This window comes from Lissotriton vulgaris, chromosome 2_1 (assembly GCF_964263255.1).
Source record: "Lissotriton vulgaris chromosome 2_1, aLisVul1.2, whole genome shotgun sequence".
Lineage (NCBI taxonomy): Eukaryota > Metazoa > Chordata > Amphibia > Caudata > Salamandridae > Lissotriton > Lissotriton vulgaris.
In genome coordinates this window covers 605,318,116-605,606,473 of record NC_141687.1, presented here as the reverse complement: position 1 = coordinate 605,606,473, position 288,358 = coordinate 605,318,116, and positions in this window count along the sequence as shown.

Genomic DNA, 288,358 nt, shown 5'->3' with positions numbered 1-288,358 from the left:
ATACATCAATCATTGAGAATATAAAAGTGGACCTACTGGAAGGTAGCCTAACCAACCAAACAGCAACTGTTCAGATACAAATTTCAGAAAATATCACAGCCCAACAAAAGATGGGAATTATTGTCTGCAGAACCAGATTTTCATGGCATTTTCAAAGATCTCCCTCTACATGCGTACACCAGAGGATCAAATTTAAGAGCAAGACTAAAATACAAACCACTTCCTACATCACCAGCAGAATATAAGGGCACCATGAGATGTCTAAACTGCACCAATTGCAACAATGTGATTACAGGAAATACATGTACACATCCAACCACTGGCAAACTCATACACCTGAAACATACCAGCGACTGTAACACACAAAATGTTGTATATGCAATCAAATGCCCATGTGGCAAAATGTACATTGGGAAGACGGAGCGCAAAGTGAAAATACTGATTACAGAACACAAAAGTAGAATCCGGAATCAGAATCTCACTTCACCACTGGTACTCCATTGGATGGCAGAGAAACACACCATTTCGCAACTAAGATTTCTCATCATAGAACAGTTACAGATTCAACAAGGAATTGACAATCACCAAAGATTAATGATACGTGAATTATTTTGGATTAAATATCTAAAAACTTTAGCACCAACGGGACTAAATGATAAATATGATTTATCTTGTTATCTGTAAGGACATAATCCAGTTTATATCATGTTGACAAACGAGACTCAGGCTAAGCATACAATCATCCCATATACATTAAAATCAAGAGCTTTCCACAAACTGTGAATAACAAAAGTAAACAAAATAAGCGTGACTCTCATGGCCTAACAACATCATCTTAGGTTCATAATTGGAAAACTAAAATGTTTATTAGTAAGGGAGCTTATTAGAAAGAACGAACATAAGTTATATGATATTGAAGTGACTGGTTGTTTGACAAAATGAATATGAATTACTAAGTTCAAACAGAGTATTAAAAATATTGTTTATGTATATCAACCGTATGAAATAGGTTTGTTGATTGTAAGCATATGCCCCACAACACACAGACACAGGACATCACCTAGCAACCAATGGTTTCATTAAACACACAGAGGGATTAGAGAGTTGGCTTATGCTAGCAATAGTCATTTAGAACGTGTAGAACTAGCAAGAAGAAATTAAGTTTTACACCCGTGGGGTGTGTATGGGATTTCAGTAGAATTCACAAAATTGTGGGTTGCTTAGCAACACGATCGCTTGTTATAGACTTTTCAAGCAAGTACCGATCATATCAACACGGAGCCCGTGTAGGACCGAACAGGTGAATTAATATGAAGATGCTCGTCTTTTTAGCGTTCTATGAAAGCACAATATAGATGATGAGATACACTATGGTTAACTTTATTTTTTATGCACATCTTGCGCATGAAATGAGTTGGTTTCTAACAACTTCCTCCCAGATTAAGATGGCGCCCATACTAGAAGACATCGGGTAGGCGGTAGTCCGTTTTTGATCTTTATTACCCCACCACCGGGCGGAGTACGCAGAGTTTAAATGAAGTACACCCATTCCCTGGGTGTAACAGCAATCACAGGGCTGCGGTTTTTCGTTACTGAGCAGATTTTCGGCATAACAGGTACGGGAACCTTAGTATAAAGACGTAATCTAACAGCTTGGGATAGAGTACGTAACATTTATTTAGTGATTTTTTACGTTTTTTACGACTTTCAGGAGAACAGGAATATAGAAGATAAGGTAGGGTTCTTGGAATTATGGTTCTAAGCATCTTTTCTTCTTACTTTTTAAGCAGTATGAGTAGAGTTTTTTGACAGGTTTTGCTTATTGTTTCAGGCAACACAAAGAACACAAATCAGGTATGTTTACTTAAGTAGGATAGGCACACAGCCAGATATTAAGGTTTTGTATATAAGCCGTGACTGGTTTTTGATTACATTTTTTGTAATTCATGCAGTGCATTTTGACAGAGGCAAGAACACAGTTACATCTACAGTGGTAGATAACAGGTACGACATTGATTTAATTTAGTTCACACCCCCATGTACCACCTAGAAGAGACACTTACAGAATGTATATTTCTTTTATTTTCAGAGTCGCCCCTGATGAAGGCACCACAGAGGTGCCGAAATGCATTGGGCTTTTTGTGAACATTTGTATGGATATATATATGTTATGCTAAAATAAGTGAAAATGTAATAATGTTACTTTATGTACAACTGAGAAAGTGAACAATGTGTTGATATTAGAAACAAAGAAAAGAGATAAAACAAAGATGCAATAACGGAAACTAAAAATAAAAATAAGGTTGACAAACAAGAAAGAGGTTGTTAAGAGTATATCCAATGATTAAGGTGCGGAGCACCAGGTGAACAGTGCACGATTAGGTGGGTTAAGGACCCAACATAACCATATTACAGATTCCAGGAGTGACTATCCTGATTAATCGTGGCACCATTTCCAAAATCAGGCAAAACTTGAAAATCACGGAGTGCTCCTCGCTAACCCTATTTACTCGGATCAATTACTCAGTCACTCAGGGAGGAGGCACCCATCAATCAAAGATGCAGTTTGACACAATAACAGGAATGACTGAAAATAGGGTCAACACATTGGCTTACACTAATGAACAGGCGGATCAAATCTACTCACTCATCAAAGAAGTAAAAAATATGGATGTCCATGGGGGGATCAATAAGCCAACAATTGAAACAATTAGAGTACCTAACGCGTCGTCAATTAAACCAGAGGATGCATGCTTCCACGCTTATACAATATCACCGAGCAAAACGCATCCCAAGGGGGTTGCGTTTATCAATAAAACCCATGCTATTTCGTTTTAATTTAAATTCAAAATTTATGGAGAAATGGTTTAGCATTTTAAACAAATGCTCCCTGGACCTCATATTGCTTATAATAGAGGAACTCGCAAAGACAATCAGAGAATTGGAGGAAGAAATTTACGTACTCAAAACTGAACTTGAAACTAGGATGGAGACAGACACCTGGAAAATGAGCCTGGAGGGCATTAACATCAAATTGGATAAATATGAAAAGGAGTTGCAGGAAGGAAAGTTGCGAAAGTACAAAAGAGACACAATAGACTATAAACTAAATGAAGTTTATACATGGGCAGACATCTATGCCCGACGTCAGTACATTCCAAAGAAGACACCAACATCCACACGTTCTTCAGAGGAAAGTTTGGTGACAGATAAGGAGACGTCCATACGCAGAGGACCGGTCAAAGCTACACAGGACGGAGTATTATTATCAGCCGATAGCAACAACCAAGCAACCACCAGCAGAGAAACGTCTTTTTTGTTACAGGAACAGGACTCAGGACAACCACCAACGGCACCCACGGAGACACCCACAGCAAGCGGAAAACAAGGAGAGGAAGTGGCCGGAAAATCATTGAGGAGCGGTCGCACGGTGAGCTAATTATCAACATATCCTCTACCACATTAACTAGACAACAGATAACAACTTTGAACAAAGGTCTTACATTTGTTCCAACAACAACCACAAACGAAATGGAGACCAAGGGAGCTTTCTTCAGATTCATGAGGACATTAAAACTAAGACATTATTTTGAAAATGTGGTTGAACCAACTGAGCACACAGAAGATAATACCATGAGAAAATTCAAACCGAAGAGTGTGTTTCAAGCACCCGTGTCACATAAGATGCTGGACACTTTCGAAATAATGGTCAAAAAGGACCTACAAGAGTTAGACTACAAACGAAAGCGACATAACAATTTAACCAAATCAGAGCAAAACACAATAAAAAATCTGGCTAACAATGCCACACTAACAATACAACCAGCTGATAAGGGCGGAGCCCTGGTACTAATGGATACGGTTTTTTATGATCAAAAAGTCAATGGACATGTTGCAGATGATAACACTTATCTCAAATTACCATCGGACCCAACAACATCACTACAACAAATGTTAAATAACATTCTGAAAACAGCAACAGATGAAGAATGGATTGATGAACCGACTTCAGCATATCTAACTCAAAAGAACCCCAGACGACCTATTCTTTACATGATCCCAAAGATCCATAAACACCCAACAAACCCTCCATTAAGACCAATTGTATCAGGGTGCGGGTCAATTTTTGACCCCCTTGGTAAATACATTGATCATTTTTTACAACAGTTTGTTCAACAATGGGGGTCTTACATACGTGATACGACAGATTTTCTGAACAAATTGAAATGGTTAGAGGAAGGATTTCAACAACATTGGATTATGTGCACCATTGACGTGGTGGCACTCTACACCTCTATACCTCATCATGCCGGATTGGAATCCATTGAATGGGCACTGCTAAAAATGGAAGATCTACCCACAAACAAACAACATTTTTTGTTACAATTATTGAAATTTTGTCTATATAATAGCTATTTCTCATGGAAGAATGAATACTATGCGCAGTTAAATGGAACTTCCATGGGCTTTGCAGGGGCCCCTGCCTACGCGAACACCTTCATGGCTCAATACGAGGCAAACAATCTGATGTCAAGGAAAGAATGGTCACATGTGAAAATGTACAGTCGTTTCATTGATGACGTCTTCTTAATTTGGGATGACACACAGGAAACTCTCGAACAACTGATAATTTCATTGAATCAAGTGGATACCAGAATTCAATTCACTCATAAGATAAGTGATGAAGTCATCGACTTCCTGGATGTAAGGATCACCAAAACACCACATGGGTTTGAAACTGCATTATATACCAAGCCGACAGATCGGAACAGTGCACTGATGTATTCGAGCTTTCACCCCAGGAGCCTCATCCAGAATTCACCGGTGTCCCAGTTCATAAGAATTAAACGTATATGCTCTGATATACAAGTCAGTCAAACAACACTAACTAAACAGGTACAAAAATACAAAGAAAGAGGATATCCAGCAGAAGTACTAGAAAAACAACTAAATAAAGTACAAACAATGAACAGAGGCGATTTACTAAAACCCAGCAAAAAGAAAACACACGACAGAATGTTATTTGTATCCAAATACACAACTCTATCAGCGAAAATCAGACAAATTATCAACAAAAGATGGGAATTATTGTCTGCAGAACCAGATTTTCATGGCATTTTCAAAGATCTGACTCTACATGCGTACACCAGAGGATCAAATTTAAGAGCAAGACTAAAATACAAACCACTTCCTACATCACCAGCAGAATATAAGGGCACCATGAGATGTCTAAACTGCACCAATTGCAACAATGTGATTACAGGAAATACATGTACACATCCAACCACTGGCAAACTCATACACCTGAAACATACCAGCGACTGTAACACACAAAATGTTGTATATGCAATCAAATGCCCATGTGGCAAAATGTACATTGGGAAGACGGAGCGCAAAGTGAAAATACGGATTACAGAACACAAAAGTAAAATCCGGAATCAGAATCTCACTTCACCACTGGTACTCCAATGGATGGCAGAGAAACACACCATTTCGCAACTAAGATTTCTCATCATAGAACAGTTACAGATTCAACAAGGAATTGACAATCACCAAAGATTAATGATACGTGAATTATTTTGGATTAAATATCTAAAAACTTTAGCACCAACAGGACTAAATGATAAATATGATTTATCTTGTTATCTGTAAGGACATAATCCAGTTTATATCATGTTGACAAACGAGACTCAGGCTAAGCATACAATCATCCCATATACATTAAAATCAAGAGCTTTCCACAAACTGCGAATAACAAAAGTAAACAAAATAAGCGTGACTCTCATGGCCTAACAACATCATCTTAGGTTCATAATTGGAAAACTAAAATGTTTATTAGTAAGGGAGCTTATTAGAAAGAACGAACATAAGTTATATGATATTGAAGTGACTGGTTGTTTGACAAGATGAATATGAATTACTAAGTTCAAACAGAGTATTAAAAATATTGTTTATGTATATCAACCGTATGAAATAGGTTTGTTGATTGTAAGCATATGCCCCACAACACACAGACACAGGACATCACCTAGCAACCAATGGTTTCATTAAACACACAGAGGGATTAGAGAGTTGGCTTATGCTAGCAATAGTCATTTTGAACGTGTAGAACTAGCAAGAAGAAATTAAGTTTTACACCCGTGGGGTGTGTATGGGATTTCAGTAGAATTCACAAAATTGTGGGTTGCTTAGCAACACGATCGCTCGTTATAGACTTTTCAAGCAAGTACCGATCATATCAACACGGAGCCCGTGTAGGACCGAACAGGTGAATTAATATGAAGATCCTCGTCTTTTTAGCGTTCTATGAAAGCACAATATAGATGATGAGATACACTATGGTTAACTTTATTTTTTATGCACATCTTGCGCATGAAATGAGTTGGTTTCTAACAACTTCCTCCCAGATTAAGATGGCGCCCATACTAGAAGACATCGGGTAGGCGGTAGTCCGTTTTCGATCTTTATTACCCCACCACCGGGCGGAGTACGCGGAGTTTAAATGAAGTACACCCATTCCCTGGGTGTAACAGCAATCACAGGGCTGCGGTTTTTCGTTACTGAGCAGATTTTCGGCATAACAGGTACGGGAACCTTAGTATAAAGACGTAATCTAACAGCTTGGGATAGAGTACGTAACATTTATTTAGTGATTTTTTACGTTTTTTTTTACTTTCAGGAGAACAGGAATATAGAAGATAAGGTAGGGTTCTTGGAATTATGGTTCTAAGCATCTTTTCTTCTTACTTTTTAAGCAGTATGAGTAGAGTTTTTTGACAGGTTTTGCTTATTGTTTCAGGCAACACAAAGAACACAAATCAGGTATGTTTACTTAAGTAGGATAGGCACACAGCCAGATATTAAGGTTTTGTATATAAGCCGTGACTGGTTTTTGATTACATTTTTTGTAATTCATGCAGTGCATTTTGACAGAGGCAAGAACACAGGTACATCTACAGTGGTAGATAACAGGTACGACATTGATTTAATTTAGTTCACACCCCCATGTACCACCTAGAAGAGACACTTACAGAATGTATATTTCTTTTATTTTCAGAGTCGCCCCTGATGAAGGCACCACAGAGGTGCCGAAATGCATTGGGCTTTTTGTGAACATTTGTATGGATATATATATGTTATGCTAAAATAAGTGAAAATGTAATAATGTTACTTTATGTACAACTGAGAAAGTGAACAATGTGTTGATATTAGAAACAAAGAAAAGAGATAAAACAAAGATGCAATAACGGAAACTAAAAATAAAAATAAGGTTGACAAACAAGAAAGAGGTTGTTAAGAGTATATCAAGAATATATCAAATGATTAAGGTGCGGAGCACCAGGTGGGTTAAGGACCCAACATAACCATATTACAGATTCCAGGAGTGACTATCCTGATTAATCGTGGCACCATTTCCAAAATAGGCAAAACTTGAAAATCACGGAGTGCTCCTCGCTAACCCTATTTACTCGAAAATAGAACACGACATAACTTTTTTTTTTTTTTGTGTAAGACCTTTATTAATCACAAAGCAGTTGACACAGCATGAGCCTACAACCCTGGGGCCGGCTCGCCACGTTAATATCATTAGCCAACATTGTAAACGACTGTTTCATATTAACACATCTTCAGTATGATGCAGGACCCTGTCGTGTATCTTATGTATGGCTAATAGCTGGTAAAAGAACTGAGTCTTACATTTTCTCATTTTATAACAAGAACAATAGAACAACATTCCCCAACTTAGACCGTACAGTGTAACCCACTCTTGCTATACTTCAGTTGTAATGGCAGTTATAGTTCCCCCCAATTTCCGCCGCCACCCTGCACATGTACCCGTGGTTACCCATCCATTCGTCCAATCCATTCAATCCAAGGGTCGAATTCCCTCATTGTCCTGTAGGGAAGCAAGATATTCCTCCAAATAACCCCAAATACTTTTTGGTCTGGACTTTGCCGGTAATAACTCTTCATAAGTTTGTAGTTTGTCTTGGCAGATGGACATGTCATGCAACCATGTTTTTACCTTCGGCACCTTGCGACTGTGCCAGCATTGTGCCACTTGCCTCTTAGCCAACAATAATGCTACTGCACAGAACTTGCGCTTCAAAGCCCTGAACTGTGGTACTATTCCCAGCAAGCACACTTTGGGTGTACAATGTACCTCCTCCTCCAGAATAACAGACAATGTGGTAGTAACCTCCACCCAGTAACTCTGTACCATAGCGCAGTCCCATGCCAAATGCGCAAAGTCCGCACCCTCCCTGTTACACCTTTTACATCTGTCATCCTCCTGTAACCCGAATCTAAGCAGTTTCGCCGGTGTATAATAAATTTGGTGAAGGAATTTAAAGTGAATAATCCTCAGATTGCCGTTGGGTGTAAGTATCTGCGTCAGGGCGCAGGTGCTAGCCCATTCATCGTCTGTCAATGGTGTGTCAAGTAGTGCATCCCACCGCCCCTTTGCCTTCAATTCGTGTCTAGTTAGTTCTAATTGTGCAGCCAAATAAAGTCTAGACACCAGGTGTGATAAATCGTTAGTTGTGATCAATAATTGTAGTGGTGCAAGGCATTCTGGTTCCGAAGGGAACGTTGGGTAGTGTTCCCTCAAGGCTCTAGTGAGTCTGAAATATGTAAAGCGGAACATGGATGTTTGGTTCTGAACATATCCCAGTTTGTCTAGGCCTACGAATTCGCCTCCTTGAAACACGTCCCCCATCCTATCAATACCAGCTCTGCTCAGTAGGGACATTCCGACACTCTCCCCAGTGACTGACAGCTCCTGATGGTGGTGTAGCATCATGGCCGGCGCATACAGTGGGGTCTTATGAGCCAGTTGTCCCAGTCTGTGCCAAGCTTTGACCGTCGTATCCACCGTGTTAATATCCCTAGCATGCAGCGGGGGGCGGGTATGTGAGATTATCGCTGTGAGGGGAACAGGATGCGCATCGCTCTCCTCTATAGCTGCATGGGCGAGGTATGGAACCGCATGGTACCAATACGCCGCGTATTGCGCCTGCGCGCATAGGTAGTATAGGAGGAAATCAGGCACACCGAAACCGCCCTGCGCAAGTGGAAGTGTAAGAGTCCGCAGATCCACACGGGCCTGTTTGCCCGCCCAAATCAGGGTCCTCACCAGGGAGTTTATTCGGCGGAATATAGCCTGCGGCGGTGTGATTGGAATGTTGTTAAACAGGTATAGTAGTTTGGGCAGTACGTTCATTTTAACAACCGCTATCCTGTCGGCTAGTGAGAGGGGCAGTTGTATCCAGCGTTTGATACTGTCCTCCAGTTTCGAGAGCACCACGCCGTAATTCGCCCTTAGCACCTCTTCTGGATCTCTATGGTACATGACCCCTAGGTATCTGATCGGGTCCTGTTGCCACTCTAGCGGGAAGTCCACTACGAAGGGGGAGGTGGTGTCAGTGAGGGGTATTATAGAGGATTTGGACCAATTGATAGCTAGACCGAGTGTCCCCCGAATCTGATGTATTCCCGGAGTAGTGCATTCAAGTGAGTCTCAGGGTCACGGACATACAGTAACATGTCGTCCGCATACAATGATATGTGAAGTGGCCTGGCTATGAAGTGTAGAGCCGAATCTCTGTAGTTCTGCCGTATCAGACAGGCCAGAGGTTCCAGCGCTAATGTGAATAATAGAGGCGAGAGCGGGCAGCCCTGCCTCGTCCCTCGCTCAATCGCAAATTGATCCGAAACGTATCCATTGATTCTGACTCTGGCACGTGGTTGCGTGTAGAGCAGGGAGACCCACTGCACAAATCGCTTAGGGAACCCCATTCTATTTAGGACGGTGATCATATATCGCCATTCAATGGAATCAAACGCTTTTGCCGCGTCGAGCATGACCGCCACCGCTTTGACCGAGGGCTGTAGGTAGTGCGAGAGTGCAAAGAGAGTCCTAGTGTTATGCGTGGTTGATCTGGAGGGCACGAAGCCAGATTGGTCCGGCAGGACCAGACTGGTCATCAGAGGTGACAGCCGCTTGGCTATAAGTTTCGCAAGGATTTTCGAATCAACATTTATTAGTGACAGTGGTCGGTACGAGTCGCACTCCTCCGGATCTTTAGATGGTTTGAGGAGAAAGATAATCATGGCTTCGCGTAGCGTGGGGGGGAGCACCGCCTTTTCGAATGAGGTGCCATACATATCCACTAAGTGTGGTGCGAGGATGCCCGCATATTGTTTGTAAAATTCCGAGGTAAACCCATCCGGGCCAGGTGCCTTGCCATTCGGTAGTGAACCTATTATCTCAGTTACCTCATCCGCCGTGATAGGCCTTGCTAAGTATTCCCTATGCGCATCCGACAGCCAACCTATCGCCACATCATGCAGGTAGTCATAGGTGTCAGCAGCCGGGGCTGTGGGCTGGGACCTGTAGAGTGACCCAAAGGAGTTAACAAAGCATTTCAATATGTCTGCAGCATGAGTCTGTGGTTCACCCTCCTTGGTCTTCACCCTAAGTATCGCAGTAGGACCTCGACCTGTACATATTTTCCGAGCTAAAAAAGCCCCCGGCCTACCTCCTTCTCCAAAGGCTCTAGCCACATGCGTACGGTTCAGGTATTTCATTTCGGATTCGAGAAAGTCTGCGTGCTCAGTGTGTACTTCCCGGAGTTTAGCTAGGTGGAAGGCATCTTGAGTGGATTCATACCGGGATTCCAGGTCCCTCATCTGCTGCTCGCATCTGCGTATTTGGGCCCTAATATCCTTAAGAACCCCCGACGTGGTGCTAATACAGACCCCTCTGATCGTGGCCTTGAATGCCTCCCAAAGGATGCATGGGTCGTCAGTCGACGGTGCATTAAGGTCAAAATAATCCTTTATCACCTTTTTAATGGTGTCTGCATAAACCGTGTCAGTTAGGGCACGCGAGTTAAAGCGCCATTGGAAGGGAGGGGGTATATATTGTGGAATGTCCAACTGTAAGAGGACGGGATTGTGGTCCGAAAGTGTGCGGGGGAGCACCTGCAGTTGACGAACCCATAGCGCCAGGTCTTTGGTGCCTAGCCAGTAATCCAGCCTGGACCAGCTGTTATGTGAAGCTGTTATGTGCGTGGCCCCAGATGCGTCAATGTTTCTCAACCTCCAAAGATCCTCCAAACTCAGGTCTTTCATCATGTGTCCCACCTGTAAGCGTGACTGCTTGTGTTGTTCTACGGAATTAGATGATCGGTCCAAGCCGTCACGGAGGGTCATGTTCCAGTCACCCCCACATAATATGTGCGTGCTATTGTGTTTTTGCAAGTGTCCCCACACCTCCCGGAAGAAGTCCGGGGCGTCCGTGTTTGGACCATACACATTCAACAACGTCACTCTCTGGCCTCTCAATGTACCTGATACCAGCACAAATCTACCAGATGGGTCCTGTGTTACAGTGTGAGTCTCAAACCCCACCCCACGCTTTACCAAAATGATCACCCCTCTAGAGTAGGAAGAGTATGAGGCCCTGTAAACCCCCTCCGCCCATCTTGACCCCAACTGAGCGTGTGTGTGTGGTGCCAGGTGAGATTCCTGTAGGAATGCTATGTCCACATTCCACCTTGTCAGGCTGGCGAAGATCTGTCTTATTTTACGTGGCTGCGAGAATCCTCTAATGTTCCATGTGAGAACGTTTAAGCTGCCTCTACCCGACTCCCTTGACCCCATCAAATTTGAGTAACACAATGCGTGATAGCATCCCCCCTGTCAACTGTATAGGAATTGCCAGTTCCTCCCCAGTGGGAGTCCTAATTGGTACAGCGGTAGCCAGAACTAACAGGGAACCAGCACGAAGAGATACGTCATACTCTGTCGGTCTACATATACATTCAAACAACCCGCCACCCCTTACCCCACCCACTCCAGCAACCCCAACCTGCCAAAGCCATTCCCATCCAGTGCACCATTCCGTAACATTCACAACCATAACTACAGTGCCCAGAACCAAACTCTTATTGGGTTATACCCTCACAGAGGTCCGCCAGGGGCACTACTCTCCACCCGGTGTACAGGTGTGGGCGATACTAAATAAGCTGTATGACACGCAGTTTAGGTGATCATTCGCCGCCCCCCCCCCACCACCCCCTGAACACACACCAACAGTGCCGCAGATTTAACAACATGCCTGGAGCAGTGCAACCTCAATGCAGTTACATTATTTAAACAGCATAGAACATACCCCTCCGCCCTCCACATGTGTTGATCGCCACACATAGTGTATCGGAAACCGCAATGGTAGTCTGTGATTGAAGCGTGGCAACGCTAGTGCATAGTAAGCAAAGTATATCACACAAGGTCCAGCGGCCCACTATGCGTGAACCGAGCTTCACAGTGTAACCGCTAAATGGCACCATTGTTGCTTGTCAGTGTTGGTCAGTACAGCACAAACGAGGGGGTATGGATCTTGGGGCATTTACAATCCAAAGTCAGTATTGCCCTCACATTATCGAACAGTAGTCTCTGTGCCTCAATAGGCCCCCTCCATCCAATCATGCAGTTTATGTTGTACCAACACCACAATCGTTCACTCAGGAGACCAGAGTCATGCGGGCCCTCCAAGTGCGGGGAACAGTGGTCATGCTAGAACGCATGTATTCGGACAGAACAAGAAACTCACCATTGGCAGATTAATAATCAACCCCATACCTTCAGTCCGAGTCACGATGCTGTTCATTTTGCGAGTTGTCCCTCATCTCGCGTTGCACCTTCTTAACAAATTCTTGTGCTGCTTTCGGTGACGTCAGTACAATCGCTTTCTCTTTCCATACCACCCTTAGGCGCGCCGGATACATCATCGAATACACAATGTTCAAATCACGTAATTTGGCCTTCACTGTGGTGTATTCTTTCCGGGCCTGTTGGACCGCAACCGTGTGGTCAGGATAAAACTCTAAGGAGTTTCCTTGATGCTGAATCTTCCCTTTTTCTCTCGCTAGTCGAAGGATCGTGTCCCTGTCGCGGTAGTTGAGGATTCGCGCCACGATCGGTCTCGGCGTGGCGCCAGGAGGTGGTTTCGGGGCCAGCGATCTATGTGCACGCTCCACGATAAATAGGGGCGATAAGACCTCAGCACCGAACAAGTCCTTACACAGCGTTTCCACGTAGGTTTCCATCCGTCCTGTGTTGGTGGTCTCCGGCAGGCCCGCGATCCGTACGTTGTTGCGTCTCGAGCGCGCCTCCAAATCCTCCTCCTTCGCTCTGATCACCTCCAGGAGTCGTTCCATATCTGCGCACTTTGAGGTGGAGGCTCTTGCCTCATCTTCGACCGCGGATATGCGTGTTTCGGCCTCATCCAGACGCTCGCCATGCTTTTCCTGCCGTGCCGCCATGCCGTCCATTCTGCAAGTTAGGTTGTCCAGCTTGCCATTAATGTCCTGCAGGTTCGACTGAATCGCCAGTAGGATCTTTTCTATGTTATTGTTGGGCACAGGTCCTGCCCCATCGCCATCCTCCACCACTTCGTCGGTTGACTTCTGCGCCTTTTTGGCCTCAAATGACAGTTTCTGTTGCTGCTTGTCTGGCTTACCCATGGTGGTGGTCGGGGAAACTGTCTTCCTGCTCGTGGGCCCCGATGCCCTCGTAACTCTGGTCGCCGTCGCCGTGGTGATCCTCACAATTGGTACGTCCGCCGTTGGTTATACCGTCCCACAGCGTTTTGTAGGGGGCAAAGTTGAAACTTGCCTTAGCGTGAGGTTATGTGGCCGATCGTTGGCCGCCCCGCCGCACAGCAGCCCCACTCAACGTGGCCTGCCAGTGGCCATTCAGCAGTGCAGTACGTGCGACATGGTGTGGCAGCGCACCGCGTTGATGAGCTCCCGGGCCTCACCGCCCCCCGATGCGGCGCATGGTCGCAGCAGGCACTTCGCTCGCACACTGCGTACAATGTCTCTAGTCAGCCAGCGCAGTACGTATGCCCTCCTTGCAGGTACAGACTCGTGACGGGCAGCCAACCTCCGCTTCCGCTCTGGCGGACCAACAAGGCCGGGGCCTTTGCGCGCCGACTGGAGAGGGGTCAGATACGCATGTGGTTGCTGGTCAGCCATCGCTACTCCGTCAGGCACTAACCTGGGCGCTATTGAAGAGGTGCACTGTTCTCTTGCAGGCTGAAGGGGCAGGACAGCGATATCGGAAGGTTCCTGGAGCAAGGCCGTACCCCCTGCAGTGTAGCAGTCGGTGCAGACTGACGAGCGCAGACTGTCCGCCTCACTCAGGTCACGTTTCTGTCCTCCAGCGCTAGTTATCCGTCAGGCACTCGGACGCGCCTCCACTTTAGCCAGCGACCAGTCCTGCTGGTTGCGTCACAGACAGCAATCACCTCCGCAGTTACTCCGTAGGACCAGCAAGTCCGTGGCATATGCGTGGTGTCTTGAGAGGGGTCAGCTATACCCGCGTTTTCTCCGAAGCAGCCGCCATATTGTCAGGCATTAGCCTCGCTGTTATTAAGGGGGTCCCCGGCACTCTGTATCGTGAAAGGGATAGGGTAGCGGCATCGGAAGGTCCAGGGATCAAGACCCTACCTTCGAAACACTGTTTGTGGCATAGATGGACGATGGAAGTCCGTCCGCTCCATTTTCGCTGTGTATTCGTCCTCCAGCGTCGGCCATCTTGTCAGGCACTCGGACGCTCCGTAGCCTTTACCAGCGATTAAACTTGCAATCTATGCTGGCCGGGGGGCCCTCTGCACCACATCTAATACCGCATCACTTCCCCCGTCTGCTGAAGTGCTCGGGGAGCGGGTGGCCGGGGCGATACCGGCGAAATCCACCAAAGATGACGATCGCCCGGCGGAGCTGCTGCTCAGGCAGCCATCTCGCTGTGCGCCCCCTAGCGCCTCAGAACACGACATAACTTCGTCGCTAAAAGGGATAGAAAATCCGGGAAAGCACCATTGGCATCAGGCAACCTTCGTACAGCCAGGCACGGGCGTGGGTAGAGGATAGTCAACAGGATAGTCGAGCCGCCGGCGGAGGTCGGCGGAGCCGGGAGCTTATGCGGCCATCTTGGATCACGGCGTAGCTCCCCCCGCTACCGACCATCTTAACCGACATCCTGGAGGAAGTACAAACCTACACAGAGGAGCGTCAAAAAATCATCGAAACTCCTGGTATGGAAAACCCTTCCAAACATTCGAAAAGCATAGCCAACGGCGATACATCAATCATTGAGAATATAAAAGTGGACCTACTGGAAGGTAGCCTAACCAACCAAAAAGCAACTGTTCAGATACAAATTTCAGAAAATATCACAGCCCATCACAAAGGCAATGATGATTCAGTTAACTCTGGGAGAGAAGATCCCGGCCCACCAAATAACGGGCTACAAAAACAATCTAATCCTTTAGCAAAACGAGAACGCAAGAGAATGAGGAAAGCCAGACAAAAAAAACATCAAGCTAAAAATACAACAGTGCTGCACATTAGGCACCTGGACCTTGATTCTTCAATTGCTAGAAATACAAAGACAAACTTGAACTCAGTAACAACATCGCCAGCACCAAAGAGTCAAGCACAAAGGATCACCAAAGAGTCAAGCACAAAGGATCACGAAGAGAAAGAGGATTTCCGGCAGGATCTCCCACTCTCATTCCTGTCCCAGACAATTACAGCAACCGAACATCTCAGCAGCCAAATATAAAACAACTCAACACAAGGTCACTCAAATAAGCGACCGGCCGTTGGCTCACCCTGAGGGCTCAAGACTCCATCGGCTCGTTACCAACCCCAAGCCCGCAGCCCAGTCCATTTTCTTAAATCAGGGCCATTTAGATAAGATACGAAAAAAAAACCACTCAAACTAGGCACTTGGACCAAAATGTAGAAACAGATCCAACCTACCCTGTAGGCTCATTGAAACATGAAATTATCCCGCTCTATATCTCCAGGGGGAAGCACGACATTCTCAACCGGAGCGCCATCTTAAAATTAACTAATCTGATTGAAACATTGAGACACGTGAATTCAAACCACATAGAAAGCATCGAATTCAAGCCAATATCGAATGCAATTGGGAGAGAAATGACATTGGTAACATGGAAGGATCCCACGATAGCCAAAGAATGCTGGCAAAATAGAGAAGAATTCGCAAAATGGGTAATTGAAATCAGACCAGTAGCAGTAGAAAGATATCCTGCCCCGCTATCCCTGCCCGCAGGGGAAAGTCGTCAACCGGAGGGTGGAATTCTTCGGGGGGCAGTTGGTCACTCAGACAGCATCAAAGGAAGATGGACCAACCTACGTATCATCCACCAAGGCTCATCAGGAGGATTTTGCGAGAGCCGGAAAATCATATCACCAACGCCAAGCCCCCATGGTTATATGACGGAGGAAGCATGAACACTGAATTTGAAAATATGTTCATGGAATATAAACGGATTGGGTGGCAAAACAAACGATGCAGACTTACTAGAATTTTTTTTTTATTTGACATCATTCTTTTCCACGGGTACTCATAGTACAGCCCGCGGGCCGCCAGCGGCCCGGCAAGTCTTCCCTGGCGGCCCGCGGACTGTGCAGACATCGTACCGGCGTTTGTTTGTTTTTAAAGAATCTCAGCAACGCATGTCAGTGCGGTGTTACTGTATCACAGCACTGAAATGTATTCGTCACGCACTTTGCAACAGACCACATGGCTGGCCACTTTGGTGCTAGGGCGGGCTGGCGCCTCTGACATCCGTGTGTGCCCCCCGGGCCGCAGCAGACAACTTCACTCAATGCAGGCAGCTGAAGCTCAATGGTTAATGATCTGCGCCTCTCAGCCTCAGTGCTTACTACAATGTAAATTCTCGCCCGCTGAGGTGTGCGGCTGTAAATCACACTGTGAGTCAGTGGGGGGGTGTTGGCTGGGGGGGTCTGTGAGCTCATTTCATCCTGGAACAGGAGAGGTCGGAGGTGACCAGAAGCGGCGGGGCTGTATAAGAGAGAGTGCGCTGCTGCCTGTGCACTGCAGGAGAGGCAATAATTGATATTAAAACCGGCCGTGGCGGGACGCGTAGGCACAGCGACCTCAGCAGTCACAGACAGGGTCAGTCAACGCAGGCAGCATCATGGCAGCGCGGCGGCATGATCGCAGGAGCCGCATGATGACCGGGCGCTGCTGTGGGGAGACTGCACGCAAATAGGCTGGTCTATGGCAACCACCATACAGTTCGAAGTGGCTTTTCAAATCATAATCCGACTCAAAAATGAAACTTTAAGCCTGCCTAGCTTTTACCTAAATGCGTGCCTCCCACTTTCCGCTTTCCGTTGCTCACGGAAGTCCAGTAAAGTTGCAAGTCACTCTGCTGATTATAATTAAATTATGAACGTCTCCCAGACCATTTTATGTATTTTCTGCAATTTTGGCTAGAGTCTGTTAAATAAAAGCCGTTTAACAATTATTTCTTACGCTTTTCAGCAGTTAACTTTGAGTTTCTCGTTGCTCAAAGGGGTGCAATTTCTGATATTTATGTTTCCCTCATTGCTGGATTCTGCTCGTGAGAAAGTGTCACTCATAGTCGTTGAAATGTCACTCATTATTACACTGAAATTATGACAATGTCACACATGGCAATCTAAAACCTTGGCAGCTATGAAACACCCCTGCAGCAGCACGACCCAGAGACTCTGCTGCTCTGTGGCGATTCCCGTCAGAGTGGGGCTGCAGGGGCCTAAGAGGTGGACAAAGCCTCATTAGTATGCGAATGGTCTTTTAAAGATCTGTGAACAGGGTGGGGCTGACTGGATGGCTGTGTGTGCCCAGAAGCTGTCTCAGCCCGGGCACACACAGGCAGGGTGAGATGAAGAGGGAGGGAGGTAGAGGGAGGGAAAGGGAAGGAGACAGAGACAGACAGACAGAGGGAGAGCGAGGGAGACAGAGGCAGGCAGAGGGAGAGCATGGGAGACAGGGAGAGCGAGGGAGGCAGACAGGCAGACAGAGAGAGAGGGAGGCAGAGCGATGAAGAGTGAGGAAGACAGAGGCAGGCAGAGGGAGAGCGAGGGAGAGAGACAGGCAGACAGAGGGAGAGCGAGGGAGACAGAGGGAGAGCGAGGGAGGGAGACAGACCGAGGGATAGCGAGGGAGAGACAGAGCGAGGGAGGGAGACAGCGCGAGGGAGGAAGACTGAGGGAGACCTCAGAGTGAGTGAGGAGACCTCAGAGTGAGGGAGACCTCAGAGTGACGGAGGGGGAAGGAGAGAGAGGGAGACAAAGGGAAGGAGGAAGCGGGATGGAGGGAGAGGGAAGGAAGGAGAGGGAAGGAGAGAGAGAGCAACAGAGGGAAGGAGGGAGAAGGAAGGAGAGAGAGGGAGAGAGAAATAGAGGATGGTAGAGGGAAAAAGAGAGAGGGAGAGGGAAATAGAGAGAGCGAGGGAGACAGAGAGAGAGTCAGAGTGAGTGAGACAGAGGGAGTGAGAGTCAGAGTGAGTGAGACAGAGGGAGAGAGGGAGTGAGAGTGAGTGAGACAGTCAGAGTGAGTGAGACAGAGGGAGACAGAGAGACAGAGGGAGAGAGAGGTAGGGAGAGGAAGGGAGAGAGAGAGGGAGGGACAGAGAGAGAGAGAGACAGAGAGAGCGGCAGAGACAGAATGAGAGAGAGAGAGAGAAATGTGTGTATGCCGGGTCTGGTGGCTCAGTGGACGAAGGCTTCCGCTGCAGGAACCTGTGATCAACCTCAAGGTCACAGTTTTTTTTGTTGTTCTAGCCCCGCCCCCTCCCCCACTTACCCCACCCCCACCGGTGAGGCCCTCGGACACAAACCGCATTGTAAATTTGGCCCCCGAGAGAAAGTTTGTGAGTACCCATTTTCTACTCCAATAAACCTGGTCAACTACAGCTGATCATATAGTCGGCTTCAAAGAAATCCAACAACACACCACCAAAAGAGGCCTTTCAGGGAGGGCCGCTGGAGGCCTATCGATCTATCTGAACACCAGCATTCCTTGGTCCTATGTCATCATCGACATGGGACAAACATGGATTCAGTGCATCAGAATCAATCCACCACCAGACCCAAGTCCAGGACCACAGAGTGCACAAGAGGCACGGTCTTCGATTATCTGCAACATCTACATACATCCGGACCGCAAGAACAAATCAGAGAAAATCCTGACCCTGAAAGCACTTGTTAAATCCATACAACTCATTTACCCACAGGCAGGACTGATTGTGTCAAGCGATCTGAACATGTTTTTACTTCAAAAGGACCACGCACAGAACATCACCCAAAATAAGCAGACACAAAACATTCCTGCAATAATAACAATCCATCGGAAAAAGGACACGCACAGCCTGCAGTGTGCCCAAATGTTTGCCGACATTGGAATGATCCCTATGAATGGCCGCTTCCCTCAAGATCAGCCAGCATCCTCGACCAGAATCACCAAACAGGCTCAAGCGGTCCTAGACCATACCATAGTGGACCTAGAGGTACTACAATCAATTGTTACCTTTCGAATAATCCACAAATTGGAGAGTGACCACAGTCTGCAGTCAATCGAGCTCAGCTATCAACATACAAGGGCAACAACATGCAAAGACCTGAGCAAACTCCCGAGTCTCTATAGTCTCAAACGACTGCAATGGAATGGAAAGAATGTCGACGAAATCATGATACATGCGAAAAAAGTGCATGAAGAAACCATAGGGATAAGCCCCTCGGAATACCAGGGCAACTGGGAAAAGATGATCTCAATCTTGTCTGACAGTTTTGGCCATCAAACTCATAGTAACAAAAGGAATGTAAGCAAAACTCCCCAGGCGCTCCTGGGCTCAATCGCGCGTAAAAACGGATATTAAACCGAGAAATCAGAAAATTATTGGGAGAAGATAAGGCAAAGCGCGATGACACCAAGCGAGAAATTCATAACTTAAGGCAAAATACAAAAAAGACGTTTGGTCAGAAAAGTCAAAACACCTCACACAAATCTGGCAAAAATTATTAGAATCTAGTAATTCGAATAATAACAGGACATTTTGGGCAGAAATCAACAAAGTGGCAAACGGAGTGGCCCAGGTTTTCAATGCTAACATATTACAAGAAGACTGGATTCGGCATCTAGAGCAAACCCAAAAGAACAATTTCCAAGCATGGAATCTAGACCATCCGCCCAACAAACACATTGAAAAGCAAGATTCAGAAAATAACTTTGGCAAAAACTGGATCACAATATTCCAAGTACAAATGGTCCTAAAAAATCTGAGGTCGAAAGGGGCGCCAGGCCCAAACGGCTTGCCAAATGGGCTGTTCAAACATGACCAACTTTTCTGGGCGGAATACCTAACCCCTTTATTCAACAACGCCTTTCAAACAGGAAGCATACCTCCGTCATGGAGAGGGAGCATTTTGCATCCAATCTACAAGCAGGTGCAAGAACTGACCCATCCAACTACAGGATGATAGCTCTCATTGATGTGGAAGCTAAAATATACGCATCAAACCTCCTGAGAGCACTGGAAGACTGGGTCAGCTCAAACAACATTCTCCCAATCACCCAGAAAGGGTTTAGACGTGGAAGCAACACGTCATGCAATCTGCTTGCTTTAAACCTTCTGGTCGACAGAACAAAGGCAAAGTCAACAAAACTGTATACGTGCTTCGTCGATTTAAAAGCAGCTTTCGACACAGTCACAGGGGAGATTTTATGGCAAAAGATGGCCAGTTGGGGGATACCGTCGAAGCTGTTAAGGGCCATTATAAACCTATACACATCAACCTGGGTCAAAATAAAAATAGGCAACGGCGACAGAACAACAGCAAAAATCCCCACCCACGTTGGCCTCAAGCAGTAATGTGTATTGGCCCCCACTCTTTTCAACATCTTTACTGCGGACCTTGACAAATATATCTCCGAGATACAAACCAACCCTCCAAAGTTAGCGCACTATAAAATAAGGAGTAAACAGTACGCAGAAGACATCTTACTTTGCAGCCAGACCCCTGTGGGTCTACAACGTTCCATCACAAGGCTGCACGAATACATCAGCGCGCATGGATTGTCATTCAACTATAACAAAACGAAGATCGTCTGCTTCGGATCTCGGTCAGGGCGGCAAACATTTAAATGGCATATTGCAGGCAACACCATACAGCAATGCCTCTCTTACAAGTACCTGGCAGTAGTCGTTGATTCGAGGTGGACACTTAAAGAACACCAACACCACAGAAAAGCACAGTCTAACAAACTACGCTTTGCTCTAAATTTATTAAAAACAAAACTGAAATGTCCATCCAACTCACACCTACTGAAGGTGATCGCGGTAAAATTTTTACCATCACTTACGTATGGTTCTGAGCTATATAGAGGCAAAGACGCAAACTTTCTGAACTTACAACAGTCAGTGCTGTTCAAATACATCTTTCAGATCCCGAGGTCTGCATCTCAAGCGCAAGTACAACTCGAATTTGGGTTACTAAATCAGCAACCAGTCAGACAAGCTGCCTTATTGAAAACGAGCTGGAAACTAAGGGCAGCACAAGAGGACACGTTGATGGCTTATTGCTGGTATGAAATAAACCACCAAACAAACGCAAAAAAAGCTTGGAAATTAGCATTTGAAGAAGCACTGACAAATCTCAATATGCAAGAGGCATGGAACACCAACCACACCTTTGCGGCATTTAAAAAAAGTAGCCAATAGTGCAGCAAAACTAAAATCCTGGACGACAGATAAAGCCACACTATCAAAGAAAAAACATGGCTGGACGGTGCTCGGCTCGTATGAGAGATGTGCTCCGCAACCTTACTTAGTAACCCACATTACTGGATCCGTCCAACAAATGCTCCTAAGAGTTCGGCTGAGAACCTACATTTCAAAAGATCAAACCCCTGCATGGAAGAAAACAAACATGGCCGACATCACTCTGTAGACTCTGTGGCCAATCAGATGAAACATTGACTCATATATTGTGCATTTGTCCATCTTTGACCAACTTGAGACGTCAGTATTTATTATATATATTTCGTTTATTTCAAATCAGATCATGTCGGCCTGCAGTCATGCTAGCATTGAATAGTGATCAGTTGCAGTCAGCTTGCAGGGCCACCAGATTCTTACAGAAGGTCAGCCTGCTAATACTGAAAACCGAAAAATAGTGACCAATGGAACAAAACAGAAGGCATGAACTACTAATAATGGCCAAGAACATAAACTAAGCAATATTGCTTCTTAACCTTTTTTTTTCTCTTTTTCTTTCAAAGCATAAAGACATCATAGAATGTAACCACATTTTTATTCAATGTCAGTTCGAACTCATTTTTAAATTTTCGTAAAATTTTAAAGGTTTTGATTAACCATACACAATACATTTAGTTACCATTTACCACAGGCCATTAGGGAATAACATTAGAGCAATGACGATAGCAGAGCTTTCTATGAAATAGATCAGAACTTCAGGACAAAGTGAGCAGAACTTCAGGACAGAGAATGCAATTTCGATGAGAATAAAAATCTGGGATAGAGAACCATTGAAATTTGCAGAGGAGAATGGAACTTTGGACAACAGAACCGTGATCTGTTACGGGTGATGCATTATATGCTCTCTTGCGCCCTGACTCCACACACCCTGCAGATATCCGACAATACTACCGAACCACATGTACACAATAGTGTACACATACACACTTCACTACAAAATACTTTCTTTCGTAATACAATTCCTTAAAAACACACACACATAATATAGTACATCAGCAAAAATAATTTATACAATAAATTATGCTTAAAAATGCTCACATACACATACAAATGAGCCATACTTAAACAAACTTTTCATATTTTGAATTCGTGATTCAGATGTTTGACTGTACAGGGGTGGTGATGAGTTCCGTTGTACTCCCTGTAAGTAGTGTTCAAAATACTAGAATTGCACAACATCGCCATGCAACAGTGCTTACATATAGACATTACCCATGTTCTACAGCCACATTCAGCTTCCCAGTGTGAGGCACAGAGCAGAAGTCAGGGTAGTTAACTAATTTTTCATTTGAACTGCTGGCCTGGTTTTTGCATTTATGTGGTTGCACAGCACTTAGCTAATGGGGAGCTGATACTCTGGGGAACAGATCATATTCTGAGACAGCAAAGTTTTACTAACAAAATGTTATGATCAAACATGCTGTGCTCTATTTTGCATTACATTTACACTTTAATTTCATAATCATTGTAATACTTTTACCTTTGAACGCAAACTTTAATTCAATCATATATTATGTACAAGTGTTTATACATACAATTTAACTCCTTAATGGGTTAGTTGCATCATGGCAAAAATCACTCCCTATATGAAAATGTGTCTTTCCCTAATCTTTTGGACTTTTTATGAATGTAGGGAGTCCCCTTTCCATAGAGAGCCACACTACTGAATGCAGAAGTCCCCACCCTGCATACTGGAGGCAGACCTCTACAAACAGCAATAAAAGAGAAATTGCATACAGGAACAGGAAGTCACCCATGGCTGGTTATTCTGAGCCATTCACTCACCACAACACTATTTGCTGCTCATTAAATCTAGCCCGTTAACCAGCACGTCAGTTTTAATGGGTGTAGAAGCCCCTCCCTGTAGACTGATGCTGCTGCCCACATCACTTCCCTTGCCCTCACTGTATTGGTATTGTAATGTTTCCCAAGCATTATAGTATTGTGTACTTTCCATCCACACTTATAGAAATCCGTCTTGTACCTGCATAAGTTCTTGGGGCAGAAGCCTATTTTAAATACCCAACATGCATCTCTGTTAACCTCCTGCCTTCTTGCCTAATTGCTAACCCCCCCCCCCAGAGGGGGACTTGCCAAAAAGTGCCCATAAGGCACTGGTATCTCACTTGCTGTGGGCATTGACGGCGCTGGTCTCGATTGCAAAATCCATCAAAACCAGAATTCTGTGTCCCGTTCCCTCCATGGCTTCTCAGGATAAGATGCAAACCTAGCTCTTAACTCCTCATCATATCTTAATCAGGCAGGTCTCCAAAATTCACCTGTATCATCCTGATTACATCTATGTGTTTGAAAATTGCTACAGATCTAGGAACTTCCTCCTCTGCTTTTCCTCTGCATGACCTTGCAGCCGCCCTCCTGTAAAGTACAATTCCTCTCGGGCAAGACAAGCATATTCCATCCAGGTACTATTTCACTTCTCTTTTTCCTTCAGGTTTTTGTGACCACTGTGGAATCTCACCTTTCTCCACTTCCACTTCGTCATCCTCATAATCTAGCTAAACCTCCTCCTCGCCCAATGCATCCATCTTTGTACCAGTCATCCCCACAACTTCTTCATCTCCCATTCCCCATCATACATCTCTCATTCAACCATTTTGAGTGTTGTATTCTTCAAGAATTGCTCTGCTCCCTCAGCTCTGGCAGGGCCACTCCAGACCACTCCCTGTCTTTGGCTTGGGCCCCTAGGTCACTCCAGACCTGACAGAGCTGTATACCATCCCTGGCCTCACCTGCCTCGTGCCAGCATACTGCAAGTTTCTTCACAATCACTTCAAATGAAAGTTTGCTATCAAACCAGACTCAAGTTTTTGATAGCAGTATTTGGCTGTGGCAGAGGAACTCAATTATTTGGCCAGCATCTAGGTGTACAACATTGAAAATTGTTCCCAACAAGCATATCCTCCATTTGACTCTTGTTCAGTTTTAATAAGCTGTTGCCCATCCAGTTGGCTTCAGATGTAAGGCTTTCTTTTAGCTGACCAGCATTAGATTCATGATCAGGTGAAAGAGATATGACCAGCTCGGTGTTATTAGTTTAGGGAACAAGGGTAAAACCAAAGGCCTGTAAAATGTCCGCTAGTGGTACAATTTAAATGTTGAACAGAGTGTGGTTCAAGGGAGATCAGGGACCCCACACATCAGAGCTGTGGTCCTGAAGAAAGGAAGCAAAACACTCTTGTTGCTTGTCTGTTATTCCACAGTTACGTAGTCTATCTCACATAATAGTATGGAATGCAGTGCCAAAAGCAGCACTAAGATCAAGTAGAATTAGGACTGCTGTGCTGCCTTGATCGAAGGTTAATCTGAGCTCTTTAGATACTGCTTGGAGAGCCAACTCAGTGCTTTGGCATAGATGAAAGCTGGCCTGGGAGGGAAGGAGGATACTATTCTGCTCAATATACCCAGACATTTACCTATTAACATACTCTCTAGTATTTTTGTTGGAAAAGAAAAAAGTGAAATGAGTCTACAGTTATCCAACAAGAGAATATTCCAGTTATTTTTTTCAGTAATTGTTGAATCACTTCTGGTCTCCATGCATTAGGCACCACTGCAGTGGATAAAGAAAGATTGAGTAACTCATTTACTGCAGGGTAAATGACTGCAGACACCTGTTTGAGAATATGAGGGGAAGGATCCAAAGGGGATACTGATTTAAGGTTGTTGGCCAAAAATTCAATGTCCTCTACTTCTAAAGGATAAAAAGTTGCTAGCATGTAACTAGGGGGCCCAACATAGATGGTGTTTTCAGGCAGGGAAAAGTCTGCCACTTGACTCTGGAAAGCATCATGTATGCCCAGTATCTTTTTGGAGAAGACACTGGCCAGGTCGTTACAATGAACAATAGAGACTGTCACTTCCAGATTTGTTGCAACAGGATCAATAAAGGATTTAACAATTGCATAACTTCTTTCAAGGAGTTGCCATCTACTTTAATTTTGGTGGCAAATGTTAACCTATTTTTTTATGTAATAATGATAGTTTTTAATTGCCTTCCTATAGTCATGCTTACTGGAGGTATCGTACATTTTCCTCCAATTCCTTTCCAGGATTTTGCACTTCTTTTTAATCTCATGAAGATGGAAATAACACAATAGGGCTCACCCCTGGGCCAAAGGGACCATTCAATCGCATAACAGAACATTCTTATCTAGTGCTGGTGTGATCCAATCCTTAAATTTAAGACATGATTCCAGAATATTCTTTCCAAGGTCTGGCTTAGAAAGATTTAACAAGCAATCAAATTCCACTGAATCTAGTTCAGACCAGCGCCTACCACTACTGGACAGAGTTTGGGGACGAGCTGGGAGAGGTAGGATGAGCTAAAGAGATAGGGACAGCTAAATGGTCTGACAAGATCAAGGGGAAAGGAGTGTCCACCTTTGTAAGTAGCTGGGTTTTTTGTTGTTACCAACATGAGGTGCACTATTTACAAAGTCCAACTGAGCCTTATTGGCTTACAGGGCTTAAATTAATAATCCCAAATTCTCTCTTCTGTGGTAGTAGGGGCGAGCAGTATTTAGACTTATTAGAGGGTAGTGTTATGCATTTGTTGTACGCACATTGGGCCCGATTCACAGAACTAACTTAAGACAAAATCCTAAGCTTACTACCATTTTGGTATTCACAGAAGGCACTTACTCATTTTGGTATTCACAGAAGGCACTTACTCATTTTGGTATTCAGAGAAGTCATTTAGGAGTCCTAAAGTTAGGAGTCGTAACTTTACTACTCCTAAACCGAGAAAAATCCTAACTTTAAGACTTTCGGTACTTTCACAGAAGGCATTTAGGAGTCCTAAAGTTAGGACTCCTAACTATACTACTCCTAAACTGAGAAAATCCTAACTTTAAGACTTTTGGTATTCACAGAAGGCATTTAGGGGGCCTAGGTTTTAAGCTGGGCCCCCCACTGCAGTCGATAATGAAAGATTGAGTAGGTGAGTAGGATAAGATGGCCTGCTGTGGGGTGATTCACATATATTGCATGCAATGTCTGTGGGCATGGCACACAGGGTATGTGCCATGTCATGCCATGTCGTGTTTTCAATCTTGTTTGCACCATTTCACGCAGCCTGCAGTGGCAGTCTGCATGAGTTTGGTGGTGAGTCCCTTAGGGTGGCACAGTACATGCTGCAGCCCTTAAAGACCCTCTTTAATACCAATGCCATTGGTACCAGGAGTGTCATTTACTTGGGACTTACAGAGGTGTTAATTGAACAATTACCTTGTTTTAGGGGACGAGCACTGGCCTTGGGGACTTGGTTAGCAGGAATCCAGTGCACTTCAGTCAAAATTGCATCAAATACCAGGCAAAACTTGGGGGTGACCATGTCAAAAAGGGGCACTTTCCTACAACCTTCATATGGGATAGGTTTAAACACAGGGTCCAGAAGATGACCTATCTAATGAGTGGGAGATTTATTCAATTACTAATTGGAAAGTGGCGAGATCACATAATATGTTGGTGGCTTGTGAACTGTGCATATCATTCAGCTGAATGTTCAGGTTTCCTAGTAAAGTGCAAGAAAATGAGGGCCTCAGTGAAAGTCACTTAGGGTAAAGCTAGCAAAAAATTGTTGTGCTACTCCAAGGGTGATAAATTAAAGCCCTTGATAAGGAGAAGGTGGCAGAGAGCTTACGGGTGACGAATGTACCTTTGCAATCAGATACTGGGAGTGTGGAGATTTCACAGCTCAATACAGATTTGTACAGTTTTTGTCAGCCCCTTCTGGATAATATGAATTGATACTGCAAACAAACCTTACAAAAGAATGAAGTAATACAATATGCAGTACAAATAACAGAGTCTATATTGAAATGTTTATTTGAAACTTTCATCACAAAAGGAGTGCAATTTTGCAATAGTTGCGCATGGTTATCACGCTGTAACGTTTAGAGTTTCACCTTACATGTATGAGGTCTAGTTACAAGGTCTACAGAGCACACACATAGGAACACTGAAATTATAAATTACGCAGTGAATAATCAAAGAAAAATAGCAAAAAATTCGGAGTAATTTCAGGAAGACTCCTTCCAGAACCTAGTGGTTTATTGAAGTGGTGCTTAGTGTAAGCCAGCAAACCTTGGTTCAGGGTATCGTACAATGCTGCCCGGTTCAGTTGAGGACAGCAGTGCCTGGACAGCAGCACCTGCTTCACAGTGTTGGACAGAAGCCGCTGGTTCCTGGTGCTGGACAGCCATACCAGCTTCATGGTGCTGGCCAGCAGGGCATGCTTCAGAATGTAGGACAGAGGCGCATGACTCAGGGTGTGCACAGCTTTTCCTCATCCAAGGAGTTGTACAGTGCAGCCTGGTTTATGGTATTGCCTAGTGGCACATAGTCCAGGGTGGTGGATCCTAGCGCCTCATTCTTGTTGTTGGACTGCTGCACCTAATCCATGATTTTTGAGAGCGGCTCCTGGTTCAGAATGTTGGACACTAACAGTGGAGCCAGAATGTCAGACAGCTGTGCCTGCTGCATGGGGTTGTGCAGTACCATCTTTTTCAGGGGTCTGGACTTGGTGGAAAATGGTGTGTGATTCATGGTGTTGGTCAGTGGCGCCTGGTTCATTGTGTTTGGCAGTGGCACCTGGTTCCTGGAGATAGACAGAAGGCCCTGTTTAAGAATGTGGGACGCCAGCAACTAGTTCAGGGTGTTTGACCAACAGGGTATGATTCGTGGAGATGAACAGCATGGCCTGGTTTAGGATGAATGACAACAGCATCTGGCCCAAGGTGCTATATAGCGCCTCCTGCTTCAGAATGTTGGTCAGCAGCACCTGGTTCAAGATGTTAGACAGCAGCGAGTGGTCCATGGTGCTGGACAGAAGAGCTTAATTCATGATGGTAGCCAGCAGTGTCTGGATCATGGCATTCTGCAGCTGTGCCTCATACATGGTTAGAGCCCAGGTATCATGGATGTGCACATACATGTCCTGCTTTTTGAAAGAGGGTCGGGTAAGCGTAGAAATGAATGGCAGTGCTGTGTAGGATTAGGGTTCCTGAGGCCTCTCAGCACACCAGGGACAGAAGTTGCTTCCTCATTCCAACAAGGAGTGAATCTGTGGTCTCTGAAGCCCATCAAGCAAGGCTAAGTCCGCCCCTGGTACGCTACAGCAAGGGGGAGGGAGACTCATTTTCTGAATAGTTTCAGCTAACAGAGTTTCATGCAAATCTATATATAAATTCTGAAAAGTGTCCCATCTTTTCTTCTTGAATTTGATTGAGAACTGAAAATAATTTCATGACAGGTCCCTGGGCATCCTCCTCAACCCACATTGCTCCCTGTAAAAGCACATACTGGAGCTTTTCCAGTCCCCGTCTTCATTCGCTTTCTGGTACTTGTAATCTTGGTTGTACCATTATTGTACAGGACTGCATAACCCAGAATGCACAGGGTACCGTACCGAATGAGTTGCATATGCATGATATGAGGCAATTGAGATCTCCTTTTTATTCCTTAGCTAGTCAAAGTGTTTTGAAATGGACCAACGTGCACAAATCCTGAAACGATAGTCTGTTGTGTCTTTATTTGCAGTTCATTTTGTCGGTTTGTGGAATGTGGCAGTCGAGTCCTATGTTGGTGGGTGTGATACTGTAGTCCCCCAGCGTCCGTGGTATTTGCCAATATTTAGCCCTACTTCTATGTCTACTTCACTGTTTTTGGTTCTGAAATTATGGTCACCTTATTCATGGTGTTAGCAGCGCTTGGTGTAGGCGGTTATTCAGCGGCACCTAGTTCATGGTTTTAGGCACCAGTGTCTAGCTCATGGTGTTGGACAGAAGTCTTTGGTTCATGGTGTTGGGCAGCAGCACCTAGTTTGTGGTTTTGGAACTAGTGCATAGCTCATGGTATTGGACAGAAGTCTTTGGTTCATGGTGTTGGGCAGTGGCACCTAGTTTGTGGTTTTGGACACTAGTGCATAGCTGATAGTGTTGGACAGAAGTCTTTGGTTCATGGTGTTGGGCAGCAGCACCTAGTTTGTGGTTTTGGAACTAGTGCATAGCTCATGGTATTGGACAGAAGTCTTTGGTTCATGGTGTTGGGCAGCGGCACCTAGTTTGTGGTTTTGGACACTAGTGCATAGCTCATGGTGTTGGACAGAAGTCTTTGGTTCATGGTGTTGGACAGCGGCACCTAGTTTGTGGTTTTGGACACTAGTGCATAGCTCATGGTATTGGACAGAAGTCTTTGGTTCATGGTGTTGGGCAGCAGCACCTAGTTTGTGGTTTTGGAACTAGTGCATAGCTCATGGTATTGGTCAGAAGTCTTTGGTTCATGGTGTTGGGCAGCGACACCTAGTTTGTGGTTTTGGACACTAGTGCATAGCTCATGGTGTTGGACAGAAGCCTTTGGTTCATGGTGTTGGACAGTGGCACCTAGTTTGTGGTTTTGGACACTAGTGCATAGCTCATGGTGTTGGACAGAAGTCTTTGGTTCATGGTGTTGGGCAGCGGCACCTAGTTTGTGGTTTTGGACACCAGTGCATAGCTCATGGTATTGGGCAGAAGTCTTTGGTTCATGGTGTTGGGCAGTGGCACCTAGTTTGTGGTTTTGGACACTAGTGCATAGCTCATGGTGTTGGACAGAAGTCTTTGGTTCATGGTGTTGGGCAGCGGCACCTAGTTTGTGGTTTTGAACACCAGTGCATAGCTCATGGTGTTGGACAGAAGCCTTTGATTCATGGTGTTGGGCAGCGGCACCTAGTTTGTGGTTTTGGACACCAGTGCACAGCTCATGGTATTGGACAGAAGTCTTTGGTTCATGGTGTTGGGCAGCGGCACCTAGTTTGTGTTTTTGGACACCAGTGCATAGCTCATGGTGTTGGAGAGAAGTCTTTGGTTCATGGTGTTGGGTAGCGGCACCTAGTTTGTGGTTTTGGACACTAATGCATAGCTCATGGTGTTGGACAGAAGTCTTTGGTTCATGGTGTTGGGCAGCGGCACCTAGTTTGTGGTTTTGGACACTAGTGCATAGCTCATGGTGTTGGACAGAAGTCTTTGGTTCATGGTGTTGGGCAGCGGCACCTAGTTTGTGGTTTTGGACACTAGTGCATAGCTCATGGTGTTGGACAGAAGCCTTTGATTCATGGTGTTGGGCAGCGGCACCTAGTTTGTGGTTTTGGACACTACTGCATAGCTCATGGTATTGGACAGAAGTCTTTGGTTCATGGTGTTGGGCAGCGGCACCTAGTTTGTGGTTTTGGACACTAGTGCATAGCTCATGGTGTTGGACAGAAGTCTTTGGTTCATGGTGTTGGGCAGCGGCACCTAGTTTGTGGTTTTGGACACTAGTGCATAGCTCATGGCATTGGACAGAAGTCTTTGGTTCATGGTGTTGGGCAGCGGCACCTAGTTTGTGGTTTTGGACACTAGTGCATAGCTCATGGTGTTGGACAGAAGTCTTTGGTTCATGGTGTTGGGCAGCGGCACCTAGTTTGTGGTTTTGGACACTAGTGCATAGCTCATGGTGTTGGACAGAAGTCTTTGGTTCATGGTGTTGGGCAGTGGCACCTAGTTTGTGGTTTTGGACACTAGTGCATAGCTGATAGTGTTGGACAGAAGTCTTTGGTTCATGGTGTTGGGCAGCGGCACCTAGTTTGTGGTTTTGGACACTAGTGCATAGCTCATGGTGTTGGACAGAAGTCTTTGGTGCCGGTGTTGGACAGCAGCACCTGGTTCACAGTTTTGGACTCCAGTGCATAGCTCATGGTGTTGGACAGAAGCCTTTGGTTCGTGGTGCACAGCACCGCTTGGCCCAGTCTGTTGGACAACAGTTGTGACAGCAGCACGTGCCTTGCGCTGTTTACCTGCGGCGCGCGGATCAGTGCTTTGCACAGCAGGCCCAGTTCTGCCCAGGAGCAGTAGTCTGAATGGGTTTGTGCCGCACAGAAGCCAGCAGAGTAAGTGAGGCGCGAGATGTTTTTCGAAGAGGAAAGCAAAGCAACGCGATCCAAGGCAATCATCCTCACAGGGGGGAGACTGGCATAACCACACCACTTTATTCCGAAATGAAATGCTGCCTGTATATGCGCTTCCTTCTTCAAAGGAGGGCTATTGGGTTTATTTATTGATTTTGCGCATCGCTCAACTGCTCGCGGTAGGCGGTGTCAGACTCATATCCCGAGCACCCCGGGCCTGAGCCAAGCATCGCTCATCTATAGCCCCCCCGCACCCGGGGCCCGAATGAAATAAAAGCCCATCTATTTATTGCTGATACTAAATGTGCTGCATTGTAAGTGTGGAGTCCCCTGCTAAGCTCACAGGAGCCCCGGGCCTGCCTTACTGACCTGTAGGCTGTAATCGCCCGCTTCGAGGGCACGGGTCCTGCCTCATGGATCCCGGCTCAGCCGCCTAAGAGTGTGACCGCCGTCAGCAAAGGGAACCTCTGCCGGAAGTCTGCGTCCCTATAGACAGGGCAGAATTGGTCACGTGTAAAGGCAGGTACGGAGGCAGAGTCAGGCACCCTGAAGTCAGATACAGGGTGGGTAACATGTTCCGAAAGCCTACTAGGGCTGTGGTAGATTTTGGCACATGCTGAGCCCTGAAAAGCTGGTGAGACCCTGGCAGAGTTTCTGCAGGAGAGATCCTGACACTGAACAACCTTAAGTTTTGTGTGAGGTCAGTTACATGTCAGATTCAGAAAGGCTGCTGGGGCTGGGGACATTGTATGACAACTGCCAGGGCCAAGACAAGGGTCTGTAATGATAGTGCAGAGTTGACTGTTTTTCAAGCCTTGAAAAATAGTTATTCTGCAACAATGGTTCTAATAGGTATCATTTATTTTCAATTATATGTTTGGAGGTTAAATAACCTCACCCACTCAGTGCTAGTAGTAAGCAGATTAGACTATGGCAATGCTCTTTTGGTGGCAGCAAATGAAATTCTGGCAGCCAAATTACAGGTTGTCCAAAACGCGGTGGCCAGACTGGTTCTCAGCCTCCCTCCTGGCACCTCTTCTGCCCCAATATTAAAGGAGCTGAACTGGCTGACAGTGAAAAAAGGGAGCATTTTTAAGCTATGTTCTCTCATTTACAACACGCTAAGATGCAAAGGACCCAGATATCTTCAACTAAAAATCAAACCATGCATATACAGCAGAAACTTACAGTCTCATACTAAAGTCTTATTGGAGAAGTGTGGCTCAATGATTAGAGCGGCTGACCCTGATGCAGAGGTCTAGCCCGGGACCAGGGTTCAATTCCCCGCATAGGCGGGTCTTGGGCTCAAAATTCCACGGACCTGATCATTCTCGCCTCGGTGCCTATTCCAATCATGGAGTCCCACTCTGCAACACTGGGCAATAGCTTGCTTACTCTCCACAACGTGCTACAAAAGGGGGTGATGATGGACGGAGCATCTGAACCAATCAAACACTCACACCCAGTCAAGAGATCTGGGTTTAATCCATCACCGTTCTTTAGCCCACTCTGCCACCCCAGTTCAGACATGGCTATATGCAAATCAGTCTGACCCTGTGCCTCATGGGAACAGTCCAGCCCAAACTGCCAAGCCATGTCTTCCCTGGACCGGAAACAAGCGTCCGAGGACTGGTTTCTGGCATTCCAGCCGTCTTCAGCCCGGCTTGCTTGAATCCAGTGGCAAAGTGAGCAAGGGACTCACGTCTGAGCATACCCATGATTAAACCCAGATCAGTTGACTGAGGGTGGGTGTTTGATTTGCTCAAACGCTCCGTCCATCATCCCCTTTTGTTTTGCTTTGTTCGCCCTAGGTTGGCAGGGTATGCTGAGACGTGAGTCCCTTGCTCACTCGGCCACTGGTTTCAAGATAGCCTGGCTGGTGAGGATTATCAATCCGAAACCGGTCCCAGGATGCTTGTTTCCGGTCCAGGGAAGACATGGCTTGGCAGTTCGGGCTGGACTGTTCCAATGAGGCACAAGGTCAGACTGATTTGAATATGGCCATGTCTGAACTGGGGTGGCTGAGTGAGCTTAAGAATGGTGATGATTAAACCCAGATCAGTTCACTGGGGGTGGGTGTTTGATTTGCTCAAACGCTCCGTCCATCATCTCCTTTTGTTTTGCTTTGTTCGCCCTAAACTGGCAGGGTATGCTCAGACGTGAGTCCCTTGCTCACTCGGCTACTGGTTTCAAGATAGCCTGGCTGATGAGGATTATGAATCCGAAACCGGTCCCAGGATGCTTGTTTCCGGTTCAGGGAAGACATGGCTTGGCAGTTCCGACTGGACTGTTCCAATGAGGCACAGGGTCAGACTGATTTGCATATGGCCATGTCTGAACTGGGGTGGCTGAGTGAGCTTAAGAATGAGGATGGATTAAACCCAGATCAGTTGACGGGGGGTGGGTGTTTGATTTGCTCAAACGCTCCGTCCATCATCCCCTTTTGTTTTGCTTTGTTCGCCCTAAATTGGCAGGGTATGCTCAGACGTGAGTCCCTTGCTCACTCGGCCACTGGTTTCAAGATAGCCTGGCTGATGAGGATTATGAATCCGAAACCGGTCCCAGGATGCTTGTTTCCGGTCCAGGGAAGACATGGCTTGGCAGTTCGGGCTGGACTGTTCCAATGAGGCACAGGGTCAGACTGATTTGCATATGGCCATGTCTGAACTGGAGTGGCTGAGTGAGCTTAAGAATGGTGATGGATTAAACCCAGATCAGTTGACTGGGGGTGGGTGTTTGATTTGCTCAAACGCTCCGTCCATCATCCCCTTTTGTTTTGCTTTGTTCGCCCTAAATTGACAGGGTATGCTCAGACGTGAGTCCCTTGCTTACTCGGCCACTGGTTTCAAGATAGCCTGGCTGATGAGGATTATGAATCCGAAACCGGTCCCAGGATGCTTGTTTCCGGTCCAGGGAAGACATGGCTTGGCAGTTCGGGCTGGACTGTTCCAATGAGGCACAGGGTCAGACATTTGCATATGCCATGTCTGAACTGGAGTGGCTGAGTGAGCTTAAGAATGGTGATGTATTAAACCCAGATCAGTTGACTGGGGTGGGTGTTTGATTTGCTCAAACGCTCCATCCATCATCCCCTTTTGTTTTGCTTTAATCTCCACAACGGCCCCCACAACGCTAAGGATGCCTGGCCTCCACCTTGGGGGTGCCCAAGAGTGGACGCCTCACAGGGAAAGCCAGGATGGGTTCCACAGCGGTATTCATACAAGCTCCTTGAGACGGATGTATGACGGTACCACGCGTTCTTTTACAACGCGTACCGTTACCACGCTACTTTTACCACGCAAGTCGTTACAACGACTTGCGTGGAGGGGCGCTGGATAGTAAATTATTTAATTTACTATTCCAACTCCAGTCCCCGTGGACTCTAGGGAAAGGAGTTGGATAGTAAATTAAATTATTTACTATCCTGAAGCGCCACCCAGCGCATTTCGTTGTAACGACCTGCGTGGTAAAAGTAGCGTGGTAACGGTACCGCGTTGTAAAATATGCATGGTAACCGTTGTATACCCCTTGAGACCCTTGCGGGTGAGTAGTGCGCTATAAAAGTATCAATTTACAATTTTTTATTGGAAGAGGCAGTGGGGAACACAAATGATGCAGTGAGGACCAGCAAAGAGGCAGTGAGGAATAGGAAAGGGGCAGTGAGGACCAGAAAAGAGCCCGGTAGGATCAGGAAAGTGGTAACGAGGACCAGGAAAGAGGCCGTGAGGATCAGGAAATAGGCAGTGAGGATCAGAAAAGAGGTAGTGAGGATAAGGAAAGAGGCAGTGAGGAACACGAAAGAGCCAGTAATGACCAGGATAGATGCAGTAAGGACCAGGAAAGAGGCAGTGAGTATCAGGAAAGAGGCCGGTAGGATCAGGAAAGTGGTAGTGAGGACCAGGAAAGAAGCCGTGAGGATCAGGAAATACGCAGTGATGATCAGGAAATAGGCAGTGAGGCTCTGAAAAGAGGTAGTGAGGATCAGGAAAGTGGCAGTGAGGACTAGGAAAGAGGCTGTGAGGATCAGGAAATAGCCAGTGAGGATCAGAAAAGAGGTAGTGAGGATCAGGAAAGTGGCAGTGAGGACCAGGAAAGAGGTATTGAGAATTAGGAAAGTGGCAGTGAGGACCAGTAAAGAGGTAGTTAGGACCAGGAAAGAGACAGTGAGGAACACAAAAGAGGCAGTGAGGACCTGGAAAGATGCAGTAAGGACCAGGAAAGAGGCAGTGAGGGCCAGGAAAGAGACCAGTAGGATCAGGAAAGTGATAGTGAGGACCAGGAAAGAGGCAGTCAGGAACAGGAAAGAGGCCAGGAGGACCAGGAAAGAGGCCATGAGGATCAGGAAATAGGCAGTGAGGATCAGAAAAGAGGTAGTGAGGACCAGGAAAGTGGCAATCAGGATCAGAAAAGAGGTAGTGAGGATCAGGAAAGATGCAGTAAGGACCAGGAAAGAGGCAGTGAAGACCAGGAAAGTGGCAGTAAGGACCAGGAAAGAGGCCGTGAGGATCAGGAAAGAGGCCGTGAGGATCAGGAAATAGGCAGTGAGGATCAGAAAAGAGGTATTGAAGATCAGTAAAGTGGAAGTGAGGACCAGGAAAGAGACTGTGAGGATAAGGAAATAGGCAGTGAGGATCAGAAAAGAGGTAGTGAGGACCAGGAAAGATGCCGTGAGGATAAGGAAATAGGCAGTGAGGATCAGGAAATAGGCAGTGAGGATCAGGAAAGAGGCTGTGAGGATCAGGAAAGAGGTAGTGAGGATCAGAAAAGAGGTGGTGAGGATCAGGAAAGTGGCAGTGAGGATCAGGAAAGAGGTAGTGAGGGTCAGTAAAGTGGCAGTAAGGACCAGTAAAGAGGCAGTGAGGACCAGGAAAGAGACAGTGAGTACCAGGAAAGAGTCAGTGAGGAACAAGAAAGAGGCAGTGAGAAACACGAAAGAGGCAGGGAGGACCAGGAAAGATCCAGTAAGGATGAGGAAAAAGGTAGTGAGGACCAGGAAAGAGGCCGGTAGGATCAGGAAAGTGAAAGCGAGGATAACGAAAGAGGCAGTCAGGAACAGGAAAGAGGCAAGGACGACCAGGAAAGAGACCATGAAGATCAGGAAATAGGCAAGGAGGATCAGGAAATAGGCAGTGAGGATCAGAAAGAGGTAGTGAAACTTACAATCACGTGCTAAAACCCTATTGTGTGTCCCCTACACTCGTTTAATGAGATGCGGGTAAGAGCTTTTTCTTACCTTGCCCCCTTTTATTGGAATAAGCCTACACTACACGTCCGCACCATTCAAGACACCCGTGAGAAAGGAGGAGTCCCACGCATTCAGCCGCAGCCAGCCGCCTGTGCAGACCCAGCGGAGCAGAGCACAGCCGCGGTCGGAGCCGGCGTTTTGAGGAACGGATGGAGGTGCCTGGTTTGAGCTGAAGGGTTCGACCTGAGGAGTTGAGCAGGGTCAAGCCGCGCAGGTTGGTGCGGCGGTGGTAGTTCTCTCCTGCTCTCCCGCTCTCCCGCTCCCCAGTTCCTCAGGCTCGCTCACCATCCCCTCTTCCTCCCTCACGCAGCGGGAAGGGTAAGCGGTGCAGAGCAGGGGATTAGAGCCCGCCCCCACGAACAATTGAAAGTAGGACTGGACTGGGCACAATCAGAGGGGGGATAACCAACCAACCAAAACCAAGGGTTTTCATTATATTTGTCATTAAATTTACTGTATTTATCCCGTATGGCTGCAGCAAGCAGGATGTACGAGGACTCACGAGGAGTGATTTATGTGCAATGATTTCTGCCTAGACTGACACTCCGGGCGGCGTCTGACATCGGCCAAATGCGTAGCTTACTTGAACAAGTAATAAGGCGGTGAGTGGTGCGAAGCAGAGCTTTGCGGAGTTGGGGGAGAGGGCGCTGCCACACTGCCACCTGCCATCAGCACATGAGAGATGCCCCGTTGGGCCTCAGGCAGCCCTTCACTGCATTTGAACCTCTTTTGAACCTCCTCCACAGCTGGCTTATACACCCCACCGCTGGACTGGTACGCCCCGCAAACATACTATAATTGGCACAAGGCACAGCTATCAGCTCCAGCCTGTGTCCATGTGAAGATCGATTGGCGGCAAGGAGGCCGGAGTGACCAGCGAAAGCAAGATAGTGCTTGGCCCAGCTTACCCAGCTTTGCTTACCTATCAGCAAAAGCGGGGAAAGGAAGGCCTTGCAAAATGCTATAATTACCACAAGTGCCTCGGGGGCGGTAAGTAAGAGCCCCTGGCTAGCGGATCTGCCTGCCTGTGCCTTCCACCACCACGTCATATGGTCTGATTATAACTACAGCTAGTCTGCCACCTTCACTGGCGTAAGCAATCATTGGAAAGAGTGCAGAGGTGTTGCTGACAGGGAAAGCGCAAGCTCCAAGCGTCTAATCTGCAAGCAGTACCTCTTGGTTACTTTATGAAAGGGCAAGTCACAATGCCACTAAGGAAACTACCCCAGAGAAAGGGTACTACCCAATGAGCTGTCTCCCCTGGGGGGCTCCACAGTAGTCACCGTCACTGCAAGACAAAGTATCATACCCACGTGGCCAACTGTCACAAGCACGCATCAGTGAGTTTCTTAGTAAGGCCACTTCTAAAACCGGCCCTGCCCCTATGACGACATCGCAGTGCGATGCTGAAGCCAAGAACCAGAACCAGCTTTCCTCTCACAGCCCCGGTCATATCAAAAGATCACTTTCTGAGAGTCCTCGCTTGTGCTTGCCTGAGGCTCAGGTTTCACCTGAGAATCACCAGCAATACAGGCTTTCCTAGGAGGATACAACTTATACATCCACAAGGGACAAGGGTCCAAGGGACAGTTTACCGACCAAATACCAGATTTAATCTCCAAATTCAACTTAAATCAATTAACATAACAATCTGGTGGTCAAAAGAGGAAAGGAAAACACAACTACTAGTTATCTAGTCTTTAAACCCTGTAATGTATCCCAGTGACAGGTTATGTTCTCTAAATGGGATTACTATCAGTCTTTATCTATAATTTTTTCTGTGGAGGTCACAGTGACTGATACGAAATCCGAACCACATTACCTTCCTCTATGCTAAAGAGGTGTAGTGGTAGGAAGGAAGGATATCCAAATGATGACACTGGCCACTTTTTTGGCAGTTGATGGAAATCTGACTGTTTCGTAATTGTCTCGGTCTCTGATAGTAATCCCATTTAGAGAACATAACCTGTCACTGGGATACATTACAGGGTTAAAAGACTAGATAACTAGTAGTTCTGTTTTTTTGTGTTTTCCTTTCCTTTTTTGACCACCAGATTGTTATGTTAATTGAATTTTTCTAGGAGGATGACATCACGATCCAGGGCACTTCTATTGACTCACTAGGAGTTCACCCCATTGGTGCTGGAAACCTTTCTGCACCAGACTCTGCCTCAGATTGTACAGAAAATACTGCAACAACCACTGCAGCCAAATTACAAGTTCAAGTCCAAACTCAAGTCCATGACGGCACCTTGTCCGCCCCTTTAAATCTTGAAGAAAGCAGCGGAGACCCGGCAGCAGCTCACTCATCCTCTAAGTCAGCGCTGTGCTGCAGCCCGGGTGCACATCAAATCGAGCCCAGTGATTCCTCATCTCTGAGGAAGGGCTCAATGTATGAAAGCCTCCTGTCATCTAAAAACCTATCCGATCGATTGTTGGCTTCCCTAGAAGCCCGAATTGAGGCTTCCCTAGCGCATACCCCAGGCTTCAGCCCTTGTTACAATTCTTTCAGTAGTGTGCAAGAAGACACAAGGACCCACTTATGGCCATGGCCTAGGGGCCTACAAACCATTTCTTGATCTTGCTGACATCCCTTTACGTAAAACAAGACTCAATTGCAACAGGTCTTTTATGACAATCCCTGAAAATGGAACTACAGATCGACTTAATTCAAACTTTGGCTTCAACATTGTCTGGCCTGAGCTCCAGGCTAAGTTCTCTCGAAATGTCCATAGGGCATTCCGATAGCTCGAACTTTTGTTCCTGCTGTCCATTAATTAACAAACTTTCATCTCTTCCAGAAATTCTGGGCTCGCTTTTGGACAACGTGAAGCTCAATACCAACAGCACCGGAAAATCGAAATCTACTCAAGTGGCTCAAACTGGTTCTCCCTCTGAAGAGTCCTTGTGCCTAGTAACATTGGATTCTTTATCATCAGCAAGAAGAAGTATTTCCCCTACCTTGGAATCAGACCTCAAAACTTTGACTTTCTCGCCGTGCCTGTCATTGGCTACCGGCTCACGTGATCCCAAAGCTGGCTTGGAGACCACTATCATCAGCAGTCTAATGACCATCCCACTAGTAATTTTGCAATCTGATCTCATCGACCCAGCCCCTTCAAACGTTTCCCATCTGCCCTCTAATCTCTCCACGAAACCACCATTGTCTAGGAGGGAGAGAAAGAAACTTAAACAACAAAGCAAAAAACAACGTCTTGCAAAACAGAGATCGGGGCTTGACAGGACATGGGCTACTAGTATGCCGGCTACTGAAGCGAGGGGGCTCTCCCACAACCCCATCTTTAGCCAGGCATCAAAGCTCAAAATGAAAACCCCTGGGACTAGAATGACCCTTACTGACAACAATTTCTTCACCAATAACCTCCAGTCACTAACACAGGACGCACCAATGAGGAACCCCCCGGCCTCCGTATTCACTGAACTATACTCTACAATCACAACAAAAAATCAAGGGGACAGCCTCTCAAGGCCAAAACCTGGGCAGGCAAGACAAAATTGCTCAGCCCTAAGATTAGTCCCAAACACATGGAACGGCCCAAACAAATGCTCAGAAAATGCAAAATAAACCAACGTTATATTCCAAATTACAACAAACGGTGTACTAACAGGCCCTTCTTCATGTTACTCATCAGGTGACCCGACCAAAACTCTTCGGAACTACCCTATACAAATGCAAGGGCTTTCTCAGTCTCAATCGATACATGCCTCGGGAGGGCAAAGTCAATTGGTGGGGAATCATCGTCTATCTGAAGTTACACCGCAACATCTTAAGGTCCCTTTGTTTCTGCCTGAAATAGCTGGGAGACAGAAATACCAAAGTCTGGAAAAAGATGCAGAGCTTGTTTTTTTCCTCACTTTTTACACTAGGGCCCGCACAACATCCTTAATAGAAACAACCTCATTCGCCTATTCAAGCATGTCCCAGCGCTTTCTGAGGTTACTTTTTCTGATCTTACATCAGTCAAGTTTAAATCAATACCAGGCAAAGGGGCTTCGGAAGCAATTTTTGGAGAAGCCAGCCTCTTTGAAAACTGGGGTATAAAACTCTGGGTCCTGCCACAACAAAAATATCCCCACGTTCTTCTTCAGGATGATCCAGTGAGGTCGTATATCAGCGTACTGAAGGGGACAAGGGGTGCTACACATGTTTGGCTGCCAGACGCTGAAAAGCGGATAACCTCATAAACATTTCATGTAATAACAATCAACGCTTGGTGAACTGTAAACCCAGTCTCTCTGTCTCCCACAATACTTACAGCGGCCTTGGGCACTTCCATCGAGAGCCTCCAACCGCATGCTCCCAGCAGAATCCTTCCTAACGGCTCAGCCAAAAGGTCAGATTCCAAACTGACCATTTCTTCTTGAAACGCGGCTGGGTTAAAGTCAACCCTTTCATCCAAATTAGCAGTGGAATATCTGAGCAAAAGTGACATCATTTGTTTTCAAGAGACTTGGTCCCTATTCCCATCGGCTCTCCACAGTTATTATGAACTCTTTCAATCAGCCTCCCAGCCTAATTCCTATGGAAGTCCTTCTGGGGGCCTTTCCATTTTTATCAAACACAGGTGTAAGATCGCAGCTACCCCCTCTATCGAAACTTAACGTCCCGTCTTTCAACTTCAATCAGGGCCTTTCCTTTGCTTTTAATCAACTGTTACCACAACACAGCTAAAACATCAAAATCACTGGCAACAGTCCTATTGATCAAACACCTGGAAAAACTGTGCTGAAAGATTCGGGTAAGTTATTAGTCCACTTATACAAATACGTGTTTAGTACCTATCGATTACCAGACTCATGGAAAAGGCTCGATCCGATGCCCAATTTTTTTAGAAAGGAGACACCGCTCTTCCAGCTAATTACCGACTAATTGCCCAATTAGATCTTGAGGCTAAGGTATATGCTTGGTGTCTTCTCAGGTTGCTAGAAAAATGGGTAGTGGAAAACAACATTCTACCATACTTTCAAACTGGGTTTTGATCCTCAGCCTCCACAATAGACAACATTACCACCTTAGCTATCCTGAGTCAACAAGCAACGTAAAAAAAATCATCTCCCCCTCTATTGCTCCTTTAGAGATTACAGTTCTGCCTTTGACAAAGTGTCTCGCAACACCTTATGGAGGAAAGAGGACAAATGGGGGATCCCTCAGAGTCTGCTAGGAGCCCTTATCTCCTTGCATAAGAAGACATGGCTACGAGTCAGAACTGGCCCAACAACAAAAATTCCAACCTCAGACGGCGTAAAGCCAGGATGCGTTTTTGCTCCCCTTTTGTTCAACCTTTACACCCCCGATCTGGGGAGATTCCTGGAGAAAAGCTGTCTCCTTCCGCCAAAACTGGGCCTCGCAACAACAAACCCTCACATTCTGCAATACGCTGATGATATTGTTATAATGTACCAGGCAAAATCTGGCCACCAAGAGCCTTGAGCATGCTCCACAAATATAATACTGCTAACGCTCTAATAATCAACCAGGATAAGACCAAGGTCTTGATTTTCGGCTGTTGCAAGAAAAAGAAAAGTTTAATGTGGAACATTGGGCCCATAAGGATCAAAACAACATCAAAATACAATTACCTGGGGGTCTAATTAAGCAAGTCTTCCCCATCATCAGTCCACTTGGCCGCCTTAAAAAAGAGAGCTGGATAAGCATGGGCGGAAAATCCGTTCCGCTCGCAGATTTTGCGGATTTTCAGTAAATTCGCAATCCGCGAACGCTCGCAAAGTTACCGAAAATCCGCAAATTCGCACGCAGCGGATTATTTTTTCTTGGTGATACAATTTTGCGGCATGCGGCGTTCACTTACCGTCATTCAGTGTTTGCCGAGTTGTTTTTCTCGATATTTTGCGAGTGCTGCGCCATTTTGGATCTTGCTGCGGGATCCCGCGGGAGTTTGGCGACGCATCGCGAGAGTTCGCAATTGCGAACATGTAGGTGCGGCGGGCAGCAACAATCTCGCACTCGCGAAATTACAAAATTTGCAATTCTGCACAAGAAATCCACTAGCAAGCAGCATAGACCTTCTGAAAATGATGATTTTGATCAGAATAACTCCTCAGGTTAACATTTGCCTGCACTTTTTTGGATTTGAGGCCTTTTGACTTTCTTTGGATCACTTTTGGATTAGAAATCAACTTTCACAAGTAAGTTTGTTTGGGGCATTACAGTTGCTGTTCTGCAGAAAAACGAGTTTTGCAAAACTGAAAGCACTCAGCAGGTGCAAAAGTTCACTCATCATTAGTAACCATTCCCTGTAGTACTTCCTGAGGGGCCCCTCCAGAGTTCAGTTGCCTATGCTTGTTTGGGGCATTACAGTTGCTGTTCTGCAGAAAAACGAGTTTTGCAAAACTGAAAGCACTCAGCAGGTGCAAAAGTTCACTCATAATTAGTAATAGTAACCATTCCCTGTAGTACTTCCTGAGGGGCCCCTCCAGAGTTCAGTTGCCTATGTTTGTTTGGGGCATTACAGTTGCTGTTCTGCAGAAAAACGAGTTTTGCAAAACTGAAAGCACTCAGCAGGTGCAAAAGTTCAAACTCATCATTAGTAATAGTAACCATTCCCTGTAGTGCTTCCTGACTGGGGCCCCTCCAGAGTTCAGTTGCTAGTGTCAACAATTCTATGACCCTGCTCTGACCCTCACAGCAGGATCATAGAATAGCTAAAAGTAGGCCACAAAGGTCCTGGAAAAAAAAATTGCACTGCAACAGAAAGCAAATTACAGATAAGGAAGCAGGTGCCAGACTGGAATTTTAAAACAGTGACACATTAATAAATCAACCCCAAATTAATTCATGTCAGTTGAAGCAGGGCAGGTGTGCTTGCTTTTTCCCCCCATAATCTACAGTGATGAACCAGAGGGTGGCATTGATGTACCAGAGGGTGGCATGGGTGAAACAGAGGGTGGCAGTGGTGAAACAGAGGGTGCTGGGAACCTGTGATGAGGAACCAGACGTAGAAACAACATAGTCACGACCGTTGCGAGCCGACAAGTAAGTTTGCAATTGCAAACTGGTACAAAACCCTCGCGAACTGGCAGAAACCCTTGCGAACACACAAAAAAAAATCCGCAAATTCGCGGATTTTGCGGATTGCGAGTTCGCAAATACGCAAATTCGGGAACGCCAGATTTGCAAAATTCGCCCATGCTTAGAGCTGGAGCAATAACATACTGCCTGACCCGACTCAACCAGTCCCTGATTAGTCCTTATGCCAAATCCATTTGGGAGGTGATTAAAGCCACTCTTCTCCCCGCCTTAAGTAATGGGCATCAGGCCTTTCCTGGCGCATGCTCGGCCAGTCTCTGCCACGCCCAGGTTTCCATTTATAATAAAATCTTCCATCTCCCGAATTACATCCACAGTGCAAGACTACAACTGGAGCTGGGCCTTCAAAGACAATCTATTTTCTGTGAGGCTGATACCTTGACATATTTTATAAGGACATTAAAAGCTGTAGACAACACCTTTAAAGCCCAGTTAAAAGAAACTCTTGCCAGCTCTGGGAATCCGTGGAACCGTCAAATTGTAAAGGCCATAAGAACGCTACTCATCGACGAATCATTAATAACCACAGACACAGTCTGGAAAAGGGCTATTAACAAGCAGGTCAGACAAAATTCCTACCAGATGGACATCCAGATTCTAAAAACAAAAACTATTCTGCTTCCCTTGAATAACTCATACCTCCCTGGGGTACCTCAATCTTACCTGCTGCATAGTGTGAACGCAGTGGCCCGGAGGAATATATTGTTCATGCGTCTCTTAGGTTTATGCTCTAATGCCTTCAACCGATGGGCTCCAACAAGTGAGGAGGGGGCCTGCAGACTGTGCAACTACAGGTCCGAATCATGGTTGCATCTTCTGTGCTGTTGTCGCTTGACGCTCCACAAAGACTTCTTTTAAAACCTTTATATTTAAAAAGGGGCATCAGTAAATGTTGGGAGGCATCGGCCCTCGGCTTTACTTCCATAGAGATTCAAGTACTTGTAAGATTTGAAAAATATGTGAGACTCTTGGGCAATCTGTTTCTACCCCCACCTGCCCCCAGCCTTCCAGTTCCTCTCCCCCAAAAACATATCACAGACATTTTTTGCCCCCTGTCCTAGTATCCCTGTACCAAATTATTTTATCCTTGGCTTTGGAAACCTGTTACGTGATTATAACAGTAACTACAAGTCTGCCTTGTCAGTAATATGTATATGAACTTAAACTGAATGTTTTTCTTTGTTTTTGCTTTTAACGTAGTAACTGCGCTGTGATGACATTTTATTGCAATGGTTTTAACTAACTGTGCTAATTTAATAAACTAAACTACACGTCTGCACCAGTGCAAACTATTGAAAATTCAGGAAAGTGTTGAAAGCCCATATATTCTAGTTCCTATATTCTTGCTTCTGCTGATACTTGTTAAACCAGCCTCTGCGCCGAGATGCCTTTGGGTGAGCCGTGCATTATGTTAAATTTAAATACCATAACATAACATGCTTGTGTAACAATCAGTGAAAAGAAAACCACCAGAAAACAAAGGAGCAATTTAATATCCTCAGTTACCACTTCAAGACCAGTGACATACCAAAAACACAAAAATAATCCATAAATTAGTGCAATGTGAAAAAATTCAACTCGATTTTATGGAAGAATTTCAATAGTTCCGTTTGTGGGATGGTCTGGTTTTCATGTAACTATACCTTCATGTATGCCCCTAATCAATAGAACATTCCAGGTGAATCCTTTATGCTTAACTCAGGACCTGATTCCGATGTCGGCCGGAAAGCCTCCGACCAATGGTCGGAGGCTTTCCAACCCACATTGTAGTATTACAGTCCGACCGCTGTATTAGCATTGATGGAGGTCAGAGTTTAACCAGCAAGGGATCCAACGTGGATCTGACAGGGCTCAAGGAGCCCGTCGACCAGTCCAATTGGCTTCCAAGAGCCCGATGTAAGTAAATCTCATTTACCGACTCTAGAATACCGAATTTTACTGATTCGGTATTCTAGATTCAGTAAATGAGATGTAGGAAAAAATTCGGTAATTTTTACCGAATCGGTACGATTAGGTATTTACCGATTCGGTAATTGCCATTGATTCCTATTGGCCTTGAGGCCCATAGGAATCGATGTCAATTACCGAATCCGTAAATACCGATTCTGTAAAATTACCGAATTGTCAAGGGGGACAGGGTGTCACTTTGACACCCTGTTGCACCCCTGATTCTGGCGTGTGTGCCATGGGGCACACATACATGCCCTTAGGGCCATACTGGAATTTGTTATTTGTCACAAAATATTATTTCGTGGTAAATAACGAATTCTTAAGGGCCTGTGGCACTGTTTTCAGTGCCACCTACATCTAAATTTACCGATTCGGTAAATTTACCGATTCGGTATTTTACCGATTCGGTACATTTACCGAATCAGTAAATTTACCGAATCAGTAAATTTTAGGCCCCCTACATATCAAAAACCAAATACCGGTCGGTAACGGCCGAAATCGGCCGTTACGGACCGGTATTTGGTGTCCTACATCTGGCCCATAATCCCTTAAGGACAGCGTTTCCGCTGTCAGGATTATGATGTTGGTTTCCGACAGCCTTTTTAGGTCAGCCTGTTTAACATGAAAAGTCTGTCGGAAAGTAACATTTATGGCCCTTAGCAGGCCCGTTTCCTTCCTGGTCTTCCTCTAAGGGGCAAGGGGGGCAGTATGTTGCCTCCTTATAAATCACTGCACTGTGTGGCAGGCACTGCCGCACGGTGCAGGGATTGTCACAAACTCCCATTTCTCAATGGGAGCTTGTGGTGCGGGTGGTTTGCGCGTCGTAATTATGTGTGCAGAACTGCCTACCTGTGGTCAGGCAGTTACCTCACCGAAATGGTGTCGGTGGAAGGCTACTCTGACCAGCATCATAATTAGGACCTATGTGTTCTGCTTTAATACAGATTACCATCAGGTCTAATTAATTTACCCTCCAACCTCTTCTGCAACCCAATGACCTTGACCACCAACCACCCACCACCCCTCACCACATGGGAACAGCTTACCACACTGCCAACTACCACCCTGATGAACTCCATTCACTCAGGAGCACCCACAGACCCGTGCCCCCACCAACTCTTCAACTCGAAAGCTAAGAGATCAACCAGCAGCTCACCACCATCTTGAACACCTCCATATTGACAGCCACCTTTTCCGACACATGGAAACACGCAGAGGACACACCCCTCCTCAATAAACCTTCGACAGGCCCCAAAGAGCTCCAAAACTACCATCCCATCTCCCTCCTCCCATTCCTTGCCAATGTCCTGTAGAAGGCCATCAGCCTCTATCTCACAGAACATCTGGGAAAAAAACTGCTGGACCCTTCCCAATTGGGTTTCAGAGTCAACTACTACAACGAGATGATGTCCGAGCCCTAGTTGACAGAGGAGTATCAGCCGCCATCATCCTCCTTGATCTCTCTGCAGCTTTCAACACCGTCTCCCATCACATACTCATCAATCGACTATGCCAAGTGGGAATTACTGACAATGCACTCAGATGGATGGCATCTTTTCTTACGAGAGAGTCCGCATCCTCCCTTTACCTCGCAACCCAAGCACACCATCTCCGGGATACCCCAAGGCTCATCCCTCAGTCCTACCCACTTCAACATCTACATGACAACACCCCTGGCAGACATCGTCAGATCCCACTACATTAACATCATCTATGCAGACAACACTCCACTCATCCTCTCAATCTCAGCGAACCCCACCTTGGCGAAGACTAACTTCCACAACTGCATGAAGAATGTTGCGACATGGATGAGCGACAACTGTCTTAAATTCAACACAGACAAAACAGAAATTTTGATCTTCGGGAGACACACAACCATGTGGAACGACTCCTGTGGGCCAGAGGAGCTTGAACCATCCTGCGCCAAAAGATCACGCCTGCTACCTCGACATAACACTAGACAGCAAACTCTTCATGAAACGTCAAGTCAACACTGTCGTCTTAGACTACCTCCACACGATACACATGCTCTGCAAAATCTTCAGATGGCTCCCCATCAGCATAGGGAAAACTGGCCCTCATCACCAGCCAGCTTGACTACGGGAACACACTCTTTGCGGGCACCACCAGCAAACTCATGCAAAGACTCCAGGTCATCCAGACCACAGCAGCCAGACTGATCCTCGACATCCCCAAGAGGACACACATCACCGAGTCCTTGATTTACCTCCACTGGCTCCCCATACAGAACAGATGCCAGTTCAAGCTCCTCAACCCCACCTACAAAGCCTTCCCCAACCAAGGACCTAACTACTCGAACCACTGCCTGATCTTCCACCAGCCAACCAGAAATCTCTGCTCTGCGCACCTCGCACTCACCTAGACACCACCCATCCACCGCAGCCACTCCGGAGCATGCCCCTTGCCCCACCTCACCACTAAAGATGGAACACCTTCCCCCTCCACACCTGCAAAGCACCCTCGCTGAATCACTTCAGGAAGGGACTCAAGACCTGGCTCTTCAACTGATACCTGCAGCACAGTGCCTGATTATCCCCCAGTGGGGTTTGCTGTGCTATAAAATATACTGCATGATTGATGGACTGTTTTTTATTCATTTCTACAGATGTATCCATATCATAATTGTCCTGATGAGACCCTTATAACCTTTTAAACTGGTCGAAATATATTTGGGACATAACAAGCAAACCAGTAAAGAAATGTTGATTTATTGTACTCATAACTATAGGTGGTAGTTTCTTAACAACACGCTAGTCCTCTCTCTAAATGTATTTTGTTGCTGATTGTTACATGTTTGCGATGAGCGCCATACTGAGATCACATTGCACTAATTGATGGACTATTTCTGTGGTTTTGGCATTTCATTGGTCTTGAAGTGACAATTGTAGATATTAAATTGCTTCTTCCTTGAGTGAGGTTATTTAACCTCCAAACATAATCAAAATTAAAGGCTTCCTATTAGAACCATTGTTGCAGAGTAATCATTTGATACTCTTGTTCAGTGGGTCTAAGGGTTGCTCTTGTAGCTTTCCAGTGTAGAAAGGCCTTACGCGAAGAGTCATTCACATATCAAAAGGGCTGCTGGGGATCGGGCAGAGTTGGTTGCACATCATTCCCTGAATGGAGGTCAGGGATGCACATAGTCTGTCACATAAGGGCGAAATCTGTTGCCAGACTTGTGATGGATTTCCCCCGGGAAAAGTGTTGACTACCTGCCAAAACATTCTACCTAGTCTGCCAGGCAGGACTGGCACAACAGTGTTCATGGATTGCGACTGCTGTGCCCGGGCTCTGAGTCATCGGAAGCCATCACAATGCCTTCGCTTAGATTGTGCATTTAGAATTTCTGACTGAGTTGTGTACCTGGTGCTATGCCAAGGTTCTGCCGAACGTGACTCAGGGCCAGGAAATGTGTGGGATGCACGAGGGAGGAGAAAATGCTTAGCACTGATGAGCATGTGTCATGTTCTAAAGGGAACAAGAAGCACTGCAACTGTTAAGTAGGTGTCAGCAAAATATGCATGAGATAACTGGATGAATACATGGCGCACACTGAACCATTTATCTGGGCGGTAATGCTAGCAGAAGGTGGTTGATTCAATTCATTGTCTTCAAATGTGCTACTTTGGCTTGATATCTATCAGCCAAGGTCTGGACACGTGTGTCACTGATGCCATGGAGTGAAAAGGCATGAAGCACAGAAAGAAGGATAGGAGGATGCTAGCATTAAGTCCAAACACTGGTAATTGCTCCGTGTAGCACTCCAAACCATCATTCTTTTGCTCACCATGCCACCTCAGCTGGACCCAGGCACATGCAAATCAGTCTTGACCTTGATCTTCATGGGAAACAATCCAGCTCAAACTGACAAGCCAGTTCCTCCATGAACTGGAACACAAGCAACCCAGAATTGGTTTCACCCTAGTTATGGGCTCATCAGACGGGTACAGCTTGGTTCCAGTGATACAGTGAGCATGATGGGACCCATGTCTGGGCATATCCATGCCACTTTTAGCGGTATATGAATCACATAAAAGGTGATGAGGCTTCCAACATTACGTCTTACCAATGACAATCGCTCGGGGTAGCACTCCAGCCCATGGTTCTTTTGGTCACAATGCCACCTCAGTATGGACCCAGCCATATGTAAATCAGTCTTGACCCTGGGAAACAATCTAGCCCAAACTGCCCAGCAGAGTCTTCCCTGAACCAGAACACAAGCAACACAGGACTGGTTTCAGCCTAGTTATGGGCTCACCAGATTGGTACAGCTTGGTTCCAATGACACCGTGAGCATGTGACCCACATCTAGGCCTACCCATGCCTCTTAGGGTGGTACTAGGGCAAAACCAGTGCTTGTTTGCTTTTGTTCTGGTTCAGGGAGGACCTGGCTTGGCAGTTTGGGTTGGACTGTTATGATTGTAGAACTAACAGTGGCCGAGATTAAGCCAGACAGTCTAGCCATCACTTTTTCTATACATTAGTGTGTCACCCTAAGTAAGACGGGTATGCCCAAACGTCCGTTCCTTGTATACTGTGTCGATGGAACCAAGCTGTATCCGGTTGATGAGCCCATAACTAGGTTGAAACTGGTCCTGGATTGCTTGCATTCTGGTTCAGGGAGGCCTTGGTATGGCAGTTCGGGCTGGACTGTTCCAACTAGAGCAGGGTCAAGACTCATTTGCATGTAGCTCGATCCGAACTGTAGTGACATGGTCTGCAAAATACTGATGGATTGGGATGCGTCCCGAGTAATTACTAGTGGCTGAGATTAATTCAAGTATTCCATACATCACTTTTTTGTATACTTTAGTGTGTCACCTTAAGTGGAATGGGTATGCCCAGATGTGGGTCCAGTGCACACTGTGTCAATGGAACCAAGCTGTACCCGTCTAATGAGCCCATTACTAAGACAAGAACGGTCCTGGGTTGATTAGGTGCCAGTTCGGGGAGGACCTGGCCTAGCAGTTCAGGATGGACTGTTCTGACTGAAGCAGAGTCAAGACTGATTTGCATATAGCTGAGTCCAAACTGAGGTGACATGGTGTGCAAAATAACAATGGATTGGGATGCAGCCGGAGTAATTACCAGTGGTTGAGAATAATTCAACCATTCATCCATCACTTTTTTATATACTTTATGGAGTGAAAAGGCAACATTTATTGTAAGAGATGGAAGAGCAAGAGATGCTTGTCATGGGTAAAACACACACTATTTAAATGAGGGTCCAAGGGCTACTTTAATGACTCTGTACCGGATACATGCCCCTGACAGAAGAACTAGTTACAACACAAGGTACCCAGGAGTCAAAAGCATATTTTTCTCATAGACAAACAGTTAAATGACACAAAGAAAGATTGTGGATTGAAAACAGTTGAACATATAAACCATTTAAACACACATACGTGCAACACACAATCAGGGTGATAATTTTCCCATCAGTTGTCTCTCTGTACCACCACTATTAAATCATTTGGGTTCTCCTTACCCAGGAGTTAGTGTGCACACAGTCACACAAGTTGTGAGAAAGGGACTGTGTGAGTAAGAAGGCTGACAATACTTATTTAGCTAGGTGGTGTCAGTATGGTATTGGTATGATGTTACAACTGAAAAAAAGCAGTGCAAGTGAAATAAGTGAAGTGAATAAAATTAGGTGAAACTGAGTAGAGTAGTTATTTTTAATATTTTCTCTCAGCTCCCTAAGCTTAAAACCATAGTGAGAAGTGAGAAAAAAGCAGATTTAACATAATATCTGCTCAGCGAGCGGTCAACATGTTTCTGCATATAAGGAATTGATCCTATGCATTCATCAGGACCTAGATGTTGCTACTGCTGTACAATTATGTGAAAAATGATAAAAAGGGATTATATCACCTGTTTGTCAGGTGTAGATTCTCCTCCACAATACAATTTCTGTGGGGATGGCGCCTCACCTCACCTGGCTGCAGCTCAGGTAAATTAGGAGCACCGCTCTCTCCGTCGGTGTCTCCCAACGTCCCTCTGGGCTATACTTTCATTTAACTGTTTGTCTATGAGAAAAATATGCTTGTCATGGGGCCAGTCAAGTCAAGTCAAGTCAAGTCACAAAATTTGTATAGCGCACTACATACCCAGAGGGTTTCAAGGCGCTTAGGAAGGGGAGGAGGATTATTTGTCAAATATCCACGTTTTAAGCTGCTTTCTGAACGCTAGGTGGTTCTGGGTGAGGCGAAGGTAAGCGGGGAGTGAGTTCCATGTTTTAGCAGCCAGATATGAAAAGGATCTGCCTCCCATGGTGGACTTGTTGATGCGAGGTACAGTGGCGAAGGCTTGGCTGGAAGAACGTAGTTGGCGGGGGGGGTGTAGAAGGACAGTCGAGAGTTGAGGCAGTCTGGTCCGATGTCGTAGAGTGATTTGTGTGCGTGGGTAAGCAGTCGGAAAGTGATCCTCTTATTGACGGGTAGCCAGTGGAGGTCTTTAAGGTGACCAGAGATGTGTTAGTTGCGTGGGATGTCTAATATGAGCCTGGCTGAGGCGTTTTGGATTCGTTGGAGTTTCTTCTGGAGTTTAGCGGTGGTACCTGCGTAGAGGGTGTTTCCGTAGTCCAGTCGGCTCGTGACCAGAGCGTGGGTGACTGTTTTCCTTGTTTCGGAGGGGATCCAGCGAAATGTTTTTCTGAGCATGCGAAGAATGTTGAAGCAGGAAGAGGATACGGCGCTGACTTGTCTGTTCATTGAGAGTGAAGAATCCAGGATGACGCCCAGGTTCCGTGCGTGGTCTGTCGGGATGGGTGCTTTTCCGAGGGCTTCCGGCCACCAGGAGTCGTCCCAAGCAGAGGGGGATGTACCTAAGATGAGGACTTCTGTTTTGTCTGAGTTCAGTTTCAGACGGCTTTGTTTCATCCATTCGGCGACTTCTTTCATTCCTTCGTGTAGGTTAGTTTTGGCGGTGCTGGGGTCCTTGGTGAGAGAAAGGATCAGTTGAGTGTCATCCGCGTAAGAGATGATGTTGAGGTTGTGTTGGCGGGCGATGGCCGCGAGGGGGCTTATGTATACGTTGAAGAGGGTGGGACTGAGTGAGGATCCTTGAGGTACGCCGCAGATGACTTCAGAGGCCTCGGACTTGAATGGAGGAAGGCGGACTCTCTGGGTTCTTCCGGTGAGGAACGAGGTGATCCATTCAAGTGCTTTTCCTTGGATTCCGATGTTATTGAGGCGATGTAGAAGGGTGCTGTGGCAGACTGTGTCGAATGCTGCAGAGAGGTCGAGGAGGATGAGGGCGACTGTGTCTCCATTGTCCAGTAGAGTTCGAATGTCGTCTGTTGCTGCGATGAGGGCGGTCTCAGTGCTGTGTTTTGCTCGGAAGCCAGATTGTGAGGGGTCGAGGGATTTGTTGGCTTCGAGGAAGGCGGCGAGCTGGTTGTTGACGGCTTTCTCGATGACTTTGGCCGGGAATGGAAGAAGCGAGATGGGGCGGTAATTTTTGAGTTCGGTGGGGTCCGCTGTTGGTTTTTTCAGAAGGGCGGTGAGTTCAGCGTGTTTCCAGACTTCTGGGAAGGTAGCGGAGTTGAAGGAGCAGTTGATGATGTCTCGGAGGTGCGGTGCTATGACGGAGTCTGCTTTGTTGAAGATGTGGTGAGGGCATGGGTCTGTGGGGGATCCAGAGTGGATGGAATTCATCAGGTGGATGGTTTCCTCAGTGGAGATTGGGTTCCAGGCGTTAAGGGTGTTAACGGGGGGAAGATGGTCAGCAGATGGTAGGGTGGGTTGGTTTCCGGGTTGGTTGTCAAAGCTGTTGTGGATGTCTGCAATCTTGTTGTGGAAGAAAGAGGCTAGGGAGTCGCAGAGGGTTTGAGAGGGGGTGATGTCGTTGGAGTTGGCCGAGGGGTTGGAAAATTCCTTGACGATGTTGAAAAGTTCCTTGCTGTTGTGGGCGCTGTTGTCAAGTCGATCCTTGAATGCTGTTTTCTTGGCTTTTCGGATCAGTTGGTGGTGAGTGCGGGTGGCGCTTTTGAATGCGTCCTTGGTGCTGGTGGTTGGGTCTTTTTTCCAGGCCTTTTCAAGGGAGCGGCAGAGTTTCTTGGATTTCTTAAGATCATCGTTGAACCATGAGGCCTTCTTGTTGCCAGGTTTGCTTTGATGTTTTTTCAGTGGTGCTAAGGTGTCGGCGGTGATGGATAACCATAGGGTGAGGTTGGCGGCGGCTTCGTTGGCGTTAGAAGAGAGGGCTGGGGAGTTTCGAAGGAGCGATGCGGAGATTTGGTCCGTGGTGATTTTGTTCCAGTTTCTTTGCAGGGTAGGTTGGGAGTGGTTGATGGGTTTCGGCTTGTTGTAGGTGAAGTGAACGCAGCTGTGGTCGGTCCATAGGAGATCCGTAGTGTGGCTGAAGGAGACATGATTGCTGGAGGTGAAGATGGGGTCGAGTGTGTGACCTGCGATGTGGGTGGGGGAAGTGACTAGTTGTTTAAGTCCGAGGTTGGCGAGGTTGTCCACGAGGGTGGCGGTGTTGTGGTCGTTTATCTTTTCAAGGTGAAAGTTGAGGTCTCCCAGAAGAATATAGTCTTTGGAGGGGAGTGGGTGAGGAGTGATGAAGTCCGTGATGTCTTCACTGAATTTTGCGCGGGGTCCTGGTGGTCTGTAGAGGAGGGTGCCTCTGAGTGTGGTTTTGGGGTCGATGTGGATCTGGAAGTGAAGGTGTTCGGAGTTGGCGAGGTTGGTGTCAGAGCTGGTTGAGATGCGGATAGATTTCTTATGGACGATAGCGATTCCTCCTCCTGTGTGGCTGGTACGGTCTTTGCGAGTGATCTTATAGTCTTCAGGGATGGCAATGGTGATGTCTGGTGCGGAGGAAGCATTCATCCATGTTTCCGTAAGGAAGGCGACGTCTGGAGAGAGGGTGTCTAGTAGGTTCCATAGGTCAATGGCGTGCCTGTGCACCGATCGGGTGTTGAGAAGGATGCATTGTAGGTGGTTGGGTTCGGGAATCTGTGGTGTAGTCGTAGTGGAGATGTTGTCGGTGCCGCAGAATTTGCAGGAGTAGCAAGAGAAAGGTCCATGGGTGTGGCCAGGGGCGGCTTGGACGCAGTTGGGGGCGCGACCGGGGTTGAGGGCTAGGATGGTGGCGGCATCGTAGGTAATGCGGGGGGGCTGGGCAGAGCGAGGGGCAGGGGGTCTGGCGCTAGGCGCGGTCCAGGCGCGGACGGGCGTAGATGGGCTTACCTTTGGCGCACCTTCGGCGCGGCCGTAGCGAGTGGACGCTGCGCGTGGGGGCATTGGCCATAAATGGATGGTGGAGGGGGTGGAGCGTGGGAGGGGCGGCTGGGAGGCGGGATCTGGGAGGAGCCACGGGCTGCCGAGGGTAAACACAGCTACAAAGTAGGTAAACAGTGAAAATGCACTCTACAATCGTCTCTTATCTGTAAAATCAGCAGTAGTGCGCAGAAGGACCTCTATATAGTGTCAGCAGGCAAGTACTAGCGAGCGCCGAGTACAATCCAGAGAAAGACAATTAAATCTGATGTGGGCCGGCATGGTCTCAAGCACTGGCAATGACAGTAGGTCTTTCTTGTACCGCCTTCCTCCAAATGACAGGACATCGGGAACGGTAAGAAATGTAAGATTTATTCAAATATACCTCATCTACAACACAGCGCAGCTGTCCCTCAGACATTCAAAGACCAACTGGCATCGCTGGAATGTTGGCCCAAGACCTGGAGCCTGGAACATGGGGCTAGACCATGTTACAGGTTCCAGACACATTACATCAAGTTATGACAGTCTGGCTTGTGAATGACAGTGGCTTTTGTGTCATGGATCAGTTTAGGCGCTCAATAAATCATCATGCTGGCACTCTGCAACTCACCTTTTCACTGAATATGTGATGTTACAACGTGATCAAAATGATCGCGGTATGTAACATTGCAGTTTTTACAAAGCATGTTGTTACAATGACTTGCGCTATAGGGTGCTGGACTTAGGAATAGTAAGATTTACTATTCAAACACCAGTCTACGTACAGTAGGGAAGGTGTTGGAATAGTAAATCTTACTATTCCTTAGGTTATAGCACTATCCAGCGCAAGTCGATGTAATGACTTGCGTTGTAACGGCTGAGTTCTAACTGCATCGTAGTGTAATCACCGCAATGTAAAGGATGTTTCCCCTTTTCACTCATGTACCCATTCATGCAGTCACTGATTCAAACATTGTGTTCACCCTTTGATGCAATTGCAATAAAACACAAACCCAACAACGTATACAAGATTAATTAAAAGGATACAGGTAGGAAAAAGCAATAACTTAACTAGACATAGCAGCAGGTGTCCATCTTGCAAAGGTATTAAAGCTAGCTTATCAGTGTCCTAAATTTCCGGGGGCTGCCACTTTTAGATCTGACTTGTTGGCTATCTTAGAATGATGAAACAATAATAGACTGAGGGCAACAGCATTCCAAAGTCGTCTCGTGGTTTAGAGGAAGTGGCCACATGGGATGTGGTGCACTGCAGATGAAAAGAGCTGCAAGCAAGAAGCCGGTTAGCACTGCCTCGAGAGTTGTAGTATCCTCCTATGAAAAACTTCAATAAAAAGAGGCAAAGTAAAGAAATTAAAGGGGAACTATAAAAGGAGAACATTGAAAACGAAAGGACTGTCCAAACAGCATGACCCTGAATCGCAATCATTTTCAGGTGGATGTGCACATGTGTTCAGAAAATGCAATCATTCACAGGGCAAAAGAGTCGAAGAAAGTACTTGTATGATTTGACTTATGAGAATATTTGTTTTAAGGTTACCATATTTCTTTCTTCTGTTAACCATCTCAGATACTCTATGAATGACATGGGAAACATAATGAATTAGTTTAAGATTATTCAGTTCCTTGGATATTTAACAACCCTTCATGGTTGTAAAACTATCTTATAGATAATTTTACTGGTTTTAACATATTTTTTGTGTTTCAAATATGTGTTTAATAATATGCAATTAAATGCTTAAATGAACTATTTATTTATTTATTTATAAAGTTTTATATAGCGCGAACTTGACCCAAGAGGGTATCAGAGCGCTTTACATTTAGGATTGTTGTGTTACAAGTTACATCAGATAGAGCATACGTAATGTTGTGATGCTTTTATGGCTCGTTTTTACTAATCGAATAAAGCTTAAGAAATTGAATTGAACTGATTCAAAGTATGTCACCCCATGCAGTACGCTGCTATGCATGGATGGAAGCAGAGTGTATTTACACTCAAACATGCCAATGGTAAAAGAGAGCTCATCTGAAATGAATGAAATGAAATGAAATTAGATTTATAAAGCGCATGGCTGCCCAAAAGCGTCCCAGCGCTGAAGACCCTCTGTATAGCTATATGGAGATATATTTTATATATATGAATGTATGTATTATTTGATGATTTTTAGACAAGGCCTGTCAGGCCTACTAAAGAGATTGCAGCAAGAATTATTACAGTGCAAATATTCTAACCCAACGGTTTGACAGAGGCGGTAACCAACACCAAAATCCTTCCCTACAAAGGTAATCTGAGACATTTCTATCAACAAAATACTTATCTACAGGTTTTAATACAGTGAAACAGCAATACATCCATACCTGCCTATTGACTTTAACATATGGTTTTCACAATCAATACGTCAGGCCTACTGCCTTTAACGGAACATTTTGTTGTAAATAATCTGGTTTATAACTTTTATCATTGGCTTGTCACCATAACCAACTCAGACTTCCTGTGTTAATCCTTCCCACAAAGCAGCCTTCAGGTATACCATAGTAAAATTACAAATATGTACAAAATTACAAATGTCCCTATGAACTGATAAGGCCTGTAGCCTTTAGCCTTGGTTAGGCACTCTATCCAATATAGACCTACTGTCAATCATAAAATTACAAATATATACAGAATTACAGCTGCCCAAACAACATGCAACCCCTAAATAGGGTCTAACAAGAATCATCACAGGGAAATCTTTCGACTAATAACTAAACCCTTGCCTACTTCTGTAATCTGCAAGATTCTGTGTAAGAAAATACCTACCGAGAGGCTTTAGTACAGTGCAATACCAATCCACATTTAATAGCCTACCACATTTAATACATGCTTTTCACAGTCAATAAGTAAGGGCTACTTGTTTTGACATAACCTTTCAATGTAAACAGATCAACCCTGAGGCACCTAACACAACCTTTCCTAGTGAGCTCATGAATAGCCCATAGTATTTTCAATTGGCTTGAAACTATATCAAACACAGGCCTACTGGGGTGCACATGAACTAGCAACCATCAAACATACTGTTATAGCATTACACATATTTAAAAAATGACTGCCCGAAAAACAATATACAACCAACCTCAATAGGACATAAAGCAAATAATTACAGTGAAAGTCTACTCCTATGGTTTGTCAGAGTGGGTGACCATCACCAAAATCCTTGCCTACTATGGTAATCCTTGAGATTACATGCAGCCAAATACCGGTCTACAGCCTGTAATATAATGTGATAACAATGCACTGTTAGAGGCTTACTGACTTTAACTAATGCTTTTCTCAAAAAGTCAGGCCTTTCTCATAACTTTTCGTAATAAACACAAACCTGAGTTAGGGTTTCTGGCATATCATTTCTTGGTGCACCAATTAAGCCTATATCTGTTAGCAATATCTTGTGACCATAATCAACTCAAGCCTACTGTACTGAGAGTAAGATTTCCAACTCGGCATCTATTATGCATCCAGTCATAAAGTTACAAATACATACAAAATTACAGCTGACAAAGAAAAATACTAATTCTACAAAGACAGCATAATAATAGCTATCATAGTGCATATTGTCTATGCCCACGGTTTGTTCAGATGGCTCACCACTGCCAAACCCATTGTCTACTATGATAATCTGTGAAATTCTGTGTAGCAAAATACATGCCTACAGGCTTTAGAACATTGCTGTAACAACCCATCCTTAAAGGTCTTTTGCCTTTAACACATGTTTTTCACAATAAGTAGGTTAGTCCTACTAGCTTTGTCAATACGATACATAATAAACAGATCAACACTATGGAGTCTGGCATGACCTTTCCCAATGAACCAATAGGGCGTATACCTTTTATCATTGGCTTTATACCTTGACCAATACAGGGCAATGCAAGTGCATATAAGCTGACAACCATCATGTATTTAGTTATATAATTACAAATATGTAGAAAAATATAAATTGCAAAATAATATACAACCCATCTCAATTGGGCCTGACAAAATTAATCCCAGTGAAAATATCCAGGGTTTGTCAGAGTAGGTGGCCAGCACCAAAACCCTTACTACTACAGTAATCTGTGAGACTACATGAAAGAAAAGACCTGTCCATAGCTTGTAACACAATGTGATAATCAATTGTTCAAGGTTTACTGGCTTTTACAAATGATTTTCACAACAAATAAGCTAGACCAACTGCCTTTGTCATAAGGTTTCATAATAGGCAGTTCAGGCCTACGGCATCGGACATAACATTTCCTAGTGCTCAAATCAGGCCTATAGGTTGTCACCATAAACAATTCTGACCTACTGTTTTGAGTGTAAACCTTTCCACAAGACAATCATCTGGCACACAGTCATAACTTTAGAAAGATATACACAATTACAGTTGGCTAAGCGAAATACCATCTCTCATAAGAGGGCCTAAAAAGGATTCTCACAGATCATAGCTTCTATATCCATGGATTGTCACAGAGGGGAATCAACACCAAAACATGTGCATACAGGAGTAATCTGTGAGATTCATTGTAGCCAAATATATATTTGTTGGTTTTAATATGAAGCAATTACAATCCACCCTTCAATGCCTATTGGCTTTAACCCCCTAACTGCTCAGCCTTCCCCCCTCACACTCAGTGCTGGGGCCTTTTAGATTATTTGGGGTAGTTCACACTTAGGGATCCATAACCTGTTTATCAAATAAGGTATCCACACCACATTTGTGTCCCGTTTTTTACAACATCCTGGGGATTCTAAAAGTAACCTTGGATTGTGGATTCACCTGGAGGGGACAGGGTAAATAGGAAATTTATATATGTGTATTTTGAATTTTTTTAGAAAAGTATGAAAAAAAGTGTTCTGAATAAAAAAATGAAATGGCATCAACAAATGGTTTGCTGTGCTAAAGTCGCCATCTTTCCAGCTTTCAGGAACAGGCAGAGCTGAATAAATAAAACACATTTTTGACCTCAGTTTCCAGTCCAATTTTTCTATTTTTGTGCTCTCAAACTACTTCCAGTTTGTCATGCAAACCAGTGTGAACCCCATGGGGGATCCAGAAAAGCTATAGATTACTGAAAAGCAGACAAAATTCCGAATTCAACAAGGGGTCATATGTTGAAATAAAGAAATAAAGAAAATGAGTAGGAAAAAAAGCCAATTTGTGACAACGTTTTCATCTGTAACGTTTTGGCACACAATGGATGATTTACAAAAGCAACATGTCATTACTTCCGCTAGACCTTTATGTGTGCGGATATATACATATAGGGTTTGTAGGTTCTGCAAGAACCCAAGGTAACCAGAGCCAACAAGTGAGCTGCACCATGCAATGGTTTTTGATTGTGTACTGAGTATAGACCAATTCATGTAGTGAAATATGTAGAGTGAAACATGAGGATCAAGAAAAACTATGTATTTCTGAAATGGGCACAAGATATGGAGTTTTGGAGCAGTGGTTATTTTTACATCTCTGAATTTGTTGGTACCCATACTAGCAAATGATTTAGAGGGTATTTTTCAAAATGTCTTCTTTCTTATACACTGAATTTGGAAGGCACAAGCACAGAGAAATCCAATAGGTAAGAACAAATATCCTACTACTCTATGCTCCCACATGTCTTCTGATAAAAATGGTACCCGTTTTTTGCAAAGTTGGTAGCTGTGGTTTTTGGGCCCTAGCTCAGTCATCACCTATGGAAACCTAGCAAACCTGTACTTTTTTTAAAACTCGACATCTAGGGGTGTAGTGACACAGGGCTCCTCCCAGGTTGTTATACCCAGAATCCCTTGCAAACCTCACATTTTGACTAATAAAACATGCTTTCTGTGAAGGAAAGTTCTGGAATCTGTGGGGAGCCACAAACTTCCTTCCACCAAGCATTCCCCTCAGCATTCCCCTCAGTTGTCTGATAAAAACGGTACCTCAGTTGTGTGGCTAGGCCAAGTGACTTCGACAGTATATGGCCAAAAATGCAACATGAATACATCTCTTCTTTTCACCTAAGCTGACCTGTTTTTGCAACGTGGGTTGGTGTGGATTTTGGGCCCTAACTCAGACCGTGCCTAGGGAAACCTAACAAACCTGCACATTCTTTGAAAACTAGATAATTAGGAGAGTCCAAGGAGGTGGATCACATGAGGTTTTGTTACCCACAATTGCAAAAACAACAGTTGATGGACAGAATGCCGAACAATGTCATACATTCACCCCAGTACAGAGATCTGGGCCTAAATCCATCGTTTTTTTGCACTCCACACCACCCCAGTTCAGACATGGCCATATGCAAATCAGCCTTGACCCTGTGCCTCATGGGAACAGTCCAGCCCGAACTGCCAAGCCATGTTTTTCCTGGACCGGAATCAAGCATCCCAGGACCGGTTTCTGGCTATCAGCCGTCTTCAGCCAGGATAGCTTGACTCCAGTGGTGTGGAGAGCATGGGACTCATGTCTGAGCATACCCATCCCACTTGGGGTGACAAATGCAAAAACAACAGTTGATGGACAGAATGCAGAACAATGTCATACATTCACCCCAGTACAGAGTTCTGGGCCTAAATCCATCGTTTTTTTGCACTCCACACCACCCCAGTTCAGACATGGCCATATGCAAATCAGCCTTGACCCTGTGCCTCATGGGAACAGTCCAGCCCGAACTGCCAAGCCATGTCTTTCCTGGACCGGAATCAAGCATCCTAGGACCGGTTTCTGGCTATCAGACGTCTTCAGCCAGGATAGTTTGACTCCTGTGGTGTGGAGAGCATGGAACTCACGTCTGAGCATACCCATCCCACTCGGGTTGACAAATGCAAAAACAACAGTTGATGGACAGAATGCAGAACAATGTCATACATTCACCCCAGTACAGAGATCTGGGCCTAAATCCATTGTTTTTTTGCACTCCACACCACCCCAGTTCAGACATGGCCATATGCAAATCAGCCTTGACCCTGTGCCTCATGGGAACAGGCTAGCCCGAACTGCCAATCCATGTCTTTCCTGGACCGGAATCAAGCATAGGTATGGGCGAATTTTGCGAATCTCGCGTTCGCGAATTTTGAGGATTTGCGAACTCCCAATCTGCAAAATCCGCGAATTCCCGCGAATTTGCGGATTTTTTTTTTTTTATGTTCGCACGGGTTTCTGCAAGTTCGCGAGGGTTTTGTACAATTTCGCAAATTGCGAAATTGTACAAAACGCGTGCGAACTTGCAGAAACCCGTGCGAACACAATGTGCCCAGTAGGGTATGTGCCTCTTGTGTGAATAAAAGGTCAGAGAAAGATCAGTTCAGCAGATGAAGAGAAAGAAGCTCGGGTATTGCGCGCGTGAAAGTCAAGGATGTAAAGCCTATCCAGCATCACAGCTGATTTTCCACGGTAGATTTGGGAAGAAGGCACACCTGTCCAGCCTCGACGACGCTCACGATTGTTTTTGGGCTAATGAATGAGCCACTGAATTTGAGCATCAACTAGTTCGAGCGACCATGTGTGTGTTACTATGCAATCGCCCCGAAGGGCGCAGGGGTTCCTTGAGTGAGCTGCAGACCTGTGCCCAGCCATGCAACTATTTTACAATGGCGCCAGCAAGCTGCCAGCGCCGTTGTAAAATAGTTACAAAGTTAGCTTGCACAGGAAGCACTGAGATAAAATAAAGCAGCACCTGCTTCGTTTTATCTAGTGGTTCCTGTGCTAGCTAACTTTGTAACTATTTTACAACGGCGCTGGCAGCTTGCTGGCGCCATTGTAAAATAGTTGCATGAGTGGGGGTTCAACTTTTGAACCCGTTACGTTCGCGGATTTTTTTTTTGCGGATTTTGCGGGAAATCCGCAAAATTCGCGGATTGCGGATTTCCCAAAAATCCACAAAATCCGCGAGCATAACGGATTTCCCGCTCACACCTAATCAAGCATCCTAGGACCGGTTTCTGGCTATCAGCCGTCTTCAGCCAGGATACCTTGACTCCAGTGGTGTGGAGAGCATGGAACTCACGTCTGAGCATACCCATCCCACTCGGGGTGACAAATGCAAAAACAACAGTTGATGGACAGAATGCAGAACAACGTCATACATTCAACCCAGTACAGAGATCTGGGCCTAAATCAATCGTTTTTTTGCACTCCACACCACCCCAGTTCAGACATGGCCATATGCAAATCAGCCTTGACCCTGTGCCTCATGGGAACAGTCCAGCCCGAACTGCCAAGCCATGTCTTTCCTGGACCGAAATCAAGCATCCTAGGACCGGTTTTGGCTAACAGCCGTCTTCAGCCAGGATAGCTTGACTCCAGTGGTGTGGAGAGCATGGGACTCACGTCTGAGCATACCCATCGCACTCGGGGTGACAAATGCAAAAACATCAGTTGATGTACAGAATGCAGAACAATGTCATACATTCACCCCTGTACAGAGATCTGGGCCAAATCCATACCCACAATGCCATACAAACTTCAAAGTTTGCCTGAAATCACACATTTTCCCTACATTTCTGTGATGGAAACTTCAAGAATCCGCAATAATCCACAAAATGATTACCATCCAGCATTACCTCACTTGTGCCGATAAAAACACTGCTCCTGTTGTGTGGCTGGTACTAGTGCCCATGACAGGAACGGATCAAATCAAGGTCAATGGGAGCCCTTGCTGGGGACTCCTACTGACCTCGGTATGATCCCCAAGCCCAATCAGTGCTCGGCAGCTGAGATCTGGCCCTCGAGCACTGATGCAGTGAAAGTAAAATGAGCCCAATTGCTCGTTTTACTTTCACTTTGTTTAATGACACCAGCACACCCAGTGCACTGATTGTCATTACATAAAAACAAGCACTGGCGTTGCCAATAAGTCTCGCAGTAGGAAAGTTGGAGCTATTACAATTGCAAATAACAATGCCTATTATTTTTGTTTTCATTTTAAAAACATAAAGGGCTTTGTCATTTACAAAACCAATAGCTCCAACTTTCCTACTGCGAGACCTATTGGCAACGCCAGTGCTTGTTCTTCATTCCTCATCTTACAAGTCAAATTATGTCTAAACGCATATTCATGAGTGAGCTCCTGTGTTACTAAGAAAAATTCTGTGATAGAATGCCTTACAGATGTAAGGGTGGAAACTTGAGCACTCCTATAGGCAAAATTAATTGCTGCTTGTAAATACGTTAAAGTGACCAAACGTTGATTGAGTGAATATTCATGGTTTTATTCAATCAGTACTGTAGGTCATATTACTTCATATGATCCAAAGTAAATCCAGGAGTTGAACAACTTAAATTCAAAGTAGGTGTGGAATCATATTGGTAGAACTTAAAACAGTGGCATAATGTCGTAAAGATCACCCCAATGTATTTCAAGCCGTATGGCTCTCCTTCAGGGGCAATGAGTCTGGGGAAAAAAATACAATAAAAATAATGGACTTGTAACAAGAGCCCGAGGGAAATGTCATCAAAGGTTATATTATACAACTAACATGAGTGGTGGAATAGTAACTATAATAATAATAATAATAATGGGTCTTGTAGAGCGCAATGGTGACGCACAACGGCGTGTCCCCGCGCTGAAATGTGAGCGTGTTCAGAGGGAGTCCTGAGGGGAGGGCCCGCTATCTGGTGTAGAGATATGTTTTCAGCTTGGCTCTGAAGATAGACTCTGATGGTTCCAGACGCAGCGCTACTGGAAGTTTATTCCAGCAGGATGCGGCGAGGTACCTGAAGGATCTGCCACCCATCCTTGCTCTGGACACCTTTGGAATAGTTAGGCGCCCTGAACCAGAGGATCTTAGCGCGCGGGATGGCTCGTATTGTGTCAGGAGACCCTGAAGAGGAGAGGGTGCCCTGCCATTAATAATCCGGTGACAGGTGCAGAGGGCTTTAAATTCTACCCTGCTCCTGACCGGAAGCCAGTGCAAGGCCTGGAGCGCGGCTTTGGAGGCTGATCTTCTAGGTAGTCTGAGTACTAACCGGGCAGCGGCATTTTGCAAGACCTGTAAGCGGCTCAGATTCTTCTCGGGGATTCCTAGATAGAGAAGATTTCCATAGTCCATCTTGGACGTGACTAAAGCATGCACTAGTGTTCGGCGGGCTCTGGTGGGAAGGAGCTCCAAAACCTTCCTGAGAGTCTTAAGGATCCCGAAGCAGGTGCCGACCACCCGGTTGACCTGGGGGCCAAAGGTAAGATCGGAGTCGAACCAGACACCTAAATTCCTCGCCTCCAGGCAGGGGGTAGGTGCTGGACCCAAGCAAGGAGGCCACCACGCTGACGTCCACGCCGCCCGGTCTCCCCCTACCACCAGCACCTCAGTCTTGTTGCCGTTAAGTTTAAGGCAGTTGGCAGACATCCAGGCAGCAAGATCTTGCATGCATGCTCTGAAGATGTCTGCCGCAAGGCCGGGTGCACGCGATAGGGAGATGACCAGCTGCGTGTCGTCAGCGTATGACACCATGCGCAGACCGTAGCTCTCCACTATGGAGGCGACCGGGGCCACATATAGATTAAAAAGCGTTGGGCTTAGGGACGAGCCCTGTGGAACCCCCTGATCCAATGCCACTCGCCTGGAATAGCAGTCGCCCTGCCTGACTTGAAAGCCTCGGCCCGATAGGAACGACTGAATCCATTTTAGCGCTGCATCACCCATCCCTGCTTTGTTCAGACACTGTAGCAAGGTGGAATGTGCTACAGTGTCGAACGCAGCGCTGAGGTCCAGCAGGATCAGGGCCATAGTGTGGCCCTCGTCGGCCCCCTGCCTGATGGATTCGGAAGCCAAGAGGAGTGCTGACTCAGTCGAATGTCGAGGTCTGAATCCAAACTGGGTGGCGTGAAGGAGATTAGACTCTTCCACAAACTGCATTAGCTGCTGGTTCACCAACTTCTCCGCCACTTTCGAGAAGTAGGGAAGGAGGGAGATGGGACGCAGATTCTCCAGCTTTTCGAAGCTGATATTAGGCTTCTTGCGGAGGGGGAGCACCACTGCTTGTTTCCATTCCCAGGGCACAGTGCTGGACCTGAAGGAAATATCCAACAGGTGCCTGATATATGGCTCTAGTGTTGTCAGGCTGTCGGCCAGCCATTTAGGAGATGCTGGGTCCCGTGGGGAACCTGATTTCACTGATCTACATATGTTGATCAGGTCTTCAGCTGGCGGGGTAGAGAAATTAAGCAGCCGCTTGTGACCATCTTCCTCTCTAACTGACGCCTCGAGCTTTCCATCTGCCGCTGGTTGGGCGGGGAAGGCGGTATAGATTTTGGACACTTTGTCACTAAAGTAGTCGGCAATGCGGTTGCAGGCAGCCACAGAGCAGTCCTCTGATCCCGCTGAGGATTTGGGGACAGCAAGAGATTTGTATACACAGAACAGTTCTTTCGCTGAGTTCTCTGCATCCAAAATTCTTTCGGCATAGTGGGCAGTTTTCGTTATCCTGATAAGATTGTGATATGCTCGTCTGTGGATGAGATATCTCTCTCTCTCCTGATTGTCATAGGCTTTCCTCCACTGCCTTTCCGCACGCTTACACTCCCTCTTGGCACCCCGCAATTCCTCATTAAACCATGGTGCCGATCTCTGTTTACGACCACCCTTCTTTGGATGGTCTAACGGGGCCGTTTGGTCCAGCGCAGCCGTGATGCGGTCGTTAAGCAGTTTGTTTATCGAATCCGCATCATCGCCTCCAATGGGGCCATTGGCTATAAGAGCCTCATTGAATTTGGGCAGGGAAAACCTCGCCCATTTGCGCCTGGGGTGGTTAAAGGGAGTGGGAGCAGTGACCTTGTTCTTAGGGAGAGAGATTTCAAAAGGCACCAAGAAATGGTCAGTCCACGGGAGAGGCACTGGGGGGGCCACCCTAACTTCTTCCCAGTTCGCAAAAACTGGGTCGAGCAGATGACCATGTTGGTGTGTAGGAAGGTGGCCCTTTAGCTCTAACTGTAATGCTTGAAGATCCTGCCGGAACTCCATCGCTCCCTTGTCTAGTGGATCTTCGAGGTGCATGTTAAAGTCTCCGAGTAGTAGAAACTTGCCTCTCCGCAGCGCCATCTCTGTGGCACACTCTATGAGAGTGCCCTTAAACCTAGTCAGGGGGCCAGGCGGGCGGTAGACTAAATAACCCTTCACAGTAGTACCCCCATTGATTTTTATTGTGAACATCCCCACCTCACTTGCCGCCAAGTGGACGGATTCAATTTGACAGGCAAGGTAGTGTTTAAATGCAAGCGCTATGCCTCCTCCTCTGCCCTCAGGTCTATCCAGTCTTACCATCAGATAATCATCCGGTAGTGCCTGAATGATATCAGGGTCAGAGTGTGTATCCAGCCAAGTTTCTGTAAGAAATAACTAAAAAGTGAAAACTAAGGAGTCCCTCGTGGGTGAAAACATATGTCAAAAAACGACTGAAAAACATGACGGAATATGGTATTAAATTGTGCAAGCGTGATTAGCAGACGAGAAAAAGGAAAACAAACAGGAGTGCTGCTATAAATAAATGCGTACTGGTGAAACGTGAGAAATAAGCGTAGTGTACGAGTGTTAATCAAAGAACCGGTAGCAAGATGCATGTAAGTTAATCGTGAGTCTCCAGTGAACTTGAATTGGTGGCGCGCTATTTAACTCGGGGCATGCGTGGAAGATCCCGCATGTGTGGGATGAACAATAAAAAATACGTGCTAAATGAATGTGCAAGTCCAAAAGCTTACCGTGCCACAGTAATAAGAAAACGCTAGATCCGACAGCGTTTGGTGTTCAAACTCGCGAAATGGAGAAAGTAGGAAGGGTGCTCGGGCATGCGTATTAGAGCGATAGTAATCGGCATAGAAAGTGGACTAAGGCTTATGGGACGAGTGTGTTGTAAATAAAGAACAAAGGTAGAAAAAAGAACGTCAGAGCGTGCATATGCAAAAATTAAGTAAAGTCATGGGAAATGCGTTGTGTGTACAAATGACTGTTGTTATGGATTTAATAATCGAAAGTGAACCAAACTGGAAGCCAGAAAGTAATTTTGAGTCCCAAATTAATGGTGGGACCGGCATCTCCGTATCACAATCATCTAAATAATAAACATCCAAATTTACACTGGCAAAGAATGTGCGGACACAACGAACCAAAAGGAAAATGGAAGGAAAATTTAGTAGAAATGACACAAAAAGAACAAGTAAAGCATCAGGCACAGGAAAAAGATTACTTGTGGAGTAGGGGTACTGAAAGTACGGCCGGCCTGCGCCCGGCCATGAATAATTAGGGGAGGAGAAGCCCTTTGGGAAACTGAAAGCACGGCCGGCCTGCGGCCGGCCATGAATAATTAGGGGAGGAGAAGCCCTTTGATGTGCTGGGCTGGCTGTGCTAAATGAATGTGCAAGTCCAAAAGCTTACTGTGCCACAGTAATAAGAAAACGCTAGATCCGGCAGCGTTTGGTGTTCAAACTCGCGAAATGGAGAAAGTAGGAAGGGTTCTCGGGCATGCGTATTAGAGCGATAGTAATCGGCATAGAAAGTGGACTAAGGTTTATGGGACGAGTGTGTTGTAAATAAAGAACAAAGGTAGAAAAAAGAACGTCAGAGCGTGCATATGCAAAAATTAAGTAAAGTCATGGGAAATGCGTTGTGTGTACAAATGACTGTTGTGATGGATTTAATAATCGAAAGTGAACCAAACTGTAAGCCAGAAAGTAATTTTGAGTCCCAAATTAATGGTGGGACCGGCATCTCCGTATCACAATCGTCTAAATAATAAACATCCAAATTTACACTGGCAAAGAATGTGCGGACACAACGAACTAAAATGAAAATGGAAGGAAAATTGAGTAAAAATGACACAAAAAGAACAAGTAAAGCATCAGGCACAGGAAACAGAATACTTGTGGAGTAGGGGTACTGAAAGTACGGCCGGCCTGCTGCCGGCCATGAATAATTAGGGGAGGAGAAGCCCTTTGGGAAACTGAAAGTACGGCCGGCCTGCGGCCAGCCATGAATAATTAGGGGAGGAGAAGCCCTTTGATGTGCTGGGCTGGCCGTGAATGCGCGTGCTTGTTTGATCACGTGATTCACGTGAACTTAAAGAAAACCGCAGGAACGAAGCCCTTGGTTTGACGAGGATTTTCGAGACATGAATTCTCGCTCCGCTCAATGCGCTTGCGCGCATTGATAGGTCGCGAGACCTAAAAAGACTCAGGCTGCTCAAGAAGGTCTTCCAGAGCAGCCCAAGCTTTAAAAATAATACAGGAATCACTCTGGTGCTCTGTACCAGAGGGGCCTTTATATGCCTCCCCAGTGTTGGCCAATGGCCGATACCTGGACTGGTGAGGTAGTGCAGCAGTCAGTCATTGGCCAACGGCTTCACTTAAGAGGTTAATATATACTTTTCACAATCAATGCATCAGGCTTCCTGTCTTTATCATAAAGTTTCATACTAAACAAATCAGGCATATAGCCATGATCAGTGGTCTATCACCATAAACAAAGCAGTCCTGCTGTATTCAGTATAATCTTAGCCACATGCCAAAAAGCATAATACATGTATTTCATTTAGTGGAGGCACACAAATATGGCCAATTTAATCCTGTACTCAGATCAACCAACTTGTAGGTGGAGTCTAAGTCGTCACTCTGCTATTTTTGTTGCTTATATTAGCTCAGGAGACAGCTGCACTGCCAAGCCAGACATAAAAATCCATGTAGAAAAGTTTAGCCCTAGACCTCCCAACGGCACTCTGAAGTCTAAAAGTAGTTATGGAAGGGGAGAGGGCTAGGCCTTGAACACACATACATTCCTCATGGCTGCATTCCTCCCATCTGTGCTGCTGCCAGAGAAAGACAAACACTATAAAGTATATACTTATCTAAAACACCTTAACCGCGTTACAGTTCCATGTGTGTGCTGCGGAAAGGTCAAGGAAGCCTTACTGCTGTTTGCTCAGGCAGCTGGAATAACGACCAATATCAGCTTTGTGGAGTGGAAAGCATCTTTTTGTGGGAGAACACAACGTCTGCCCAATCCAAACTCACTTCTGTCCACCAACATATGGGTGGAGCCAAAGCTGCCCTCAATAGTACTTCTGAAAGCTCTATTTTAGGTTGATTGCACAAAGTCTGGCAACAGCTGTGCTGTCAAGCCAGACCTGAAAATGTGCCTCATGGCTGCCAGGTGGGACCCTTTCGTGCTGTGACCAACTGGAATGTCTTTTGCAATATAGGACCATCAAGTTAAACCCATGCCTTTCTTCCAAAACTTCCTCTGTCTAGGCTGTCAGACTCATGACTTTCAGCTAGATATTTCTTAGCTGAGTAGGTTGAACAAGTTAAAAATCAAAAATACCAGGGGCCCTTCCACTTATGGTCTAAGCCTCGGCACTAGCTCTGCCTCCTCCCGACACAGCCATGCTCCTTCCAGGCCATCATTTAATTTTTTATTCCTTTGTGCAACTCTTGGGCATTCACATATCTTTTTAAGCCGTTTTCAAGGCTAGCAACACAAAGGCATTTGAAGGGTAATCGGCCTGGATGAATATTGATCATTTTGAAATTCAAAGACTGATTACCAGTAGTGGAGACAGCCAAAGGCTTGTCAAAGGTGGAGGGTCCTAAGGAATTTCCAGAATTTGAGGAAGATGTTTTCTAGTTGTGGGATGAAGGAAGCCACTTCCAGACTAAAGACCCTTGAGCGTAAAATGGTCAGCCGTAAAAACTTTTGCCTTTTTCCAGGTGTATTTTAAAGTACTTTGGCCAGTCACAATTAGGCATCTGGTAAATCAATGCTAATTTTGTGACTTATGATAAAGTCTACCATGAAAGCCCTTATGCAGAAGTATCGGGTCTTGACCTCAATTCTTTGACCATATCAGAGCAGAGGTTATGTGCTTATTGTGCTCCAGATGCAGGAGATTTTTCCATATCCTCAATCCCATTGGCATTCTTCTCAAACTTGTGAGCCTCCAGGGATTGTGCGAATTCTATTGACATCAATTGGGGATTGACATCTGTTTTTAAGAGTGACAAATGTGTCCTTGTCAGTTTATCACATTAAAGTGTGTGGATGCCACTTTGTTTTGTTTGGAGGGTGAAGATGAGTCCACGGAGTGTGTCATCCTCCAAATGAGGGGAAAGTGAGAGGTATGCATTTGAAGGTAGGGACGCCACATCCCACCTAAACATGCCATTTTATTAGGATTTAAATTCCCTATGCTATTGAAACCCTATCTGAAGTCTGTGCAAACAAAAACATTGTCAAGGAAAGTATTCAATAAACCCAATATTTTGAGAGGTTTGACGGGCCGTCTTCACCTAGATCAACTGAATTTAACTGCCCTATGGGAAAAGTTCATAGAGAGCCCTTAACCACCCAGCAATATCCCTTGGCTCTGAGGCATCTTTACATACGAGTTAGCATGGAGAACTGTTCACTAATATTTGAGGGGTGATTTCTTGAGAAATCTGCTGCTGGTTCAGATTTGTCTTTTTTCTCACTCACCTGCCTCCCATGTTTCTTGTCTCCGGCCTCATTCTCTTGTATTTTAATTATGTTATTCCTATGTGCACTTTTTATTTTATATGGTTGTTTGCATCAAAGTTAGTACTACTACTTATTGAAAGGGCCTGTACTTTAATTAGCATTCCACTGATATTTTTATTTTTTTATTCTACTTAACCTCATCTTGTATCTAAACTTCTATGACTTTATATCTCTTTTTCACTCTGGTTTGGGTCTTTGAAAAGATATACCAAAAACAATAAAATAAAGAAAAATTATAACATTTTAAGCCTTTTCTTCCGGATCACTGACAGAATATCGACAGTCAAAATATCGACTTACCAAAATATCGAGGTAAAAATATAGAATGCCAGAATATCGACTTCCTATCTACAAACAGGTAAATACAAAAATATCGACTCCAAAATATCGATAGGAAAAAATATTGAATTTTTTAAATATCTTAAAAGTAATTTTAAAGTAATATAATAATAAATATAATTAATTTAAACATACTTAAAATACTTAAATAAACTTAAAATTAATAAATAATGTTAATGTAACTAAAAAAAAATTTTGCCGATGAACTTTTGGATTACGTGCATGGACTGCACAAATGCGGCGCCCCCCCAGCCTGGACTCTGTGTGAGCCATGGGGAAAGAGTAACAGCTGGTCTGTTTTGGAGTTGGTTCGAGGGATGTAATTCGCCATGCTCCACACAACTAACGAAGGAGTGGGACAAGCTGAGAACTGACTTTGTCGGAGCACAACTGTGTGCTTGTGGGGGGTCACTGTACCTGGCTCACTAAACCTCGGATGTCTGCGGTTCCTTTAAGTGTGTGGGAGTCATCTTGGGCCAGGGGAGGGGGAAACACCACAAGCCCTCCCCCAGAGATGTCATCCATTTTGGCCCAATGATAGGACTCACCTGGCGATTTAACCTGCCCGTGAACGTCCGTCTGAACTCCACCTTCTCAGCACAAACGGCATTGAAGAAGGCACTACGCCGAAACCGGTCTGCCATAGCTGAAGGGAAAAGACAGCGCGAACATTCTGCAGTTATGTAATTGGCGGCATTAAATCTTCTTGAAAACAATTCCAGCATGTGTCAGCCCGTTTTTCATGGAAAGCGGGATTGGAGGAGAGATTGAAAGCTGAGAGTCGGCCCCGCTGTACTGGCACGCCTCTTGGTTTGGTGCTCCGCATTTGCCGATGAACTTTTGGATTACGTGCATGGACTGCACAAATGCGGCCCCCCCCAGCCTGGACTCTGTGTGAGCAATGGGGAAAGAGTAACAGCTGGTCTGTTTTGGAGTTGGTTTGAGGGATGTAATTCGCCATGCTCCACACAACTAACGAAGGAGCGGGACAAGCTGAGAACTGACTTTGTCGGAGCACAACTGTGTGCTTGTGGGGGGTCACTGTACCTGGCTCACTAAACCTTGGATGTCTGCGGTTCCTTTAAGTGTGTGGGAGGCACACTGCGAGTCATCTTGGGCCAGGGGAGGGGGAAACACCACAAGCCCTCCCCCAGAGATGTCATCCATTTTGGCCCAATGATAGGACTCACCTGGCGATTTAACCTGCCCGTGAACGTCCGTCTGAACTCCACCTTCTCAGCACAAACGGCATTGAAGAAGGCACTACGCCGAAACCGGTCTGCCATAGCTGAAGGGAAAAGACAGCGCGAACATTCTGCAGTGATGTAATTGGCGGCATTAAATCTTCTTGAAAACAATTCCAGCATGTGTCAGCCCGTTTTTCATGGAAAGCGGGATTGGAGGAGATATATATATATATATATATATATATATATATATATATATATATATATATATATATATACATATTATTAACAAACCATATACAATATTTTTTCCGTAGGATAGCGAGAGGGTTAAATTTACTATTCACACTCCACAGAGTGCAACAGTAGGGAAAGCATTGGATAGCGTAGGGGTAAAAATTACTATTCCCACTCCAGTAAGTGCAACAGTAGGGAAAGCGTTGGATAGCGTAAGGGTAAAAATAACTCTTCCCATTCAAGTGAGTGCAACAGTAGGGAAAGCGTTGGATAGCGTAGGGATAAAAATTACTATTCCTACTCCAGTGAGTGCAACAGTAGGGAAAACGTTGGATAGCGTAGGGGTAAAAATTACAATTCCAACTCCAGAGAGTGCAACAGTAGGGAAAGCGTTGGATAGCGTAGGGGTAAAAATTACTATTCCCACTCCAGTGAGTGCAACAGTAGGGATAGAGTTGGATAGTGTAGGGGGAAAAATTACTATGCCTACTCCAGAGAGTGCAACAGTAGGGAAAGCGTTGGATAGCGTAGGGGTAAAAATTACTATTCCCACTCCAGAGAGCACAACAGTAGGGAAAGCATTGGATAGCGTAGGGGTAAAAATAACTCTTCCCATTCAAGTGAGTGCAACAGTAGGGAAAGCGTTGGATAGCGTAGGGATAAAAATTACTATTCCTACTCCAGAGAGTGCAACAGTAGGGAAAGCGTTGGATAGCGTAGGAATGAAAATTACTATCCCTACTCCAGTGAGTGCAACAGTAGGGAAAATGTTGGATAGCGTAGGGGTAAAAATTACAATTCCAACTCCAGAGAGTGCAACAGTAGGGAAAATGTTGGATAGTGTAGGGGGGGAAATTACTATTCCCACTCCAGTGAGTGCAACAGTAGGGAAAGAGTTGGATAGCGTAGGGGTAAAAATTACTATTCCAACTCCAGAGAGTGCAACAGGAGGGAAAGCGCTGGATAGCATAGGGGTAAAAATTACTATTACCACTCCAGTGAGTGCAACAGTAGGGAAAGCGTTGGATAGCGTAGGGGTAAAAATTACTATTCCCTCTCCAGTGAGTGCAATAGTAGGGAAAGTAAATACTCCATATATAAATATAAATAACATAAATTTTAATACCAATTACAAAATAATTAAAATATTTTACAATTTTATAAAATATATTAATTAATCAATTAAAATTACAAATAAAAATTACCTAATAATAATAATTACCTACTAATGCTAATTATTTACCAATTACCAATAAATTAATTTACAATATAAAAATAAATAAAAATTAGACACAAAAAAATATTTAAAAAATGTAATTACTTACAATTAAATTACTTCTCAAGCTATTCCCCTATAAACACACAACCCACTACAGAAAATAATGTAATAAAAGTAACATATTTATCAATTAATCAATTACAATAAATTACAAATTATATTTTAATTAATTACCAATTATTAATTAATTAACAATTAATTCTAAATAAATAATAAATAAAATAACATATTTAATTAAATATAATTAAATTACCTCCCACCCTATTCCCCTATAAACCCACAACCCACTACCGAAAATTAATTACTAAAATTAACATATTTATCAATTAATCAATTAAAATTATTTACCAATTACATTTTAATTAATTACCAATTAATAATTAATTAACAATTAATTCTAAATAAATACCAATAATTTAAAAAACATATTTATTTAATTATAATTAAATTACTTCCCACCCTATTCCCCTATAAACCCACAACCCGCTACAGAAAATAAATTACGAAAATTAATATAATTATCAATTAATCAATTAAAATTAATTACCAATTATATTTTAATTAATTACCAATTAATAATTAATGAACAATTAATTCTAAATAAATACCAATAAATAAAATAATATATTTAATTAATTATAATTAAATTACTTCCCACCCTATTCTCCTATAAACCCACAACCCGCTACAGAATTATATCACACAAAAATTAAAAATTAAAATTAACTTACCTTAAATTCGATATTTTTGTTGTCTATATTATGTCTAGTAGATATTATGTCCATTCTATATGTTTGATTCAATATTATGTCCATTCTATTCGATATTAAAATTTTCTAGTCAATATTTTGGTAGTCTATATTATGTCTAGTCGATATTATGTCTATTCTCTAGTTTTTTACTCGATATTATGTGTAGTCGACATTTAAAACTCAATAGTTTGACTCTATACCTTTTCTTCCCATTGTAAGCTTGGATAAAAGGCACAGTAAATCAGTTTGAAGCTTTTTATTCGGCAAAGTTAGACAGAGAGAAGTGTGTAGATTCATAGGGCCTGGGAGTGGACATATTTAACCAAAGTCTAGAGCTGGGAAGTCTTTCAGGGTGTGGAAATGAGTGACATTCTAGTGGGAGGTGTCTGAGAGAGGATCCTGGTTACACTGTTCTGCTTGTGATGTCAGAGAATACTGTGAGCCTTGTTCAAATATCACTTATTTTCCATTTATTGTTCCCGCTCTGAGAGAGACAACCGGGCTCTTTCCAACCACATACAAACAAAACAAGCATTGGCATAGCCAATAGGTCTCGCCTTTGGGACTTATGTGTTTAGCCAGAACTTTTGGCTACGTTGTAGAGCATTGTGGCTGCTGTGCATTATGTTGAAAAGTTATAATAAAAAGTGTTAAGCATTTTCGTTACCTTTATGAAGACGACATTATACATAACTGAAAAGTCTGATTAAATAAAATTTCAACATAATAAATTTCTTCTTGTTTTTTGTACTTTTTAATTATGTGGTACTGAGTGGAATGTGGAGTGTATTTATGTTGCATTGAGTAGAGTGTAATTATGTGGCGTGTAACTTTGTCGCACTGAGTGGTATTTTGTGTACTGTGTTTATGTTGCATTGAGTATATTGTAATTATGTGGTGTCTAAGTATATGCCATAGTAGTATTATGTGGAGTGTATTTATGTTGCATTGAATAGAGTGTAATTATTTGACATGTAATTATGTGGAACTGAGTGGTATTATGTTGAGTCTATTTATGTTGCATTGAGTACGGTGTCAATATGTGGCATTTAATTATGGGCCACTGAGTGGTATTATGCTGAGTGTATTTATGTTGCATTGAGTATAGTGTAATTATGTGGCGTGTAATTATGTGGCACTGAGTGGTAATATGTGGAGTGTATTTAGGTTGTATTGAGTAGAGTGTAATTATGTGGTACTGAGTTGTATATGGTGTGTATTTATGTTGCATTGAGTTAGGTGTAATTATGTAGCGATTAACGATGTCATACTGAGTGGTATTATGTGGAGTGCATTTATGTTGCATTGAGTACAGTGTACTTATGTGGCGTGCATTTATGGGGCACAGTGTTATTATGTGGAGTGGAGTTATGTTGCGTTAAATAGAGTGTAATTATGTGGTACTGGGTGGTATTATGTGGAGTGTTACTCACTTTACTCAAAACATACAAGTAAATTAACTGTGCCAAATGGGTGACAGCCAAGGTTACCATGTCTAAAGGAGAGAGCACAAGCACTTTTGTACTGGCTAGCAGAGATAAAGTGTGCAGAGTCCTAAAGCCAGCAAAAACGATATCACCAAAAACAGGAGATAGGGAGGCAAAAAGTTGGAGGAAAGCACAGCAAGGATGCAGGTTTGAAAGAAGACTTCTGATAGAAGGTTACAAGGTGCAGAGGGAAGCCACCTCGCGCAGAGATGCATGACTTGGGAGCCCCAATGAGGAAAGTCGTCCATCAGTTTTGGGGCTCATCTAGCTCTTTTAATCATACGTTATATTGGAATCCTGCAGAACAGAAGACATAGCAATGCATAGAGGGCAGTTTCCACGCTGGGAACCAAATGCTCCAAAAACCAACAATCAGGGGCTTCGAACCACAGGGGAGAGGGTGTGAAAGAGGTGTGGGGCAGCCGGCGGGGTTAAGAGTATAACGGAAATGGTTAAAAAACGGCAAGAAGGTTATGGGCAGTATTAAAGGCTGAAGGGAAATTGTTATATTTATGGGTAACGGACCTTTCACCGAGGGCGCACAGTGGCTCATCTAGCGGAGGTCCCCACTCAAGAGTAGCTTTCCTACGCGATGCGCATTTGTACGGATGGGAGTATTGGTGATAAAGCCACAAAGGGATGAAGGTCTGTAGAGCTCAGTGGGCGTGGATTAAAGGCTGATTTAGGGTGGGGCGGATTAAAAATGCAGACAGTGACTGGCATTATTGTGGCATAGACCGTCGTTGCCCCCCGAATGTGTGCGCCCGGGCTAAGATAATCCCGGGTTGGCGACCGTCTTAAGGCAGCGGCAACAGAGTACTCAACAGGCCTCTAAAAGACCTATTACCAGTGACCCAGGCTTTGTTGTGTTTTTTCACCCTTCCTCTGTGCTTATGTCGGGTAGAAGTAGCACCCTCCGGCTGATTGTGAAGGGAGACGGTTTCTCGGATGGCTGGAGGCTCACGGGGGAGGGTGCGGTGGCAAGGGTTAGAGGGAGACGTAAGAGCGCCTCGGCGGGGGAAGGGGCAGTATTGAGGTTTAGTTGCGAGTTGGGGGTTGAGACGGGGAGGGGGCCTGGCTGGCCAGGAGAAGGAATTTGTAGATAAGGAGAACACAGGGGAGGGGGTGGGCTATTAGCGAGTGGACCGGTTCCTCAATCTGGTCTGTGTGGGGGAGGGGTTGCTCCAACAGCACTGCGGCGTGTTGGTGGTGCTCCCTGGCCCACCTGGCTGGGCAGCACATAGAGGCTCTCTCTGGGGAGGGTCTCGGCGCGCACCACAAAGCACTCTGATAACCTCTGGTCCTGGGTTCATTAACCAGAAACAATAGCACTGTGTTTGCTCAGTCATTCCCCTGATGGGGTAGCGCTCCCAAAGCATTGTGGCTTCTAGGCACTAACCCATTGCACTCACCTGGAAGGGAGGCACTTTAAGGCTGCCACTCCCTCCTCGCCGTGGATACACTGTGCTAGCTGAGGCAGGCTTCTGGGAGCAGTCAGACGTGTCCTGGAGTTGAGGCAAGGCACTCACTTGGGATGGGAGCAGCCCAGATCACGGTGGGTCAGGCCGTTGGAATGATCGGGGGAGTCATCGTCGGTCCTCTGTCCTCCAGGATTGCCAGTTTTGGTGTAGCCTACATTCTTAGGGAGAGGATGCAGGAAGCTGCTCGAGTCATGGGCGGGTGTTCGGGGCTCGGTCGTCATGCCCTCTGCCTTTTAGCCTTCTGAGGCCGGTGGGATTGTGGCACACAGGCGGGGTTCGGGCGCTGTCTGGGACACTACCGGCAGGGGGGACATGCGGAGTAGTAAAGGCTGGGCCTCGAGGAGGAGGAGGAGTGAGTTCACCCCTCTACCCAGGCCACGTAGGGCAGGTTAAGACAGGGAAAGAGCTACCAAGGTTTGTATATGATTGAATGGGAGTATTTCGTTTTCATGGGGTGGCGAGTGACGTTGCAGCCGCTCTGAGTGAAGGCTGTCCTGTGGGCAGGGGTCGCACGGTGAAGGCAGGGGAAGGAGAGAAAAAAAAGCAGGTGGGGTGGCGGTCCTAGGACAGGAAAGGGGGGAAGGGTAGGCTTGCTGCAGCCTGGGCCTGCAGGTCGTTTAGAAGGTGATGAGGAATTTGGGGGGAGGGGGGTTCAAAACTACAAGATAACTATTCAAACTGACCTCGGCCTATCAAGTATACATGGTCCTTACATTCTGCAGTTTCATCGTGTCCCAAAAGATTGATAAAATATGACAAAAGCCAGAGAAAAGTAAATGTCATGGCAATATGCACAGAGTGCTACTGAGGGAGCAACATTATGCTTTCATTTACACTTACCCTGAAGTTCAGGGCTTCGTGTATTTGTATTCATTTGTTAACAACGTGCACCACCGTGTATTCAGTCTATCCAAAATGTATATGAAAAGGTCCCTGCTTGCATGTCTAAGATTTTTATCTTAGGACATGATTCCTGCTAAATGCTAACCTGTTAAAGAACAAGCACAGTTGCAAAAGTGAAAGTGACTGCGCTGGGTAATTAGTAAAGAAATTTGCACCATGGCCAGCGGGAACACCATCTGTTTCCAATTCAGATAATTGGAAACAGATGGTGGTCGCGCTAGCCTCGAGGACCCTAGGCCATGGACCAGAGAAGGCGGGACATGCACCTGCCTTGAGCCAATTGCGTGCTGTCTTTCTTAGAAAGACGCATGCAAAGGCCAATCGCGGGTTAATTTTAAAAAGCACACACACAAGCGTGTGTTCAGCACTCAAAAGCCTCACAGAGCAGTGCATGCGTGCTGGCTCAGGCGAGACCTAAAAAGCAAATTGTGTAAGAGAAGCAGTGATTCAAGTGCAGTAAAAAAGTATGGGAAATGTGATCCTGAATTCAGTAGGGGTGAGGATCGGTGAGCATGGGGTCAGGGTTGAAGGCATGGCTAAAAGTGCATAATAGTCTATAATATTTTGTTGGTCTTCAACCATAAGGTAAGTGCATAGAAAATAACACACCTGAAATGAAAAATAAACGCAAGTTAAGCTAATCAGTGGTGAATGCACAATTTTACTTTATGAAACCTCTGTTAGCGTGATCACTACAAATATCTGTGTAAGAAGAGAGTCACATAATAGAATTCTGAGTGGGGCAGTGGGCAAGAGTATCTTTTGTACTAGGAAGTCACAGTCATGATAGAAAGCACTTCACTCTAAATACGCAAAGTCTTATTTTAAACTTGCATTGCCCACCGTATAAGATAGGCTTCCACAAAATACACAAAAAGATTTAAGTTTAGCCTAGTGCTTTCAAAATATATATTTTAATAATATGCAAACAGACTGTACATATTGCATTATTTATGTGTCCATTAAGAGCCTGGCACTCCACAGCTCAGCTGGTAACATCCTTACAATGCCTCTCAAACATAATAAATCTTTGTCAGCATGAAGCTTCAAGTGAATATTAATTAAAACAGTTTCCAAACAGCCTTTGAATTTGCAGATTAACCAATTGCACACATTTACATTTTTCAGTCAGCAGGCGCCCTGGCAAGAAAGCTTGTTTCTAGTTTAGCTGTTTGTTCGTACCTTGCCTTCACAGAACAGGACCTTATATGGCCGCTGAGGCATCTTATCTGCTGGAATAAACTGTTAAGAGCGGTTGCATTTAAACAAAATGTAAAGGAACTGTTTATGTCACACCCACTCCGACCTTTTGAGACTAGGAAACACTTCCTACAATGCCATCATGTAAGTAAAGACAAGATCCCTCAAATCATTTAAACAGAGGCAAAGCCTCGTGCCCCAAATCATGTAAAAGAAAGCAGGATCCTTATAGTGATGTAAGAACATAAGTTCGTCCTTTTTTTCCTCCCTTTCTTCTTTCACTCATGTATGCTCCATGTAAATATATATATTTTTTTATATACAATAAAAAATTACAGAAATAAAAAAAAAAAAAAAAAAAGAATAGGGTCCCCTGCAATCATGTACGAGCAGAACACTCTACAAAGGAAACACTGGGTGACATACCCCATGTGGGCAGCCACGGGGAGGAGAGGGGATTGCTGGCCACTACCATGAGGCTGGGAACCTTTGCCACTGGTGTCTTGGGGTGCAAGGCAATGCAAACTGTGCCAAGTACAACCATTTGCAAGCGTGACTCTTAGGCTAACGATGGCAAAGAATAAAGGATTCTCAGGGAGGTACCGTCAAGCTGCCATTTAATGCAACTGGTCGGGCGAACATTTGAGGCACTGACAGGGGCTGGAAAAACTCAGCTTTTCTTTAAGGCTTAACGCTAAAGCTCTCAATCGTGCCCTGTTTTACTCAATCTTTATAACGTGTTTATCAGGAAGTTAAAATAAATAAAGATTCACGTACCTTCTGCCTCTGCCCTCGGTAATCCCCTGTCTCGTCGTCAGTGGCTCCACCAGCACAGGATCCCAAAGCCTCAGCCAATTCCCTTCTTCCAATCAAGGCACTGCTCTCATGCTGCACGGGCAGCATGACAGAAGCACCAGGATTGGCTGGAGAAGACGGGCTCCGCGCTCACTGAGGCTCTTGGGGTCCGTACTTGCTTTCCACCCGGCTGTCTAAAACAGCAGGGTGGTGACGTTTACACTGCGCATGTCAGGCTGGGTATTGAAAGAGGGACGGCCAAAGTGACATGTGCAGTGTAAACTGGTGGAGAGAGCACCATGCCCTGTTGACAGTCAATGGCAGTGGCCACGCCTCCAAACACAGGTCGTGCTGGGGAAAGGGAAAAATAAATTGGTAATATATTCAATCTATTACCATTTTATATTTCACCTTTGTAGCGCTCGCAAGGGGGAGGCAGGGGGGGGGCAACTCTCCTCTGCCCTAATAGAGGGGCCGCTGCTGGGTACTGTAGATCCAAGAACTCAGAACTCAATAGTCAACCAACAGATAAAGTAATATGCGATTCAGTCCAGTGTTTTTCTTGTAAAAAAAAGTGTTTTAATACCCCGACAAAATATGATACTACATACAAGAATGGGGTTCAGTTACAGGGTTCTTTCAGTGCCGGTCTTTCAGTTCATAAAGCTTCTGCAACCACCAGGAGTTCTAGACTAGAAGCGCTAACTCACACCCTTCTACAGTGATCCAGCATTATAGCTTCCACCCATCTAAGGGGATGCACAACTCGGGGGACACCGCGGCAGGAATTGGAGGTTGTGTGAATACACTATTTGTTTTTGCAGATGAATGCTCAGTGTCGAGGACCCATATGTCAATTCAAATTATCTCTTGCTAAAGAGTATGCGGTGGCACTCATGTACACAGTTTTAGGGCTAGTCACTCTCTCAGGCTTTCAAACAAGTTTAGTGTTACTGGTCTGTGTGGTTCACTATTTGGCGTTGCTGGGGTCGGGAGTTAACCAGTGCCACTGAAATTATTTGAATCTGTGGTCACAGCATTTTTAGCATTATTATGGATTTGCCGTTTTTGCCACATAATCCACCATCTGGTGAATAATTTGCAAATTTGAAAAAAAACCTGTTTCTAGCTCAGACAGATCAAAAGTTACTAAAAATGCAACAACACTTGTTGCTGTGCAGTGGAAGGCATTTTGCAAAAGGTTGACTGTTCAACTTTTAGTTGCATATTGATGAATATGGGTGTTAAACTACTACTTAGAAGGTGAAATATTTGTCGAAACAGTATTAACATGTGTAAAAATGTCAAAATAATGATCTGATGCTATCACAAAATACGCTGCGATACGCTGCACAATTTTCATTTTCTTGGTGCATTATTCAGGAAACCCTGCTACATAATGTGGTCCTCCCTTGCCACATAATTCCAGTGGCCCTGGCTATACCCTTTGCCATCCAATGGCTCCCCTAGTAGTGGGAGCAGGGTTGCAGTGGTGGCCCACCTATTGGGCCAAGTGGGGCTGTGCCACAGCAGGCTAGAACTGACCGCCCATCTTCCCTTGGCAGTTGTGGGCTCGGCTGTTTCAGAAGTCCTCTGCTGCAGCAGTGATGGCATCTCGATGCACAGCGCAGCAGCAGACAGGCCCCTCAGGTTGTAACAGAGATGTGTGACTTGCACTTAAAGTTGATGTTGCCTCACATAGTTTTTCAAATGAACCATATAGTGAGGCCAGGTGACCCCCCTCAGCTTGGTTCGGCACACTCCCAACCACAAATCGCCTTGTTTTGGATATTCCACACCGCAGAAATATGGCTGGGCTTTTCCTCCAGAACATTATCCCTTCCTTCCTTCTCTGAGCAGCAGGCTTCTAGGCTTTAAACGGACCCACAGCTTCTGCAGCAAGTCGTGCAGATCTGTTTAGACACCAGCCCTTGTCACACAGAAGCTCTTTGCATACTCTGCAGAGCACTGGTGTCCTTGGTCAAGGAGAACTTGGAAATTAAACAAATCTCAGACAGGGGGTTTGGACTCCATGTCCAAGGTCCTGAAACCAGTCTGAGGTAGCCGGCTTTCAAATGTGACTTTCTGGCTGTAGTGCAGGCACAGCCTTTTCGCAGGCTGATGCCTCTCACAGCAGGCTGTGCTGATGTGGGCTCCCAGTAGGAGCATCCTGTGAAGTCTCTCTATCTGGCTGTTATCAGCCTCCGAGAAGAAGCCATCATGGACAGAAAAAGCTTCAGAGAGAAACTACTATCCAGGGCAGGCACCGAGTCACAGAACTCCCATTCTTCCTCCAAAGATGCCTCATCAATCATGAGCGTCAAATCAAAGCTGAAATCCCGCCTGATGAATAGCATTGCAACCAATTACTATTAACCTCTTTTCGGCCTCATTGTTTTTCCTGGGAACTGTACACATTGTTCTACAGATACCTTGTCTTCAATGATTCAATTCAAAGCTTTATTTCGATAAACATGTGATATCATAAAAGCACATACACAAGATAAAAACCATAATTCATAAGTCATTACAATTTACATAATTAATAACAATAAAAATGTCCATACTACAATAAATAGGTTAAGAGGCATATTAAACAGTAAAAGCTTTGCAGAAGTAAAAATTAAGGATGTTTAGTTAAAAAATGGTTCATCACAGAGATTTTGCTCTTATTACCCAGGCCCAGCTCAAGAATTTAGCAACCCCACAGACTAAACGTGTACTGGTGTCAGTCTTAAGAATTCTCAAGGCTACGGAATGACTCCTGGTGCCGAGCAATAAGCATGTGGGTTTTAGCCATCTCTGCCTAGGCTTTGCATATGCCGGGAACACAAAAAAGACATGGGCAATAGTTTCGGTAACGCCATTACAAGTAAGGCACTCAGATGAGGTTTGGTACGGGGGCTTCCATTTACAGGTGTAATCATGCAAAGGTAAGTTTCCCAACCTGAACTGGATGAACAGGGATCTATCCCTTGGTTTTACAATAAGGTTCAGGTAAGGCTCCCAACGAGGCTGAGTTTTATGCTGTTTAAACTCCTCAGTCAGCCTACCCTGGTTACAGTCCCTTAGATCTTGCTCATCCACCCAGGTCCAGTAGGCTCGCTTAAGTTCAAGCTTGGGTACGGAAGTTCCACGCTCCCAACCAATTGGCAAGCCAACTTCACTCAAAAGCTTCTTTATATTGCGGATCCAACTGACTTTATGGGAACCATTAAGGTTTATGACCTCTATCAAACCATCAAGATATTTAGAGAGCTCGGGTGTCCGCCATAACCTGGCCCAGTATAAGAGAGGTCGAAGCCTAGCTAGATCCCGAATAGGGCGGCGGCCCAGATCACTCAATAGTGGTTTGATAGGGGTACCCATCGGGAGGGATGCTAGCTCTCTAAGGAACTTATTTTCGGAGGTGGTAAGTGCACTAATACATTCGAAGCCCCAGAGCTCGGCACCATAAAGGGCGCTGCCCACAGCCTTTGCAGCATAGATATCTAGGGCCGGGGCGATGGGCTTAGAGATGGACATGCGATGTTCTCGCCCCAGAACACTGGTCACCCTTTTGTGGTTCAGAAGCATTTTATCAATATGGGGCTGCCACTTCAGATTGTGAGAGACTCTGATTCCCAAATAATCGAATTCTTTTATGCGCTCCAAAGGTTCTCCATCGAGATATAGGGTGGACCTGGAGGACTTACTTGGGTTGAAATAGAGAAGCTTAGTTTTGGTGGTATTAATGACTAGGCCTCTAAGTTTACAGAACAGGCTGAAGCGATTCAACAGTTTTTGCAAGCCCACAGGAGTTTTTGAAACCAGCAAGGTGTCGTCTGCGAAAAGTACGGTGGGCACTTTATCGCCTGCCAGAACCGGGGCATCTGCGTCAATCTCAAGTAAAAAGGAAACAACACCATTTACAAACAAAGAAAAGAGTGTTGGGGCCAACACGCACCCCTGTCTAACCCCTCGCTTAACAGGGATCCTATCGGTTTTTTGCCCTTGAGAGCCCCATCTAATACGGGCATAGGTGCCTTCATGCATACGTATCAGCAGGTTTAGGATTGGAAGCGGGATCCACATCTCCTCCAGTATGGGCCACAATCGATCTCGAGGAACCAGGTCAAAGGCGGTCTTCAAGTCAATAAATGCCAAATAAAGACCGCCTTTGCCGATAGTGACCACATTCCAATGGAGTAGGAGCAATCTAAAGGCTTGATCAATTGTGCTAGTACATGCCCTGAAACCAGCCTGGTAAGGGGAAATTATTTTATTTTCCTCTGCCCACGAGAGGATCCTTTCGAGGAGAACCCTGCCAACCAACTTCTGTCCCGCGTCTATCAGACTAATTGGACGGTAGTTGGCAGGGTTCTCCCTAGGGCCCTTCTTATAAATGGGAATCACCTCGGCCGCCTTCCAGGAACTAGGGACTGGAGAGCCTGCCAACAATGCATTTACAAGGAAGGTGAAGTACGTTGCCCATCCTTCGGGATTGGCTTTAAAAAGGTCACCAGGCACTCCGTCCTGTCCTGGGGCTTTGGCAGAAACTATTTTGGCTATTGCGGCGAGAACCTCTTTCTTATTGACTATGGTTGGCGTGAGCTGACCGGATCCATCACCCGAGACACCGCTCAAATGCCCGGTGACTCCGGGCAGGTCAATCCCTCCATATAGCCTAGAGAAATGTTTAAACCATTCACCATCCGTGATATGATTTAGAATTTGGTTCAAGCTGCACCCAGACGATTTTCTAACTAATGACCAAAACAGTTCAGAATCCCTATCTTTACTTGCATCTCTGAGATTTTCCCAATGGGACTCTTCCCAAGCCCTTTTTGCGGCTATAATTGCCTTTCTGTAATGCAATCTTGCCGAACGCACAGATACTGGGTTCGAAGATTTAATGGCAGAGATTAAATCAGTCTTCCTCCTCCTGCAATTACTATCAAACCAGCTCTGTGGTGGCTTAGTACGTGCCGGTGTCTTTTTAGGAGGGGCCATAAACAACTTGCCAATGTGGTCTATTGTGGCAGTATAAATGTTTTCTATCTCTACCGACCCTGCCTCCTTACCACAGACTACAGACAGCCTTGATAACTGCTCTGCAAGGATTCCGTCCAACTGGCACAATTTAGAATCGTCCAGGCAGAATTTTGGCCATTTTAAGAATCTGTTACAGTTCGAAGGAATAAGTTCTTTTGTTAGTAAACTCCTATCTTTTTAGGGCACGCGCTCCTTTCTATCCCATGGGTTTTGCAATGTGAGTGACAAAGGGTTGTGGTCACTCTCAACCGATGGAATAATGACCATATCCACTACAGACTTCCAGGTTCTCCTATCTATCATTATGTAGTCAATCCTACTCTTACACAATACTCTATTTTAAGTATTAGCACCCTGGGTGTCAGAGATAGTGCGACCGTTGACGGCCCGTAAACCTGTTTCTATCATTAAGCTGTTTAATTGAATGACTACAGGAGACCATCTTCTCACAGGCTTGAGAGTTAAGGATGGAACGCCCCATTGTGCGTCATCCTCATGTGTTCTCAAAATATCCTCTACTGCCATAGGTTCGAATGAACAATTAAAATCTCCAGCTACCAGGGCTAAGGAATCAGGAGCACACAACCTTAACAAATCTATTAATATCTCAACTGTGGGCGATTTGCACTCTCCCTGCGTACCGCTTATATAAACATTAAAAAAGTCCCAGCCAGGGTCACCATTAATACTTTCAACAGTTAGCCTCATGATGTCCGGGCAGGGGAGAGTATGATGTATAATCCTGAGGTTGAGATCAACCCTTACCCATGTTATGAGTCCCCCTGAGGGACGGCCACGACCAACCGATGTAGCAGGCACACAAAAGGTGGAAAAACCATGCATATGCAACGGTTCTAAGCTCCAAGTCTCTTGAAACATGCAGATGTCATACCCATTGATAAAGTCAACCCAGTCAGGCAACAAAAGCTTGTTTTGCAGTCCTGCCACGTTCCACGAAACAATCTTAAGCGTGCTTGCATTATCTCTACCAAGGGATACAACGTTTAAGGTGTCAGTCAAGGTTGAGGAGGCTTTAGTGTCAATACTAGCCACCGGGTCCAAGGCTAAGCCAGTGGGTTCTATATCCTCTGATACTTGAAGTACAGGTATTTCTATAGAATGATCACCCTGAGGGGAGGAGGGGATACTTATTACGCTTGCAATTACATCTGGTCAATCAACTGCGTCCAGGCAATCATAGCGATTGTGATGAAAGAAGCTATCAAAGTTTGTAGGGGGCTGGGACCAATCTCCTTGTGCTACTCCCCTCCTACGCCCAGGAACCATGGTCCATCCGTCAGCTTGAGCGGAGAAATGACCGGGGGGGTAGAAATAAGTTAGAGGGAGGGAATGGACGGTCGTGCCTGTGTTAGAGTATCCCCAATTGCAAATAAAGTCAACAATTCTAGGATTGCTGAAGTTAATCAAAATGCAATCTCCCCTTATATTTTTAGCCAAATGACCTACCCATGAAGTCCTGCGAATCATAAGTATTTTGCCTGCTATATATGGGGGCAAGGGTCTATTCACATTTAGCCAGCGTGTCACTCTATTCCATAATTTTGAGGGGCTTTCCCTTTCATTTGCGGCTAATTCTGGAGCTCCCGCTAGCACCACCACAAATGGACAAGCTTCCGGGGGTAAATTTAAGATCTTTTTGCCTGCAATGGGTTGGTTGACCAATTCCCCCCCACCAGGCATGCTTTGATCTGGAGTTTTCTTTCTTTGGGATAAGCTATTCACATTGGGACAAGCTAATTCTTTGGGCTTAGGGATAGCTTCAGGAGCAGGTATAGTCGTCTGGACTGAACCTGAATCAACTAATTCCTTGTTAGGCACAGGGTTATGAACTATTTCTTTATGGTTTTTAGAAGGTTTGGACAGTTTTGCAGCTGGGGGTGGCACAACTCTGAGAGTAGGTTCAGCAAGGCTTTTAACATCACGTTCGATCCTTTTTAAATGGAACTCGATCTTGCTCAACCTCTCTTCTAATTGAGCTAACAGGAGCCTAATGGTGTCATAGACAGCACTAGGCTCTACCTCCAACACCCTCTGTGGCATTTCCTGGAATGGTAACCCCTTTGGGGCCGCCGCAGCCTTACTTTGTGGAACGGGGTCTATCGGGCCAGGAGGTGATTTGGCGGCTCCATGCACCGCAATAGGTGAATTCGCTTTCTTGCCCTTACAGCCCTTGTTTTTCCTCCCACCTGCTTTATTGGGCGACTGATGGGTCTTTTTAGGTATTGCCCCTGGGTCCTTCCCACACTGTTGCCTAGTATTATGCACCTTTACTACGCTAGATACGCCAGCTGCAGTAGGGAGCATCTGAGGTGACAGCAACAATGATTCAGAGGCTGTAGATTGGCTGCTAAGGGTTGTTTGTGACAAATTACAATGAGGGAGCTGTGGAATAGGGAGTTCTAAAATAGGGGAAGCACTCAAACGATTATTAGTGTTCAGGTGGTCAGGAGTTCGAGCGCCCGCAATTAGTCCCATAGAAGATCTTCTGGCAGTGGCTAATTCATGCGAGACACGGCGCTCCATTAGGGTGATCCCTTCGTCAACAACACTGTTCATCTTGGTTATAAATAGGTCCATAGCTCCAGTGAATGTTGCAGCACCCGCCCTCTCCTTGGACTCTTTAGGGGGCATGCCAAGTGTCGCAAAATGTTACAGGGGGTTTTAGTGGCAATGTTCTCACTCAGGTATACTTGAAGGTGGATGGAAGGGGGGTGGCTGACCCGGCCTCTTCGGTCTTGAGTGTCCCGCTCGCGTCCCGTGACGTGGGGAACTGTGCTCCTTAAGTGCGCCTTCAGGCGCTCCGCTTGCGTGTAGGACGCGCCGCCGCTGAGCCTGCCGGGTACTGTAGTCACCCGGGGCGGCGGCGCGATGCTGTGTGCAACGAGACTCCTGGCGGTGTCGGCGATTGTTCCTGACCCCTCTCGTGACTCCTGGCGGTGTCGGCAATATCCAAAATTCAGGTAAGTGGCTTGAACGTCCCCATTTACTCATACAGTTCGTATAGGAAATCAAGTAGCAATTCCCGCTGGTCAATTCTGTGCTAAATCAAAATTTAAAGATACAAAGAATTACTATGTGTTTAAACTATGAGCTGTAAGTGCTTCCCCCAGACCTTACTGCGTGTTCCAACGAAAAAACTCCGGGCAACTTCAGCAACCTTCAGATAGCACACAGCGGGATGCCCGGTAAGTTTTTCCGAATCTTTCTGCAGGCAAAGTTGAAATTTATTCTCACCTTGCACCAAAATTGTGTCTGTAGGCTTAAGTAAGGTAATCCACGACGACCGTTAGAGACCAGCCAGCGTTCGGCATTCGGCGTTCAGCGTTCTGCGATTGCACTTGCTGTGCCCCGCCCTACAGGTCTTCCGCAGGTCTTCCGCGGTCTCAGTAATTACTCTCCCCGCATTCGATCACCACGGCTCCCAGCGTGGCTCCCAGCGCGGCTCCCAGCGCTGCTCCTGCTTTGACGATAAGCCGATGGCCGTCAAAGTTTCAAAGCAGGGCAAAAACGGTACACAAAAACACCACTGAGGCACTCCGCATTCAACCACCGGGACAGCCGAGCAGGAGTCTCTCACTCGTACGTCGGAGACTGTCTTCAATGATATATCAACCTTGTGCCTCATTTCATCTTCATCTTCTTAATACTCTCTGACCCCATAAATGCCCTCTCTTACCCGCCCCAACCAGATCTTGCTGCACTGCAATTTCTACTGCATCATACCCACTTACTCTATTGCAAAGCTTTCTTGCCTATCCCTCTAAATCCCTGCCTTACTGCAACTAGAAATTAGATCTATCTGGTGACTAATAGATAAATATCTACAAAACACTAACGGACAACCTGGTCTAGAAACGTTCTCACCTTTAACCTTTGGATATGCTGACTGAACCCCTGCCCCTACCATGCACCATATGAAGTGTTCTGGACACTAATCAGTAATACTTTGGAAAAAAAAGGTCTTCATATAAATCCTAAAGGTAGAATGTCTCCATCCTCCCTTACTTTAGTTTCCGGGTCTCTATCCTCCAGTCACAGGAATGCGGGAAATACACTTCCTTTGCCTAGAGAATCGGCATCCATCCTCTATCTTGCGCCATGCAAAATGCCTAGAAACCTGGATCTTTTGTTAGATGTCCAGCTGTCCTTCGCATCTCAGATCTTTCCGATTAATTTCTGTGCTTTGCAATAATAAAGACACTTGGCAAAGTCCTTCCCTTCCCCTCCCACTTACTTCACAGAAGGGTGTAATCCAAGCTTTGATAATCTCTCACCTGTATAACAGGAATTCTCTCTTTCTGAGTCTAGTAGCAATTCTCATTAATAGTCTCAAGGTAAAACCGAATGCTACAGCTTGGCTTATTCTGAGTCTTCTGCAATGTGAGTCGGTGTCAGCACCATACACTCCTCACCATACACTCCTGACTCCATCCTGGTCTCAGCAGTTTTACTCTCACCACTTAGGGAGTCTTGCTACAATACATTTGCCACACTTGCAACATGCATTAACGCAATCAACAAGCACTCAGAAGGGTCTGGGTGTTGCATCTCAGCAGAACTTTACACAAGTGGGACATGTAGAAAAACGGTCTGCTCAGGACTATGGATCTCCAAAAATCAGCATGTATAGTGCCTAATTTCTAGGGAAGTATGGAATCGTTTTATTCTGAAGTGCCTGGTGCAACGCATCTCTTCGTGTGCCTAACACTGTCCCCGGGTCGCTTGGTTCAACTTGTTTCAACGTGTACCAGACGAGGTGCCTCCTCAAGCCGAGAGGCTCCACTATGTGTTGATCCCCATTCGTTGCTTGAATCCTCAATGCCCACATCACGGTGGACCAACTGCCCTCTCCCCATCTGGCCCTTCCAAAGACTTTGTGGAACCAGGTAGTAGTGAAATGAATTGGATTGGCTGGAGGTACACTTCCAACAAGGTTCGGAAGCAGGTAAAGAGATTGCGTGACCCATCTGTGCTTCGCAGAACTAGGCCACTGCCAGAAGGCCCTGCTGGGCCCATGTTTGTAACGAATTGTTAATCTTGGCCTGTTTCTGCTTCACAACTTGTTGGTGAACTTCCTGAATGGTGCCAAGACCCAGATTGTTTAAGTCTATCTCTTGTTTATATTTACTGTCGATCCCCACCTGCTTTCCAGGGACCTAGAACAGGTGTGACCTCAGTCATGAGTGGCTTGGGTCTGTATGGAGGGGCTGGTGAAGTTCCATCCAGGGTGCCTGGGACAGTGGGGGTGAATTGGGGGGTGCCAGGAGACTTGGAGCAAAAGGGTCTGCAGCGTTTTATCTTTAGACCTGCTTGGTATCAGAGGCACTGCATTAAGGACTGGGTGTGTTTGAGTGTGAAAGTGCCCATATGGACCAGGCTGGTACCTGTAAATTGCATTGCCGTGCAAAGTGAGTGTGGTGTGCGGGAGTGACCTTCTGTGGACTGCCTGCGCTTCATGGCACTGGCGGTGTTGGTTTAAATGTCGTTCTTTTGCCAAAAACTGTATGTGGCCTGGTGCCAAAAAGGCCACCAGGACTCCAACACGCACAATAAAATTAAATACTCCTTTTGTCAAGGTATAATTCAATTTATCTGGTATGTATCATCAAAAAGTTCATATCATCCCAATCGTCATGTACAATTAAACAATAGATCATTGAAAATCATCAGAATTTACATTTCCATCAGAAAACAAAACATATAAATTTATCCGCAAAGTTATTCAAAACAATACAATAACACCCAATGCATTTCGGGGCCGAGCCCCTTCGTCAGGGGTCTGTTCAAAGAGAGGAAAAAAGAGAAAAAAAGAAGAAAACCTTATTACTCTTGATGCCAGGGAGAATAAGTATTTGTGTGCTGAAACTCTTAGTAGCGCATGGCTTACCTCGTTATTGCAATTTGTTTAATGCCACTAAATAATATACTGCATCTGTCTGATATTATCTTCTGTGTTTTACGTCTGTAAGAAGTAATAATGATCACTCACTTTAAGTTGTCAAGTGATTCGGAAAAATATTCAATAAACTATGTCACAATGACCTAAATCGATATATTGGGCTCACCTCTGTATTTCTGACAGTGGCCTTAATCCGTTGAATCTAAAAATGCGTGAATAATTGGACTTTAATATCTCTTGTTAAATATTTGCAAACAAGCAGTATGTGTATCTATATAAAAAAAGGAAACTATTGTTTACCTGTAGGGTATTTCGTTATTACTTGACCCCACTCTCTCGCTCTTTATGTGGCGCTGCCTGTAAAACATTAGAACCAATGTATGGACTTTAATCGGTTGCGGGGAAAAAACTTTCCTGCATTGCTAATTGGGTAAAGCGCAACCGCTTACCTGCGGGTTCAAGAGTTGGACCAGTCCCGCTTGCCGTTTTAAGTAATTACGATGACTCTGCGTGAAAAAAAGGATACACGCGAGTGTTAAACAAGCTATCTAAGCGGGCGGGATGTCTCGCCGTTGAATATTCGAAACAGAGTTACCGATTTCAGGCTCTGTTACTCAAGAAGAGAAGCTCATGCGTCCGCGTTTCATTCGAAACTATGTTGTTGACATAGTCCCTTATCACTGTTCTCTTATTAACTTCGTATGGAAACAGGACTGAAGGAGTGTACGTCGGCCATTAATAAGTGGTGTTTTTACCCACGTTAAGGAAAACAATCCCTTGTGAAAACGCAAACGGACCCAAAAGTGCTATTTCTATCTAAAAATGCAGCGAAGTGTTTTTAATGTCAAGGGTGTGGTGTTTTTAAAAAAAAGTATGAAGTAGGAAAAAGATAGAATAAAAGAAATTTGAAAGTTACATTTAACAATAGATACAAAACATTATCTGCCTATTTACAATCTAAACATTGTTATCTAATAGGTGTTTCCTATAAGTACCGCTATGATAGCGAACTGAAGATGTACCTAACTTTTTGGTATGTGTGTGTAACACGGTGTGAGAGTGTCCTGTGGGGTACCATGCTTCGAGGGCTGTTGTCTGTATTGTTCTATCATATTACAGAAAGCATGCCATGTCCATTTTGTCATTTAACCCAGAAGGGGTCAGAGACTGTAATTTTCGAATCCAGAAAGCTTCCCTTTGAAGTAGAATTTTGGAATTGTCCAAACCTAGTCGTTGTGGGAGTAGTTTAATCACCTGAAATCTCAACTGTGCGATGGTGTGACCAGCTTCCAACCAATGTTTTGCAAGTGGCGATGTTAAGTTCTTATTTCGAATGCGGCTTTTGTGCTCCGACAGTCGCAGTTTCAGCTTATGTTCTGTCTTTCCAACATATATAAGGCCGCACGGGCATTTGATTGAATATACCACATATTCTGAACTACAGGTTGTATTGTGTCTCAACTGAATTTTTTCACCTGGTCGTGGGTGCAGTAAGATATTTCCTGGTATTACGTTGTTACAATTTTTACAATTGTAGCAGCGTGTAGTGCCTTTGTACTCTTCAGCTTGTTGACTGGTGCCCATATTCCGTGTGGCTTTATTCAGTAATTCTTTTAAGTTTTGGGCTCTTTTGTATGCGAACATAGGTTTATCACTGAATAGGGTGCCAAAGTCTTTTTCCACTTGTACAATCTCCCACCTCTTTAAAATGATTCGTTTTATATCTCTAGATGCGGTGGAATATTTCGACACAAATACCATCCTTTTATTCTCGGTCTTTGTTTTTTTCTTCAAAAGATCTGCCCTCGGGATTGTCTTAATCTTATCTATGTGTGCTTCCAGTAGTTTTCGTGGATATCCTCTGTCCAAGTAGCGCTGTTTTTGTTCTTCGATGTGCTTGTCACAACTTGCCTTATCAGAAGATATTCTTTTAATCCTCATAAATTGAGAAACCGGTAAGTTGTTAATGAGATTTGAAGGGTGAAAACTTCCATACAAAAGTGCAGTATTCCTGTCAGTTGGTTTTTTGTAAAGAGTTGTGTTGATAGAATTCCCTTTAAGTTCAACCCCAACGTCTAGAAAAGGTAGAGCTTCCTTGCTGATGTTATATGTAAATTGGATTCTTGAATTAGCAAGATTCAAACTTTTGATGTTTTGAATTAAATCCGCAGTTGACCGTTTCCATATCAAAAAGACATCGTCTATGTATCTCTTATAATACACTAGGCCATTTTGCCAAGTGTGATCTTGCAGGATGTAATCCAGTTCGAACTTAGCCATAAAGATGTTCGCATACACGCAGGCCCCCGGAAAACCCATAGCTGTCCCCGTGAGCTGCATGTAGTACTCATTATGCCATGTGAAATAGCTGTTTTCTGAACAGAATTCCAACAACCGTAGTATTAGACACTTTAATTCATCTGGTTTGTCGTCTCGAAGTAAGGCCCACTCAATTGCTTCTAGACCTTGTCTGTGAGGGATGGATGTGTACAATGATGTCACATCGATTGTACACAGAGTCCAATCCATTGCTTCTGTGGTGTCAATGGTTGATAGACTTCGTAAGAAGTCAGAAGTATCTTCCAAGTAGGTTGGCCAGTTTCGGATGAAGGACTGCATGTGGGCATCGATGAAGATGCCCAAGTTCTCGAAGATGGATGAACAACCCGACACTATCGGCCTAAATGGGGGATTTTTGAGATCCTTATGCACTTTTGGCAAAAAGTATATCCTTGGTCTTTTCGGGTAGATTTGCCTCAGATATCGCTTGGTCGTGGTGTTTAACCAACCCAATTCCTCCGACTTATCCAGTATCGCATCAAGATCCCTGGTAATAGCAATTGTTGGGTCACCGTCCAATTTCGCATATGTATTTGCATCCTGCACATGTTCAAATCCTTTCTTTATGTAAAAGTCCGAATCCATTATCACAAGGCCTCCTCCTTTATCGGCTTTTTGTATTGTAATCTCTTTGTTGTTGATCAGTGCATTAAGAGTACTATACTCTGCTCTTGTTAAGTTGTTGATTTTTCTCTTGTATCGAATTTTACTCAGGTCTGTTTTAACGAGCAACTCGAAGGTATCCAGGCTTTTGTGGGAAATTGGAGCCATAAAAGTGCTTTTAGGCTTGAATTTAACAGAAGTGTAGTCTTCGTTCTCGATGGGGTTAAGAATCGTAAAGAAATGCCTCAATCTTAGAACCCTCATGAATTTAAAGAGAGCTATTTCTGTCTCAAGTTGATTCGTATGGTAGGTGTTGACAAAAGTTGTTCCTTTATTGAGCAATTGTTCCTCCGATTTAGTCAGTTGATAGCTAGAGATATTAATCACGAGGTTTTGGTTTGACTCCTTAGACCCAGTTTTTTCTTCTCCACTTCCTTTTCCTTTTCCTTGTCCTCGTCGCGTTTTTTGTCGCTCACTGAAGGTGGTATGTCTGGAGGTTTGCTTTGGGCATGAGTTTGATTATTCTGAGTGCAGTACCCGCTCATACATATTGTTCTTTTGCCAAAAGCACTTTACTTCTCAACAGTGGGTCTATCCGCGTGGCCTCATCCCGCAGCGCTGCAAAAAGTGTTATAATTCTGTGTATGTACATTTTACTAAGATTGCTGTGGGTTGCTAAGAGTGCACCATATAGCTGTGTGAAATTGCATAATTAGGATTGTGAGGGTGGGTAGGGGTGCTGACAACGTCAAGTGTGAAGTCTCTCATTTGTGTTGTGCGGAATATTATTTGTGTTCATGTTCCTGCTTTACACATTGCTTTTGAAGGATGCATTACTGATCAGTGCCGCGCTACCCAAGGGTGAGCATGGGTTGTACAGTGTGTGTAAACAGCTGCCCTTGACAGGAGTGGTGCGCCCTGCCTGGCTGGGGCACTCCCTTAGCCATCCAGACAGTGCCAGTTCCAACACCACGTCACCTCAGTTTGAACTCAGTCATATGCAAATCAGTCTTGATCCTGCTCCAATCAGAACACCACTGCCCAAACTGGAAAAATAGGCCCCGTTCCAGCAAAACACCTGGGTTACTTCCTGCCAATCACGCACGAAAGAGACTTGATGATCAGTGTATGCTACCAACGCCTCCTGTACAAGACGCCCGTGCTTTCAGTTTCTTCTTTCACCTATGCTTTCCAGGGATCACTTGTTCGATGACGTCAGCACCTTTTCACGCTTCCTTCTCATCCACACCCGTGTTTTATGTGACCAGGCTTGCATTCGTTCCTAGCAGGGTAGCTTTCCACCACAGCCGCACTCCCCCTCAGTATGTGTGCTAAAAATAACACCACTTGTTATTGAAACCCAATGACAGCGTTTCCTCTCGCAGATTCCACCCTGCGTTTTAATAAAACACATCCTTGCTTTGTGATTGCCTGTGTGTTCGCCGATTGAAAATGTCAAACTCAACATATATAAATGGAAACAAAACTAGCAGTAGTCGGGGGGTTTCACACGCACTTTGTATATATTCTGGTAACTGGGGGCCCCCCAGCCACAATCCCCGCTCTTCACCTGTACAAAGCTATAATATGGCAATCTTTTAAAGTGTGATGTCTGAAGATAAATGCATTTTTGAAGTTAAGAGTTGAAACCATTAAAAGTATTTCAATCAGAAATACAAAGCAAACACCTCATGCTGTCTGAGGAGAAGAAAGGCTGCAATGCGTCAATTATCTGTTGCACGCTGGCACTTTCAGAGTACCCACGGGACTCTCCATGGAGTAACTGTGCGCGCTATACACTGAGCTATAAATTGCTATCATCATCATTATCATCACTGCCATTGGACAACTCTCGGGAACAGAAGAGCGCTCACCGCTTTAGGGAAGGATGCTTCCACGAGGAGGTCCTGGTTCAGAAATGGGTGTTGGGCTTCTTCTGGATACCTCAGAAGACATCATCTAGAGCAGGGAGGTGTGTCCAGCGTAGGCCTAAGAGGGTCAGATCCATTCTAGGGGCCTTATTTATGAAGGACTTGCGCCGGCGGTGCGTCACTTTCAAAATGGGAAAAAGTGACGCACCGGTGGCGCAAGGCCTTCATAAATAAGGCCCTAGATATTCTGTAATCGCACATACAATGAATTCATACAAAACCAATGCAAGCTGAACTCATTTGCATAGTCAGTGGTGTTGAGGAAAATCTGGAATATAGACCCCCTCCTGGGCCTTTGCTCAAAAACACCCGACAGAGTGGAGTATGTGGGCTCAAGAGAGTACGGTGGTCTTGAGTGAGGCTGTATTAATCATGTAGCCCATGTTGAATACAGTAGATGGTGGGTGTAGAGAATCCTGAAGATGCTGCCTTCATTCAGTAAAGTGCCTGGTGTTCTTTGGGGCTGTAGGTGGTCTTTTCTGTAAAGGTCACAGACTCACAGTACAGAAGAAAGTGTTTTCAAAAAATATTGAAGAGGGTACCCTAGAGGACAGAAGCTGGTCCCCACTGAGAGCCCGATAAATGGTGTTCCCAGTACAGCAGAATATGGGACAGATCTACAAGGACTGGCGCATCTCTGCAAATCAGCAGGAATGCGCCTGTAAACTTGCAAAACGTAAAACCACCCTTGAGGCGCGCCGTGGCGCAAGGATAGGCAGATGCGTGTTGTATCTGCCAGCGTAAGGTTGGCGCAGTGCTGGAGTCGTGTCGCAGGAGCGACGCAACTCCAGCACTGCTCCAAACTAGCCTATCTTTAACATTGTGTGTCAAACCTTACGCCTGCTTAGAACAGGCACAAGGTTTTGAAGCAGCGGCTTCGGAAAAGTGACTGAGTGAAATCTTGTAGATTTCACTTAAGCACTTTTCCGAGGCTTTCCTGTGACGTAAAGCCCACACTGCAATGGTATGCCCACATTATACCTGACGCAGGTATGATGTGGCATAGAGGTTTAGGGCATGACGCATCTCCCTAGATGCGTCACCTTGTAAATCCGTCACAGCGTGGCGATTGCTTTACACCTCCGTTGCGTCACATAAGTGACTCAGCGGCGGTGCAAATGTATTACACGGGGCTTGCATATCTGCCCCTATATTTTCAGGGTATGTTGAATAGGGTGCCTTAGCATACAGTAGGTGATCCCCTCTGAAAGTTTGAGAAACAGTGTCCACAGTAAAGCAGAAGGTGTTTGTGGGGTGCACTTAATAGGGAATTTTAAGGTGCAGTAATTGATCCTCTCTCAAAGTATGATAAACGGTGACCAGAGTACTGCAGGGTACATTTATTGGTTATCTTGGGGCACAGTAGGTGGTCCCATGTGAGAGTATGGTAAACGATGACTAGATTACAGCTGGTGTTTGCAGGGTGCAGTTATTGGGTATCTTGGGGCACAGTAGGTGGCCCCCTCTGAGAGTATGGTAAATGGAGCCCAGAGCACAGCAGAAGGCGTTTATAGGGTGTACTGAAGGTAACTTCCTAGAGTACATTGGGTGATCTCCTCTATGAATATGGTAAATGATGACCAGATTACAGCTGGTGTTTGCAGGGTGCAGTTATTGGGTACCTTGGTGTATAGTAGGTGGTCCCTTTAGAGTGTACTGTATGTACTGACCAGAGTACAGCAGGAGGTGTTTGTGGGGTTTATTGAGTAGGGAATCATAGGGTGCAGTAAGCAATCCCCTCTGAAAGTGTGATAAATGGAGACCGGAGTACAGCAGGTGTTTGCAGGGTACATTCACTGGGTATCTCAGGGTACCGTAGGTTATCCCCTCTGAGCGTATGGTAAATGGAGAACAGAACACAGTAGAAGATGTTTACAAGGCATACCAAAGATAGCTTCCTGGAATATATTAGATGGTCCCCTTTGAGAATATGGTAAATGTTGACTAGAGTACAGCTGAAGGTAATTGCAGGGGACATCTACTGGGTATCTTGGGGATCAGTGGGTATGGTTAATGGTGGGAAGAGTACAGCAGAAGGTGATTGCAGAGTACATTTATCGGTTATCTTGGGGTACAATAGGTGGTCCCCCCTGAGAATGTGGTTAGTGGCGGCCAGAGGACAGCAGAAGGTGTTTGCGGTGGAACATTGAATAGAGATTCTCAGGGCGGTCCCCTCTGAGGAAGTTAAATTGGTTCCCAATCAGAGTGCAGTAGAAGGTGTTTTCATAAAATACTGCAGAGAGTCCCTTAGGGTACAGAAGGTACTCTCCTTGCAGAGCATGTTAAAGATCTCCAGTGTACAACAGAATGTGTTTTCAGGGCATATTGAAGGAAACTGTACTCGAAATGGGAACTAATACACCTGGCTCCCAGAGGGGACCACCTATTGTACTCCAAGATAGATGCGGCTAGCACAGGTTAGAGCGGAGGAGCAGTGGGGCGGGCGGGGGTTCCGGCATGGTTGGGGGGGTCGACAGACAATGGGATAGGTAACATTTTATAAAACAATTAATAAAACCACTCACTTTGCGCTCGCCGCATCGCCGACGCTGCGATGTGGCGAGCGCAAGGTAAGTGGTTTTTATTTCTTTTTTAATTTAATTTGACCTATTCCGTCCATGCAACAAAGAGCAGACAAAGCCCTGCCTGAGCACTTCTAAAAGTTGTTTGCCTTGACCTCAGGATTGGCAACATGTTGCACAGAATGGATGCTGGAAGTGTTGGCACTAGGCTAGCGGCTGGCGAGGGTGGCATCAGGGCGGAAGGTCGGCGGTGATGCCACTTGGGAGTCAGTGGCTGTTCGGTGATCCCCCCGGAAGCAGGCACCTGCTCGGCGTCTGGCCAGCAGTAAGGGATGAAGGCTGGTCCTGCTCTGCATGCCTGCCTGTGCATCACACAGAGTGCCTGTGTTTATTAAGAGTAAGAAATCAATGGAGAGGGCCGGTGGGAGTGACAGGCCCATCTGTCAGAGGAGCACGAGTCACACTCAGACTTATTATTCTTGAGGCCGGCTTATTAAAAATGAGGAAACTGTAAGTAGAGAATAACAGCCCATCTATCAGCCTCGGGAAGTCACACAGCAGGCACGTCTGGGCCGCCGTCCTGCAACTCCCGCTCCCCACGACTTCACGTAGGGTGGGCGCAGACTGCCAGGGGTTTCCTCGGTCACTGGCTCCTTCTCGCCGCCGAAGCTAATTAGTAAGAAATAGGAGGGACCCCCTGCAGGAGAAGCAGAGATTTATGGCGGCCGTCTGTTTTGGGGAGGCGGGAGAAAGGAGACCTGAGTGATGATCAGGGCCCAACAATGACCAGCCGGGTAGGAAGCTGTTCTCTTTCTGTCCTCTGTCATGGAACAACACTTCCGACGTCTATGGCCTTCCACGCCAGACCCTTTTGACGTCTCATCGCCCACGCTTCAGTACACTTCCTCCTTACATTACCTCCCACCAAAATGGCCTCTTCTACTGCAGTATACTTCTTCCTTCCATCGCTCCCGCCTCAGTAGCTTCAGCCAATGACAGAGGTGCTGGCATTCTACACACCATTTCTTTTCCACATGGGCCAAAGGCAACAATCTCTGCTTCACAAGCACCTGATCTCTCATGTATGGTGCTCGGGCACACCCAGGGCTTTAAGTGGGATGACAAAACTAGGGGGGTCTCTAAAAAGGGGCGTTGCCAATGTAATTAAAGGCGTGGCTTAGAAACACGTAGGCAAAAAGTATTTGATTAGCATAGTGTGTCGCCCGACTTGTATTTTGCTGTTTCTGTCATTGCATTATGATACAAAGAGTAACATCATAGCTACAATAAGTCAGGACTATTGGCTTAGTCAATGGTTGTTAGTTGCATAAGATAAATAAGCAGCAACTATGGCTTGTATATAATATTGAAAAAGCTTCCCCTTAAAGCCCTGGGTGACACCAGGACATTGTTGCTGCTCCAGAGTTTCAAAAAGAGACCGGAAATCCAGAGAGAAAATGACTCACTTTAAAGTATTTCCCCTTCCGTACAACGCTCACCTGGGGTGACTGGGGAAGTTCTAGCTCTATCACAAAACAAAAAGAGCGGAGTTCTAACTATACCATTCATGATTGCATGCAGCTCTTTGGTGAATGTTCATTGGTCACTGTCCTATGTTAGGATTGTAACTTCTGAACCGCAAGTAACACAAGGATCTCTGACAAAGGCAGTAACCCACTGAGCTATCCACATAAAATACAGTTCATCTGCATTTTAAAAACTACTAACAGACAAATGATTGCTCTCCAGCAGGATCATTAATCACCAGCGTCATCTGAGCATTTTGTTTTGTCTTATTGTTGTCCTACATTGGCCATGATAATGATAAAAACTGTTTAAATGAAGCACACACGAAGTATGTGTCCTGCTGGGCCTGTGCAGATTAAAAAAAGAAAAAAAAATAGTAATATATTCTCTTACCAACTCCATTAAACAAACTTTGTGTCACAGCCTGATGTGATAAGCAGCTGGCAGGGGCTAGGAAAGGTGACTAGGGAAAAAACAAACTTATTTTTTCCTGCGCTGCATAGAAAAAGAAATATCAATGCAGCAGGACAGTAGGCAAAGGTTACCAAAGGTTACCATTGTCAAAGAAAGGATTTCAGAGATGAAGGGGTGAAAAAATAAACAAAGCCTCGTTAACATGTAAATGGTCTTTAAAGACCTGTGAAGTACTCGGGTGGGGGCCTGCGATAATCTCTAAACTGTCTCTGTGTGTGTGCGCCCGGGAAGTCGGCCCGGGCTGACACACACGACATGTGCTTTGCATGCCTGCCTACAAGCCCTCACTGCGAGGGCCAAGGCTTCTGTTTGGGTGGGCCAGGCTCGTGTTTGGGTGGGCCTGGCCCACCCGGCCCACCCGCTAGATCCGGGCTTGTGGTGGCCACTGGGAGGACATTCGTAGTCGAGGATGGGGGGGGGGGGCAAGCACCATTCTCTCACATCTGTGCTGAGACCTGGGATGAGCGTACCCGCACATCCTTACTGAAATCAAGAATTATAATGCTACAGGTGAGGGAGGGGCCAGGGAGCTGCATGGCAACCATTGATGAGGGCTGCTTGAGGCTTTAACCCAAAGACCGCCTGTTACCTCTAACAGTAAAAAACATGGAGAACAGACAGGTGTTAGCCTTAGCAAAGCTCGTCAGGACTCAGGACACAGTTCAGTGCTCAGCCTAGTCCGCTGTTTTAGCCCTTAATTTGCGTGACAATTTTAACCATTGCGATGATGCGGGGACATTACTGAAAATGCCTTACCCTTAACACGAGATGAGTGGCACTTGGTAGGGCTGCCCGGAGATTGCATCTGGGCTCCCTGAGTGGGACCTTGCCACCTGCGACCTATGGAGGCCTGTCACGGATCAGTAGGCCAGAAGAAATGGCTGGGTCCAAGTGGTTCTTGCCCATGCGGGATGGCTGATAGGCGTGCGGGGGCCCTGCCGTTGTGGTCACCCTGAAATAGCATGAGGCAGAGGACAGATGTTTGGAGCCTCGACGGCCCAGATTGCGAGGAGTAGGGGGCCTATGATTACCAGACTTCCCAGATTTCCCCGAACAATCTCCGTTTTGAGGGGACTGTCCCAGTGTCCCGACGATTTTGTTAATTTTAAATAAATGTCCTAGTTTTTGGGAGAAAGGTCAGGTCATCATGCGAAGCAAAACTGAAAGGTATGCTCTCCTTTCCACAAGAGCCTATAAAGTCTGAAATATTGAGAGTAATGTATCTGTTTCGGCCAGATAGCACAGAAGGAGCCTGCTCCCAGCTGAGAGACAGAGTGAGCAGGAGAGTGCACTGTAGAGGTCCTGCCATTTCTAATGCTATGTGAATGTAGTCTTGTAAATGAGTGTGTTAATATGTTATATGGTCCAGTGGAAGGCTAGTGAAGCCGAAACGCGTAGGCCGTCCTATTTTGCACGGAATTTTGCACATGGCGTGTAAAGAACAATAAAGAACTGTTAAAGACTTACCTGCTGCTGTGCCGTGACTTCTGCCGGTGGGGAACCAGAGGGCTAGAAGATTCGAAGCTATATATATATATATATATATATATATATATATATATATATATATATATGAGGTACGTGGCGCTCCTTAGACAACACACAGCCAATTTAGCCGATCAGTGGACACAGGAACCAGCAAGACCCGTAGTTTGGTGCAAATCTTTTTTATTTTAGTTAGTGGCCCAGCACCAGTCCGCCATGACGCGTTTCGGCTAGAGATAGCCTTGATCACTGAAAAAACCATAGGTTTCAGACCAGTTATAGTTAGGAATTAGCATTTAAAAAACCTATTAAATTCACTGAAAAAAACATGGGTTTCACACCAGTTATAGTAAGCTGGAAATTTTACTGACATAAAACCATTGAAATTCCCACGTTATAGTTAGTTGGACTCACTATAACTTGCGCGCCTGCAATGCACTGCAGATGACGTCACATATTACATCACTCATGACATGGTCAGTGACATCACTCATGACATCACTGATGACACCATCCAGTGAATGTGTGTCTTTCTGAAAAATAAATATGTTTTATATATGTATATATAAAGGTTGATGGAAGAATTATTTTTTAAATAAGTGTGTAAATGGATTTTAAAAAAAAATGATTGGTTAACTGGCTTATTAAGTGTATCTTAGTGAATACATATATTAGTGAGTAATGTTTAAATATTTAAATATATGTATCAGTGTTTCACTTTGTGTATAAGTGTCTGCATGGGTTGGTGAGTACCTACATGTGTGTGTACATGGGTTATTAGATTTTTTTTTAGTATCAGTATGAGTGTCTGTATGGTTTGGTGGGGGTGTTACTTAGCACATAGATGCATTAATGACTGACTCACTGTTTGTATGTGTTTTGAAGACAGCATATGGGCAGGACTGTATGGGTGTATGAGTGTGTATATGTGTGTGTTAGTGAGTGAATGACTGTCTCACTAGTGTCTTTATCAGTAACGACATACGTTTTAATCTAGTATATGTGAGTATTGATGTATATAAGTGAGTATATGTGAGAATGAGAGATTGAAAGAGTTCTTGTTTAAATAAGTATGTTTTCTATAAGTGATTGTTTAAGAGAGTAAGTATGTGTAAGTTTCCTTAGAAGTAAGGTGGTAGTGTGTGTATAGCTGAATATGCAAATATTTGGATATTCAATAGTTTATTTGCATGTGTGAGTATGTGTGTGAGTAACTTTTGGATGACTGTCGGTGTGTAACAGGATGTGTAGGTGTATCAGTACATATGATGAGTGTGTATATGTATGAGTGACTATATAAAACTGTTGGTGAATGACTGGATGTGTATATAGATGGTGGAATTACTGATTTGGGTGTTGTAACTGGTATGGGTATCTCCATTTTTTTGAAAATGTTAGTTTCTCTTTTTGAATATGTGTTTCAAGGGTTACATTACACTGAAAGGAGGTCTGTCACTTTCTCACAAGGATGGTGTCATCAGTGATGTCATGAGTGATGTCACTGACCATGTCATGAGTGATGTAATATGTGAAGTCATCTGCAGTGCATTGCAGGCGCGTAAGTTATAGTGAGTCCAACTAACTATAACGTGGGAATTCCAATGGTTTTATGTCAGTAAAATTTTCAGCTAACTATAACTGCTGTGAAACCTATGGTTTTTTCAGTGAATTTAATAGGTTTTTTAAATGCTAATTCCTAACTATAACTGGTGTGAAACCTATGGTTTTTTCAGTGAATTTCATAGGTTTTTTAAATGCCAATTCCTAACTATAACTGGTGTGAAACCTATGTTTTTTTCAGTGAATTTCATAGGTTTTTTAAATGCTAATTCCCAACTATAACTGGTGTGAAACCTATGGTTTTTTCAGTGAATTTCATAGGTTTTTTAAATGCTAATTCCTAACTATATATAAGGCCCCAAACCTATGTTTTTTCAGTGAATTTCAAAGTTTTTTTAATAGCAAATGTCTATAGCTATAAAATGTAATATTTTTGAAAATGAATCCTATATTATATATTTATGTAAAACATTTTTTTTAATGTATATTGTTCTTTTTTTTTTGCCCTGGAGCGCTCCCGGTGCGCGCCCCGGTGAGCGCCCCAGAAAGCGCAGTCTTTTGAAGCGCCCGGGTGCGCGCACCGGGGAGCGTCCCGTGAGTGCCAATGCCGTGGCCGAAAACATCATTGTGACGTACCGCGTAGCCACGTCCGCGTGATACGCACGGCGTAAACGCACCCGGAAGCACTCGAGCGCATACGATCGTGCTCCGTAAGCATCCAACGCGCTTACTCGATGCACCCCGGGGCGCGCAGCGTAAGCGCGTCGGGTCATGTGACCTGAAAATAACACTTTTCATTGGTTCATAACAGTTTTGGTTTCATAATGATGAAACTCCTGGTCTTGTGACCTGAAAATAACACTTTTCATTGGGTCAGGACATTTTTTTTCCAAATGATGAAAGCCCCCACCTTTTTTCCTTATTCTGACTTTGTCCTTTGACTGAGGAAGACCTGTTTGGAGATCTTTGTGGTATATTTTGTACTTTAAAATGGCTAAAGTAGCAGCAGCAGCTGCAGCATCTGCACCACCACCACCACCACCACCACCAAGAGGACCACCACAGCATCACATTGGTGGTCAAGAAGAAGAGGAGGAGGAGGAGGGGAGGAGGAGGTGGCTGGCAGAAGACAATACCCCATACAAACCCAAGCAGCACATTGTATGGGAGTTTTTTTCCATCCCTGAGGGAAAGAAGAAAGTGAATGCGCCAAAGGTGACTTGCCTTATCTGTGACATGGAACTTTCAAGGGGGAACCCTAATAAAAAATATTCATTTGGTAATAACACCATGATCCGGCACATGCAGCGCAAGCATCCCAACAACTATGCTGCGGCAGAGGTGCGAGAACTGGCCAGCAACCCTCCCCAATCCACACCATCGGGACCAGAGACAAGAGAGATGGTCCCTTGCATTCAACCTAAGTTTGGAAATTACAAGATAACTTGTATTTTTTGTGGGAAGACCATCAGCTACGGTGAGCAGAGCATAACGCTCATCAACCGTGCTGGTGACAACCACAAATGCCCCAAAAATCCTTAATTTTTTCCTGATTTTTTTTTGATCCAGTTGAGCCGTTTTCAATCCCCTGTTTTTTGTTTCTCCCCATAAAAATTAAAAAAATATATAAAATATTTCATAAAAGCCAAAAAAAGTACAAAATGTTCAAAAAAACATTAAAAAAAATATAAAACAACAAAAAGAAGAAAATAACCAGTTCTTTTTAGAACTACCTCCAAATTAAAAAAAAGGCTAAATTTTTTGAAAACTCTATCATTCTTTTTCCCCATGGTACGCTCCCCGGTGCGCTCCCCGGTGCGCGTACCGGGCGCTCCCCCGCGCAAATCAAAAAAATATATATTTTTTTGCCCCGCGGGGCCCTTTTATCGCCCCCACATCAAACCTAGGGGGTCAGGGGGGTGTACTCTGCCCCCTTATGGTCATTTCCCCCTTTGATTTTGCCACCTCTTGTGTCTCGATCCTACCGAGACACAAGATGGCGGCCGCTCCGGACCGTTTCGAATGTTTACAGACACCCGAGAGCCAATCAGCTTTCCGTGCGCAAGTCGCGTGGCGCGCCCGGTGCGCTCCCCGGTGCGCGTACCGGGGCGCGGCTATAGATATATATTTTTTTGAACCTAAATTACTCAAAAACCACTGGAGCACATATCTTGAGACATAGCAAAGGCACATCGGGCTACCAGTCCCTACAATTTTGCCAAGTTTGGTGGAAATCCATTCAGCCGTTCGGGCTAAAAGTGAGGTCGACCGCCCTATGGAAATTAACATGGGGAAAACACGTTTTGGGACCCCCCTTTTATCTCGGCCCCCGCTTCACGAATCCCCCTAAACTTTCAGGGAAGGAGCGGAGCGCCGCGAGGCACATTTGAGGAAATTTTCATGCAGATTCCTCAAACGGCGCCAAAGTTATTCACAATAGAATGTTGAGATTTTCTATTGAAAATAATCCTAACTATAACTACCTACTGGCGACCGCCAGTAGGTAATATATATCTATATATATTGTTTGTTTGTTTGTTAAAACTTTATTTCGGCTACTCGGGCCATAAAAGTGCATAGGAAAATCCTCAAACATATACACAGACTATTTAATTTTCAATATTTACAATCCCATAAATGTATGCACAGTTAAAACCACTAACAGCTACATAACATATTAAGATTCATTAAAACAATCATTTCAGTGCACTAAAAAGGTTAGCAAAGTATTTTTCCAATTAGTCCTCCCCTATAATTGCTTTAAAAGCCCTCTCCTGATGTGCCACATAGCATTTAAAAAATGAGATACAGCAAATACAATTGTAGGATCAGTATCATATTTTAAAACTCTGAAAGCCTCTGCACAACGGACAAACCCTAGGTTTTTACATAATTGGATTATCCAGCGTTTGCGAGGCAAACCATAAGCAGGGCAAAAAAACAGCACATGGATTTCAGATTCAGCCATTGAGTTGCATGTGGGGCACACACTTAACCCTTTCGATGCTGATGACGAGCTCAGCTCGTCATCACCCACGGGTGTCGTGTGCTGATGACGAGCTGAGCTCGTCATGAATAATGGAAAATGAGCATATCCAGCACAGCGCAAAAATCCCCGCAGCAGCCATGTGGTTAAGTTCTCAGGAGCCCATGAACTGGTGTGCGCTGGCCATAGGAGGGTATATTACATCCAGAAAGGGTTCTTTCCTATATACCTCTTTAATTTGTAGGAACTCCTTTGTCAGCCTGCCCTCTTTAGCTCTTTCCTAGAGGGACACTAGGTTGGATTGCCTGTAATGTTTTACAAGGTCCGACCTAGATATCATATCACAGGATAGCTCTGTAGATGACCATAGCTCTGTCCTACCAAGCCTAGTGGAAAGGTTCCTAATGTGGGTCAGTCACGGTATTCTACTGGGATTAAGTCTGGAGAAGAGCTCCTTTAACTCAACTTTGTAGGAGGACAGCTCTGGGGTTACCCATACTCAGTGCCAAAAGGTCAGAGATTCATCGACTGGCCTCATGCCCAAGTCCATATGGAGGGGAACTAATGGGGTGCTGCGTGGAAGGCCTATAAGCTGTCTCATAAAATTATTTTCCAGCTTGACAAGGTCTAAGGTAGAACTATGCCCCCAAAGCTCTGCCCCTTATAGTGTAGCCCCTCTTGCTTGGGCCTTAAATATCTCCACCACAGGAGCTGCTGGCTTGTATACAGATGTTTTAAACAATTTCATAATCCTACCCGTTGTCTGGTTTAGCCTAAGCCTTTCCTCTTGCCATCTGTGGGCCCCATCCAAATTGCTCAGACAATGTGATACCCAGATAGTCAAATATCCTCACTTTATCAAGGAGGGTACCAATAAGAGAGGGGGTTGGGCGCGTGCTCTTTGGAGGGTTGAAGACCATAAACTTGGTCTTAGATAAATTGATCTCCAAACCTCTCATATTGCAAAACTGTGCAAACCCATCTAGGATACGTTTTATACCTTGAGGTGACTTGGACAATAGCAAAGTATCATCCGCGAACATCAACGCGGGGATCTTCCCCGTAGCGAGCTTTGGGGCATCAGTGTCTTTTTATGTTGTTTAAAAAAGCAATAAGCCCATTGATATAGAGACAGAATAGTGTGGGAGCTAGAACGCATCCCTGTCTTACCCCCTTTTTAACAAGAAAGCATGAAGAGAGTTCCCCATATTTTCCACATCTGACTTGCGCATAATTGTCAGTGTATAGCCTCACTAACACATTGCGGAGATAAGGAAGAATCCCAAGGTCGCTAAGCACTTCCCAAAGCTTCTTCATGGTTACAAGATTGAAGGCCGACTTCAGATCAACAGAATTAAGATAGAGGCTGCCACCCTCCTTCTTCACTGGTTTCTAGAAAAGTAGCTGTAATCTAAATATCTGGTCCACGGTTGACATGTTTGATCTGAAGCTGGCCTGGTAGGGACTCAGGATCTCCTGCTTCTCCATCTACCCCTGTATACAGGCCAATAAAAACCCTGCCCATCAGTTTTTGAGTGTTGTCAATTAAGCTGATGGATCTATAGTTGGAGGTTAGAAGAGGGCAGCCCTTTTTAAATATGGGTACTATCTCAGCGCCATTCCAAGTATCGGGGGGATTCATGCCCTTCAGAATAGCATTGAATAGGGCACACAAATATGGGGCCCAAATGTAGGGTTAGTCCCGAAAGAGGTCCCCCGGGAGTTTGTCAAGACCAGGGGCTTTGTTAGGGAGTAGGCTATTAATAGCATTTCCTACCTCCATCAACGAGATATCCCATCTCCCCTCCTGGCAATACTCCAAGGTTTTACTCAGGATATCTAGGCTTGTGGGACCTTCAACCTCACAGTCATACAGGGACCCGAAATGTGACTCCCAAGCTTCGGGCGCTATGTTTGGCTCTATAGCCGCATGTCCCTCCCCCTCTACTGAGCTCACTATCCTCCAAAACAATTTCAAATATATATATATATATATATATATATATATATATATATATATATATATATATATATATATATATATATATATATATATATATATATATATATATATATATATATATATATATATATATATATATATATATATATATATATATATATATATATTTATATATATATATATATATATATATATATATATATATATATATATATATATATATATATATATATATATATATATATATACAAACCCTGTGAGGGTAACTCCGCTTTGCCAGTGGAGTTTGTGTAGATTTGCCTACTCCGCACTCCGTGGTGACTGCAGAGTAGGCAAATCTCCGCCTCCGTAGCAGAGTGGAGTTAGCCGCTCCCTCCCCCCTCCCAAAGCCTTTAAAAATGTAAAAGAAGCCACTTGCCTGTTGTCTGCCGCCTCCCCTGTCTGGTCGCTTTCCTTCCTGCTCCTCGTGTCCTTCTGTAGTTAAAGAAACACTACGTTGTACGTCTGACGAGTGCTACCATTAATGCATATACAGATTTCACTGCGGAAGTTCAGTGGCGCTGCAGCTCCTATCCATCGGTAAAACAACAGGTACGGAGCCTTGGACTGAAGTATGCACTTCTCTTTACCGCAAAACTCAAGGCCATTGAGGGGGAGGATACCCACTTCTTCTCGACTCCTGAGAATGCCTGGACATGGCTGCATGCTAAGATCCTGGCGACGCCTTCGGCTGCGGGCCAACAGACTGCAGATTGCCGGATTGTGAGATCAAACTGCCATCGCGCCAAGAAGCCATGACATCATCCATCCGACTACTGACCAGGCCTCCAGGGAATAGGGGCAAGCAGTGGCGGAGGCATTACACCAGGACCGTAACCCATTTGCAGCTCTCCAACCAGATCGTGCCCCCACCATTAGTTTGGACACTAACAATACTGCAGTTTCTCCTGCTGGGGAATGCATTGGTCCCGATATAAAGCCACAACTTGTTGATAACTTGCTGTAAGGAACTCTAGCTTGCCTGGTTGGTAAGCTCCATACCTGATTTGGCAGGCAAAGGATCTGGTTTGGATTGCCCCAGGGATTATGCTTGAGGTGATAACCCATAGGGAGGACACAGAGGAACAGTGCGTGGTGGTGGAGGGCTGCTTAGATGGCATGCCCCTTGCGCTGCTGGCTGTATATGCTCAGAATGCTGACCACTCCTTGTTCCTGGATCGTCTCACTCTGGCTCCACTCCGTGACCCGCACCATTTTGAGTGGGGAGTTCAATTGCATCCAAAACATTACTAGGGACCGATCTTCCCCGTCTAGCACTGAATAACGGCAGGTTGCATTACATATGGCTCCTTCAACACCCAGAGAATAGTGAGTTCTCTTTTTACTCATCGATTCACCACTTTCATACCAGGTTGGACCTCTTCCTCTGTTGTGCAGTGCTCTGCCCACTGATCCTTCGCACAGAGTACTTGGCATGTACACTTTCCGACCATTGTATGTAGCTGCTGATGTTGCAGTGGGGAAGGACCTGCCCCTGTGTTCCCACTTGGAGGCTTCAGACGGAGGCGCTGTGGGACGCTCCCTTCCGCAATGCGCTAGTTACTCATATCACTCAATACTTTGCCATGAACACTGGCTCCACCATCCTCAGGATGATGGAATGGGACAGTACATCACTACAGTGATGCAGGAAACGGGAGCAGAAGCAGCTTGAGATTAAGCTGTGGTCACAGGCTACAGAGTCTGACCTGCTGAGTCAGCTGCGGGGGGAACACTGGGACCTTTAGGCACATTTCGGGAAACTTGATTATAAGCAGTACATTGCCCACCTCCATAGTGAGAGAGATCGAGTGGGCAGGTTGCTGACGTGGCAGGTCCTTGAGGATCAGTCACGCTCACCGATTGGATCACTGAGGTTGGATGGGGATGCATCCTTAATATACAAAGCAGCCATCAACAAAGCCTTTGTAACCTCTTATCAGGCCCTGTATGAGGAGGTGGAAGGCCCTTCCACAGATAGAGTTAGTGGTTTCTTGCAGGGGTTCCCTCTTTCCCAACTGGATCGGCTTCAGCGGGCAGATCTTGATGCTCCTCTCCAAGTTGAGGAGATCCGTTCTGCTATAACGCATATCACTTGCAATAAGGCCCCAGGCACAAATGGGTTCCCCATAGAATACTAGACAGCTTTGAGTGCCTCGCTATCTCCCAGACTGCTTGAGGTGTATGATGAGGCGTGGGAGAGAGGATGACTCACTGACTCGCTCTAGGAGTTCTTAATAGTTGTGCTCCCAATGCGGGGCTGTGATCCATCCATTGGATTATTGATGTTATCAGACGCTGTTAAACCTAGATTACAACATTTTAGGGAAGATTCTGGTGAACAGATTATTGCCTATTGTTGGCGCTATTGTGCACACGGATCAGAATGGGTTAATTCCCCAGGCATAACACCTTCTTCAGCATACGTTGCCTTCTCCAGCTGTTGAAGGATTCCAGTGGTGGTCTTGCTTGATATTGAGAAGGCCTTGGGCTGGGTTGTTCTAAAATACAGGGCCACAGGAATTATGCGACAAGAGAGGTCTAAACTATGTGACAGCGTTGAGTAAATTATGCAGCATGAAAAGGCAAATTATGTGGCATAAAGCGTCACATTTTATGATAGTATTACTTCAATATTTTATCATTTTTAAACTTGGTTGCACTGTATGGGCATTGGTTGCAACTCATTAGAACTAGGTTAATGCCCAAATATTGCAGTAAGCAACAGAAAGGTGACCAGTACAGCTTTACAAAGGGCCTTCCACTAGGTGGCAACACGTTCAGCAACACTTTGAGTAACTTTTGAATTGTTTAAGCTTGCAACAATTTTTTGTTGCTGCTAAAATCCGCAGATTATGCGGTAGATGATGGATTATGTGGCAAATTTGGCAAATTTATAATGACGTGAAAATCTCAGGACCACACAATTGCATAATTCTAGTGTCCCTGCTGATATGCAACCTTGGAGGTGATGAATTGTGGCCTGGGGTATCTTCAGTGGCTTTCCACCTCATGTGGGCGGCCGGTCAATTGGGTTAAAACGGGGAAGCTGATCTCCGGTAACTTTGATGTTCAGCAGGGCCCACAACAGGATTACCCTTTGTCACTGCTGATCTTTGCTCTTATCACAGTGCCGTTGGCTTGTCAGTTGCCATTGCAGGTCTGCCAATGAGAGATTGAGGCACGTGGCACCCACCACATGGTCTCCTTGTATGTCGATGATGATGCTCTAGTGTATCTGTGTGATGTTGGGGATTTACTCCCAGGTTTGATGGTTTTACTGGTCAATTTTGGGGCCGTGTCCGGCCTTAAGGTAAACTGGGCCAACTATTGTCTGTTCCACCTCCGGCCGATTCGGTAGCAGGACAGAGGGGACTGCCTCCATCTAGACTCTTATGGCAATTTGACACATTCAAGTGCTTGGGCACATGGATTTTCCACTCAGACGGCGGCCTCATTGAGGGGAATGATTCGGGGTTCCATGCCATTCTGGTTTTCGCTGCTGCGCTCACCCGTGGGCTGGGTAGCGATTTCCAAGATGCTCATTCTGCTGTTGTACTTCTTTTGGGCTCTGCCCCTAGTGCTCCCCGCATGCTTTTTCATAGACTTAAATAAGCTACTAGTGGAATTGATATGGGGCATGGGCAGACGTCAAGTGGTGTTCGCTGGACTTCACAACCCAATGCATGGTCCAATATTATGTGGCAGCCCGAGTGCAATGGCGGGTGCGGTGGTTGGGAGATGCTCCTTGCTCAGAGTGGGCGGTGGTTTGGCGTATTCTGGATGGGACGCACATATACACCGGGTTGTCCTCCTCTGGGACTACATCTCCCACACGTAACACACCAGATGAAGACCGCACGTTACTGCTGGCAAAAATATGTATGCAATAATGCAGCCCGACCGCTTTACTCATCGCTGCTTCCCCTTCCAAGGGGGTTCAGACCATCACAAGATACAGAGCTGGCAGGATGTGGGAATAGAACACCTGGGGGGCATTTTCAGGGAGGAAACATTCTTGTCCTTCCAGGAACTTAGGGAATCCCACAACAGTATAGAGGGCCACGTCCTGGCATACAATGCAATCAATCTGGAGGTCGCCAAGCACTGGGGGGACCGCACTGAATTACCCATGGCACTACCCCTAGACACGGCTTTATGCCAAGGGGGGGGCAGACTCATTACGGCCCTCTACACTGCTCTTCTGATACATCACCGTGGCTGGACACTAGAGCACGTGAGCCCTGGCCCCCCAAACACCATTCACAGACAAACAATGGTGTCAAGCCTTGCAACAGGTGAAACGCGTGTCACACAACCCACGATTCCACTACATGCAGTTTAATTATTGTACACAAGCGTATATCACACAGCAACGCATCACACACATGTATCCACATGCCTCTTCAGCATGCCCCAGGTCTGCTTTACCGGATGCTGGCTTCCTCCACATGACGTGGGCGTACTACAGTGATTGGACAGACCTGGGAAGAGATTGTGGGGACCCCATCCACGCTGGTTGACAAAGTGGTTTCAGCTAAGCCGGAATCCAGCCTACTGGGCATTCATCCTTGGCCCGAGAGGGTTAATATTTGCATAGATTTGTGGATCTGTTGTTCGTGTTGTTCAGACGGCAGATTGCCATGACCTGGAAATCGCATGCTGCCCCAGTTGTGCTGTGTTGGCTCCACACTTTCAAGAAGTGAGTGTGCGCCGAGGCAGACGTCCTCGCAGAGATCCAAAGACGGGGCAACTGGGCTGCGGGAATGATTTAAGACATATCCCGCAGGAACCTTGAAGCAAGAGATGAGCGGCGTCCACCATGACCGAATCGCCATTGGTGGCGTGGTCAGAGCTGCAGCCCTCTCATGTGCCTCGCCTACCGGGCCCCCAGTTGGGATAATCACATGCCTGTGACCTAATGCAGGTTGCCCTGGTCCCTTCCTGTCTATGTCGTCTGTGGTGGACTGGAGGAAGTGAGTTGGAGATGGATTCCCTGAATAAGAAGAATTGATGACATTGATGACACCTTATTATAATGTACATAGAGCTGTATAATACTGCTGGTCTTGGCTGTTTGGGAAGGAGAATGTGTGAAAACGTCCACTGTGCAACTCCACTGTGTCCTGGGTCCCGGACTGTTTGTTGTGATTGTTTCGTGTGTCATGTTTCTGAAATCAATACAGATATGGAAAAAAACAGGTCAATCACTTTACCGTGACCTTCCACTACAGACACTGCTCCCACAGCGTCACCTCAACAGCACCTACCTCAGGCACCAGCCCAAATTAGAAGCATGAGTCCTCCAGCACCAAACCATGATCTCTGTAGCACAACATGGTCCACTAACGGGGGCAAGCTAGCTCCGGCAAAACAGCAACTTTATAGGAAGCATCACTAAGAGTGACACAACGTCAACACTAAAAGACCTTGTCTACAACAGGCGCAAGACAGAACCTCTCATGTTTTGTTGACAGGACAGCCATTTTCCATTCCTGACCTTTAATTAAAAAACCTTGGGGCATATTTGCAAGAACCTCGTTAAAATTATCGCAGTTTTAGCGGCAGGAAACTGCAGCTAAAACGGCTATAATGGGCTTGCTAATATGCATTATAGAATTCCAATAGAAGCTCATTATCGCTGTTTTAGCACTAGTTTCCTGCCACTAAAACTGCGATACTTTTAACGAGGTTCTTGCTAATATGCCCCCTGATGTGGTCGGGTAACAATGATCTGCAACACAAAAAATCTGCAGTGGAAAATCTGAACACTCATCAATACGAATGGAAGCGGCAAAGAAATGGGTCAAGCCCAAGTGACAGATCCAACATAGCCCCTGCCAACGAAGTACATCCAATCCAGAGACGATGGTGACAAAGCGCGTTGCTCTGTTGGAGAGGGCAAAGCGCCCTCTCCAACAGAGGTGCTGTCCATCCAGCACTGGTCAAGATGCCCCACTCTCCACCGCTGGCTTGCACCCTGTGGCAGGACCTCTCTCGCACAGGCTCCTTTAGCACACCCACTTATAACTGCGTCTCAGAACCTCCTGATCCGGCTTCAGTCAGCACAGAAACTGTGCCTTTTAGCACAGGCATCTACCCAGCACAGACACATCCTCTCAAGTACAGGAAAGTTTTGCACGCACAAATCCCCTTGTGCACACACATCACCTACACCCCAAATCCCCCACACACAGGCAGACCTATGCATAGAAAAACCTCCAGAACAAGCCCTTTTAGCACACATAAACACGTAACACCTTCGGCACAGGCATCACATACAACTGTCTCCCTCCCCCATCCTCAGCACAGAGCTCACTGTGCATAGGAACAACTCTCTGCCCTCCTCCCCATAAGCACAGCAAGTTCAGTTTCTGCCTTGCCAGCACATACTCTTTAAGCACATCGCTTTATAACAGGCATCTAATAATATCTAGCCCCTTCCCCATTAGCACAGCAGTTTTGCACATAAGGCATCTGCACAGGCCCTTTTAGCACACCCCTTTATCACAGGCATCTAATATTACCCAGTCTCTGTCTCTTCCCCATTCGTAGGGGTGTAACCTGTGTAATTCTGTGTGAGGTTATCACAAGGGATTACTCTAAAATTCTGCAGAATTACGCTTTGATTACGCAAGGAGAGTAATTCTGCGTTTAGCACTATTTCTTAGCGCAGAAATACCCCCATGTCTAAAATGGACACAAAGTTGCATTTTTCACTAAGAAATAGCAGTAAATGCAACAGAACATGAATAGCAAGTGCGAGCAATCACTCATGCCTGCTAAATGTGCTCTTGGAACAGGATTTTCTCCTAATTATCTACCAGCATTTAGCGCTATTTTCTCAGCGCAAAATGCAGCTCTGCGTCCAAAATGGATGCATGGATGCATTTTGCTCTTAGAAACAAACCTAAATGCAATAGAACGCAAATAATAAGTGTGATTGGCTGCTTGTGCTCGCTAAATGTACTCTTGCAGTATATTTTCCCCCCAAAATTACTCTTAATTACATGAGGAGGAGTAATCACATAATAATTGGTAATAACATGTCAAAGCACAATTTCTCCAATTACTACAGTGTAATCTTAATTCTCCCCAGGCCTACCCATCAGCTTAGCAGTTTTGCACATAAGCCATCTGCACAGGCCCTTTTAACACACACCTTTATCACAGGCATCTAATAATACCCAGTCTCTACCCCTTAAGAAATAGCAGCGTCTGCACACCAGGCATCAGCACAGGCTGTTTTCGCACGCCCCTTTAGGAGAGGCATTGCATACCCAGCAGGGCCGGCCTTAGGCATGTGCAAGCTGTGCACCTGCACAGGGCCAACAAAACCCCAGGGGCCACCACTTAATATAATAATCCTCTGAGGATGGATACATATTTGCGTGGTGGCCCCTGGCAGGGATTTGGCGGCCTCCGGCTCTGTTCCACTTCCAAACACCTTCCTGAGCTCCGGGGGGAGGGGGGGGGGGCTCTGCCCTACCCGGACCCCCTCTTCCAGGGCCCCCTACCTACGCTCGCTGCCCAGGGCCACCATGAGCCTAGAGCCGCCCCTGTACCCAGCCCCGCCCCAGTACAGGCACAACCCCTCCAGCACAGGACATTTTCGTTGACTCATGAACCGTGGTTGAAGAGGATGAAATCTGAGGGGCACGATGCACCCTTACTAATTAAATTTAAGAAAAACAGTCTCGGTATTTCTTGTGAAAAGATAACTGTCCCAGGACCAGGGGTGTCTGCCCACGGAATTGGTGGAATTTGGTCACTCTGCATTACTCTTTAACACAGCATTCTGGCCAAGTTCCACAAATATTTCTCCTGTGGGGCTCTAGAAAATGCGTGCCGGTGAGTTCAAAATTTGGCGTCCAGTAGTGTGATTTTCAAATGCGGGCGGTTGTTGTCACAGGGCTGTCATTTGAGTAGCTTTGTTGCAGCATGCGTAGATTTTCTCCTAAGTGGCAGCAAAATCAACTCAAATGGTCCGCGCGCTCTTGCACAACGCACGGTGCTGTCCACGCTGACTTCTCAGCACTGCTCAAGCTACCACCGCTACATTGCAGTGCGAGCAGCATACTTTCTGCCTGTTGGCAGAATTCCGCAGAATCTCACAGAGCTTTTTTTGTAACACGCAGAATTCCATGGAAGTTCGACAAGTTCCACCCACCCCTACCTAGGATGGTTAATACAGACAGTTTAAATGCTTCAGCTGAAGTGTAAGGCAGGGTTTCTCCTGTGCCGTGAGCCCAAGGGAGAGACAGACTGTTAAACAAGCCTTCATGACCGGGTTCCTGCTTGTCTGAAAGAAATGTAAATATACAGGGCTGGGTAATCTGCAATTGTATTGGGCCCCCCCCCCGGAAGCCATCATTGGCTTTAATTGATGAAACTTGAAGCTTTCCGAGAACAGATGTATTCTTTTTGAATGGTATTGCAAAGGAGTTACCAGCTGAGATGTGAAGCGTGAAGTTTTAAAGGACAGTTATGAAAAAATGGTACTTTGTAAAACGTGGGTCTTACTAAAATCTATATTTTGGAGCCTTTTTTATCTTAAGCCTTTTTGAGCATTGTATAGCAGTATAGTTTCTACTGTGTTTAATGCAATTTTGAAATAACGACTTACATATTTCAAGTTCTTTCTCTCACAGACTGCGACCTTGCAGCACTAAATACACAAGTCACCACTATAGGGGTGAACCTGTACTCAACTATTTACTACAGAATATATTTTTTAGGGGGGTAATACCTCAAACACCCCACTGACGTTATGCCCCTGAATATTCAACACTGCACTAACTAGGATTCAATTCTGTGGCTCTCTCGTTACGCACACAGACCCATGTAGTGTATGGATTCATAATGAACGATAATGCATTTCCCACTGATTAGCTTAAGTTGCAATTAAGCTGCTCGTTTATATGTAATTACCTGAAGGTAAAATACTGAATAAGTTACAGAATAGTTCGTTTTTTAGCCACACCTTTTATCCCGCCCCCACGCTCACTCACCCGCCCCAATTTGCATCATAGCATCATAGTTCCCATACATTTTTTTGATACCCTTAGACCATTGCACATAATCCACAGGTACTACACTTCCTAAAATGGCAGACACCACTAAGCCTTACGCACAGTTCTACCAGCAACAATTCTATGTTTGATTCTATTTTTTCACTGTCATAAAATGGCTCCAGCCCCAGTGAACGCAAACGACCCCGCATCACACAGCTCAAGGCCTCCATTTATCCTGTAGGGTGACAGCCACTAAACAAAGGATTTCGACTGGGAGCAAAGCCAACAAAATATTAATAGTTCCCTGTTCTTTGTCTGTATTTAATGTCTTTAGTAAAGAGGATTAAGAGATTTTTGCCTTTTTGAAGTTGTTCCGACCTGATTTCTGGCAGCATTACAGGCCATGGCAATGTTCCTTATCGGCCCACTGCTCGAATTATGGAGAATCAAAGTCAGAAAAAGCGAATAAATGGAGCTGGTTCCTTTCACGCTTCAGTGATCGCTTTTGATAAGGTACAATACAATTATCATGAAAATGTGTTGATAAATTACAAAAAATCTTTTCTATGTGAAATAATAAGTCTCTGCAAAAAGCTTTGTCTCAGTCCAACATGTGTGGGAAGCGATTTACAACCTCAGCTAATCGACTTTAGGCATTGTGTTCCTTCATACCTTTACTTACGTTCCTGGTATTCAACAAAAGAGTGGCAAAAATACAAAATCGACATCACGGACATCTGTGTAGGGATTTCTGATGCAGAAAGGAATAAAGAGCCATCACCTCTAATACAAAACTGCGAAGAAAGATTAAAACCTATTTTAAGATGATCGCTGTGAGCCGCCTTGCAGTCGCCACACGAGCCAGTTCTTAAATCTGCAGATCGGTATTTTTATTTTTTAGTTTGAGAGAGTCTTACAGCAAGCGCCAAGCCCCGCGGGGCTTTCGGGCGCTTTACAATAAATTGCATGTCTTGGAGGTGCAGATGAAGAACATGTTTACATAATGAGCGCTTTACATTTAAAATTACATTCCTCGAGGGTGCAGTCTCAGGACATTAATATAGGACATTGACAGCTGTATTACATTTCACAGATTTTCCGAGGGGCTGGGCGGCGTTCCGTCGGGAGCAGCAGGACGCTGCGTCAGCCCGCTGAGGTCTCCTGAGATTCCGGGTGACTTTAAGAAGGCTTCGAGTGGTGAGTTTAGGGGCAGAGGGGGCACGGTCGCTCTGCAGGTAGAGAGGAGGTATTTACAGGGGCGGACTTTGGTCAGTAGGATGGTGGTGGTGGTGGGAGGGGGTTAACAGTCAGATTTTCCAACAACCACGATTGCACATAATGTCAAAATACAAAGAGGGCACACGAGGGGGGCTCAAGGGGCAGTGGAAAGGGAGAGGAGTGCGGAATGGCAGGGGTACTAAGTGTGAGAAAACACAATATTTTGTAAAATAACTAACTTTTTTGAAGTCTTATAAAGCAGAGGGGGAGAGTGTGTGGGCGATTTTATCTGTGTGTATGTTAAAAAATCCTTGTGAAATCCGGCAGAGACCTAATCACATCTGACTGAAAGCACCTGTACCCAACTATTTTCTAGAAAATGTATTTATATTTGGAGGAGTGTAACACTGCAATTCCCCTTAAGCGGCACACCTAGGTATTTGGGATGCGGACAGGGACGTTTGCAAGGGAGGGGGCTTGAGAGAGCGTGGCGTTTCGTCTGGGTGCTCTCCCTAACAGGGGTGGATTTCAATGTATGTCAATGTTCTGGCAAGCCCTTCGCGGTAAGTTGAGGTGCTCTCTGGGTTGCATGAGGTACTCTTGGTGGGCGATAGTAACTGTCATGCTGGGATTCTTAGAGGTTGTTGTACATGGCCTTCTTTGTGGAAATTACCCCAAATTGTTTCACTTTTTCCTCTTAGTCTTTGCTGACTCTCTCTGCATAACCTTAGGAAACTGGGCACCTTCACCCTGTATGGCAGAGGGAAGGTGCAGGTGCCAGTCTCGCCCACATTCTGCTGGGGGTGTGGATAAGAGGGGATTTTGGTGCAGTACTTCTGTGCACTCTTAAACCGGGTACACTACATACCTGGGGTGGGTATGGCACGGGCTGAGTAGTGGGACATAGCACTGAGTGTGCCACCCACCGTATAGCTGGCAACCCTATATCTGGTCTGCCATGGCAGGCCTGTGGAACGAAATTGCTCCCCTGCCTAGAATAGCATAATTTACGCCTCATCTATCCTAGAGTGTGTCGTCCCAGATAACGAGGGCACCAAGGAGGAGTGGTAGGCTGGATGGGCACATATGGATGTTTCCTGCCTGAGTAGTGAGGAACCCCCAATTGTGCTTTCCCTGCCTTAAAGTTCGGCTCTCCACATGGATACTCCTGGAGAGTACCTAATCTCTAGAGTGGCCTCGGAGCCCTCCGGACATCCTCACTGTCAAAGTTGTGGGAAAGTGCATACTCCTTCCTACACAGGTTGGGAAGAGGCGCTGGCATGCTGTTCCAGAACATGGGCTGGTCTGCCAAGGCAGACCGAGATGTGCGCCCTGGCCCTGATGCTGTTTCAGATATGTGTCCCATCTGCCGTGGATGCACCCCAACACCAGTGGCATGGTGGATAGGTGCCTGGCCTGCCACTGTGGGCTGAGGAGAGTATACCTGCAACCCTGCTGCTCTAATCTCCAGGTCTGACGCACCAACTGCATACTCTTTGCTTGTGATGTCCAATTCGCAAGGTGCAACCCTAGGAGCTGGGAGTGTACCTGAAGTAGGGCCTCATTCTCCCTCATGTGGCTCTGCTTAACTTGCCCCTATTTGTCTTTGATCCGATTGGTCTGGTGCAACCTGTATCATTGTGCACTGGACTTTGGGCCCGAAATAGGTAATTGGTATTTACCGATTGGTAAGTACAGAATTTTACCGATTCGGTATTTACAAAATCGGTAAATGCTATGTAGTTATATTTATCGAATAAATTAACGATTCGGCAATATTCCGTAATCACCAAATCGGTATTTACTGATTCGGTAATTGCCATTGATTCCTATGGGTCTTGAGGCCCATAGGAACCAATGGCAATTACCGAATCTGTAAATACCGATTCAGTAAAATTACCGAATTGACAAGGGGAACAGGGTGTCACTTTGACACCCTGTTGCACCCCTGATTCAGGCTTGTGTGCCATGTGACACACATACATGTCCTTAGAGCATGTATGTGTGCCACATGGCACAGGCGTACATGCACAGATGTGCATGTACACAGGAATTCGTTATTTACCATCAAATAGTATTTGATAGTATATAACGAATTCTAAAGGGCCTGTGGCACTGTTTTCAGTGCCACCTACATGTAGATTTACTGATTCGGTAAATTTACCGATTCAGTATTTTACCGAATCAGTAAATTTACTGGATCGGTACATTTCAGGCCCCCTACATGTCACAAACCAAATACCGTTACTGACCGGTATTTGGTGATCTACATCTGGCCCTTTGTGCCTAATTTTCAGAGCAGTACAGAACAGCAACTCTTCGCTGTGCGTGTGATTGGATTTGCCTGGTGCAAACCAACTCGAGGTGCACCAATCATTGTGCCTCCTTACCAGGGAGGTGCGGAGTTCACAACTCATCAAGTTTCAAACCTGAAGTTCCTAGTGCGACTCATCCGTACGTGCACCTGTCACTGTGCTCTGATTGCCTGGGCATGACTCGGATCATCGTGTACTGATTGGGGTGTCTCATCCTACCCTGAGGCTCCCCTGTGTTACTCCTCATTCATCGGTTGTTCCCTTGTTGAACCTCATCGGGGCGGACCAACTACCCTCTCCACATCTGGCCCCTCCCGAAGACATCATGGTGCCATGTAATACCGAGAGAGATAGACTGAGTTGAAGAAACATTTCCCAGACAGTTTGTAAGCAGCGAGTCAAGAGACTTTGTGACTCCTTTGTATTTTGTGATCTGCGGTGAGCTTCACAACTGGCTGCTAACCCCTACCTTGTTAACGCCTACCACCTAATTATAATTGTTACATTTTCCCACCCAGACTAAGCGTGACTTCGGTCGCCTGTGGCCCAGAGTCTGGGAGGCGGGGCTGGTTATCTTCCATTGAGGGTATAAGACAATAGGGGTGAATTTAATGGTGGAGGGAGGCTTGGTCCACCAAGTCTGCAGAGAATGAATCATATACCTGCTGGGTACCAGTGGCACCGTATTAGGATGCTGAGTGCGTATGTGTATGTAGGAGTGTGCCGTTCGGACTGGCTGATACCTGTTGCACCGCATAGTGGTGCAGAGTGACTGTGTGTGAATGGGAGTGATTATGCACAGACCGTCTGTGATTCACAACACTGGCCGGCGGTGCCACCTTATACATTGAATTGTCTCCTATGTGGCTTCTGCCCACGGTGCTGCTAAAAAGCATTCTATGTTTTGTCTATGTACATAATCTTGATATTGTACACTGCATAAGGATGCTCTCTCTCAATTGGGGGGGGAGTTAGATTAGTAACTGCCCATAGTGTGCATAATATTGAAAGCATAGCTATACGAGTGATTCTGATTGTGTTTTATGCCCAGAAGTTTATGATGGTCATGTTATAATGATTGAATATGTGTGTTGAATATAAGCGTTTTTACATCCGTCCGGTGCATTTCTTGTGAATGAGTGCTGTGCCTTTGCTTTCCACCTTGCCTCTGTAATGAGCCTAACTGTTCAGTGCTAAACTACTAAAGGGTGAGCACAGGTAATATAGCAAGCGTAATCACCTGCCCTTGATGGGAGCAGGTGTTCTGCCTTGCTGGGGCATCCCTTCAGCCAACCAGACCCTGCCTGTTCCAACAGAGGTACATTAGATTCTCCTGCCTGTGACGTAGCAAAGTTGCAATGCAGCCCAATATCAGCATGGAAACAGATCCTGCTGCCATTATCAGAAGCTGTGTCAGGACTGGGCAAAAAAGGCAATTGCCCGGGCCCTGTATTCTGAGGGGCACCTTGATAAAGTGAGCGGGAAAGTCAAAAGTCCTTTGCTGGAAAAGTGTGCTCCTGCCTGCTGCATTGCCCTGTGTGCAGTTTTGAGCTCAAAAACGTTATTTATTTGTTATATTTCTACCAAAAGTGTCAACTTTGACTATGAAAATCTCAATATAAAAGCGCTATTTTTGTCAGAAAATTGCAACTGTTCAATGTAAGACTTCAATATTCCACTTAGCTGATTGGCACAGTTTGTATGCTTTATGTGGTATACCAGTTGTCTCGACACAAATATCTTTCTGATTTTGGGCCAGATATATACCTTGGTGGCATGAATACTCTGTCGCAATTAACTATACATACCACCAAGATAATGGAACACCTGCCAAATCTGTATGCAAGTGCACCACAGATTTAATTACGTCAGAGACTACTCTGTCTCCATCTTGATCAAACCCCTCTGTCTGCCCTGTGGAGTTATGGGTCATCAGAGGCGGCAGACCTGTAATTCCGTCGACCTAATTTAGATGGGTGCGATTAGAGGTCAGTTTTCAGTGCCATCTCTGCTGGGAAACCCGGAAGATAAGGGGCAGTGAAAACTGCTAAGTGCTCGCCTCACCATGGGAAAAGACTCCTATGATGAGGGGAGCATTTTGCTTTATTTCCAAAAGAAAATTCAGTTTCGTGATTTTCTCTTTGAAAATAAAAAAGAAAACTGCTAAGTACATGACTCCGACATGTTGACAGTTCCCTGCACCAAACAGTGAAATGCATTGATAGGAATCATCATGACGGTGGATCCTGGCAATGCTTTATTAATGGCCACCAGCTTGGGGGTCATTTATAAATCTACCCGGTGAGCAATGCAATCCATCGCCCTGACAAAACGACGGGCCATCCACCAGGACTTAATTCAGGCCCTCGGATCATAGCAACTCATTAACAGAGCTTCCTGATGAAGATGTATCCTACTCAAAATACATTTAGGCAACAAAGGGGCATATTCTCAAGAACGTGTGATAACCATCGCAAAAATAACTGAACACAATGTCCAACATCGCAGTCTATCACAGGGAAATTACGCTGTGTCAATGAAGCGTTCTCAACACAGCACCACCATGTTATATTCTCCAGATAGCGTGTCAACTGACCGCAATACAATCAACGACACGCCGCAAAAATACAAACCTCGAACACAAACAAATCTGCAATGAGGCCAATCACGATACAAAAATCAGCGAAAACCAGCTACAGGCCTGCAATACACACGTGTCAGGTGGGAATAATCGCCATAAAAGTAAAAAAAAAACAGACAAACAAATGCCAAACAACAGCAAAGATCCATGGATGTTGCCGGAGCAAGTACGGAGGAGAAACCAGAACCCTACAAGCCCCCCGGAGGACTTGCCTGGGTCCTCAGGGTCAGGGAAGGCCAAGGAGAAGAAGAGTAGGGAGAAGCTCTTCAGTCCACAGGAAAACAGGATCCTGATAACGGAGGTGGTCGAACACCATCAACAACCTTTCGTCACCTCCACTGTGTCATTGGCTGCAAAAAATGGACTATGGCAGTCCATAGTGGACAAGGTGAATGCAGTCGGAGTGCAGAAGAGGACAATGAACGAGGTCAAGAGGCGCTGGAATGATGTCAATCGCAAAACCAAGCTGAAACTCGCCAACAATCGGAAGGCAGCAACGCAGACTGGAGGTGGGAGTCCTGCACCACAGGAGGAGCTGGACGACATGGAGGAAATGGTGTCCAGAGTCATCAATGAGGAGACGGTGGCTGGAGTTGGGGACCAGACACTGCTCAACAGGACCGGACACACCAGCACCAGAGCGAGTAACGACCAGGGACGGGTGGAGATGGGCACAATGGCTTACATGCACAATTGAGCTAAGCACATTTGCGGGCAAACCATGCCCCACACACCAACTCCCAGCAAGAGAAAATTGTACCCAAGTATGCAACATCTCAGCACTGTATAAGCACAGAAGTCAGAGGTACACCTCATGTAAGGGATAAGGGTCAGCCAAATCAGAGCTGCAGGGGCGGCTCCCCCAAAATGTGGCACACACATCACCTACAGAGCACATCAACACTGGCAACAATGTGGCACAAACCTCAACACGTCCTCACCAGAACACAGGACACAACGGGTGCTGACTGTGTGTAGACACTGGCCAATCACAAGGGGCATTGCAGGAAAATGTGAGTTGATAATGTACAAGTACAAACACACATCTGTGATATTGTCGAAATGTCCACTGTCCCGCAGCAAATGGGAAGCCCCTCCAAAAAAGCCACGGTGTACACAGGCATGCAGTCTGTACATAAACATGTACAATGCGACAACACACATGTGAACACTTTGTTAAACTGTATCTCCCCTTCACATTGCAGAGGGACAATCAACACCTCTTGCAGAGCATCCCGAACCTCCCTTCTCTGATGACGAAGAGGACCACCACAGCTTCGACTCAAAAGCCCTCCAAGAGTTCATTGACAGTCTCCGCAGCCCACCTCCAGGAGCAGGGCAGCACAGCTGCAATGAGGATGCCCCACCCCCTGCACAGACCACACAGCAGGCAGCACCCACCACCACGGCTGCTTCCCAGGACCACCACAAAGAACACATGGCCTTCCAACGCTGTGTGGTGGGATGCCAGGAGCAACTGGCTAAACAGGTGTGGGTGGCCTTCGACCGCATGGCAGACAAAGTAGATGCCATTCGTGGGTGTCTAAGTCCCATCAGGGACCACTCACAGTCCCTAACGGACACCCACAGTCTGCTCCATGCACTCCAATGAACCATGGCTGACATTGCCAGTGTCCTGACTCAAAGACAAGAACGACTGTTTAGTCAGAGTGGCTCCAGCGCGCTCGCCCGGGAGTTGGGATTCATGCGGAGGCTCATGGAGAACATGGAGAGGGCCAATGCGGAAAGAGAGGCCGCCACGGATGCACACCAGCGAGAGGTAGCTGGGTTCCACAATGACCTCAAAACCGTGTTGCCACAAGGCCTGGTGCTGATGCATGCTGCTGCTACTACTACATCCACATCTCCGCCCCCTGAAGTGTCAGTGCCACACAGTGCGGCAGACATTCCACCTCTGGCCCCTGAGGTGTCAGTGCCACACAGTGCTGAAGACAGAACAGCACCACCCACACGTGCAGCACATGAAACAGCAGGTCTTTCAAGTGTGGTAGAATGGATGAATGTAGGGTCAGTGAATTCCTCTTACATCCATGTGGCTTATGTCGTTGGACTTGGGTCACAGGGTGACACACTGCCGATTGTTGTCCGGGTGGCGCCGAAGCACAACAGTGACACAAACATTTGTTACTTCCTTGTCCAGCCCGGATGTATGACGTTACAACGCGAACTTTTACATCGCATACCATTACAACACGATTTTTACAACGCAGGATCCATTACAATGCATGCCTTTACAGCGCATGTCATTACATAGCAGATGCTATTACAACGCATGCCATTACAACGTAAGTATAGGTAAGTATATATTTTTTTTAAAATTGTAATTAATTTAATTTAATTAATTTAATTTAATTAATTTAATTTAATTAATTTTTAAATTGTAATTAATTTAATTTAATTAATGTAATTTATTTAACCTAAAATACCCCTGTACCCCAAAACCTAAACCTAGCCCTGAACCCTAAAAATACCCCTGTACCCCATAACCCAAACCTAACCCTGAACCCTAAAAAATACCCCTGTACCCCAAAACCCAAACCTAGCCCTGAACCCTAAAAATACCCCTGTACCCCAAAACCCAAACCTAGCCCTGAACCCTAAAAATACCCCTGTACCCCAAAACCCAAACCTAGCCCTGAACCCTAAAAATACCCCTGTACCCCATAACCCAAACCTAGCCCTGAACCCTAAAAATACCCCTGTACCCCAAAACCTAAACCTAGCCCTGAACCCTAAAAATACCCCTGTACCCCAAAACCCAACCCTAGCCCTGAACCCTAAAAAGACCCCTCTACCCCATAACCCAAACCTAGCCCTAAACCCTAAAAATACCCCTGTACCCCATAACCCAAACCTAGCCCTGAACCCTAAAAATACCCCAGTACCCCATAACCCAAACCTAGCCCTGAACCATAAAAATACCCCTGTACCCCAAAACCTAAACCTAGCCCTGAACCCTAAAAATCCCCCTGTACCCCAAAACCTAAACCTAGCCCTGAACCCCCAAAATACCCCTGTACCCCATAACCCAAACCTAGCCCTGAACCCTAAAAATCCCCCTGTACCCCATAACCCAAACCTAGTCCTGAACCCTAAAAATACCCCTGTACCCCAAAACCTAAACCTAGCCCTGAACCCTAAAAATACCCCTGTACCCCAAAACCCAAACCTAGCCCTGAACCCTAAAAACACCCCTGTACCCCAAAACCCAAACCTAGCCCTGAACCCTAAAAATACCACTGTACCCCAAAACCCAAACCTAGCCCTGAACCCTAAAAATACCCCTGTACACCATAACCCAAACCTAGCCCTGAACCCTAAAAATACCCAAACACCCCAAAACATATACCTCAGTACCCCAAAACATATACTCCTATACTCATACTTATTTTTAAAATTACTTAAATTAATATATTTAATTTATTTTATAAAAATACATAAATTAATATATTTATTTATTTATAATATTAATTAAATTAATTAAATAAAGTTAAATAAAATATGAAATAAAATTATTTACTTACCTATACTTACGTTGTAATGGCATGCGTTGTAATAGCATCTGCTATGTAATGTCATGCGTTGTAAAGGCATGCGATGTAATGGATCCTGCGTTGTAAAAGTAGCGTTGTAATGGAAGTGGGTTGTAAAAGTTGCGTTGTAACGGGTGTTTCCCGTCCAGCCCCGTACAGAACAATGCCAAGAGCCCCGGGGTCATTGTTCAAACCCTTATGCTGGACTGGCACAAGCCAGGCCAGCTCACTCCACTTAAGCTCACAGGGGGGGACTACAACGCTACATGTCCCAGGTCTTCCCTGTAGTTTTCTGCTGCTCACAGGTCTAGTTGTCAGCATGCCACAGCCACTCCCTCGTGGCTGGTGTACACCCACACCACACCCATCCAGCATATGCGTCACAGCACATGTGACCCTGCCAATAAAAAGGGCCTGGCGCACGTGCTCTACGCTATTTACAACCTCTCGCGGGGTGTATCCATGTGGTATGCATGTAGGCATGGGGGCCCAGGGGCCTGCAACATCACTTACCACAGGCCCAGAGGTGACATGATGGCATCCGCACCACAATACCCAATCATAGAGGGTCCATGACTTGCGGGGCACAGACTTGGTGGCACCGGATAATCTGCAGCTGGCACAGGCACACCGCCACGGGACTGTGAATTTTGGTGCACTAAGGTAGGGGCACCATAAGTGCTGAGTGGGTGTGCAGTCTGCTATGACGCCCCGTCCTGGCTGCTCAGGTTTTGTGTGCCCTGGTGGACCGCAATGTAGGCCTGAGCTAGCAGACAGCTGGGGCCTAGCGCAACAGGCGTCGCCTCCCAGATCTCAGAGTTAATGGCACCTCAAGGGCTGAGAGGGTGTGCAGCCTGCGATGAGGCTGGGTGCACTGGTATGTCCTCTGCCATGGCAAAATCAAGACCCAGCACCAAAAGTGAGACCTGGTGGCCTGCGGAGCAGGGCTGCATGATGTGGAGGGTGCCATGTCCGCGGGCCCCAGGCTTGTGGCTTGCAGTGGCACGTGGTGGGCCCTCATTTCGACACGCCAAGGGCGGAAGGTGAACTGTGAGGCCTGGGTGCGCAGGGGCGGGCATGCACCACTGGGCGGTGGGAGGGGCTGGGGAGCAGCTGCCTGGGTGTGCAGGGGTGGCCATGCTCCTCTGGGTGGCAGGGGGACTGGGGTGCAGCTGTCTGGGTGCGCAGGGGCCGGAATGCACCGCTGGCGGTGGGAGGGGATGGGGTGGAGCTGTCTGGGTGCGCAGGGGCAGACATGCACTGCTGGGCAGCGGGAGGGGCTAGGGTGCAGCTGCCTGGGTACGTAGGGGTGGGCATGCACCACTGGGTGGCAGGAGGGGCTGGGGTGCAGCTGCCTGGGTGCGCAGGGGTGGACAGGCGGTGATGTCATGTGCAATTGTATGTACTGTACCATTCATGTATCTGGACTTTGTTACAGATGACGGGTCTGTCTCAGATGTTGGACCTGGTGAACTGCACTATATACCAGCACGTGGTTGGAGGCAAACCGGTGGAAGCAGGTGAGCAGTGTGGCCTGGGTGCGCAGTTTTTCTCTATCTCTCTCTCCCCCTCTCTGTCCGTCTATCTCCTTCTCCCCTCTCTGTCCGTCTATCTCTCTCTCCCCCTCTCTGTCCGTCTATCTCTCTCTCCCCCCTCTCTGTCCGTCTATCTCTCTCTCCCTCTCTTTCTCTCTCTCCTTTGCTCTCTCTCTGTCCCTTGATGTGCGCAGGACACACCTTCTCATCATGATTTTTGTCTTTCAGGCTGTGAAATATGGATTATCCCGAGGGAGGCCGCCATGTGTCTTCCTTTCTGTTCTGTGTTTATTTTAATACATGTTCATTTGTTGCTTAGTAGGTGAATGTGTGATGCTCATTTTTGTGACAACACATGCATGTCACCAGATGTGATTGTGCGACATCATGAGGATTATTTGGTACATGATTCCGTGTAGTTGATGTGGCATGTCTTTGGTGGGGGGGAGGTGCCGGGGATGGGGGTACTGGGGGTGGTGGCAGTGGGTGTTTTGGCCTCAAGCACACATGTTCAGTGGCTCCATGGCATCTGGTGTTTTTGAGGTGTGGCTCTGGGCTGGGCTCCCTTTTCTGGTGCAGGTTGGAGTCCGACTTTGCACCAGGTCGGAACAGGTGTTAGTTTGCTGGTGCTAACGCGCCTTATCGCATGTTTTGTGATCTTATCGCAGATCAGGCTGGTCATTGAAAACATTGAGGTGTCGCATTGTCGAGGTTTTGTGCACAGGAACGCCTACTTTGCATCTCCTTAGCGATAGTTGCCGGGGTTATCCGCGGCAATGATTTTTGAGGATGCTATTGCCGGAAAACTGGTGATATCGGCTGTTTCACACCAGCTTGTGAATGGCGCGGTAAATATATCGCAACTTTGGCTACGGTAAAGTGCAGATAACTCTGCAATAGCTCCTTGAGAATATTCCCCAAAAGGTACTAATGAACTAAGTGGAATACAGTAGTCATGCATGGAACTCTTGCAAATGTAATCGCATCAGATTTTGTTCTCTACAAATGGTGACATGTGGTACTTTTGCTATGAATTTGGAAATAATAACTTCATGATGAAATTCCAAATCAATTGATTTTACACAAGAATATTCATTCAAAACATGCTACGAAGCCTTTGAGCTCACAGTAGTGCATCACTTGTTAACACAGTGCACAGGAGCAGCACGCATAGAAACAGAAAAACACCATTGATTGTTCATGTGCAGGAAGGTGTCCCTTCCTGCACATAAACCATCATTAAAAAGAATAACGTTTTGCAACTTCTATGTGTGCTGCATATATATATATATATATATATATATATATATATATATATATACGAGGAGACTATAAAAACCCGCAAAGCCTTTAAATTTGCCAGAGACAAGGCTGACTATGAGAATGGCAGAATTTTCACTTTCTCAAGGAAATTCGAATCTGCTAAAAGGCAAGCTTTAACTACATCTGTGCCAGTGTCAGCAACAACATCGCAAACTCCTCAAAACCAACAAGTGGGAGTCCCTGAGGGATCAGACACCGACATGAGTTCCATCTACAGCAGTGGGGGGTCTGACGATGAATCAAATGTGCAGCAACTTGGGACCAGTAGTTTCACCCCATCTGAGGAATTGGTTTTTATGGTGGAAGATCGGCGGAACACTCTGAGGTCGAGAGGGACACAGCCAACAGGAGGAAGAGGCGAAACAAATCCCGCAAAGAGAGGAGGAAACGCCAACAGTTACGGGAAAAAGAAAAGAGGAAGGGGAATGCCCAAAAGAAATGATAAGCAAATTGTTGAAATTACCCACCATACCATCGTGTGATGATTCAACGTTATCTATGGAATCCGATAACAATCACGATAAAAATGTAAAAATCGCAGCACATGAAAACAATATAAATGGAAAAGAAAAAGAAAAAAACACTAAAGATAAAAACTCACAAGAAAAAGATAAAAATCCTATGAGCACCATTTGTCATTTAGGTAACTCCGATGTAGAAAACACGGTGATCAATCTGACGGAACTTGATCTTAATGAAGCAAAAACTCAGCTTCTTTCGTTGGGTCTTTCCTATTGCCCTAATAATGGATTCAAGTATGTACAAGCCAGAATAGACACCTTTAAATTTATAAGGAAACTAAAGCTTCTGAAATTCCACACCACCAATAAGAAAAGTGAAAAAGCAAGAGCAATTGTCAATGAATCACAAATCCACAAGAACTTTATTATTGCTGACACATTGGCTCTTAAGACTGCTCATTCTCTTGCCAATGATGATGATGTTCCGAATAACACCCAGGATGTATTAGGTGCTATGGGAATCAGTAGTGGCAGTGCTGGTAATAGTCCTTTTTGTCCTAAATCTACGTTTGTCCCGGTGATGCCTCGGGATGCCATCGACATCTTCAATGATAGGGTTGTGGAAGACCTAAAAGAACTGAATAAAACTGTGGCTAAAAACAAGAAAAGAAGAAGCTTTAGAGACAAACAATATTCTTTACTCATGCGAAAAATCAAGTCAAAAGGTGACATCATTGTCAATAAAGCAAACAAAGGTGGAAATATTGTTTTGTGGCCACGTACTTTGTATCTAGAGGAAGCAGAAAGACAATTAAATGACCCAGCCTGCTACAGGAAGGCCTCTTTCAATGAACTCAACAAAGTAAAAACTCTTGTACATTCTAATCTGGCATCTTGGAAGAGGGAAGGATTGATCAGTAAGAAGGAATTTGATTTCTTGAAAAAGGATTTTCCTATTACTCCGACTTTGTATCTTTTACCAAAGATCCATAAAGGTACAATACCGATACCAGGGCGACCAATTATTTCCGCCCAAAATAGCCTGTTGGAACCCCTCTCCAAATATGTTGATTTCTACTTACATGAATATATGGAGGCCTTGCCTAGTTACCTAAAAGACACTGGTGACTTTTTAATGAAATTGAAAGAAGTTGTGTGGAAACCTAACTATCTTTTTCTAGTCATGGATATTACATCATTGTACACCTCTATTAATCATGTTGATGGTTTAAATGCAATTGAATACTTCTTGTCTACTAGAGACATCAAGTATTATGAACATAGTAAAATGCTCGTCAGCATGATTGATTTATGCCTTAAAAATAACTTTTTTCTTTTTAACAATGAAGTCTTCCAGCAGCTGCGTGGTGTCGCCATGGGTGCGTGCTTCTCCCCCAGCTACGCATGTTTACACGTGGGCTGGTGGGAGAGGCACGTCCTGGGTGGGATCCGCAGTTGTTTGGAGGAGGACGAAACTGGCATTGTAAAGATGTGGCGCTTCATTGATGATGTTTTCATAATCTGGCAAGGGTGTAAATCATCAGCCAAAGAATTTGTTAGTAACATCAACAACAAGTCTCTAAATCTAGAATTCTGTGCCAACATTAACAATGTAAGTGTCAACTTCTTAGATGTGGAGGTCTACATTAAAAATAACGAGATCATGACTAGGATGTACAGAAAGTCCACAGCTGGAAATTCAATTTTACATGCTCAGAGTAACCATCCACATCATCTTAATAAAAGCATCCCTTATGGGGAGTTTTTAAGAATTAGACGCATATGCAACAATGAGATTGACCTCATGAATTGTTTGAATGGATCTTACCAGAGATTTTTACGAAGAGGCTATGATGTCACTAACCTCACTAACTCTCTTAAAAGGGCTTTATATACCCAAACAGTTGCAATGGTAGAACAACCTGCTTTAGTTACTTCAGAAGAGGTTGTTGATACAACTGAAAAGTCTTCCATTCGCCTAATCACCACCTTTAACAATCAACACAAAAAGATGAGGCAAATCATTAAATCTAACTGGCCCATCTTAAAAACAGATATTGTGGTGGGCCCTTTGTTGGGAGACATGCCCAATATTACTTTCCGACGAGCACCCTCCATGAGGGATGCTCTGGTTAAAACTAGCCCTGAAACCATTATTAAATCTAATTGGTTCTCTAAGAAAACAGGTTTCCGTAAGTGTAGTTCATGCCGGGCATGCAAATTTGGTGTGAACACCAGTGAATTTGTTGAGGGTCTAACGGATGCTGTGATTCCTATCAAGAATGTGTATACTTGTAAAACTGGCCATGCGGTCTATGTTCTCAAATGTACGTGCGAGTTACAATACGTCGGCAGCACTAAGTTGCAGGTATACAATCGAATCTTACAGCATCTCCGTGCCATTGTCAACTCTGACCCTAATTATCCAGTGGCAGGCCATTTTAAGCTGGTGCACAATAATAATCTTAATGACCTGCAATACTTTGTTGTTGATGCAGTCCCCCCTAACAAAAGGGGTGGAGACAGAGAGAAGAGGCTTAGACAGTTGGAAAGTCAATACATTTTGAGGTTAAACAGTAAGATCCCTAATGGCCTGAACATGGGAGAAGATCTTAACAACTTTTTGTAAATATTTTATTCCATCATATGCATGACTTTTTTATAATGGATTTTATACCTATTTATATGGTTTTAATCTATTTATTCATGTTGAGGATGGTTTATGAAGATTTACATTGTTTACTCTGACAATCAATTCATTGATAATATTGATTTCCATATTTTTTACCTTTAATCCAGCTGTATAACTATGAATTTTAGGTATGCCCGATTTCTTGCTGCTATGGATCTAATAAGGTGTGATTGCCTTTTTCTCCCCCCTACTTAGACATATGCACTGCCGCATTTTTGCACTTTTTTTGGCACCTTGCACTTTATCACTAAATTTTCGGTTCTGCTCCAGGCTTTTACCTGGATATACCATGTTTGCTCCCAATTTTTGGGATTATGCACCCTGCACTTTTCTATGTTGCACTATAATTCTATTTGTGGTTTTGACATCAATTTACTGGTTAAATAACATGTCCCACTGACACTGGTTTATATTGTTCAGTTACAATGTATATTTTAATACTGTGGTCGTCCATTGGGCACTTGCCCTTTATGTTTTTAACAGATTCAATTTCTATTGTATAGTGAATATAATATTGTTGCATTCATGCACTAAATTGCACTGTACATTGCATTTGGATTGTCCGCTTTACATATTGAAGAATATTTCCTTTATGTCTATTATTTTGTGGGAGGAGTCTCGTTTGTCTACCAGTATTTAACCACTTATGTCTCTGGGTTTTGTCATGTGATCAAGTCCGGGTTTCCCGGACGAAACGCGTCATGCTGCCATCCCCATTGATGGAATAAAGCACATCATTTTTTTCTAAAATCCTTGGTTTGTGGTCTGTACCTGGCTGTGTCCGTTTGCTGGTTTCGGCGCTTCAGGATCGTGGATTCTTATATATATATATATATATATATATATCATGTGATCAAGGTCCAGGAAGGACCGAAACGCGTCATGGCCGACTAACATGGAATAAACAAAAAACTTTGCACAGAAACGAGGTCCATGCCTGCTTTCATGTCTAGGAAACGAGATTCGAAGGAGCAGTTTTAAAATATATATATATATATATATATATATATATATATATATATATATATATATATATATATATATATAAAAAAAAATATATATATATAGATAGATATATATATAGATATAGATATAGATATAGATATAGATATATACACACATATGTACTCAAATGTTTTCCAAAGCGAATCTCCCCATGGTCCAGGGACTCAGAAAAGCAGTACAGCAAGGCACCAGCAAGTTCGTAAGTCATTTTAATTTATTATATCATATATATTTCATCCACCAACAGTGCAGAAAGGAGACCAAAGCTTTTCAGCCGAAGCCTTCAACAGGATCATAGAGTTTCAGTGTGTAGACAACATGTTTAAAGGAAGAACTCCCTCCAAAATAACCACCAAGATTTAAAAGATCACACATAAGGTTTTACACTAAACAGACACATTTTTTCACAAGTATTCAGTGATCTGTTACAAAACGCCACGCAGTTTGCCACAGTATTATAGTGCCTTGTCCACAGCAGTGTTTGAATCCAATTTTGGGTAGTTCATAATATATTTGGTTTCTCTGCCATTCTAAATATCAGTAAAGTACCAGTTTTCAACTTTGGTGACAGTGATAATACTAATCTATCCAATTTGTATATTTAAAATCCAATGTAAAATTAACACATGTTAAAAAAATATGATATTTGAATGTGTTCCCCTATCATTCTATCATGTCCCCAATGTTATCTGAAACAAATAAAGATAAAGAAACTAATTGTTGCTTCCCCAGCTTTCAGGACAGAAATATATGAATGGCAATCATAATATCCAATGAAGAGATATTAGCTGGGATTAAACAGGGGTGGAGCAGCTATATAAATCATTTGGATGAATTTGATAGATAAATAATAAATGTTGGATTTTAATATATATGTAATAACCAGGGCTTTTTTTATCCACGCTTTCTAAATAGGGCTAATTTACTAATATTCGTGCCATCATAGTACACAAAATTAAATATTTTTTTTTTTAATTTAAGCATAATCAAGTCAAGTGCAATCTGTTCACACTCCCTGGTGTGCAAAAACTGCTATATGAATCTATTCTAAGATTTCTGTGCAGTTAAAGTGCTGCATCATGCATTAAGGTGCATTCTGCTAAATACGTACACTTTCCACTTTATATATGTAACTAGGAATGAGGAATCAGTTGTGGGGAAAAAAGAATTGATGAAGGAGACGTAATTAAGTGATATCTCTATATTGACAATACTCCATCTTCTATCAAAGTGCATACAACTGATTAAATAAGCATATAAGCCTGATCTCCGTATACAGTTCTAAGGTCATAAAGTTCTTGATATAAATAATTAAGAGACACTTAGAAAATGCAGATGGAAGTACAGATAAAAAACGCAGATAAGAAATACAGATAAAGAATATGTAGATAAGAGATGCAATTAAAGAATTCGGATTAGAAATGCAGATAAAAAATGCACACTTGTGTTAGGACGGTGTACGCCATTTCCTCAGAAAATATATATAGATAAATATCTACATTAAACATCTGGGAGTTTCAGTATCTCCCAACTGCATCCCAAGGACATCACTGCATTAATTGTGCTCCATCTCCATCATGTATCTGTTGTTCTTATAGTATAGCAACAACAACAATCTCTGCTAACTACTTTTATGAACATGGCAGCCTCCCACAATAATCTGCTAATTTTAGGGGACTTTAATCTATGGCGAAACGGTCCCCTAGATGTAGGGTTCCACAATCTTCTCAACTCGTGCAAGGATCTGGGCCTCGTTCAGCAGTTGGTGGGTGCTACTCATAAGGACGGTCATTGCCTTGGCCTTTTCTTCTCCGGCCCACATCTGCTGCATATGGGGAACACACTACCGTTGGTCTGGACCGATCATTTTTTTATAAAAGTTTATGTTAACGTCAATACTGGCCGAACTCGACGGGTGCGTCCCACTACTGATGTTCTGTGCAGGGACTGGAAGGCCCTTGCACGACTGTGAGGGTCAGACTCAGTTTTCATGGTCAGAGATTGTTTCTCCCTGGACAAGCAGGTTGATGAAAACTTTGCCGCGTTGTGCCTTAGGATTACCACAACGCTAGATTCCCATGCCCCGTTAAAAAAACGTAGATGCAAAAGCAGAGCATTGGTTTAATGAAACCTTGAAATCCACCAAACTGGCTTGTAAACCGGCAGAGAGGAAATGGCGGCGGGGGTATAACGACTCAGACAGGCTGTTTCGAAGCTTAAATTGGCTGAGTATAAAACCCTAATCCATAACACTAAAGCAGAGTATTTTTGCTCTACGATCTGTAACACTTCAAACAGCTCTAGGAGCATCTTTAATATTCTTAACAGCCTCACCAGCCCGGACTGCTCCCGGAACTCGATACCCCTCTCGCAGGAACTCTGTGAGAACCTGGCCAAGTTCTTCAGGGAAAAAATCAAGGTCATTATCAATGATCTCAAAGCCCCCCCTGTGCCCAGCTGCTCCCAGGTATTGATGGACCGGATCTCGTTCGGCAGGGACATTGGCCCTTGTTGACAGCCTTGGGAGCAATTATCAGGGTTTTCTATCTTAGGGGAGGAGGACTTGAGGAGGCTGGTGTGGGACATTTCTTCCGGTTCACCTATGGACCCGGTCCCGCACAAGATTTGGTAGGAGTATGAGGTGGAATTATTCCCTGCTCTTCGCCTGATCTGCAACCAGTCTCTGACCAGCGGCAATGTACCCGCTCACTGGAAACAAGCTCTGATATCCCCGCTGCTGAAAAAACCGTCGCTGGACCCAGAGTGCTCTAAGAATTATAGACCAATCTCGTTGCTTCCTTTCTCTGCAAAGATTGTTGAACGTTGGGTCAGTTTTTTATTGTCTAAACATTTGGAGCAACACCAGCTGCTGGAGGATCTGCAATTTGGCTTTCGCCCTGCCCTTGGGACAGAGACGGCCTTGGTCACGGCCATGGATGAGCTTCAAATGCGTGCAGACAGGGGTCAAGCAACCGCCTTGATCCTACTTGATCTGTCTGCCGCATTTGATACGGTAAACCATGAGATCCTCCTGCGCAGATTGCAGGAGGCCGGGTGAGGGGACTGTGCCCTGCGGTGGTTCTGATCCTTTCTTGAGGACAGTCAGCAGGCTGTGGCCCTCCCTCCTTTTCAATCTGCGTTTGTTCCAGTACCACATGGGGTTCCTCAGGGCTCGGCAATCAGCCCTATTTTGTTTAATCTTTATTTAAAACCGTTGGTCTCCCTGATTAATTCCTATAATATCAATACGATTAATTATTCGGATGACACCCAACTGATCCTCTCCTTTGAGGGGGAGGATTCAATATCAGTTGAGGTTTTCCATGAGTGTTTGAGGGATGTTGCTGGCTGGCTACAGGTTAACTCCCTGCAATTCAACGCAGGTAAAACTGAATTGCTCTTCTATGCGGGGAGCAAGATTACACACTCTCTTCCTGATAATCTCTGGCCCCCAAACATTGCCACTAGGGTTTCTCCTGTTAAAACAGTGCGTAACCTAGGTGTTATGCTGGACAACAAGCTGTCTATGGAGGCTCAGGTTGCCAAAATGGTATCCTCTTGCTTTGCCCTGATTAGGTCCCTTCGCAAGATCATGCCACTTTTGCCTTCCTCTGCTCGGGCCCTGGTGGCCAGATGTACAATTCTGAGTAGACCCGACTATTGCAATGTACTTCTGCTCGAGTCTCCCAGTTTTTTTTTGCTTGATAGGCTTTAAAGAATTCAATCAGCGGCGGCCAGAACTGCCTTGGGGTGACCTGGAAGTACATCAGCATCCACGGCCCTGGCCGAACTCCATTGGCTCCCCCTTAGGCAGAGAATACGATTTAAGTCTCTCTGCCTTGTTTTTAAGGCCCTCCATGGCCTCGGACCCAGAATGCTGCAAGCTATATTTGCATGGTATACCCCTGCCAGGGCACTGCACTCCTCGTCAGCATGCCTGGTGAGAGTCCCTAGATTTAAAAAAGTCAGGGCAGGGGGAAGATCTTTTGGGGTGGCTGCGGCCAAACTTTGGAACGGTCTACCTTGAGAGATTAGGCAACTGGATAAACTTCTCCCGTTCAGAAAATCTGTGAAGACTTGGCTGTTCCCTATGGTTTGAGTTGGCTGATTTACTGTTGTCCCTCCGTTCATGTCTTATGGAGCACCAGCGCCAGGATGCCTGCAAGGCGACAGTGCGCTTTATAAGTTTTATAAATAAATAAATAAAATATTAAATAGCCTAGGCATTCCCTATGTCATCAATTTAATATATATTGTCCTAAGTACTAGCCCTTAATTTAGAGTACCTCTGAGTTGTGCAAAAGATTTCTTAAGTGCATCTAATGACTGAATTTGAAAAGTGCAAATGCAGATGATCTAGAAAAATGAATATTAATAGTCAAGATCTTATACATTTAGGAAGGTGTCTGATATATGCCCTACATTGTCATTACATGTATCTAAAGACCTCCTTTCCACATAGATATACAAAATTAGCTAAAATTCATGTATTATTAGCCACAAGATTAAAAAGTAGCAGAAAGTACAAAAATGACTTGGAGTGTACACTGTAGAATGATTTAAAACCCCAATATGAAAGCACGCTTGCAGTCCTTGCAAGTCATCAAAATATAATAATATCATCATAATCAGGTCAACTGATCTTTCAAATTGTAAAGGGATTATAACGTTTCTATAAATAAGTTAATCAAATGAATAAATATGAATATACAATTCAGCACCAATGTTTAATCCATTGGGGTGTCCGTCAGCAGGAATAGGATCTTCTTTGATTCTTCGTGGCGTAGCTCCAGTTCCAGGTTTCCTCCATGTACATGTTTGATGCAATAGGACTTCATGTTTTCTATATTCTAATCATGCATTTCCCATATGTGTCTAGCCATGGCATTTTAATAATCCTTTTTTGTTATGGCTCTCAGGTGTTGCAGTATACGGAGCTTAAGTTTGTTGATTGTGCTGCCCACACATTTAATGCCGCATATACTACTAACTACGTCTCACTGTTTTTTTTCTCCTCTCTTCATCTTTCCATAAATGGTGTGTGTATATATATATATATATATATATATATATATATATATATATATATATATATATATATATATATATATATATATATATATATATATATATATATATATATATACAGCAACCTCCTCCCAGTTTGAAAGAATATATATATATATGTCTGTCCTTCTCTCTTAAAGAAGTGTGCACAGCATCAATGGCAAATGCAGTGCTTTGTTTATCACTCTTGCAGCAAGCACACCAGTAGTAAATTATGGTTTATTTCTGATTATAAATATCTTGCAACTAAAGCTACAGATTCAAGTGCAGGGTGCATATATATTGCTTTAATATTATTCACAAGTTCACTAAGCATCGTCCAAGTCACTGCTACTGCGTCATTGCTGCTATGGGAAGAACAGACTGTTTAAACATTGAATTCCACATAAAACGTTGTTGCTGTCAGTCAAAACATGCAATGGCAAAGTCAACAGGTTTGGTGTAGGCTGCCTTCCTTTTAGCTTTGTTGATGCTTGTTTTGTCACAGTTTGTGCACAACTTTATTGTTGGGGAAGCCAAAGGGCCTTTGTAAATCTAAAACAAAACAAACCTGTGGCTAAAAGCAAAAACTTTTTTTTTTAACTCAAAAAGCACAGGTTGCCACAATCTTCCCTGACCCTGAAGGCAATTACTCAACTGTCACTCATAGAAGAGTTAGCCAATGGATGAAGGGGGCTGACCCTCCGCCCCATGTTGTATGTTGTAATGGGCATAAATAAGATGAATATGACACTATAACAGAGAGATGAAGAAAGCTAGTTGAACGCCCCTATAAGCAGGGCCACAAAAATTATGACATGTTGAGGCTGTTGGGTTTTGGGGCTAAATAATGGATTTAATGCATGTGCCCACAATCCATCATCTCCTGCATACTCTGCAGATTTTAACAACAGCAAAATTTGCTTCTAACTCAAACAGATCAAACGTTTTTTTTATTTATTTTTTATTTTTTGTCCTCATTTGCCTTACCCTCAAAACGGGCGATACCAACCACCTTGCACGACATAAAGGCGCAAATTGTTATATTGGTGGCAGAGATGTCCCAAAAGCAAAAGGGCTTTCTTTGACTCCATCTAGGTATATTCCAACCTGCAGGACCATTATCGTAACTAGGCTAGACCCGGGCCAAGGAGTATTCATGGCATAACCAAAGGACCCAGGGGGAAACCCCCCCCCCCCCAAAAAAAACCCCGGAGTTATCTCCAATTGATCAGCAGATCCCAGAAAGCCAAGTTACGTTTACTACATGATCTGTTGAGGTCAACTTTAGATGTTTCATATAAAGACAAAAGCCACCCAGAGTGTGATGGGGGTGTTTTCTCTACCCAGTGTATACAAATTTGCCTTCTTGCCAATAAAATTGCATAGAAAAGAAAGGATCTTGCCTTGCCTGTGATATTGTCTTCCAGCCCAAAGATGACAAGTGGTAGGGTTATTGACAAAGATGCATTTAGGATAGAGTTTAAGGTATTCTTCACTTCTTCCCAAAATCTTGCAATGTCAGGGCAATCCAGGAACATGTGGACATCGCAAGCTCCTACTAAGTTACATTTGTTAAATTTTTTGTCGGGGAGAAATTTAGAAAGTTTCAACGGTGTTATGTATGCACGATGAACTGAGAAGAGATGATTTCGTCTTAGCCATGAAGGTTTCTCGATTTTATAAAGTAGCCCGAAGGAGTTTAGCCACATCTCCTAACATTGAAGACCAGTCACCTCCCCCCATAACTCATCTGGAAGATGAAACTCCCCCTCAATTTCCTCCAACAGCTGCCAGTAGCATGCGACTACTTCTCTCCCTCCCATTGGTCGTTCCACTAACCGTTGCTCCAGTATGCTAGTCTTCCCAATGTGAGCTTCTATGCGGCACTGGGATCTCACCCAGCTTTCCAGTTGAATGTATTTGAATCTGGAAAGCCCAGGGCCAACGTGATCGTATAACTCATCCCAGGCTATTAATGATCCTTCTTTAAATAACTGACCCCATCTTAGGATGCCAGCTTGTTCTATTATGAAAGACAGGCTATCTCTCAAACATAATGGTAGACCGGGAGAGTCCCAGATTGGAGAGTAATTGGAATAGTAGGACAACCCTAGTTTTTTTCTAATACCTAGCCAGACTTTGGCCCATGACTGTAAGATTTTAAGTTTGATTTTTTAAAAAGAATTTCTGACTTCCAAATTTAAACATGAAACCGTCTACTGCTAGATTAGCCCCTAATAGCATAGCTCTATACATTGACTCAGTAGGAAGATTAGAAGGCATTTTTAAAAGCATCCTAGAGTGTGATATCTGGAAGGTCCATGCATAATACAATGGATCCGGCAATGCAAGACCCCCCTTCTCTCTTCTTCTTATCAACTTTTTCCATGCTATTCTGGTGGATTTGTAGTTCCAAATGAAGGAGTTAATTTCTCGCTAACCTTTTTCAATCATTTTGAGTTCAAAAGCCATGGGGATAGCATTAAAAACAAACGTAAACTTTGGAAGAATACACATTTTGACTAGATTTACCCTTTCCATTATAGAAAGTGGCAGGTGAGTCCAGGATTTTAAAAGTCTTTTACTCTCACTGTATATTCTATTCAGATTGGTTTGTCCAATGCTGGCCACTTCTTGGGTAACTCTAATCCCTAGGTAGCGCATGGAGGTTGAAATGTTTACCCCAAGCTGTATATTTGGTAGGTTCCATGCCATTATCTCGCTTTTATTCGAGTTGATGTCATAACCCGAGATATGACCAAATTCTTCAGCCCGTTGAATGACGACTGGAAATGCCTTTACTGGATCAGATGTAAAAACCAGCGTAGAGTGCTACCCGCCTTTCCCATTCTCCGAAGCTAAAAGATGGAATATTAGCCTCCTCCCGCAAAAGCTGGGCAAACGGTTCGATATATAGGTTGAAGAGGAGGGGGGAAAGCGGGCAGCGCTGCCTTGTACCTCTGGTTATGTTAAAGGCTTCCGTCAAAGCCCCATTGACCAACAACCTGGCCGAAGGAGCACCGTAAAGTTGGTTTATAGTTCTACGAAAACCTTCCCCACAGTTGAATTTTTTAAGCACGTCATTTAGATAGAGCCAGTTGACTCTATCAAAAGCCTTAGTTGCATCTAAAGTTAAAGTAGCTAAAGGTAGGGAAAAGGCTGTGGCGATGTCAATGGCCCCTATCAGTTCGTGTGTTAAGTCTGATAGTTGTCGACCCTTAATAATTCCTTTTTGATCTAAATGAACTATATTACCAATAACACTAGCCAATCTTGTTGAAATTATTGTTGTAAAAATTTTATAATCATTATTGAGTAATGATATTGGTCTATATGACCCGCACTCAAGGGGAGATTTCCCTGGTTTCGGGATAAATACAATTGTAGCCTCCCCCCAGGATTTAGGCAGTGAATCTCCTTCTATTAGGATACCATTAAATAAGGCCGTCAGCACAGGGGCGATGATATTTTCCAGTGATCTATAAATTTCTCCCGGCAGACCATCTGAACCTGACGCTTTTCCTTTTTTTGATTGACGGATAGCTTTTTTAACCTCAGCCTCTGTTATCTCAGTCTCTAAGGGTTTGCTCTGAGTTGTTGAGAGGGTTGGAAGCGTGATGGCTTCCAGCCATCTATCCCTTGCCTGCTGGTCATTAGGAAGATCTTCCCTATAAATCGCCTCAAAAATTTAAAAAAAGGCTCTGCCTATTTCTAGGTTAGTAGATCTTGCCTCAGCCTCTGCCTCTATCCTGATTTCCTTGATATATTTAAGGGCTTGGTCAGATTTTATTTTCCATGCTAGCACTTTCCCTGCAGCTTCTCCGAATTCAAATTTGCTTGCTCGCTTCCAACCTTTTATTTACTCTCTCCTGTAAAATATTTTCCAATTGAGACTTTAACTCGGCCAGTTTTTCCTGTTCTTCTAATGTTCCTGAGGACGGGTCAATCCTAACTCTAGAAGTTTCATATCTTGTTCTAGTCTAGCTACCCTTTCTGTGTATATTCTTCCCCTATAAGAGGCTCTGTTAGTGATCTGCCCTCTTAAAAAGGCCTTGAATGTCTCCCAAACAACAGTTAGGCCTGCAAAGTTATTGTTTATATCAAAAAAGGCTAAAGACTCATCTACCAGAAATGCAACCTCTTCTTCTTCGAGCAAGATTGTCCGGTCAAAAGACCAGAATGGATGTTTGATGGAGTTTTCGATTCTCAAAGTGAATATTAAAGCGGAGTGGTCTGACAAGTGTGATGGTAGATATTCTATCATTGTCAGGGTATCCTTTAGACAGTAGCTGAAAAAAGCATAGTCAATTCTAGATTTGTGTTTAAAGCGACTATTCCGGAAGGACACTCTTGGCTTGTTAACAACTCTTTCTCTCCACAATTCCGCTAAACCAAGTTGTGTCATAGGGTTTGTCTGGATTTAGCGGAGTTACAAATTCTAGATTTTGTCGATTTATCCAATCTGGGGTCAAGGACAATATTGAAGCCCCCCATCCAAATTACTGGATCCTGTACTGAAATTAATTGGTTCCTTACAGCGTCCAGGTACGATGGATCATATGAGTTAGGACCGTAGTAACCCACTAAGGTCCTGATCTGACCATCGAGGGAGACTCTCACTATTAGCCATCTCCCTGTATGATCTTCTTTACAGTCCAGAATTTGCGCTTTTGCAGATTTTTTAAAAATAAATGTTACCCCCCTTATATTAGCATTATGGTCTGTAGAACAACATTTATCTATCCACCTCTGTTTTTTAAGTAGGGTGGTAGCCTCTGTTTTAAGGAGATGTGTTTCCTGGAGCGCTATGATCTGCACCTGGGAGTCTCTCAAATATTGTAAAATACGGTCTCGTCTACCTCTCACGCGCAGACCATTTACGTTCCAGGACATATAATGAATAAATGTAATGTTATAACTTCAATCCCTAACTCCTTCACTCTTTTACATCTTGTTTGATGAGGTTTTAATTTTAGCACGTTAAAACTTTGATTTTGAAAAAAATAAAAAGCTAAGACACTAAAACGGGCAGACAGATGAGGATTTTTTGCTATTTTAACCCCCCCCCTTCCTACCCCCTGGGAAACCCACCCTTATTAAATCTGTAAAAAATTCCAAGTAAGGAGACTCACAGTTCGGAACGACAGGCTCAGCGAATGTGCCCGCCGGCGGCACCTTCTTCACCTGCCTCCGCCTCTCTCCTGTGTTGGAGACGGGCAGCCGTGGAGTTTAGGTGCGGCCGCGCAGCCACTGCTCGGAGGTCCCACACGGCTGTCTCGATCACCAGAGGAAAAGGAGAGATAACACCGAGGGTCGTGGCACTGCACAGTTCTGCCTTTGCTGAAGAGACAGCCGGTGCACCAGCGACAGCTGGTTCGGAGGAGCCTGGAGACTGGGGCGTTTCTGCTCAAAGTGAAAGCAAGGTGTTTGATCTATTTAAAGACGGTCCGAAGGCAGGTAGTGATAAAAATAAAGACCTGCAAGTGAGAATTACAAGGAGCAAAACTAAAAATCGAGGTAAGGAGCTTGGGTTGGAAGAAAACGTACTACAGTTCCCAGAGTGCTCCTTGGGGGAGGTTCCAAGAAAAGTTCAGGAGCGCAAAATAAGGTTAGAGACTGTGAAAGAGGGACACGTCAGGCAAAAACAGTCCAAAAATAAAAACAAATATAAAAATTTAAAAGCCACAGGTGATATAACTCCATCACTGCGCTCCTACTTTAGAGCTCTGCCCCAAGTATTACAGATCACGCAGGACATGGCTGCAGTTATGGAAAAAAACTTACAGCAGGATAAGCAAGCAGGGCAGGGTATATCTATTGCTACCTCCAGGTCAACCCCCTCAATGATTTCGTCCCTTGAAGGGGCAGTGTCTGACGCTCCTTTAGCACTTTTCCCGCCTGATTCAATAACGTGCATAGGGATTGTTACTGCTAGAGAAGCATCTATCCAACAAGATGGAATGCCAGATGAAGAGACACTAGCAGCAGGAAAGGAGAAGAAGAAGGACGCAGTAGGCAAGGGTCTGGATCTGGGAGTCGGAAATGCACTCGAGGCCATAGTCTGCTCTATTGCGGCAATGAGGGAGGAGATAAGACAGGATTTTGCAGTTTCGAAAATCAACCAGAGTGAAATAAGAGCAACATGTGAGGAACTAGGTCAAAAGGTTGATGGCCTATGTGAGAGAACTGAAATATTAGAAAGCTCAGTAGGTCTTTTGACTACAAACTTAGAAACTGCTAGATCTAAAATACACATCCTCCAAAGAGATGGAGAGAACATGAGAGAGAGGATTGAAGTGTTAGAAAATTATTCAAGACGCAATAACATTCAACTCCTAAAAATTCCAGAAGGTAAGGAAGGTGGGGACCTTAAAGGCTTTATAATACAGTTACTAAAGGGATCCCTTAATCTTGAAGAAACAGTTGAAGAATTAGACAAGGATATCCAGCGAATACACAGAGACCCGTTTCGCATGAACCCGGCAAGAACCGAACCTAGAAAGGTGCTAATCAATTTTTTGACTTATGCTCTTAAAGAAAAGATTCTAAATCTTGCTCTGAAAGCTGGTACAATGAAGGGCCTCGATTTCTCCTTTGAGATACGTTCTGATCTTTCCAAAACTGCACTGGATAGACAGTGGGAGCTGGGGCAGCGCATGGACAAATTTAGGTCTTTGGGAGCCACGGTGCAGATGAGATTTCCTGCATTTCTACGGATCATGTACAATAATAAGATGCATAACATCCGCTCTATACATGACGCCGATGACCTATTAGAATCCATCCGAGAGCACGCCCAAGCCCAGGCCCATAATACAAATTAACCTAGGCGTGACTAGTGGTATACAGTTTTCTTCTGATTCTTACAGGTCTCTATATGCTCCTAAAGAGAAGCTATTGCAGCTACTTCAGATACTTCAACCTCTTGCACTAATTCGAAGGGAAGGATATTACAAAAGGGTGAAAAGGGAAAAAAAGAAAAAGAGAAAGGAGAAAAAAAGAATAAAACAAATAACAAATAATGTTGTACAACTGGAAAAAAATGTGTATTCATTTAAAAAAAATGAGATATATATATATATAAAATAATAACAAAAAAACAAAAAAACATATATACTAACTTAAAAAAAAAACAAAAACCAAAAGGGTAGTGCCCATATATCCTTTTTTCAGACAATAGTAAATGGTTACTTTTCGTCCATATTGCTCGGCAATAGCAACTTTCTACTCTAAGACATTGTAGCAGTGGGGGGTCGAAGGGTAGGCTGTAGGTGGGCGTAAATTTGGCTAGACAGATCAAACGTTACTTAAAAAGCAGCAGCATCTGTTGCCGAGCAAGGCCCTTCACAAAGGTTGATTGTTCGCCCTTCCGTTGTGTGTAAACCAGTACTAAAGAGGTGGAAACGTTGCTCGTACTGTGTGACCAAATGTAAAAATGATTTAAAAAAGTAATGAAATAATACTTTTGCAAATGTGTTTCATTACACTTCACAATTTGTCTTTTCATGCCCCATTATTTAGTCAACCCTTCTGCATAATTTGGAACTTTCATGCGGCATAAATCCAGTGGCCCTTCCAGAAGTATTTTGCGCATATCACTTTAGTAAAATCAAAAGGTCTTGGCTAATGCCAGATCTAAAAATACTGGATCCAGCCTCAAAGAGATATAGGTAAATCTATGCTCTTTCATGTTTCCTTTTGCTACTATTTGAATGGTAGACCCCAGGAGGTTTCAGGTTTCTAGCCCTCGTTTCAGAAGGTTTAATGTTTAATTCAATATTGTTTGGCATCACTGGGACTTGAATTAGCATAAAACGGTTTAAAAAATCAAATATTCTACAACAGGGGGCCCAAGAGGTCTTTCAGCATCAATGGCCCTCATGGGAAGTAAAAGACAGCTACACCTGTAGTGCAGCAGGCTGCTCATGCCCCTTCACCCCGCTGCCACTGCACCTGCTGCACTGATGGCAGTTCCTCTCTCGGGCATGGACGAGTCGCCTGAGCTGTGAAAATTCCACTTAAGTCATGCTTAAGTCTGCTGAGCATGTTTGCAATGTGGAACCAAACTGTTGTCGGGCCAAATTTCAGGTGACTCAGTGGGCACCTGCTGGACCTCCTGGCTTAGGCTGTATTACGTTCTGGTGACCCAGAGGGTCCAATGCTGGGGTTATATGCATAGAGTTTGATCCAAAAGACCCCGAGGCTGCCATGCTGAGTCTCAAGAGGAGGAAACATTTGCCCCTGGTGACTCGGAGGTCGCCACACTGAGGTCAACTGATGCAGAGGGTAGGTCTTCTTAGAGAGAGCTGGAGGTTGCAAAGATGGGCCCATGAGAGAGGACATGTTTGCTCCTGGTGACTCGAAGAGTGCCATCCTGTGGCCCCTTGTCAAAGAGAGTGTTTCCCACTGGGATCTGTGCACAGCCATGCGGGGTTCTCTGGGAGTGAGCAGAGTTAGGTGATCTAGAAGCCCTGAGCCGGGCATTATTGGCATAGGACCACTCTTCTTTTAGAGAACTTGAAGCCAATATGTTTTAACTCGAGGTAAAATAAATATTTTCTCCCAGGGAGACAGAGAAAGCCGCTCTGAGGACACTAGGCACAGGGAGTGTTTGCTCCTATAGAAGCCGGTCTTTGGGCAGACTTTCTTTCGTCTTTCTGCCCTATCTCCCTTCCATCCTGTTTTTCTGCGAACCTCTTCCCTCGACACTTGAGACTGAACTACTTTGTCTGATGCCCGATGGAGCAACCTGGTTTAGCTATAGGGGAGATGGACCGTGAATTCCCTTCTTGGTCGTCACCTACCCAGTCGACCTGTAGACAGATTTCATTTTGTCTCTCCTTGTTGCCTCTTCCCCTATCCTCCCTTTCTCACCTTCCCTGTTCCCTCCCCTCTATGCTCCATTTATTTTGCCCTTCACGTTATTTAAATGTTTGCCATTGAGACCTAGCTATTTGGCCAAAGCCCGGTGGAGCTACCTGATAGCTATAGAGATGATGGGTTTTGGGACTTCCCCCTCGACCGTCACCTACCCAGCCGGTCTTTGGGCAGACTTTCCTTCGTCTTTCTGCTGTATCTCCCTCCCATCCTATTTTTCTGCGAACTTCTTCCCTCGACACTTGAGACCGAACTACTTTGTCTGATGCCCGATGGAGCTACCTGGTTTAGTTATAGGGGATATGGACTGTGGATTCCCTCCTTGGTCGTCACCTACCCAGTCGGTCTTTAGACAGACTTCCTCTCGTCTCTACGGTTGTCTCTTCCCTTATCCTCACTTTCTCACCTCCCCCCACTTCTTTTCTCTCTCCTTTCTCTCCTTTCCTAATGTATTGTTGATTGTTTGATGTAATGTGTAGTTGTTGATCTCTTTCTGTTATACTGTTAAGCAACATTGTTGCACTTCCTTTCGTCCCTCCTGTCATCTCCTCCCGCATCCTGCCTCTATTTATGTCTCTCCTTCTCCCCTCTCTCAATATATTGAGACTGAACTTTTTTGTCTGATGCCCGATGGAGCTACCTGGTTTAGCAATAGGGGAGATGGGCCGTGGATTCCCTCCTTGGTCATCACCTACCCAGTCGGTCTTTAGACCGACTTCTTTTCGTCTCTCCGTATTGTCTCTTCCCTTATCCTCCCTTTCTCACCTCCCCTGCCCCCTCCACTACTTTTCTCTCTCCTTTCTCTCCTCTCCAAATTGTATTGCCTATTTTTGGGGGGATTTATTGTGTAATTGTGGAACTTTGTCTGTTACATCGTTGATTCTCATGTAAAGCGCTCTGATACCTCCAGGTCTAGCCAGCGCTATATAAAACTCTTTAAATAAATAAATAAATACACAAATAAATAAATAAATAAATAAAACGTGAGGCTACAGGAGTTAGCCAGCCTGTGAGCCAGGTAGGCCAGTTGTATATGGAGAGCTTACTCAGAAACTGATGCATGTTTTAAGAGACTATTAATGTAACTTCATAAAATTAGAATGATATAGTTTAAACATTTTGGGGCACATGCATCAAAGGAAATTTCATTCGCAAATGGTGCGAATCGCAAAATTCGGCCGTTTGCGAATGCAATTCCCATTTTTGGGATGCATTAACATTTTAGTAATTTTCACAATTTAAGAAATCGCAAAATTGAAATTTCTTAAATTGCGATTGCATTTAAGGAATCTCAAATTGAGATTCCTTAAATGCAATGCATCAAACTCTAAAAATTTGCGAATTTGCAAATAAGGGGAGCAAATTACCATGAAGTTGACCTTCATGGTAATTTGCGAAAACTTTGAAAAATGCACTAAAGTCTATTTTTCAAAGTTCCATTTTACACACACACATGCCCTTGGGGCATGTGAGTGTGCAAAATGTACTTCTAAGCAGATTTCAGGGGTGCAACATGGTGTCCTTTAGACACCCCTGCACCCTTGAAATTGCATTCTTAATTTGCGATTTTCTAATGGTGAATTGCAAATAAAGAATGTCTTTCCATTCAATCCTATGGGCCTCTAAGCCAATAGGAATGGTTGGGGAGGTATTCCTTAATTGCGATTCTCAATTAGAGAATCGCAATTAAGGAATTTTAAGAAATCGCTATTTTTATAGCGATTTCTTGATGCATTGCAGTTTGCAATTCCTTAATTGCGATTCCTTATTTTTCGCAGTTAAGGAATCGCAAAATGCAATGTGCCTGTATGTCTCCAGTGCTGACCTAAGCTGAGCATTGTATGTGGTTTTGAGACAAAAGTCTTAATCTGTGGAATAATCGCCATCCCCTTGCACCTTTTCATTTGCTTGCATGATGATCTATGACATTTTCAACTTTTATCACACTGGATAACAAATTTGAATGTGTGCCAATGAAGCCTAAGACTGTACTGGTCATGGGTACACTGAGTACCTTATTCTGGTGTTACAAACCCACATGCAGCAGTTGCAAGGTATCCAGCAGTTGATGGAAGACATGGCCCCTTTTAGGGGGGTTCAGATTTGTGTGGATGCCATAGGTTAATGTCTAATGGACACCCGCTTAAAATCTACTCAGAACCAAAGGGTCAGGGTTCACAGTGGTCAGCAGTGGATGTAGAGTCTAGTGTGTGGGCATTTCATTTTCATTGGTGAGGATCACTTTTATTTGGCAGTATCTTAGTCTCCACTAATTTATTCTCTTGAATATTTGAGGAACTATTGTATACGGTATGTTCCTGCCGGCAGTCCTGGGCTTAGGCAGGGCTTTGCAAAGGGGACTCATCCTTCTTTAAGCGCTTAGAAACCAGTAGGTGATAATGTGCTATAGAAATCCCAATTAACATTAACATTAACATGTTTATGCCTTTATGGTTGCACTAATACTCAAACCTACCTTTTGGGATCTTACATTCCTCTGCTCATTAGTCTTTCCTGCTTGGTTTGCACCTTGTTCTTTATGCTTGCTTTCTTCCTCCTAGGTATGTATTTGAGACTGGGGGTCATTTTGGGCTTGCAAGATGGCTGCCGATGGTGCTTGTATTTCTATGGGGCTGATTATGATGGCTGTTGGATCGCACACTAACAGGCAGTTGGTGGTGGTCCAACTCCCGACAGCCCTTTGGTCTGACTACTGCATTTTAATTCTGGTGGTTGGACCTACAGTGGAAGGAGTGCAGACCGCCGCCTCCCATAGGATCTCAGATCCAGATGGGGTAGCAGTCGGAGTCACAGCCCAAAATGGTGTGGGTGCCGAGCCAGGCACAGCCGTCGGGATTTGGATATCCCTTTCCGACAGCCTGAACAAAGTGAGAACACCACCATGTACAGGCTGTCAGAAAGGGATATTGCGTGCCTCAAACAGGGCCCACATCCCTCGTGGACCACTTCAAAGTGGCCCTGGGGGCACATGTAGCACCCCCACTCACCTCCATGCACAGTGTTCCATCCACCACATGGTGCATGGCACACAGTCCATAAACATGGAAGAAGAGCTCTTTTTCATGGCGGTTCATGCTATAGACCTGTTCCTTAGTTAAATTCAACAGAACGTAGTCCAAATCTGAATAGTTATCCTCAGAGGACAGTCCATTTGTAGAAAACTGTTCCCATATGGTCGTATATCTTTGAATGAGTGTGCCCAGTGTACAGCCCAGTTGGGGGAGCCAGGCCTGAGTCCAGTCCAGTTGTGAGTTTGTCTGACAAAGTTTAGTAAATCTTTTGTTGAGTCTGTGCAGTTGTCCAGTAAAACTCTGAAGGATTCACCCTAGAGACCGTTCCAGCGATGAAAACGTCTGACCACTGTAAAATGCAGAGGATAGGTCTTGGAGAGAGCTGGAGGTTGCAATGCCCTGGAATAACCTATTCTGATTCTGGACCAGCTCTAGTAGTAACTTCTTCTAGGGCCTTCTCTCTCTCCATGTGCTTCTGCCAGACCCCAGTGTGGTGATTACAAAGTTGGATACTTTCTGAGTTACTCCTTCAGAGATCTTGGTGACCACAAGGAAGGGAAACCCTGTCAAGGGCCTGTCCTTAGGTTGGTAGTTGGTGATAGAAGAAAGCAGAGTTCAGCCAGACTGGCGGCTCTTCAGCAATGATGACAGTAAGTGGTAAACTAAAATCAACCTTTGTGTGGATGAATGAAGAATGCTATTGAATGCACTGCCCATTTAGCACAATACGCAAGCTTGTAGATCACATTTTAGTGGCTAACCTCCCCCAGTGGTTTCTTAGAGTGAATCTTCAGCCAGGGATCTACTGTTCCGAACTGTTGGCAGCTCTCTGTTTCCGTGCATATCTACATTGTGATTATGCTAGTGGGTGCATACTTCTGGGAGACTGTCTCATCATATGCTTGCCTTACGTGGTAAGAGATCTACAGTGTAAGCATTACCGCCTGCTCTTGCTGCTCCTTGTTGAGATTTACAGATTATTGATATTTACAGTGCTTAATTTGTAAAATATCTGCGGATTGACTTTAGATCAGAAGTTGCCGCCAGCGCTGCAGAAGGTTGTGGCGTTGAATACCAAGTCTGCGTAGCCTTGAGTCCTCTTCCTGCATCTTTAACCTACTACATGCTAGTCTCTCTCACTGCTGCACCTTCTTTGCCATCCCTGCTTCCTCTCTTGGTCACTCGTCTTCCATTTTTCTCTTCCTCCATCTTTCCCCTTTTTGTGTTTTGATCCCTTTTGTTCAGGGTCAAAGTCTAATGAGCAAAAATGAGTGCCAGTGGTCAAACTGCAACCACAGGCTCAAACTAAGATGTCCTGATTTGTTTGATATGCTTCACAATAGCCAAGACAAAATCTTTCAGGCTCATTTACAAGCCCCTTACGCCGCAGGAGCGCAGTTTGTGATGCTCCAGTGGCGCAGTAGTGTGCTTCCCATTAACCAGGCAGGACTTAGTCACTTTTTGGTTTAATGCTGCCTTGTAAATGTTGTCCCTCTAACGCAGTTTTCTGCATTAAAAGGGCATGCAGTGGGCGTTACTTGGGGCGTTCCCAACAACATCCATGGCTTTTTAACACTGCCCCAGATTTATGAGAAATCGTAAGTCTGAAGCACCGCCAACAACTTACGCCTTTATTTCTCTTTGTTTTTTCTTTTTCTATGTGTTCTGCATTCTGCTGTCTGAAATTCTGTATCTCATCGATACGGCGCGATCTTGCCCTTTCCTTTTGCCGTAGGTCAGCTCAGCAGGAAGGGCAGTGCAAAAACTCTCAAATCAGGCCCTTCATTCTTAGCATAATATCTGCCTATGGAATCAACAGACATGTTTTGTCATTTCCTTCTTATAGGCGAATAACAAAGAGCTACATAGAAGAGACGTCTTAGCAGGTAAAATATATGTAAATATAGCCTAGGCTGCTGCAGTCCCGTGGCCGCATTTCATGAGTGGAGCCGTGGTGAGAAAAAGAAAGGGAGAGGCCAGGGTTTGAATGGGCAGCCTTGGCAGGAGATGGTGATTGAACGAAAAGCAAAGGAGTGTTTGCTCTTTTGGCGCCGGTTTGCTCATTCTGCCTTGAACATGAAACACAGTTCTAAGTCAGTGTAGTCCTAATTGTACTATTAAAAAGACAAGCTGTTCAGATATGCAAATTCAGCGCCGTTACTGCCTCATTGTTCTATTAAAATCCTCGGCTGGTGCGCGCGCCGACAGCGTTTCCTCATGATTAGGGTGTTCAAGCGGTATGTTTTCTCATTTTTTGTGTGATATATTTTTGCGCGGATTGGGTTGCCTTTTTTTCTGTGCACAGGCTTTTTAGGCAAACACTTTCAATGTCTGGGGCTGTGTGACAAAATCGTTAACACAACGAGGACTAGACAGTGCTCATTATAAAGACTACCCCCCCCCCCCACACCCTCCCACAAGAGATGCTTACTATGGGGAGGTCAAAGATTAAGGGGCAGATTTATGTTGGGAATGTGCCACGTTTGCGTCACGCAACTGCGGCGTAAACATGGCGCATCACTGTGACCCATTTACGACGTGACGCATCTAGGCAGATGCGTCACGTTGTAAAGCCCTGCGCCACTTGTGGGCGTTCCGGCGCAGGGTGGGCGTTCCGGGGCAGGTGCGCCTCTATAAGATTGCACTCAGTCACTTTCAGGCCAATGCTGCGTCAAAACCCTGCGCCTGCTTGAAGCAGGCGTAGGCCTTGATGCAGCATTGTAAAGATGGGGCACCCCGAGCCTTGCTGGAGCTGCGTCGCGCTTGCGATGCAACTCCAGCAATGCGCCACCTTTACGGCACAGATGCGTCACGCATCTGTGCCGTTTTTGCCCCATGGTGCGCCGCATTGTAAATGTGGCGCACCATGGGTGGCGGAGCAGCGGCGCAAAATAACTGGCGCATCCCTGGGGATGCGCCAGTTATAAATCTGCTCCTAAATGTGCATTCAGCATTGGAGCTCGCGTTAGGCCTGCTTCGGGACTGGCTTAGGACTGAGTAAAATCTGTTCTAGAACTGGGTTCAAGTGTCCTCTGCGGAACCAGTGTGTCGGGCTTTCTAGCACAAAAATCTTCTTTCTGATATAGGGTTGATAAAATAAAAATAATTACTCCAAAATTGTCTGGATCCTTTCCTAACATGGCAATTGGCCCTCTGTCTACTCTAACAAATAATTTAGACAGTCGTTGCTAACTTTTTAACCGATGACTTTTTGATTTTGATGTTTCACTGCTTTTCTCAATATTTTTATTAACTTGGACTTATAAATACAGGCCAGGCTGGTCAAAATCAGCTAGGTAGCACCCTTATTCTGATCACAGACATTCACATATGCACACTATGTGTAATGACTCCACAGTCACATGTTACCAAAGCCTCCATTTAGTCAGCCATATTGAAATACTTGAAGGGATAAAAACAAAATCTGGATCTGATTGTAAGAAATTAGGTTTTAAATATTTTAATTTCAATTTCAAGTACTAATCACAATCCTTGTCGAGGTAAACCACTGAAGACACTAAATAAACATGAGCTCAACTCCTGATAGCTATGGTACAGAGAAGACAGGCTTAACTTGTTAAGGCTATATGTAGAGTGTAAAACACTAACAGTCATAGTGCAAAACAATAAAAATCCCAAAACAAATTAGAACAATAGAGAAAAATGTAATAAACAAAATAACACCAACATGACAACAATCAAATAAGAGGACCCCAAGATATGAATTTTTAGTAAAAATAGTACCAAGATGCACAAAAGTGCCAATGATAGTTAATGGTTGCAGTAGAACAAGACCTAGGTGTAATTTGACGCTACCCTCAATGGAGCGCGGGTCAGATACACTAACAAGGTTCGTCTTGGTCAAAGATTTTACCATCTAGCTTTTGAACTTGATGCCCCAGTCTGGACCATGCAACCCCAAACCGAAAATGGTCACTGATGAGTCAATGAACTGTTTGTCGCAAAGGTCATGTTTTATTATAATCGTGTAAAACACAACATAACGTACATCGGAAAGTGTCAAGCGAGATAAACACAACACACTGCAACCGTTAAGATACATTGGTCAAAATGTAGAGTAGCACACAGTAAGAGAATGATTACATGTCCTAGGATTTAAGGCAAGTATTCAAATTATTTACAGGAGGTCAACATAGGCACTCCAACACCAAGGTCTTGACAAGCTTTCATCCTCCATGTACCTCAGAGATGAAACCATCTGAATCTCTGATGGGCAGTCCCACCCTTGTCCATGTCCTGGGGTACAGTTCCTCCAACACCAGTCTGTCATTAGGAATTGTGATGAATCCTTTTAACTGAATATTGATTCTTTTAACCATACTTAGCAATTTTTTGTTTTGTGGCAAGACTATTTTGCTCCCTTTAACTGAAATTTTCCTTAGAGGTTGTCTGGATGGACTGAACCATACAGGAGCCACCATCATTTATTTGCCCATCTTTTCAGAAACCCTAGAAGGTCATGCTACAGAAATGCTTTCGTGTCTGAACTCTTTGGTGAGCCTTTAGCCCCCCCTCACACACCTGTGACCATAGTGTGCCGTTATTTGCCACCATCCAGCTGTAGAGGACTTTTGTGGTTTAATCTGGATAGTTGCCAATAGTTATTTCTGATTTCTGAAACATTACACGATCTCTTGCAGACCTGGAAATATTAACTTCTAAATGTGCGATTGGACCGAATCCTCAAGTTCCAGTTCCCACCTTGAATTTGTTGAGCCCTAGGATCCAGTATGTGTCCTAGACTCAAAGGTGTATCTGCCAGCAAAAAAACTGACATTGGTAGACTTGAGATGCAACCCCATAAACCTCAGGAAGGGTATGTGGCGACTAGTCCACTTATGCTGTTTTGGTTCCTACTAAAGTAACGTCTCTGTCTGGGCTGTATCTGTCCTGCAGTTTAAAAGCATTTTTCCTATATGCATAATTGCATCATTTTCACATTTTGCTTGTGGTTGTTACCGTTTACAAATTGAAGTTTTTACCTGCCCTTTATTGCATCATTATTCACCTATTTTGTTTAAAATGTTGACATTTTATTCCCCCCTGACTGTCGCCTTTTACCTGTTGCATTTCGGCTGTGCAGTCCAAAATCTATTGTATTTGCAAAATTTCCTGTGACTACCTGCTTTTTCTCCTAGTTTCGCCCTTGATCTGTGCTCAGACCTGTGTGGTAAGCAATCCACCCCCAGCTCCCATTTTATCTTAGCAAGCGAGTGAAACCAGATCACCACCCCCTCCCCCTTAGAAACAGAGATAATATACATCAGAGACAGAACAAATGGTGTTCTGTGACTGCAGGAATCTGCTGTCAGTTGCTTACACTGTTTGGAAAGGGATTGTAACACTCGTTTTTTGGCTAGGAGAGTGAGTTGTTTAAGTGTTTGAAAAGCAGTATTGGTGTAGGGCAACGTTTTTAGGCCCTTACCTGCAGAACTCCAGAGAGCAGATTGAGCGTGTCTGTCTCCTAGGAGATTCTGAATTGAGGAGCATCTTCCAGCACACTGCCCAGCAAACATTTACTGAGGTCGCAGGCACCTTATATTGACTGCGATTAGAGTCATGTGTGCACTGATAGGTTGGTGTTCTCATTTGCTGAGTATTTTAGCAGAGTAACACACTCACAGTACTTTTGGTATTCACAGAATGGACAGAAGGACTCCTAACTTTACTACTACTGAATGCCTTTTATGAATACCGAAAGTTGCAAAGTTAGGATTTTGTCTCAGTTTGGTAGTAGTAAAGTTAGGAGTCCTAACTTTACTACCACTAAATGCCTTCTGTGAATACCAAAAGTAGTATGTTTAGAATTTAATCTCAGATTAGTTCTGTGAATCGGCCCCAAAGTCTCACTACCACCAAAGCACTTTCTTTCTTGCAGGACCTCTTGGCCACCTTGGCGGTAAATAATTCCTCGCTACTCCTGCTCGGCGACTTCAATTTCTGGCCGGGTGACCCGAGAGAGGACTCCTGCTCTAAAGACTTCTCTGCCACACTTCGGTGTCTCAATTTCTTACCTCACGTCTTGGTCCCTACCCACACCCATGGTCACATCCTGGACCAAATCTGGTCCCTACGCTGTAACCTCTCGGCCACCTCCATTCTCCCCTGTGTCTGGTCGGATCACTCCATGAACTCCTTCTCTATCCACTTGGGCCAAGCCGAGAAAGCCTCCCTGCCAAAAAACATCTTGGCACGGAGTTGGAACAAGACTGATCTTAACGATCTTTCTTCCCTATTGTCTTCATCGGCCCCTACCCTGACCGACCCGTCTGTGGAAAGTCAGGCGGATGCCATTAACATCTGGCTCTCTGCTGCTTGTGACCAGGTCGCCCCACTTAAAAAGATTAAATCAGCTCGTCTACACGACGCCCACAAGTGGTTCTCTAGCGACCTTAAATCCCTGAAATTAGAACTCAGATAGTCGGAGCGCCGTTGGCGCCGCAACTACTGTCCGACCCTCCGCCTCAAATATAAAGCCCTCCTCAACAACTATAAAAAAGCCATCTTAGTGGCCAAATCTAAATACTTTATTGAGCGAGTGGCCCTTTCGGCCAACAAATCTCGCGAGATCTTCTCACTGGTTCATAGTCTTGCCTCCTCTGACCGCGCATGTCTCTCCCCTGCCCCCTCTCAATCTCTCTGTCACTCTTTGAATGATTATTTCATCAACAAAATCATCACTATCAAGGCCAATATTCCTATTGTGCCTCAACCTGATCTGCCGGATCATTTTCACCCGTCCCCCTCTGCTTTGGATCATTTTGAACCAATTTCATCTGATCTCTTCCTTGACCTGCTTGTCAAGGTCAAGTCCGGCTCCCCTGCGGACTGTGCTCCTGCACGGATCCTCAGAACTCTCTACACTAGTTGCCCTATCCCTCCTCTTACTCTTCTCAACTCTTCCCTGGCTTCGGGCTGTGTTCCCTCTTCCTTTAAATCTGCTATTGTTTTTCCTATCTTGAAGAAAGCCGGTCTGGACCCCTCTCTCCCATCGAACTTCAGGCCGATCTCTCTTCTTCCCTATTTAGGGAAGATTCTCGAAAGCTACGTAACATCCTGCCTTTCCTCCTACATTGAAGCAAACAATCTCCTGGCCTCCCATCAGGCTGGCTTTCGTCCCGGCCACTCCACTGAGGGGGTGGTCCTCGCAGTCCTGGATGAACTTAAGGGGAAGGCCGACAGCAACCTCCCCCAGGCCTTGGTCCTTTTGGATCTGTCCGCTGCGTTTGATACGGTCGACCATGCCATCCTTCTCGACCGGGTCAGCGCAGCGGGCATCCAAGGCACTGCCTTCTCCTGGATCGCGTCCTTTCTTCAAGGCAGATCACAGGCAGTCCACCTTTCTGACTTCTCTGCCCCTTCACTTCCTGTCACTTGTGGGGTCCCTCAAGGTTCTTCTCTTTCTCCCCTTCTCTACAACCTTTATATCCGCCCCCTTATCTCCTCCCTTCTCGAGCTGGGGGTCTCTGTGTATAACTACGCAGATGACCTCCAGCTCGTCTTTGATCTCTCTTCCCCAACTGACTCTCTTCCCAAGTTTTGCACCACTCTTGTCTTTATTTCCCAGTGGATGAGCTTCAATCATTTGAAGCTCAACCCTGACAAGACAGAGCTTGTCCTCACTGGTGGCCCGTCTAATCCCTGGTCCTCCGTTCACTGTCCCCTTTCTTTTGGCCCTCCCCCTTCCCCAGTCTCCTCTGTCCGGACTTTGGGCATCAAGATCAGTAATGATTTATCTATGCATGCCCAAATTAGTTCCGTTGTGTCCTCGTGTTTTCTTTCCCTCCGCCTTATCCGCGAAATCTCCCGTTTTTTTTCTGTTGACGCTCTTAAAACCATCATCACGGCTCTCATTACATCCCGCCTGGATTATGGAAATGGCTTGTACGTAGGCATTCCTGCCTACGAAACTCGCCGTCTCCAGGCCATCCAGAACCAGGTGGCCCGTCTTATCCTCCGTCTTCCCAAATCCTCCCACATCACCCCGGCCCTCAAAACCCTTCACTGGCTTCCTGTTCATTTTAGGTCCCAGTTCAAATTAGCCTGTCTGGCCTTCCGGGCGCACGCTCGCTCTGCCCCGCTTTTTATTAACTCTTTAATCTCTTCCCATGCCCCTAGCCGCTCCCTCCGCTCTTCTTCTCTTTCTCTCCTTCACGTCCCCCGCTTCCGTAAATCCCGTACCGGGGGCACCCGTTTCTCTGTTAGGGCCCCCCAGATTTGGAACAATCTCCCTCTTTCCATTCACTCTATCCCGATCTTCTCCCATTTTCGTAAAGCCCTCAAAACTTTTCTTTTCCTTCAGGCTTTCCCCCGCTAATCCCATTGGGCTCCTTTGCAGATACTGATGTGTCCCCTAGCGCCAGGAAGCCGCTTGGCCATAGTGCGCTTTAGAAATTTCTTTTCATTTCATTTCATTTCCAAACTGTCTACTAATAAATGTTTGATCATTCTCTAAAAACAAACATCACATCTACGACCTTCTCACTGAAGCAAAACCCAACATACTATTCATAAGTGAACCATGGTTGGGAGATGATGTGGCCCAGTCCTGCATGAAACCGTTCCTCTCGGCTATCAAACTATCACGCAAAATTGTATAAGCAAAAGAGGAGGTGGGGTAGTTGAGTTCAGGCACACATTACATATCACTTAAGGTGACTAAGTCTCCATACACGTTTGTGAGGCCCTTTCACCAGATGCAATCCTACACCGTCTTGTTCCTGTAACGTAACTTCCTGCTGCTTTATAGATCTCCACCCAACAATGCAACATTCCCAGACACACTTCTAGACATGGTGTTAAACCTGATAACACTTCACTTAAACCTATGCATTCTGGGTGAACTCAACATTTGGTTTTACAAGCCCAATATGCCCCATACGAAAACAATATTCGCTGGCCTAGACGCACTGAACTTGCATCAGATCGTCCACAAACCCACACATTTTGCTGGTCACATCCTAGATGCCATTTTTGCTAATACATAACTATTAACCTTTCAAACAATGACTCCAGTCACATGGTCAGACCACCATTCATACATACGCCCATTACTAAAGTAAAGAAACCTGGACCTGCTGAACCCCGACAACTACAGAACCATTACAAATGGATCTTTCCTGGACAAACTGGAAAGAGCAGCATTCGCCAAGATGTCACAATTCATTGAAGATAATGCCATACCTTCAGACTTCCAAAGGAGATTCCGTCAAGGAAGAGGCACAGAATCTGCCCTCGTTGCCATCTGGGATGACCTTAAGAATACAGTTGACCGCGACGAGGTTGCTGCGCTACTTCTCTTGGACCTCTCGGCTGCCTTTGACACAGTTGACCATGACACTCTGATACAAAGACTCTGCAAAGCCGGCATAGAGGGGACTGCTCTAGACTGGATCTCATTCTACTTTCACAACAGAACTAATGTTATCCATGCCCCCCCTTTCTCGTCCAAACCGTACTTCACAAAAGCAGGGGTCCCTCACGGCTCTATCATCTCATTCATGCTTTTCAACATCGGCATGAAGTAATTACCGGCACTGATCAATCAATTTTACCCCACATGTTATAACTATGCAGATGACACACAAATACTCCTTCAACTGGAATGCCCTAAAGACCTTGGCAATTCACCAATTTCAGTTGTCTCAGAACTGTGGCTCAATGGATGATATGGAGCCATCTCAAATTGAATGCTTTCAAAGCAAAAATACTCATATGTGGCAATTGGAAAAATTATGACCCACTCGCCGCCTAGCCTGATAATCTGGGAACACCACCGCCTAAAGTATCTAAGGAAGTTAGAAACCTTGGCATGACCAAGGACACCAAGCAATCAATCAATGCCCAAGTGGACAAACTAGCAAAAGGAAGTATTGTCACTATAAAAACTCTGCAATGACTCACCCTCCATTTGAGATTTTCACACAAGGTCCAGGCTACCATGTCTCTTGTTCTGTCAAAACTTGACGACACCAATAGCCTCTACCAAGGATCTCCACTTATGACTATGAAAAGACTACAACAGATTCAGTTTTCGCCTGGCAGACACCTCTTACATATAAAGCCACAGCATCAGACCCCCCCTGCCTTAAAAGCCCTTCTTTGGTTACTGGTTGCCAGAAGAGCCATGTTCAAGCTGCTTTGTATTACCCACAAAGCGATACATGGGACTGGTCCGCTCTTCATCAGCAATAAAATCACCTGACACATTCAACTGAGGAACCTCTGCTCTAGAGTGGCACATCCCCTCAAAATCTCAATGTACAAGAAAAAACGACAGGTGTCACATACTTCTCTGTTCAAGCAGCCAAACTATGGAACTCTTTACCCCCAACATAAGATCCATGGATTACCATCTTATCTTCAGACACCTGCTCAAGTATTGGCTCTTCCTCATATAAACACCATGCGCAAACAGAAATATACAGCATATCCCTCTGTATAGAAACTTTTATTTGGACTATGGATATGTACCTATATAAGTGTATTGCTTTGTATAAATGTGTATAATAATTATGTTTTTAGAAATATAGATATTCAGTGGTTCTGCTTAACAAATGTACATATTACTGATAGTTACATTATTTTAAGTTTTTAACATGTATATACGTGACTGCATAAATAAGTACATCTTTTATCATAACTATTTATCCACAATTGCTTCAATATTTAATTACAAAAAAATAAAAAACAATTAAATGAATTGAAAGTACAACACTTGCATATTTAATCTACATTTACTACCTTCCTTACGCATCTCTATACCTTCCATGTACTTAGGTGTCTATATATTTATTACTCTTCTTCTAATTCAGCATATCCAATGCACTACCCTATTTCTCACCTTATACCGCTCTCAATATATCCTCTAACTCAACTTTAATCTCAAACCTCATTCTACTACTCTTTCCAATGAACTACCCTATTTCTCGCCCCATACCTCTATCAATAAATCTTCTACCTCCAATCTCTCATTCACTCCAAACTCAATACCAATACTATGATCCCCAAAATAACCCTTACTAGACTCTTGCCTCCTCTACCCCTTTCAAAATTACTTTTTCTGTAATAGACAGAATTTGACTTTACCATTAAATGTGTTCTACTGTCAAAAAGAGTCCTTGAAATACTTCTCTAGCTGTTTCCTAGGTGGAGATAGCATTTAAGAAATTCAATATTGTATCCAAATTCTTTCCTATAGAACAGCCAACCATACTACGGTGAAAATAGCTTTCAGATACTCGTCAATGTAAGGACATGTTTAATAACACTAACTTTTATATGTCCTAATTTCGAATATTGTGCAACCTGCCATAATGTGCAGTAAATCTTACTTAGGAGTGACTAATACATTTTGAAATATATAAAAGGAGGGTTTTAGGCCGGTCAAAGAGAGTTCAATATTACAGGTTGAATTAGCAGTTTAAACCTGCACAGCCTGGCTACTGGTGGCAGGCTTGCAGTCATGTTTGCTTTGTCGCTACAGTTAGTGACACAGTGAGTGCTGCAGCCCCCTGGTTACATTTGACTGGGTACCTTGTGCTACCATATACTCAAGACTTATAGGAAAGTTAAGTATCTCATTCAAGTACATGCTAATTTCATCATGGTGAAAGAAGAAGCATAAGCACTCCTTCCATAGTTAGTAGGGGTAAAATGGGCAGAGTTCTATAGCCTGTAAAAATAGGGTTTTGCAAAAAGGCAAAAAATCTGGGGTTACAACACACAGATGGTAATTTCCAGCACTGTTTATTAATCCCTTTGTTTTAATCAGCTGGGAAGATAGAGGAGTGGGTGCTTTATATTATATTGATATGTGCTTAGCACCATCTATGTGTGTTTTCTACCCTCAATGTTTACACGGTACCCATGATAAGAGGTCAGTTTATTTCTTTGTTAAAGGTTTGTTGGGGTAGAAGCAGAATTGTATTTCCAGTTTCCTCAAGCTGTAATGTTTATAAGGCTTTGTTCAGATATATACTCCATGGATCCCTCACCATTGAAAGAGTTTTCCAAAGAATTGCCTTCAGTGTAAGAGCTGGGGCTGTTCTCATTTTGGGGAAATGGACAAATGCCACCTACAAGATGTATTAAAGGACCGTACCTGATATTTTATCGCAGAGACGAGCGTAAAATACAATTTAATTTCCCGGCAGTTATGAAATAATGTATTTAGGGCTTTTTTTGTCTTCTGGCAGCTTGATTTCTTAGCATATTGCAGTATGTCTGTGCTTTTTTGAGGTGCCGCTCGAGACCGCTTTTAAATCCTGTACTGTTGTCCTGACACACGAGGACGGCGTGTGGATCTTTGCCCTTCTGGGACCCGTGGCGAGGAAGTAAGAGACTATTGTGGCCGCAGAGGAGTGAGAGGCGCGGTGACCGGGACTGCGAGGACCAGCATTCCTGGAGTCATCGACAGCTGGTTCCTCTTCCCGGCCGAGCCGCGCCCCCTCCCAGTGCCGCGCCCCCTGCCAGCTGCTTATTACTTCTCGCGGCCCCCGCTTCGCGGGAGCCGCTCGAGACCGCTTTTAAATCCTGTACTGTTGTCCTGACACACGAGGACGGCGTGTGGATCTTTGCCCTTCTGGGACCCGTGGCGAGGAAGTAAGAGACTCTCGTGGCCGCAGAGGAGTGAGAGGCGCGGTGACCGGGACTGCTAGGACCAGCATTCCTGGAGTCATCTACAGCTGGTTTCTCTTCCCGGCCGAGCCGCGCCCCCTCCCAGTGCCGCGCCCCCTGCCAGCTGCTTATTCTTCTCGCGGCCCCCGCTATGCGGGGGCCGCTCGAGACCGCTTTTAAATCCTGTACTGTTGTCCTGACACACGAGGACGGCGTGTGGATCTTTGCCCTTCTGGGACCCGTGGCGAGGAAGTAAGAGACTCTCGTGGCCGCAGAGGAGTGAGAGGCGCGGTGACCGGGACTGCGAGGACCAGCATTGCTGGAGTCATCGACAGCTGGTTCCTCTTCCCGGCCGAGCCGCGCCCCCTCCCAGTGCCGCGCCTCCTGCCAGCTGCTTATTACTTCTCGCGGCCCCCGCTTCGCGGGAGCCGCTCGAGACTGCTTTTAAATCCTGTATTGTTGTCCTGACACACGAGGACGGCGTGTGGATCTTTGCCCTTCTGGGACCCGTGGCGAGGAAGTAAGAGACTCTCATGGCCGCAGAGGAGTGAGAGGCGCGGTGACCGGGACTGCGAGGACCAGCATTCCTGAAGTCATCGACAGCTGGTTCCTCTTCCCGGCCGAGCCGCGCCCCCTCCCAGTGCCGCGCCCCATGCCAGCTGCTTATTACTTCTCGCGGCCCCCGCTTCGCGGGCGCCGCTCGAGACCACTTTTAAATCCTGTACTGTTGTCCTGACACACGAGGACGGCGTGTGGATCTTTGCCCTTCTGGGACCCGTGGCGAGGAAGTAAGAGACTCTCGTGGCCGCAGAGGAGTGAGGGGCACGGTGACTGGGACTGCGAGGACCAGCATTCCTGGAGTCATCGACAGCTGGTTCCTCTTCCCGGCCGAGCCGCGCCCCCTCCCAGTGCCATGCCCCCTCATTTCTTATAATCAGACCTGTAAACGCGCATCGCGGGACGCGCGCGGGTCGTAGCCCGGGGCGAAGCCCGGGCAAAGGGCGGGCCCTCTGTGGCCCTCCGAGGCCTGTAGAGACTGGACTGGGCCATAGACGTTGGTCCTCGGTTATAATTCAGTACGTATATTACTTTTAGTTGGTATGTCGTCTAAGGACAAAGCAGACACTTGTAAAAAAACTGTATCTGGGTCAGGGCCTATGGATAACTACTTGATTAAGAAAATAACCCAGATTAATAGTGATAGAAGGGCTTCCTTAGGTCATGGAGGTCCCTCACTTATACAGGATGTGGTACAACTGGTGGTGGCCGACACACCTACACTTACACCTATGTCTACTGCTCAACGGAAAGTAGTTACAGCAATAGCACAGGTGCATGCCGTAAGTCTTGATGATCAGCCAGACATTGAGGTAATAGAGCACCCTACATCTCCCATACGCTTGACTAGAGTATTTAAAAAGGCAAAATTAAGAAGTAGGGGGAAGCAAAACCCGTATATAGCAAACAATAAAAGGTGCCCGTTATTGGAGGCAAAGACAGACAAAGACTCTCCCTTGGGGCATATAGGGACAGTTTCAAAGTCAAACCAAACGCATTGTATTAAAGAACATATTGCTTTATCAAATACTGGGGAGAGGGTGGATAAAGGGGAAGTTTCAGAATATTCCACCACTGAGGTCTCTATACAAAGCACTCCTATTAGTACGCAAGTCTCCCTTTTGAGCCAATGCAGTGGCTATGATGATGAAGGGTTATCAAACTCTCCCATATTTTCGCCTGTTTCCTCTCCCAATATAATTCATATGACACCACCTAATATTAATTCTGATATTAACAAAAAAAGAAGGGGCTGTTCATTGAAGACCCGGGAAGCTAAACTGTCGAAGAGGAGCCCCGCATTGACTGTGAATGATGTAGTTATCTCATCAACCCCTCCTACTGTCTCTCAAACGATTACCCATTCCTCTTGCCCTTCTGAGGGTGGTTTGTTAGCACAATTTGAGAGTTTGGTAACATCATTGTTACAGCCTTTGCTAGAAAAAATTACCTTGCGTAATACTCAACTAGCACAGTTAGATAAAAAGGTAGAAAATAATAGACTATTGCTCGTAGATCTGGCCAAGGGTGTAAACACTCTAAAACCTATAGCTCCAACCGTCACAATGAAGGCAGTTACTAAACAAGCTCCACCTTGCCCCACTCCCCCTACTAAAACTGTTCAAATTGGGGTAAAACCATCTGGTCCTGCAACGGAAAAAGCTTTGCCACCACAATTGTCACAAAAGAAGCCTATCCCTGTAATTAAAGCTACAAGTATAGCAGGCCACCAAGGGGGGGAAAACTTAAGTGTAGAAGAAAGAGCAGAGACATCGCACGATAAGGCTATTAAGGAGAATGAGACAGGGAATTCCCATAATAGAAAGGGGTATCGTCAGAGATTCATTGACTTATCACCCGAAGCAGCCCCCTGTACAATAGTTATGGCGGGCGTCCCTGAGCTAATTGAGGGCATTAGGGAAGATCATCGAGCTTTAAGAAACAAAGTGACCTATTGGCTGCGTAATAATAGACCTTTGCCCGCCCACATTAATGGAGAAATTCTTAATGTGAGGCGTTCGACGTGGGTGAGCCCTCGACCCAAAGATAAGAAAGGGGATGTCATTATTGTAAACTTTAAGGACCATAGAGCTGTCAGACATATCGGAGACTGGTATGATCTGAGAAGTAGCGATTCATTCACAACCCATTACCTCAGCTACTTTTATCCCTATTCCCCAGGGCAACACTCTGGAAATAGGGATAGAGTAAGGCAGCCTGTAAACTGGTCCGGTTTAAATCAATAGGGACACAGTCAGACTCCCCATTTCCAAACTCAGAGGCAATTTAATTTTCATCATAGGCCTATTTATCCACCAACTCCTGGGCCGAACTTTGGATACAATTACCTTTGGGATAATAGAGGTCCTCCCCTACCAGTTTACAACTTACCAATCCACAATCGGTTTGACGCCTTTTCGGGCTTAGATTACGTTGATTGACAAAAACAGGATAATTGGAAGAAGTTACTGAGAGTAGGGAATGTTACTGATTCTAAGGGGAATTCAACAGTGCGTAGGCCAACAGAGGGCTGTAAGATTACCCCACCTTCAGAACAGCCCCTAAATATAAATCATGTAGACTCTGAAGAGCCTCTGTGTAAAACACCGAGTACTCTGGAGTTAAACATGAGTGGTAATCATGGAGAAGTAGGTCCCTCATCTAATAAGATATCAGGCAATATTTCCTTAGGAGTTATTGAAGCAAAGGAGAAAAGGAAATCCTGTACACTCCTATTTTGGAATGTGGCAGGATTAAGTAATAAAATTAATAACCCATCGTGGGAGACGGTAATCAACGGAAAGGACATTGTGGCCCTTCAAGAAACCTGGTCTATGGAACCAGTGTACATAAGTGGCTACAGAACTTTTTTCACTTCGGCTGTGGGGGCTCAATATGGTCGTGCAAAGGGAGGCCTAATTACAGTTATCTCCAACCAGCTTAAGTACGAGAAAGTAAATTTTATGCCCAAATCTAGTTATTACCAGGTAATAACCCGAGGCGCTAAGAAGGGAATCAACGTTGTTGTGATAAATTTTTACAACAACATTCCGAAAGATGAAATTCCCAACATCTTAAAAAAGCTCAGGGAGGACATACAATATGAAATAGACAAGTCTGATAGGGAATTGATAATTTTATGGGGGGGGATTTTAATTGCCCACTCTGTACAAAGGGAAAAAAGGGGATTTGTGGCCTCATGTTAGAACAGGATATCAGTTTAACACACTTTGATCACTCCTTGACCGGGGATTTACTTAATGAATTAGTGTTTGCGCATGATCTGGGTTATGCAAATGAAATAGCCCAAAATCCAACTCCCTTTGCCCCCACGTTCATTGGTAGGGGGGCATCATCTACTATTGATTTTATCCTTACATCAAACAGTTATTGTCACGGGATTGTTAAGTCAGAGACTCTAGAACTACCCCTAAGCGACCATTTGCCCCAAATAATAGTGCTTGACAATCCTTTTTCTGAACATCTTGAACACATTCCTGACTCACGTAATGTCCCTGACGTAACTCTGGGGAGGCAAAATGGGTATAGTTTAAAATGGGGCATGGTCGCACCAGATAGGTTCTTGGAGAAGCTTTTGAATGTTTGCTCTGATAGTTTTGATATTTGTTTAGGGGAAGCGTCTCACTGCGACCAGATATTGGAACATTTCAATAGAATAGCCTCTGAAATTAAAAATAGCTTGTGGGTGGAGGTAAAGAATAGGAACAGGCGCGTTAAAAGTTGGTTTGATACCGCCTGTACAAGGGCATTAACTGATCTGAAACACGCTATTCATAGGTCTCCCCGTGATCCATTAGTAATAAGAGGGTTAAGGAAAAAATATAATGAGGCCCTGAAAAATAGAAAAGCCGCTATAAAAAAGGAGGCCCTTTATGTACTTTGTGAGGCCGCCCAATCAAAGGATGCATCTGCTTATTGGAGGGCAGTTAACGCCCCCTTCCTCTTTGATAATCACAAAGCTCGTATAAAGCTAGCAATCACTGAGGATGAATGGGTGGAACATTTTTCAAATTTGTACAAGTCTCAAGATGATCATCATTCTATCAATGTCTCAAAAATGGGTAACGTTGGAATGGGGGATGAAAAATTGGAGATAACTCTGGAGGAAGTCATGATGGGGTTGAAATCCACGAAGGGAGGCAAGGCTGCCGGCCCTGACGGGATCCCTGCAGATCTATATAAAGCGAACAACGAGCTTTGGGGCCCCTTGTTGGTACAGCTTTTTAATGCTGCTCTCGCTGAGGGTCTGAATCCATCTTGGTTTACCTCGATTATCGTTCCAATATACAAGAAGGGTGATCGACAAGACTGTGCTTGTTATAGGCCAATCTCCCTTCTTGATTCAGCTATAAAAATTCTTGGTAGAATCATCCTGGTTAGACTACAGAACTGGGCAGAGGAAAACGAAATCATGAGCGATCTACAGTATGGTTTCCAGAAGGGCATGGGAACTGTAGAACAATGTTTGAATCTAATGATTGTCCAGCAAAAGTACATGAAGGTTAAAGGAGAAAGGTTATATTTTATGTTTGTTGATTTATCCTCGGCATTTGATTGTGTGTCACATTCAAAGTTGTGGGATATTTTGAAAGGGTTGGGTGTGGATGATTCGATTATTGGCTTCCTGAGAGAATTATACTCAGGAGCATCAGCCTCAGTCCGATATGGCCGCGGGGGAGAATGTACCAGGAATTTTGGAGTGGGACGTGGAGTACGTCAGGGGTGCGTTTTGGCCCCCTTTTTATTCCTCCTCTATATAAACGGACTTGAGTGTCGTCTCCTGCAGAAGTGCAGGGATATGCCTAGGGTGGGTAAGAGGGCGATCCCTGCACTCTTGTATGCGGACGATGCCGTCTTAATGGCCCGTACTCCCCTGGCCTTACAAAAACTGCTGATATCCTTCGAAAAGTTCATGTTGAATTTAGATTTGAAAATTAATTGTAGTAAAACATACTCCAATGAACTGTGGTACAAGATCCAGGGTACAAATGAAAAGAATGTATTTAAATAATGTTCCACTGGAAAATACTACTACTTTCCCTTACCTAGGCATACTATTTCACGAATCCGGGGGATGGACAAGTGCTGTAAAGGCCAGAACTCTGTTGTTCCAAAAAACAATAATGGCCATAAAGACTTTTATAAAAAAGCTGGGTCATAAACCAATTAGAGAAATCTTGGTCATATATAATGCTACATGTACCTCGGTTGCACTGTGGGGTGCGGGTATTTGGGGTTTCTCTAACATAGAATCATTACAATTAACCGAAAATAAATTCTTAAGGGATATCCTCGCAGTACCACAGAGTGTCTCGACATATATTTGTCCTACTGAACTGGGTCTACCGTATATTTCAGATCTAATCAAAATTCAGCCCATCCTTCTGTGGCACAGGGTATGGACTACAAATGAATGTGTGGTCAATCGGGCCGTGCTACAGGATATACTAAATATGGATAATGTGGATAGTGTTGATTGGCTAAATTATATCAAACATTTCATGATTGAAATTGGTTGCCGTGAATACTATGAGGATCCTCCATCAATGGGAAACATCTCCAGAAAACTGTTGAAAAAACTGAGTTTGGAATACCTTGATGATAAGAGAAGACGAGTGGAAATGAGTAAACAGACAGTTACCTCGCATAACTTAGTACTATCTGGTGTAAAAATACAGACCTATTTAACCTTGATGATGTCGAATTATGATCGATTCCTCTTGACCCGTTTCAGACTAAACATCCTCTTCAGACTCTTGTCATTCCCACAAATGAACTTATGGTCGCGAAATTTGCGTACCTGCCCGTGTGATGATTCCTCACCCCAATCAGATATTCATATTTTATTTTTTTGTAAATTTTACACTGTGCCTCGCAGAAAATTTATAATCCCCTTGCTTAAAGATATGAATTTTAACAGATGTCGACTAGCTTTTATAGAATGCCAGAGAATGGACACAGTTTTTACCGTTGCCGTACTTTCAAGTTTTTTTAAGTATGTACTTAAATTGCGCAAATCCATTGGTGCTAATGTAATATAATGGATCTGTTATTTCTTGTGTAAATTGAAATTTTCATGTTGTTGCTTTTATGATTATTGATTTAATCGAATAAAGTACTTTCTGATTCTGATTCTGACCTAATTAAGTAGGATAAGTCTCCACTGAACCTGGCATATCTTCACAATCTGCCATATATGAGCAAAAATGTAAAGGCACAAGTATACACCCCTATTTGAGGCTATTATCAGGGTAGATGTTTTTATTTCGGAGGAAAGGCTTACTCTTAACCGTGTCAGTGTGTATAAGGATAGGACATCATTCAATGAACGCGCTGCTATCGCCCTGTTTAGCAGTTTTCCACATAATCTCCCTCTGTCAATGCAGGGGAACGCTGTTGCCAAGCCAAAGAATGCTGCATAGATGAGATTGCCTTTAGCAGTAACAATTCTGTGAATAATCAGCTAAAGAGCCAGTAAATTACCTTTTATCCTACATCCTCTCTCTGGATTCCTGTTTGATAATGGGGGATAATACCTTTACTAGAGGCTATATGCTCTAATTCTTTGCAAAGAAGTTCAGCGAACCATTTGGCCTTGACATCTAGCAAAGCAATTAATAGATAATTAGCGGGAGATGAGTAGCAACCTTTTTTTATGAATAGCCACTAATAAGGAAGCCCGCCAACTATCAGGTGCCTGATTGCTTTCCAAACAATTTCTATAGGCGGAGGTGAAGATCTCTGCCCATTGGTCCAGATTTGTCTTGGAAATTGCTGCAGGAAGGCCGTTCTGGGCTGGAACATTATCTCTTCTAATGGCATTCAGAGTAGCCTGGACCTCCCTTGTTGTAAAGAACAAATATTCTGCATTTGCATGAACAGTATATACTCAGGGCCTTATTTACAAGCCCTGTGCGCTGCCAGAACGTTACTTTTTGTGGCGTTCCAGTGGGGCCCAGAGCTTAGTCATATCTTCAATGCCATGTAAAGCCATCCTGCGAGGCATTTCATGGCCTTGTAGATATGGAGTAAGGCAAAGCAGCGCAAGTCGCAAAGAGGTGTTCCATGGGTGTTGCTGTGGGTGTTCCCACGCAACACCCATGGACTTTGACGCCGCCCCAGATTTGCAATATCTGGTAAACGTGGGGCAGTGCCAAAACCTTGTGTTTTCCTAGAGCAGGTGTAACGCGGAATTCTTTTTTCACATTTCTCCTAATTTTTTCCTCTCTCCATATGTCCTGCATTCTGCAGCACACATAGAATGGGTTCTTTTTGTGCAAGATGGTATCCCTTCCTGCACAAAAAAATTCTGGGAACAACTCAGACACACTTTCACTATGGTGTAGGGTGCCTGCTTTGGTGCTAGGCTACTAATTATGCACTGGCTGAAAGGACAGGAATTTTGTAAATACGGTGCATTCCTGCCCTTTCTAAATGGATCAAAATGACATGCGTAATTGCCCTACGCGAATGCTTTGCAAATATGCCCTTTGACATTTTGTACTCTTAGATTGCTGGTAGTGTAAAATGTCCTGATGTAGGGCCAGGGAGGCACAGAGGTCTCTAAGATAAAAGTGACCCACTACCCTGTCCATGGCCACCTGGCGCCCACAAATGACTTAGCCTGAGACCACCTTATGGAGTTGAGATCGTAAGCTCTCACGCCATATTTTGTTGCACACACAAAGCATTTATTTGAATATCGTAATTTTGCACAGTAACCACATTTCCTATTTACTTTTCTTTTTTTTTTACAAATGAAACCTATACTGAACACAGCCTTCATTTCATTTGAGTCAGTCAGCTAACCATAAAAATATCGTTCCTGTGCAATCAAAAGACTAAAATAGTTCCTGAGTACATAGCTGCTAAGGTTTCAGATTGCTGTGTGTGACATTTTCATAATTTCAGTGTAAATATGAGTGACATTTCAAAGAGTCCGAGTGACACTTTCTCGTGACCAAAAATAAAGGAATGAAGACCAGGGAAACATATAATTATCAGAAATTACTCCTATTTGAGGAACAAGAAACTCTAAGAACATTTTAGAACGACTGCAAAGCACCAGGAATGGAAGGGCACTTATCTAACTGACATGGCACAAAGACTCCGATCATATGTACGGTTATTCTGTTTTTTCCATTTGGCACTATAATCCGGTTACAGTAATGCCTTTAAAAGGGATAGTGTGGGTTTCTGGTGAGTATGTACTTGTGGGTAAGTGTTTTGCCTGAACTCACAACAGCCATAAAGCCTGTTAGTTTTAGGTCATGTTACACATTATTTCTGGGATAAGTGTGTTACAACTGGTCCACTTCTCCAGCTCAGAATTGATACATTCGTTCATACTTGCACTTGATAAAGCACCACGAATGTTCAATCTACTAGGCTATGCTTTGCCGCGTCTAACACAAATACTTAACTCTAGTTCATCCCTCTTACACACAACATACACTCTGCTCACTAACACATCACCACTTCCTTTACCTTACAAATTCTACTCACAAACAGTATTATGCAAACAAACCCTTCTCATAAAACAAAATCAATCAATCAGTGACACTTATATAGCGCGCTACATACCCGTAGGGTCTCAAGGCGCTGGGGGGGGAGGGGGGTGGAGTGCCGCTACTGCTCGAAATACATCAGCACCTCATTTCACTACTCCTCAAAAACAAAAAATAACACACCAGCACAACAAAATCTCTCACGCACAACACCTAATAATACTTTCCATCACAAACTACAAGCATACACTCACCATCCAGACTACACAAATGAACAAACTCTAATGGCACGATTTCTCTCTTCCACCACATCTAACACATATACAGCAACACAGCAACCCTCTTTTAACCGCCTCTCATCTATTGGGCAATTTAAAACCTTACTACATGACCCACATGCTGCCTTACCACCCCCAACGCCTACACCTTATACCATAAACAAATGCAAACAGTAAAAGCAACATGCCACTCCTCACACTTCTCCATGTCCACTGCACAGGATTACACTGCAAAAAACAACACAGCTCACAACCTCATTGTCAACCACTGTCTCCACCACTTACACATGCAGACCCATCAAAATGTCTTCTCAGCCTGCTGGATGCGGAACACTATACAGAACAGCTACACAATAGCTATCCTCATACAGCTAATGCCAACGCTAACAATACACCTGCTACAAGCCCACAAAATACTGCACACTCTTCTACAAATAAAAGAGGCCTATTCACAAAACTAATCTGAGATAAAAATCCTAAACCTACTACTTTTGGTATTCTCAGAAGGAATTTAGTAGTAGTAAAGTTTGGACTCCTAACTTTGCTACTACTAAACTGAGATAAAATCCTAAACTTACTACTTTTGGTATTCACAGAAGGCATTTAGCAGTAGTAAAGTTAGGACTCCTAACTTTACCACTAAGTTAGGATTTTGTCTCAGTTTGGTAGTTGTAAAGTTAGGAGTCCTAACTTTACTACCACTAAATGCCTTCTGTGAATACCAAAAGTAGTATGTTTAGAATTTAATCTCAGATTAGTTCTGTGAATCGGCCCCAAAGTCTCACTATCACCAAAGCACTTTCTCTAAACTGTCTACTAATAAATGTTTGATCATTCTCTAAAAACAAACATACTATTCATAAGTGAATCATGGTTGGGAGATGATGTGGCCCAGTCCTGCATGAAGCCGTTCCTATTGGCTATCAAACTTTCACACAAAACTGTATAGGCAAAAGAGGAGGTGGGGTAGTTGTTGTGTTCAGGCACACATTACATATCACTAAAGCTGACAAAGTCTCCCTACAAGTTTGTGGGGCCCTTTTCACCAGATGCAATCCTACACCGTCTTCCTCCTGTAACCTAACTTCCTGCTGCTTTATAGATCTCCACCTAGCAATGCAACATTCCCAGACACACTTCTAGACATGGTGTTAAACCTGATAACACTTCACTTCAACCTATGCATTCTGGGTGACCTAAACATTTGGTTTTACAAGCCCAATATGCCCCATACGAAAACAATAATCGCTGGCCTAGACGCACTGAACTTGCATCAGATCATCCACAAACCCACACATTTTTCTGGTCACATCCTAGATGCCATTTTTGCTAATACATAACTATTAACCTTTCAAACAATGACTCCGGTCACATGCTCAGACCACCATTTGCTTGCTTTCCAACTTAAAACAAAAGAAAGTGACACACCTAAAACCACCTTACGTGCATCCACCTATCGACCGTGAAACAAACTCAATTTGGAACACTTAGAAACACAACTAACATGAATATTTCCAGACAAACTTAAAAAATCATACATACGCCCATTACTAAAGTAAAGAAACCTGGACCCGCTGAACCCCGACAACTACAGAACCATTACAAATGGATCTTTCCTGGACAAACTGGTAGAAAGAGCAGTATTCGCCAAGATGTCACAATTCATTGAAGATAATGCCATACCTTCAGACTTCCAAATGAAAATCCGTCAAGGAAGAGGCACAGAATCTGCCCTCGTTGCCATCTGGGATGACCTTAAGTATACAGTTGACCACAACGAGGTTGCTGCGCTACTTCTCTTGGACCTCTCGGCTGCCTTTGATACAGTTGACCATGACACTCTGATGCAAAGACTCTGCAAAGCAGGCATAGAGGGGACTGCTCTAGACTGGATCGCATTCTACTTTCCCAACAGAACTAATGTTATCCATGCCCCCCTTTTCTCGTCCAAACCTTACTTCACAAAAACAGGGGTCCCTCACGGCTCTATCATCTCATTCATGCATTTCAACATTGGCATGAAGTCATTACCGTCACTGATCAATCAATTTCGCCCCACATGCTATAACTATGAAGATGACACACAAATATTCCTTCAACTGGAATGCCCTAAAGACCTTCGCAATTCACCAATTTTCAGTTGTCTCAGAACTGTGCCTCAATGGATGATGTGGAGCCATCTCAAATTGAATGCTTTCAAAGCAAAAATACTCATATGTGGTGATCGGAAAAATTATGACCCACTCGCCGCCTAGCCTGATGATCTGGGAACACCACCGCCTAAAGTATCTAAGGAAGTTGGAAACCTTGGAATGACCAAGGACACCAAGCTATCAATCAATGCCCAAGTAGACAAACTAGCAAAATGAAGTATTGTTACTACAAAAACTCTGCAATGACTCACCCTCCATTTGAGATTTTCACACAAGGTCCAGGCTACCATGTCTCTTGTTCAGTCCACACTTGTTTACACCAATAGCCTCTTCCAAGGATCTCCATTTATGAATATGAAAAGACTACAACAGATTCAGTATTCGCCTGGCAGACAACTCTTACATATAAAGTCACAACATCACATCCCCCTGCCTTAAAAGCCCTTCTTTGGTTACTGGTTGCCAAAAGAGCCATGTTCAAGCTGCTCTGTATTACCCACAAAGCGATAAATGGAACTGGTCCGCTCTTCATCAGAAATAAAATGACCTAACACATTCAACAGAGGAACCTCTGCTCTAGAGTGGCACATCCCCTCAAAATCTCAATGTACAAGAAAAAAAGACAGGTGTCACATCCTTCTCTGTTCAAGCAGCCAAACTATGGATATCTTTACCCCCAACATAAGATCCATGGATTACCATCTTATCTTCAGACACCTGCTCAAGTATTGGCTCTTACCCATATAACCACCATGCGCAAACAGAAATATACAGCATATCCCTCTGTATAGAAACATTTATTTGGACTATAGATATGTACCTATATAAGTGTATTGCTTTGTATAAATGTGTATAATAATTATGTTTTTAGAAATATAGATATTCAGTGGTTCTGCTTAACACATTATTCTACGTTTTAACATGTATATACGTGACTGCATAAATAAGTACATCTTTTATCATAACTATTTATCCACAATTGCTTCAATATTGAATTACAAAAAAATACAAAACAATTAAATTAATTGAAAGTACAACACTTGAAAGCCGGACTTTATTAAATGCATCTTTAATCTACATTTACTACCTTCCTTATGCATCTATATACCTTCCATGTACTGAGGTGTCTATATATTTATTACTCTTCTTCTAATTCAGCATATCCAATGCACTACCCTATTTCTCACCTTATACCGCTCTCAATATATCCTCTAACTCAACTCTAATCTCAAACCTAATTCTACTACTCTTTCCAATGCACTACCCTATTTCTCGCCCCATACCTCTATCAATATATCTTCTACCTCCACTCTCTCATTCACCCCAAACTCCATACCAATACTATGATCCCCAAAATAACCCTTTCTAGACTCTTGCCTCCTCTACCCCTTTTAAAATTACATTTTACTGTAATAGACAGAATTTGACTTTACCATTAAATTGGGTTTTGTTCTACTGTCAAAAAGAGTCCTTGAAATACTTCTCTTGCTGTTTCCTAGGTGGAGATGGCATTTAAGAAATTCAATATTGTATCCAAATTCTTTCCTATAGAACAGCCAACCATACTACGGTGAAAATAGCTTTCAGATGCTAGTCAATGTAAGGACATGTTTAATAACACTAACATTTATATGTTCTACTTTCGAATATTGTGCAACCTGCCATAATGGGCAGTAAATCTTACTTAGCAGTGACTAATACATTTTGAAATATATAAAAGGAGGGTTTTAGGCCTGTCAAGAGAGTTCAATATGACAGGTTGAATTAGCAGTTTAAACCTGCAAAGCCTGGCTACTGGTGGCAGGCCTGCAGTCATGTTCCATTGTCTTTACAGTTAGTGACACAGTGAGTGCTGCAGCCCCTGGTAACATTTAACTGGGTACCTTGTGCTACCATATACTCGAGACTTATAGGAAAGTTAACCACATCAATGCTTAGGAAATTCATCGTCAATGCTGAATTTTTTAAAATCCCATTGTTCATGACGAGCTCAGCTCGTCATGAGTGTATGGAGGTGTACATCATGACGAGCTGAGCTCGTCATGAGAGTCGAAGGAGTTAAGTATCCCATTCATGTACATGCTAATTTCATCATGGTGAAAGTAGAAGCATAAGCACTTCTTCCATAGTTAGTAGGGGTAAAATGGGCAGAGTTCTATAGCCTGTAAAAATAGGGTTTTGCAAAAAGGCAAAAAATCTGGGGTAACAACACAAAGATGGTAATTTCCAGCACTGTTTATTAATCCCTTTGTTTTAATCAGCTGGGAAGATAGAGGAGTGGGTGCTTTATATTATATTGATATGTGCTTAGCACCATCTATGTGTGTTTTCTACCCTCAATGTTTACACGGTACCCATGATAAGAGGTCAGTTTACTTCATTGTATTTCCATTTTCCTCAAGCTGTAATGTTTATAAGGCGTGGTTCAGATATATACTCCATGGATCCCTCACCATTGGAAGAGTTTTCCAAAGAATTACCTTCAGTGTAAGAGCTGGTTAATGTACTTTTATTTGATTTGTAAAAAAAAATCACCATGCGATCAACATTTACATCTTTAAAACAGCTCAAAATAAACAGCAAATCGGATTAAAAAATAGTAACATAAAATTACACAAGCTTTACAGAGAATGTTCTAGGGGGGAAAGTAGAACTTAGGAAAGTGGTGTAAGTTAAATCACGTTACACTTTTTTAACTCAAATTAAAAATACTTGCACTATACTAGTGAGTGGAGAAAAAAGGTGTCCATTAAGCAAAATAAAAGAGGGTCCATGACCGGCTATGGCCCGGCCTATTATCCTGAGTCCTCTTTGGTTGGTACCTTGTTTTCCAGCTCTTGAGCGGCGTACTCCAGAAATTTTATAGTATTACAGGATAATTGAATCCAAGACCCGCTAAGGCATTTAATTACAGCGGCCCTGCAAGTTCTCACCTTAGCGTCTCTTAAGAGTGGTAGCAGGAGCGTTTTCCTAAGTTCCTGAAGTGCCGGACATATACATATTAAGTGCAGTAGTGACTCTACGCCGTTGCCACAAAGGCGACAGTCGGATGTTGGCCACGACCATAGCCATTTGGGGGTAAGGTCTTTACTCGAAAAGCAGCCCAGCCTTAGCAGACTTAATTTCCTTTTGTAATAGTCCCTGAAGCAGTCTTGCAAATATGGGTGGGGTTTCAGATGGATGTATGATGGCAAGACAATCCAAGCGTGGCTTTTACCAACCACTGCAGCTTTGTCCATTAATAATGGCACTTGTTTGATTGCTTTGTTAGTTAACTGTTTGAAAGCAGTCATGGGCGTCCGCAGACATTTTTCCAGGGGGGGGCAAAATCTTAACGTCATCACCATCCTCTGACATGATGTGTGCCAGGTGGGGAACACGAAACACTGAGGCGCAGAACTAGGATAGACTAAATTAAATGCCAGGAATCCAGGACATGTGACTGACCCTGCCACGGGCCAACAAACACCACCTGTAGGGAAAACGCTAAACTTTCTGACAAGGTGCTTTATCTCTGTCTGCTAGGTGTGCAGACTTCTGGGTCCTCGATCCAACACCAAGCAAGGCTGTCTTCAGCACGATTCGATTTTTATCAGTATACTTTAAAACAGACTATGATTAAAGCACCAGATTAAATATACTGTATGCACAGTGTATGTTAGGGATTATTTGTAGCACACATATTTACCAATATTGCCTTCTTGGTGCTAGAATTCATGATAACTTTTATCCAAAGTTAAAGCACAACGTCAAAGTTAGTAATAAATAATGTAGCAATCACACATGCTAGTGATTTGACAGTGGGTGCTCCCTTTACTAGAATTCCCCGGGCATTGCTAAATTTTACACAGATTCAATTAATTTATACAAAATAAAATGTATAGGTCCAAATGTTAGCTATATTTTTTAAAAGTAACTTAGAGTCCCTCTACGTGTAGTCAATGTCAAACTGACATTGTGCGCACGTTTAGGGATACAATAATCACCAGCTCCATTATGTGGAAGCCCGGCACCGTAAATGTGAAGCACATGCGGCGCCTGCAGCAGCGCCACATCACAAGTCCAGGGATGCTGAGTCTTACACAGTGGTCGTAGTGGGGGAAAAAAGTAGGGGAACAGTGGGAGGAGAATCAGAGGGCGGTAATAACCCAAGGATTGGATCTGTGGGTGGAGCCAGAGGTGTGGCTAAAATGCACAGACATCCCAATTTTTAGTATTTGTTTGGGTTTTCACTGCCCAGTTTATTCAACCAATGGATAGACATGATTATTTAAGGTTATAATGAGTTATTGACATTAAAATATATTCACAATGTGAGGAAATGCTTCTAATCACAGAATGTACCAAATACGATAAAATGTGGAAACACAAGGCATTTGTCTCCGAGCCATGGAGTTTCTGTCATCAGCACTTCACCCTTTTTCAACAACAGCAGTTCAAACAAGAATGGCAAAAAATCCTAGTTTGCAAATGTTTTCTCTGAAATTATGGCTCTGCCATATTTGCCTCATAATGCAAGATCTGCTGCATGATCTGACCATTTAAAGTAATAAATTGTTTGTAGCTCAAACATATCAAAAGTTAATATAAAATGTGACTTGTGCTGCTGCGGAGTGGATGGCCTATTGTAATGGTTGACTGGTCACCTTCCTCACTGCAGCATTTGTATGTTACACTGGTACTAATAAGGCAAAATCTTTCCAGAGACTGTTAGCATGTGTACACATGTCAAAATAATAAAATATCTGAAAATATACTGCACTACGCTGCAGCCTTTTTTTAATGCATAATTTAGTCAACACTACGGAATAATGCTGTCATCCTTTGCTGCATACTTAATTCCAGTGGCCCCACAGCAGGCAGCACATGTGCTTGTGAATGAAGCAGGGAGACTGTGAAGTTTACGAACTTAGTTTGGTGTGCGTGCAAATCCTGCATTACCAATCCCTGGTGAATTGCAGCTACTACTTCTGAAACAAGGCCAATGGAGGTACCTTTGGGTGAGGCAGACTGGCCTCAAGGGCATAGCTAGCCATAGCACTGGGGGTGACCTGTGAAATAATGTTTGTTAGTGCCCCCCAATGACCACCTCTGCCTTGGATTCCCTCACTACCATCCTTTAACTGTGCCCCCCAAGTCTCCATAACCACTCTCTCTCAGATACATTTAATTTGATTTACAGCGCCACTCATACCATTGTAGGGTGTCCGAGCACTTTACATCACACACATTACACAGAGACAATCAATATGTGTGTAAATCACTGTAAAGAAAATATTACATAAGATTAAGGACTACAAGGTGTAGGAGTCGCATGACAACCATACTAGTAGCCTGTATAGTTTTATAGTGATTAGTCTGGAGAAACACAATAACCGGAATTTAAAATGTAATACCATGGTTGGGGGTACTCCTTTATAATCAGAATTGATTTCTGTCCAAAAGAACACTTTTTGGGACATTAGGATAATCAAAGACTGGGGGACGGGAATATAAAGCTCAAATTTATACCTTGCAGTTTGTATGCAGCTCTTAGATGACAGTTAATAGCTCACTGTTCTAAGTTAGGATTTTAACATATAAACTGCAAGTAACAAAAGGATCTCTGGCAAAAGCAGTAGATCACTGACCTATTTACATTATGTGCACTTTGTGATCTGCGTGGCGCATGTTCTTTGCAGCCGGTACATTAACCCTCTGAGCTACCTTTCCATGGGTCAAAACTTTCACTAGACAAAATTCTGATCTCTCTCTAGGAAGAACATTAATCACCAGAGTCATCAAGACATTGTGATTGTGCTCTCGCAGGAGAGTGGTCTGGTGGGCTCGTTATTAAGGCTGAATCTGGTTCCCAGTTCCAAATTCAGCAGCTCTGACCATAGTGCCACATCCTTTTCCCCACTGAACATCATACTGCCCCACTGAGAAAAACTCCCACTGTTTTCAACTACAATTCAATTGTTGCCCGCTATAAACGCCTGGATAAGCAATTTAAATTACGCACTAGACAAGAGCAATATGCGGCCTACAAAAAAAAAGGGAACATCATCCTGGAAGAAGCAAACACTTATAGGGAATGCAAAATTTAGCAAACCATGGGAAATGTAAGCAGGAACAACATGGCTACCATAATGCTTTTTCACTCACTATTCAGAAATCAGTGAGTGCTTTTGCCTGAAAAGTTAAGGACACGAATACAGGGCCCTGAATGGACCCATTTCAATGGCCATTGCTCATATCCTTACAAAACGTAAGCAGTATGGTAAAAAGACAACATCCCTGGATGCAGAGTCGCAGCACGCATTTTGTTTTCCTATCCACACATTTTGGTACCTCCAGGATTGGTGCACTAGTTCCAAGTCCAGGGAAAACAAAGACAAGAAAACAAAAATAGCGCTTCACTGGCAAACTCTGTAAAAGTGGCGCTAATGTGTTTCAGTGTGAATAAAATCAGTTTGGCCAGTTTGCTACCACTCTGTCTTACTTTATTTAGTTATTTATCTATTTATCATATTTTTAGCCTTTTATTCCCAATGCTGCACTTTGGAATTAAAATGTCAGAAAAATACTACATATCCAGCAAAAGCATCTTTCTTTTTTGGATCCATTTCACAGGAAAGCAAATAGAAGAAAGGAGAGGAAAGAGTTAGAATGCCATCTTGAAGTTACGGTTTTCAAGGGCGTCTGCAGGGGGGGCAAGGAGGGTCGCTCCAGGGGGGGGGGCAAGCGCCCCTCCTTGCACCCCCTATGGACGCCCATGAAAGCAGTGTAAGTCATAGGTAAAATCCAGGATTCTTCCAGTGCTAACGCTTGAAGTGCTTGCATAAGGGACTTATATGTGGAATTGGGGAGCCCTGTCTGTTTTTCAACTTCTAGCCAGCACAGATGAGCCAGGGAGTGATCTTCTGCGTCCCTCTTTCGCCAATAGTATTTGGCAAGGGCTCCTTGTCTTGCCGGAGCTGATATGTAAGACCATATTCCAAACGTATGTGGGCTTGGGAAATATGACGCGGAATTGAAAAAAGTTTTTGAACAGGCTAGATTGGGTGAGATTTAGGACTATGGAGCAGGGGCGGTGGGTGACATTTGAAAGTGGTGGGGCGCAAAGTGATTTGCATACTGCACCGTAGCGAGCGTGCGTAGCGCGCGAGCCCGAACCCCAAAGGGGGGTTTGGGGGGATAACCCCCCCCAAGAAAATTTTGAAAAAAAGGAAGAAAAATCGTGCATTTTCAAGCACATTTGAGAAAGCAGGAAGGTTAATAAAGCAATTGTGAAAGTGCAGTTATTACATTAATAGATGGCATAACATAGGTAGCTGCTTATTCAGTATAACCACAGAGCTTCATACATTCTGTCCTATTACGCTCAGGTGCTGAATTCAGACTATAAGACTTTTATGAAAATCTCAGCTCTAAGAGTAGAAGAATTTGTTGTGGGTGATGACACAAGGAAAGATCAAATCATTGCAATTGGTGGCACTGACAGAGTGAAGTTATTCTAAGATGGACTCAGCAACCATGGATAAGGCAGCATGATGGAAGGATGGCAGCCATATCAAGATCCTGCCCTACAACATTGGTACTGACTGTTACCCCATTACCAATAAACAGTTTTTGATGTGGAGTAAATAGATTCCTTGTGTTTTCATAGCTTTAAATCAGAATATTTAGCAACCAGAATGGGATGTCAATGACCCATGACTGATGCCAAGCAAGCAACAATGGTACATGCAGAGGAGTAAAATGTATTGAACCGTTCTCAGACCATCCCCAAGGATCGCTTATAGACTAGCATCTGTCCCACCTATTAGTCATGAAAATGCACATGAGCTACCCAATTATAAAACTTTGCCCACAACCACAACAGGAGGTGCCACTGATGTGAGTAGTAAAGGCTAAATTTAAGGTGAGCATTACATAACAGAGACACATTTCAGACTCAGATACTGCTGGAAGGGGATCCAGTTGTCTTTTGGCTGGGAAGTCACTGGGGAAGCAATGAGGGAATAAACCTCGGGGCACATGAACAACATTTAAAAGTAAGACAGGCCTTGGCTGGTCACATGTCCCCAGATGCAAAAAGCAGAATTAAAGAATCCATATTATAACAGCGTTTTGAAGCCACGTGCAAAAAGGCGGACTAGAACATACAACCTTTCAAAGGCCCCTGCGGGAATGTATATCATAATGGCAATCATATAGGCATATCATGCACAGATCAATGGTTGTCTATACCACAGGCATGTCATGCACTGGTGATTATTTCAATACGACATTCCATAAATCAAATTAAATTAAATTCATATGTGGTCAAAAAAGGTACACAGGCCCGATTGCCCACGTGAACAGGTGAAATTAAAGAGAGTTGTGAGACTCTAAATTAGAATGAATTGCATACAAAAGAGATCATGGCTCCAATTCCAGCATGTATACATACCAGAAATCTATCTAGAGCAGTGAACGTTGTGTTGATTAACTTGCTTTGAATGCACTGTTAAGAACTAACCTTGAAATGAGATCCCACAAAAACAAAACACAAGCTCCTCACCCGTGTGTATAATGTGGGTCAGCTACGGTTGTGCGGATGTGTCGGATCAGTAAATCGGTGCATACCCTAATTTAACCTTATACCCCTGTGTATCAGTGCGTATAATTTGTGCTGATATCCTTATTCCGTACTAAAAATCCTACCTGTATTTGTCAACAAGAAAAAAGAAGATCTGTGGGTCGGGCAGGTAAAATTGGTAAGGAAAAGCGATGAGAAAACAAAAAGAAACGTTCGTTCAGTACTCTGAACAACTTGCATGCTCTTTTTGTCCCAAGTAGGACTGTCTAAAACGGTCCTTGCATTTTAGCAATTATCGTACATACTGGGTGAACCAGCGACCTCGGCGTGCATGTTGATTAACATAACACTCAGAAATTATAAGAGTGAATGAAAGAGGACTCACAGTAAAGTCTGTGTGCTATTCAAAAAATTGAGGCACTTTATACACGAAATGAAACTTTCTGTGAGGTAGTCTGCTGGTCTGTGCAGGAAATGTATATTTAGTGCTCATTAGAACCCAAACATTTGAAAAGAGGTCATGCACGTGTTATCTGCTGAACAGATGTATGCCTCCCTATGAAAACATACTAGCCCGTCACCATGCAAGGTATGTGGTTCTTTTTATTTTAAATTGGGCAATTAATATTGAAACCATCACCTGCAGGAACAGCAAAAGAAGTGCTGGTGCTGGGCACCTGAAAGCACCTGCTCAAATTGAGCACTGGTGATAAAGGTATTCACACAACAGGCACATTCAGTCCTTGGCCTCTCTGCGAGCATCTTGAAAATGGTAGTGTGCCAATTGTGAGCTCGCATATAAAGGGGGCCACACTACTGTCAAATATGTACTCAAAGAAAGGAAACGAGGATGCAGTGCTCACGGGTGAGTGGAGGGGCATGTTCTGTGCGCATGGGACATGGAAAGGTGGAGGAGATGAAAGGAAGTATGCACAAAAAGGAGAGAATGGAAACTGTTGGAGAGGAGAACGACTGCTTGAGAGGCATGCAGGTGCAAGATTCCAGGAATGCATGGGGAGGAACATGGGAGCATGTTTCAAAGAGAGAAAGAGTGCAGAGGAAAATGGTGTGAAAAAGAAAGCGAGAGAGAGTGAGACACACTGAAGACCTTACCACATACACAGAGCTTAGTTATTTAATTCAAAGTGCTTCACTCCTTTCAGAGAACCCCACAGCTTTCACACCAATAAAAGTCACTTTCATTTTCAGTTGGTTGTTGCTTAGCGTGAATTAATTTGACAAGAAATGTGGTCATTTTTTTTGTTTTCTAATAAAGGTGCCAGGAAGCCCCTCTGTGCTCCATGTAACGATACATAAATGTAATAAAACAATTGTGTTTAATAATATTGATAATAAACGTTATCACAAAATTCGAATAAATACCCTGTTGTCGGTCAGTTTAAATCATTTAATCCATCCTAATCAAAGGCCCATTGAGAAAAAAACTTGCCTTTGAAACAATTAAGTGAATCAGAGCTATTGCGGACCCACAATCTGCCGAACTAAACAACTGAATTTCCAGCATCTTTTAGAGAGGGACAGACAGAGGGACGAATATAGGGTGGCAACAAACATTACCCAGGGCTTCACTGGTACCCAGTAAACAAAGGGGTCAAAGGTTTACATACTTTAGTACAACACACGCACTGCAGTAAAAAACGAAAGGATGTTTAAACATTTATGGGGTACAATTAAAAAGACCTTTGAATATAGCTGCAGTGACACCTTGCACTTTCAAAACGTGCAGTTCACAATTGATATTGTAACAAGTCACCGCAGCATATGCTGTTCCCCTGCCCTGAGGCGTGAATGAGCTTCTGGAGTTCAATGCCCCTCTGCCTGACAAAAGCCTGCCCCTTACTCCATCCAGCTCAGAGCCGAAGATGAAATAAAACCCACACACCACATGCACACACACACACACACAACACCTGCCCTCTAGTCACCAAATACATGAGCTTTAGACTCAAAAAGTACTGTGGCTACCTTCCTTTGGTTGGAGGAAGCCAAAAGGGTGCACACTCTCCTACTGCCCCAGGCTGAATGGTCTCACTGCTCCTACTGCCACATGCTGGCGGCAACAGGGGGATGCCAATGATCAAGAAGAGTCAATGCTGCTAATGTGTCCATGATGCCTCCCTGCTCTGGCTCTTATCAGGTTTTGACATCCTGCAGATGCTAGGCGATGGGCAGCGAGGAGTCCATTTCCTTTAGTATCAAGCATAGCCAATGGGGCATCTAATCATGGCATCGCTCCAGCATCCTCACGACAGTGGCATGTAACAAATGTGACTCTCTTTGGGGAATTAGTGCATATTATTATATAGTATGAGAGACCTACAGAAAATAATTGTCTTCAGCTAACGATTAAAACCAGAGGACAAACCTGACAGCAAAGTCCCTACAAAGAACTCAAGAAGCGTTTTCTCTGCAATCATATGGACTGGTACTGGCTTCCATCCAGTGGGAAACATCCGGATATGAACGGTTTCACAATTTTTGTGTTTTATAGGCGACAAAGGCAGAAGCTTTGTTTGAAGAGAGAAACAGCAACAAATTGCAAATGTTTGTGAATGCCCAAAAAGTAAAACATTTGTCGATGAGGACCAAATTCTTACTGGTGGCTAATCGATTGACATGTTCTCCAGGAGCAGCCAAGCTCTCAACCAGAACCATACATTTACGACAGAATAAAGTTTATAATACTTGAAAGGTTTCTGCTGTCAAAATAGTATTTAGAGTCTAATAGTCTAATATCTGCTGCTAAATAAAGAAATCATTCTGTAAATCATATATTTCTATTGTCTCACTGACACATTAATGTTTGTTTAGCAGAGCTGTTAAACTTGAAGGTAGTATATCAACCTGAATGTATAAATAGGATTAAAAATACCGTTCGCTATACCTTTACCAATATTGTGTACCTATGCAATGCCAAGTAATGCTTTTCACAGCAATATTGAAAACATGGACACCAACATCAAAACAAATATAGCTTAATTTCTATTGGCCATCATTTCATTGTCTTGTATGAGAATATATAATCATTTCACAAAATAATAAAAATTGCCAGATGGGAATTGCGTTTGTCCACTGTTAACTAAAGTTTAATTTATCAAAACGATATCTATACCATTGATAAATTGTAGAATTCATCATCTCTTCTGGCATCTGATAGATTTGGGTTAGGCCAATCGCAGGCTGTCCACGCCCCTAATATATGACCATAGTTAATGAATAAAGTGCTGCTGCAATGGTCGTGTGGGCTGTAGGATTTTGATTTAAGTAAACAAGGTTAATTTTGAGAAGGCATGTTTAATTCATCTATCACTCTTCTCTAGATCTAAGCTCAAAAACGTTATCGCCTGGCGTTCCAGCTGGACTGTCGAACCTCCTAAACATATACCGGATAATGTACACCCAACTGTGCATAATGATATTGCAAGTCACTGAGGAGTTACATGACCACATAGATGCACATGGCTGAAGTTAGGGTACCTTTGTAGATAGATGCAGGGGTACACAGAGGTGACTTGCTCCATTCCTATCATGTAGGCCTAGCTGGGGGTACGTTCTTCAATATAATTAGTGGGGACAAGCACATTTATATTACATCAAAGCATATATTTCTGGAAAGTACGTCATGATGTGATTCAAGTGCATGCCTGCTATAGTCAACTGGCCAAATGTGGAACCAAGCATGCTGCAATTTCTCTACCACCTTGTAATAAGTTATTACAAGTGACTAGTGACGTTATTTGTTTGGTAGAGATGTCAGAACGTTCCTGTAATAAGAAAACAATTTAGGTCACGTAATCAGCCTACAACACTTTCTCTCTGATTGTAAAGAAACCCAAAGGTGTCCTGAGTTTTGTTTCAATGAGTCTGATTCACACAAAAAATATACATCTACCTCATGGGTGCTTAGGAAGAGGAGTGGTGCCGCGGCTAGGGCGACTGACTCCGGAATTTGGGGATCACGGTTCGATCCCCGGCACCGGTGGCAGATTAGCCCAGCACCATGTGACTCTGGGCAATAGCTTGCTTAATCTTCCAGACGGCCCCCAGCGCCTAGATTCCCTTACGGGTGATTGTTTGAGCTTTACAAATGTGGATTATTAGGTTAAGTGGAGGAGTACACTTTTTGGGGGAATTCACAAGTATTCCAGAAGTACTGCTTGAAACTTGGGACAGTCACAGTTTTCCAGCGTTCCTTCATGGAAGTACATGGAGTACGTTAACCCTAGTGTAAATGCTTTGCCAAAGTTTGTATGCACTTGATAACTTTAAATACACACCTCCAAGGGAAAAACAACTACCCTCACACTTCCACCAATTTGGGGATTATTCCATCCCTGGCCAGGGATTACTCCTGGTCTTTATAAAAAGTAAATATTTGACCAAATTGGGATCTGCATTGGTCCTTGGAATCATTTGAAATGTACAACTTTGTCGGTGTTTGTCTAGTTTCCATGACACCACCATCCAGGAATGCCCATTCCTCGGCGCTGGGAAAAGATAACTCCACGTAATAATATCCCCATCTCATGTAATATGGGCTTGAAGATAAACGTGCAGCTATACATCATGCCAGTTGGCACCTGCTTTAAATGTGGCTGCACACATTGGTCTTATGAATTGCCAGGCAACTTTGATCGGGTAAAAAACACGAGGGTATTATTTTCGGTTTAAAATGCCACTTTAAATCAGTAAGTCGGGGTGCAGCTAATTAAAACAGCAGGGGTCAAGACCAAACTATAGCTGTAATTTAAATCCTAGCAGGTCGTCAGAGGGCGCGAAACACCCACCATGTGCTACTGGTCAACTGGGCTTCCCACTAGAACTTTCAAATAAAAGCTAAACCCACTTAAAGAAACACACATTTTGTTTTGAAAGCAGTGGCTCTTGCACAAATATGATATTTAAGAAAGTAAAGGATATTTGATTTGGACCAAATGTATTTTCTCAAAGTCATGTAAACGTGCATACGCCCTTGGAGTGATTAGTAATGCTTTACAATTTAATTTTCCAAAATTCGCACCCAGCATGGGGCCCACAAAAACAAATGCTGCCTTTCAGCCATTTAGTAAAACGTTTAGCACAGCTGTAATTCCGATTGTTAAACAAACAGGCTCACTTCTTAGATCCTTGCTCTCGCCGTTTTGTTTGTGGAAAATGTAAGTATTTGCGAAGTATGAGGAGGCTTCTCATTACCAGGACCGCAGCGCGCGCTGTCAAGTCTGTGCAGGGCCCGGGGTGAGTTGGGAAATGCGAACAGATTGCTGGGGGTGTTCTGCGCTGTAAGCCCTTCTCAAATAAGTGCTTATTGGTGGAGGCCGAGAGCGCTGCCAGGAATGTCACGGCGGCATGTGTTGTCAGACTTACCCTGTGCCTTAACGTATTGTTTTCAGAGTGGGAGATATCCCTGGGCCCAGATTGCAGACACATGTGCCAGTAGACTGTAGACGGAAAGGTGCTGATTATTTCTCGGCTGCGCGTTTTCTGAGCGGAATGTTGCACGGGGTTCTCGTCCACTCCTGTTAGCTCCTCAGCTTGCGGCTGCCACGAAAACCAGCCAATTGCAAATACCCCCACGCGCGGCATCCAATGATGGAAGCTGCGGGGCTGACAAGCCAATCCTGGGGCTGGCTGCAGCACCAGGATTGGCTAGGGGGGCTTATTTGCTGCTCGCCCTGTCGCCCTTTGTGGACCCGGGCTGTGGCAGGCAAACAGCACCCCTGGGTCCCGCTGGGGACCTTACAGTGCGCATGCTTGAGGAAGTACCCAACTTTCCTAAGCATGCGCACTGTAAATTCCCCATCGGGATTGCACAACTATCGGGATTACGCAACTGCCGCAGGCCACCTGGCGGCTGATTGTTGCAATGAATGTATTGCATGTATTTATTTTATTTAGAGAAGGATTGCGGCCGGCGGCAGCGATGCGGGTCCATGTGGTGGCTGGTGGGGCTACGCCCATACGCCCCAATGGACGCACCGCTGCTGCTATGGAGTCCCGGGTTGCCATCATCTCAGAGCCGTATGTAAGCAATGGCAGAAATTTAGCAGCTACAATCTTTAAAATGTGGCCGGTGGAATTTCCTCATAAATGTTTTTGGACGGTTTTAAAGGCAAAATGGAGTTGTTTGACTTTTGATTTCCCCTGTTCCAAGTGCTGTTTGTACTTTAACTTATGGTCCAGTAAGATGCCCAAGTATTTGTATTGGTCTACCTGAGTTAGTATGATAGAGTTTATCTTCCAGACAAATTTTTGTCTTTTCTTGCGAGATCCGGAGAAGCATAGGATGTTTGTTTTTTTAAGATTTATTGATAGTTGTGCATTCGAGAGATACGTCGCAAGTTTGGAGATCATGCGTTGTAGGACCGAGAGGAGTTTGTGACAGGAGCACAATGTCCGCTGAAAAGGATCGTATTTTAACGCTGGATTGAATCAACTAGACGAGGCTCCCACACGGGGCTGCTTCGACTACAAAATCATTCCGCAATTATTTGACTTGTGAATTGGTAAGTGTCGACCACAGAGGCGGCTTGCCACCCAGAGCCCACCCGGGTTTCCTTAATTAACTATTGCCATTTCCCTTATAGTTATCTGAAGGCATCCATCCAACGTTCTGAGTGGCCCCAGCCACTTCACTTGGAACTCGGAATCTTCCAGCCCTTGGGGTACGCGAGCATGCTATACCGTTAACACTAGTCGGGTCACGTCCACTTGCAGTTCTGATTAGTTTGGCACTTCGCCATTATAGCAACAATTTTCGCCAAACCCAAATCCAAGATAGCGGATATATGCACACAGTGCCATTTCCTCACGATCACAGAAATGGCAGCTTCTCACAAAATAGGCACAGCTAAGTGACGATCTGTTTATTCACAGTAAGATAGCCACTCAATATCACTATGACCAACCTGTATGCGTCAACCAATACCAACCAACACTATTCAATGCACTGCGATTCCGAATTGTATGACGGTTAGAGTGTGACTAAGTTGACTTTTTACTCCTTGCCACAGAGTAGCGACCTAAAAATATTTTTGCCTCTCTGTTTCCCCTGTTTCTCCTTACAGGCATATTGTTCATGTTACTCAAGGCATCTATTAAGTCCTGATGATGATCCCATTATTTTGAGCGCGGGATCGAAACGCCGTCGACTTTGTTTTGTAGACATACAGGTGTTTCATGATTATTTATATATGTATGCTCTACTCTAGGGAATACTGCCAATTTAAATCTTAAAGCAGTACCGGGCTCTGCTCAAACTTTCTTTCTGCCTGACGTAAACTGTTCTCTCCTCTGCACCCTTTCTCACAACCTTGTGCCTTACTTCAAACGCTAAATGTTTGTTGTTACATTGTAACCTATAATTGACTACCTGTCATATATTCCCCAATAAATTCTTTGCCCGGCTGGGTATAAGAAAAGTGTACATACTGCCCGATTGTGGTCTTTATGTCATTGTTTTGAAATATTGTTCTAGGCTTAGGACCTTTGTTTTTTGAAATACTTGATACCCATGGTCTCAAGCCATTTAGTGGGTCCCCCTTGTTTGTTTTTTAAAACCCATTAGCTTTGGCGGCGCACCCCAGGCTTTCATTTTAACCCAAAGTTTGGATCTAGGGACTTTGTCAAAGGCCGCTTTTAGGTCCAGAAAACAAGTGTACAGCGAGTTCGAGTTGTCAATTGCCTTTTTAGCAAGGAGGGTTATCGCAGATAAATTAGTAAGAGTGCCCATTCCTGGGCGGAAGCCTGTTTGTGTCAGGGGGATTAGCCCTATGCTGCTAACCCAAGCTTCCAATTCTACCAGTAGATTTGACGCGTAGATCTTAGCCTCCACATCTATTAAGGCTATTAGCCTGTAGTTGTTAGGGTCTGAGCGGGATCCGGATTTATGTATTGGGTGTAGAATGCTGTCCCTCCACGATTCGGGAATGTTCCCGGTCCTTAGACTGTGACTAAATAAGGGGGATAATTGGCTGGCCCAAAACGTGGGGTCTTTCCTGAATAAGGCATTGGGAAGACCATTTGGTCCAGGCGCTTTGTCTGCACTCATTGATTTTATGATGTTAGAAACCTGCGTGGGTGTGATCAAGTCTGTTTCTCCTGTGTACTTTATTGTTAATGGTTCGCTGGTAGCTTTAGGTTCAAAGGACTTTAAATCTGCTGTTGTTCTCTGGCTTGATGGGGAAGTCTCTGGGAGAGACTCGGCTTTGTTGTCTGTGGCTATATCGTGCGTTGAATTATATAATAAATCGATGTGGCTGCACCAAAGCTGATCAGTCATGTCTGAGTTAAACTGCCGATGTTTGCCATTGAGCAAGAAGTTTATTTTTGCCCAAAAGACTTTTGAGTTCTGCAACTTGCTTGCATGGAGTATGGTGCACGCTAGTTTTTCCTTATGTGTTCGCTTGGGTCGATTGGTCTCTCTTTTTAGCTCTTTTTTTAAGGCTTCAATTGTTTTCAAAGTTTGTTGTGAAAAATGCAGTTCCTTTTTGCGTTGAGCCCTAAGAAATGCATTCATTTACCTTTTTAGTTGTCGCAGTTTTGGGGTGAACCATTTCCCTCCACTGTTTCTTGTGGTTTTTGTCCTCTGTGGTTAGATTGAAATTTCTTATTTATATCTACTACAAACGACTCCCAGCTCTTTATTATGTCATTTGATGTATCAGATAGGGAAAGCAATGCGTTGCATGACGCCATTAGGTTGGAGAGGTTTTCTTCGTTCCAATTTAGCCGTTGTAGGTTAAAGATTTGGGTGTTCAAGGATAGAGGCAGCGCTTGGTCGGACTTTTTTGGTTGAATAGTCAGGGTGGGAAATGGTCGCTTTCTCCACGTTCCTGGATGTGGAAGTCTCTGATATAAGGGAATAGGTCGGGGGTCTGCCAGGGTATAATCTATGGTTGATCCTGAGTTCTTGGAGACCCTCGTTAGGGCAGCCGGTGTATCTAGGTGACCCCTTCCATTTAAGGTGTACAAGTGCAGCGCTTCCAATTCTGTAGCACATTTTCTTCCCATTGCACTTTGTCTACCTTGATTGCCCTGCCGTGGATCAATATGGGTAGGACGAGTTCCCTCCTGGCATTGAATTAGATTCATATTGAAATCTCCGGTTATAAGCATGTTTTCGCTTGGGTAGGTGTACTTTAACATGTTAATTACGGTTACTAGTTGTTTTATCCTTTCCCCTTTTTGTTTTCCGCCGGGGTGCATGTAAAGGTTCATGATCAGAAGGCCCATGTCAGGGGAAATTTAAATTTTAATGCATTGCATCCATGTAGAATCTAGGTCAATGCAACTATGTGACCACAGAAAGTCAGTCGATGTAAAAATGGATAAACCTCCTTTTGCCCTGCTGGAATGTGCCTCCTTGTGTGCTGGAATGAAGAATTCTTTATATCCCACGAGAGGCGTGTTTTTGGTCTGCCATGTTTCCTGAAACAGTAATATTTTAGGTTTAAAGTATTTTATTAAGGTACAAAAACCATGGGGAAGGGAATAGGAGGTCAAGCGAACATACAATACAAGATGCGGAATGTTGCAGCGATTTAGAAGAAAAGAAGGGAGGCAGGAAGCCCCGGAGGGTAACAAGGCATAAGTCATAAGGCAATAAGGCAATGTAAACGACCCTCCAGAAGACCCCCGTTCCCCGAGCAAGGCCGGGCTAGAGTAGCGTCCCGCAACACAAAGAAAAACACACCATCCCTCCAACCCCCCATCCCCTGAGAAAAAGAAGAAAGAAAAGCAAAGAAGAAAAAGGAAGAAAACAATACCCCAACCTCCCCGTCCGAAAGTCAGCATTAGAAGCATGTAACCCCGCCTCCCACCCCCAGCCCTCAACCCCCGATCCCGCCACATTCACTCCGCTGGAGCCGCCGGCGGCGTCAGCCTAAGGAGTCGCAGGTACCGTGGACATGTGAGCTCGCGAAATTCCGTGGACAGCAGTGCTAAAAAGGGGTGCCAGAGCTCTTCAAACTGGTCTACATTCCCAGCCACTGTTAGCGACATCTTCTCCATACCCAGTACCTGCCAGAGCCTGTGTAGCCAGCCAGTGATAGAGGGGGCAGTGGGGGTATGCCAGAGTACAAGGATGTTTTGAACTGCTGAGCCTAGCGCAATCGCAATCTGTCTACCCCTGCGGGACTTCAGCGGGTACATCAGGTCATTGGGGAGGCCTAGCAGGACATACGCAGGGAAGCGTGGGAGTTCGATCTCAAAATGCCTGTCCACCTCATCCAAGACCTCCTTCCAATAGGCCGACAGCACCGGGCACTCCCAGAGAATGTGCGTGAGGGTACCTTCCTGTCCGCAGCCGCGCCAGCAGCCTTTATCGCCGATTTTGTGCATCTCGTAGAGCCTCTCCGGGGTGTAGTACCAATAGGTGGACACCTTAGTAAAGGTCTCCGTCAGCCCAGTGTGGTACGCAGAGTGCCTCGCCCGATACGCGATCCTGTCCCACTCCTTGTGGCTCAAGGTCCTGCCCAATTCCCTGTGCCAGCGCTCCCTCCCTGGGTTAAGGTAATGAAACGGCGGGGGTTGGAGAAACTTATACAAGTCGGTGATAAGCTTGGCATCCGAGGTCCGGGTTACCAGCCACCGCTCATAGGGTGTAATCGAACGGGCAGCGACGTCGCGCACTGGGGGTTGAAGAGCCCAGTGGCGGACTTGCATATAACGCAGTCTGTCCCCTTCCGTCAGACCAAATTCCAGTCGGAGCTGCTGGAAGGGGAGCACACCCTCCGGCCCGTAGATCTGGAAAAGCGCCCTGCAACCCGCGCTCACCCAGTGGGAAACGGCTCCCGGTTCCAGACCCGGAGTGAAGTCTGGATTGCCAGCAATGGGAGTGAATGGTGATGGAAAAGTGGTGAGCTCACGAAGCTCGCACACCGCGTCCCACACTCGCAGCGGAACTCGGGTGATAAAGGAGGCGTAGAGATTAGGCGGGCGGTGAGTGCGCCGCAGGAACGGGACCTCCTGGAGAGTACGGCCCGCAACTGCCTGGTCCTGAAAGAGCCAGTGCTTGTCCGATTCCCACCGGCTCCACTCCACCAAATATCGGAGTTGCGCCGCCTGGAAGTACTTCCGGAGGTCCGGGACACCGAGACCCCCCGCCTCCGGGGCAAGCATGGAGAGGACTCGTTTCATTCGAGGCTTACGGCCCTGCCACACAAAGCGGGAGATGTCAGCCTGCGCCTGCCGTATCCAACCTACAGGGGGCTGGAGAGGCAGAGCGCGAAAAAGATACAGGATCTGAGGCAGTATCGTCATCTTCACCGCTGCGATACGGCCCAGCCACGAGAGCAGGCCTTTGTTCCATCGGCCAAGTTCCTCCTTGATCTTCTTGCCCAGGGAGGAGTAGTTAGCTGCGACCATTGCAGGTAGGGAGGGTGCAAGCAAAATCCCCAGGTAAGGCACCGTGGAGGAGGACCATTGCAGAGGAAAAAGACGCTGGAGGTCCCGTCTGGTGTCGACAGAGAGCGACACATCCAGGGCAGCCGATTTAGACATATTCATTTTGAAGCCCGCCACACGGGCAAAGGAGTTCAGCTCCTGGACGCAGGCAGGGAGCGACCGCTTGGGGTCATCCAGGGTCAGCAAGACATCGTCCGCATATAAGCTGACAGTATGTGTGTATTGCCCCATCTTCACCCCAATAGCGTCCGGGTTATCGCGGATCCTCTGGGCAAACGGCTCCATATAGAGGGCAAACAGGAGCGGTGAGAGGGGGCAGCCCTGTCTTGTGCCGCGCTCAATGGCAAAGCTGCTGGAGCTGTGTCCATTGACACGCACCGATGCTGACGGCCTCCTATAACAATTAAAAACCATAGTGCGGAACTTCTCGCCGATCCCCAGTTTCCCGAGAACCAGTTCGAGGTACGGCCAATGGACCCTATCAAAGGCCTTCTCTGCGTCAACGGACAGCAGCATCCGCTCACCCGGGATGCGTGAGGCCTTTTCTAGCACGTGCGTCACCCTCTTGGTGTTGTCGACCGTCTGCCTACCGGGTACAAAACCGGCCTGGTCCGCCTACACCAGACCTGGTAGGTGCAGACCCAGTCTGGCCGCCAAAATCCCCGTGTAAAGCTTGAGGTCCACATTTAGAAGCGAGATGGGCCGATACGAGCCGCACAGAGTCCGGTCCTTCCCCGGTTTCGGAATAACCGACACAGTCGCCGAGAGAAGGTCCGGTGGGATGGCTCCCGGTTCAGAGAAGGAATTGAATAAGCGAGCCAGGAGAGGCGCGACAGTGGGACAGAAGGTCTTGTAAAACAAGGCTGTGTAGCCATCTGGGCCCGGGGCCTTGCCATGCTTTAACCGTGCAATAGCGGAGATGACTTCCTCCACATGAATGTCCCTCTCCAGGTGGTCCGCCTGGGCGGGATCCAGGGCAGGGAGGGTTACCGATTCCAAGTAGGCCTCAGCCTCTCCCGGTGGGGAGGGCTCTGCAGCGTACAGCGCCTCGTAGAAGGCACGGAAGGAATCCGCCACCTCCGCGTCACCGGAAACCGGGACCCCATCCGCTCCCACTAGCTCCTTTACCACGTTGCGTTGCTGCGCAGCCCTGAGCCGATGGGCCAGGAGCTTACCGCATCTGTCTCCGCCGGTGTAAAAGGCATGCTTCAAGCGCAATGCCACATACTCCGCCCGGTCCAGGTCCAACGCAGAGAGGAGTTTCCGCGCCGCCTTCAGCTGCCTCCAGACTCGAGGAGCTCCCGTCCGGCGGTGAACCTGTTCAAGGTCCCTGACCTGCGCCGTTAGTTCCTCCCTCTTACGTTGCCGCTCCCTGTTCTCCGCCGAGGAAATGGAGATAAACTCCCCTCTGACAACCGCCTTCAAAGCCGCCCACTGCGTGGCTAGGGACGTGTCGGAGTTGTTATTGTGGGTCAGGTACTCATGAATGACCTCCTCCACTCGCTTCACCACCGATTTCTTATGGAGAAGCGTGTCCCGAAGCCGCCACATCCCTCTGGAGGGGGGGGCCGCCGGCCAAGCAAAAACTCCGGAAACCGGCGCATGGTCGGACAGGGACAAGACCCCTATGTCTGCTGCCGTGGCGGCCGAGCGAAGCGGTCCGCTCACCAAGAGGTAGTCCAACCGCGAATAAGTGCGGTGTGCGTGGGAGAAATATGAGTAGTCCCTATCGGCGGGTTGCATGGTGCGCCAGAGGTCATGCAGATCCATCTCTGCAATCTGGTCCTGTACCGCTCTGGAGAGCTCCCCCGTCTGCGGAAAGCGCTGGGCAGACCTATCCAAGGTGGAGTCGAAGACCATGTTCAGGTCTCCCCCCAAAATGACGTGGCGATCGGGCGAGGCAGTAACATCTACCAACACAGATTCCAGGAAGCGATCCTGGTGGTCGTTTGGGCTGTACACGGAGCCAACCGTGAAGGCAACACCCCCCAGACGCATGCGATACGCTAGAAGCCTCCCCTTCTGCTCGGCATGTTTATACAACACCTCACCCCTGAAGGAGCTGGCTAGAAGAATGGCTACCCCCGCAGTCTTAGTCGCAGCCGAGGAAAAGAGTTGTGTGGGGAACTTGGCAGAGCGCAACCTATGGCAATCTTTAGAGAGTAAATGGGTTTCCTGCAGGAGGCAGATATCTGCCTGCGACCCCTCTAGCAGGGAAAGGATCGCCCTACGCTTCACAGGATTATTCAGACCCTTAACGTTAAGGGTCACTACTTTCAGGGACGGCATCGCTCCCAGGGACGCAAAGCGCTATGCAGCAAGCGAGGGATCAGTGGAAGGGACGCGCGGGGCAAGGGTGCAGGGAAGGCCAGAGTCGGCTTCGCATGTGTTCGGACAGTATCGGACGGGGCCCCCCCAACACCAAACCAGCTCTTGAACCCCCCCAAAACCAACCCATGGCAACCAGCCAAAACCAAAAACAAGAAAAAACACCCCATTGTCTCAGTCTAGCCCTAGTGGGCGAGTCTGTAGAAACCAGTCAGGTGGACGTTCAGCCACACACCTCCAACCTCTCCCCCCCAACCCCCAGCCCCAGCTCAGCATCGCAGAAGCTAAGAGTCTCTCCCCCCGGAGAAAAGTTAGGCCGTCTGGGCCACGCCATTAGATCCAGGCAAGTTCCTGGCCGCAGTCCTCAGGGCCTCCGCCATATCCGCCCTGATGGTAGAGGAGTCAGGGCGACTCGCCGTCGCCGGCGATTGGCGCCTTCTCGACCTCCGTCGGTCCCGCCGCTCGGGGCGCCTCCATGCGGGTGTCGCCCCTTCTTCCTCCGTAGCTGTGAGTCCCAGCACCCCACAGACATCCTTCAAGGAGCGCAGCTGATGTAGCACCCCATTCCATCGAAAGATAAGACGGAAGGGGTGACCCCAGGAGTAGGCCGTCTCATGCTCCCGCAGAAAGTCCGTAGCGATGCGGAAAGACCTGCGCTTCTGCAGTGTGATGGCGGACAGGTCTTGATAGAGCGCCACGGGTCGTTCTCGGAAGGACAGCGGCTGCTTCCTGCAGGCCTCTGTCATAATGCGCTCCTTTAGGGGGAAATCCGGCAGGAATGCCAGGATATCAGGTGGGGGTGCCGATGACTGGCGCTGGCGGCCCACCCTGTGTGCTCTGTCGATACGGATCGGGAAGTCCGCTCCTTCTCCCAAGATGTCGCGAAACAGGTCCTGCAGGTAGGCCACTAGGTCCGCACCCTCATCCGCGGACGGAACGCCTCGCACCCGGATGTTATTCCGTCTGGACCTGTTCTCGAGGTCCTCAGAGTGGGCCTGGAGCTCGACACATTGCTCCCGTAGGCGGAGAACGTCCTGCTGGAGATGAACTATCTCTTCATCACGACGCTGGGCCGCCGTTTCCACAGTGTCGACCCGCTCGCCCAGGCCCTCGATTTCTCTGCGCACTTCACGGACCTCTCCGGCCACCTCGGTCTTGAGAGTCTGGAAGTCCTCCTTGAGGGAGCTGAATAAGTCCTCCATGAAGGACCTCGTGACTGGTGGTTCGCCTCCGGTGGCGTCCGTTGAGGCCCGGGAGGACCCCGGGGACGGCTGCGTCCTGTCTCGCAATTGCTGGGCCCTGCCGAGCATGTCCGGCAGAGTGCGATCTCCCCGTGCCGCGCCTCGTCTCCCAGCCATCTTGACCTCCGTGGTGGGTGAAGCCTAGAGCTGGCCGCTGTAGATGCGCCCAGCCGCTCGCGGGCACCAAATGTGAAGACCACACCGAGGACAAGGGTAGTGCGTCACAGGCGACAAAATGGCGGCACGGGCCAGGGCGATACGACCATCGAGCCAGTCAGGACGATAATCAAGGTTCAGGTCGGAGGCTTTCAGCCGCGTGCTTCCAGGGAGGACGGCAGATGCGTAGGCACCAGGATGAGCCGAGGCGCCCGTATGACAAGGGCGCGGGCAAGGGTCACCAATACCAGCTCCTCAACGACAAGATGGCGGGAGGGCGGAACCTAGGAGGGCAGCCCAGGCCAGCAAGTCCATGGGCGACCCTCAAACATCAACGGGTCGGGAAAGTACGATGCCAGTGTCCCCCAGTTTCACCAACTAGTACGCCCCGGTCGGTCACCGCTCAAACTCCACCGTCCCTCTCTTCCAGGCTCGGGGTCCGCCAGGCATCACACCCCGACACCCATGGCAGGGGGATAGATCGCCGGTGCAAGTCTGGGGTCTGTCGTCCAGCGATGACTCTGGTCACAAGGGCGCCGTCCAGGAAGCCTCCGCACTCCTCGGGGTCCGTCGAGTCCGTTTCCTCGGGATCCCTTGCTTTCAGCACTCGGCCCAGCCGAGGCGCGCGGACCGCGTCGCGATACGCTCCGCCTCCAGGCCCTTCTCCTCGGAGCGATCCAGGCTCCACTCCTCGAATCGATCGTTGATCAAACTTTTCGGGGACGTCCCCCGGGGCACCAGAAGTCAAAGTGGCATCAAAATGTGCCCCAAGAACTCCGGCACAGTTCTCTCGCCCGCAGTGCAGCCGCGGGGGGAGAGAAGCGCAGGAATCGGGGCTCGAGCTGAGCTGGGCCGGAGGAGCTACGGGAGGAAGCGTCCGCTCACCCCGCCATCTTGGCCACGCCCTCAAACAGTAATATTTTAAATTGAGTGATGAACTCTATAAAGTCTTCTTCCTCCAGCTTCGCGTTTAGTCCATTGACATTCCATGAGCAGATCGTACAGCACTGCTCTTTCCCAGCCGTTGGTCTACTATTACTTCATTCTCTGTTCCCTTGGATCGATGCCAGAGGGGCATGCTGGTGCCTTTCGGGCATGTCTGCATCCTGATGGGCAAACGTGATTGTAATTTGCCTGACTTGGTGACCTTCTTCTTCTATGCTGCTTCTTAAATCTGGGCCTTTAGTGTTTTTTAGGAGACTACGTTTTGGATTTAGTTTCCGCAACGGGCTGGGATACCGGGCGGGCTCCACTTTTTTCAGATCAATACCCCATAAGGCAAAGTCCTCCCGATAAGTCAGGATCAATTCTGTGACGATGTGGTCAGTCCATGTTGTGTTTTTGTGGAATCAGAGCCTTGTTGGAGAGGATTTGATCTGAACTCTTGTCGCTTGATTTTAAATGTTGCAGACCTGGGAGTTCTTCTAAGAGTCTTAAGATGGCCCCTCTATTCAAGATGTCATGGGTTCCTCTTTAGCAGTATTGGTGAGTTAGCTCGATTTTGTTGCTTAAAATGTGCCGCTTTTGGATTTTTGGTCGTCTGCTCTATTCAATGATTAGAGGAGCCGTAACTGCCCGGTCGACCTCTGGGTCTAATGTATGCAGGTTGACTGTCTGTAGACTTGTAATGACCAGATTCTCAGACCAGATAGAACCAGCTCACTGAGCAACACCAACCTGGCCAAAACGTAACCACCTCCCTCCTCAGGACCCATCTATCCAGGCACCTGGGTACCTACCTGAGGATGGGGAACTCGCAATATACAAGCTCATATCATCAGAAACACCACTAAATCTATAGGGATTACTAAGAATACTCACTGATTACTAAGGACATCCATGCCCTACACCACACTCATACCTCATAGTCTCGCGACCACATGGGTCCAGACTAATCTACCCTGGGGCTGTTCTGATTATCTACCATTACACACTGATTACCCTCAGTGCTCACTCGACACGCAATCCGGCGTGTCTACACACTGAGCTGCAGCCCCAGTGCTCTCTGTTTATCCGGTCCACAATCCGGCGGACCTACACACCGTATCCCCCCGGTGCTCACTCACTTACAACCCTCCTGTTCCGCCGCTAATCGCCTTTTCTGATTCCCTCCTGAGAGCCGAAATCACATAGCGCCGGGACACCCCGTTGGGGTAGCTGCGCGCTCTATAAATGACACAAAATAAATAAAATAAATAAACAACATGATCCACAATCCGGCGGATCTACACACTGACTACCCTCATTGCTCACTCAAACCGCAATCTTGCGGGTATACACACTGACCACAATCAGTGCTCTCACTAACGCCACTGACCAATGACGACCACTTTCCTATGAGTACCTTCAGCTCTCTGTCTCTATGTTGGGAAGTCTCTCTCACTATTCACTAAGGGTTCGCTACTACAATAATATTATGGGATGGCCGAATCACTTAGTGTCAATAATTCCCTAGCTCAAGGGCTCCTCTCTCTCCCTAATTATTCAGTGGCTACTTACGGGATCAGGGGCTGCATCTGTTCTGGCTGTAACGCCTGACTAGAAGGAAAGGTTACCTGTGCTTTAAGAATAATGGACACACACTGTATGCCAGAGTTATTCCCTGATTTAAACGCTCCTATTTCCTTTTGATCCATCAGTTGCTAAAGCATCTGGTTAGAAGAAAGGCTAGCTTTATCATAAGAATAACACATGCACACTAGTTCACTAAGAACTGGGGTATCTTTATTACAATAATGATAAAATACACATACACAAATCTGCGGGGTCTCTATGACTAACAGGAACTTTAACACACCACTGAAAGAAAAGGATTAGACATACAATATAAGGACAAGGTTATCTGTGGGGTCTCTGTGACTAACAGGAACTTTAACACACCGCTGAAAGAAAAGGATTAGACATACAATAGGCTAGGGAATAAAGACAAGATTAAAGTGTAAGTGTAAAGCGGACTAGTTTAGACTACCTCACCTATTAGAAGGAAGATTTCTCTCTGTCTCTGGTGGGATCAGGGCTCTCTCTGTCTCTCCCTCCGTCACCACAGCTTCACGCCTCTGGCTCAATTGCTCCAGCTGACAGCCTCAACTCCTCCATCTGCTTTAATGCCAGCTTCAGCAATCATCTGCCTTCTTTCTCCATTCCAGAAAACCAATAGAACTGCACTGCACTCTGCAGCTCCAGCAGACATCCTACTCTCCACTCTTCAAGAACCAAAACTGACCACTCCTCCTCTTCTGCACTTCGCTGATATGGATTCCTCTCCCCTCATGGAAATTTCCAACAGAGGGCTGCCTCCCACCAAATTCCTGTGCTAGCTCCAGAGCTCTTTGCGCAACCGCAGTGGCCATCTGCATGTTACGTCTGGGCCCAAGAGACAAACACATTCTTCCGATAAGAACCAGTCCTGGCTGGTTTTCCCCTAGCACACAACAGCCTTAACTATAAACATTACCTTTCCCCTTCAAGCATCTCAGCTCTGCAGGGATAGAAAGCAAAATGGAGTCTCTCTAGTTCTGGGCCTTGTAGGCCTGAGAAGGATGAAATAACCCTTAGCTCTGTCAGAGTACCTACATAAACCATACTAATGTGTAATTAACCCTGGGCGGAGTGGGCGGAGTGGAGCTTCGCGGAGCTACGCGAAGTGGGCAAGAAACTATGCCCACCTCCGCACTCCGCGTAGCCCCACTCCGCAAACACCACTGGCCGCCAGCCCCGCCACCTGCCTCCCTCCCGCCCTCCCTAAATACTTTCAATTAAAGGAGTCAAATAATTAAAACACACTTACCTTGCCCGCCGCTGCCCGCCGCGTCCCCGGGGCTCGCTATCTTCCGTCTTCCGTCTTATTTACTAATGCGCATTTCTCACGAGAAAATGCGCATGCGCGGCCGCCCGCGCATGCGCATTAGTAAAGAAGACGGAAGACGGAAGATAGCGAGCCCCGGGGACGCAGCGGGCAGCGGCGGGCAAGGTAAGTGCGTTTTAATTATTTGACTCCTTTAATTGAAAGTATTTAGGGAGGGCGGGAGGGAGGCGGGTGGCGGCCAGCTACGCTCCGTCTGCGGAGCGTGCGTAGTGCCGCCTGGCTACGCCCGCTCCGCAAAATGCGGAGTAGGCGGCACTACGCACACTCCGTGCATGGAGCGTAGCTGGCCGCCCACCCCTAATATAAAGTCAGGACCACAGGATCCACCCTCTACTATAGGCAAAATAATGAAAGGCAAAGCCAATAGGTAATAGATGGATTAGAGTAAGGGATCTATCATCATATAAAGCAGCTATCCTCTTCTAGGTCTGGAAGAAAGGGCTTAAAAGAGCCAACACAAGCTAAGAATACATATAATGGATGTGAGCAAGTTTAAAGTCTTTATCACTCCAAAATAGAGCCAACAAACCCGTCAAGACAAGACTGCTTGTAGTTTCTTGTCCGTTGAGGGCTGGAGCTGGTGGTGCTTGGGTTTCTCCACCCTGCCATCTTGTGTGGATATTCCCTTGCTCTTTGCGGATTTATCTATAGCGACTTGTCTTTTATTTTCTAGTGCTTGAGTGGATAAGATGTTATCCTTTGATCTGTCTCTTTGCTTAGTGTTTATATTGGTGACTTGCTCTTGGGTTGGTGATTTGCAATTTGGCTTTTCTCCGGGTGGATTAAAAATACTGAAGACTTTTTGTGTTCTGGTTTCAATTTGTGCAACCTGTGACTCCTTTTGGAATAGTAGTTTCCTTGTCGGGGGTGAGCTTTTGGAATAGGCCCTTGCTCTGAGGTTGTTCTGATTTGAAGTGGGAGACCCTCTAGCTGCTCCTTAGCTTCGATGTTATTGGAATTTTTGTTAGTTTTATTGGGAAGCGTTGGTGGTACACGTCGGCTGTGTGATTTTGCTTTTCTAGCTTTCCTTAAGCGCTTCCTTTCTCTCTTAGTAAGCGTGTGTACCTGTACAATGAGATTGGAGCTGGGTGCAGCATTTAGTAGTGGCGCCTGAATTAGGTGTGCTTCCTCTCCATGATCTGCTGGTTTGTGTTCGTCTGAGCTTGCTGGCGTCATGGTGTCGTTAGAGATGGGGGAGTCTAATTGATCTTGGGATTCCGAGCTTGCTTTGCCACTACTGACCTCATTCGGCCTGCCTAAACCTTCTATAACGTACTGTTGGCCGGTTGCTTGGCTTATGATGTAATTTTTTCCGAAGGTGAATCCATTGAGGATTCCGTGACAGCCCCAAATATCTGCGTCATCAGACTGGGTACTGTTGCCAGTTTGTCTATTATGTCAGAACAGTGGCAAGTATAAAAGGTGGAGTCCTTATTAAGTTGCACCTTTATGATCATATTATTTAAGTCTTGTAAGTTTGATTCAATTCCCTGAACACGGAAGGCCAGGAGGTTGAGCAGGTCGACTTGCGTGTCCAATTTGTCCTCATGATAGTGACCGACCCCCTGGACCACGCACACAATTCAGCGAGGACATCGCCGACTTCGTCAGCCCGCTTGCCCTCCCCTCCTCTGACTACATCCTCCTGGGGGACCTCAACTTCCACCTGGAGAACAACAACGACCGCAACACCAGCACCCTGCTCGACAACCTCGCCAACCTTGGACTCAAGCAGCTGGTGAGCACCCCCACCCACCTCGCCGGACACACACTCGACGCAGTCTTCTCTTCCAGCACAGACATCGACGTCAGCCACGCCACAGAGCTTCAATGGACGGACCACAGCTGCGTCCACTTCACCTTCAAGAGAACGACGACCCACCACCACCAGCAACAGACCGCCCGCAGAAGCTGGAACAAGGTCACAGCAGACCAGCTCGCCACCTCCCTGAGCCAGCACCCTCCTGCCAGCCCAGAGGACCCCAGCCAGGCCGCCGACAACCTCACGAAGTGGATCAGCAGCTGCGCGGATGAGCTCGCCCCGCTGAGGACCCCGCCCAGCAGACCCGGCAGCAAGAAAGCCCCATGGTTCACCGACGAACTCAAGAGCTCCAAGAAGAACTGTCGAGCCCTCGAGAAAGTCTGGAGAAGGGAACCTACACCGGACAACAGGACCTCCTTCAAGCTTGCCACCCGGAAGCACCACCAGCTGATCCGCGCCGCCAAGAAAACAGCATTCAAGGAACGGCTGGACAACAACGCACACAACTGCAAGGAACTCTTCAACATCGTGAAAGAGCTTTCCAACCCCAGCGCAGGAAACAACGACATCACCCCATCGCAAGACCTCTGCAACTCACTCGCTTCATACTTCCACAACAAGATCGCGGACATACACAACAGCTTCAACAACCAACCAACGCACACCATGACCGAACAATCACCCCCCACCACCACCCTCCACGCCTGGACCCCGATCAGCACCGAAGACACCATCCGCACGATGAACTCCATCCACTCCGGATCACCGACCGACCCCTGCCCTCACCACGTCTTCAACAAGGCCGACGCTGTCATCGCTCCCCACCTGCGAGACATCATCAACACATCCTTCGACACCGCCACCTTCCCTGAGAGCTGGAAACACGCCGAACTCAGCGCTCTACTCAAGAAACCAACAGCGGACCCCACCGAACTCAAGAACTACCGCCCCATCTCGCTCCTCCCGTTTCCAGCCAAAGTCATCGAGAAGACCGTCAACAAGCAGATGGCCGCCTTCCTCGAGACGAACGGATCCCTCGACCCCTCACAGTCCGGCTTCCGAGCCAATCACAGCACCGAGACCGCCCTCATCGCCGCCACCGATGACATCCGAGCCCTGATGGACAATGGAGAAACAGCGGCCCTTATCCTCCTAGACCTCTCCGCGGCATTCGACACGGTCTGCCACCGCACCCTAGTACAGCGCCTCAGCAACATCGGAATCCAGGACAAGGCGCTGGAATGGATCACCTCCTTCCTCGACGGAAGAACACAGAGAGTCCGCCTACCACCGTACAAGTCAGAGGCCTCCGAAGTCATCTGCGGCGTCCCTCAAGGATCATCTCTGAGCCCCACCCTCTTCAACGTCTACATGAGCCCCCTCGCGGCCATCGTACGCAAACACAACCTCAGCATAATCTCCTACGCCGACGACACCCAGCTGATCCTCTCCCTGACCAACGACCCCGCCTCCGCCAGAGCCAACCTGCACGAAGGGATGAAAGAGGTAGCCGAGTCGATGACGACCAGCCGCCTGAAACTGAACTCAGACAAGACGGAGGTCCTCATCCTGGGCTCTTCCCCCTCCGCCTGGGACGACTCCTGGTGGCCTCCCGCCCTGGGCACCGCACCCAAACCGACAGACCATGCACGCAACCTGGGCTTCATCCTGGACTCCTCCCTCTCCATGACCAGGCAGGTCAACAACGTCTCCTCGGCGTGCTTCAACATCCTACGCATGCTACGGAAGATCTTCCGGTGGATCCCCACCGAGACCAGGAAGACCGTCACCCAGGCCCTCGTCACCAGCCGACTGGACTACGGCAACGCCCTCTACGCCGGTACCACCGCCAAGCTCCAGAAGAGACTCCAGCGGATCCAGAATGCCTCAGCCAGACTCATCCTCGACATCCCACGAACCAGCCACATCACCCGACATCTGAGAGACCTTCACTGGCTCCCCGTCAACAAAAGAATCACCTTCCGCCTCCTCACCCACGCACACAAAGCCCTACACAACCAAGGCCCGCGCTACCTCAACAGCCGGATCAACTTCTACGCTCCCAAACGCCACCTCCGATCAGCCAACCATGCCCTCGCCACCGTCCCCCGCATCCGAAGAGCGACTACAGGAGGAAGGTCCTTCTCCCACCTGGCCGCCAAGACCTGGAACTCCCTCCCGACCGACCTGCGCCTGACCCAAGACCACCTCTCCTTCAGGAAGAAGCTGAAGACCTGGCTGTTCGAGCAGTAGCGGCACCCCCCCCCCCCCCCCCCAGCGCCTTGAGACCCTACGGGTATGTAGCGCGCTCTATAAATGTCATTGATTGATTGATTGATAGGACATGGCAGCACCTATGGTTTCCATTGTCTTTAGTAATTGCGGCCAAATGGAGACTGTTTGAGTGCTCTCTGATGTTTCTCCCTGAGTATAACTAAGTGTGGGTGAGGTAACGGGATGCTCACGGGGGTCTGATTGGTTGCAATGCTCACGCGGTTGCAGACTCCTTGGTGATGGCCTTTTAACGGTGCTTTCCTCCTTTCCAGGGCTTTGATCATATTGGACTGTGAACTGACGCATACTTTGTTCCAGTTCTACAGTCTCACTTGCTGTTACATTTTCTTCCTGTAGCTTCGATGGGTGAAGGGGGCGTCCCTCGATTGTTATCAGGGTCATTTTCTGAATGGATTGTGGGCTTTGCTCTAGAAAAACCAAATCATTGCTTATGTCCGGGGCCCAGTGGACTAAGGCACGTGCCGGTGATGTATGAGCTATTTGTTGTGGCTTGGGAGATAGATTCCCCATGAACTGGTCCAAGCCTTTGACTAGTTGTCGGGTATCTGGGTCTTCTGACCCGGGAGGGCCAGATCCCCCGCTCCCAAGGTTCCTTCTTGTTTTTGTGTTAAAAGCATCGCGAGGTTCACTGTGACACCTTGGGTGAAGCGGTGGTGATGAAGGCAATGTGACACCTTTGTTCGTGCCCTCCTTGAAGGCATTAAATTGAGTACTATTGGATTTAGAGCTAACGTCATGTGGTGGGGGTTCCAGTCCGCTCCCAGTGGAAAGTCTTTGACAATCTTTGAGAAAGTCAGTGATCAAAGCCCGTTTGCTTGCTTTGAGGTGCGGAGCTTGAATTTTGTGGGTCGGCGATAGCGTTACGTCGTGATCAGGTAGAACCTTGTTCTTAGCTGCGGGGCTGTTCTCATTTTGGGGAAAACTGACAAATGCCACCTACAAGATGTATTAAAGAACCGTACCTGATATTTTATCGCAGAGACGAGCGAAAATACAATGTAATTTCCTGGCAGTTATGAAATAATGTATTTAGGGCTTTTCTGTCTTCTGGCAGCTTGATTTCTTAGCATACTGTAGTATGTCTGTGCTTTGTTGACCTAATTTGGTAGGATAAATCTCCACTGCACCTGGCATCTCTTCACAATCTGCCATATATGAGCAAAAAAGTAAAGGCACAAGTATGCACCCCTATTTTAGGGTCTTTTCGGGGTAGATTTTTTTATTTCGGAGGAAAGGCTTACTCTTAACCATGTCGGTGTGTATAAGGATAGGACATCATTCAATGAACGTGCTGCTATCCCCCTGTTTAGCAGCTTTCCACATAATCTCCCTCTGTCAATGCAGGAGAACGCTGTTGCCAAGTCAAAGAACGCTGCATAGATGAGATTGCCTTTAGCAGTAACACTTCTGTGAATAATCAGCTAAAGAGCCAGTAAATTACCTTCAATTCTACATCCACTCTTTGGATTCCTGTTTGATAATGGGGATAATACCTTTACTAGAGGCTCAATGCTCTAATTCTTTGCAAAGAAGTTCGGCGAAACATTTGGCCTTGACATCTAGCAAAGCAATTAATAGATAATTAGCGGGAGATGAGTAGGACCCTTTTTTTTATGAATAGCCACTAATAAGGAAGCCCTCCAACTATCAGGTGCCTGATTGCTTTCCAAACAATTTCTATAGATCTCTGCCCATTGGTCCAGATTTGTCTTGGAAATTGCTGCAGGAAGGCCATTCTGGGCTGGACCATTGTCTCTTCTAATGGCATTCAGAGTAGCCTGGACCTCCATTGTTGTAATGAACAAATATTCTGCATTTGCATGAACAGTATATACTCAGGGCATTATTTACAGGCACTGTGCGCTGCCAGAACGTCACTTTTTGTGGCGTTCCAGTGGGGCCCAGAGCTTAGTCATATCTTCAAGGCCACGTAAAGTCATTCTGCGTGGCATTTCATGGCCTTGTAGATAGGGAGTAAGGCAAAGCAGCGCAAGTCGCAAAGAGGCGTTCCATGGGTGTTGCTGTGGGTGTTCCCACGCAACACCCATGGACTTTGACGCCGCACCAGATTTGCAATATCTTGTAAAAGTGGGGCAGTGCCAAAACCTTGTGTTTTCCTAGAGCAGGTGTAACGCAGAATTTTTTTTTCACATTTCTCCAAATGTTTTCCTCTCTCCACTGCAGCACACATAGAATGGGTTGTTTTTGTGCAAGAAGGTATCCTTCCTGCACCAATAAATCCTGGAAACAACTCAGACACCCTTGCCTGCTTTGGTGCTAGGCTACTAATTATGCACTGGCTGAAAGGACAGGAATTTTGTAAATATGGTGCATTCCTGCCCTTTCGAAATGGCTCAAAATGACATGCGGCATTGCCCTACGCGAATGCTTTGCAAATATGCCCTTTGATATCCTGAACACAGTCTTCATTTCATTTGAGTCAGTCAGCTAACCATAAAAAGATCGTTCCTGTGCAATCAAAAGACTAAAATAGTTCCCGAGTACATAGCTGCCAAAGTTTCAGATTGCTGTGTGTGACATTTTCATAATTTCAGTGTAAATATGAGTGACATTTCAAAGACTCCAAGTGACACTTTCTCGTGACCAAAAATAAAGGAATGAAGACCAGGGAAACATATATTTATCAGAAATTACACCCATTTGAGCAACAAGAAACTCTAAGAAGATTTTAAAACGACTGCAAAGCAGCAGGAATGGAAGGGCACTTATCTAACTGACATGGCACACAGACTCCGATCATATGTACGGTTATTTTGTTTTTTCCATTTGGCACTATAATCCGCTTACAGTAATGCCTTTAAAAGGGATAGTGTGGGTTTCTGGTAAGTATGCACTTGTGGGTAAGTGTTGCCTGAACTCACTAGGGAGGCTGTTGACATAACGAATTAAAATAAATGTTATTGTTTACCTAGAAATTGAATACACAGAAAGGAAATCTCTCTTTTTGGCCACTTTATCTCCCGGTCCTTTCTGGGTTTAACAGGGAGAACTCTCTCCTTTTTTTGGACTGAACTCACTAGAGCCATAAAGCCTGTTAGTTTTAGGTCATGTTACACATTATTTCTGGGATAAGTGTGTTACAACTGGTCCACTTCTCCAGCTCAGAATTGATACATTCCTCCATAGTTGCACTTGATAAAGCACCACGAATGCTCTACCAGGCTATGCTTTGCCGCGTCGCGTGCGCAGCGCTGCTTGGGGGCTGACTTACTTATAGTTTAGTGACCTGCTGCTGCCCAGCCACGTTGTGCAGCACACTGCCACTCTGCCAGTGCCTATCTTCATCCAGGCAGCTGCTGCTGAACACTCGAGTACTCGGACTCTCCTCTCCTCGCCTCGACTGCCCCCCCTCCCCCGCCGCGGCCGCGCTCGCAGTCCTCCTGGTGCCAGGTCTGGCCAGCCCAGAGCTGACTTTCGCTGGCTCTGCTGCCAGGAGGTCAACGGCTGCTGCAGCCTGGTTTAGCGGGGCGTAGGCAGCCGCCCGCCTGCGCCGCAATCGATTCATGCAGCCCCTTGCCACCGCGGCGGGCGGCCATCATGGCATGAGAGAGGCTGTCTCATGAGCAGGCAGGCAGCCTGTACTCTCAGATTCCCTCGCCGCTTTACTTCCTGTTCCTCCTGGACTTGACGGAGATGGCACTTTACCGATTTGATACCGGCCCCCTGCTGACACGGTCGGTAATTGGCACATGCAGTATTGGAATTTGCTGCATTCTTGTTTCCAGGGCAGCAGGCAGCTCCTGGAAGAGTGCAGTCGCGAGATACATTTGTAGCGCTCTCAGCCAGAGCTGAGAGCAGCAGTCTCTGGTTAACTGTATAGGAACAATGGAAGCAGGCGCACCTCTCTTGGAGCAGCAGAAAGAGCCCGGTGACAGACACCGCTTATGGCTCGCCTGGCAGCTGGTGACAAAATGCGTGACAATGCATTTCAGTGCGGTGATGCGGATCACCGCACTGAAATGCGTGAGCTTCACACCTGTTGCGTGACGCTTTACAGGACTGTGAGTATGATCCTGACTGGCTCTGTGACCCCTCCTTTTCCACCCCCCCAGCCCAGAGGGTGGGAGCCTCCTTATGGGAGGTTCCCATGTTCCCTGTAACGCATCAAGAGCTCTAGTGCATGGGGCCCAGCTTCCCCTGGAATACAAATCTTGGGCACCCCAGAAACAAATGTCTTTGTCCCTCAAAGGGCCTGTGCTAGGTTCCACTGACTGCGCCTGCGTGGGTGGCGACAGCTATGCACCCTGTGTCAGCAACCACCCCCAACCACCGGAGCCCCTGCAATTTCCTTACGACTTGCTTTCAGCACCCCTTTGAAGTTCTTATGACCTGGAGGTTTGACCTATTGTTTTGCTAGAAAAAGGATGTTGTAGAGGACCCGAAGAGTCCCCACCAATCATGACCTCACCCCGCAAAAAATACATCAAATCTGCATCTGACACCGCTAGAATGAAATTCTGGCAAAGAACAATTGTTAGACATGAAATTCCAAATGACCACAATGGAATAACAATCATGAATTTACACATCTGAAAAGAAAACATCAAAAATTATGCACAACCAACTTACACTGCCATTAAAACCTTGCAAGTGATCTAGCACTTCCCTATGTTTCTTGCCCTGGGGATGGCAGTTGGGGAAACACCAGAGAGTGGCATTGAGAGGCTACCAGCAGCTTCAGCTGTTGTCTGATACAGTCAGCAAGCATCTTGGGGTCCTACGGCGGCACAAAGTGGCTGTGATGTGGAGCAGGAACGAGTCCCACTCCATGCCGCACCCCCTTTTAAAGGTGGACCTATAACGGCTTAACACCCAGAAGGACTATGCCCTTCAGGTGTGACGCAGAAGCATCCCCAGCCCATCAGGTAGGCCTCGGCAGTCTGGGGACGCCTAACTACTCCCACCTGCTCCCTGTTGCACCCATCATAGTGGACTGCTCTCCCAATTTGGCGGAGCCTTGTTGATATGGCCAGGGAGGTGCTGAGACCCTCAGGATAAAAGTGACCTACTACCCTCCCCATGCCTGCCGGGTACCTACCAATGACTTAGCCTGAGACCACCATTCGGAATGGAGCTCAAAATATCTTAGGATGTATTTTATTGCACACACAAAACATTTATTCAAATAGCATAATTTTGCATAGTAACCACATTTCCTATTCAATCAATCAATCAGCGGTTTGTAAAGCTCGCTACTCACCCAGAGGGTCTCAAGACGCTACGGGGGCATGGGGGTAGCTCCGGATCAGTCGAAGAGCCAACTCTTGAGGTCCATCCTGAGCGTCTGATGTTCACGGGTAGCTCATTCCAGGTCTTGGCTACGATGTGGGAGAAGGTTCTCCTGCCTGTTCTGCTTCTGTGGATGCAGGGGATCTCAGCCAGGGCGAGGTCGGCGGAGCGTAGGTCTTCTTGGGTACGTGGACGGAAACTCTCTTGTTGAGGTATTTGGGTCCGCTGTTGTACATGATTTTGTAGGCGTGGATGAGGAGTTTGAATGTGACCCTTTTCTCATCAGGGAGCCAGTGGAGGTCTCGTAGGTTTTGGGTCATGTGTTCGTGGCGTGGTGTACCGAGGATGAGTCTGGCCGCGGCGTTTTGGATGGTTTGGAGTCTGTGTAGTAGAGTTCTCTTGATTCCGGGATATAGGGCGTTGCCGTAGTCCAGTCTGCTAGTTATGAGTGCATGGGTGATGGTCTTTCTGCAGTCAGGGGGATCCACTGTAAGGTCTTGCGGAGGATGCACAGGCAGTTGAAGCCGGTGGAGGTGATCTGGCGGCTCATGGAGAGGGAGGAGTCGAGGATGATGCCGAGGTTTCGTGCGTGGTCTTTCGGAGTGGGTGGGCTTCTGAGGGCGGCCACCAGGTGTCGTCCCAGGTTGAGGTGTGGGGTCCGAGGATGAGGACCTCAGTCTTCTCTGAGTTGAGCTTCAAGCAGCTGTCCTTCATCCAGACTGCCACATTCTTCATTCCTTCCTGGAAACAGAGTCTGGTGTCTTTGGGGTTCTTCATGAGTGAGAGGATGAGATGGGTGTCGTTGGCGTAGGATACAATGTTGAGTCCATGCTGTCCAACGATGGAGGCAAGGGTGCAATGTGATGTTGAACAGCTTGGGGCTGAGTGATGATCCTTGGGATACTCCACAGTTGATGTTGGTGGGTGCGGACTAGGAAGAGAGGGAGTCTGATCCTCTGGGTTCTACAGGGGAGAAAGTATTGGATCCAGTCGAGGGCGGCTCTTTGTATGCCCGCGTTGCGAAGTCTGGCTGCAAGAGCGTGATGTGAAATGGTGTCGAAGGCTGCAGGAAGGTCTAGAAGGATGAGGGCTGCAGTGTGTCCCTGGTCTAGTAGCCTGCGGATGTCGTCTGTTGCGTTGAGGAGGGCAGTCTCTGCGCTGTGGTTGCTGTGGAATCCAGACTGGGAGGTGTCTAGGATGGATTTCTCTTCAATGAAGGGGGTCTGCTGGGCGTTCACAAGTCTCTCTGTGACTTTGGCCGTGAAGGGGAGGAGTGAGATGGGTTGGTAGTTTTTCAGGACAGTTGGGTCGGCAGTGGGTTTCTTGAGGAGGGGTTTAATCTCTGCTTGCTTGCAGTCGTCTGGAAAGATGCCGGACTTGAAGGAACCGTTGATAGAGAGTCCTAGTTCGGGTGCAATGTTGGTGGCGGCCCTGTGGAATATGTGCGGTGGGCAGGGGTCCATTGGGGATCCTGAGTGGGTTTTCTTCATGGTGACTATGATGTGTTCGGCTGTGGTTGGTTCCCAGGCCGTGATGGTTGGCTTGTAGGCGGCATGGGGGGGGGGGGTGTTACCCGTAGGCGATTAGCTGAAGTTGTCATACAGGGCCTTGATCGTCAGGTGGAAGTATGAGCTGAGCTTGTCGCAGAGTTCCTGGGAAGGTGTGATGTCGCTGGATTCACTGGGAGGTTTTGAGAACTGTTGTATGACTTTGAACAGCTCCTTGGCGTTGGCCTGGACTTTGTCTCTTATGAAGGTCCATTTGATGTCTCTTATGCGCTGGTGGTGTTCCTTCATGGAGCTTCTGTGGTTGTTCCATGCTTCCGTGGTTTTCTGGTTTCGCCAGGTATTCTCTAGTCATCGGCAAGAGCGTCTATTTACATTTTTGTTACAAGAGAAACCTTTCCTTAACAGAGCCTCTAATACAATGAAGTCACCTAACTATAACTAGTTTGTTCCTGTGCAACCAAATCCATTAACAGTTCCTGAGTAAGTCAATGACTGTCTCTGTGACCCTTGCTTTTCCAATTCTACCCCCAAAAGGGTGGGAGCCTCCTAATGCATAGTTCACCTACTATCGGCCCCTCACTCATGCGGAGTGTGTTGGCCCAGTCACGCCAGCCAATTTTCCAGAAGCAGTGTGTTACCTTACTTGTACAGGGAAACACCACCCTGCAAGAAAAAATACTCACCTTCGATGTAACCATGAGGTATTGATGACAAAATGGCTGAGCTAAAAAATTTTGCTACCTTCTTATTTTGTTTATAGCAATCGAATTTCAGTCTCCCTATTCTTTGGAGTGATTGTCCTCCCTGTCCTATTCCTGCTAATGCAACTGAGGGCTGTACTCTGCAGGTTCTAACCCCACTAAAGCCAGAGACATAATGAGGACTTTGGCGAACTGGAACTAAGTGATTTGTGTTCCATCCTTGTGTATGACCAGAGTGCCTCCAGCCCCTTGTGGGTGGTGTGCCATACAGACCTCCTAGTTCCCGAATGTGCAGCACTTGTTTCACTGTGCCATGTGCCGCAGAATATGCTCCCCTCTACCCATCTGGTCGGCCTTTAAGTAGTGATAGTTACTTCCAGGGAGATGTTTGGCAATCCAGTGTCCACCACCTGCAGACCACCCTGTATGTCTTTCTTACTATTTGAATCCAGCTCCCCTACCCTCAATGCCCCATAGATTGCCTGGCAGAAAGCAGCTTTGAAAAGGCTTACTTTAGCAGATGATCTGCACACTTTCTCTAGGCTAGTGATCAACCTCCCCACTTTTAGTGGGTCTATAGGTTGCCAAGCATCTTTGATCCCCTTGAGTCTCTGCCAGCTCCTCAATCCTCTTTATACAAGGAAAACCTTGGTCCCACTTCCTGCTTCCTATCCCACTTTTTATTGGTGGGAATGTTGCTTTTGGAGTAACTCCCGGCCTTCTAGACGTCTCTGTCTGAGCTGCTGGCTTAGATGCTTGCCCCCCTGCAGGACCGGTGAGCGCAATAGAATCAGCAATTTGTCCATTGAGTCCATCCTGCTCATCAATATCTTCATGTCGACCCCAATACGTGGGAACTTGCTGCCCTTTTAGCACCACCAGCCATGCTAGCAAGTATTGAGAATCAAAATTACCCTTTATCGCTATGTCCATTAAAACAGCAACCATATCAAAATTGCAATCACCAGGCAAAAGCAAACGGGCCTCAACCGCCCCCTTCTTTTTCCGGTTAGCCGGAAACTTCTTTTCACCTGTAATGACTAAGGAGCATATTAGCAAGAACCTCGTTAAAATTATCGCAATTTTAGCGGCAGGAAACTGCCACTAAAACGGCGATAATGGGCTTGCTAATATGCGTTATTGAATTCCCATGGAAGCCCAGGTTAGATGTCCTGCAAATCTAAACCTGGACTTCTTTTGGAATTCTATAAGTCATATTATCAAGCCCATTATCGACGTTTTAGCGGCAGTTTCCTGCCGCTAAAGCAGCGATAATTGTAACGAGGTTCTTGCTAATATGCCCCTATGTCCTTCCAGGGTGATGCAGATGCTGCCAAGCCCTCTCAGGCAGGAGGACTCTTAACCATTCCCGACTGCTCCCCGTCACCTCCGCCGTAGTCTACAGCTCTACTGACTTGGGATAGCCTTGTCGATAAGTTAAGCACTCGACAACAGGACACAGTGAATTCCTACCATCAAAATTTACTGGCATCTCCTGTTTTGCAAGTTTTCTATTATTAATCCAGATTTGTTCATCTGATGTATTCCTTTCCTAACAGATTCTTGTTCTATATGTGCCCGATTTGTCCTTATTTCTTTAGTTACTAGAGTCCCAGTTTTTGCAAGTCTGCCTTTCCTCAAAACCTTAATAAATGAAGTCTTTAAAGTTTTGATCTCTTTGGGCAGCAATTCAAATTAACTCTGTGCCCTGATGCATTCACTGTTTGCTGATCGTTAAAATCGTCACCAACATCTGTACTATTTAATGATTGAGGGGCATATTTCTCAAGGTTTTGTGTCGCTCTTTCGACATGCAAGGGGGCACAAGGGCGATGCAAAACCTAAGTGAGATTTATCAAGACACACAATACCACCTTTCATGGTCCTGCATGGCTTGATAAATCTACAGGAACGCAAGGCAGCGCAAATTGCTGCCTTGCGTTACTCTGCGGCAGGGAGGCATTTCATTGGTGGAGCGTGGGTGTTCCCACTCATACATCTATGTGTTGTGGCGTATTCCCAGATTTACTTTTAGTGGTAGACAATGCATCAAAATGCTATGCCTCTCCTGGTAAGGCGTAATGAGAAGAAATATCTTTATTTCTCCTTGTTTTTCCTCTTTCTAAGTGTGCAGCATTGTGCAGCACACATAGAAAGAGGAGAATGTCTGTCAGGATTGTTGTTGTGCAGGAAGCTGGCTCTTTCCGCAAAAAAACAATCCTGCCTACATCGCAGGCACCTGTACAACATTATGCAAGGATGCCTGTGTTGGCGTTAGACAGCCAAAAGAGTGCCAGCGCTAGAAAAGGACAGGAATGCACTGTAGAATGGTAAATATGACGCACTTCTGCCTTTTCCTTTTCACACAACACAGCAAGGTGGCTCGCTGCTTTAAAGCATGATAAATCTGCCCCTGAATGTGCATTGACACTGGACCCACCCTCCACACAAGGGGGAACACACTTACTTCACCATGCACAGGGCATGGATTGAATGGGAAAAGATTTCATGCCTCCCCTCATTGAAAATGGGTACCTCCACCCTCCTGTCCTTCTAGAGAAGGTCACCATTAGAGGAACAAAGATCGAATGTGTATGGATAGTGGGACTATTGTCATAATAAAAGGGAGCTCATACACCCTCAATCAAGGGCCTCATTGTTCAAAATGTACAGTTCATTGGCAAGTTCAAGGACTGATTATTGCTACTGAGTCCACTATCTGTTGGCTGTGAAAGCTAAACTCCCTCTCATACTGTTGAATGAATCTCCCCCAGCAAGATTCCACTGATGAAATGGGAATGAAGCCCAGGCACACCACAAACAGGTATAGGGATCCTGCCAGTCAGAGAGGCCGCTTGTCCAATGGGTATGGAGGTATTTAATCTTGTCGAGGACCGGGTAAATGCCTTACTACTCCGTACAGTACAGAACCGATCAGTAAAAATGTAGGTCATGCAATCGACTGCACACCATATATTCACCTTAAACTACATTATGCTCAAAACATCAGGGCATTTGGCTGGAAGAAGTTGGCGCGTCAGCAGAAGAGGGGGCCCTGGGACGCCGCATATAAGGTAAGTGTTTTTAATTTACTTTAACCGTATTTTAAATTAAATGCGGTGTGTAGAAGAGGGCGGGAGGGAGGCGGGTGGCGGGCAACTTAGCTTCGTCCACGGAGTGTGCGTAGTGTTGCCTACTACGCCTACTTTGCAAAGTGCAAAATAGGCAACACTACGTGCACTCCGTGGACGGAGCGTAGCACTGCGCCCAGGGTTAGTTTCCAGTTTCGAGAGGTGAACTCTATCCTGCAGGAAAAAAACGTCTACCCCGTATGCACCTATGTGAAAAGGTTTGGAGTTTTTGTGGACCTAAACAACTTGTCGGTCCTCTCATAAATCCTTTGTACCAAGTGGTTCAGCGCCCAGACCAACTCACACCCCGCCATTGGTGCCTGGGAATGATGTGGGACCATGCCAAGACTGCTTGTGGTCCCTTCCTTGCCAACCATCCTAACTAAATGATCAGTGCCTCGCCAACTCCCTTCCTACCCACATGCACCAGGTCATTGCAACCAGATGCTTAATTATCCCGCCGCGGGGGCATGTGAGTCTTAGCTAGCTGAACCCCCAACAGGCTCCGCAACTGCGCCAGGTGCAAACCTCTATGCCCATGCAAAGATACATTAAAACCTGCCTGACAGGCCCTTTCCGCATAGTTGCCTGTGAAAAAATGCTTCAACCTGTTCACGTACCGGACCTGGCTAGATGGACCAACATGCTAAACCGAGGTATAAAGAACTACTCATGGTCCAGACAGACTCCCCCTTTTCCATTGTAACCTCAGTTTTGAAGTAGGCCAAGCGAAGAACGAGTTCGGGGTTTTGAGCTAAAAAGCCCATTTTCGTGATCAGTGGCTTAACAAACTCCCGCTTGTTTAGTTGGACCTACACATTGTCACCCAGATGCAAAGAATTATTTGTCACTGCTGCTGATGACTCCTAGCTGTATATGAACCCTTTGTTCTGCAGGGATTGCCACAGGCAAGAGTCTACACCACTATGCTATGGCTCCTAGGTCACCACCACGACCCCAGGGGGTGGACACCCCCTGCATAACTACGGCTCGAGCATGCTCCTTGCATGCACCAAGTGTAAGCCCCTTTTGCCCGTGGAACAACATAGCAGCCTGGTGGGTGAGCCCGACTTGGCTCCCCAGGGAAGGCTTCCCCCTGCGTCACATGCCAGGAAAAAAAACAGCATTACAGGACAGGAACTAACACCCCCAGATGTGGGAAACATCCTGGGGACAATCAGGCCCAACACACATCTATGGTGGCTACACGCCGCCCCATTTGCTCGCAGTATGGCAGCTGCCCTTTGATCCTCTTTGATCCAAGCACACAATAGAGGCAGAAGAAAACGTTGTATGCTCACGAACGAGCAGCCCAAAATCAGCACCACTGTACCTGGATGACAGGAAAAAACAGGAAAACACTTGAACGTTCCAGCTGATGCACTGCCGTATCCTGTCCTTTACCTGCATTGACAGGGAAATACTGTAAAGATGAAAATTAAGTGGCAGAACACGCTCAATTTTACCATCATGCTCCCAAGATTTAGACAGTGTCAGTCCCTCCTCTGACTCTGTCCCGCCACCCATTGTTTCTGCCATCCCGGGGACTGCATCTAACAAACACTGAACGCCAACACATAAACCCTTGGTCCAGCCTGTTGCTGCCAAGGCTTACTGCCCCCAACGGTGAATAGGACATTTTTCATGGCACCCTGACCTGGAAAGCTATGTTTATAATGCCTTATTGCCCTCTGCTAAACTTCCGATATCCTTCCTGGCTCCTTGCCAACAAGGCTCTCCTACTCTTCGCGCCCCTCAGCAAGCCATGGGAGAAAGCTTCCTTAAGCTGACAAACTTCTAAAAGATTGGTTGCGATCCCCATAGTTTCATTTTCTATCAAGAGTAGGCAAATGTTGATGACTCCTGTGTACATTGCCAAATATGCCTGTCAAGACCAGAGCAGAATCATGCGATCATGGCCAGCGCCGAAAGGGAATGGAGAGAAAGCTATATTTCCTCATAGGTGCAAGGGCGTCCCATGAAGGAAAACTAGCAGTGAAGGTCCCTCCACCACACTACTCAGCACTGTGTCCTAAGAAAGGGGAAGGTCACCACGCTGGTGACTCATCAAAAATCCTTATTACCTAGATCTCACTGCCCCACTACATACACCCTTTCCCGCAAGCTCTCCTCCCAAAGTGTTGCATGCTTCCCATCTCATAATGTGCTTTAATGCCCTCTAAAGTGTGTGAGGAGCTCGAGGTGCAGCCCCGCCCCCGCCTGAATATCGCACACAAAAACGACGATTGCACGTTTCACTTTGATCTAACATCAGATCCTCAAGAGGTCACACCTGCCTGTGTAGCTGCAGCTACTTCGCTGTACTTGAACCTTTGGACTACAGAGCGATCAACAACACCCACTAAATCAACCCTCTCTTGATTCTACTACAGCCACAACAACGCTACCAAGGTAACCTTTTCTTTGCTCATTTTACTCTCTCATTGTGACCCTTTATCTGCTGGTGCAGGACAGTGGCTTTTGGGGGATAGTTTTTCCCAAAATAGCTGATTGGGTATCCACTCCAAAATGGATGTCTTTCCTTTACAACAGGGCAAGTGGCTCCCTCAACCATTCATTATTCACCCTCAAGGAGGCCTTTACAACTCTTCCTCATGGGCCTATTTCTCTTTCTCATTGCAACTGAAACAGGACTACAACTGAAATAGGACTATTCTGTTCTCCCCATCTGTCCTCCTATGAACACAAACAAAGGACGGCATAACCCTCTAGTAAGCTCTCGACTAAAAAGTCGGCCATCTTAGACTGCCTCAACCACTTTCACTACCTTAATACATTAGCCCTGACTCAACCCTGACCCCAGCCAGCTATGACACTCTAGCCTATACTACAACACACTATAGCACACACTACTCCCCTCACCTACACCCCAGCTCACAACATGGAACTCACAGGCACTCACACGTACAATATCATTTATCCCCTCAAACTCTCTAAAAAATCTGCCAAACGCTTCACACATAATTTTTTTTTAATCTCACCCACAACTGGATCACAACCACTGACATCATTTTCCACACCAAACGTAGAGCCCAATGGAGGAAAGCCTTCCTAGCCTTACTCTTGATCTCTTCCACGAGGAAATCTGCCCATGGTTTAGTGATTTCCATTGCACCATCACAACTCTTCCAAGCGACAGCAACCATCACCATTTACAATAATGGAACTATTCTCATTCAGTCCACGGACCGTAGTCTAAATCTACTAGATAACATCTTCCCCATTATTAAAGAGCATGTGTCTAATCCACTTACTACTACCCAATCGAACCTCACACTCAGCACCCAAGATACCACAGCTCCAACCCCTTATGCCATCCTCCCCCATTCCCCAGCCATCACAGCTTTCAGATCCTTACGCCTCCCCCAACTTTTCTACCCCCTCCTCCAACGCACGTCTCCTAACTTCACCTAACCCTCACAGACTTTCAACTTGCATGACTGTGACAACAAACTCATCCCCTACTCAATCTGTAAGTTCCCCCGGAACGGCCGTAGTCCCACCACCTCTAGCCCCTCCCCCCATCACCATCCCTCCCCCTACCTCCGCCCTGCCTCATAAGGACATTTTCTTCCTCCCCATCCCAGTATTGAAACAACTCACACACCTACTATAGAAGCTGTTCCCCCATCGGTTTCATTCAGATGTCACTCCCCTCTAACAGTTCCTCCACCTTAATTCTCTCTCCCCCTGCACCATCCCTATTCCACCTGTCCACCTCTAACTCTGAACCCCCCATTCCAGCCAGCACCCCTGTGATCACCAGGTGGCTAATAAAAGGACTCCCCACCACAACCATTTAATGAACATCCCACCCCCTTTAATCCACCCTCAGCACATATTCCACCCCCTATTACACCTCCCACACCCCCTCACCTACCAACCACACCTACTACTCAGATAGCTTCAGCAACAACTCTCCTAATCACACACGCAACACCCTCTCCTATGTTTCCCCCAAATCATACACCAGAGCATACTTCACTCCCGGCCACACCTCCCACACCCCTCACCCACCACCAACCAATCCGACTACCCATACATCCATACCAACGACCAGGGTCGGATTGGGATCACAATTCGGCCCGGGCACTGACGAAAAAAGTGGCCCACATTCAAGAGGCGTGGCCCATATTTAGGGGGCGTGCCCCACATTCAAGGGGCGTGCTTCTTCATGAAACACCATTTGCACAGACAAGGAATGAAAGTGGGAGGATACTGTTCTTGCACAGGACACAGGGCCAAGGTGACAATGGCCTACATGCTGAGCAACAAAAAAAAATAGCAAGGCCCCTTTTTGTCACAAAATTATTTCATCCCTCCAGCACAGGAGCACCTGAAAAGCAGCAAAGCCCCTGCTATTACTAACCTACTTAGCCCTCCCCAGACCTTCAGCTCAGGAGCACATGAACAGAGGTAAGGCCCCTGCAATTAGTAAATTAATCAGCCCTCCAGGCCTCTGGAAACTGTCCTGGCAGGGGAGCACAAAACACAGGTTTCCTGGTCATCCAAGGTAGCCAGGTAGCCAGGGGGGAGGCTGAGGTGAAGCTGGTGCATGGGAAGTGCCTTCCCAGTGTGTTCTGGCAGTTTGAGTGTTTACCATTAATTGCAGTATTATCCTTGTACCTGTGTATGGTACCCCTTTGTAACTTGCACATGTCACTTTTCTCTGGTATCACACTGTATGCTACCTCTCACTTTTGTTTGTTTTCGATACCTGCACAAGTGCCACCAGTGCCTACGTAACGTTTGTTCTTGTGCTGGAGGGTCTGCCATTAATTGCAGTATTATACCTCTACTTGTACTTTGTACGCTTTTGTAACCTGCACACATATCACTTTTTCCACCTGTAATGTACCGATTGCTACCTCATGCATTTTGGTTGCTCACTATTGTCACTTTTGATTCATGTAACTTAACGTTGGCTTTTGTAATTTGTCCACTTGTAATTTTTCTCCTCATGTATTATTGCTGTTCCTAGTGTGAAGCGCTCTGACACCTTCGGGTAAAGTCCACGCTAAATAAAATCGCATAAATAAATAAATAAAATTAAAAAATCCAAACATCACCTGGCCCACACAGGGAGACCCATTCTTCCTCGCCCACTATGCCCTGAATGTGAAGGGCTGTGGGCGAGGTGCTAAGACTAACACCGTTTCTGGGCTGCATGGGCCCCAGGGGGGCCGAGGTGAAAATGGCTCAAAGGCCTGAGAAACACCTGGCCCCCAGGGAGGCCGATTATTGCAAATAATCACCCCTCCCCAGCCCAGCCTCAGCTTGATTGCTTGGCAGGGTAGGGGTGAAGGAGAGGCCACAGCTGACAATCGCTGTCTAGCCGCACAGCGAGGCTGCTTTCATTTCTCTGTCTCTGTCTCCGTGCCCTCTGTGGGCCGTTTTTTTCTCCCCTTTCCTAGTCCACTCTCTGTGGACTGGGACAGGGGAGAAAAAAACGGCCCACAGAGGGCACTGAGGCACCGGCCCTTTGGCCCATGCCCGAATGCCCGCCTTGCCAATCCGCCCCTGTCAACGACGTTCCCAACTCCATACACAACACCCCCTCCTATTCTTCCCACGCCTGCACCAGATTACACATCAAACCGGGCCAAGACTCCTCAACTCATACCACAAGCACCACTCTGGACAAGATTATGTCCACACTTCTCCAAAATAAAGAGGAACTCCATACTTTTAAAGAGTTGATTTCGAATCAACCAAGGCACCCCAGACCCTCTAGAACCCTTACACCAAGCAAGCCCCCTACCCATCCGCCACTCTCCCACAAACATAATCTTCCCTACTGGACTTCAATTCCCTCCCGTAATTCTGCCACCCGCCCACTGCGAAGCATCAACCCACTTTCGGGGTACGACATACGCTCCCTTCTACACTCTTATGAACCCGGTCGCACGACCCACATAGCCCACACACACCTTCCCATCCCCACTATCCACACCCCACCCCGCACAGGTCCTCCACACACAACAATAGAGGTATCATTGACAACAAACTTAGAAAAGTCACACTCACTCTGGACCCTTCCTCCTCCCTCATCACTCCCCAGCTTAAATGCACACTCCTGAACTGTAGATCGGCCTCTAGACACGCAGCAGACATAGCCGACCTCATTATCGCGCACGACCTAGACCTGATTATTCTCACTGAAACCTGGTTAACAGAATCTTCATTGCCACTCATCGACATTCTAGCACCCCCTAATTACAATATCATCAGATTGGACAGGAGTGGCCAGACAAGGGGTGGAATCGCATGTATACACCGGATCAACCTCTCCGTAAATAGAGCCATATCCCCTGCATTCTCCTCCTGTGAACACATCTGCCTCGACATCAACAGCAATGGCAATCCATTATGCTCTTTACATATTATGTACAATCCACCAGGGGACAACCTCACCTTCACTGAACACCTCATGGACATGGTCACAACGAATTCTGGACGACAAAACACACAAATATTCCTTGGTGACTTCAACCTCCACTGGAACAATCACAACAACTCTGTGGTCAATAGTCGCAAAAACTTCCTCGGCGCTCTAGACCTCACCCAAATCTGCAACAGCCCTACGCACAACAAAGGCTCTATGTTGGATCTAATCATCTATAAAGCTACTCCATTCAACTCGAGTTGATCAAACCCTTTGATTGGTCAGACCACCATATTATCACCTTCTTCATCAATGAATCTGTGAAACTTAACCTGGCTCAATCCACCAAACCAAAGATTTGGAAAAGAGACCTGAAGAAACTCAATTCCAACTCATTACCATTTCCCAGTTACAATCTTCTCCTACCTCCTACCGGTGCCTCCGACGTACAGGTTCTCACCAACCACTACCTCAAATCTATGACCTCAATAATCAATGAGGTTGCTCCCCTTCAGTTAAAGAGAGTTTCCGCTAAAAATTCAAAACCATGGTACGACAGGCTGCTTAACGAAGGTAGACGATCTTTGAGATTGGCGGAACGCAATTGGAGATCAGTCCCATTGGCTTTGCACCCTAAAACACTAAAGAAAAAAAGAAATACTTACTTTAGAAAGATCAAGCGCTCGAAAGCAGACTTCTTTAGCCACCAGCTAGTTCAAGCAAGAAACGGGCCAAAAAAACTGTTTGAGTTAATCAAAACTCAATCCAAGGATGAACGTCAATGATTAAAAAACACAACTAGCACACAACCGACCTGTGAAGAATTCTCTACCTTCCTTAATCTAAATACAGATAACATCAGGAAAGTTCTCCTCATTGACCTAAGCTTACACTCTAGCCCCCACAGCAAAACATCCCTTGATCTAAAAAACAAGGCTTCATGGTCCTTTGATACTTACACGGAAAAAATTATAGGCAAGATTCTCAGTACTCTGAAGCCCTCCAATCATCTCACTGTCCCTCTCCCCACAAATGCTGCAAAGGACTTTATCCCATGGCTTCTCCCGCTCTGGACCAAATCATTAACAGTTCACTTCAACAAGGATGCATCCCAGACTCCCTTAAAGTGGGACAAGTATCGCCCATACTAAAGAAACCCACAGCAGACCCCACCGACCTTAGCAACTATCGCCCTATCTCCAATATCCCTACCTTGGCCAAACTGTTAGAAAAATGTGTACACCTCCAATTGACAAAACACATCGAGCACTTTGACCTCCTCAAATCACACCAATCAGGCTTCCGAGCAAGCCACAGCACGGAATCAGCTATGACACACATAATTGATGACGCGCTTCAAATACTTGATCAGAACGGTACTTGTCTCCTCATCCTACTCGACCTCTCATCAGCCTTTGATACAGTCAAACACGAGAACCTCCTAGATCTGTTGAATCACAGAAAGGGTCTATCAGGGGCAGTGCTGAAGTGGTTTACCTCCTTTCTCCATAACGGGACTCAAAAATTCAAGATTATCAATACCATGTCCACACCTGTTCCAGTAACATTAGGTGTCTCACAAGGATCCTCCCTATCCCCGACATTGTTCAATTTAGTCATGGAACCACTCACCGCACTGCTGCAAGCATCTAACGAGCAATTTCACATGTACGCAGACGATACCCAACTCTACCTTAAAATACACACCCCCAAAGACAACAAACTACTCAACACAATGCTTAGGAACACACAGACATGGCTGGCAGAGAATCATCTCAAACGGAACGCTCTAAAAAAGGAATTCATCCTAATAGCACCATCCGCCAAGGTCCCCATCATTCAGGATTGGCTTAAACATCTTACTGCATTCAGCGTTCAACAAACCATGGTCAACTCAGCAAAATCATTAGGCATAACCCTCGACTGCAATCTCAATATGCAGCATTATATCAGTAATGTAACTAAGGGAGCTAATTTCAAAATCAATACACTGAGGAAGCTGCCAGCCAACGACTTCAGGACTGCAGTTCAAGCTTTAGTTACCCCTCGAGTAGATTAGGGAAGTGTCGCCCTCTGTGGCCTCCCCATATCGACAACCGCACCCCTAAGAGCCTCTATTATTGCTGCGGCGGGACTCATAACTGGCTCAAGAAACGCTCACACATCTCTCCAGACTTAAAATCCTTGAACTGGCTGCAATACGAAGCAAGAATACACCTGAAAATCGCGTGCATGGCCATAAGGCTATACATCACAACTCGCCCAGTTACCTCGCTCTGAAATTGACAATCTCGGGAGGCTATAGAGCCACAAAAAGCCCAGAAAATCTACTATTGAAACCACAAAGATTCAACAAGAAAAAACCATATAAACGGTCCTTCTCAGTGATGGCGCCCAGGATCTGGAATGCTCTGTCTCCAGAAACCAGACTTATCTCATCCACGGCATCCTTCAAAAAATATGTAAAACCGATCCTCTTGGCTAAATTCACATCAATATAGGCTAAGGAGATCTCGAGACTCATTCTTTTTCCTTTTATGACAATGGTTAGCCAGACCACCTAGGCACATTTGTTGCCTTTGCCTTGACTCTATGGTTACTCATTGGCTTACACCGTTTTGCTCATCTTTGCACAGAATGCTTTGTTAATGATACTTGTTGTCTTTATAACCCCTATGTGTGTAATGCGCTCTGATATCCATGAGGATCTTGTTTGCGCTCTATAAAACTTTCAAAATGAATAAATAAATAAATCTCCAGCTGGACTCAGTATTTTTTAACACTGGGCGGAGCAGGTGGAGTGCCTCTATGCAAAGTTCCACAGAGTTGGAAAACAACTCAGTGGAACTTCGCTCCGGTCTGCGCCCTCCTCCCTCCTCCCTCCCAAAGTAATTAAAAAGGCACTTACCTGCCCCGTGGATGCCTCCTCCTCGACATGGCTGCTCACCTGCTTCCTACTCGCCGTCCTTCTTCACTGATAACCCCTAAGTTGTTTGTCTTGTGCATGTGCATGCGCAAGACATACAATGTAGAGGTAATCAGTGAAGAAGGACAGTGAGGAGGAGGCAGGATAGCGATCATGTCGAGGAGGAGGCAGCCACGGGGCAGGTAAGTGCCTTTTTAATTACTTCTTATTACTTTGGGAGATTGGAGGGGCTGGCTAACTACGCTCCACCACAGAGTCGTAGTTTTGCCTGAACTCCACATTCGCAACGGAACGTGGAGTAGGCAAAACAATGTAAACTCTGCTGGCGGAGGGTAGTTACCCACCCGGCTTAGTATTTTTGTGGCAGAGTGTGATGTTCAGCATGCCTTGTACATCACATTGCAGTTGCTACATGCACAGGAGAAAAAGAAAAAAACACGGGGTGACACAAATATTTGTTGGAGGCCACGCCCAACACTCTCCCGCTGACGAAATTGCGGTGGCCCTTCCATTTGAACAAAGGTCATACAACACATGACCTGAGAAGATGGAAGCCGACATTTACATCCAGGTCACAAGAGAAACCAGTCGAGGTAATCCCCATGCCACAAAAATAAAACCTACTGTAACAATGCAGGCAGCTTCCATCTGTGACCCTGACCCTCGGCCCACAATCACAATGCAAACAGAAAATCCCAATATATTCAGCCCACAGCACACATGTGCAAATATATCTTTCATCTGCAGCAGTTTGCAGAAGGCGTCGCTAGGTCGGTGCTCGACCCTATCCAGGTCGGGCCGGTGATAGTTGCTCATTTTTCCGGCCTACCTTATTTTGATGAGACTGCTGGATCACCTTATGCTGGTTACTATACCTTTGACTTCCCTAATATGTGAGAGAAGCACACATCGCTGTTATAAGAAATCCTGGAGAAACAAATTTTGCCATTCTGCTTCCACTTTACACTATGATGAAAATATTGCCTAGAAGTGCCGTTACTTGTTTGTTTGCCCTGAAGAAGTCCATCTGGACGAAACACGTCGGATGTTCTTTTCAATCGCAAATGTTTTTTTTAACACAATTTGAATAAAAGAAGATGTTTGAAGAAAAAATACTATGGACACGTACTTGATAATATTTTTATGTGTCTGTTTTCTGTTGTGTTTAGTGGTGCACTTTTAGCGATTGTTTTGAAATTGAGAAAATCCCAATATATTCAGCCCACAGCACACGTGTGCAAATATTTTCCTAAACAACCGTATAATGTCCAAAAACCATTGAAGTGTTTGTAGCCACCACTGAAACAAGCATTTGCAATGCAATAGGTCTCGCATTAGGAAAGTTTGAGCTATGGGCATTGTAAATGACAATTTTTTTATTTATGTGTTGGTTTTGAAAATAGATACATTAATAGCATTGTAATTTACAATGTCAATCGCTTATACTTTCGCAAATGTGACACCTATTGCATTTGTAATGCAATATGTGTTGAGAGTGAGTCAGTGAGTGAGAATGAGTGCGTGAGTCAGTGAGTGAGAATGAGTGCGCGAGTCAGTCAGTGAGTGAGAATGAGTGCGCGAGTCAGTCAGTGAGTGAGAATGAGTGCGCGAGTCAGTGAGTGGGAGAGTCTTTGAGAGTCTGGACAGTGAGTGAGTCAGTGAGTGGGAGAGTCAGTGAGAGTGTGGACAGTGTGTGAGTCAGTGAGTGGGAGAGTCAGTGAGAGTCTGGACAGTGAGTGAGTCAGTGAGTGGGAGAGTCAGTGAGAGTCAGTGCGAGTCTGGACAGTGAGAGTCAGTGAGTGGGAGAGTCAGTGAGAGTCAGTGAGAGTCTGGACAGTGAGTGAGTCAGTGAGTGGGAGAGTCAGTGAGAGACTGTTAGTGACAGTGAGTGAGTGGGAGAGTCTGTTAGTGACAGTGAGTGAGTGGGAGAGTCTGTTAGTGACAGTGAGTGAGTGGGAGAGTCTGGGAGTGGGAGAGTCCGAGAGTGGGAGAGTCCAAGAGTGGGAGAGTCCAAGAGTGGGAGAGTCTGAGAGTGGGAGAGTCTGAGAGTGGGAGAGTCAGTGTGAGTGAGTCATTGTGAGTGAGTCATGAGTCAGTGTGAGTGAGTCAGTGTGAGTGAGAATACTTTTGAGTGAGTGTCAGTGAGAGTCTGTGAGAGTGTCAGTGAGAGTATGAGAGAGGGAGAGTCTGTGAGAGTGTCAGTGAGAGTTTGATAGTTAGTGCGAGTGAGTCAGCCATTAATGCAAGGCATTTGCAGTTAGGGGGAGTACTCTAAAGCTCAACTTTAATTTTATAAATCCCGGTGGGAATCTATTTAAATATTATACCATTTGTTTTTTACTTGATTAATGCTGGTTTCTTTATTTGTGCACTTTGTTTTGTGTTTTAAATCATCACAATTCAGACAGTCAGGGTCTCCGGTTTTCAGTAAAGGCTCTGGATACTATTAAAGATTCAGTGGAGGTCCAGAACAGTCAAAAGGTTTAGAACCGCAGGTCCAGTTATGAAGTCTTTGTTCGTGGGAGCTGAATTACAATTTTGTTTATTGTAGGTATGCAGTTGGGAGTATAAGCAATGTGGGCAATTTGTAGGAAGTAAGAGAGAAGGATTGCTAGATGCTAATCCATGCTGCACGTAGTAAAACTGCACCATAAAAAAAAAAACACAAAGATGGCTTTTTATACCGTAGAGGGTACCTATTTGGAGATAAAAATGTAACCTCAAAAAAACGACTCCACCAGTTTATGTAATACTGCAGAATAGGAACCAAAACATACCTTTTCAGACCCAGATATATACAACTTCAAAAGAACGAAATACCTAAACACCCTATCGGTTAAAGGACAATAAATCGTAGTGAGGAATGCTTTCATTGTAATACAAAGCAGTATATCGGTTAGAAATAAAAACAGACGTAACTGAAACTGAAGTATGGAGAATATTTGAAACTGAAAGCATGGAGAATATTTCAAAGGGCTTTTTTTTACACGTCCTAACTTGTGTCTCTGTCAAGTTGAGGAATTCCTCGTCCAAAAAAAGTTTCCAGTTGCATAAATGAGAAACGTTTACACTATCTTATTAACTTGGAAACGAATGCTAGTCATCTCTGTTCCAATTATGCAATGCTGAAGATAGTGTGAAAATGCAGATTTTTAGTCGGTATTAAAAAAGAATATCCCCATACTGTCCCAGGAATCCTCAAAATCATGAATGCCATTCAATAATACCATGGATAGAATTATTAAAGTAAAAGAAAAGTACAGAAGAAAAAACCCATGGGCAGATGTACCCTACTATCTCACATACCTTTGACACTGCATGAAATACTAGGAATTCCTCGAAGACTAAGTGGGCTCAAATGACAGGCAACATCTTCAAGGGAAGAAGCTAACCACTCCCTTCCAAGGAAGAGCAACTGCCTGTTCCTGACATGCCTGTAATAGAAGGTTTATTGATGACGCACACAAACAAAGGAGGAGTAGGAGGCAGTGATGAAGATAGGAGAAGGACACCGTCTTTTGAGTATTTGTTCTTTTCCTTGTGCTGAGGATGTCCTTTTGGAGACACGTCCGCCTTGGATTGAAACAAAACATTGCCACTCCTTAACCAAGTAAGCTGTTATTTAAACGTTTGTAGTTTAAGTTGCCTTCTCAAATATGGCATGACAAAAATAAATTAATAAGGATAGCACAGGGGCCCAGTGGCCGAAGGAATGTGGTGCACTTATCAAGACCGCTCGGACATGGAAACTAAATAAATAATAATGCGCAAGAAAGAATAGCAAACAAGCTGCGATTCAGGAGAGAAGTTGTTCGCTGGCACGTTCACACAACTTTTTTTGTTTTAAAATAAAATAATAAAAAGGACCGCACGGCACCCGGTGGTAGAAGCAATGTGATACAGTAATCAACACAGCTGGGGTATACAAGCTGCGATCCGGGAGGGGAGAATGCACTGGCGCATTCATGCAATGCGATTGCAATAATAAAACGAGAACAAAACAGACCAGCTCCAGCAACAGGAAGGAGGGGGCCGCTCAGCGAAGCTTTTATGAGCGCCGCGCGCCTCTCTGCAGACTCCCCCTGCATTCCAGAGAGGCGTGCGACGCGATCCGGTCTGCATTGGCAAGCTGTGGACACAAGACCTGGCCGCGCGCACAACGTTATCCTATGGGGAAACGCTGCGCGCGGCCAGGTTTTGTCTCCCTTCGTCGGTCTCAGACTGCTGAGACGACGACTATAGTTCTCGCTTGCGAGAACGCGCTTTCAGCACATTCGTCGTAGGCGAGACCATAAAACGCTGCATCAGTAGACAGTGGCAGATGTTTGAAATGAAAACGATCCCCAATTCAATTCAATTCAATTCAAAAGGTGCTTTATTCGGTTTGTAAAAAAAAATACAACCATATAGCAACATACACATAAAAAGAAATTTAACACAATACTAAAATAAGCTATCACAAAAAACAATCTTACACAATAGCGCTCATGATAGAAACATTTAACAGTATCCCCAGGATGGAAGTAATATGTCCAAATCAAAAATTCCCCTCAAGACCACTGGCCACATTGACCTGCTGAGAAAGGACAGGAACAGTTTCCTACACTCTAGCCCAAAAATCCCATCAAGGTCTGTAGTATGCATAATTAGTCAATGTTGAAGGCTAACCGTCTGCGATCTTGCAGTATGATACATGATGTGAGACCATACCCACCTCCCAAGCACCTCAAAGCCACCCCCAAGCAGAACCGCACATCTTGGTGTGCATGTTTGGCTCCAGGGATGAGACACTCACTAACCACTGGACGACCTGTTATGCACAACCTCACAACGCAGACCAATCTTAGCAGTCAGTGCGCATTGCGTGGCTTGAAGGCAAAAGTGCTGCAATATATCCTAAACAAGGCGCTCCTTGCATGAAAAGCTGGCTGCACCACATAAGTTTTGAACTAGGCCCCACAAAGCCATCTTATCGACCTATACGGACCAACATGCTTTTCTAGTTTGTGTTCTTTGCTAGTTACGTAATCAAAAGAAACACCACCCTGCGCCTGTCCTCATCAAAATGCAGACTTTGCCACATAAAAAGCCAAACTCATTTCACAAGCTCATTTATAGTTTGTGTTCTTTGGTATTTTAGTAATCAAAAGAAACACCACCCACTCTTGCTCCCCATTACCTTCACCACCTTCACCTGCCCTTATCCCAACTTCAGACTTTACCACATATAAAAAGCCAAAGTCATTTCACGAGCTCTCCCGATGCTGTTGTCTGCACGCGTTGGGACAGGTACTTAACGGTCATTACCTGTAATGAAACATCACCGGCCCACAAACATGATCGTCCGGATTGGAATTGACGCAGCTACAGTGTATGTCCCTTCTCAACTGCTTTATAATTTCACAGAGGATTAATGTCTATAATCCATCCAGGGCTTTAAGTGGGCCGGGTCTCGCAGGTGCTGAACACTGGCAGTTTTTTAAAGGGGGCCTCGAAACGGGTCTCTTTCGGGCTCTATTTTGTGCCGTGGTCCTTTTTTTCCGGGTGACAGCAGGCACATTGATGTGGCGTGCTCACGCTGCTCACTTCTCACTACTGGCGAAGTTACGCATGACGTCATGCCAGGTGAGCGTCGTAGGTTAAGGGAAATCATTTAAAGAGAGTCATTTTCTCTCTGGATTCCCTTCTCTTTTTGAAACACAGGAGCAGCAACATCGTCGATGGGTCCCCAGGGCTTTAAGTGGAAGCTATTTCAATATTATATACAACAAGCCATAGTTGCTGCTGATTTATCTTATGTAACTAACAACCATTGACAAAGCCAATAATCCTGACATGTTTTAGGTGTGATGTTACTTGTTGTATTATATATCTGGATGCAATGACAGGAACAGCAAAATACAAGTCAGACAGCACACTATGCCAAGCAAAGATTTTTACACTATATGTTTTAAGCCATGCCCTTATGGGCCGCGCCCCTTTGAGAGACCCCTTAGTTTTTCATCCCACTTAAAGCCCTGACTGCATCCATACTTATCTGCCACCCAGTAGCGGTCGGTAGTGGGAGTGCTACCAGGCGGTGAGGTGAGGCAGGGGAGGGGCAGGGTTGAGGGTAGTAAACTATGGAATATGGCCAAATGCAAGTAAGTAAACATAGAAATAAATAAAACAAATTTCGTTAAGTGCACTGCATCGCATTTGGTGATGCAGTGAGCACAGCAAAATCCATTTTATTTATTTATATGTTTACTTACCTGCATTTGGCCGTATTCTGTAGTTTACTATTCCACCCGCCCCACGTCACTGCCCGGCAGCACTCTCACCACCGACCGCTACTGCTGCCACGTTGAGGTCACATCTTCAACGCTGCCTGTTTTTCTCTAGGCTCTCAATCTGTTCTAACTTGGGATGCAGTGTAAGATGGCCAACAACTTCCCCCCGCAAAAACGTAGGCCCTCCGGACTGGAGCCGCTTCCGCATGCAATACAAAGCGGGTTGCGTGAAAATAACTCAAACCCGTGTGGCTCCCCGCCTCACAGCCCGCTGCTGCCATGCCCACGCCGCTCCCTGCCTCACGGCCCGCTGCTGCACTGAAGGATTATCTTCGATGGTCCACCGACCAATCCTTCCAAGTCGCACTGTGCAGTGGTGAATCATGAACCTTTGGCGGTCTCTCAAGGATGGTCGCTTGCCCACTCCCTAACGAGCATCCTGTGCAGAACCCCGCAGAAGTAACTTGGATAAAACCTTTTCATCAACACTGTGGCCTAACGATAGTGCCATTACTAAAGTTATATCAGGCTTAAATGGCACCAACTCTTTAGCTATGGTGTGTCAGGGCTGGACACTGAAAGAGTTTCTGATTTTGGGAAATTCGAAGGATGGGCATCGTGTCACTCCTTAGGGTCACCCTTTAGTGTAGGCATGGAAGCTTCACTTAGAACTCAGTGTGCTTTTGAACACCAGAGTGAGACTTAGGGTGACCAACCGTCCGTAAATTTCACGGACCGTCCGTCATTTTAGTATGATGTCCACAAGGCGTCCGTAATTTGGGGATCTCAAATTACGGACGCCTTACAGACATCATACTAAAATCAAAATGGGAAATCTGAGTAATGAATGCAGTTTCCCATGCAAGAGGCCCAGTGAGTTTAAAAGTTTTCACTCGGGACCTCTCGGAGTTATCTTTTAAACTGAAGAGGCTGCCTGCAGAGGTCCCTCCCGGACCTCTCTCGTGCAGACTGTGGAGTGACCCATTGTCATTCTGAGAGTGCAGCTGATCAGCACTTATAGAATGACAATGGACCCACTTGTAGTGACAGCATGTGGGGTGCCTTCTCCTGCATGGGACTGTCTATGGCAAAGCATTCTGCTTTTGTCTTGGCGCCATGCTGGAGAAAATAAAAATGAAATAACTAACAGCATTTTCACTGTACGTTTAAAAGACAGATTTCAACATACAAATAAAAAAATACTATTTATTAATCTGTATTGTTACTAGCACAAATCTTGATTGCAGAAAGGCCCGATGTCGCTTTGGAAAGTTGCGCGCATAATGAAAAATGTGAAGTGCGCGATTGGCGCAACCTTATATAAACTTATTTTGACTTGTATTTATTTTGGTTGTCTATTTACTTACTTATATATTATTGTGCCACCTCCTCCGATATGTCTGTAAAACTTATGTTTTGCCCCAAATTTTTGTCCAGAATTTTGACATTCTGTCCTGAATTTTGACCCTTTGTCCTGAATTTTTACACTGACCGTCCTGAATTTGCACCATGCCAGTTGGTAACCCTAGTGAGACTGCACATACAGTCACGTTGAACATAGCTAGTGTGACAAGCAGTGGTGATCAAAGTTTGGCAGCAGAGTTGTTGAAAGATCTGTCTTTCACGGAGTGAAACTAATTAATGCAAAAAAAATGAAATATAACCAAAATATTTTTTGAAAACTATGATGTGGAAATACATTTTAAAGTAATAATCGGAGATGATGCATTGCCTATTAATATGCTGACATTGAGGCAGTTAACTATGGACAAATCATTCTTGGCAGGTAAGTATTTTATAGCTGCTAAAAAAAGTCTCTGAGATAAAATTAAAGCCTGGAATGGCAGACTACTTATTAAAAGATTTTAATCCAAGACTGCAATGCCAAATCAAACGCTATTTTTTTGCCGTGGCGCACTTCACAAGCCCAATAAAAAACAGAAAGGGAGGTCTCCTCAAGAAACTAATCCAGGGACGAGGAGCTAAAGAGCAACAGAAAAACAGGGTAGTCCCTCTTATTTAATTTAAGAGAAAGGGGATAGACCTTGTTTATATCATGCCACCATAGCTCAAGAGATCTACACAAATAAAGCCACTAATAACAATTATCACAAAATACAAATACACTTCAAATAAAATATCTCACAGGTTTATTACAAAAGATTTGTACAATATCAAACATCAAATAACTGTGCCACAGTAGTAAAATTAAAAAAGAGTGTCAGCATCATGCACAAATGATGTACATCTCTATAGTATATACATTACACAAATTAAAAACGGCAATAGATTAAAAACCAAGTTGACAACTTGGTTTTTAATCTATTGCCGTTTTTAAATTGTGTAATGTATATACTATAGAGATGTACATCATTTGTGCATGATGCTGACACTCTTTTTTAATTTTACTACTGTGGCACAGTTATTTGATGTTTGATATTGTACAAATCTTTTGTAATAAACCTGTGAGATATTTTATTTGAAGTGTATTTGTATTTTGTGATAATTGTTATTAGTGGCTTTATTTGTGTAGATCTCTTGAGCTATGGTGGCATGATATAAACAAGGTCTATCCCCTTTCTCTTAAATTAAATAAGAGGGACTACCCTGTTTTTCTGTTGCACTTCACAAGCCCTACAATGGGCCTAATTTATGAGAAATGACGCATCCCTGCGTGAAAGCAGTGATGCGTCACTTCTCAGTGTGCACTCCTTGCGACATTCCTGATGCGTCATATTTATTGTATGGCCCATCATGTCGCAAGGAGTTACAGATACGTCAGTATTTCTGACGTATCTGTAAGTGCAAAAATGACGCATTGCTGGAGTGTGTCACAAAAGTGACGCAACTCCAGCAATGCGTCCTTTCACATGGGGCAAGCACCATGTGAAAGGGCCTGCATCAGTCTTAAGCCTGCTGTGAGGCAGGCACAAGATTTTGACGCAACGGTGTCCTAAAAGTGACGCTGTGAAATCTCATAGATTTCACTGCGTCACTTCTACGACCCTTCCTTGCGTCAATACGCCCCTCTTGCATACATTATACCTGGCGCAGGTATAATGTGGCGCAGGGGTTTACAAAGCGACGCATCTCCCTAGATGCGTCACTTTGTAAATATGGCGCAACGAGGCGCATTTTTTACACCACTGGTGCGTCACAAAAAGTGACTCACCGGCCGCGTAAAAGTGACGCACAGCCTCATAAATGAGGCCCAATGTATTTATTAGCTACAAGCACCCTGCTGCCAATGCCCACAATGTCTCCCTCACGAGTTTGCTCATCTTATGCTTCTATGCCCTTCGGCATTAGAAGCATGTCATTCTAAAGCTCCCACCTGTCATTAAAGAAGTTGTTATTCCAGGAGCTCCTGGGCATTTGAGCACTTACTGGCTGTAGACTCACAGAAAGTTGTAGAAGCATTGGGCTATGTTTTCAATGTACCTCTAATCGTTTTACTATGCGCTTTTAAATGGTATGTTTTATATGTATTTATTATTGGATGTTAATAAAATGTTATGTTCATGAAGATCATTCATTAGCCTTCTCGTCCATAAAACTAAATTAGCAACTAATAATATATATATATATATATATATAAACTACTACAATTTATGTATTTTCAAAGAATACTTAATGTTAAGCTCCTTGCAATGGATATGAAGGGAAGTTGCTTGGAGAATCGTGGGGGGTCACTTCCTTTTGAAACAGGTAAATGGAATATCTCAACCCATAACCTTAAAAAAAACAATAAAAGGAAAGGCAAACCTTCTTAAACTTTTATTTTCCTGTGGCAAATGTCTCAATCTTGCGAGTGCATTTATGCCTAAATCGCGGTTAATCCAGGGTCCAGAGATCAAGGTTTCCCACGGGAAAGAAATCATAAGCCACTGCTAAGTGATTCACTGGGAAATAGTGGGAGCAATTAATTGGGAGAAAGCACACAGAGTTACAGAGTTACAGTTACTCTGCCATTGTTTGAGTCCGGCCATTCTGAAGCTTTATTATTTTATCCATTCAATCTTGTTAGAGCCCTTATGCTGATCAGGAGCGAGTTTGCAGGACTTTGGATAAAAGGTTGGACTGTATTGTCCACTTTTCGAGCCACAGGGGGATTGAGAGACCTCGGATTGGGCAGCCTAAGGCATTCCTAAACTAGACCTTGGGATGACTAAGCTGTGTTATTGTGCCTTCTGCCTTGAATGAGTGAGTGTCCTCGGAAGTAGTTAGCCAAATACAAAGGTCTCTAAAAAGAGGCTCGGTTTCCATTTTTTGTACAGTTGGATAACGTTTTGTAGGTAGTTGGGGCTGAGCCGATTGCATCACTGCAGAGTTGCTTCTACATCAGGTCTTTCACTGGGGTAGTCACTCTCTAGCTTCTGGCACAAGGCCGATTGCCTTCAATCTAAGAAGCTGGTGTCAAGCTAGCCCTAGCTGCTAAACGGAGAGGCCCTTCAGCCAATTGCATTGTGGGGTAATTTCTTCCTTCTAAGAAAACAATGACTCCTTTGTTTCTTCTAGCTAAAAATTTAGTTTTTTTCGACCTGGGAGAAAATTTCGAGGACCTATCTTCCCTCTCTCACTAACTTTTTTTGCCAGAGGGACCATGCCCTGGTCTCTCAACAAAACACAGCCATGCGCTACAAAGGTCTCATTGCCCTTTAAGCACCAATGCCACCAGTGTGGCAAACAACAGCCTGAAACTGGAGAAAGGAAGCATAACTTCTGCTCTGTGAATTGCAACAAACAGCAGCCTGAGAGAACATGGAACCTGTACTTTGATCCAAGATGCTACAGATGAATCATCACCCATGGAGGGTACAGGAGAAACTCCTAGTCTCCTTCAAGGAACCTTCTGGGCAAAGTCCTTCTTGAGGCTGCTAAAACTCTTCCTGGAGAAGAAACATATTCAGTGTTATTAATCCACCTACCTGTCCATCAGTGGCCGGCACGGTTTGAGGGTGGCGGGGCAGGGGTGGTGTAAGGGGATATTTAAAAAAAGAAAAAAACGTACCACCCGTCACGTCTCCCAATCACCTCTCCTCGTGTCGGGAATGGAACAGGTAGCAGCCAGGCTCCCCTGACCAATCACAACACTACAATGCAGATTTGTGATTGGTAAGCACCCAGGCTCCCCTGACCAATCACAATGCTGCAAGGCAGTGTTGTGATTGGTCTGAGCCCTGTACTTTGTCACTCAGTCAGTGTCTGGGGGCCTGGGCATGTTCTCTATGCAAGCTGTAATGTAGCCTGCATGAACAACATGCAAAGTGCGCATGACTGTTTGGTCGGACAGGAGGGCTATCCAAACAGTCATGCGCACCTGAGAGGGTGCTACCACTTCTCCCCTTCCCTGCTCTGTGAGCAGAGCAGCCCCGCCCTGTTTGCAAAGCTGCAGCATCAGGACAAAATAAAATGATAATAACATTACGTTATTAACATTTTATTTTTCCTTTCTTTCACTGCTTCAAAGCAGTGGGTGATACTCCTCTGCCTTATCGGAGGAGCCACCACTGTACCTGTGGAAGATCTATGACCAGTAGCAGGCGCGCAATGCCTGTAGGACTCAAAGGGCTTCAGCCCCTAGCCCCCCTCCCCCTCCCACACCCCCCTTCGTGTGTCTCAGCCCAGGCTGAAACAGCTTCCTGGGCACACACACAGACAGTTTTTGAGCTGCTGTGGACTGGCTGGTCTGGCGTCCTTCTAACTGCAGCTGCACCTGTGTACTTCACAGGTTTTTAAAAGACCATTTACTTGTTAACGAGGCGTTGTTGTTTTTCACCACTTCTTAAAGCCCTGCATCTCCACTCTGCCTATTGCTGGAAGAATTAGCAACCCCTCCCTCCGAAATATTTATTACATTCCCCCCTCCCTGGAATTTGGCTCTATTATTTGCGCCTCTGACTAGATGGCAGGAATCACGACTGTTAAAGCTGGATCTGGGTGGTCCAAACAGTAAGGTGCAGAAGTGAGGGGTCATTTCCAAAGAGCACCTCCAGTCAAGCATCGCAACCATCAGGGCAGGCCCTGGGCATGGGCGAGCTGGGCCCTGGCTCGGGGCACCAATATCCTAGAGAGGCACAACTGGCATCTGCCTGACATCCCCCCCCCCCCCCCCCTCCGGACACCGACCCCCCCCCCCCCACCCCCCCCCTTCCCCCCACACACACAACGAAAACCATATTTTCTGTCTGCCCAGGGCACCGTCCCAGTCAATCCGATATAGGGCCGGCCCTGCTCAGTACTCACTCGGACCAGGTGAAGGGCAGGCGTAGCTGTCCCATCACCCAGTGGCACAGGTAGGCCTATGTCATGTAGACAAACCGAGAGGGCACGCGCATTCCCTGGCACTGGCCAGACAGACGGGCACACAAGGTCATTAACAAACAAACGGCAAGCCAGGCCGAAGCCTGCTGAACTCCAGACGATGGTGAAACAAGTGTCTTGCCCTGGATTGGCTCGTCCTGGGTGCCAAGGGAGACGCTCTGACTTCTATCAAAAATGCAATTTAAACAGTAAAATGTCGGCGATGGCGCTGGCGGGCAGATGCCTGCCTCCCACGCACTGGCGTGGATGCTTCTGAAGAGCTGACAGAGCGCTCACGCTGCCATAGAGTCGGACGTGTTGCCAAGGCGGATGGAGGCCTTGGAAAGGCACTGGAATCTTCCTGGAGAGGGAGAGGAGCGAGCGACTAGGAGTACACTGAAAGCAAGGCTCTCTGACCTCGTCAGCCTATTGCGGGCCATAGTCCTTCCTTCGTAACCGGCCGCATCCAAGCCGGAGCATTAATCGCCGTTTAAAGGGTGGCTACTTCATCACAGATTAATTACAACACATGGCACAAAAAGAGCAACTCACCTCCCTCAACCCACCCCACCCCCACTCCAGCAACGTTTCTGAAACGGAGTTAATTGCTTTCCAAGGCCGCGGAGTCAGATCTCTCCCCGGGAGTTTCAGAAAAGGAGAGAGTTATTTTCTAAGTCAAGGCCTCCGGAGGCCGAGGGAAAATAAAGTAATTATGCAGACAAAAGAAGTTCCTCGATGTTTGACGTGATCGCGAGAGCTCCTCTTCTATCTAGCACGTCCGTGGTGTATTGTATTCACATTTATGTAGTGCTTCATGGACAGATGTGGCCTCGAAGGGCTGCCTCGTATAGCAACAGGCTACACAACTCGCTATTGTATGGCGGGAAATGTCAATTAATTAGCAGAATGACGTGTAGGAGACCCAGGGGCAGCGACGTAACGCAAAACAATGCCCTCCCCTCCCCTTGCAAACCGTGAAGAGGAACTACCGAGTCTCCCATATGTCCCAGATATTCACTGGCCCTGGGCTCATTGTGGCCCCCTGAAGGGTTGAGTGGGCCCTGGAAGATTGGCCCTGTGCAGCACTGGCTGCAGTGGCTGAGGTTATCCCCAGGCCAGAGGGATGACCTAGTAGTGCCCTGTAGATGAGTCAAGATGGTGTGAGAATGGCAGGACTGAAGACAATTAGAGTCTTTTAACACATAGATAACAATGTCTACCAATTCCTACTTGAACTAAAATGCTTGGACCATATAGCGAGGCTTTATATGGGGTCTCAATCAGTCAACTAAGTTTTAGGGAAACTCTAAGGCAATGTAATAATTATATACCAATGAAAAGGTATGCAAGTGTGGCATTGTTTGTCCCCAATCGCAGAAATCGGTACTGCATTTATTTTTTAGAATCGTAGCTGTGCAGACTAATATTGCAATGCTGACACATGATATATATTGCCATGCGTTCCAGTACAACTCAATGCTAGCAATGCAAACCCTGTGGTTCGCTTTGCATATAGAAAGGTGTACAGACATTTCCTAATTTTAAAAACAGATTTTTTTGTGTAAACTGAACTATGGCGAACACGTTTGCTAAAAAATCCTTCTGTTTGCATATTAAGACTGTTCATTGTTCACTGTTTCTATACTTAGCTTGTTAGAACTGGGGGTCTCTAGTTGGCAGAGGTAGGTACCACTGTCCAAATAGGGACCCTTGCTTCTAGTCAGGGCAAGGAGATAACCCTCTTAGATAACCCCTGCTCGCCCTCAAGGTAGCTTGGCCTGAGCAGTCTAGGCTAACCAGAGGCAATGCGTAAAGTATTTGTACCAACACTCACAGTAACACAGTGAAAACACCACAAACTGATTCCACAACAGTTTAGGAAAATAAAGATATTTATTCTAAACTACACAAGACCAAAACGTCAAAAATCCAACACACAGTTCACGGATATGGTTTCAAAAGAGTTCTTCAGGTTCTAATCAAAGTTCTTTAAATTGCGATCAAATAATCCACAGATGCGTGAAAAGTTCACAGTTGCGTCACGTGTACTCACAGTACCTTTTAGATGCAACAAAGTTCCACAAGCAGGAAGCTGGTGCGGTGGAAACAAGCGATGCGTTACTCCTGAGACCCTGGGGAGGTGATGCGACAGCCCCGCTGCAGCAGCGGGCGTGTTGCGACGAATCCGGTCTGTATGGGGAGGAAGGCCGCTTGCGTGGATTCCGGTGCGTAGGTTCCGTAGGAAGTCTGTTCTCGCAAAGGCACGATGCGATGATCTCGTAGGGGCTGCGACGATCTCCAGGGTGACAATGCGCGGTCCAGCGGTGATCCTCTCTCTCGCAGCTCCTCGATGTGATGGTTCTGCGACGATGTTCGCAGCGACGTGATGCGGTCCGCAAGCAAGCGGTGCGGCGATCTCACCCAGACGACAGGCTCTGCGACGACACTCGCAGCGATGTTCGATTCTCCCGCACCGGTCTGGTGCGTCCCGCAAACGAAGGGTGCGACGGCTCCGGCAGCGACGTCAGGCGCTGCACCGATCTCGACCTTCGTAGCGGCGGGAAACTTCTCGCACTGTCGGGGATGCGCTCCGCAAGCGAGCGATGCAACACTTTTCAGCTTCAAAGTCTCTCAAGCTTAGTCTCAAGCTTCCCAGCTCAGGTTCAACTTCTAGAGGCCCCACAACTGGATCAAGCACTCTAAGAAGGACAGAACTCTCTCAGCAGAGTTCAGGGAGACTGGGGGTGAAGTCCTTTTGTTCCTGGGACTTCAAAATCAGGGAGCCAGCTCTTCTCAGGCCCTTGGAGATTCCTTCAAGACAGGGGACACAGCTCACAGCAAAGTCTTTCCCCTCTCCTTGGCAGCAAAGCAACAGCAGGTCAGTCCAGCAGAACAACAGCAGGACAGTCTTCCTTCTTCAGAGTCAGCTTTCTCCTTGGCAGAGCTTCCTTCTTGATTTCCAGGATGATCTAATTTTCTGTTGTCAGGGGTCCCGTACTTATACCCCTAAAGTCTTTGTTCTCTCTGTGCATGTGGGCCCTGAGCCCGGTCTGGACCAGTTCTGGGTGGATCCTGAGCACTTTGTTTTGCTGGCTGCATCTTTCCTTTCAGAGTGAGGGGCAGGGTCCTCAGCCACCCAGCAGGAGGTGGAGCCAGCATTGTGGCAGGCAGGCACAGCCCTATTCAGCCCTGGTGCTAACCCCTCCCACCACTCAGGTTGCAATTGCTTCATTCAGCCTAGTGCTGACTCATCCAGCCTCTGGGGGAATTCCCCAGCCCCTGTCACTCACAAACCAGACAGTCAATACACAAACAGGCCCAGGCACACAGAAGGGTCAGACAAGAGAACAGCAACTTTCTAAAAGTGCTGTTCTCAAACACAGGATTTAAAAACCACCATTCCTAAAAGATGCGTTATTAAATTCTGAGTTCAGGGATACTAGATACTTATGTCCTATCTTGTTCCTATGGGAAGAAATGCTGTTAACCACTGTAGCCAGCATCCCCCCTGTAAACCTATGGAGCAAGATAGCCTTACAATAGTGAAAAACGAAAATGGCTGTAATTCACTACCAGAGCATGTCACCTGCACTAGTACCTGCTCTACCTTCCACATACACGGCACCCTGCCCAGGGGGGTACCTTGGGCCTTCCATAGGGGTGACTGATGTGCACGAAAAGGGAAGGGTTCGGCCTGGTCAGCGGGGACGCGGACCAGGAGGACATGACAGTTCTAAACTGCCCGTAGGCGCTGCAGTGGCAGGCCCGAGACACCATTTTAGAGCTACTCCTGTGGGTGGCACAATCAGTGCTGCAGGCCCACTAGTAGCATTTGTCATCACCGGCCCTGGCACACCCCGTGCACTTTACTAGGGACTTCATGGTGATACAAATATGCCAAACATGTATATCCTATCATGATAACAATTTACATAGGGAGCACTTACACTCAGGCACTGATCAGCAGTGGCAGAGTGTCCAAAGCATCTAAACCAGCAAAAACGAATCCAGCACAGCATCGAAAAATACAGGAGGCAGAGGCAAAAAGATGGGGGTAATCACGCCAAAGATGCCAGGTCTAACACGTGTCCCCTCTAGCTGAAAGTGGGGAGAACTACCCACCCTCTTGGGAGTTCTCTTCACTAAGGCGGAAAAACCTGGACAGACCATCAGCGTTGGCGTCTTCTGTACCAGGGCGGTGTTCCACCGTAAAGTCCATTCCCTTTAGGGAGATTGACCACCTCAACAGTTTTGGATTTTCACCCCTCATGTGCATTAACCACCTGAGGGGCCTGTGGTCGGTCTGAACACGAAAGTGAGTCCCAAACAGGTAGGGCCTCAACTTTTTCAGGGCCCAGACCACAGCAAAAGCCTCCCTTTCAATCGCACTCCACTTCTGTTCCCTGGGGAGTAGCCTCCGACTTATGAAAGCTACTGGCTGGTCTCCATTCTCCTCAGTGGCTTGTGAGAGTACTGCTCCCACACCATGCTCTGAAGCGTCCGTCTGAACTATGAACTCACTGGAAAAGTCAGGTGCCTTGAGCACCGGTGCTGTGCACATCGCAGTTTTCAGGGCATCAAAAGCAGTTTGGCAGGCGTCAGTCCAGTCAACTCTTTTGGGCAACTTCTTGGAAGTGAGTTCTGTCAAGGGGGCGACAATGGTGCCATATCCCTTGACAAACCGTCTGTAATACCCGGTGAGTCCTAAAAAGGCTCTCACCTCTGTCTGGGTCTTGGGGGGCTCCCAAGCCAGAATGGTATCGATCTTAGCCTGTAGGGGCGCCACCTGGCCGCTCCCCACCTGGTGTCCCAAATACACCACAGATCCCTGCCCTATCTGACACTTGCTGGCCTTGATAGTGAGGCCTGCCTTTTGCAGAGCCTTCAACACTTCGCAGAGGTGTTGCAAGTGTTCCTCCCACGTGGAGCTGAACACAGCAATGTCATCCAGATATGCGGCGCTGAATTCCTCCAGCCCGGACAGTACCTGGTTAACCAGTCTGTGGAACGTGGCAGGGGCATTCTTCAACCCAAAGGGCATAACACGGAACTGGAAGTGCCCCTCTGGCGTTGAAAATGCTGACCTCTCTTTGGCCCCATCAGTTAAGGCAATCTGCCAGTACCCCGAAGTCAAATCAAATGTACTGAGGTACTTGGCAGCTCCCAACCGATCCACGAGCTCGTCAGCTCTGGGGATAGGGTGTGCGTCAGTCTTCGTGACCGCATTGAGCCCACGGTAGTCCACGCAAAACCGGAGTTCTGTAGGGCCACCGGGGGTAGCAGCTTTCTTGGGAACCAAGACCACTGGGCTAGCCCAGGGGCTGCTGGAGGGCTCAATCACCCCTAGCGCCAACATCTTGGAAACCTCTTCCTTGATGCTGGCCCTGACCTTGTCAGCTACCCTGTAACATTTTTGCTTCACAGGCAGACTGTCTCCAGTGTCCACATCATGGACTCACCAGTTGGTGACTCCTGGGGTCAGGGAGAACAGAGAGGAGAACTGACCCAACACTTGGCGACAGTCACTCTGCTGTTCTGGGGTCAGGGTGGGCGAGAGGACCACACCATCCACTGACCCGTCTTGCTCTTTGACTGCCAGGAGGTCAGGGAGAGGATCGCTATCCTCTTCCAGTCCTGCATCTGTAGCCATGAGCATGGTTACTTCAGACCTCTCAAAGTGTGGTTTGAGGCGGTTCACGTGCAAGACTCTCAGGGGCTGCCTGGGAGTCTCAGGTTAACCAGGTAGGTTACCTCGCTCTTCCGTATTCACCACCTCATATGGCCCAGACCACTTGTCTTGGAGCGCGTAAGGCTCCACTGGCGCCATCACCCACACTTTCTGCCCAGGTTGAAATTCAACCAGAGTGGTATTCTGATCGTACCATCTTTTCATTTCTTCCTGGCTTGCTTCCAGGTTCGCCTGAGCGAGTTTCCTGAAGCGTTGTGTCTGGTTGCGGATGGCCAGCACATAGCTGAACACATCCTGGGGGGTTTTCCCACGGGACTTTTCCCAACCCTCCTTCACCAGCGAGAGAGGTCCTCTGACAGGGTGGCCATACAGGAGTTCGAAGGGACTGAACCCTAAGGACTTCTGAGGCACCTCCCTGTAGGCAAACAATAGGCATGGTAACAAGACGTCCTACTTCCGTCTCATGGGCTCCGCTAGGCCCATAATCATGCCTTTCAGGGTCCGGTTGAACCTTTCAACCAGCCCATTTCCTTGAGGGTGGTAAGGAGTGGTGAACTTATAAGTTACCCCACACTCCTCCCACAGAGACTTCATGTACTTAGAAATGAAGTTGGTACCCCGGTCGGAGACCACCTCTCTGGGGAACCCCACACGGGAAAAGATCCCCATCAATGCACGGCCCACCACGGGTGCTGTGATTGTCCTGAGAGGGACTGCTTCCGGGTACCGGGTGGCATGGTCCACCAAGACCAGGATGAACCTGTTGCCTAAGGCTGTCTTGGGGTCCAGGGGCCCTACGATATCTATGCCCACCCGCTCGAAAGGGGTGCTCACCACTGGGAAGGGTTGAAGGGGGGCCTTCAACTTCATTCCAGTCTTGCCACTAGCTTGACAGGTTTGGCAAGATCTGCAAAATGAACCAACGTGCTTTCTCATCTGGGGCCAGTGGAAGTGGGTGACAAGCCGGTTCAGGGTCTTGTCTTGCCCCAGATGTCCTGCGAGAGGCACGTCATGAGCCAGACCCATTAGGAAGTTTCTGAAGCGCTCGGGTACCACCAGCACACGGGCTGCACCGGGCTCAGCAAACTTAGGCTCGCTATAAAGTAGGTCACCTTCCCAGTAAACATAGTGATCTTTGACTGCTCCACCTGCTGCCTGATTTACAGCCTGTTGCCACAGACCAATGAGGGAAGGGCATTCCTTCTGCGCCTGGCAGAACTCCTCCCTGGAAGGACCACCTTCTTGCTGCCAATGGGTCAGCTCAGGTAGGTCGCCCAGTTCGGCCACCTGTTCCCCTGTAGGTTCCAGGGCATCCCCCTCAGGTTCTGCTTCCTTCTGGACCGTGGGAACGGCTGGGGCTGGTTTCCCGCGCCCTCTGCCTCTTCCTCTCCTGGCAGGTCTCTGGGCCACTGTTTCAGGCTCCAGTTCTGCTGATTCACCCTTACTGGCTGCCATAGCACGCGTGGTCACGCAGATCCACGCAGGCAGACCCAACATCTCCAAGTGAGTTCGGTGTTCGATGTCTTTCCATGGAGAACTCTCCAGGTCGTTGCCTAACAGACAGTCCACAGGCAAGGCATCACTGACAACTACTTCCAAAAGACCAGAGACTCCTCCCCATTCAAAGGAAACCTTCGCTAGCTTGCAGAGGCGCACTGAGCTGTCAGCGGCCACTACAGAGCGGAGTACGCCAGGGATGATTTGCTCGTCCGACACCCACTGACACCTCACGGATGTCACATTGGCTCCGGTGTCTCTCAGAGCCTCAACCTCCCTCCCGTTGATGGTCACCTTCTGCCCATATTTCTTAGTGTTAGAGGGCAGTAAGGTTTCCGGGACCATCTCTCGGTCACCTAGCGAGACAAGGGTCATGACTGCTAGCTCTCCCCAGTCACTAGAAACCAAATCCCCACCCAAAGCTACACTAGCTAACGCTGGGGCGGGAGCACCAGTGGGTGCGGGCTTCTTCTTGGGACATTTCGGAGCAATATGGCCCACCTCATTGCAGTGATAGCAGGTAGGAGGACCCTGGTTATTTCTCCTGTCTCTATTGTCCCGCCTGCCCTTAGAGGGCCATGGATGTTTAGATTTGGGGGGTTGTGAATCCTTTTCCTGGGAACTATTTTGGGGCCCTTGTGAGAACTCCTTTTGGTTACCCTTGTCCCCCCCACTCTTCTGCTGGGGACCCTGCCCACCTTTGGCTGTGGTACCCACAATTCCTCTGTGGACCCTGGTACTGGTCCAGCGGTCCGCCTCCTTAGCAAGCTCAATGGGGTCTGTCAGCTTGCTGTCTAAAAGATGCTGGCGCAGCTCTGGAACACAAAGACTACTCAAGTGCTCCCAACTGATTTAATGCAACAACCCCTTTAAATCAGTTACTTTACTGCCCTTCATCCAACCTTCCAGTGCACGCGAGTACCCATTCACACACTCCATCCAAGTCTCAGATTCTTTCTTCTTGGAGTTTCTAAACTGCAGTCTGTACTGCTCGGGAGTAAGGCCATACCTGAGACATAAGGCCTCCTTCATATTGGGGTAGGTCATGGCACCTGCCATCTCTAAGGGCTCTAGAGCACTCCTCCCAGAAGCCTCGAAATGTTTCCACAGGCCCGCCCCCCAATACTTATCAGGCACACCATTCATCTTCAATGCAATCTCATACGAAGTGAACCAAGCATAAATATCCTCACTCCAATGGTAATTCTGTACCAGGTCTTTGGGAATGTATACTTTACCCCCATGCACTGGCTGCGTGCTGCCACCATTTGAACTGGCATCCACCTCCTTGGCTTTAAGATCCAGTTCCTTCATGCTCAACTCATGAGCCAAAAGCAATTTCTTTTCCTCTAGGGCACGGGCCTCTCTCTTTTCTTCCGCTGCCCTTGCTTTCTCCATTTCCAATTGCCTCAGTTTCATTTTCATGACTTCTAAGTCATATTCTCTCATTCTCTGATTTTCTTGTAACTCTTCTGGGGTGAGGCCCCTACTGGAGTGGTTGCTGCCAGCTCCTGAGCCTACTCTGCCCACTGGCAGATCTTTGCCTTGAAAAGCACTTTCTATATCCACGACCTTATTTCCTTCTTGCGCCTCCCAGTGGGTTTTCAAGATTCTCTGCAGCTCCTCCTTCCTGTAGGCGCTCTTTATGGGGCACTCAAACTGCTGGCAGAAGTACCTAAGATGCTTTACCGGGTAGGAGTACAGATCTCCAATCGAGAATTCCAAATCTATCTCTGCCTCCTCACTGGGCGCCTTCCCATTCAGAGACATGATGCCTTCGAAGAGTTACTCAAAAATAGAATTCAAAAACTCAAAAACCAATAGTATGCGGTGGCGTAGTGGTCTGCACTCACTAGTGATGTACACCAATTACTGTGGGTCAAGTACAAATACAAGTTCAAATCCCACCGCTGCCACCAATGTTAGAACTGGGGGTCTCTAGTTGGCAGAGGTAGGTATCACTGTCCAAATAGGGACCCTTGTTTCTAGTCAGGGCAAGGAGATAACCCTCTTAGATAACCCCTGCTCGCCCTCAAGGTAGCTTGGCCTGAGCAGTCTAGGCTAACCAGAGGCAATGCGTAAAGTATTTGTACCAACACTCACAGTAACACAGTGAAAACACCACAAACTGATTCCACAACAGTTTAGGAATATAAAGATATTTATTCTAAACTACACAAGACCAAAACGTCAAAAACCCAACACACAGTTCACGGATATGGTTTCAAAAGAGTTCTTCAGGTTGTAATCAAAGTTCTTTAAGTTGCGATCAAATAATCCACAGATGCGTGAAAAGTTCACAGTTGCGTCACGTTTACTCACAGTACCTTTTAGATGCAACAAAGTTCCACAAGCAGGAAGCTGGTGCGGTGGAAACAAGCGATGCGTTACTCCTGTGACCCTGGGGAGGCGATGCGACAGCCCCGCTGCAGCAGCGGGCGTGTTGCGACGAATCCGGTCTGTATGGGGAGGAAGGCCGCTTGCGTGGATTCCGGTGCGTAGGAAGTCTGTTCTCGCAAAGGCACGATGCGATGATCTCGTAGGGGCTGCGACGATCTCCGGGGCGACGATGCGCGGTCCAGCGGTGATCCTCTCTCTCGCAGCTCCTCGATGTGATGGTTCTGCGACGATGTTCGCAGCGACGTGATGCGGTCCGCAAGCAAGCGGTGCGGCGATCTCACCAAGACGACAGGCTCTGCGACGACACTCGCAGCGATGTTCGATTCTCCCGCACCGGTCTGGTGCGTCCCGCAAATGAAGGGTGCGACGGCTTCGGGAGCGACGTCAGGGGCTGCACCGATCTCGACCTTCGTAGCGGCGGGAAACTTCTCGCACTGTCGGGGATGCGCTCCGCAAGCGAGCGATGCGACACTTTTCAGCTTCAAAGTCTCTCAAGCTTAGTCTCAAGCTTCCCAGCTCAGGTTCAACTTCTAGAGGCCCCACAACTGGATCAAGCACTCTAAGAAGGACAGAACTCTCTCAGCAGAGTTCAGGGAGACTGGGGGTGAAGTCCTTTTGTTCCTGGGACTTCAAAAACAGGGAGCCAGCTCTTCTCAGGCCCTTGGAGATTCCTTCAAGACAGGGGACACAGCTCACAGCAAAGTCCTTCCCCTCTCCTTGGCAGCAAAGCAACAGCAGGTCAGTCCAGCAGAACAGCAGCAGGACAGTCTTCCTTCTTCAGAGTCAGCTTTCTCCTTGGCAGAGGTTCCTTCTTGATTTCCAGGATGATCTAATTTTCTGTTGTCAGGGGTCCTGTACTTATACCCCTAAAGTCTTTGTTCTCTCTGTGCATGTGGGCCCTGAGCCCGGTCTGGACCAGTTCTGGGTGGATCCTGAGCACTTTGTTTTGCTGGCTGCATCTTTCCTTTCAGAGTGAGGGGCAGGGTCCTCAGCCGCCCAGCAGGAGGTGGAGCCAGCATTGTGGCAGGCAGGCACAGCCCTATTCAGCCCAGGTGCTAACCCCTCCCACCACTCAGGTTGCAATTGCTTCATTCAGCCTAGTGCTGACTCATCCAGCCTCTGGGGGAATTCCCCAGCCCCTGTCACTCACAAACCAGACAGTCAATACACAAACAGGCCCAGGCACACAGAAGGGTCAGACAAGAGAACAGCAACTTTCTAAAAGTGCTGTTCTCAAACACAGGATTTAAAAACCACCCTTCCTAAAAGATGCGTTATTAAATTCTGAGTTCAGGGATACTAGATACTTATGTCCTATCTTGTTCCTATGGGAAGAAATGCTGTTAACCACTGTAGCCAGCATCCCCCATGTTAACCTATGGAGCAAGATAGCCTTACAATAGTGAAAAACGAAAATGGCTGTAATTCACTACCAGAGCATGTCACCTGCACTAGTACATGCTCTACCTTCCACATACACGGCACCCTGCCCAGGGGGGTACCTTGGGCCTTCCATAGGGGTGACTGATGTGCACGAAAAGGGAATGGTTCGGCCTGGTCAGCGGGGACGCGGACCAGGAGGACATGACAGTTCTAAACTGCCCATAGGCGCTGCAGTGGCAGGCCCGAGACACCATTTTAGAGCTACTCCTGTGGGTGGTAGAATCAGTGCTGCAGGCCTACTAGTAGCATTTGTCATCACCGGCCCTGGCACACCCCGTGCACTTTACTAGGGACTTTATGGTGATACAAATATGCCAAAAATGTATATCCAATCATGATAACAATTTACATAGGGAGCACTTATACTCTGGCACTGATCAGCAGTGGCAGAGTGTCCAAAGCATCTAAACCAGCAAAAACGAATCCAGCACAGCATCGAAAAATACAGGAGGCAGAGGCAAAAAGATGGGGGTAATCACGCCAAAGATGCCAGGTCTAACATAGCTCAATCACATTTTTGTGTGCGGAACCATTCTTTTGTCTTAGTTTATTTGGATTTATTTCCATTTGTGGATTAGAGAGGGGTGTACTCCTTGGTTTCCTGCACCAGTTCAGCTCACCCACACAAGAGATTGGCAAGTGCGGATGTTTGTGCCTCAACCTTCTGGTCGCTAGTGTGTGTGTGTGTGTATATATATATATATATATATATATATATATATATATATATATACACACACACGCAAGCACACACACACACACACACACACATGTATATATATTAGCGTCCAGAGGGCTTTCTTTCATTGCACGACTTCACACACGGTCCTTTGTGCTTTTAGACTGACGTGGACATTCCGTGGCCACTGTGGGTCGTATTCCGACCAATGTACAGTAATTCACATATTCTCACGTAGCTTGCATCTATTAGATAGAAGGCTTTTTACCTTCATCCGGTAATTTTCGCATGTGTTGTGTATTTTGCAATGATTAAATCTCTCAGTCTAGGTCACGCTTCACATAAACAGATCGAGATTTCTTGAACAGGGCTGCCATAGGAAATTTTCTGCACCAGCACACAGTCTGGCCTTTCTGTTGCTTCCATGCCTTGTTATGTCACTATCATGTTGCTTTTTTCCATTCAGTAAAACAACACGTATGCCAAACATAGTAAAATGTGGTAAAATGCCTACTCACTGCAATAGACATAGTAACAAGACTACTGCACTCACCTGTATATATACTGCACTTGACTTCACAGCGTGCTATGTGATCAAGGCTGCATGTTTGGCAGCCAAAAGGCGTCATTTGGACTTTTCTGATGTGTGAATAAACTTCCATCCTTCTTCATACCAGCTTTCGAAGTCTGTGCCATTGTGTTGCACTGGCGTGGCTGTAGATGCTTTGGGATTTCGTCGATATATATATATATCCAAACAAAGAACACTCCTGGGGGAGCTCGTAGCCTGCTGAGGGGTGGCACGATGCCGGTGGAGTATGCCAGTAATTAGTATCAAAGAAGAACGGAGTCCCAATCGTGCGCTCAGATCCTGTGCAAAAATCACCAAGACGACTAAGAATCATTCAAAGGGGCTTATTACTGTCATGAACCCGACCTGACACGTTCGGGGCCCATCGGGAGACGGGGAGGGGAAGAAACCGACCGGAGACAGATGTAAGGTGTGATAAAGACCGCTTTATTGGGAAACAGGTGCATCCTGAAAAACATACCCCAACCTTGGCCTTTGCCGTACAAAACTAGGCCTAATTAATTATACATATACCTGACCCCAACCCCCCACCCCCACCCCTAAACAGTTCCCGTCCAATAACATAAACATCATTATCAATTACCCAAACGCCTGCCTCAACTGTTTACACATCTGCCATATGTACACTCCCTCCCCCTCAGCCAGTAAAACTCCTTCCTCCTATCCTACCCCCCGTTTAACTAGGGAAAAGCGCCATCCGACATAGACTTTCCAGCACCTGCCCCCAGCGACAACACTATCAGGACAATTCTAACCGAGAAAGCAACTGCTTCCAACAACAAACCCCTTTTTCAACCAGAAAGGACATAAACCCCTGGAAACCCTCCGCTCCGCCCCCCCTCAAACCTGTCCTAAGAGAGGGTGGGTGGGACAACGCTCAATGTATGCCCCCCGGCTGCTGGGTCCCTGTCCCACGAAATGGTGCACAGTGACCCAAAAGGGCCGCTTTTATTAACCCTAGCCCAAAAGGAGCCCAAAACCCACTAACTAGCCCAACCAGCCCAAAGTCCCTTCCTGTGTCCTGTCTAAATCCTTCCCCCCTCCCTTCCTCCCGGGGCCCCAAGATCCCCCGGGGGGGGGGGCGAGCCTCCCTCCGGTCGGCCACCCCCGCAAAGCCCCATTCACCCTCTGTGGCCTTGTTCACACACTGTTATGACCACCGGCCAAGGCTTACATACATTTCTGGTTCTCACATGGGCATAGACAGAGGTCTGGGGAATACGTTTTGGGCGCCATTATGCAGAGGTACCATTTTGCATGTAAAATACAGTGCTCAAATCTGCGTTCGTTATATGCGCCATTATACAGTATAACACTATACACTATTGCATATTAAAGTACAGTGCTCATACATGACAGCGTTTTAGTACAAATAGATCGCATAACCGTGTTCTGGAGCTCATGCATCCTAGACCATGTTGACATTACATGTTTGTGGTATGCTCTCCGTGCAGCCTGTTCCCTCCATGCTGCTTATGTTGCCCAGTGCCACATGCGTTGTCCCCTGGGATATGTAGTGCTGGGAGACTCTGCTACCCTAATTAGTGTCTGAGGTCTGTTCCGTTTCATGCACGTGCGACCTAGTTTCAAAGGGGCCATGTTGCCTTGTATTTTCGCCGTTAATTATGACGTGTCATGAACGTATATAATACAAGTTGTGCTTTCTAATGGCATCTATGTTGTAACCGTAATACGAAGCTTGTTAGGGTTGTGCTGCCAAGGTCAATGTGAATGGGTATGTGCATGCATTCTGTTGCCATAGTGACAAGTATAACGTTCTCCCTGGATATGTCAACTGAACTAGTGCTGCAGGTGTTACTTCTATACTCCTGTTGATGAAGTGCAACTATTTGACCCTAGTTAGTGGGTAATGTATATGTTGCCATCCAAATGTGTCTATTGTTGTCATGTCTGCTTGTCGTTGGGCCTCCCTCCATCTGTTTTGAGATGCTAGTACGACTAGAATCATGTATGCCTATTTCGGTGGTGGACCCCTTTTTCCCAAACCAAAACTAAATGTGATAAAGCAGCATCATTTAGCTTAAATAAAATTGAGTGAGATCTTATCTGTTCCCTGGGATTCAGCCGAAGAAAAGGGTATTGATCCTTGTGTCACAAGCACAAGACGTATGCCCACATGCATCAAGGGTTTTGGCATTCGCAAATGGTGTGAATCGCAAAAATCGTCCGTTTGCGAATGCAAAACCTTTTTTTGGGATGCATTAAGGTTTTGGCCTTTTACGCAATTTAAGAAATCGCAATTTATTTGCGATTTCTTTAATTGCGATAGCATTTAAGAAATCGCAATTTTGCGATTTCTTAAATGCAATGCATGATTATTTTAAAATTGCGAATTCGCAATTTGGAAGGGGTAAATTAGCATTAAGTTGAACTTCATGCTAATTTACCGAAAACTTTCAAACATGCACTAGTTGCATATTTGAAAGTTTTAATTTACACACACACACATGTCCTTGGGTCATGTGTGTGTGTAAATTGCACTTACAGTTCAATTTCAGGGGTGCAGGGAGGGGTTCTTTGGACCCCCTCCTGCATCCGTGAAATAGCATTCACATTTTGCGAATCACAATTTGAAATTCGCAAAATGTGAATGCCTTCCAATTGTTTCCTATGGGCCTCTAGGCCCATAGGAATCAATGTAAAGGGATTCCTTATTTGCGATTCACAAAATTGGGAATTGCAAATAAGGAATAATAAGGAATCGCAAATTAAAATGCGAATTTTTAATGCATAAGTATTTGCAATTTTTAAATTGGGATTCCTTAATTTTCGCAATTTAGGAATCGCAAATACCAACAATGATGCATGTGGGGGATAGTCCCTTCCTTTTCTCATATGAAGATAAAAACATAACACAAAAGATTTTGTGTAAATGTACAGAGCAGCTCAATGTCAGCACAAATATGTCGTTCCATGGTTTATGTTGCCAAGACACATTTCAACAAAAAAATGAAAAATTCATTAGAAACACATTACAAACACATTTCAAGATAAATTCTTCACAGGGTTGCTACATTATGCAGGCACTATTCAATCTGTAGGTGTGTGGCCATCTCCTCATCAATGTTGAGCCCATTTTGATTTTGTGTCCCTATCCCTATGATGTGTCTTGACTCACATTGCCTAAGCCTCAAAGTCCTGTTACCACCCCTTCTATTGGGCATTACTTGTTCGATAACAAAGTAAGACAGTTTGGTGTAATCTGAGGAATGTTTAGTCTCAAAATGGTGGGCGATAGGATACTGTTGATCCCTGTTAGTAATGGCTCTCATGTGTTCGAGGACTCTTTTCTTCGCCATGTGTGTTGTGGTACCTACTTATCTGAGCTTTCAGGGACCTTCCAGTACATAGATAATGTTGATACTGCTACATGTGAGGAATTGTGTAATGCTGACCATTCTACTGGTACTGCTGTTCCAGAATTCTTTCTGCATGCAGCTATTTCCACAGGCCTTGCAATGGCCACATGGAAAAAAGCCCTGGAGGTCTATGTGTTTTTGTTGTTCTTGTTGGAAAGATCAATATGCACTAATAGATCTTTTAAATTGCGTCCCCTTCTGTAGCTCATCTTTGGTTGTATAGGTAGAGAGTTCCCTATGATTGGGTCACCTTTGAGTAAATTCTAGTTGCAGTTAACCGTCTTACAGATTTGGTCAGAATGCCCATTGAATGTCAGGATCATGCGGGTGTCTGAGTTGTCCAGGTCATCAGTACTGTCTGTGTTGGGTGGTGTCCCTAGTAACGTGTCCGTGTTGACTGTTTTTACCCTCTCGCATGCTTTTCTGAGAACCCAAGGGGGTACCCTCTGTCCTTGAATCTCTGTATCATAGTAGTTTGTTCCCTTAGAAAACCTGCCTCAGTGCTGCAATTCCTTTTGGCTCTGAGCAATTCTCCCTAGGGGATGCTCCATTTCAGTGTGTTCGGGTGGCGACTTAAAGCATGCAGCAAAGTGTTGCCTGCTGTGGTTTTAATAAAAAGAGAGTTGTGTTCACCTTGTTGTGCACTATCGCCACACATGTATCTAGGTACTCTACCTTTTGAAGGTTAGTGCTTACTGTTTGCTGCCTTTCAAGACAACAAACAAGTTGTCGATGTAGCGTATCCAGTTTTTGACCCTTGCAAACTTGTCCTGTAGAATAGCCTCCTTCCTGATGTCCTCTTCCCAGGCTACCATGAAGAGATTGGCAAAACTAGGTGCAAAGCTGGTTCCCATTGCAGTACCAAGGGACTGCTTAAAAATCTCGCCATCGAACATAAAGAAGTTATTGATAAGGCAGTGTCTAATGATGTCAAGTATCATCTGCGTGTGGTCCAAGTGTCTTATATGTCTGCGTTTGAGGAATCTGGTACATGCCTCTTTACCCTGAACTAACTATATCGGGGGAATTTCAATGGTTTTGTACGAGTGAAATGTCCAAATAACTACAACTCCCTTGAAACCTATGGTTATCTTAACCTTGATCAAGTTATCTGTGATAACGAAACGCGTTGGTTGTTCTCTCAATCTTTGGAAAAAAAAAAGAACTTGGGAAATTTTCTTTTCTGCGAGTGCGATTTCAATTTATCCGTAAAGGATGGTGTTGGAATAATTGTTGGTGTGGCTCTGCCTGGAAATGTGCACCAATGTGATGCGCTGTGGGTTTTAGCGAAAATAAGCCAGGAGATGTGAACGTCCACATTTTAAATAAAGTTTCTTAGAAGATTCCCCCTCTGACCTCGGCGCTTTCCTTTGTGGTGAAGTGGTTTTTTGGATATTTTCTGCGCGACGCCAGAAGCGCAGTACGGATGTTCCTGTGACATAAGCAGATTCGGACAGAACTGGCAACACGCTGCTTGCAGTGACTTCTTCGCTTGAGGTATCACGAGGTCCAGGGTCTGCCGAGAGACTGGTGTAACGAATGCGGCTGGAGGTAATTTACCTCCGTGTGGGTGCTGCCACCGCATAAGCTGTCACGCTACCTCCCGGTCGTCACAGCCCGAGGGGACCTGAGGAGGGACTTTGGATCTGAGCAGTGAGGACAGAAGTCAGACCAGCCTTGCTCACGGTCGCTGATACCAAAAACATTTTTACTGCCCCCCACACCGCCGACCCAGATGCATAAGCTTGATGCATTCTGGGAGTTGGAGTCTGTTTCATGGTGTGCGGTCTCCAACAGGTGAGCGAACTACTTCCTGGGGAGGAGCTTCAGTGACATCACCACTACTTCAGGTGGAGCATATCAGCTGGGTATTTACTATGACTCTGGTGGGTGCAGGGCGCTGAGGAAGGCAACACAGGCCGAAATGCATTCGCCGCCACCTACCTGCACAGTTTGGAAATAAAGATTCCCCCTCTGACCTCCGCGCTTTCCTTTGTGGTGAAGTGTTTTTTTGTATATATATATATATGTGACCAAGAGCCCGTGAGCTCGAAACGCGTCGTTTGTTTATGCCCAAATAAACAACTTCTTCCAGTACCTGATGGTGTGGCTTGTCATCCTTTTCTCGATTGAGAGGACTTCGTGGATATATATATATATATATATATATATATATATATATATATATATATATATATATATATATATATATATATATATATATATATATATATATATATATATAATATATATACTCCAAAATGATCACTTCACTCCGAAAGCAATCCAGGACAACAGCGGGGAGTTTTGAGGAAAGTCCTTTATTCACATTTGCAGCGTGGCATAATGCATTTTGGCAAAAGCCTTCCTCAGATGCTGCTGTCACCTCGTTATCACCATCTCCTACCTTTGGTAAATGGAAGGACAATGGAATACTGGATTACAAAGATTGGAATAATTTAAAATGTGAATTCCCTCAAATCGCCACATTCTATCACCTGCCTAAGGTGCATAAGAGCAAAATATGGCCTCCTGGCAGACCAATCGTGTCTGCAAAAGACAGTCTATTGGAAAGAACTTCGAGCTATATCAACAGCTTCATTGCCCCATTCGTCAAAGATCTGAGTTCATATCTGAAGGATACGAAGGACTTTCTAAGGATTATACAGGATGTCAAATGGGAAGAGGACATGGTCTTAATAACGTTGGACATTGCCAGCTTGTATACTTCCATTCGACATGAAGACGGTCTGTTGGCAATGAAGAGCTTCCTGGACAATAGACTAATTAAATTTCGAAGCCACAACAATATGTTGTTAGAGCTAACAGACTTCTGTTTACGAAATAACATTTTTTTGTTTGCAGGGAAACTGTACCTACAACTCCAGGGGACGCGATGGGCACGTGCTTCGCCCCCAGCTGCGCGAAACTTTTCGTGGGCTGGTGGGAGAAGCACGTGGCCTGGGCGGGGGGTAATGGCAGGTGGATGAACAATATCATCCTGTGGACCCGCTACATCGATGACCTCTTTTTGGTGTGGCGGGGACCACAGAGTGAAACTGAGGAATACATTGCTGAACTAAACAGAAACAGTCTGAACCTTAGTTTCACAAGCAACATCAGCAAAAGTGAGGTGTTCTACCTGGACCTTCGGGTCTATGTGGAAAATGACTCAATACAAACCGCGGTTTATAGAAAACCAACCGCGGGCAATACCATATTGCACTCACGCAGCTATCACCCCCGCAATGTCATAAACAACATTTCCCTGGGAGAGTTTTTGCGAATTAAACGCAACTGCTCAACTGTACAGGAGTTTGTAAAAGCGAAGGAACAGTCGAAAGAAAGATTCTCACAGAGAGGATATGGGAGGGGGATCTTGGACAGAGCAGAAATGAGGAGTGAATTAGTGGGGAGGAAAGACCTGCTAATTGAGAAACCCAGATCCCCTGATTTAAAGATCAGATTAATTACTGATTATTCAGAAAAATCTCCTGAAATTTTCAACATTATGCGAAAAAATTGGAAAATTCTGAAATCAGATCCTGTAATCGGGAAGTCCCTATCCGATTACCCTCTCATCACATACAGAAAGGGGAACTCCTTCAAAGATCATTTAGTGAACAGTCACTATGATAAGAAGAAAAAGAAAAAAAATCACTGTTTCAGGCTTCTTTCCTTGTATGAAGTGCAAGGCCTGTAGGAATTCGACTAAAGTCAGAGAATACTCAATTCCAGGCAAGAGAACAAAGAGCAAGATAACAAAACTGTTGAACTGCAACTCTGACTACACAGTGTACTGTTTGATGTGTCCCTGTGGACTAAAATACATAGGAAGCACGATAAAACCGACCAAACTAAGGGTCCTTGAACATATGAGGGCTATCACCTCAAAGGATCCAAGCTACCCTGTAGCTCGTCATTTCGAGCAGAAACACAATAGTAACAGTAACCTGTTGACATATTTCATCCTAGATCAATTAGTCAGAACCGAGAGAGGGGGTAACTGGGTAAAAAAACTGAGAACCCTAGAGTCGAGATTTATCATCCAGTTACAGACCAAGACCCCGGGTGGGATGAACAATGAGGAAGAAATGTGGACTCATATCTAGTAAACCACATCCTAAACCTGATCCCATTTTATTGTGCTCTGTCTTGCTAGAAACCTGGAGAAATTAATTAGTACATACTCAGCAATATCTGCCCCCCTACCCTACACATCTTTTTTAATGAAAACTTTATTTTTGCATGTGGTGAATCAAAAGGACATCTCCATGAAGTTATTTGTTAAAATACATAGGAAGAACCTTATGCCCATTCAGGGCTTGATTGTATCTGATTGTAAATAATGCTGATTGTTCGTTTGTGAACCATACAAACTGTGAACTTTCCATGAGAACTCATGAAGAATTGGTAATGAGCCTCATGTTCTTTGGCACTACTGAGGGCGCCACCACACGATAATATGCATTTCAAAATACCGGTTAATGAGAATGACTGAAATTCTGTGTAATAATAGTAGTATGATTCACACCAAAAACTACACATTTTGAACCACACATCGGTACGCAATGCAGTGTGAATGATGATTAGTATTTATTTTTAACCATTATAAGAAGGCCGCCGTGAAAGCAACAATGAAATTACTATTTCTGTGCCTTTTTTTATGTTGTTGCACATTATGTTGGTAACACGTGACACATGGTCACCTAGGTTGCATTTAAATATTGAAAAAAACAAACGCCAGTTTACACTGACGAAGGCGGCAACGCCGAAACGCGTTTGTAAACTGACTCGATCTGCAGAAAAGTTCTGAGAATAAAATACTTGGCGAACCTACGCTATACTGGCTCTGAGTGCTCTTAATGTTTGAAAATCCCGAGGACTGGGGATTTCCGCGTTGTGAATATATATATATATATATATATATATAAATATATATACTCCAAAATGATCACTTCACTCCGAAAGCAATCCAGGACAACAGCGGAGAGTTTTGAGGAAAGTCCTTTATTCACATTTGCAGCGTGGCATAATGCATTTTGGCAAAAGCCTTCCTCAGATGCTGCTGTCACCTCTTTATCACCATCTCCTACCTTTGAATCTCCTGTGGTGCTCCCATTGGTGGGAGGTCAGCTGACCCTCCTGCAATCAGGAAAATGTAGTTCAATGTTTGACTACAGTTCCCAGCATGCACTGGACTTGGTGAGTACCACAGCAGGATCTGATGTTGCTCTTGTGAGCGCTGAGTTTGCCTTGCAAAGGGGGGGGGTTGTGTAGCAGCTGGTGATCATGCAATATCAGTGTTCAGGTCCCCCTCATGTCCCCTATGTCCAGCCACAAAATTGGAGACGAACCGGGCCGTATATATATATATATATATATATATACATATATGCTCACCCTTTGGTAGCTTGGCTGAGAGCAGTCAAAATACACAAAATAGGCAATATGTTAAGTATTTGTGCACACACACACAGTAACACAGTAAAAACACACACAATTTCCCCACACTGGTTTACAAAAATAGCCAATAGTTATCTAAGGAAAATTTATTTATTTACTTATATAGCACCTGAATCGACCCTCAGAGGGGTAGCTCTGTGCTGCGGACACGGCTACAGGGATTAGCTGAGGAGCACGATCAAAACAGAGTGGTCTTAAGGCACTTTCTGAACTGAAGATGGTCCCAACACAGTCTCAGATAAATGGAGAGCTGATTCCAGTACAGGGGGGCCAGGTGGGAGAAAGCTTTACCACCCAGCCTGGCTCGTCTGACTTGGGCAACTACAAGCAGATATTTAGTTCCCTAGTGGAGGGATCTAGAGGGCACACAGAGAGTATCTTTCTCTGCAAGATAGGAAGGCCCAATAATATATAGGGCCTTATGAACAATGCAGTAGATTTTAAATATAACCCGCTTCCGCACTGGGAGCCAATGCAGTTGGTGGAGGAGGTGAAGGGAGGACGTTTTTTGGGGGGCATTTAAGACAAGGAGTGCCGCAGTGTTCTGGACCACCTGTAATCTGCATAACTAGGACTCATTGGCTGAGACCAGTAATGCATTGCAGTAGTCCAGGCGGCTCAGTACAAGGGTTTGCATCAAGGTTTTACGAGTAGAGTCCAGGAGCATGGGGAAGACCCAGGGTAAGAGACCTAGCATGTGAAAACAAGCACTGGCAGCCTGCGTAACATGTTCTTTCAAGAAGAGTGACTGGCCCAAAAGTATGCCTACGTTTTTGACATGGGACTTAGGGTCAGGAGGGGTGCCGAGGTCCACCGGCCACCAATCGGGAGTCCATAACAGCGGGGCCTCACCGAAAAGCATGATCTCCATCTTTATGAACTTTGGAGACACTTACCTCTCATCCAGTTGGAAATGGCCTTCATACCATCGGAGAAGGTCATCTGAACATAAGGGGTAAAATTGGACAAAGAGAATAAAAGCTGCTTAACGTCGGCATAGGATATGGTGTTGTGTGGCAATTTAGATTCCGTATGAACTTTCCCGATTCATGCCCTTATATAGAAACAATTCACGTTGCCCTTATATAGGCATAGAAATCCAGTCCTTATTTAGGCATAGCCCATGCTGCCCAAATACAGGCATGGCTACTTCCATCTGTTCATCTACGTCACAACAATTTCCTGGAAGACCAGACTCTTAAGCTGAAGGGATTTCCCCTAGCCTGGATATTGATTTCTCCAAGAAACTCACAACTATGCATGCACAACTATTCCTTAGGGGTTCATCCAAGACGTTCCTATGCCAGATTTTATGACATAGCTGGCATTCCTAAACACCTTCAGGGAATAAATATACCTTCACTCGCTATAGCAAAGCACGGTGTGGTTCAGTGCAGTTCGACTACCTACTTGCAAGACGCAGCTCGCTACAGCAAGTGCTGAAGGAAGCCAACTCTCCAACTGACGCACTTCTCAGAAGCTGTCCTCCTCTGCCGAGAAATCCAGCTCCAGTGTTTCTGAGTCCTCTTGCGGGGTGTTGGGAAATTGAGTCCGTGAAAGAGATACCAACCTCTCTTATTCTAAGGTGTGGAGCTGATTAGAACTTAGAGAAACCCTTGGTAATTCTTGGCAAAACTAAACCTATGCTAAAGACCACACTTAATTCTTCCCTCGTACTAGACCTTATTTAGGACCTAGGTTAGGTACATCGGGGTAGGTGTATTTTAGAAGCACCAGTTGAGTATTTTAGCCTGTGTTATTTATGTATTTTTATATGTCATAGCATCAGACAATGCTATTACAGTATTATTTTATACTACTGTTTACACTGTACGCATTATACTTTGCATTCTGTCTAAAAATTGTAGCAGTTCACCTCTCTTGCATGAGAAAGAAGTCTGTTCAATAAACCCCTTTTATTGAAACGCCTGTCTCTCTATTTTCTCTGCAACTCTGTAGAAACTAACCATGCACCATTGACTGAGTAAAATAGTTATCTATTGTTTCCACGACTCTGAAGTTACATTTTATTCTTGGGAAACAAAGTTGTCATGTTTATGAGGTTGTCAGAAACGAATCCCTACTTGTGTATTCGAGAAAGTTTCCAGTAACCTCTGAGCTAGCTGGCACTCACAATTAAGTTTAGTATATTCAATAGAGACATACTGACCTATTGCTTCCACGACTCCGAAGTTACGTTTTATTCTTGGGAAACGAAGTTGTAATGTTTACGCGGTTGTCAGAAACTAATCTCTACTTGTGTATTCGAGAACGTTTCTAGTGACCTCTGAGCTAGCTGGCACTCACAATTACTTTTAGGATATTCGATAGAGATATACTGACCTCAGTCCTATGTTAAATCTATAGGGTATATTATTCCAATGCGCAGAGCTTTTGGGAATATAGTAACTACACTACATGGCGCCCAACATTTGGTAAGGCTCTAATTTAACTCTAGATACTAAAGTAACTCAGTTGTGCTTTTCTCAGAGACCCCTCTTTCCCTAATACTCCAATAGACGTCTGGAGTGGGTAAAGGGATAATATCCGCCATGGGATGAAAAATCCTATGTATTCGTTTTTGGTTTGTTCAACGTTGAAGGATACAGTGTTCCAAAATATTGTGCACCTTAAATTTGCTCTGCAAATTTTCATTAAACAATGTCGAATAATGTCAACAACACAGAGAACGGTGGAGCTGCAGCTGATCCAGCTGACGCAGCTTTAAACTGTACAGGTTTCCAAGAAACCGACAGGGATGCTATATGAATTCCTATGAATTTAAGGATAGCCATCACTTTAAAACTTATAAGAAATGGCCTAACACCGAGAGGTGGTAGGATAGTTTTTGGGATAGAGGCACATGAATGTCACCAGACAGAGGTATTCTATTCGTGGATAGTCTTCCCCGAAGCAAATCCAGTAACACAAATGTTTTACTTTTACAAAGAAGATGATCCACCAGAGGAATATATTCCTTTTGAGGATATAGAAATTCCACTAACTTACCCGGAGCATGAACTCTGGTTTAAAGGTACCTTAAAACATTTAAATCACATTACCAGGCTCGGCCCACTATGTAGACCAGGAGCAACATGGCCGGTCTTAGCCAGCTATACACCACATCCTGGCATTAAAGAGATGTCAGATGAGGATTTACTAACTCAACTTAAAGAGTTAATCAAAATCTATAGACAATTGGTTCATTATGTTATGTGGACTCTCACAGTCTAACCTGCAGTAATGATTCCTCAACATTCCCCTCATCAGGGGAACACACTAAAAATAACACCACAGACACTACACTCAGTCATTGGTAAATTACCTGCAAAGCGGGAACAAATTCCATTCTGGATAGCTCAAAAAAGTACTCAAATCGAAGCAGTATTTCCCAATACTAACCCTCATAAGAAACACAGAATTTTAACAATCTGTTTACCTATGGGGATCACACCACGTCTGGAGGACTGCACTACTTGGGTACAGTCTTTGCTGCAATCTACACTAAAACACATGGTGTTCTGTCTATGGCAGTAATACCAGACGTCCTGAAACAGATTCAAAACAAATACGATGCAGAGCCTGCTTTAAATTTGGGTATGAAACTACTGAAAGATTTCAAACAGGTCTCGACAATAATATTAGCTAATATTAAAGGTGAAGCAGCATCAGTGGCGATCCACCAGAAATTAAGGGAATTTGATGTAACTGAGCAACCACAAGAATTAGCCAGAATAATTTAAAAATCTTATGAAGAATTAGACAGAGACAGTTTAGGTGGGAAACCAGTGAAACCACAACTGTCTGAAAGTCCTGAAAAGGTCTTTACTAAAAACACTCCTACTCCTTCTCATAAAGAAGTGGGAAAACACTAAACAGACTTCTAAAGAGAAGCGTTCTCATTCCAGAGGTAGGTCTCCTCAAAAGGAGCCCTCTGAAAGCAGGTATAATCTCCGGAATAGAGATAATTTAAGAAAGCCTGATAGATATCAAGATACTGACACACGTTCCTCTCGCACCTTTCCGACTTCATCACAGAAATCCAAAAAAGAGGATGGTCAGAACACAAGGAAGAACGCATGAAGTCCAAAGACGATCAACACGTTCAGAAAAACAAGAAACCTCAATTCACCAAAAAGAAGGTAGCAGGTCTAAAAATCAGACATGACGAGTATCTTGAGGACACAACTCAAAAACGGGGAATGGCTCAGACAATGTTGGACAGCGCAGCAGAAGTCACCATAGCTCGCAAGAACTTGAAGGATCATCTGGAGACAGTGGACTTGAATTCATTAATTCAAGTTGAAACACATGGCAAAGACAAACAGCCTGATTCATGAACGGGCCGTTTTGCGAGGCTCAAATAGCGAATCATAAGGAATCGCTATTTGAGACTCGCAAAACGGTATTCATGTAGGAATCGCAATATTAATTGTGATTCCCACTGATTCCTTATTTGCGATTAGCTAATTGCTAATCGCAAATAAGGAATAACTCCCCATGCATTCCTATGGGCCAAAAGGCCCATAGGAATGCATGGGGAGTCATTCCTCATTTGCGATTAGCAATTAGCTAATCGGAAATGAGATTGTGAGTACAAGGGTGCCAGGGGTGTCCAAAGGACACCCTGTAGCACCCCTGCAATGGAAATTAACACAGGTGTTGCACACACACATGTCCAAAGGACATGTGTGTGTGTAACGTGCAACTGAGAAAAATGCATTTAAATGCATTTTTCTGAGTTTTCCCAATTTACCACGAGGTTTGACCTTGCGGTAAATTGCGGCCCGAAATTGCACTTTCGCAATTGTCAAATGGATGATGATTTACATTTAAGGAATCTCAAATAGAGATTCCTTAAATGTAAATCCTCGCAAATATGCGAATTAGCAAATAGCGATTTTTGCATTTGGGATGTTGAATCCCAAATGCAATAATCGCACTCGCAAAGGGCCAGATTCTCAGAATCTGGCCCTTTGCGAGCGCAAATATGAATGATGAATCAGGCGGATAATTACTCCAGCCTTCTCTAACCATATTCCAATTCATTTAAAATATACTTATGCCAGAAAATGGTCAGTTGCCCAGGCACTTGCATTATAAAAAAAATCATGTAGGATAGGATGAGGATTCTCCTCACCATAAAATTCAGTTAAAACAATCAACCAACTGCACAAAGGCAGTACCAGTTAAGCAGGAAGCTACAAAAAAGGTCAGGTAGATATTAGCTCAACTTGAATACCATGGGGTGATTGATTGAAACATGCACCTCATCAATGAACAATCCTTTTTTCCTGTCTCAAAACCAGACAATACATATCGTCTAGTATTGGATGACAGACATCTAAACTCTTGTTGCAAAGCATTTGCAGTGCAAAATGCACACAGTACAACATTAGTGAATAACATTGTGCGTCAAAAATAAAAAAACACATTAGATATTTCTAACGGTTTCTTCTGTCAAAACATTGCACCAGAAAGTAGGTATTTGACAGCTTTCTCAATTTTTGGGACACAGCGTCACTTCTGTCATCTCCCTCAGGGATTCAATAACAGACCTGGGTTATTTTCAGCGAGGGTAACAGAGTTACTACAAACATATGATGAAGAAGCAATGTCATATGTAGATGACATCTATCTGACAGACGAAGACTTGGACAAGCACTTGAACAGGGTGAACACCATTATACTGGGATTCGCCTCTGAAGGGTACAAATTCAATTTTAAGAAATCAAGAATTGCCCATCTCAACGTCCTTTTCCTAGGATATGAATTATCAAGTGAAGGTAAAAGCCTGGCAGCCAATTTTTTAGAAAAGAGCCCGCTGCTCCAACCTCCAAAAACGCTGAAAAACTTAGTTGTTTCTAGGTTTCCTGAACTTCGGAAGAACTTATATTTTAAACTACATAGAAAGGGTTAAACCTCTCTACAAATTAATCAAACCTAATTTTAAATCAGCTAACTGGACACAAAAACACACAGAAATTTTCCGTTCATTACAAACAAATATGTTAGCAACTAAACATTTGCAAACATGCGTGAACATACACAACTTAGTGATCCAAATCATTCCAGGACAATGCGGATTCACGTACTTAACTTTTAACGAAGGTGAAAAAGTACCAATAGCTTACAAATCACACTTGTACACAAAAGCAGAATTGATGCCAGGTCTAACAGTGACAACGCAAGAGAATATCAGTAACCTAATTAGCCTGAGGACGAAGGAAGAGGCTGGTGACCACAACAAACCACAAGGTCCTCACTTTGTTGGCATTAGTTGGGGTAAGCCCAGGAGCCTTGGGGCACAAGGATGATATAAGGCCTATTTTCTACAGATAATTATTTCTGTTTTTAAAGAGTTGTGCCTCAGCTGGTTACAGAGCATCCATTGGTCCCCTGCAGGATTTTAGGAACATAGGGCACTCAAGTCCATGTTGGATAAGTGTTACAGAGGCAGACTTTCTTCTTGGTCAGTGTCTCTGGATGGATGATAGGGACATACCTGTGTTTCAGAACCTATCTTTAATAATTCCAAATTCCCAAGAGAAAAGAGCCAGATCATGTCCTATTTCCTTCTTTCTAATAAGGAGAACTTTGCACTCCCATTCCCTACTAACTTGATCCTGAAACAAGGAATGAAGTGAAATGCAGTTTTCTTTATTCAACTTTGGTAACTGGTCACGCAATCAAGACATCAACTCCAAAGCAGACATATTGAGAGTTGATTCCAGATACAGTATAAAAATGTTATCAACAATGTCAGTATGTTATATTCTGTTGTTATGTTAGAGGATTTCTTGAGCATAGCATATCACCCATAAGGTTATCCAGGCACTGGGCAGGCGAATTCTGAGTCCGGCTGCGGTCGATGCAAGGACTAGAGTGCTAGTCGAAGAGCCAGGTCTTCAGCTTCTTTCGGAATTCCAGCAGTGCCAAGGAGGTCCTGATGTCAAGGGGGAGGTAATTCCAGGAAATTGTCGATCTTCTCCCACCTCCATTCACTGTGAGGTGGGAGATGAATCGTCCTCAAGCTCTGCTTCTGCATATGCGAGTGTGTGGGTGAGAGAGAGTGAAAGCAGAATGAAGCCTTGTGGTGGTTTGATGGAAGTGGAAGTGGTGGTTAAGGTAGGAGGCTCCAGTGTTGTTCAGTGCCTTGAATGAGTGTGTTGGGAGCTTGAACTGGTAATGTTTCTGGACCGGTAGCCAGTGCAGCTGTCTGAGGTGGGAAGTGATATGGGGACATCAAGGTAGGTCGAAGATGAATTTGGCTGCGGAGTTCTGGATGGTATAGAGATGCTGGATGAGGGGGGCTGGTATTCCTTCATATAGTGCATTGACATAATCCAATCTGCTTGTGACAAGGGCCTAAGTGATGGTGTGCCTTCAGTCCTGGGGGAGTCATTTGAAGATCTTATATAGCATGAACAGGATGAAGAAGTAGGAGAATGTGATGACATTGATTTTAGAGGCCATAGCAAGTTTGCTGTCCAGAATGATTCTGAGGTTGCTGGCGTGCTCAGTCGGTGTTGATGTGGGACCGAGTTCTGAAGGCCACCAGAAGACATCCTATTGTGAGTTTCTACCTCATAAGATCCATCTTGTCAGTGTTGAGCTTTAGGTAGTTCTCCTTCATTGAGTCAACAATGCTGGTCATGCATTTGTGGAAGGTGTACCTGTTGATGGTGGGGCTCTCTGAGACGTAGAGGGTGAGTTGTGTGCCATGAGCATAAGAGATGATGTTGAGTCTGTCAGATTTGATGATATTGGCTGGCTGTTTAATGTAAAGTTGAATAAGGTGGGGCTTAGCGATGAGCCTTGTGGGACTTTGCAGTTGATTTCCTTTGGTTTGGAGGTGAACGGTGGGAAGCGTACTCAGTGGTTTCTTCCTGTGAGGAAGGAGGTGATCCATTTGAGTGCTGATCCCTTAATTCTGATAAGTTGGAGTCTTGTGACAAGTGTGTGGTCTGAGATGGTGTTGCAACCTGCAGAGAGGTTGAGGAGTATGAGTGCTGCTGTCTCGCCTCAGTTGAGTGCGATGTGGATGTTGTCTGTGGCTGCGAGGAGGGCTGTTTTGGTGCTGTGGTTGCTTCACTATCCAGTTTGTGAGCTGTCCAGGAAGTGGTGGTGTCCCAGGTTTTTGGCAAGTTGCTTGTTGAATGCTATCTCCATGACTTTGTCCGGGAAGGGTAGTAGTGAAATAGATCAGTAGTTTTTGAGTTCGACACGGTCCGTCGATGGTTTCTTTAGGATGGCTTTGACCCCTGAGTGTTTCCAGTTTTCTGGGAAGGTTATGATTGTTATTGAGGTGTAGATGATGGTCGTGAGTTAGAGGCTGCTCTTGGGTCTACCTTGGTTGAAGCTGTGGTGTGGGCAAGGGTCGATGGAAGCTCCCGGGTGTTCATTCTTCATTATAGAGTTGGTGATCTGCTGGGTGAGTAAATAGCAATGGTAAGAATGAATGCCTTGAAATAAAAATAAAAAACCTCTTTAAATCCTCAAAACAAATACTATCAGTAAAAATAAGATACACAGAAGAAAACAGAGGCTGTATTATAGGAAGCTGGCTCTGGCTTTTTGCACCCCTCGCCCTCAGCACTTTAGCTATGCAGATCGTGCAGGTGCCCCCAGAGCAATCTCATGAGGTTGTTCTCTCATTTGCATAGGGGCTTGGCCGACAAATAAGAGGAATTGTTGTCTTTGTGCCACTGTGTATTACTGAGGTGGGCTCAGAGGGAAATAGGCTGCCAGGAGGTGCACTAACCTTGCATCATAGAGAGGTGGTGCACAGTCATTGTACTTCAGAGAGCGTCCCTTGGGAACAAGGCACAGAGGTTCCTAGGGACCCCCCAGGTATCCTACTGCTGGCACGTACAATCACTCTCAGCATTCAACTGCAGGAGTATCCCTGCCCCCTTTGACATGCAGACCGGGTTTGTTTCTGCTCAGTAAAAACTGGACCGCTGGCTGCCACAGCTGATCCGCCTTTACTCCAGTGTAGCAGTGTGTTCATATTAGTACTGGAACCAGGGCATTAGCTGTAATACAGTGCACTGTCCTGGTCTGCCCCAGGCCACAGCATATACAGCCTGATTCATCAAGCTTAATTGCGCTCGCAAAGGGCCAGATTCTGAGAATCTGGCCCTTTGCGAGTGCAATTTTTGCATTTGGGATTCATCATCCCAAATGCAAAATTCGCTATTTAAGAACTCGCAAATTTGCGAGGAATAGCATTTAAGGAATCTCTATTAGAGATTCCTTAAATGCTATTCTTGAAACATTTAAAAATAGCGAATTCGCATTTTTGGGCCGCTATTTACCGCGAGGTCAAACCTCGTGGTAAATAGCGAAAACTTAGAAAAATGCATTTAAAAGCATTTTTCTAAGTTGCATGTTACACACACACATGTCCTTTGGACATGTTTGCGCGCAACACCTGTTGAAATGTGCATTTAAGGGGTGCTACAGGGTGTTCTTTGGACAACCCTGGAACCCTTCAAATCGCTATCTTATTTGCGATTAGCAAATTGCTAATCGCAAATAAGGAATACTCCCGATTCATTCCTAGGGACCTTTTGGCCCATAGGAATGAATGGAGAGTTATTCCTTATTTGCGATTAGCTATTTGCTAATCGCAAATAAGGAATGTGTAGGAATCGCATTTAATTTCGCGATTCCTACATGAATCCCGTTTTGCGAGTCTGTAATAGCGATTCCTTATGAATCGCTATTAAAGACTCGCAAAACGGGTCTTTGATGAATCAGGCTGATAGTGTGGTCCCTGGTGTTTCTGAGTGTTACCGTTGTGTGACATTTTATTTGTCATTGTTATCCAGCAGCAGATGAGTACAGTGAATAGTGTGAGGGGTGTTATCCTGTATAGTTTGAGGGGAATTATCAAGTGGCCTGGGAACCATCCAGCGTTGCAAAAATATTGTGAAGTCTTAAAGGAATCACAGCCTCTGCAAGGCAGATTCGCAACTCACAGATGATCTTTAGTGTTAAGGTTAGTGAAGATGGTTGGGCATTTCGGTAGGGTTTGGTATCCGCCAGTAGTGGTTCACTCCATTTATACAGTGTGATTGGTGCTTGACAAGTCTGTCCTACGCAGGGTAGGGTGGCTGAGCTCCCCTTTCAGCGATGGCACTGAACTGCAGTTATTTCACAAGACTGAGCCAGACAAGGGGCCAATACTGATAGTAGGATCTCCTGGTTCTTGCAGGCCGAAGAGGCAGCTTGATGTAGTCAAGAGGGACAATGGGTGTCACCCACCCCTGAAGATTAATAACATCTAAAGACCCTGGATGCGCATCTTTATTGTCAATGGCTCTTGTGCTACCAGGAGTCGAGCCAGAAAATTTGAGGTCTCCTAGACAAGGCCCACAAACCACTGAAGCTGATAACCACTGCAATTGATAACAGAAGCTTGCAACACATTTAGGGGCACACATTTGATGCTGGGTACAGATAAAGAGCAAATGTCTAAGGGAACTCTTTCTTGTCTAGATCGCTGCTTGGATGAATTGTTAACAGCCGGGACTAGCTGAAATCGAAGAATTGACCTCTGAATCAAAGCTTTGCTTTCCATTGCATTTTGGGAACCAGACTTTGGGGCTGCTCAATGATTCAGTGATGCACCGTGATTTGTCCCTTGATGGCAGGGATTTTGTGAGATATAAGATAGCCTATGCAGGTTGCCTTCTAAGTTGTTATGGCAACCAGGCTATAATCAGACTCGGCCTGTTGATATGCAGAAATATTTACAGAGTGTTTTTCTAGAAATAAATTCATGGAAGGCAGAGCTTTGGAGGAAGGGCCTCGCGGTAATCTTTTGAGATACTTCAAGATTAGTTCGTTTTAATAGATATTTGTTTCAGCAGGATATGACTCAAGAAAGTAAAAACTTCAAACTCTCAGACGTATTCTCCTTACAATGGAAATAAAATTGGGACACTCCTCTCTGACCTATAATGAAATAAGGACAAAAGTCATATGTTTATCCTCGAGTTGAAAACCCATCTCAGCTTATCGGGATTAGAACACGTTCTTTCAGCGATGGTTGTTACCTGCAACAATCCAACAGAGCCAGTCGAAGTGGCTTCTGTTTGATTTCAAAAGTCGTGCTCAGAAGGCAACACATTGCTACAGCAGTCATCACTGTACCCCTAAATGATCTTAGAAGTGCCTGGGTCCATCAGGCATCCTTTGCAAAGCTGACTATGCAAGAAGTACCGGAGGTGCATAGCATTGATACTTGAAGGAGCATTTACGGTAGTGATGGATGGCGTGGTGGTGAATACAAATCAACAGGCTGTGAGTGTTTGCTGTTAATGTGAAGAAAAGTGCCAGAGAACTTTACAGATGGCTTGACCATCTCTCAGGTCAGTAATATGTCTGTTGCCATTTTTGCTTTTGGGAGGTGATAGAGTCGAGCATATGGCATATAAGGGCTATGTGTCATGCATGTGAGCTGTTCTGTTTAACACCTTCTGTTGGGTGCTTTTGTGTGACATCTTTTGATGGAAAGTATTGTTGAAAGCCTCCATGTATTTAGTTTATCTAAACTACTGTACCGCATAGGTACCACACTATATCATGTGAGGTTGAAAGTGTGTCTGTTTTTGAGCCTCTTTACGAATCATTTTTCTATTGTGCATGAGTGACCAAAGAGGTGATCTTATTTTGTCTTATGTGGTTACTTGGTTTGATGGATGAAGGAGTGTGAGAGAAGGACGCATACATTATGAATGATTAGTAGTGGACTGGCAGAATTGTGATTAGCTTTGTAGGCATCATTATGATGTTAATCTTTTTTTAATGTATCTTAATTTATGCATTGATTGTGGCAAAGTTGTCTACTTAAAGACCATGTGTATGTTGGGACAGGGGCTGTGGCATAAAGTGGAACTGAATCAATCAAACACTCACACCCAGTCAAAAGATCTGGGTTTAATCCATCACCGTTCTTTAGCCCACTCTGCCACCCCAGTTCAGACATGGCCATATGCAAATCAGTCTGACCATGTGCCTCATGGGAATAGTCCAGCCCGAACTGCCAAGCCATGTCTTCCCTGGACCGGAAACAAGCTTCCGAGGACCGGTTTCTGGCATTCCAGCCGTCTTCAGCCCGGCTTGCTTGAATCCAGTGGCAAAGTGAGCAAGGGACTCACGTCTGAGCATACCCTGCCACACTTATGGCAGCCAAAAGCGGTAAAAAAGGGGTGGTGATGGACGGAGCATCTGAATCAATCAAACACTCACACCCAGTCAAATGATCTGGGTTTAATCCATCACCGTTCTTTAGCCCACTCTGCCACCCTAGTTCAGACATGGCCATATGCAAATCAGTCTGACCCTGTGCCTCATGGGAACAGTCCAGCCCGAACTGCCAAGCCATGTCTTCCCTGGACCGGAAACAAGCTTCCGAGGACCGGTCTCAGGCATTCCAGCCGTCTTCAGCCCGGCTTGCTTGAATCCAGTGGCAAAGTGAGCAAGGGACTCACGTCTGAGCATACCCTGCCACACGTATGGTGGCCAAAAGCGGTACAAAAGGGGGTGGTGATGGACGGAGCATCTGAATCAATCAAACACTCACACCCAGTCAAAAGATCTGGGTTTAATCCATTACCGTTCTTTAGCCCACTCTGCCACCCCAGTTCAGACATGGCCATATGCAAATCAGTCTAACCTTTGCCTCATGGGAACAGTCCAGCCCGAACTGCCAAGCCATGTCTTCCCTGGACCGGAAACAAGCTTCTGAGGACCGGTTTCTGGCATTCCAGCCGTCTTCAGCCCGGCTTGCTTGAATCCAGAGGCAAAGTGAGCAAGGGACTCACGTCTGAGCATACCCTGCCACACTTATGGCGGCCAAAAGCGGTACAAAAGGGGGTGGTGATGGACGGAGCATCTGAATCAATCAAACACTCACACCCAGTCAAAAGATCTGGGTTTAATCCATTACCGTTTTTTAGCCCACTCTGCCACCCCAGTTCAGACATGGCCATATGCAAATCAGTCTGACCCTGTGCCTCATGGGAACAGTCCAGCCCGAACTGCCAAGCCATGTCTTCCCTGGACCGGAAACAAGCTTCCAAGGACCAGTTTCTGGCGTTCCAGCCGTCTTCAGCCCGGCTTGCTTGAATCCAGTGGCAAAGTGAGCAAGGAATTCACGTCTGAGCATACCCTGCCACACTTATGGCGGCCAAAAGCGGTACAAAAGGGGGTGGTGATGGACGGAGCATCTGAATCAATCAAACACTCACACCCAGTCAAAAGATCTGGGTTTAATCCATCACCGTTCTTTAGCCCACTCTGCCACCCCAGTTCAGACATGGCCATATGCAAATCAGTCTGACCCTGTGCCTCATGGGAACAGTCCAGCCCGAACTGCCAAGCAATCTCTTCCCTGGACCGGAAACAAGCTTCCGAGGACCGGTTTCTGGCATTCCAGCCGTCTTCAGCCCGGCTTGCTTGAATCCAGTGGCAAAGTGAGCAAGGGACTCACGTCTGAGCATACCCTGCCACACTTATGGCGGGCAAAAGCGGTACAAAAGGGGGTGGTGATGGACGGAGCATCTGAATCAATCAAACACTCACACCCAGTCAAAAGATCTGGGTTTAATCCATCACCGTTCTTTAGCCCACTCTGCCACCCCAGTTCAGACATGGCCATATGCAAATCAGTCTGACCCTGTGCCTCATGTGAACAGTCCAGCCCGAAATGCCAAGCCAGGTCTTCCCTGGACCGGAAACAAGCTTCCGAGGACTGGTTTCTGGCATTCCCGCCGTCTTCAGCCCGGCTTTCTTGAATCCAGTAGCAAAGTGAGCAAGGGACTCACGTCTGAGCGGTATACACCTGTTACAACGCATTTGTTACAACGCACTACCGTTACAACGCGACTTTTACAACGCTTACCATTACAACGCATTACGCTGGGGGGCGCTCTAGGATAGGGAATAAGTATAATTTACTATCCAACACCTTCCCTAGGGTCCACGGGGACTGGAGTTAGAATAGTAAATTATACTTACCACTATCCAGCACCTCAAAGCGCTATGCGTTGTAATGGTATGCGTTGTAATGGTCGCGTTGTAATGGTAGGTAGTTGTAATAGTATGCGGAGTAACATGGTACATCCGTCTGAGCATACCCTGCCACACTTATGGCGGCCAAAAGCGTTACAAAAGGGGGTGGTGATGGACGGAGCATCTGAATCAATCAAACACTCACACCGAGTCAAAAGATCTGGGTTTAATCCATCACCGTTCTTTAGCCCACTCTGCCACCCCAGTTCAGACATGGCCATATGCAAATCAGTCTGACCCTGTGCCTCATGTGAACAGTCCAGCCCGAAATGCCAAGCCAGGTCTTCCCTGGACCGGAAACAAGCTTCCGAGGACTGGTTTCTGGCATTCCCGCCGTCTTCAGCCCGGCTTTCTTGAATCCAGTAGCAAAGTGAGCAAGGGACTCACGTCTGAGCGGTATACACCTGTTACAACGCATTTGTTACAACGCACTACCGTTACAACGCGACTTTTACAACGCTTACCATTACAACGCATTACGCTGGGGGGCGCTCTAGGATAGGGAATAAGTATAATTTACTATCCAACACCTTCCCTAGGGTCCACGGGGACTGGAGTTAGAATAGTAAATTATACTTACCACTATCCAGCACCTCAAAGCGCTATGCGTTGTAATGGTATGCGTTGTAATGGTCGCGTTGTAATGGTAGGTAGTTGTAATAGTATGCGGAGTAACATGGTACATCCGTCTGAGCATACCCTGCCACACTTATGGCGGCCAAAAGCGTTACAAAAGGGGGTGGTGATGGACGGAGCATCTGAATCAATCAAACACTCACACCGAGTCAAAAGATCTGGGTTTAATCCATCACCGTTCTTTAGCCCACTCTGCCACCCCAGTTCAGACAGGGCCATATGCAAATCAGTCTGACCCTGTGCCTCATGGGAACAGTCCAGCCCGAAATGCCAAGCCATGTCTTCCCTGGACCGGAAACAAGCTTCTGAGGACCGGTTTCTGGCATTCCAGCCGTCTTCAGCCCGGCTTGCTTGAATCCAGTGGCAAAGTGAGCAAGGGACTCACATCTGAGCATACCCTGCCACACTTATGGCGGCCAAAAGCGGTACAAAAGGGGGTGGTGATGGACAAAGCATCTGAATCAATCAAACACTCACACCCAGTCAAATGATCTGGGTTTAATCAATCACCGTTCTTTAGCCCACTCTGCCACCCTAGTTCAGACATGGCCATATGCAAATCAGTCTGACTCTGTGCCTCATGGGAACAGTCCAGCCCGAACTGCCAAGCCATGTCTTCCCTGGACCGGAAACAAGCTTCCGAGGACCGGTTTCTGGCATTCCAGCTGTCTTCAGCCCGGCTTGCTTGAATCCAGTGGCAAAGTGAGCAAGGGACTCACGTCTGAGCATACCCTGCCACACTTATGGCGGCCAAAAGCGGTACAAAAGGGGGTGGTGATGGACGGAGCATCTGAATCAATCAAACACTCACACCCAGTCAAAAGATCTGGGTTTAATCCATTACCGTTCTTTAGCCCACTCTGCCACCCCAGTTCAGACATGGCCATATGCAAATCAGTCTAACCTTTGCCTCATGGGAACAGTCCAGCCCGAACTGCCAAGCCATGTCTTCCCTGGACCGGAAACAAGCTTCTGAGGACCGGTTTCTGGCATTCCAGCCGTCTTCAGCCCGGCTTGCTTGAATCCAGAGGCAAAGTGAGCAAGGAATTCACATCTGAGCATACCCTGCCACACTTATGGCGGCCAAAAGCGGTACAAAAGGGGGTGGTGATGGACGGAGCATCTGAATCAATCAAACACTCACACCCAGTCAAAAGATTTGGGTTTAATCCATCACCGTTCTTTAGCCCACTCTGCCACCCCAGTTCAGACATGGCCATATGCAAATCAGTCTAACCCTGTGCCTCATGGGAACAGTCCAGCCCGAACTGCCAAGCAATCTCTTCCCTGGACCGGAAACAAGCTTCCGAGGACCGGTTTCTGGCATTCCAGCTGTCTTCAGCCCGGCTTGCTTGAATCCAGTGGCAAAGTGAGCAAGGGACTCACCTCTGAGCATACCCTGCCACACTTATGGCGGCCAAAAGCGGTACAAAAGGCGGTGGTGATGGACGGAGCATCTGAATCGATCAAACACTCACACCCAGTCAAAGATCAGGGTATAATCCATCACCGTTCTTTAGCCCACTCTGCCACCCCAGTTCAGACATGGCCATATGCAAATCAGTCTGACCCTGTGCCTCATGGGAACAGTCCTGCCGGAACTGCCAAGCCATGTCTTCCCTGGACCGGAAGCAAGCTTCCGAGACCGGTTTCTGGCATTCCAGCCGTCTTCAGCCCGGCTTGCTTGAATCCAGTGGCAAAGTGAGCAAGGAATTCACATCTGAGCATACCCTGCCACACTTATGGCAGCCAAAAGCGGTACAAAAGGGGGTGGTGATGGACGGAGCATCTGAATCAATCAAACACTCACATCCAGTCAAAAGATCTGGGTTTAATCCATCACCATTCTTTAGCCAACTCTGCCACCCCAGTTCAGACATGGCCATATGCAAATCAGTCTGACCCTGTGCCTCATGGGAACAGTCCAGCCCGAACTGCCAAGCCATGTCTTCCCTGGACCGGAAACAAGCTTCCGAGGACTGGTTTCTGGCATTCCAGCCGTCTTCAGCCCGGCTTGCTTGAATCCAGTGGCAAAGTGAGCAAGGGACTCACGTCTGAGCATACCCTGCCACACGTATGGTGGCCAAAAGCGGTACAAAAGGGGGTGGTGATGGACGGAGCATCTGAATCAATCAAACACTCACACCCAGTCAAAAGATCTGGGTTTAATCCATCACCGTTCTTTAGCCCACTCTGCCACCCCAGTTCAGATATGGCCATATGCAAATCAGTCTGACCCTGTGCCTCATGGGAACAGTCCAGCCCGAACTGCCAAGCCATGTCTTCCCTGGACCAGAAACAAGCTTCCGAGGACCGGTTTCTGGCATTCCAGTCGTCTTCAGCCCGGCTTGCTTGAATCCAGTGGCAAAGTGAGCAAGGGACTCACGTCTGAGCATACCCTGCCACACTTATGGCGGCCAAAAGCGGTACAAAAGGGTGGGGTGATGGACGGAGCATCTGAATCAATCAAACACTCACACCCAGTCAAAAGATCTGGGTTTAATCCATCACCGTTCTTTAGCCCACTCTGCCACCCCAGTTCAGACATGGCCATATGCAAATCAGTCTGACCCTGTGCCTCATGGGAACAGTCCTGCCCGAACTGCCAAGCCATGTCTTCCCTGGACCGGAAACAAGCTTCCGAGGACCGGTTTCTGGCTTTCCAGCCGTCTTCAGCCCGGCTTGCTTGAATCCAGTGGCAAAGTGAGCAAGGGACTCACGTCTGAGCATACCCTGCCACACTTATGGTGGCCAAAAGCGGTCCAAACGCTTTGGGTACCAGACTAGGTTTTCCGCAGAGGACTACTAACAAACAAAACGTACACAGGAGTGCCTCTCCCCGCGCCCCGATCTACTGGAATGGAACCTTTAGCGAAGATTTTTCTTGCATACCTGCAGTGCCTGTAAGTAACACAGTCGCACCTTTTTAATTATTTTCAATTATTTTAATTCCTTCCACCTTTTTCCACACACCTTAGCGTGTGTGTAGGAGATATTCACACGTGGCACTACTTTTTGCCACTCACTTATCTTTTCCTAGTCCTGACGAAAGTCCCGCTAATTTTTCCTCAGGGACTGAAACATGTAGACCGCCAACACCTAGTCAACTAAGTAGTCGTAATTTTTCTACTAGTAGTTGCATCACCCTTTTTAACTCACACCCTGGGCCGCCACAAATAAAATATTGGGCAAGGATTCCCAGAGGTGTATTTCATTACTCACCTTCATCCACATCCACTGTTGCACGACACCTGCTCCGCTGTAGTCAGGCGTAGAAGCGCAACCAGGCGGCATTCGGCTGCCTGGTTGGACCCCGATGATGAAGCATGACACCAACTAGGTTGGTGTATGAGGGGTTTATAAACAAAAACCTATTGTGCCCAGCTGAAAAGCCACACTCACAAGTGACCTGGAATACTAATTAATATTCCACTACTTCTACATAGCGGGCTAGTCCACATTGTTTTCTTGAACTGAGAGGCCAAACAGCTTTGTTGCTGAGTACTTTCCCTTCGCTTTACTTTAGCCATCAGTAGGTTCTCCAGTTGAAGAATCCTGCTGCCATTGAGACTTTCCCAGAATTACAGTGAGTCAGGGGTGGGTCCTGAAAGATCCAGAGGGCTTCTAGGGTTCCTTAATAAGCAATCAATGATTGTTTTTTTCTACCCACAAATAGAGATACTAAAAGCTGTGTCACTACTGGCCTCATTTTGATAGGGTGCGGTCGGACCGCAGCCCGCTATCACTTCGATCAGGAGACTGACCGACAAGCAGGCGGCAGTCCGATCGCCCAGTTACGATGCGACCACTGGGCTGGCAGTCGCAAAGGTCTCATTTACACTGCAGCTTGTGCTGTGGCCCAGGAAAAGGACGCAGAACATGCCGGAGTGTAAATAAGCACTTCCTGCACCTCCTCGGAGCACCACATGTGCCCCCTGAGCCACTTAACAGTGGCCCACGAGGGACGGGCCTATTTGGGCCCCCCAATATCCCTTTCCGACAGCCTTTACATGGGGGTGTTCCAGCCATGTAAAGGCTGTCTGAAAGGAATATCCAAATCTCGATGGTGGTGTCTGGCTCGCCACCGCCGTCTGGGTCAGAGGCAGCTTCAACCGCTGCCCTCTAGGGATCTTAGATCCTGTCGGAGGCAGCGGTCTCGCCTCAACCGCGGTGGGCCAGCCTCCACGCACTGTAATGCTGCAGTCGGCCTGAAGGACTATCGGCGGTTGGACTGCCACCAACAGGATGTCGGTGGCGGGCCGGCAATCATTGTAATGAGGCCCATAGTGTTGAGAGTGAATATATGTTGACTGATTTCGGCAAAATCTTGTTTGAAGTATAGGAGTGACCTCAGAGATTGATTAGGACAATAGTGCAAAGAGATTGAAGGACTTTCTGTCTGCCCTTGGTATAATTGATTAAATATGAACTAAGCAGTTCTGACAGGAGTTCCAGCTATACTGTATTAAGGTCAATAAACTTGGCTCAAGCATGGTGTCAACTGGATGTAAGCCTTCCACATATTTTGTGTTGATTGCCAAAGAAAAAACACGAAGTTTTTAAAAAGCAACCCAAAGCAAATCAGCGCGTCAGTATTACAGAAACATGATTAGGCCTACTTTACACCTTCACAAATTTCACAATTGCTACATTCAGCGAGCGCCCTGAAGAGAGCGACATAGCATGGATAACCACAGCACTACATGGCAGGGGACCCCGACGTTCCGAGGCCCCTGCTTGGCCCAAGGCCTTGATCTATCTGTGAAACTAACCCTACTCAGCTCTTAGTAGATGTGGGCAAAATCATATTTTGTTTGTGTGAAGAAACATATTTGGATATTTCATAAAAATGGTACTTTATGGGCATATCGCATGTACAAAAGCCGTGTGAGATACCAACATAATGCTGGTAGAGCAGAGAATGTAATCTTCTGCTTGAACCCTCCCATAGACGAAAATGTGCAAATCAGCTGTATGAAAAATGAAAATAAAATGGCAGGATTTGCGTAATTCGAAATATGCAACTACCATACAATTTCTCCCACTTGATAAAAATAAATTCCTCCTTGTCTACTCTAAGTCCTGGGAAGCAGCTCTTGGAAATGACGTGGACCCTTAAACCTATTTCAGTAATGTGAGCATCTTTTATTGCTACAGCCTGCATGCAGCACTCCAGAACTCAGTGAGATGCTATACAAGAACACAAAATATAACAAACTCTAAGTTCATGAAATCCCTCCCCCCCCTCACCCCTCCCCCCCCCCCCCGAAAGCTCCAACATGTCAGCCTCATCAAAGCACGCATCCATTAGGCCCTGTTAGGGTTGGTTGCTGATTATATTCATCACTAAGGTTCGGGTGTCCACAGAAACCAGCTCAGCACTTAGCTGTCACAGGGCTCAGCTGCCATAGAATCTAAAATGATGGTGTTGGTGTCAATTTACCGACCACTCGTGAGATGTTGGGGTGTGAAAATGTGTTAAATGTCTCACTCCTTGCACATTTCTTACAAAAAGTATTCAAAATGCCTGCATGTTGTGAAGTAACAAGCGAATGGGTTTTAGCCTGAAACGTTGAGTTTTGAAATGCTTTTATTTTACCATCACTCTCTTTGGCAGTGCCTTAATTATGGCATGCTCCCCATTTTGCCCAAATATGTATCTCAGCGTAATTTGGGGTTCTCTTCAATGTTGACTCACCCTCGACAAAGACCCCTGCGGGGTGTGCACTCCTGTACAAAAATGACATTTTCAAGCTACCCTCTACATATTTGGAGAATTGGACATCAGCAAGAGAGTGAAAATAAAAAATATTTTGTTATTTAAGCATGTTTTATTGCATATTTGAGTCTGAGTGCCTGGAAAAAATAGAATTTGGGCGTAAAGGAAAGCTGGGTAACCTCGAACTGGACTATGCACACCCACATCTGAGTGATTAAACTTTGTCCACCCCTAGTTTGAGAATAATCAATGTGTGTGGCTAATGGCAAGAGTACATTAACCAGCCCCTGTACTTGTTGTTGGGGTACCTCCCTCCAGTCCAGTGTTTCTTTGGGCCTCTTTCAGTTCTACCATCTGCATATTCATTTTTCTGCAAACCTCTGGCAAATCATGCTCAGAGGAGCACAACGCGGGTTATTTTATAATGAAGAGAATGCCTCAGTTAATAATGCTAAATACTTTTATTGAAGGAAATGTAATTACGTTAAGCAAACGTTTGCTCTATAATAAATCACTAATGAGGCTAGTCTGATAGTGTTCTCTGTGCTAAATGTCCTATTTACAAGGTATTCTTGAAAGGAAACTGTCTGGCTATGGATTCCTGAGAGGATTCCACGTCTCACAACTTGTTTTAAAATCTGAATGCAGAAATTCCATTGTAACCAATTATCAAGGCCTGAATTGAGCTCTTTTGTTGCCCTAATGGAAACGGGCTCCTAACGCCAGTTAGGGCAGCCACAGCCGAGGTTCACTGGTCCCCTCTTACCTCTGGGATCCGGTGCTACTGCACCTTTTGCACGGATAGTTCCGCAGCTGCTGCACATTCTCCTCTTTGCCCCGTGCCAATGCCCTGACCTGCCCGTGCTCCCATCATGGGACTCGGCCAGGAGCCATTGTGTGATCTGTCCTGGGTCCCAGAGGCGCCGGACTGAGGCTGACTCCCAGTCTTTCTACAGTTCACGTCGCCATATACTGCTGCCACAGACCTTTGTTTCTACTGGATATAGATAGGGCGTGTTATTCTACACGAAGAGCGCCGTGTTCTTTTTGACTGGTGCACGATTCAGTGTACCACAAAAGCTGCATTTTCATCAATCCGAGCTCCCATTACCCAGCTTTCTCCAATATTCAGCTGTAATATCCTTCTCCGCGACCTCTCGCAGACCCTCAGATAAAGCAGGTCCCAGACAAGTGGAGAAGTGTGGCTCAGGGGTTAGAGGCGGCAGACCCGGAAGCTGAGATCGGCCCTGGACCAGGGTTCAATTCCCCGCCTCGGCGGGTCTTGGGCTCAAAAATTCCACGGACTCGATAATTCTCGCTCCGGTGCCTTCTCAACTCACGGGTTCACACTCTGCGACTCTGGGCAATAGCTTGCTTAATCTCCGCAACGGCCCCTCGCGGCGGGATGCCTGGCTTTCACCTTGTGGATACCCTGCCAGGGTTATCTCACAGGGGAATACCAGGACGGGTTCCCTAAGCAAGCGCCGGGAAACCCTTTGTGGGTAGCTGTGCGCTATATAAGCTCAAATACATTTACATTTACACTACATGGTATAAACTAGCTGATAATGGCACCCTTCCCTGCAAGGCAATGCTCTCCGAGAGAACCGCGCCATTAAAGACCTCCGGTCCGAAATAATTAGCCCCGAATCAATGCAAACTTCAAGAATTGCTGGAAATCAGAAAGCATGTTATAACGACTTCCTGCTAGAGCAGAGGTGGCGCTATTAATGGGTGGTGCGGTAAAGCTCACCGCTGCCGTCGTCACAGTAACGCACGCGCTTTTATTAAAGCACAAATCCAGCGCGACTATTACAGCACGCTGCTCCTTCGATCCCAGCGTAACACGTGCACACACACACACAGCACCGTGGGCATGCAAACGGCCCCCGCATCAAGGCCGGCTATTTTGCTGATGGCACCAAATGCGACAATCAGTTCAGTTCAGTTCAGGATTCTTTATCAGATGATTAATAATCACCATAAAAGTATAAACATACAATATACATTCCTTTCATTTAAAAAACAATTAAATGAATCATGAATCCCAATGTTAATGCAACAAAAAAACCACAATATGTTATAAAACCATTATGAACTTTTAAAAGCAGTCACAGAAATCTCACGGTTCCCCCACCCCTCTAGTTGTCCTCAATCGAACCGCTACTTTAATAAAATTAATGACACAGCACAGTGTAAGGGGATCAGTCGCCTGTTGTAAAAAGATCAAAGCCTCTTGAGCACATTTTATATTAGATTTTTTTTGAATGTCTACCAAAAATCAGCGACAATCTCTTTTGGCACTTCCAACACAAAAAAATCCTTCTCCACGAATTCCTCACTTCCATGTTCCACCAGTGCCCCTCATCTCTCCATAGCCCGTAACAGTGTAGGCTGTTGGACTTCATTTTATAACACATACAGGGGTGGATTTTTACAGTGTTGGCTCAACCGCTATGGTGGAGGAGTGTCTCCACGCTGTTTTTAAGCAATGCCAAGTAGAAACATAAAATGATAATAACTTAGAGTTTTTTAATTAATTTATGCTTTGTGTCCTGCTGTTTTGCGGGAGGGCAGGTGGGTTGGGCTGCTCTGCTTTCTGAGCAGGGGAAGAGTGGTTTGCCTCCTCACTGCGCAATGACTGTTCGGTCGGTCCTCTCGCGCCGGCCAAACCAGTCATGTACACTTTCCCCGTTCTCCATTCAGGCTGCATTACAGCCTGCATGGAGAACATCTCTAGCCCTTGGCTTGGCACTGTGCCACTGCACTCAGACCGATCACAATGCTACATTGCAGCGTTGTGTTTGGTTTAGGGGTGGGAGCCTGGCTGCCTGCTTCCTGTTCCTAGAGTTGGAGGCAGGAGAGCAGGAGCAGAGATGTGGGCCTGGCCTCAAGGTAAGCTTAATATTTTTTGTTCCCCGTGCGACACCCCGTGACCCTCCGTGCCCACCCTGCCACCCGCAAGCCCTTCCGGCTGCCACAGGCAGGTTTACTCCAATGTCATGCAGCAGAGCAACCAGAAAAGCTGTACTGCGGTGCTCAAGAAGAAGAGAGCAGAAATAGGCACTCTCCTCCCCCTCCCTATGCACTTAAATCTAGCATAGGTTTTGTACTGCAAGTCTAGCCTTCCAGTACAAACAACTGCGCTCACACTAACTTAAACCATTTCCCACTTTGTAGGTGTTCTATACAATGCAGCACACATACAGTCAGAAAAGGTAGGAGAAATGAAAGCATTTCTCCTTAATAGGGCCTACTTAAAGTGGGAACTATTTTCTGATGCTAAACCATGTTTACTTTTTTAAGCAAATAGGGCTTTGTGTCAGAAAGCTCGGGTGGTTGCTTGGGAATGGCCAAGCACCACACATGGAATTCCCCCTGTCGTGACGTGACAGATAAGGACTGGAGGACACTAGGACCCTGTGGGTTATGAGGGAGGTGACCAGGTCACCGGACACCACATCCGGTTAGCGGACAGGAAGGACATCAGATCGACCAGGACGGACAGAGGGGACGGACGTGTATGTGACCTGCAGCAGAGATAATAGAAATAAAGAATCCTTGAACAACTAACCCCCACCCCAATGGAGCTAAGTAAAGCAAAGTGGCGCTAAGATTTTGCATTTATTTGTGTCACTTTTGCTATGCAAATACGGCGTAAAATCTCAGTAAAAAGACCCGCAGTATCCCATGAATCATACACGTGTAAATCAGTTTGTAGGAAATGTTACACAAGACAATGAGGATTATAAGGTATAAGATTCACATGTCACTGATACTAATAGGTAGTATATATCAACAGCGTTTGATCTGGAGAAGCACGAATTCGGGATTTAAAATGTGCAATAGTGGTGGGCTTTACTAATAAGAATGCATGTCTACCCTAATAAACCCTTTTTAGCAACATTAGGATAATGAAAGACAGGGAAAAAACATAGAGGCATATTTACAAGGGGCTAGCGCTGCCGCAACATAATTTTTTTGAAGCAGTGGTGGCGCAATCAGTGCTCCACACTGTTCCATATTTACAAACTGATGCATTGGGACAAATGCATCAGTTTGTAGAGGTCAGCGTCACTTTATACCTGTTTCATGTGTAGAAGTTCCCACGTTAAAAGCAATGTAGAACTGATGAAGTGAAATTTATAACTTTTCACTGCATCGCGCTACAACTTGACTGCGCCAAAATCCCTACACCTTCTCAAACCAGGTGTTAAGGTTGACACAAGGATTTTAACATGGGACTCGCCTCTGAGTGAGTGAGTGATATGCTTTATTTCGATATATAGATATCTTAAAAGCAGTACATACATTAAAAATACATTCTCAAGGCCGGCAATAGAATACATTGCGATTTTAAAAAGGATAAAATAATCAGGATTATTACAATAAATAGTTAAAAAAAGAATTAAATTGAAATAGAAAGCCTTTTTGAACGAATCACCCATGCCCATTTTAAAAAGTTTGAAACACCACAGACAATAGAGGGGGATGTATCAGTCAGTAAAATCTGGAGGGTCTACCAAGTGCTGTCGTGTGCCAAAAAGCCTGCACAATGGTATGAGCCAGCGCCTCCTTGGAGCACAATAGTCCGGACATTCGAAGAAAAAGTGTGCCACCGTCTCCACCCGTGTCGAACACAGAGCACAGAAGGACGAGGACTGGGAAGATGAGGTAAGGTACCCACTCTGAGCTTGAAGTAGAGAGCCCTGTCCAGTGGGATAGAGATGAGGTCCAGATAAGGCTCATATGCAACCACATCTTTGATTCTTAGGAATGCCGTGGTCGAATTACAGTGACGAGGATTGCAAATGAGTTTGGAAGATACCCAGTCCCAATATAGTTTCTTCAGGGTGGCTTTGGGAGGAGCAGAACGAGTAACCCAAGAGTCTTCCAAACCCAACTCCCCCAGTAGGCTCTTAACGTCCCTTAGCCATTTTATTCGATGCCATCCCTCCATTGCAATCCATTGCAATCACCTCAGACAGACCTGCTGCATATGAGGCTAGCTCGGGGACCCTCCACAAGCGGGCCCACAAGAGCAAAGGCTGCAGTCGCGCCTGGTCCGTAATTGGTCTGCAGCCCAAGTCGAGAAGCACCGGGACTGTGGGTGTGCTCAGTGGAAGGGCCAAAAGGGCCAAAAGTTCTTTCAAGAATTTGCTTTCCGCCTTTGCTAGTACCTCAAGGTTTGTGGTGCCCCACAACTCCGCTCCATACAGGGCGGCAACCACCCCTCTAGCTTTATATATGTCTATGACCGGGGAGATACAATGTTTAGAGGATGAACGATGTTCCCTGAGTAGGACGCCAGTCACCCTTTTGTGGCTGAGCAGCATCTTTTCAATGTGTTGGGTCCAGCACATGGAATTGCTAAGGCGAATCCCCAAATAATCGAACTCGCAGACCCTCTCCAGGGGAACGGTATTTAGAACCGGAGGGGGCCCTAGCTTTTTGGGAGGGTTCATGGTCAGGAATTTGGTCTTGTCTTCGTTGATCGTCAGGCCCCTAAGAGAGCAGAACTCCTGGAAGCGGTTGAGGAGCTTTTGGAGACCCTGAGGTGTCTTTGCAATGAGTAGGGTGTCGTCAGCAAAGAGCAGGGTGGGGATCCGAGTGCCCGCCAGGGACTGAGCATCTGCTGGTTCTTTGAGCAGGTGCTCTACCACACCATTCACATACAATGAGAATAGTGTGGGAGCCAACACACATCCCTGGCGGACACCCCTACACACCGGAATCCTATTGGTTTTCTCCCCATTTGTGACCCACCGCACCTGTGCATAATTGTCTGAATGAAGTTTAATCAGAAGCGACAGGATGTAGGGGGGCAGCCCCAGCCCCTGCAGAACCCTCCATAGCTCCTCCCTAGGTACTAGGTCAAAGGCAGTCTTCAGGTCAAAGAAGGCCAAATAAAGACTGCCCTTGCCCAGCACCACCGCCTTCCAATACAGGAGCATCAGCCTGAAGGCATGTTCGATCGTCCCAGTACCTGAACGGAATCCCGCCTGAAAGTCAGACAGTATCTTGTGATCATCAGCCCATTGGAGGACCCTTCCCAAGATCACTTTCCTAGCCACCTTTTGGGAAGAGTCGATGAGACTGATGGGCCTG